Genomic DNA, 288,358 nt, shown 5'->3' on the forward strand with positions numbered 1-288,358 from the left:
GTATTTTCATACTCAGAAGAGATGGGGTTACAAATTTTGGGGGGCATTTTCTCCTATTACCCCTTGTAAAAATGTAAAATTTTGGGAAAAACCAGCATTTTTGTGTAAAAAAAATAATTTAATTTACACATCCAACTTTAACAAAAAGACGTCAAACACCTGTGGGGTGTTAAGGCTCCCTGTACCCCTTGTTACGTTCCTTGAGGGGTGTAGCTTCCAAAGTAGTATGCCATGTGGGTTTTTTTTTTTTTTTTTGCCGTTCTGGAACCATAGGTGCTTCCTAAATGTGACATGCCCCCAAACACCATTTCAGCAAAATTTACTCTCCAAAATCCCATTGTTGCTCCTTCCCTTCTGTGCCCACTACTGCACCCGCCCAACACTTCACATACACATAAGAGATATTTCCTTACTCGAGAGAAATTGGGTTATACATTTTGGGGGGCTTTTTCTCCTATCACCCATTGTAAAAAATTCTAAACTGGGTCTACAAGAACATGTTAAGTGTAAAAAATTTTGATTTTGAATTTTCTCCTTCACTTTGCTGCTATTCCTGTGAAACACCTAAAGGGTTAACACACTTACTGAATGTCATTTTGAATACTTGTGCGCTTTTTATAATGGGGTCATTTGTGGGGTATTTCTAATATGAAGGCCCTTCAAACCCACTTCAAAACTGAACTGGTCCCCGCCCCTCAATGCAAGTCTATGGGCCGTCACGCCCCCTCCCACAGCCTTGCATTGAGGGGCGGGGCGTGACATCACATGGGGGCAGAGTCGTGATGTGACGATCTTCGTCCCCGTGGTCGGGAGGAATTAGCCAGAGAACCTCCAGCTCTTCTGGAAGCAGTTACAGGGGGGTGCTGCTTGCTATATTGCGGGGGTCCCCAGCGGCGGGACCCTGCCGATCTGACATCTTATCCCCTATCCTTTGGATAGGGGATAAGATGTCTAGGGGCGGAGTACCCCTTTAATCCAGCTTTTCTCATTTGGCCCAATTATACCTTTTATCCTAATTTGAACCCACACCACAGGTGACCTGTAAATGGATGATTGCCATATCAATGTACTGTATATGACCGGGAAATGGTGTTGTAGCTGTATGGAGTGGTAATAGGCAGCGACAGCACTAGAGATCAGACAAAATCAAGTCATGCTTTCTGAGACAGCAGATGGTTATGTGTTATCTGAGCAGAGATGCCGGGGAGCTGCCGTAGAGATGCTCTCTCACACGTGCATTTAATTTTCGCTTAGTTTTGCCTACATAGGACCTCTTGCATGGGCATATCAAGCAATACATGTATTGCTTGATATGTCCATGCAAGAGGTACTATGTAGGCAAAACTAAGCGAAAATTAAATGCACGTGTGAGAGAGCATCTCTACTCCCTCCGATCAGGTAAGGGGCCCCCTCGCTTCATCGCTCATATGAATGAATGTCATGGCGGTGTTAGCGAGGGACTCAAATTTGAGTAGAGAACGTTCCCGTCGGTATAGATAAACATGCCTTCCTCCTACGTCGGGAGGCGTTTTGGATTATTAGGCTAAAAGCTATGGGACCGACGGGGATGAACGACAAGCAAGATCTGTCCTTGATTCAAGAAATCCTCATGACCTGAGGAAGAGGAGCGACCCCTCGAAACGCGTTGTCTGTTTTATATGAAGAAATAAAGACTGAATTATTTATCAAACCTGAAGTCTTCACCTGACTGGCCACCAATACGGATCCTGCGAGCGCCAGAGAAGTATCCATTTTTTGATCTGTGACCTCTGCCACGAACACAGAACTCGCAAGCAAGACCTGTCAGCTTTTCTGTGAATCGGCTACCTCCGCTAGGTGGTTTTATTTTAAGTATTGTTCATGTAATATCATGATTTTAAAATGGTATGTGGTTTTCTTTTTATACAATATAGTAATGTGTCACGATCACCACTCCCCCCCCCCCCACCTCCGTTTTAAGTTGTATAAATGCTTACCCACCTGAGCAGGTAGGCAGGCGTACACCTTATTGGCCGGAAGAAGCGTCAAGCCGTGACGCGAAACTAGTTGCCTCTGGTGGTGTGCCCCCGCATCCTGAGAGCGGCTGCTCTCGCTCCCCTCGTGAGTGACCGTGTTTTATTGTTCCACTCTTCCGGTGTGAATAAAGGACAAGACTTTGAATACTGTTCCTGGTTGGTGAGTGCGACTTCTTTGCACTTCGTTCAACTAGCTAATTTACAAATCTGTTTAACTTTCTGGCACCAGTTGATTTAAAAAAAATAAATAAATAAATAAATAAAAGTTTTCCACCGGAGTACCCCTTTAAGTCAAACACGTGAATCATTTCCAATCCAGCCTGCACTCTCGCTGTCCTTTCTGTACGTAAGCAAATGAGATGGAAATCATTCCAGCCATCGCTGCCTTCCCTCCTGTTCTCCTCCACTGAGCTCATGACAAGAGAATTCTGGGGTCCGATTGCGCGGCGGCTAATTCCTTTATTATTACCGGATTAATCCGAGCAGAAATAAAATCCTGTTCTGTTCTAACATCTTGATTATAGAAGCGGCGTCGCGGTAATGAAGAGCATTGTTACCCGTCCGCCGTTACTCCGGGCTGTGGCTCACTTATACTGACCGCTGACAGGCACGGAGCGGGAGATTTCTGCGTTCAATTATTCTCTGCTTAATTTCGGAGACTTTCTCAGATGATTTAGCCGAGCTGAACGGCGGCGTGTGGGCGTGCGGCATAATTGCCGGGAGCATTAACGCGATTGTTAAAGTTTCTTCTTTTTTCCTTTTTTTTTTTTTTTTCGAGAATCCGAAATTGAACTTTACATAATAAGAAAATGTATCCGAGGAATAACAGGCGGATAATTACATTTTTATATGTAATACGCTTTTACGGCTTTATCGAAATTTTTTACCAGTTTTCATACAAAAAGAATCAATCTGCTATGTGGGAATTTGGAAATTGATGAATAAAACATGTTACAGTATGTCCGGCTCCACGTCTGCCCCTTTTGATTTTTTGCCTTTTTTTAATTTTGTGTTGTCTTTTGAACAGCGCCACCCCTTGCCATGCACTTAGTCTGGTATTACAACTCAACACCATTTACTTGAAAGGGGAAGAGCTGCAATACCAGATGCAGCCGACGGACACAGATGATTCTGTGGAAAAAAAAGAAAAGAAGACCGACGGACGGCACCTCGTGTATTACCCAGGGGTAAAAGAGTGGTAAGTGGGGGGCAACCCCGCGGAACTTATAGATGGCTGCTCACCCGATGGTAGTAGTAACTGCGCATTTAACCCACAATAAAAAATTGGGGTGCTAGAAGTCCGAGCCGCTGCTGAGCCAAAGGGTTGCAGGAGAAGACTAGGTCGTCCTGGAGTAGGTAATGGAAGCAAGGCAGGAAAATACCCTTGAAGTCGGCGCTGCTGACTCTAGTACTAAGGATGAGGCAAAGCCAGAAATGCTGGAAAAGTCCTCAGCAGGACATTTTATTTAGCAGAAAAGGGACAGGATGACGCGTTTCGGGAGGATCCATCCCTTCCTCAGATCAGGATGACTTGATAACAGTACAGACAGGTTTATATGGCCCCAAAATGGGCGCCAAAAACAAGGGGGAAGGAGTATACAGTGAACAGGTTGGTAGGCAGGTGTTCTTTTAAAACAGCTGTAGAACTGCAGTGGGCAAGAAGTGACCCACCGCGGTTTTGTGAACGGAAGCTCCGTATGTGGAGTGCAGTCTCCTATGTTGGTAAGCTGTGGCCGGCTGGTTGCTACGGACGCATTGTTAGGCAGGAGAGCCATGTGATCGGCAGTCAGCCAATCAGATGACGAGGCAAACCTAGCGCTCGTCCGTCAGTGTGGGCCATATGACAGCTCACAGATTGCACTGACAGCGAGCGGGAGAAATATGAGCGAATCTAGCGCTCAGTGGGTGGTTACTAGGTATATGAGAAGAATGAATGTAAAGCATGGTGTAACAGGTAACATCATGTTTTACATTCATTCTTCTCATATACCTAGTAACCACCCACTTAGCGCTAGATTCGCTCATATTTCTCCCGCTCACTGTGCTCCAGCGCTCACCGTCAGTGCGATCTGTGAGCTGTCATACGGCCCACACTGACGGACGAGTGCTAGGTTTGCCTCGCCATCTGATTGGCTGACTGCCAATCACATGTTTTTATCTGTACACTGAATACTCCTCCCCCCTTGCTTTTGGCACCCATTTTGGGGCCATATAAACCTGTCTATACTGTTATCATGTCATCCTGATCTGAGGAAGGGAGGGATCCTCCCGAAACGAGTCATCCTGTCCATTTTCTGCTAAATAAAATGTCCTGCTGAGGACTTTTCCAACATTTCTGGCTTTGCCTCATCCTTCGTACTAGAGTCAGCAGCGCCGACTTCAAGGGTCTTTTCCTGCCTTGCTTTCATTATGGACACAGATGGTGCTGTTTCACAGCAATAAAGCAGGGAAGACCTTTATTCAGATACAAACCTAAACTCCTACAATCTGTCTGGATAGAGGGAGGTGCTGAGACAAAACCACCCTTATGAGAGGACTACACAACTTCCTGTCTAGATAGCGGGAGGAGCCAGGAGGTGCTGAGACAATACCACCCTTATGAGAGGACTACACAACTTCCTGTCTGGATAGAGGGAGGAGCCAGGAGGTGCTGAGACAATACCACCCTTATGAGAGGACTACACAACTTCTTGTCAGGAATGTTCCTGTTATTTAGTGGTTTGTACCTACCAAAAAGAAACTGGGTACATAGTCATGGAGGCCCAAGACTCATTGATGTGTGTCAGGAGTGAAGTCTAGTCCATCAGGTCTGTTCCCATAGAAGAGCTGCGAAAGAGCTAATTGTTGTGTAGGAAGAATATTGTCAAAATACCGTATATTACTTTTTTGGCCACTGAATGCCACAAAAACACAACATGTGAATTTCCAATGTTGTTCTATGACTAATCTAATGATCTTAGTCATGGGCATCTCTGAGTTATTGATCATTATGCAGGACATACACAGGCTAAATGTGTCCTCTAGGTCTACTGAGTGCTGCAATATACCAATTATCAATAACTCACCAATGACCCATCTGCATATCTAGTTATTGACAACCCCGCGGGCATCAGTAACCATTCACCAGCCTGATCTATAATTTACAGCCTTAATTTCATTAGAGAACATCAATCCCCAATTGACCTTCAGTCTCCGTAACAATGGACGTGAGTGATAATCAATACGGCCTGTGTCTTCTCTACTGAGCAATGAAGGTAAATCTTACTTAATGGAAACCGTATAAAGACTGTAGGTAATGTCTCCTGCATAATAGATACCGTACTTGACTGCTCCATGATGAGTAGAGGGCAACAATGATACCATGGGGTCATATAGGAGAACAGCACGATATTGGCAGACTTCAGCCGAAGTGTTGCATCTGTACTAGAACACATTATTTTTTTATGGCACCGCTGTATGTACTTACTTTTATTTCTAGAACTAATATAAATAAGCAAAAAAAAAAAACTAAGGAAAATATATATAAATAAAATAAGTAATAATATGCTATATCTACATACACACGCATAAATATAATTATTAGAAAGAGGAAAAAACTAAAAAAGCAAGAAAAAATAAACTAAGAAAATAAAAAATAAATGATATATATTTATACAACACATCATGGCAAAACATTAACTTTTCTAATATAATGCCTAAAAAATGTTCTCTCCTTTTTATAGAAATCATGACTTACAAAAAAGACCACTAGGGGTCCCCATACCATCCATAATATAATCCTGTCCGGCTGCAGCATTATCTTTGTACCGGCTGAAGCACAGACTGGGACAAAGTCCAGGAAGTCTGGGTAGGACTAGTACTCCTCTGTGCTCACTCCTGTCCTATCAGACTGCAGCATGAAAACAGAGAGGAGGGGGTTATAGAGCAGCCTGCAGTGATTGGATGAGTAGACCCAGCACAGCTCAGTGTTTTCCTTGGACACACCCCTTCCTGAGCAGAGGATGTCCAAATGAGTGAGCAGCAGAGTAGAGGGATTTGTGAGCCAAATACAGAAGCTAGACACATAAAACAGACATGTATAGAATCTGTATGACCTAGTTAGTAAGATATTATTTTCTGTGACATGAAAGGTACACTTTAAAGCGCAACTGTCAGATCCAACAAAATTTTTGTTTAATATATCACTCAGTACCTAATCCTGACCATGTACATCTAATTTTGATGTGTCTATCACCTTTACTTTTTATTACACTTTTAATTTAGCTCACTAGTCTGAATTCCTCTCAGCAAAACTACAACTCCCAGCTTGTCTTCACTGACAGTAGCGGGACACGAGCTGACAGAGGGAGGATTTTTCCTCCAGCTCTGAGCCCTGCGCTCACAGCTGTCAATCAAGGAAGTGTGTCCATGACATAGGTGATGATGAATGGACACAGCAGGACTAGTATGTGTCCAAGCAGGCGGTGGGGGGGGGGGGGGGGGTTCAGTTGTTTGACTGGATTTTTCAGTATGAAATACTGAAAATTTTCTAATGAAAACAATTGCAAAACCCATTGGTTCTACATGCTTTACAACATATCAAAAGTTTTTGTATCTGACAGTGACCATTTAAGTTTAATATCTCACTTTTGGCTGTTAATGGCTCAAAAAAAAGCAAAACTGATTTGTGGAATGGTTTGAAAGTTGCATAATAGAGTTTTCTGTAGCAAAGAAAAAAAAACAGCTCGAAAATCAGCATCTAAAATAAGTTTCAAAAACACAAAAAGCCGCTTAAAAAACAGAGCAAATGCCAGAAAAACTGCTAACATTTTCAGCATCAAAAACAGTCATAGCCTTAGGATTTCTTAAACCACTTTCACAAGAAGCCACAATGGAAACATCTAATCCTACATCAATGACAAAACACTGATTAAACTTGATTCTGGGAGGAGCAATACCAAATTTCACGATTCTCTGTTGGGAGACTTTTGCGCTATATGTGGCCGTGATGGGAATTGCACTCTGTTGTAGGAAGCTGCTGCCACTGCACTTCTGGCCACTAGGTCTAAAACTAAGCTAACAGATCCAAACCATTTTCCTCCAAAATGGGCAGAGTCAAAGAGGCGCTTGAAACCGAGGTGAGAGTAAAACTTCTACTTTATTCCCATAAGGCAACGCGTTTCGCGGGGGTTCCGCTTCATCATGTTGCCTGATGAAGCGGAACCCCCCCACGAAACGTGTTGCATTATGGGAATAGAAGTTTTACTCTCACCTCGGTTTCAAGCGCCTCTTTGACTCTGCCCATTTTGGAGGAAATTGGTTTGGATCTGTTATCTGTGAAAGGTGGAGCGGCTGCTGGAACTCTACACTGTATGCACTCTTATCCATGGTTGTACTTGGACACAGTACAACCCGACTTGGTAAGCGCACATTCACATTCTGCGTTACCTGTACATCTTACGGTATCACACTAGGGAGCGCTTCCTGCTCTGTTTTTTATTCTAAAACTAAGCTAAGACTTCTGTACAGATGACTTCCCAGCAGTCTCCTCCTTATCATCACATGTAGGATTACAGTGAAAGATAACACCAGTGTATAGATAAGGCTACGTTCACACTGCCGGCTGTCTCCGGTAGTGTGAAGCCCGTTATTTTAGGATCGAGAAAAGCTGGAGAAAAAATAGTGCAAGTCTGGCGGCTATTGAATACAATGGGGTCCATCGGGACCCGTTATTTGCCGGTGTGCTCCGGCAAAATTACGGCCGGCACACTGCAAAAAATAAATAAATAAAAATATATATATATATATATATATATATATATATATATATATATATTGGATTTCTATATTATATATATATATATATATATATAAAAAGGGCAGTTTGACAGACGAATTTGCCGGAGCATACCGGCAGTATGAAAGGGGCCTAGCATCTATGGTAAGATTGCTGTCCCCATAATAATGTACAAAAAAAGCTACAATCGGAAAATAAAAACAGATTAAGAAAATATATTACTGGACATTACTTACACTGCAAACAAAAAAGGAAATTTTACTACAGCAGTGCTCACAAACCTGTGGTACAACCTTGCTGCAAAACTACAACTCACATCATGCCTGTTTTGCAACAGTTGAAGAGCCTCATGTTGCAGAACACTGTATTAGAGCATTGTACTATAGACTGAAAAGTACACGGCCTGATGTTTTCTCCCCTTCCTCGTCTGTCTGTTGTGGGGGTTGTTCTGTAATACATAGCAGCACCATCAAAGGCTTGAAGTCTCATAGATCACTGTCACGATTAGCTACAGCAATTTGTGGCATGACTGGCTCTCATTTGCTGTAATTTGTTCATCTGGCGCTGCAATTCCTGCAGACTGTACAGTAAATTGCCACCCAGCTAAGCAACCATTACGAATTTCAATGAGATTAAATAGAAAAGTAATGTAATTAGGAGACATCTAAAAAAAAATAAAAAAATAAAAGATTTCATTATTCTCAGATGGAAAAGAAGACTCTGTAATGAGGTGGCACTATTTTTTTTTTCCTTCTTATAACTCAATTTGATAAAAACCATTTGCTAATGAAGAATTTTTTTCTTTCTTTTGGAGCATTTAATACCACGTTGTCTCATTACCGGAAATTGTGTTGTTTTATGGATACTGTAAAAATATGGAATTAAAGATTATGCTGAGAGGGTTAATGTAACTAAGTTGTGAATGTGGTTTAAAATGGGTTTATAAGTTGTGAATGTGATTTAAAGGGGTACTCCCTTAAGATAAGATGTCTGATCTCGGGGGGTCCCACTGCTGGGGACCCCCGCAGTATTGCATGCGGCACCCACCTGTTTTTTGTCTGGAAGAGCTGGAGGGTCTGAGTCGCGACTACCAGCAACTGAGTCACGCCCCCTCCCATAGACTTGCATTGAGGGGACGGGCGTGGCGTCACACGGGGCGGAGTCATAACGTCACAGACTTCCGTTCCCGTAGTCGCGGCTCAGACACTCCAGCGCTTCCGGACAAAAAACAGGTTGGTGCCGCATGCAATACTGCGGGGGTCCCCAGCGGCGGGACCTCCGAGATCCAAAGGATAGGGGATAAGATGTCTAGGGTGGGCGTACCCCTTTAAATGTGATTTTGCTGACTGCAAGTGGCGGGGTCCCACCCCCGTGACCGTGGAGGGCCCCAACTGTTGGACCCCCCATGATCAGCAATTTATCCCCTATCCTGTGGATAGGGGTTAAGTTGGCTTTCCCTGGAGTACTCCTTTTTAATGGGACCCTAACTCTAAAAAATAAAACTTTTGATATGTCATGGAGACAAATCGAATTGATCAAATTTATCAAATTGATCGACTACTAGACTTGGCGGCCACCATGCCCCCTCCCATAGACTAGCATTGAGGGGGCATGGAGTGACATCACGAGGGGGCATGGTCGACCCCCACAGTGCGCACACAGCGCTCGGAACAAGATGTTCTGAACACTGGCTGGAGGAGTACCCCTTTAAGATCAAGAACATAGACCCACCCTGAACGATGCTGTGAGAGCAGATGGAGGAGTGATATTGGTGGCATAGCATATTAAAAAGAAAATGCTGATGTAGCACTAAGATTTTTTTTTGGAGACTTTGAGTTTTTTATCATTATCCATATTTAGGAGTATAAAGTCTTCCAAACTATCTGAAAAGTTAGATGATGAGTTGACGTCTGACAATTTCCAATTTAAACTTCTTCCTTCATCTGCAACATTGATCTTCTCATTCTGTGTGCAGGAAGTCAAGTAAGATAAATAGACGCCATTAACTTCATTCTCATTTTCAAGACGAATAGGACGAGAATGAAGATTATTAACTTATTCCATTATCTTGATATCTTTACTGGATGTGAATATCTCGTCTCCATATTCAATATAGAATCCGATGTAAAAAGCTTAATGATCAAGAAGAATAATGAGGAGGAGATTTACGACGACGCTGAAATATTCCGTGATTTCAACGGTATCGATGGACTCTCTGTAATACACCAGACTTCTTAATTCAAATCTTTGAATTTTAGTGAATTTCACTCTGTTGTAGACTACGCCAAGGCCATTCTAAGCTTCCTCCATCAAAGCTCATGGTCCCAGGGAGTGATCTACAAAGAGGACATGGAGCTGATGATGACCCCTCAATGTCTTTTACATGACCTTAGGGTTAGTTCCTCGCCCCTTACTTGCTTACAGGGCAGATCCTCTGAGAAGTGGAGTACTGCAAAACAATCGGAAAAAAGAATTGTCCAGCATCCAGGTGAAGTCCAAACCGGTATATCTTTATTGGGAGACTTGCAAATACACGTTTAAAACACTGACGCGTTTCACGCTTCCGCGGAAGCATGAAACACATCAGTGTTTTAAACATGTATTTGCAAGTCTCCCAAAAAATAAATATACCCGTTTGGACTTCACCTGGATGCTGGACAATTCTTTTTTCCGATTGTACTGCATGTGAAGCCGGAAGCGGGACTGGCGGGTCCTTGCACAGGTGTCACCCTGATCTGGGTGAGCTGTCTTCATTTGGAATAGAGTATTGCAAAAGGTTCTCAGCAACCATTAATCAGTCCAAACATGTCTGAGTGCGCTCTCTCTATCTCTCCATTGGCCCTAAAGCAACCTTTAATATGTAGACCCTTGGCTCTGGATGAAACCATAAACATTTACTTGAACCCATATCCAAGTTGTTGTTAAAGGTCCAGATTGATATACGTAAAGGGGTACTCCACTGGACAGCATCCAGAACATTTAGTTCATAACGCTGTGTGTGCACTGCGGGGTCAACCACACCCCCTTATGACGTCATGCCACTGACCAATGCCAGCCAGTGGAATATCCCTTTAAGGGGTGGGAGCCAAACTGTTTGTCATCTGTAGACCAATACTCACATGGACAATAACAACAGACTCTATGCCACTGGACCTAATATTGGTGGGGACTTTAGAGAACACGATTAAAAAGGTTGCCTGGCCCTATCCAATTCCCACATGAGTTATCTTGATGTCTTGGTTATTTGAAGTGCATCTTTTTCCTGATTGATGCATTAGTCAAGTGTCTGACCGGTTGTGTTTCCTCTCTGTGGCTTCTTCCTCTCAGTTATCTCGATATATAGCTTCCTCCAAACTTGCGACGGGAATAAGAGTCGCTGGACACAACCACTGGAGAAGAACTCAGTTCAATCACCCATGATGCAACGCGTTTCACAGTTAAGACTGCTTCATCAGGATGCCTGATGAAGCAGTCGAACTGTGAAACGCGTTGCATCATGGGTGATTAAACTGAGTTCTTCTCCAGTGGTTGTGTCCAGCGACTCTTATTCCCGTCGCAAGTTTGGAGGAAGCTATATATCGTGGTTCATTACAGATGTGAAGCGGCTGCAGGCACCTACACCACACATCTTGTTCCATAGTTACACTTGGTGGATTGTAACTTTATGTGGTAAGTACCACCTTTCACACACCTGCCTCTATTTTAACGTTATCACACTACGGAGCGCTGTCTGTGTCTTGTTTTAGTCTCTCAGTTATCTGGCAGCTCAACTGTATGGGACATTATTACTGATGGCAGTACCGTCAAGCGCAACAGGAGTTCGTAGCAATGTGCAGAGCGTAAGCTACAAGTTTCCACCATGTATGCTCAAATAGAGTTATGGTCTGCACCCACATACCAAATTAACAATGCTTAGAGGGGGCAGAGCTACCATAGAAAAGGATGGAGCACAGTGAGAGGCTTATCAAGCTGACTGTGACGTTAGCGCCGGTGACACAGCAACCTGAACTTGGCCTATACCAGAAGAGGCAAATTAAAACAAATAAGCACTCACCATAGAAATGGTCCCAGAGGATGACTGGGGGCATGGAGAAAAACTAATGGGTATGAGAACAGGACAACAAAGGGAAACGAAAGGAGGGTCATTGTAATAAAAAAAAGGGTTGGACAATCTCATTAAAGGACAACTGCAGCGGCATTACACTTACCCCTTATCCACAAGATAGGGGATAAGTGTTTGATCGCGGGGGGTCCGACCACTGGGACCCCCCCCCCCCCCCGATCTCCCTAACGGGGCGCTGCCATTAGCGCTCATGGTGAGCGCTAAGGCACGTAGCGTTGACCTAGAGGTCGGCGGTGACGCCCCGTCTCCTCCCTGTCCCCAAACAGTTCTCTGGGGGATGCGGGGAGGCAGGAATGCTGCCTCCCCGCCTCTCCCATAGAGATGTATGGAGGAGGCGTGCCGGCCGCAACGTCATGCTTCGGCTGGCACGCCCCCTGCATGGGAGAGCCGCGACCCCATACAGGAGATTGCCGGGGGCCCCAGCGTTCGGACCCCCCGCGATCAAACACTCATCCCCTATCTTGAGGATAGGGGATAAGTGTTTGTAATGCTGCAGATGTCCTTTAAGGGTGAGTTCACACATACAGGATTCTGCACACTTAAATGTCAATCTGGAGGAACTCCACTAGAGTAAGCAAGAGAGTATATCCACCAAAACCAATGTTCTTGGGCCTCTATTACCTTAAATTTATAGGAACTACAAGAAGAATATTGACACGGTGTCCTCACCTGTATTTATGGCCAACGCTATGCACTCATTTTCAGGAGGCCTTTTTTTTACGAAAGTTTTATTTCAGCAATTCTATTAAAAGCCTTTCATGTAATATCGATTCCGTACAGAGGTGAAGGAGATGCCGGTCCGTATATCTCATGAACATCCATAATAATAACAGAGATAATAATACTTTATAAAAGCATTTGCCGCGCAACACGTCTCAAAAGCAGAGTCCAATGAACGCTATTCAACGATAATTGAAGTCTGTCCTTCAGGTCGATGATGTCAATGATACAATGTAATCATTAAATATTGTAGACTATAAGTTCCCGAATTTAATTAAGACCTTGATGTGAAATGATCGCCCAAATAAGTTTTGTAGTTTAAAAAAAATAATAATAATAATTGAAATTAGCCCAGGGTCAAGTTCAGGAAAACCACACCGTATGCCTCATGCACATGGCTTTGTTGTATGAATCACATATAAGGAGCCAAAAGACTTTCATGGTCCAATACTTTATCGCTGTAAGTGGCCTAAAAGAATATTGTAAGTACCAAGTGGTGGCACACGGCTTGTCATATATATATGTGATGAATGGCCATCCTATAAGAGCTCCCCATCTACTAGCATGTTGGACCTTCTTTAACTTTCAGGACCACCTCAATTGGACATGGCATAGATTCCACTAGAAGATGAAATGGTTCTACAGGAATATTAGGAATTTGTGGACAGGATGGCTTCTCTCAGTAGCTAAACATTAGACGTGGCCAAGACATGCTCAGAACTGCCCGTTCTTCTTCATTCCTCAGAGGTCTATAGCCATGGAGCAATGAACTTGGTTGGCCACAAATGCTTAGATCAACTCCACTATGCAAATGGCGATTTGCAGGTATCAGATGGGACAACTTGTGTTAATTTAACCAGCTTCTCCAGTTTTCCGAATACTGAGGTATCCTTAAATAGTTGTGGCTCAGTGCAACCATGTGTATGTGGATGATCAGTAGAGATGGAGCTGAATGTATCTCACCATACTTTAGTTTGGGGTAAGGGACTATCAAAGTGGCTCCTTTATGAAGATTATGAATACATCAAGGTTCTAAAACTAATCATACCAATGTGCCGCCAGCCCTAAATGCTGTCTGAGCACGCTGGGATTTTTGCAACAGCCGGAAGCAACATGTTGGCAAACACTACTACCAAGTCTACGATGTACAATGAAGTATCAACATATTTTATTGACACATAGGAAGAAAATAAACAGGGTGCAAGATGCATTTTGGGAGTTACATCTCCCTTCCTCAGGGGAGCTGTACACCTGAGTAAGGTAGATATACCTCTTGAAACACGTCTTGCCATTCTTGTACCCGGTTTGCTGTTTTATCCCTAGGATAAATATGTCAATACTTCATCATACACTCCAGAGGATCATTATTGCTAAGACTACCAGTTGTGGCAGTGTTGGCTTGCTGCCTCCGATGAAGACTAACCCTGCGATACACATGATTACAAGTATTACCTCAGATGAGAGCCCATTGTATTGTGAAATCTTATTTGTTGCTATACCATCCTAAGGTATTACAGAAGTCCTCTCTTTGTTTTAGTTCATATTTCCTATACCTTATAGGGGTATTCCTATCTCCTAAATTCGATTTCCCAGACCCTTCTGGCTTGTTTGCGACCGCCAGAAGTGATCGGAGAATGGCAAAAGCAGCGGAAAAGGGTAAATTACGCAATCAATGACTAAATCAATGATCTATGAGCAGTACAGTAGCTCAGCAGTCAGCAGTGTTGTCTTGCTGCACTGGAGTCCTGGGCTCAAATCCAACCAAGGACAAAATCTGCAATGAGTTTGTATGCTCTCCCCGTGTTTGTGTGGGTTTCCTTATGCACTCCAAAAACATATTGATCGGCAAATTTAGATTGTGAGCCCCAATAGAGACAGGGTGAACAGTGTACAGCACTGTGGAATCTGTGTGTGCTATATAAAGAATTATTATTATTTAGAGGTGAAGGCCAACTCAGATACATTCATATAGTGATAGCATACAAGAAGTCCAGCTCTCCTCCGCGTCACTGCGCGCCCGGACCGGTGTGGACTACAGCGTAAGGTATATAGAAAAGCAAAGATGGATGTCCAGCACAGCTCCCATAAAACGTAGCTTTTATTGAATATAAATCGACAGGTACATGGACAGTGTAGACAAGTGACACGTTTCGGTCCGACAAGGGACCTTAGTCATGACTAAGGTCCCTTGTCGGACCGAAACGCGTTAGTTGTCTACACTGTCCATGTACCTGTCGATTTATATTCAATAAAAGCTACGTTTTATGGGAGCTGCGCTGGACATCCATCTTTGCTTTTCTACATTCATATAGTGTAGTAAAACACACATGGTGCAGCTCACCCTTCTATCTCTGCTACATCTGAGACTGTGTAGGGTAACACCCAAGGCCAAGCATAGGTAACAGAAAGGAAGTCCAGCGCAGATGGTGCAAGTCCAAGGATTCGGTAAAAAACAAAAAAAATCCTTGGAATTGCACCATGTACGTTGGACTTCCCTTCTTGCTTCCATGTTCATATTGTGGAAGATTTATCAAAACCCGTCCAGAGGAAAAGTCGCCCAGTTGCCCATAGCAACCAATCAGATCGCTTCTTTCATTTTTCACAGGCATTTTCAAAAATGAAAGAAGCGATCTGATTGGTTGCTATGGGCAACTGGGCGACTTTTCCTCTGGACAGGTTTTGATAATTCTTCCCCCATAGTGTATAAGATATATTGCATACCACAGCGCCCTATACCACTTTGTTTAAGCCATTAAAGGGGAGCTCCGGAGGAAAACAACTGGTGGCAGAAAGTTAAACAGTTAATTCATGTAAGATACAAGAGTAGTCAGCTCACCCAGTCCACCGCATGGCAAAGGAACCTCCAATAGTAGCAACAAAATGCATAAGCCAGGGGTAAATAACTTCACCTTTATTTCGTCCAAGTTAAAAAATTGACATGGATCCATCTCAAAATCAGTGGTAATGGAACAAAACTCAGGAAACGTTCAGCATGACGCATTTCAGGTCATGTGACCTTTCATCAGATGCATCTGAAACGCGTCATGCTAAACATTTCCTGAGTTTTATTCCATTACCACTGATTTTTAGACGGATTCATGTCAATGTTTTAACTTGGACGACATAAAGGTGAAGCTACTTTTACCACTGGCTCCTGCATTTTGTTGCTAGATTTGTAAATAATTTCTATTAAATATTCTTAATCCTTCCAGTACTCATTAGCGGCTGTATACTACAGAGGAAATTCTTTTCTTTTGGGATTGTAAATAATTTCTATAAAAAATTCTTAATCCTTCTAGTACTCATTAGCGGCTGTATACTACAGAGGAAATTCTTTTCTTTTGGGATTTATTTTCTGTCATGACCACAGTGCTCTCTACTGACATTGCTGTCCATTTTAGGAACTGTCCAGAGCAGCATAAGTTTGCTATGGGGATTTTCTCCTGCTCTGGACAGTTCCTGACAAGGACAGAGGTGTCAGCAGAGAGCAGTATACAGCCACTAATAAGTACTGGAAGGATTAAGATCGTTTTTAATAGAAGTCATTTACAAATCTGTTTAACTTTCTGGCACAAGTTTTTTTTTACAAAAAAAAAAAGAAAAAAAAGAGTTTTCCACTGGAGTACCCCTTTAAAGGGGTACTCGGTTGCTAGACATCTTATCCCCTAACGATAGGGAATAAGATGTCTGATTGTGGGGGTTTGGCTGCTGCCCGGCGTTCTGAACATCATGTTGAGAACTCTGGGTTCGGGATGCTGTGGTTGTGACATAACGTCACGCCCTCTTGTGACGTCATGCCAAGTCCCCTCCACTCATGTCTATGGGAGGGGGAGTGACGTCACGCTCCCTCCCATAGACATGAATGGAGGGGGTGTGACGTGACGTCATTACCACAGCCGCCCGAACCCAACGTTCTGAACATAAATGTTCAGAATGCTGGGTGTCTGCACAGAGATTGCGTGGGTCCCAACGGCTGGACCCCCGCGATCAGACATCTTACCCCCTATACTTTGGATAGGGGATAAGATGTCTAGCAGCGGAGTACCCCGTTCATGTTTGTTTATAGCAGTCAGAGTCCTACCTACTGGACAGCTGTGGTATTTCCTCGCAATACGCCATTCATTTCTATCCTGAGAGTCCCCCTTTAAAGTAACCTATAGTATTGTTAAAGGGGTACTCCGGTGAAAAACTTTTTTTTTTTTTTATCAACTGGTGCCAGAAAGTTAAGCAGATTTGTAAATTACTTGTATTAAAAAAATCTTAATCCTTCCTATACTTATTAGCTGCTGAATGCTACAGCGGAAATTCTTGAATGCTACAGCGGAAATTCTTTCCTTTTTGAAACACAGAGCTCTCTGCTGACATCATGAGCACAGTGCTCTCTGCTGACATCTCTGTCCATTTTAGGAACTGTCCAGAACAGCTTATGTTTGCTATGGGGATTTCCTTTCACTCTGGACAGTTCCTAAAATGGACAGAGATGTCAGCAGAGAGCACTGTGCTCATGATGTCAGCAGACAGCTCTGTGTTTCAAACGGAAAAAGAATTTCCTTTGTAGTATTCAGCAGCTAATAAGTACAGGAAGGATTAAGATTTTTTAATAGAAGTAATTTACAAATCTGTACAAAACTTTCTGGAACCAGTTGATTTAAAAAAAAAAATAAATAAATAAAAAAAAAAGGTTTTTCACCTGAGTACCCCTTTAAAGGACCTAACGTTATCCAAGACATGGGCGGCAAACGGCGACTGCAGATACTTCACTCCAGTTCTGAGAAGTAGCTGTAAAAGAAGAAAACACACAGAAGTTAATTGAATTCGAGAACTCTACTCCAGGCAAAATACACAGTTTATTCTATGTAAACATTTCCCAGAATCGATTCCAAACTAAAAACAAAATGAATTTTATACAGTTATTGCTCAAAATAAAAAATAAATCTCATTTCCGATGCAGAAACTGATCATCTTTGGGGTAGTCGTAAAGTAGATGCTGATGGCGATGTCGAATTCAGGATAAATGGTCTTTACTTTATAAGAGTCTATAAGGTAGGGCTGAGGCTTTAAAGGGGTATTCCAGGCAAAACCTTTTTTTATATATATATATCAACTGGCTCCGGAAAGGTAAACAGATTTGTAAATTACTTCTATTAAAAAATCTTAATCCTTCCAATAGTTATTAGCTTCTGAAGTTTTCTGTCTAACTGCTCAATGATGATGTCACGTCCCGGGAGCTGTGCATGATGGGAGAATATCCCCATAGGAACTGCACAGCTCCCGGGACGTGAGTCATCAGAAAGCAGTTAGACAGAAAACAGCAACTCAACTTCAGAAGCTAATAAGGATTGGAAGGATTAAGATTTTTTAATCTGTTTAACTTTCCGGAGCCAGTTGATATATAAAAAAAAGTTTTTGCCTAAAATACCCCTTTAATGGTAGATTGATGGACACCATGGTGTATGTTCTATATCAGTGGTCTCAAACTGTGGCCCTCCAGATGTTGCAAAACTTCAACTCCCAGCCTGCCCGGAAAGCCAAACACCTGTCTGCCTCCTCCAGAGGATCCACACTGATCATGAAAGGTAAATCAAGGCTTCCCTTTTGCAAAACTTCAACTCCCAGCATGCCCGGACAGCCGTTGGCTGTCCGGGCATGCTGGGAGTTGAAGTTTTGCAACATCTGGAGGGCCTCAGTTTGAGACCAATGTTCTATGGGCAGTGCTAGATTTCTTGCAGGATGTGCCCCATTGTACCATCGGTAACAGGTTGCATGGCTTCCTGTACGTAGACAATGAACTCTGAAGTCTCTTCTCCTTGTGTATACACAGTCACAGTTTCGATGCCTTCAACATCGTCTGAGGAAACCACCAGGTGGTGCTGTTCTCCCAACCCCGAGGCCTGCTGTAGAGCTTCCTGTATCATTACCGCGTGATTGGCTGAGCGCTCTTCTTCAGTCACCTGGTAACAATTATATAAATGACAACATTAAAGAGTACCTGTCATGATCTTGTTAATTTTTATAATCCTCCCAGTTCACTGCCCCATCATGATAAACCACCCCCTGCCGTTATTTTTATAATTTTTTCAGTTTTCTACCTTGATATTGCTCTGTATTTTCTGATCAGTCTCTTCACAGACTGGGAAGGGGCGTTCCCCAGCAGGCATGACCTTATCTGAAGCCTTACAGGGGAGAACTTCCTCCCTCACTCTGCTACACACAGCCCAGAGCAGTTCAGTGTGTGATGAGCTATGATTGGCTAAGGTTGCGCACACCCATCTCAGCATTTCCTGATTTTGGACTTTTGCAAGGCAAGCAGGAGTCCGAAGTCTGTGCAAGAGATGGGGGGAAATGTGCTCTGGACAAGTAGGGAGACACCTAGTGGCAGCTTTTTTGAACAATAATACCCTAATTGAGACAGGTATATGGAGGGTGGAAATTAAACCACTTACTTATAGGTCACCCTTAGGTAACCCCCCAAAAAACCAATTTTTTCCATAAACCCAAATTTGTATATTTTATAAAAGTGCAATCTTTATTATTATTATTATTATTATTATTGAGTTCTGCACATTTTTAACTCCGACGCCATTGTCCTATAATTATAAGAATACAGATGTTCCTGCAGGCACCTTGTATTGTCAGACTGATGCACAATATTAGACCGGCTGGTCAAGTAAATTACCATTAATCAGGACAATATGGCAGATTTAAACAAGTTTAATGTGCAGAACTCAATAATAATAATAATAATAATAATAATAATAAAGATTGCACTTTTATAAAATTGGGTATATGGAAAAAATGTTTTTTTTTTTCTTTTCGGTTACCTAAGGGTAACCTATAAGTAAGTAGCTTTTTTGAACACAAATAAAACATAGGAAACTTTTTTTTTTTTTTTTTAACAAAGTACATTAGAAAGATTTTTTATTTACCATAAGGAGTGCAATAGCAAAAATTTGTTTTAATGAGAGTGACCATTTAAAGGAGATATCTCATGGATAAAAACTTCTCCTCTATCCGAAGGATTGCAGGGATTGGGGATACATTTTTATCCATGAGACTACTCATGACAGAAGGTCAAAATTACAATGATACTGTGAAGGACTGACTCCGCCAAAAGTGACTTCTCCTTCCGGATGACAAGCCCCAGCATATCACAGGCAATATCCCCAGGCAGAACTAGAGATTATTGCATCCTTGTACCCAAAGAACCAGGCAACACCAGTCTTCAGGTATAAAATCTGAACTCTTTATTGTGGAACAAGTGTCTTCTTTTATAGGAAGGACATCACAGGGGGAAGGGTCAGTAAAGACAACACAGGTGACAGTGAGTCCGGGAGACAATCCAACAAAGGTGATTAGCTCTCCCCATACAGTGCCCCGAGTGCAAAAGGTGGAGGTGTGGATTGTGTGCAAAAAGGAGAAGCATCTGTAGAATTAGTGTATTGTACAAAAAAACTGTAAATAAAAGTATTTTAACTGAGCTTTATGTCACTGGACAACATCAACTGAGGGGTACAAATAGTGATGTCCTAAAGTCCATCCAAGTAGGTAGGGTGACTCTAGGATCCATCACAGTGCTCCCCCTAATAAAACGGCAGACCCGGTGCGATCCCAACGGATCCACTTGGGGCTGTCCGGGCTTCAACCACCAGACGCAGTTATCCTGGTCCTCCTCTTGGTTGGGGTGTGCGGCAACAATGTAATCCAATACCAGCAAACCTTGTATGAAGCTTACTGAGGCTCCCCTCAAAAAAAAATTCTGCTTTTCCTCCCCCTCCCCGGCCAGCTTCCGAGCCCCTCCCAAGCAACATTTCCCAAAGGAAAACTCCATCTGTCACCAGTTGAAGGGACAGAGGGCCGACTGCTTCCTCACTCGGTTGCAATATCTGCCACTGAGCAGCCGCACCGACTGTGCCAGCCCCTGTACTGTTCCACAGCCGCTGGGGATCCGGGTCAACCGTCTGGGATCCTGACTGGACCGATGCAGGGACCACAGTCCCATCTGTAACTGCAGACCTGCCGGCAGTCTCCAGTGCTAGGCAGATTGTAGCAAAACTCTGCCCTGATGCCGGTACTTCAGCCGGAGAAGTGATCACTAGGTGGAGAGGAAGGTCGACTACCTTCTCACCTGTTTGCATTGTCTGGTGCTGAGGATGTAAACCGACCACTCCATCTCCCAATATGGAATTCTGCCGCGGGGGACCTGCACCAACTGTGCTTTCACCAGTACCGTTAAACAGCCGCTGTGGATCCAGGCAGACTGCCTGCGATCCCGGCTGTACCAGTGTAGGGATCACGGTTCCCTCTGTAGCTGCAGTATTCGTGGTTGAGCAGACTATAGTAGGACTCTGACCTGAAGCCGATGCTTCAGCCGGGGCTGTGCTCAGTAGGTGGAGATGGAGGTCAACTTCCTCCTCATCCGGTTGCAACCTCCTGCGCTGGGGGAGGGGGGGGGGGATGAGCCGACTACTCCATCTAGAAATCACGGTGGAGATCGGTGTTGCAAAAATTTGCAAAAAAATATTGCAAAAAAAAGCAAGCAAATGGAGCCAAACTGGTCACATGGGAATTTCTATTATACCGCGCACAAGAAAAATGTATAATCGACCCCTTGACATCAGGGGCAGCATCCTTCTCCGTGTTTCTTTGCTGACATTTCAGTTCCTTTTCTTAGATTCCATCCCAACATACTATGGTCACAAGGGACCGTCTCACATTTTATGTATTTATCCTTTTTTTTCTAAACTAGCGCTGCCATGAAAATATAAATCATTCCGTTTTTTTTTGCTCCATTTGCCGCGCTCCAAATGTCATCTCTGCAACAGCGCTCCATATTTCTTCTTTTCGAGTATGATAAATCACAATTCTGTAGGAGGATTTGCATTTCAAAGTCGGTATTTACATCATCTCACTTCTGAACATTCTCATTTACATTCTTATAGAACAGCCGCGGGCTGAGTCCCCCTCCGCTAAATAATAGAGAGAGCGATCCCAGCCGCTAAATGAGTGACGATGCCAGCTTCAATTCCCTTAGTTGGCATCTCTGCTCTGGTTTGATACCAGTCTTGCGTTTAAATGAAAATATGAAAGCTGCTGCTGAAGATCATACCCCCTGGGTTAAGGCGAGAACAAGGCTGGCATTTCACTAGACGTTAACTTGGTGGGGAAAAAAAAAACGCTAAGAAACCTTCAGAAGTATTTAGCGAGAACAAAGTTGTAAAAGAAGATAAAAAAAAAAAAGAAGTCCCAAATTTTTAAGGTGTGCTTGAATTTAACCCCTTAAGGACTCCATTAAGTCTGCAAGACATAGCTAACTTTTTTCTTAAAGGGGTACACCTCTGCTCAGCGTTTGGAACAAACTGTTCCGAACGCTGGAGCCGGGAGCTCGTGACCTTATAGCACCACCCCCTCATGATGTCAAGCCCCGCCCCCTCAATGCAAGTATATGGGAGGGGGCGTGACGGCCGTCACGCCCCCTCCTATAGACTTGCATTGAGGGGGCGGGGTGTGATGTCAAGAGGGGGCGGGTCTATGATGTCACGAGCTCCCAGCGCCGGCTACAACGTTCGGAACAGTTTGTTCCAAACGCTGAGCAGCAGAGTGCCCCTTTAAATGATTGCCTTTTTGAGACTCAGACCCTATTACAATAGATGGACATTGCGGAGTGCAGCTGACACGTGTGTATGAGGGCCATTATTGCTATGTCCTTGAGGGGCACTGTGGATTCTTTGTCATTTCTTAGAGTCCTGAAAGTTTTATGCATTTCCCGGTCTTCCTACCTAAAACTTGTGGAAGAGGAAAAGCAACAATAATGCTCCTAACCTTATATCTGGTCTTCATATCCTAGCCTCATATCTGGTCTTCATGCCCTGACCTCATATCTGATCTACATATCCTGACCTAGCATTCCATCCTCATTTCTTATCATGGCATCACGATCATGCATTCTTTCCTCATATTTAATTTTCGCATCCCGTCTTCATATCCCGACCATGCATCCTATCATCTTCACATTTCCGACCTAGCATCCTTCCTCATGTCATGACCTCGCAACCTGTCCTTATTGCTCTTCTTCATGTCCTGACCTCATATCTCATCATCATGTCAGCCTCATATCCCAACCGCTCATGCCATCCTCATATCTCATCTTTATATCCCAACTGCACATCCCATCCTCATATCTCATTCCGAAGTAACATCCCGTCCTCCTATCTCATCCCGAGGGTAACATCCCGTCCTCATATCTCAACTTCATATCCCTACCGTGCATCCCATCCTCATAACTTATCCCGACATAGCATCCTGTCCTCTTATTCTGATCTTGCATCCTGTCCTCATATCCCATCTTCATATTCTGACCGCGCATCCAGTCCTCTCTCATATCTCATTTCCGCATCCCATCCTCATTTCTCGTCTTCATATCCTGACCAAGCATAATTTCCTCATATCTCATCTTTGCATCCCGACCTAGCATTCATCCTCATATCCCAACATTATATATCGACCTCATATCACAAACTCACATCCTGTCCTCATTTGACATCTTCGCATCCTGACCTCATATTTCGACCTTGCTTCCCGTCATCCACACTAACAATTCTCTGCACCTGCCTACAGGAAGAAAAAAAAACACCCTCACTTTAGGGGGTAGATTAGGGTTGATTTGACTCTACTTTATTTTAAGTTGACATACAAGTAACAAGTTCCATTGAAATGCCTCCTTGGGAGTAATTCTGCAACATACATACATATACATGGTAAGTATATTATATATATAAAACACATCCTAGATCTAAATAAATGAACTGATCATATAAAAATATTTGCGTCTTTACATAGTTGAATGCGCTGACAACAAAATCACACAAAAGTTATCGATGGAAATCAAATGTATCAACCCATGGAGGTCTGGATATGGAGTCACACTCAAAATCACAGTGGAAAACCCCACTACAGGCCGATCTAACTTTATGTAATGTCCTTAAAACAAGTCACAATGAGGCTCAGTAGTGTGTGTGGCCTCCACGTGCCCGTATGACCTCCCTACAATGCCTGGGCATGCTCCTGATGAGGTGGGGGATGGTCTCCTGAGGGATGTCCTCCCAGACCTGGACTAAAGCATCCGCCAACTCCTGGACAGTCTGTGGTGGATGGAGCGAGACATCCCAGATGTGCTCAATTAGATTTAGGTCTGGGAAACGTGTGGGCCAGTCCATAGCATCAATGCCTTCCTCTTGCAGGAACTGCTGACACACTCCAGCCACATGAGGTCCAGCATTGTCTTGTATTAGGAGGAACCCAGGGCCAACGGCACCAGCTTATGGTCTCACAAGGGGTCTGAGGATCTCATCTCGGTACCTAATGGCAGTCAGGCTACCTCTGGCAAGCACATGGAGGGCTGTGCGGCCCACCAAAGAAATGTCACTCAACACCATTACTGACCCATCACCAAACCAGTCCTGCTGGAGGATGTTGCAGGCAGCAGAACGTTCTCCACGGCGTCTCCAAACTCTGTCATGTCTGTCACATGTGCTCAGTGTGAACCTGCTTTAATCTGTGAAGAGCACAAGGGGCCAGTGGTGAATTTGCCAATCTTGGTGTTCTCTGGCAAATGCCAAACGTCTTGCACGGTGTTGGGCTGTAAGCACATCCCCCACCTGTAGACATCGGGCCCTCATTCCACCCTCATGGAGTCTGTTTCTGACCGTTTGAGTGGACACATGCACATTTGTGTCCTTCTGGAGGTCCTTTTGCAGGGCTCTGGCAGTGCTCCTTCTGTTCCTCCTTGCACAAAGCCGGAGGTAGCGGTCCTGCTGCTGGGTTGTTGCCCTCCTACGGCCTCCTCCACGTCTCCTGATGTACTGGCCTATCTCCTGGTAGTGCCTCCATGCTCTGGACACTACACTGACAGACACAGCAAACCTTCTTGCCACAGCTCACATTGATGTGCCATCCTGGATGAGCTGCACTACCTGAGCCACTTGTGTAGGTTGTAGACTCCGGTTTCTGGTTTGCCTGATAATTGAAGTTATGTTGCAAGGCTGTGGGTTAGACCAGTGTTTCCCAAACAGGGTGTCTTGAGCTGTTGCAAAACAACAACTCTCAGCATGCCCGGACAGCCAATGGCTGTCCGGGCATGCTGGGAGTTGTAGTTTTGCTACAGCTGGAGGCACACAGGATGGGAAACACTGTAGTAGACACTAGGGATGTAAGAAAAAATCGATTCGCGCGATTATCGCGATTTTTTGTTCCGCGATACTGAATCTATTTTAAAATTCTGAGAATCGATTTTTTTTATCAATTATTATAATTAACATTTACTGTATTTCACTCACTGAGTCACAGTCCTATTTGTCTGTCTTATTTTTTTTTATAACACTTAAACTCCTGACCACTAGTTGGCAGTGTACCTGTTATCAGCTCTGTCCCACTCGCAGGCTGCTACCGCGAGACTACAGACTCAGAACAAACAGGAAGGAGAACGTACGAACTCACAGGACAACTCTCGCGGGATTTTGTTCTTTGTTCTTTCTCAACTAGAATAAGTTTTCCCAAGCTTTTAATAGGGAATATCGCGATATATCGCCAACATGACAATATCGCGATATATTGCGATATATCGAATCGCCACCCTGGTATCGCGATTCGAATCGAATCGCCAAATTATTGGCGATTCACACCCCTAGTAGACACGGACTTACAGCTGCCACTGGATTTGTTGACACAAAAGTGTCAATAATCAGATCTATCACGCTCTCCTTGCCAGGTGTGCAAATTTGCGCGCCGATCTAAAGTCGTGCACTCACATTCGCTGGCATTTATTACAAAGCACATTTCATCATAATACAGGCCGACCAGCTGCATCGTGCCCAGAAACGTGCGCCAACGTGCGCCATGACCCCTATAGTCCTTTTAGAGAAGCTAATTTGCATATATTTTCCCAGGAACCACTGCCCTAAACTCCTTACAACAGCTAGATATCCACAAGTAAAATCAATGACTTCCGGGGTCTGTACTGAAAACTGCGCCAGTTAAACAATCTTGGTATAGATCAACAGTACAAGTGAATAAAAGAAACTTTGTAATATATCTTATTAGACAAAAATGCTTCTTTCTCCTGTTATCAGGCTTCTTTCCTCCCCCTTCTTGCTGCAAAATTCTTCTATTCTGTCCATTGTGAAAACCAGCTCAGCATTGTCCTGCCAATACAAGTCTATGGAGGGGTTGGGGGAGGAGGGAGCTCTGCCCATAAGTTCTGGGAGAACTGCAAATTAGGGATGAAGCCTGCAAAGCAAAAATCTGATGAAAAAAATTCCATATACAAGTAGAGAACCTCTTCAATGGAGAACTATGGCAAAAATGAACTTATCCCCTATCCACAGGGGATAAGAAGCTAATTGCCGGGTGCCCAACCGCTGGGACCCCACGCAATCTCCAGGAAGGGACCTCGGCTCTCTCTGAGGAGCGCGTGTTGTCTGCCGGTAGATGGCACGTGCTCTAAGTTCTATGGGAGTGGCGAAAAGACCCGATTAAGGCACTCCGATATCAACGGCGATCCCATAGAAATGAATGGAGCGCACCTCAGTGAAAGAGCCAGGGTCCCATCCTGGAGATCGCGTGGGATCCAAGTGGTCGCACCCCCGGCGTTCAGCAACTTATTCCCTATCCTATCGATAGAGCATAAGTTAACTTTTGCTGGAGTATTCCTTTAAGGCCAATTGCATATGAGCATATGGTGCCAGTACGACCAAGGGTCTAATCACCCAAACTAACAGCATTATAGGGATCTACAATAACCCCAGGCGTAGGGAGCGATACAACAAATACCAGTGTTTTCCAAACAGGGAGCCTCAAAAACAGATGATGTCCGACATGAAGGATGCAGCAGGAATACTGTATTGTATCAAAACAAGCATATAGAACAAACACCGTCAGGTTTCGGATCCTTCTTAACCCTTAGTCATGACAAATTTGCAACTCCCAGCATGCATAGACAGCCATTGGTTGTAGTTTCGCAGCGGCAGGAGGTTGCCTGTTTGGTAAACACCACATATGCAATACTTATTAACCTAACGCTGTTTCATCATACATAATCATACATTATTATAAATTTAGTTTAACTCATGTAAAAAGAGCAGAAAGGTATCGGTAAAGGGAGGAATCTGATGAACGTGCCCCTAAGATCACAGGCCATTACCTGAGAATGAAAGCAAAGGTGAGAATATCAAAGTGAGCGGCTGCCATGATGACTTCTCCCGGAGCCCTGTTATTATATTATTGTAGTAATCTTCTCACTCCATTCCGTGTGACACCAGAGAAGAGTACAGGGTAATAACATAGATGGAAAATGATGGGGACATTACAAGGCAGCGCACAGAACGCTGGTAAAATGATTTAGGGAGAAATGAACATACAAGGTTTACTGTGGGTGTCAGAGATATATGACTGACCGAGCAGAAATACTGTGAAAATCTAGAAGCCAAGAGACATATTTAGTATCTAATAATATAACATTTACAGTCAACGCTGAAGGATATAATCTCCGTAAGTAGTCATGATGTACATATATAACATTACTTATCCTGTACTGATCCTGAGTTATATCCAGTATTATACTCCAGAGCTGTACTCACTATTCTGTTGGTGAGGTCACTGTGTACATACATTACATTACTTATCCTGTACTGATCCTGAGTTATATCCTGTATTATACTCCAGAGCTGTACTCACTATTCTGTTGGTGAGGTCACTGTGTACATACATTACATTACTTATCCTGTACTGATCCTGAGTTATATCCTGTATTATACTCCAGAGCTGTACTCACTATTCTGCTGGTAAGGTCACTGTGTACATACATTACATTACTTATCCTGTACTGATCCTGAGTTATATCCTGTGTTATACCCCAGAGCTGTACTCACTATTCTGCTGGTGAGATCACTGTGTACATACATTACATTACTTATCCTGTACTGATCCTGAGTTATATCCTGTATTATACTCCAGAGCTGTACTCACTATTCTGCTGGTGAGATCATTGTGTACATACATTACATTACTTATCCTGTACTGATCCTTCGTTATATCCTGTATTATATTCCGGAACTGTACTCACTATTCTGCTGGTGAGGTCACTGTGTACATACATTACATTACTTATCCTGTACTGATCCTGTGTTATATCCTGTATTATACTCCAGAGCTGTACTCACTATTCTGCTGGTGAGGTCACTGTGTACATATATAACATTACTTATCCTGTACTGATCCTGAGTTATATCCTGTATTATACTCCAGAGCTCTATTCCCTATTCTGCTGGTGAGGTCACTGTGTACATAAATTACATTACTTATCCTGTACTGATCCTGAGTTATATCCTGTATTATACTCCAGAGCTGTACTCATTATTCTGCTGGTGGAGTCACTGTGTACATACATTACATTACTTATCCTGTACTGATCCTGAGTTATATTCTGTATTATACCCCAGAGCTGTACTCACTATTCTGCTGGTGAGGTCACTGTGTACATATATTACATTACTTATCCTGTACTGATCCTGAGTTATATCCTGTATTATACTCCAGAGCTGTACTCACTATTCTGCTGGTGAGGTCACTGTGTACATACATTACATTACTTATCCTGTACTGATCCTGAGTTATATCCTGTATTATACTCCAGAGCTGTACTCGCTATTCTGCTGGTGGGGCCACTGTGTGCATAGTACATTACATTACTTATAAATAAGATACTGCTGACACTTCTGTGCATTTTAGGAACTGTCCAGAGCAGGAGAGGTTTGCTATGGGGACAGAGGTGTCAGCAGAGAGCACGGTGGTCTGACTGGAAAGAACCACACAACTTCCTCTGAAGCATAGAGCAGCTGATAAGTACTGGAAGGATTAAGATTTTTATATAGAAGTAATTTACAAATCTGCCTAACTTTTGGCACCAGGTGATTTAAAAAAAAAAAATTATAATAAAGTTTTCCACCGTAGTACCTCTTTAACCTATTATACTTTATTAAAAAAAATCTCCTTTTTATAAAAATTATAGCTTATAAAAATGCCACAAGGGGTCCCCATACCATCCAGAACATAATCCTGTCAGGTTACAGCATCATCTTTGTCCCTGCTGAAGAACAGGTTGGGACAAAGCCCAGTAAGTGAGGGCGAGGTTAGCACTCGTCTGTGCTCACTCCTGTTCTATCAGACTGCAGTATGAAAAGAGCGAGTAGGGAGTTACAAAATCAGCCTGCAGTGATTGGATGAAGAGACCCAGCACAGAATAGCAGACTCAGGGAAGAAGTGAATGCATAGTGAGTGAGGGCGGGCTCAGTGCTCGCCTCGGACACACCCCTTCCTGAGCAGTGGATGTCAGAATGAGTAAGCAGCGGAACAGAGGGAATTGTGAGCCAAATACAGAAACTACACACATAAAAAAGACATGTAAGGAATCTGCATGACCTTGTGAGTAACATATAGAAGCATTATTTTATTCTGTGATATGACAGGTGCACTTTAAAACAGATTTCATTACACAGACAACTTTTTAAGAGTGCAGTTTTTTTATTTTTCTCTTTTTCTACCACGGTTTTCAGTCTGGCCACAAAAGTGAGCTGTCCGGAGTCACTATCCAACTCCGGTCGGCGCATTTAAAGGGGTACTCCGCTGCCCCAGTGTCCGGAACATTCAGTTACGAATGCTGGGTACGGGCTGCGGGGGTCGTGACGTCACACCACGCCCCCTCAATGCAAGTCTATGGGAGGGGGCGTGACGGACGTCACGCCCCCTCCCATTGACGTGCATTGAGGGCGGGTGACGTCATGAGGGGCGTGGCTGTGACGTCACGACCCCCCGCACCCAGCGTTCTGAACTAAACATTCCGGAGGCTGGGGCAGTGGAGTACCCCTTTAAATGAATGAGAAGTGGGGCGGTTTTGAAATTTCCCTGCCGGATGGCTGAAACGTTGAGCGAACGCACCATAATTGTGCAAAGTAGTACCTTGTCCTGCGGTGTTAACAATGTCCTCACCTGCTCCACTACCGTTAAAGTCCCAGGAGCCATAGCGACCACCGAGGCGACAGCGTCGTGGGATTCCGACCCCAACTCTATGATCTGCTGGAGTATGTTCACAGCCGTGGGGTCCAGCTTGTCACCTGACCAGAAAAAAAATCAGTAAGTACAAGTAATCTGAGGGCACACGAGGGTAACAGCATTTAGTAACTATTGCTGCGCCTTCTTACAACTTAAAAAAAAAAAAAACATGAATGCCAAAAATGAGAACGCTGCAAAGCAGGAAATATTCAATATACATAATTAACGTGCAGGAAATGTAAATGAGTCAAACTTTTATTATGTGGAAGGATTGTGTTCGGAGGAGCTTCGTAATGTTTTTTTTTTTTTTGTGTACGCTTCCTCTAAGGCCGCCATCTGTGTGACCATCTGCGGCTCTCCTGATAAACAAAGTAAGGCTTCTGGAGCGTCATTTGTGGAGATGAAACTAAATAATGTTCAAAAATTAGGCTGCATTTCCATATGCATTGTAGCGGATGAGTCAAGATGGAGAGGCCCCATTACCTAAACTAACCTTAAAGGGGTTCTCCACCATAAGGGGATTTTAGTACGTACCTGGCAGGTAGTAATGGACATGCTTAGGAAGGATCTGCGCTTGTCTTGGGGCTAAATGACTATGTCATGAGATTACCATAATACTGTGGCTAGCTTTTTGTCAACTTGTATTTCCTGTTTGACTTTTCTTTTTTTGACTACAAATCCCACAATTCCATTTTCATCCCTCTCACACATCAGCCACCCCACCCATTGAAACAAAAGACCTGTGGTTTTCAATCAGGGTGCCTACAGCTATTGCACTAGTTGCAGGTTGATCTCTCTCCCACCAAGCGATCGCTCCAGCCATTGAAGCAGACAGGCTCCCTGTCATCAGCTGACTAGTGAGTCAGGTCTCGGCCGCATTGCAAGCTGGGAAAAATCCGAGACAACAGTCATTTTTTACGCTGTTAAAAATAAATAGTTGAGTGAAAATCACAGAAGAATTGTGAGAAAACCGTCACACACAGGTACAGACACTATATTATGGACTACACTAACTTTACAGCCCCTGTAGCATAGTCAAATAAAAAATAAAAAATCCTCGAATACCCCTTTAAGTGGAGCTCGATTTATCATGGGGCACTAAGACAGCTGGGTGCGCCATCCATATAGGACATCACCATTAGTGTTGAGCGCGAATATTCGAAATGCAAATTTTTACCGCAAATATCGGCACTTTGCGATTTCGCGAATATTTAGAATATAGTGATATACATTCGTAATGACAAATATTATAATTTTTTTTAATGCAAATTTTTATGCAAATGCATGTGAATATTGGCACTTCCAGACTGGACACTGATCCCTCCCTTCTTATAGGTGAAAGATATAATTGCGCATGCGCACTATGACAATTTCATTACGAATTTTCGCATAAAAAAATTAAAATAAATAAATAACATAGCGAATATGTGAATTTCGCGAACATGGGACGAATATTCATCCAAATATTCGCGAAATATCACGAATGGCCCCTTGCTGCTCATCAATAATCACCATCAACACTTGTCTAGCTACCATTCAGGTTTCTGCAATGTTTTTCTAAACTACAATTCCCAGCATGCCTAGACATGCTATGCCCAGGCTATGGCTGCCGCAACCTCCAGGAGCGAATGGAGTGGTAGTGCGCATGCTCAGACAATCACTCTATTCATTCTCTATGGGACTTACGAGCATTGCCAAGCTCATTGGAAGTACCATAGACTAGTGTTTCTTTCCTAACCAGTGTGCCTCCAGCTGCTGCAAAACTACAACTCCCAGCATGCCTAGACATGCTATGCCCAGGCTATGGCTGCCGGAACCTCCAGGAGCGAATGGAGTGGTAGTGCGCATGTGCAGACAATCACTCTATTCATTCTCTATGGGACTTACGAGCATTGCCAAGCACATTGGAAGTACCATAGACAAGGCTTTCTTTCCTAACCAGTGTGCCTCCAGCTGCTGCAAAACTACAACTCCCAGCATGCCCGGACAGCCTTTGGCTGTCCGGGCATGCTGGGAGTTGTAGTTTTGCAACAGCAGGTGGCACACTGGTTGGGAAACACTGCAATTGGGTAATCACTTAGTGTCCATCTCGTGAGACATCATCGATCAGCTTGGAAGTATGTGGGGAAACCTGGAAATAAGAATTCAAGTGTTCTCTGCGGCGCCACTGCATTCACATTAAAGAAGCATGTCAGGATTTTTTTTTATTTAATTTTTTTGCTTATATTGAGCTGCATAATGTAGAGGTTCTTATGTATGCCTTTTGCTTACCTTCTTACGATGATGTGACAGGCATTAGTTTGGATGCAATTCCATCACTTATATGCATGCCTAATAATTTCCCAAGAATTGTCTGGCTGATGGTGTGGAGTCTCATCACTGCACCTGGTCATCTAATTAGGCTGCTGGTGCTGGAGTTCAGCCAGGCGAACTGATTAGACTCATAAGTGAGTAGGGGGTCAGTTTAGAGAAGTGTTGCCATGAGGTCAAAGTGAATGGACCTATATATATGCGCAATTGAGGTGTTTTATGAAGATTTGAATTCTTCAGGCTGTGTTTACACATTGAAACTTTACTGCATGTTTTACGCTTTTTTTTTACGCGTTTTGTCTGTTTTGTGCTGTGATTTTCAGAAATCACTTTAAAATATGACACATTTTGATCATGAATTGTTGTAAAATGATGTCAATCAATTTGCAGCAATTTTGGTAAAATGATTTGCAAAAACAGACAAAAACGGAGCAGGTAACCCAATGTGTGACCACAGCATCGGGGGAGGTGAATAACTACTATATATCCTGATTCCATAGAGATAGCAGCAGTATATAGCTAGAGCTGAAAGATAGGTGTATAACTACTATTATATCCTGATCCCATAAAGACAGGAGAAGCAGTATACAGACAGAGCTAGAGGGGAGGTGTATAACTACTATATATCCTGATCCCATTGAGACAACAGCAGTAGTATAAAGGCAGAGCTGGGAGGGAGGTATATAACTAATATGTATCCTGATCCCATACAGATAGCAGCAGAAGTATATAGATAGAGCTGAAGGGGTAGTATATAACTACTATATATCCTAATCCTACAGAGATAGCAGCAGCAGTATACAGATAGAGCTGGAAGGGGAGGAGTATAACTACTATATATTCTGATCCCATAAAGATAGCAGCAGTATACAGATAGAGCTGGAAGGGGAGGTGTATAACTACTATATATCCTGAGCCCATAGAGAGAGCAGCAGCAGCTTACAGATAGAGCTGGGAGGGGAGGGATCTGATGATGTAACTCTGTAGTTCACAGGAAGTTAGCTGACCCACGACTGACCCCTTCCTCTGACACATTAAGTACTGTGATTTTCTGTGGGCCGTCACGCCCCCTCCTATAGATTTGCCCTGAAGGGGCGTGGCCGTGACATCACGAGCGGGGCACGGCCCGACACTCTAATCGAATGCCAGGTGCAGCAGAGAGGGACCTTCCTTTGGATCGGGGATAAGATGTCTAGGGGCAGCGTTTGGAACAAACTGTTCCGAAAGCTGGAGCCGGAAGCTCGTGATGTCGTAGCTCCGCCCCCTCACAACATCATGTCCCCCCCCCCTCAATGCAAGTCTATGGGAGGGGGCGTGACAGCCATCCTCCCATAGACTTGCATTGAGGGGGTGGGGCGTGACATCATGAGGGGGCAGGGCTATGACGTCACAAGCTCACGGAGCCAGCTCCAGCGTCTGGAACCCTTTTGTAGGTGCCTGTCAATAGGCGTCAATTGCAAAACATTTATAAAAAGACCAGAAACTATTTTTTGGGTGTATGGAGGTCATATATTAGTTTAGATAGGTTTACCTCAATAGTATAGCATTGTCTTGCAACATTTGGTCTTCACAGTAGGATTTGTGGGGTGACCGTGGCATTGATCTTACTAAACCCACAGTCAAGAGAAGCCTTGATCGCTACCGTATAACCAGCACATAAATTCTACCGCAGCTTCACTAAGCCCTTCCTCTGTATGCCAACCACACACAGTAGATGTCGGATAATATTAACAGATTGATCATAAAACCCAGAAACATTATTATTTACTTGCTGGCTCCTTAGTATTCATTCGTCTTCCCAGGAAGACACAACGTCTCGCTCCACTTACTGGTTTCCGAGGTATAACTGAGATCCTGGAGAGCGGCCACAGCTGTCTGCGTTCCCTGAACATCTGCTTCAGCTTCAGTGATATGAAGGAACTGGGTAGAGACCTCCTCGGTCACATCCGACTGCTAAACTCCGCATAAGTAAAAAAAGAAGAAGAGATGAGATATGTGACGATGCAAATGTTTGTACGAGGAACTGTTCTTTATACTGCGGATGGCGGCTCTTACTGTATTACTGCAATTAACTCAATACAACGTGTGAAGAAAAAACACAATCGAAGTAAATCCCTGCGAAAATTCACATTATGGCACAGAAAAACAAAACGCCAAACCCCTGTGGAAAACTTTAGAAAAAATAACATAAAATAAAAAAATAAAAAAGGTAATGCATCACCTAGATTTGAAAAAAAGAAAAAAAAAATTTTTTTTAACCAAATAGTTTGAGATGTGCAAGATACTGATACTTCTTTTCTGATCTGTTGCTACTTTTATTATTTTATTTTTTGCACATTATTATGGGGGAAGCCATCTTGCCTGAGCTGTTTTTTTCACAGCATTTAGAGACATACTATACATAAGGACCCACGGACATAGGCGACAGTATACTGGAGCTTTTCAATGGACGTGAATGGGAAACATTACTAGCCGTGCTCTGTGACCTTTTTTAGAGGTCAATTCACAGGGAAGCGTAGTAGAGATGAGCGACGTTACAGTGATTCAATTCGTCACGAACTTCTCGGCTCGGCGGTTGCTGACTTTAGCCTGCGTAAATTAGTTCAGCTTTCAGGTGCTCCGGTGGGCTGGAAAAGGTGGATACAGTCCTAGGAGACTCTCCTATGAAGCTGAACTAATTTATGCACGCTAAGGTCATCAACCGCCGAGCCGCGAGGTTCGTGACGAATCGAATCACTGTAACTTTGCTCACCTCTACTACCCTTCCCAGTGAATTGACCTCTAAAAAAGGTCACCGAGCACGGCAAGTAATGTTTCCCATTCACGTCCATTGAAAAGCTCCAGTATACTGTTGCCTATGTCCGTGGGTCCTTATGTATAGTAAGGGTAGGCTGAACTGTGTGCTTCATCTATTGTCCTCTCTGTCTACTGGCGTCGCCTCTCACTGTAATGTTGTACAGATCACTTGACAGCAGCCTCTGCCTTATCACAGACAGAACAGGGAGGCTCAGCTTAGTTATAATTTGCAAGAATTAAGGATTATTTTATAATTACCAAAAATTCTTAAAAATTATGTTTATAGGGGAACTCTGCTGTAAATTTTTCAGGCCTTAAGTCCTGCTTGGGGCAAGCAGGGCCGGACCAGAAAGCCTTTGATAAGCATGGCGGCGCTCAGGGTCTATGGGTGCTCTAGTTTTAGTCCCTTGGGCAAGTAATTTTTTTTATTTAAATTTCCACACTCCTGTAGTGTTATCAGACTTCTTCAGTATTGCAGCATTAGCTTTAGGCCTACAGAGAATTCCACAAACTTAGCAGTATGTACCCATCCAATAAATAGAAACAAGGAGAAGAGAGTTGCCAGCGTGGAGTATGCAGAAAGTCCCATATATTGATAAAATCAGAGAAACAGGTCAGGGAAAAACATGACGCGTTTCAGGCATAATGACTAAGGGCAGTTTACGCCTGAAACGCGTCATGTTTTTCCCTGACCTGTGTCTCTGATTTTATCAATAAATGGCACTTTCTGCATACTCCACGCTGGCATCTCTCTTCTCCTTTTGATTTGGTGTTGCCGTGCACCTGCCGTGTACGGGACGCACAGCCGGTGAGCTGATCCATTTAGCTCTTCAATAAAGAGAAACAGTCTAATGGCGGCAATACCACTCGGATGCAAATGACGCACTATAGTTGCACAACAACTGCTACTCACGGACCCTCCGCTGATACCCCGGTGCTCATCCAGAATAGCAGAGCCGAAATCACTAAGGAAGATACGGAGGCACTCGAGTCTTCAGCTGTGAATTTATTCAGGAATAGGTCATACAGCAATGCCTGGCCTTGGCCAGGCATTGCTGTATAACCTATTCCTGAATAAATTCACCACTGGAGACTTAATTGCCACCGTATCTTCCTTAGTGATTATCAATATTTACATCCTATGGTGACAGTGTACATGTTGGGCATTACGGTCATTGCTGTGCTGAATCAATCTATATAGCGGAGGAGGAGGAGACATACTGTTATTTAGCTCCCTCAGTAGTGCAGTCTTGGTGTTGGACCTACATAAAAATAACCAAATATTTTCAATATATTTATATTTCCTGGATTGAATAGTAACACTATGTTTTGGCCTAATGTTTTTTCTGAGCTGAATAAATGACTATATAAAAACTAGGAAATTCGGACATCAAACTTTCTCAGTAGTGCAGCCTTTGCTTTTGGCATACAGAAACTTCCCCAAATACATCAATATCTGCATTCAATAGTGACAGCGCACATGTTGGCAATCCATGTAATTGTTCAGCTAAACCAAGGTATATGCGACAAGAAATCCAACAGGAGATATTGTCAACTCCCGCTGGTGTTGGGCTTGTAACTTCCCGAGCTCATAAGTCACTATAAAAGATCGATATTTAAAGGCTTTTTTTTTTTTTTAACATTTGTACTGTGCACTAAAAGGCCTTTCCTAAAATTGTCATCCAAAAAGAGTACCTCGGCAGCATTATCCCAAAACATCATGGACTCTGTAACAGCTCCTGTGGCTACGTATCTTTAAAGATGAGACCTCTTCGGTGGTACAGCAATAATCAAACTCACAAAAAAAGAAATGGAGCAGTCACCCGGTCTTCTTGAAACCTAAATGTTCTTTGTTTCATAATCACGATACACATGCCAGGGAGCGGACAGGAGCAGTGGCATGGGGGTAACAGGCAACGGTCCATAACGCGTGCTTGGCACTTTGTCAGGCCCCTGAGGGGAGTGAACAGGAGCGGTGGCTTGAGGTAGTAGGTGGGCGATGGTCTGTATCGCGCACTTGGCACTTTGGGAGTGGAGAGGTGCGGTGGCGTGAGGGAGGTAGGTGGGTGACGGTCCGTATCGCGCTTGGTGCTTTATTAGGCACCTAAGGGAAACGGAGGCATGGGGGAGTAGGTGGGCGAGGGTCCGTATTGCGTGCTTGGTGCTTTGTCAGGTCCCTAAGGGGAGCGGACAGGTGCGGAGGCGTGGGGGAGTAGGTGGGCAATTGTCTGTATTGCACGCTTGGTGCTTTGTCAGGCCCTTAAGGGGAGTGGACAGGCGCGGTGGCGTGGGGGAGTAGGTAGGTAATAGTCAGCATAGCGTGCTTGGTGCTTTGTCAGGCCCCTAAGGGGGGTTGCCAGGAGCGGTGGCATGGGGGAGAAGGTGGGCAACGGTCTGTATCGCACGCTTAACGCTTCGTCAGGCCCCTAAGGAGAGCGGACAGGAGTGGTGGCATGTGGGAGTAGGTGGGCGAGGGTCCGTATTGCGCGCTTGGCACTTTGGGAGTGGACAGGTGCGGTGGCATGAGGGAGTAGGTGGGTGACGGTCCGTATCGCGCTTGGCGCTTTGTTAGGCCCCTAAGGGGAATGGAGGCATGGGGGAGTAGGTGGGCGACGGTCCGTATTGCGCGCTTTGTAAGGTCCCTAAGGGGAGCGGACAGGTGCGGTGGCGTGGGGGAGTAGGTGGGCAAAGGTCCATATTGCGTGCTTGGCACTTTGTCAGGCCCTTAAGGGGAGGGGACAGGCGTGGTGAAGTAAGTAGGCGATGGTCTGTATAGCGTGCTTGGTGCTTTGTCAGGCCCCTAAGGGGAGTGGACAGGAGCGATGACGTGGGGGAGAAGGTGGGCGACGGTAAGTATCGCATGCTTGACGTTTCGTCAGGCCCCTAAGGGGAGCGGACAGGAGCGTTGGCGTGGGGGAGTAGGTGGGCGATGATCCATATCGTGCTCTGGCGCTTCATTAGACCCTAAGGGGAGCAGACAGGAGAGTTGGCGTGGGGGAGTAGGTGGGCGATGGTCGGTATCACGTGCTTGGTGCTTCTTCAGGCTCCTAAAGAGAGTGGACAAGAGCAGTGGCATGGGGGAGTAGGTGGGTGACTGTCCGTATTGCGTGCTGGTACAGACCGTCCCACATGCCACCGCTCCTGTCCGCTCACATGCATGTGTATCGTGATTATGAAATAAAGAAGATTTATCAAAAAAAAGAGGCATATATGCACTCACCGCTAGGCAGGTGTTGGAGCGTTCCAGGCTACAAGATCTTCAGTACAGATGCATGGTGAGAGCGTTCAGAGGCAACGCCGGCTGGCGTTGCCTCTGAGTGCTCTTACCATGCGTCTGTACTGCTGACGTAGCCCGGAATGCTCAGACACCTGCCTAGTGGTGAGTGCATATACGCCTCTTTTTTGTTTGATACTTTACCTTAGTATATGTACCCCGCAGGTGTCATTTGTATTGGATTGCTGTTGGTTCCGCTTACATCCACACACAGAGGAGGACGTTATAGTCACGACCTTGCTGAATGTGACTCCCCGTTCTGTCTCTCTCTTTAGTAAAGGAGACTTATGTTTCAAAAAGACCGGGTGAGTGCTCCATTTCTTTCAAGTCTTTGTGAGTTGAACCTTTCCTAAAATTATTCTTTCAGGTTTCGCTTTTTTCCTCGCTTTTCCCCCGGCCCAGCTAAATCTGTACGTATAGGTACCGCGCACACAATTCTTCAGTCATCGCTTCTCTTATCCTGACTGATACAGGGAACTTCTTGGGGAAAACAGCCAAAGGTTTCATCAAATATCCTTCCTGTTATTGAGGAGGAAAGGCACATTAGATGAAAGACACAGAACACTCTCGATGCTCTATTTACTCCTGGCATTGTCTGCAAATAAATCACTGTTCTTCGATACCGCCGACCGGCGAGAGCTTATCTGACAAACCCTTGACAAGCCATACATTCATCACCTGCCCCTGTGCCGATCGGCCACAGCGCACCAACACCGGGAACACGCTTTCACCTTCCACCGGCTGTCTGGATGTTTTCTCATTATGCCGATAAAAAAAAAAAAAAACAATCCTGTAGACATTTAAGAATGAAGAAACGTATTGCATGTTCATCAGATAGCAACACGGAATCCATTCCCAAAGGCCAACGGCGGCTTAAAATCGACTTCAATAAATCAGCCAGACAGTTAAATAAGCAAGTCCGGGCCATCAAACCTAAAATGTCACATTTCCCCGGGATCGGTGATATCCTTAATCTGATCTGCATTTTTCATCTGTGACAATTACAATGTAACCGGCGGCTGCATTATGATAATGATTTTCAGATTCAGTATGTGAGAGGGAAGAGGAAAAAAAAAAGAAAATTAAAATCAATGTGCAAGTGTCTGATGTGTAGCTGCGACAAATGACCATGGATGGAAATGGTGCAAATATAATGAGAGGGGAAGAAGACTCATACATCTCACCGCACCAACCTAGTCCCTGTGGCAATAACACGGCTACTAGATTTAAAGGGGAACTCTACAATATAATATATATATATTCATTACAGTGTATCTATAGTATACGGTAGTTCCCCTTTAAAATATTTTATTAAATCTAGGAATGCTTCCATGGGATTTCCTATTGAAAATATATTTGTTAATATATTCAAATAAGCTCCTGTTTCAAAAGAGAAAAAAAAAACTCTCTCTCTAGCATCCCCTATAGGTAGCTACCATGTAAATCAGCATCTAACCTTATAAAAAATAAAATAAAAACACCTTCAAGGAGTATTGGTAGCAAAAAAATTGTCTTAACCATCATCCCAAGATTTAAGCACAGTATTTTAGCCAGTGAGGTGTTGTCTCAATAGTTTCCGGATCCTCCCTCTCTCCTGACAGGAAGTTGTGTAGGCCTCTTATTGTCGGTGTGGTGTTGTCTCCAGCTTCCTGGATCCTCCCTCTCTACAGAGATGATACATCCTCCTCTACTGTTTCAGGATGTGTGGTTAGATCTCATCTCTAAGCTATAGCTCCCCACCCCGAGTGAGGATGCCATCAACTCTAACCAGGCCCTACAGCTTATCTCACTCTCTCCCTGTCATATACATCTTTACTGGGACATTTAGGGAAGAAGGAGTTGTGGTTACAGCATGTTGCCCTATGCTGAACAATGCCACAGGAAGAGGAGTAAACAGAAATGATTATAGTAGATGCTGCAGACTGCTCTTCTCGGTAACAGAATGCTTGGGTGTATAGGGAGAGGTATTAGCAGTAGAGGTGCTCATGGGTGTATAGGGAGAGGTATTAGCAGTAGAGGTGCTCATGGATACATAGGGAGATATAGCAGTAGGGAGATATAGCAGTAGAGAGTACAGTGCTCATGGGTGTATAGGGAGAGGTATTAGCAGTAGAGAGGGAAGTGCTCATGGATGTATAGGGAGAGGTATTAGCAGTAGAGAGGGAAGTGCTCATGGGTGTATAGGGAGAGGTATTAGGAGTAGGAAGAGCTCAGGCCGCTGTACAGAACACTGGTGAGACATCACGTGGAGTATTGTGCGCAGTACAGGAGACTGTATCTTCAGAGAGATACATAGACATTTTAAAGAGAGTTCAGAGAAGATACTAAACTAGTACATGGTCTACAGGATAAAACTTACCAGGAAAGGTTACAGGACCTTAACATGTATAGAAGAAAGAAGAGACTGAGGGATATGATAGAGACTTTATATACATAAAGGGAATCAGCATGGTAAAGGAGGAGAGGAGATTTATATAGGAGGAAAACTACCACAAGAGGACATAGCGTTATATAAAGGACATAGTGCTATATATAGAGGACATAGTGTTATATATAGAGGACATAGTGTTATATATAGAGGACATAGTGTTATATATAGAGGACATAGTGTTATATATAGAGGACACAGTGCTATATAGAGGACACAATGTTATATATGTATATATATATATATATATATATATATATATATATATATATATATAGGACATGGTGTTATATATAGAGGACATAGTGTTATATATAGAAGACAGTGCTATATAGAGGACACAGTGCTATATAGAGGACATGGTGTTATATATAGAAGACAGTGACGTCACGAGCCTCCGCCAAGCCCCCCCATTGCCAGTCATCCGGCACGGAGTGAAATTCGCTCTATGCGCTGGACGTGTGGGTTGCTGCAGCCGAGCGGCAGGACCCCCGTGATCAGACATGTCTAGGGGCGGAGTAACCCTTTAAAAAGTTCACACAAGGGAGATTCAGCTGGTGGATGGAGTCTTGTGCTACAAAGGAGACGTATGGAAAATAGAGCTCCACCCTTTTGTGTCACAGAGGATTTGCCTTGGTAAATAATGGTTCTACTTGTGGAGATCAAGCTGGGATATGGAGTGTTACCGTCAGCACTCCCTGGACTATTTAAAGGAGTACTCCAGCGAAAAATAACTAATCCCCTATCCACAGGAAGGGTATAAGTAGCTGATCGCGGGAGTTCGACCGCTGGGGACCCACCCGCGATCACCAGGACCAGACCGAGGCCCTGGCAGTGAGGAGCGCGTGTCGTTTACAGGTAGGCGGCACGCGCTCCATTCATTTCTATGGGGTTCCGAACGCTGGAGTCGGGAGCTCGTGACGCCATAGCCCCACACCCTCACAATGTCACGCCCCAGCCCCTCAATGCAAGTCTATGGGAGGGGGCGTGACGGCCGTCACGCCCCCTCCCACAGACTTGCATTGAGGGGGCGGGGCTATGATGTCACAAGCTGCCGGCTCCAGCGTTCAGAACACTTTGTTCCCCACACTGAGCAGCGGAGTACCGCTTTAAAACTGCTTAGAGTCTGGGTCTCGTAGATGTAACTCTGATGTAAAAATGCAGCTGTATTACAGCCATCTGATACTTGACTTAAGTGGTTACTGTCAGAATCAAAAACTTTTTAGATGTTTTACATCTTGGCTAAAAAACAATCTTTCTGATATACTTCATCAAAAAATGTTATCTTCTTTTTTTTTTTTTTTTTTAGAAATCATGTCTTATAAAAAAAAAAAACACCACTAGGGGTCCCCAAACCATCCAGAACATAATCCTTTCTGGTTGAAGCATCATCTTTGTCCCAGCTAAAGCACAGACTGGGACAAAGTCCAGGAAGTGAGGGTGGGACTAGCACTCCTCTGTGCTCACTCCTGTCCTATCAGACTGCAGCATGAAAACAGACAGGAGGGGGTTACAGAGCAGTCTGCAGTGATTGGATGAAGAGACCCAGAATTGTAGATTCATGGAGGAAGTGAATGCATGGCGAGTGAGGGCGGGCTCAGTGCTGGCCTCAGACACGCTACTTCCTGAGCAGTGAACATCAGAATGAGTGAGCAGCAGAACAGAGGGATTTGTGAGCCAAATACAGAAGATAGACACAAAAAAGACATGTAAAGAATCTGCATGACCTAGTGAGTGATATATAGATGCACTATTGATTAATTTTTTTCTGTGATACGACCGGTACACTTTACGAGAACGAGCCACAAATAGTCGTCAGATGAAAGTTTGTTCAACGTCTCTCTCTTTTCTCTCTTCTGATCTTGTTCAGATCATATAAAATCTACACATTTATTGACTCGCATGCAGCTGCATTCCGGCTCTTACCTCCCATGCAGCGTCTTTGTCATTCTCCACCAGTTTGAGGCCATGCTTGCTCTTAAGATGTCTGTTGAATTCCCACTTGGTGCCGTAGACAAAGCTGCACACGGGACACTTTATCCCACCTGAATACAAAGAATAACCCGGTATAATAAAGCCTATATAAGCACTGTTGTTACAACAAATTGTACAGGAGAACAAAAGACATTTTGTAATGTATTAGACATAAATGCTTCTTTCTCATGGTATATAGCTTCTTCCCTACTCCCCTCTTAAAACGGTCATCCACTCTGAAAAATCAGCTTTTTCCTGAATTTGTCCTGCAGCTAACCCAGAGAACAAATTACAAGCAATACAAGTCTATGGAGGGGATGAGAGGAGAAATATCTGGGAAAACACACAAGCTGCAGAGAGACAGCAAAGAGACTGTACTCAAGAGATTTCACATTGTGCACCGTATTTAGAGGCATAGAAGGGAAGGATCTTCCCATGAGAGTGTGTGTTTATAGAGACATAGTGAGGGCGCCCTTACACCATGTACACAGGGAAGCAGTATTATAGTAGTTATATTCTTGTATATAGGAGCAGTATTATAGTAGTTATATTCTTGTATATAGGAGGCAGTATTATAGTAGTTATATTCTTGTATATAGGAGGCAGTATTATAGTAGTTATATTCTTGTATATAGAAGCAGTATTATAGTAGATATATTCTTGTATATAGGAGCAGTATTATAGTAGTTATATTCTTGTATATAGGAGCAGTATTATAGTAGTTATATTCTTGTATATAGAAGCAGTATTATAGTAGTTATATTCTTGTATATAGGAGCAGTATTATAGTAGTTATATTCTTGTATATAGAAGCAGTATTATAGTAGATATATTCTTGTATATAGGAGGCAGTATTATAGTAGTTATATTCCTGTATATAGGAGCAGTATTATAGTAGTTATATTCTTGTATATAGGAGCAGTATTATAGTAGTTATATTCTTGTATATAGGAGCAGTATTATAGTAGTTATATTCTTGTATATAGAAGCAGTATTATAGTAGTTATATTCTTGTATATAGGAGCAGTATTATAGTAGTTATATTCTTGTATATAGGAGCAGTATTATAGTAGTTATATTCTTGTATATAGGAGCAGTATTATAGTAGTTATATTCTTGTATATAGGAGCAGTATTATAGTAGTTATATTCTTGTATATAGGAGCAGTATTATAGTAGTTATATTCTTGTATATAGGAGCAGTATTATAGTAGTTATATTCTTGTATATAGGAGCAGTATTATAGTAGTTATATTCTTGTATATAGGAGCAGTATTATAGTAGTTATATTCTTGTATATAGGAGCAGTATTATAGTAGTTATATTACTGTACATAGGAGCAGTATTATAGTAGTTATATTCTTGTATATAGGAGCAGTATTATAGTAGTTATATTCTTGTATATAGGAGCAGTATTATAGTAGTTATATTCTTGTATATAGGAGCAGTATCATAGTAGTTATATTCTTGTATATAGGAGCAGTATTATAGTAGTTATATTACCGTACATAGGAGCAGTATTATAGTAGTTATATTCTTGTATATAGGAGCAGTATTATAGTAGTTATATTCTTGTATATAGGAGCAGTATTATAGTAGTTATATTCTTGTATATAGGAGCAGTATTATAGTAGTTATATTCTTGTATATAGGAGCAGTATTATAGTAGTTATATTCTTGTATATAGGAGCAGTATTATAGTAGTTCTATTCTTGTATATAGGAGCAGTATTATAGTATTTATATTCTTGTATATAGGAGCAGTATTACAGTAGTTCTATTCTTGTATATAGGAGCAGTATTATAGTATTTATATTCTTGTATATAGGAGCAGTATTATAGTAGTTATATTCTTGTATATAGGAGGCAGTATTATAGTAGTTATATTCTTGTATATAGGAGACAGTATTATAGTAGTTATATTCTTGTATATAGGAGCAGTATTATAGTGGTTATATTCTTGTATATAGGAGGCAGTAATATAGTAGTTATATTCTTGTATATAGGGGCAGTATTATAGTAGTTATATTCTTGTATATAGGAGCAGTATTATAGTAGTTATATTCTTGCACATAGATGTAGAATTATAGCAGCTATATTCTTGTACACAGAGCAGTATTATAGAAGCTATAAGTTAACCCATATACTTGATACAAGATGAGAGTTAAACTGAGCATTTCCAAGAGAAAGCAGAGAATCTTTGGTAATGAATGGATAAAATGCATAATATAACTAAAAATCAGTACAAAAAAAGTAAAGTGAAGTATTTACAAAGCTACTCAACTGTCTAAGTTGGAAATGTTTGTGATTTGAAGAAATGACACTTTAACACCATTTGCCTCTTATTCCTTTAGCGTCCTGATCATAGGCCTCAAGCAGAGAACGTGCTGAGTAGATCTGTGTGTCGGCTGAATTAACAACAATTATAATATTTAGCTACAGTTATAAACTCCATAGAAGTGCATTAACCATTTCACTCCTGTACAGAGAACCATTTTCCATTTGCCCATGTGATCACAGCCGCCTCCACAAGTTACTTCTGATAATAAACACGTTCTAATAGCAAAGCAAATACTCGCTATTTAGTGTTGTGAAGTGATTACGATTAATCAGACAAAGAACATTCAGACTGATTTCAAGCACTCGAGTGGTTGGATAAAAGTGGCGGCTTTATTCACAAAAATCCCATCCCAAAAAGTTCTCCCTGATTAATTACAGATTATTAACACTGAGATTCGTTCATGATCATTTCTGATTGCTAAAGTTTCCGCAGAGATCATAAAAAAAAGTTGCACATACAAAACGTGAGCTGTCGCCATTTTGTTATATGGATCAATGACAAGTGGAACTAATTCAGTTATTTAAATAGTAAAACAGTCTGCACCTATAATGTCCTGAATAGAGTCCAAGATTCCAAAAATCCACATGGTCCAAACATTCAAAGATCGTGAACGACCTGGAACTGTAATGTGTGAACAACACTACAAGGAACATGAATGGGGGGGGGGGGGGGGGGGGGGTGACTATAGTAGTATATAGCAGTGTATACGAATACTGGAAGCCTGTGCTAGCATTTCTCCTGCGGTGTATATAGTAGTATATAGCAGTGTATACGGATACTGGAAGCCTGTGCTAGCATTTCTCCTGTGGTGTATATAGTAGTATATAGCAGTGTATACGGATACTGGAAGCCTGTGCTAGCATTTCTCCTGCGGTGTATATAGTAGTATATAGCAGTGTATATGGATACTGGAAGCCTGTGCTAGCATTTCTCCTGCGGTGTATATAGTAGTATATAGTAGTATATAGAGAAGAGGGTTGCATTGACAATCCAACACAATGGGCAGCACATTGAACACATTTTATAAGTGGTCAGAAACTTGTAAATAACTCATGAAAGAATAAAGTTACGTTAAAACCGAACACATCATTGTTTTTCTTGTGAAATTCCCAATAAGTTTGACGTGTCACATGACCCTCTTCCTATTGAAAAAACTAAAGTTGGATTCAAAATGGCCGCCATGGTCACCACCCATCTTGAAAAGTTTCCCCCCTCACATATACTAATGTGCCACAAATAGGAAGTTAATATCACCAACCATTCCCATTTTATTAAGGTGTATCCACATAAATGGCCCACCCTGTAGTTATATTCTTGTATATAGGAGGCAGTATTATAGTACTTTTATTCTTGTATATAGGAGGCAGTATTATAGTGGTTATATTCTTGTATATAGGAGCAGTATTATAGTAGTTATATTCTTGTATATAGGAGCAGTATTATAGTAGTTATAGTCTTGTATATAGGGGCAGTATTATAGTAGTTATATTCTTGTATATAGGGGGCAGTATTATAGTAGTTATAATCTTGTATATAGGTTACAGTATTATAGTAGTTATATTCTTGTATATAGGAGCAGTATTATAGTAGTTATATTCTTGTATATAGGAGGCAGTATTATAGTAGTTATATTCTTGTATATAGGAGCAGTATTATAGTAGTTATATTCTTGTATATAGGTGGCAGTATTATAGTAGTAATATTCTTGTATATAGGGGCAGTATTATAGTAGTTATATTCTTGTATATAGGAGCAGTATTACAGTAGTTATATTCTTGTACATATGAGCAGTATTTCAGTAGTTATATTCTTGTACACAGGAGCAGTATTATAGTAGTTATATTCTTGTATATGGGAGCAGTATTATAGTAGTTATATTCTTGGATACAAGAGCAGTATTATAGTAGTTATATTCTTGTATATAGGATACAGTATTATAGTAGTTATATTCTTGTATATAGGAGCAGTATTATAGTAGTTATATTCTTGTATATAGGAGGCAGTATTCTAGTAGTTATATTCTTGTATATAGGAGCAGTATTCTAGTAGTTATATTCTTGTATATAGGAGCAGTATTATAGTAGTTATATTCTTGTATATAGGAGGCAGTATTATAGTAGTTATATTCTTGTATATAGGAGCAGTATTATAGTAGTTATATTCTTGTATATAGGAGCAGTATTATAGTACTTTTATTCTTGTATATAGGAGGCAGTATTATAGTGGTTATATTCTTGTATATAGGAGCAGTATTATAGTAGTTATATTCTTGTATATAGGAGCAGTATTATAGTAGTTATAGTCTTGTATATAGGAGCAGTATTATAGTAGTTATATTCTTGTATATAGGGGGCAGTATTATAGTAGTTATAATCTTGTATATAGGTTACAGTATTATAGTAGTTATATTCTTGTATATAGGAGCAGTATTATAGTAGTTATATTCTTGTATATAGGAGGCAGTATTATAGTAGTTATATTCTTGTATATAGGAGCAGTATTATAGTAGTTATATTCTTGTATATAGGAGCAATATTATAGTAGTTATATTCTTGTATATAGGTGGCAGTATTATAGTAGTAATATTCTTGTATATAGGGGCAGTATTATAGTAGTTATATTCTTGTATATAGGAGCAGTATTACAGTAGTTATATTCTTGTACATATGAGCAGTATTTCAGTAGTTATATTCTTGTACACAGGAGCAGTATTATAGTAGTTATATTCTTGTATATGGGAGCAGTATTATAGTAGTTATATTCTTGTATACAAGAGCAGTATTATAGTAGTTATATTCTTGTATATAGGATACAGTATTATAGTAGTTATATTCTTGTATATAGGAGCAGTATTATAGTAGTTATATTCTTGTATATAGGAGGCAGTATTCTAGTAGTTATATTCTTGTATATAGGAGCAGTATTCTAGTAGTTATATTCTTGTATATAGGAGCAGTATTATAGTAGTTATATTCTTGTATATAGGAGGCAGTATTATAGTAGTTATATTCTTGTATATAGGAGCAGTATTATAGTAGTTATATTCTTGTATATAGGAGCAGTATTATAGTAGTTATATTCTTGTATATAGGAGGCAGTATTATAGTAGTTATATTCTTGTATATAGGAGCAGTATTATAGTAGTTATATTCTTGTATATAGGAGCAGTATTATAGTAGTTATATTCTTGTATATAGGAGCAGTATTATAGTAGTTATATTCTTGTATATAGGAGAAGTATTATAGTAGTTATATTCTTGTATATAGGAGCATTATAGTAGTTATATTCTTGTATATAGGAGCAGTATTATAGTAGTTATATTCTTGTATATAGGAGCAATATTATAGTAGTTATATTCTTGTATATAGGTGGCAGTATTATAGTAGCTATATTCTTGTATATAGGGGCAGTATTATAGTAATTATATTCTTGTATATAGGAGCAGTATTACAGTAGTTATATTCTTGTACACAGGAGCAGTATTATAGTAGTTATATTCTTGTATATGGGAGCAGTATTATAGTAGTTATATTCTTGTATATGGGAGCAGTATTATAGTAGTTATATTCTTGTATACAAGAGCAGTATTATAGTAGTTATATTCTTGTATATAGGAGCAGTATTATAGTAGTTATATTCTTGTATATAGGAGGCAGTATTATAGTAGTTATATTCTTGCATATAGGAGCAGTATTATAGTAGTTATATCCTTGTATATAGGAGGCAGTATTATAGTAGTTATGTTCTTGTATATAGAAGCAGCATTATAGTAGTTATATTGTAGTATATCGGAGCAGTATTATAGTAGTTATATTCTTGTATATAGGAGGCAGTATTACAGTAGTTATATTCTTGTATATAGGAGCAGTATTATAGTAGTTATATTCTTGTATATAGGTGGCAGTATTATAGTAGTTATATTCTTGTATATAGGAGCAATATTATAGTAGTTATATTCTTATATATAGGTGGCAGTATTATAGTAGTTATATTCTTGTATATAAGAGCAGTATTATAGTAGTTATATTCTTGTATATAAGAGCAGTATTATAGTAGTTATATTCTTGTATATAGGAGCAGTATTACAGTAGTTATATTCTTGTACACAGGAGCAGTATTATAGTAGTTATATTCTTGTATATGGGAGCAGTATTATAGTAGTTATATTCTTGTATATGGGAGCAGTATTATAGTAGTTATATTCTTGTATATGGGAGCAGTATTATAGTAGTTATATTCTTGTATATGGGAGCAGTATTATAGTAGTTATATTCTTGTATACAAGAGCAGTATTATAGTAGTTATATTCTTGTATACAAGAGCAGTATTATAGTAGTTATATTCTTGTATACAGGAGCAGTATTATAGTAGTTATATTCTTGTATATAGGAGCAGTATTATAGTAGTTATATTCTTGTATATAGGAGGCAGTATTACAGTAGTTATATTCTTGTATATAGGAGCAGTATAATAGTAGTTATATTCTTGTATATAGGAGCAGTATTATAGTAGTTATATTATTGTATATAGAAGCAGTATTATAGTAGTTATATTCTTGTATATAGGGGCAGTATTATAGTAGTTATATTCTTGTATATAGGAGGCAGTATTATAGTAGTTATATTCTTGTATATAGGAGCAGTATTATAGTAGTTATATTCTTGTATATAGGAGCAGTATTATAGTAGTTATATTCTTGTATATAGGAGCAGTATTATAGTAGTTATATTTTTGTACATAGAAGTATTATAATAGTTATAGTCTCACACATGAGAACATTATTATAGTTATTATGCTTTTGTCCTAAGTAGTATTATATGAAGTTTATTGGGGAAAGTAAATTCTTCTTCATGAGGCATAATGGGGGTTCAGTATAGTATTCAAGAATTATGGAGGCCACTTTGCTATTGGGAACTTTCAGTGCAGCAGAAATGTTTTTCTCTGCTCTTGTCCATATCTGAAAATCCTGTCTCGAGAGCTGCACAGGCAGTTCTTCCTGCCTCATGACTTTGCGTTTTGCTTTGATATACGTTGTCAGCTGTGAGACCTTAAATAGACAAAGCTGTGTGTTTCCAAATCCTGTCCAATCAGCTAAGGCTGCATTCACATCTTGTTGTTGCAATACGGTACCTGTATCCAGTTTCAGTGTAAAAACTGTATGGAACCGTATTGAAAACCGCAGGCCAAACGTAGCATCCGGTTGTGTACGTTTTGCATCATTTACGGTTTTATAGTCTACTACGGTTTTATGTCCAGGTGAAAAACGGGATACAACCTGTTTTTTTTTTTAAATGGTGGTCAATGGGAACTGTACAGAACCGTATGTGCGTACGGTTTCATCCGTTTTTCACAAAACTGTTTTGCAGTTTGCACATGCGCAGTGCACGCCAAAAGTTCTTCTCACAAATAGAACAAGAAAAACTTTATTTAAAGGCAAACCTAAAACCATATCAGTTTTTTTCCCCCAAAAAATTGTATTAAACCATACGCAACCGGAAATCTGTTTTAAAATCGTATACGTTTTAAAACCATACTGAGGAATATACAGTTGTATACGGTCCGGTCCGGTTTTGAGACATACGTTTTGTTTTTTTTACAAAAAAAACTGATACGGGAACCGTATTGCAAAAAACGAGATGTGAATGCAGCCTAAATTTACCACAAGTGACTCCAATCAGGGTGGAGAAACTTCTCAGAGATATCAAGTGTCATAAAGGGTATGAATACTTATTTCCATACCAAATGTACTTTTCCCCTCTTTTATACAGTAGTAAAGATTTGTAACATTATGTTTCCACGTTGTCATTATGGGGTATTGGGTGCAGAATGATGGGGTAAACTTGATTTTTTTTATTTTAGCACAAGGAGCAACATAACAGAAAGTGAAAAGGTCTGAAAACTTTCTGAATTCACTGTACACACAGAAAATATAATATACAGTGACCCCTCGACCTACGATGGCCCCGACATATGATCATTTCAACATACGATGGTCTCTCAGAGGCAGCATCACCATACGATGCTTTTGTATGTCGGGGCCATCACATAAACGGCTATCCTGCAGCGCAGACTGCTTCAGCTGCCACCGGATAGCCGTTTACGGTGCCCCGTGTGGTCCGCTGACGATCACTTACCTGTCCTCGGGGCTCCGGCGCATCCTCTTCCGGATCCCCTACATCGTCGGAGCTCTCCATCGTCGTCATCACGTCGCTGCGTACGCCGTCCCGTCATCCAATAGGAGCGGTGTGCATAGTGTCGGAGAGCGCGGTTGCCGGGGAAGCAGAGGCCTTACCGGAGCATCAGGGACACCTCGGGGACGCGGCGACAGCGATTGGCGGCGACATCCCGGGCAGCGGTGACGGTCCGGAGCGGCGGGGACATGTGAGTACAACTTCCTCAACAGTGGTCTACAACCTGCGGACCTCCAGATGTTGCAAAACTACAACACCCAATAGATGCTGATGGCGATGTCGAATTCAGGACAAATGGTCTTTACTTTATAAGAGTCTATAAGGAAGGGCTGAGGCTTTAATGATAGATTGATGGACACCATGGCGTATGTTCTATTTCAGTAGTCTCAAACTGTGGCCCTCCAGATGTTGCAAAACTTCAACTCCCAGCCTGCCCGGACAGCCAAACACCTGTCTGCCTCCTCCAGAGGATTCACACTGATCATGAAAGGTAAATCAAGGCTTCCCTTTTGCAAAACTTCAACTCCCAGCATGCCCGGGACAGCCAAACACCTGTCTGCCTCCTCCAGAGGATTCACACTGATCATGAAAGGTAAATCAAGGCTTCCCTTTTGCAAAACTTCAACTCCCAGCATGCCCGGACAGCCGTTGGCTGTCCGGGCATGCTGGGTGTTGTAGTTTTGCAACATCTGGAGGTTGTAGACCACTGTCCTATACTTTACATTGCACGGATCCCTCAACATGCGATGGTTTCAACAAACGATGGTCCATTTGGAACGGATTCCCATCGTATGTTGAGGGACCACTGTATATATAAAGATCAAAGACACCTATTGATCCATCCCTCAGACAGGCCGCAATAAGCTTCCGTTCGTGAAGAGCAGATAACCTTTAGTGTATTAAAATGTCAAGAAAAGCATAATACATATTGATTCGGTGACATTTCGGAAAAAAAGCGATGAAGATAACACAAGTATAAATTTCTGCGCATCAAAAAAGACAGATCTGTCAAAGGGTTTTTTAATGCAGCGTTGATGCGATAGGAAGGTTGTCATTACGGCTGTGCTGCCTTAATGTATGGCGTAATTGACTTCCCTCAGAGCGGTTTACAAGAGTAATGTACAATTTTATGACTATCTGGTACATGGCAGGCGCTCGCACTATAAATAATGCACCATCGAAAAACTGGGGAAAGAAAAAGCTGGGTTAAAGTGGACAGGCTAGAACCTACTGTGCAAAATTCGGTCCCCTAAAAAAGGTTCTTTCAGTTCACAAAAATTGTATTCAGTCTATACGCTGTATGAAATTATATTATCTCTGTGTTCCAAAAAGAAAAGAATTTCCTCTGTACCATTCAGCAGCTAATAAGTACTGGAAGGATTAAGATTTTTTTAATAGAAGTAATTTACTTCTAGTTGATAAAAAATAAATATATAAAAAAATAAATAAATAAATAACGTTTTCCGCCGGATTACCCCTTTAACAGCAGACATCCAGTACTTATTGTCTGCTGTTAAAGGGGTACTCCGGTGGAAAACGTTTTTATTTTTTTTTTATTTTTAATCAACTAGAAGTAAATTACTTCTATTAAAAAATCTTAATCCTTCCAGTACTTATTAGCTGCTGAATACTAACAGAGGAAATTCTTTTCTTTTTGGAACACAGAGCTCTCTGCTGACATCACGAGCACAGTGCTCTCTGCTGACATCTCTGTCCATTTTAGGAACTGTCCAGAGCAGCATATGGTAGGTTTTCTATGGGGATTTTTCTCCTACTCTGGACAGTTCTTAAAATGGACAGAGATGTCAGCAGAGTGCAGTTTGACACGCCGACCACCAGAAAGAGGATCGCGGCGGAGACCGGAGCCGGTTACCGGAGGCACCGGGGGAGAGAAGGAAGATAGGTATCTATTTTTTTTTTTTTTTTTTACCATCGGCAGTATGGACGATAATTTTCCTATTCCGGAGTTTTCCTTTAAACAGATTTGTAAATTACTTCTATTAAAAAAATCTTAATCCTTCCAATAATTATCAGCTGCTGAAGTGGAGTTGTTCTTTTCTTTCTCACAACAGTGCTCTCTGCTGACATCTCTGTCTGTCTCGGGAATTGCTTCTACTCTGGACAGTTCCTGAGGAAGGTGTCACCAGAGAGCAAAGAAAAGAACAACTCAACTTCAGCAGCTCATAAGTACTGAAAGTACCAGCATCCATTTCTGCTTGTCGCTGCGGCCATGGCCCCGCCCCGACGGCATGAATGACAGCTCACCTCATCGCTCTGCTCCCTCAGCAGTCACCTTCCTAATGTCCACGTGTATGGTGGATTATATTTGCTTCCCAGTAACAAAGGTTGTTATATTGTGATAAAGTTGTTGACTCCTGAATTGTAGTCAACTACCATAAGCTTGTAATGCTGTATTAACATCTTGATATATTCATCTCTAATTGATCATCATTCTTATATATTTCATTGTGTTTATTTACTCATTAAATGTTTGTTTATTGCCTAGAACCAATAAGTCTGCATATTTTTATAATACCTGTGTGTTATTTTATATTGCAAAACTACCGCCTTATTGTTAAAGGCATGCTCCGGGGAACTTAAAGGGGACCTCTCATCAAATTAACTTTTGATATATTTTAGATTAATGAATGTTGAATAACTTTCCAATAGCATGTTAATGAAAAATATGCTTCTTTCTATTGTATTTTTCCCGATCAGTCCTGTCAGCAAGCATTTCTGACTCATGCTGGAGTCCTAAACACTCAGAGCTGCCAGCCTGCTTTGTTCACAGCCAAACAGGCTGTGAACAAAGCAGGCTGGCAGCTCTGAGTGTTCTCCTTTGTGAACAAAGCAGACTGGCAGCTCGTAGTGTTTAGGACTCCAGCATGAGTCTGAAATGCTTGCTGCCAGGACTGGTAGGGAGACCCCTAGTGGTCATTTCTTCAAAGTGGAAAATTAAATAGAAAGAGGCATATTTTTTAATAACATGCAATTGTAAAGTTATTCTGCATACATTAATCTATAATATATCAAAAGTTTTTTTGATGAGAGGTACCCTTTAAGAAAAAGAAAAATGCCCCAAAGCCACCACAATACCTGTTCTGTGTCCCCTGTAGTTATCTATGTGATTTTGCCAGCTCCTGTGGCCCCTGTTGTCTCCTAAATACAGTCATGGCCGTAAATGTTGGCACCCCTGAAATTTGGTACCCCTGAAGTATTTCTCACAGAAAAGGATTGCAGTAACACATGTTTTACTATACAAATTTTGATTCCCTTTCTGTGTATTGGAACTAAACCCAAAAAAAGGAGGAAAAAAAGCAAATTGGACATAATGTCACCAAACTCCAAAAATGGGCTGGGCAAAATTATTGGCACCCTTTCAAAATTGTGGATAAATAAGATTGTTTCAAGCATGTGATGCTCCTTTAAACTCACCTGGGGCAAGTAACAGGTGTGGGCAATATAAAAATCACAGCTGAAAGCAGATAAAAAGGAGAGAAGTTCACTTAGTCTTTGCATTGTGTGTCTGCGTGTGCCACACTAAGCATGGACAACAGAAAGAGGAGAAGAGAACTGTCTGAGGACTTGAGAAGCAAAATTGTGGAAAGCCGGTAATTACTCACGGTAATTCTATTTCCTCGTAGTCACGACAGCACCACCAGAGAGAGATGGACTCCTCCTCCAGGAACAGGAAACCCAGAGAATAAAAAGGATGCACTTCCCTCTCTTCCTCAGTGGATTACAGAGACTCAAGAAGCATCCTACTTAACGGTTAGAACACAAGACTATACACATAACAAATGTAAATACAATCATATACAGTAACCCCCCGACATGCGATGGCCCCGACATATGATAAAATCGACATACGATGCTTTTATATGTCGGGGCCATCGCATTAACTGCTATCCGACAGTGCAAAATGCTTAAGCTGCTGTCGGATAGCAGTTTAAGCATCCCAGATGGGTTCGCTTACCTATTCCCGCTGCTCCGGGTCCACTTCGCGATCCTCCGGCGTCTCCTGCATCTTCTCCGGGGTCCGGGCCTCGCTTTCCGGCATCTTTATTACGTCACTACGCACGCCGCGCCGGCGCAGCAGCATAATAACGTCACCAGAAAGCGAGGCCCGGACCCTGCAGAAGATGCGGAAGAAGCCGGAGGATCGCTAAGACGACACCGGAGCAGCGGGACAGCATCAGGAACCCCTGGGACAGCATCAGGAGCGGTGAGGACCTGGTCCAGAGCTACGGGGACAGGTAAGTACAGCTTCCTATACTTTACATTGCACGGATCCTTCAACATACGATGGATTCGACAAACGAAGGGTCGTTTGGAACGAATTACCATCGTATGTTGAGGGACCACTGTATATAACTTTTTATTTTTTTTTAACACCTCAGTGAACACACCACATGTGAAAAGATATAAGAAAAAAAGGGGTGGGAATAGTAGGTGGTGCTGTCGTGACTACGAGGAAATAGAATTACAGGTGAGTAATTACCGGCTTTCCACCTCGTCACGACAGCACCACCAGAGAGAATACCAGAGAAAAACTAGGGAGGGACCACCGCCTGAAGAACTTTGCGCCCAAAAGCCAAGGAGGATAGGTCATCATCTATAGTGCCTAAAACAAAGTATGTGGGGACGACCAAGTAGCCGCCCTACAGATTTGAGCAATAGACGCACCTCTTTTCTCTGCCCAAGAAGAGGCGACTGCTCTAGTAGAGTGAGCTCTCAGGTTGGTCTGAGGAGACATACCTGCAGAGGAATAGGCTGCAACAATGGCCTGCCTAACCCACCTGGCAATAGTATCTGCTCTAACACCATTTCCCCTGTTGGGACCTGAAAACTGGACAAATCAGCTTATCTGATTTTCTAAAGCATCTGGTTCTTTCCAAATACTCTATAACACATCTGCGGACATCAAGTGTGTAAAATAAACTTTCCCCTTCTGAAGATGGATTTGCACAGAAGGATGGAAGGACAACTTCCTGAGATAAATGAAACCCTGAAATCACTTTAGGTAAAAAGGCAGGGTCAGGTCTTAAAATAATCCTATCTAGTATCTGGATATAGGGTTCTCTAGTGGATAGGGCCGCTAACTCCCCTACTCTCCAAGCAGACGTGATAGCTATAAGAAAAGCAGTTTTTTTTTAACCAAAACCTTCAAGGGTATAGAAGATAAAGGTTCAAAGGGACTCCTACAAAAAGAATTAAGCACCAGAGTAAGATCCCAGGGGGAAACAGCGGGTGAACTGACAAGTTGCATCCTGGTAACAGACTTAAAGAATCTCACTACCCAGGGATGATTAGCAAACTTTTGACCAAATAAAGCTCCCAGAGCAGCTACTTGTACTTTAAGGGTGGCAGCCCTTAATCCTTTCTCAAGACCTTTTTGTAAAAAAAACAAGAATAGAGGCATAAATCGGCTTATCTAAATTAAATTCAGAAGAGCTTGAGAAAGACAAAAATTTCTTCCATATCCTAAAATAAATGTTTATAGTGACAGGTTTTCTACTGTATTGTAAAGTGGAAATAACAGCATCAGACAGATCCTTGGACTTTAGGATCATCCTCTCAAGAGCCAGGCCGTCAGATGGAGATTGCGGATATCTGGATGAAGGACCAGGCCTTGACTGAGAAGGTCCTGAATTTCCGGAAGAACCCAGGGATCTGTTAGAGACATAGTCCTTAGACAGGAGAACCATGCCCTCCATGGCCAGAATGGGGCTATTAATATGACTGTCGCCCTGTCTTCTTTGATCTTCCTTATGACTCTGGGGATTAAAGCCAGAGGAGGAAAAGCGTAGGCCAAGTCCCAACCCCAAGTCTGAGAAAGAGCGTCCACTGGTAGGGGTCTGTCTGCTGGACTTAGGGAAAGAAAGTCTCTGACCTGTTTGTTGCACCTGGTAGCGAAAAGATCCACTTAAGGGGTTCCCCAGAGAACTGTGATCTTGCGGAAAATGTTTGGATTTAACCGTCACTCCCCTTGCAAGATTAAATGACGGCTTAAAAAGTCTGCCCTGAAATTTAGATCCCCTTTGATATGAACTGCAGATATTGTCTTTAGATGGGATTCTGCAAAAGATAGGAGCTGAAAAGACAAATTCATGAAGGAAGTACTCCTCGTAGTTCCCTGTCTATTTATGACAGACACAGTGGTGGTATTATCTGAGAAGATTTTAACATTGGTGCCCTTAATAGTCTCTTTGGCTGACTCAAGCGCCCTATACACCACCAACAGTTCTTTGAAATTTGAGGATTTGGTCAAAACCTCCTCTTCCCAGATCCCTTGCAAGTTTAAGTCTTTTAAATGAGCCCCCCAACCCCAAGAACTGGCATCAGTAGTAATGACAACAGGGTCTTGATAAACCCAATCTACCCTTTTAGAAAGGTTATCTCTAACTAACCACCAATCCAAAGAGGCCAGCACTTGAGAGGGCAATACAATGCGTCTATCCAGATCCTGTTGAGAACCATCCCAAACCCCAAGGAGCTCTAACTGTAATGCTCGAGCATGGAAGTGGGCCCAGGGAACTGCTGGAATGGACGCTGTAAATAAACCTAAAACGGACATACCTTTCCTAATTTATATGCAGGGGGAACTAATAATCTCTCTAACTGAAGACATAATTTTTTCTATTTTGGCTGGAGGGAGAAAATATTTTTGTACCAAGGAGTCAAACAAAATACCCAAAAAAAAAACTTTCTGCTGAGAAGGAACAAGGGACGATTTTTCCCAATTAATTTTCCAACCCAGCTTATGAAGTATATCAATAGTACGGGACAAAAAAGCTTTTACTTTGACTTCTGATTCAGCTACCAACAGAATCATCCAGGTAGGGAATAAAAATTCCGTCTCCCTCCCGAATATGGGCTGCCATTTCGGAAATAACCTTTGCAAAAACCCTAGGGGCCACAGCTATACCAAAAGGCAGAGCACAAAACTGTAAATGAAGCAACTGAGAATTAACAGAAACCGGAATCCTTAAATACTTTTGATAATCAGTATGAATAGGGACATGGAGATAAGCATCTTTTAAATCTAAAGACGACATAAAACAATCCTTAAACAAAAGGTTAACTGTGGATTTTATGGTCTCCATTTTGAAACAATTATAAGTTAAATAACGATTCAGCGGTTTGAGATTAATAATCACCCTGAACGTACCATTTGGTTTTCCCACAAGGAAAAGGGTGGAATGAAACCCTGAACCCTGTTCCTGTGGGGGAACCGGGATCAAAACACCTTTATCAATAAGGGATAAAACCTCTCCCTGTAATGAAGATTGACCCGAGGGACCTGAAGGGGGTTTGGTGACCAGAAACTGAGTAGGTGGCAAACTAATAAAATCTAGACGGAGACCGTCACGAATAGTCTGGATTAACCAAGAGCTGTTGGAAATTTTTTCCCATTCTGGAAAGAACATTTTAAGTTTGCCACCTACTCGAAGATCCCGTCATTGGGATTCAGGTTTTTTGGAAGAGGTAGTAGGAGGATTAAACCTAAATCCACTCCCCTTCCGGGAAAACTTCCATTTATTGGAAGAGTCTCTATTTTTGTTCTGATTACCTCCTTTGCCTTTAAAGCGAAAAGGCCTATTCTGTCTAGGAGGCTGGGAAGATGGGAATCCCTTTTTCCTATCACCCGCTTTATCTAAGACATCAGAGAGAACTGAACCAAACAAAAATTCTCCCTCACAGGGAATGGCACATAACTTACTTTTTGAACCACTTTCCCCTGACCAATTTTTTATCCAGAGAGCTCTTCTGGCAGAGTTAGTGAGTACCGCCGACCTGGCGGACAACCTAACAGAATCTGATGATAAATCTGCCAGAAAAGCAGAGGCCTTCTTAATTGTAGCTAATAAAGAAAGAGTCTGCTCCTTGGGCACGTCATTCTGGACACATGAGGATAACTGGTCGACCCACATAACCAAAGATCTTGCAACAGTGGTACCAGCGACAGAAGGCTTTAGAGTGGCCCCTGCAGTCTCCCAAGGCCTTTTAAGAAAAATGTCTGCTTTTCTGTCCATCGGGTCTTTTAGGGAACCTAAATCTTCAAACGGTAAAGACCCCTTCCTGGAGACCTTAGATATAGCCACATCGATTTTAGGAGGGCGCTCCCAACACTTAGAGTCAGACTCCGAAAAGGGGTATTTCCTTTTAATTGCCCTGGGAATAAAGGTTTTCTTTTTATCTGGGGACTCCCACTCCTTTTTTATCAGCTGAGAAATGGTCCTATGAACCGGAAAGACTCTGCGCTTTCTTTCTTCTAGGCTCTCAAACATGATATCCTGAATGGACCTCTGCTCTTTAACTTCCTCAAGCCCCATGGTGGACCTCACCGCCTTAATTAATTGCTCGGAGTCTTTCGAAAGAAAGAGAGGCTTTCCCGATAAGTCATCCTCCGATGAACGGGATTCATCCCCTGGAGGGAATATATAACTATGACTACCCTCATAGTATAAAACCAAAATAAACCAATATCAGATAAAGTGAATACCTGAATCAGAATGCACCGAGATCAAACCTTCTTCCTCCTCAACATCAATAGGAACAGAAGGTATCATATCCGGCTGCGGAGGGGTAACAACCGGAAGAAACCCTTTAAGGGCAGAATCTATCTGGCCCTTAACCATGTCCTGCATCTGCATAATCAAGGACGGGGATTCTAAAAGATTAACACATATATCCGAATAACAGAAATACCCCTAAAAATATATATAAACATATATTATTTTAAAACAAAACACCTGCACCCACCTGTAGCAATGATTCTATCAATACAGGCTGAACAATTAGGCTTACGATAATCAGATGCTAGCGTAGTTTTACACATAAGACATGCCTTATGCTTAGCCTTCTTAACAACTTTTCTAGGAGTATCCTATAAAAATAGAAGGGCAATAAGAAGCTATACCTAAAAAGCCATAACACTCACCCCTCCGCCAGGGACCGTACCGTGGAAGCAGTTTTGGATTCCTCACGGTCCTGCTTGGAAGGAACATCCTTAGTGGAGCTCAACTTCCTGAAGCTTCTCCCTTCTGGAGGCACGCAGCTGCAGCTTTAGACCGGTGTCCCTTGTGCACTGGAGGCAGGGATGCAGAAAAGGGATTCCCCTTTTTTAAATCTGCCGCCCTGGAAGGCCTGGACCTCGGCGTTTGACGTCACGTCCGGCCGTCACGTGCGCCCCTCTCCTCCCCAGCCGTCATGGTCATGTGACTCTGAGCCCCACCTCCAGCAAGCCGCAGCCACGGAGCTCTCCAGCGAACGCCGCCGGAGCAGCGGAACCCCCTCGTCCACGCTACAGGTAAAGAATGCGCAGGCGAAATCTGTACTACAGATTCGCCGTGCGCACAGGGACGAGGAAGCGGAGGAAGAAGGGAGGTGGGCGGCGCCGCCGGTAACCGTTGCTGAGGGCACCAAGGAAAAAACTCCCCACCAGGGAGTTAAAGGGATACTCCGCCCCTAGACATCTTATCCCCTATCCAAAGGATAGGGGATAAGATGTCAGATCGCCGCGGTGCCGCTGCTGGGGACCCCAGGGATCGCTGCTGCAGCACCCCGCTATCATTACTGCACAGAGCAAGATCGCTCTTTCACGTAAAGATACAGGGGCCGGAGCATCGTTACGTCACGGTTCCGCCCCTCGTGACGTCACGGCCTGCCCCCGTCAATACAAGTCTATGGGAGGGGGTGTGACCCCCTGCCATAGACTTGCATTAAGGGGACGGGCTGTGATGTCATGAGGGGCGGAGCCATGACGTCACGCGGCTCCAGCCCCTGTATCGCCCGTCATTATGCACAGAGCGAACTCGCTCTGTGCAGTAATGATAGCGGGGTGCTGCAGCAGCGATCCCTGGGGTCCCCAGCAGCGGGACCGCGGCGATCTGACATCTTATCCCCTATCCTTTGGATAGGGGATAAGATGCCAGGGGAAGAGTACCCCTTTAAATGGAGGTCCAGAATACTCCCCAAACTAGGGGAGAAAGCCTCCTCTGGACCCCCCCACCGTCACAGCATCCACACCAGAGGCATGGATTATCTCCAGGCTTCCTACAGGAACAGGAAACCACTGAGGAAGAGAGGGAAGTGCATCCTTTTTATTCTCTGGGTTTCCATCTCTCTCTGGTGGTGCTGTCGTGACGAGGTGAAAAATACCAACAATCTCAAGGTTACTGTAAGTGCTGTAACGTCGATCATCTCTAGTTGCAATTTTAATAATTTTTTATTATATTTTATGACCATATTTCATAATTCATAATTGAATTATGACGCCCGTTAAAATTACCAACAGACATGTGTACTATACGGACATGTTTGGTTCCCAAAAGCGAGAAAAGCTCTTTAACGCCGCCTTTCACTCTCAGTAATAGACATCATCAAGGGACTTGCCCCACAAAATTCCCTACTGGGTTATTTGTAAATGGGTTTTCTACACTAGAACATCTTTTCAGGAAGGTAAGGAGACAATAAATAGCTGACAGGAAGGTTATAACCCCGCTCTTTAGTTACGTGGTGACAGGTGACGCACAAAAGGAACAAAGACAGATTTGCTGTACATCGATGAGGTCCAAAAAATTCTCAAGACGCGGATTAAAAAAGTCAATATACAGTGGTCCCTCAAGTTACAATATTAATTGGTTCCAGGACGGCCATTGTATGTTGAAACCATTGTATGTTGAGACCAGAACACTATGGAAACCTGGTAATTGGTTCTAAAGGCACCAAAATGTCATCCAAAAAATAGGAAAAAGTGAGGATTAAAGAAAAATAAGTAGATAACTAATATAGATAAAGCAAATCCTTACATATAAAAGTAAGAAAGATCTGCTGGGAGCTGTAATCACTGTCTATGTCAGTGTTTCCCAAGCAGGGAGCCTCCAGCTGTTGCAAAACTACAACTCCCAGCATGCCCGGACAGCCAAAGGCTGTACGGGCATGCTGGGAGTTGTAGATTTGCAACAGCTGGGGCCACCCTGCTTGGGAAACACTGGTCTATGTAGAGGACAGGATCTTCTTCGGGGTCCTGTACAGAACACACAATGTCCTAAAAAAGTAATGGAGTCGCCCTCACCTGGTGTCCAAAGGAGCAGCTAACCCTGGTACAGGTAAAGAGTACAGAACATGTAATACCTCCCTGTACTGTAGGGGGCATTACCAGACACCAGTCAGTGCATACACTTCAGTAATACAGGTAAAGAGTACAGAACATGTAATACCTCCCTGTACTGTAGGGGGCACTACCAGACATCAGTCAGTGCATACACTTCAGTAATACAGGTAAAGAGTACAGAACATGTAATACCTCCCTGTACTGTAGGGGGCACTACCAGACACCAGTCCGTGCATACACTTCAGTAATACAGGTAAAGAGTACAGAACATGTAATACCTCCCTGTACTGTAGGAGGCACTGCCAGACACCAGTCAGTGCATACACTTCAGTAATACAGGTAAAGAGTACAGAACATGTAATACCTCCCTGTACTGTAGGAGGCACTGCCAGACACCAGTCAGTACATACACTTCAGTAATACAGGTAAAGAGTACAGAACATGTAATACCTCCCTGTACTCTAGGGGGCGCTACCAGACAGACAGCCAGTGCATACGCGTCAGTAATACAGGTAAAGAGTAGTACAGAACATGTAATACCTCCCTGTACTGTAGGGAGCGCTACCAGACACCACTCAGTGCATACGCTTCAGTAATATAGGTAAAGGGTACAGAACATGTAATACCTCCCTGTACTGTAGGGGGCACTACCAGACAGCCAGTCAGTGCATATGCTTCAGTAATACAGGGGTTTTACCAGTGAATGGCCATTTTGATTGGTCGGTTCTTCCGGCCATTGACACGTTTCACAGATCTGGACTGTCCGTACATTGTATGTTGAGTCTGGTTTCAACTTACGGAGGTCCAGAAAAGACAATTGTATGTTGAAACTATTGTATGTTGAGGCCATTGTAAGTTGAGGGATCACTGTACTTTTAGATCTTTTCCTACAGAGTTAAAACGTGCAGCTCCTCCAATAATACATAAATACTGCACTTCCATACAGGTGAAGAAAAATCGGAAATCGCTGCTGATAATATATGTAATACCGTCCGCTATTAAAAAATGTATTCCCTCCGAGTCTAATTTCCAAATGAGGCCACTGTATAAAATCTCTGAAAGGAGCCGCCGATGGGCAAAATAAAATCTAATTTGTAAGAGGGTTTAGGCCATTTACAATCCCCAAAAGCCATAAACATAGGGCAGTGAATAGGATTCCAAGCTCCAGACACCATAAAACTTCTATTAGAAATGACTGCAGGTGAAGGATCACTTACATAAATGCAAAGCCATAAGAGAGAGGAGTAGATACACTTTAACTTCTTCTTGGGCAAACATTTCATTTGCTGCCCTGGCCTTGTATCTAAATACCCTGGCTAAGGCATGGTAGCCACCCCCCCCCCCCCCACGCACCAATTCCCTGGCTTTAAAACACAATACACCAAACCCCCTTTGCTAACTATCATCACTAGTCCTACAGCGTCATCTGTTTTATTCCAGCACAGCTGCATCTATGGGTTTCATTACAGAGACTGGGTCATGTGTTAAACAGCCTGATCCATAAAAACCACAGTGTTTAACGTGTCAAAGGAAGTTGTCAGTCCTTGGTCAGCTGACATGACCTATCAGATCTCTTCTGGCAGCTTCCAGATGCCTCCCCTCTAGCTCTATCTGTATACTGCTGCTGCTATCTCTATGAGATCAGGATATATATAGTAGATATACACCTTCCCATCCAGCTGTCTGTATACTGCTGCTTTTATCTCTTGAGATCAGGATATATATAGTAGATATACACCTTCCCATCCAGCTCTGTCTGTATACTGCTGCTTTTATCTCTATGAGATCAGGATATATAGTAGATATACACCTTCCCATCCAGCCGTTCACATGGCAGGATCAGAAACAAAATAATTTAATAGTAGGGACAATTACGCATGTGGCGATATCAAATATGTTTATTTTTATAATTTTTCATATGGAAAATAGGAAAAAGAGGGTGATTTAAACTTTTATGGAAAGGGTTAATGCATGTTTTTTTTTTTACTTTTTTAAGTGTAAAAAAAAAATAAAAATTAAAAAAGTCCATTAGAGGACTTTTAGGAGGAATCATTAGATTCCTCATACAGATCAATAGAGTTCCATAAAACTCCATTGATCTGTGTGCTCTGCGATCATTTGGTTGAGCCTGCTTTACCAGACAATCAAACGGACCCCAGGGATGCAGAGGTAAGCCCTCCGGCTACCTCCACAGTGGATTGCCCCCTCCCCCCCCCCCCGCAATTGTGCTGCGGGCAGGCGATCCACCCCAATGGATGCTGTCCATTGACAGTGGCGTTCTAAAGGGTTAACAGCCGTCCGCAGCGATCGCCCCATGTCGGCTATTAGCTGCGGCCCCCTGCTACAAGAATCAGCAGGGGGCTGTCGGGGAGCCCGCGCCATACACTGTGACAACCAGTAAAATTACGGACATCGAAGCAATCGCCAATGTCCATCATTACAGGCAGATGTCAGCTGCTGATCGCCCAGTTATGACGCAGACCCGACCCACGGCCTGTGTCATGTCCTCACCCGATCTATGACGTACATGTATGTCATTGGTCGGGAAAGGGTTGAGCCACGCCCACCAAAATTATCGGTGAAAAATTCACTTAGCCCAAAAAAATGCCGAAAGGGGGCTGAAATTTCGGTGCATCGCTAATAGTAGTTATACATCTCCCCTAAGGCTGTGTTTACACACTACAGTTTTGCTGTGTTTTATCTGTAATTAAACTAAAAAAATTACAGGATTTGGCCAATATTTTACTGCAACTGCACAAATTGTGGCAAAAATGCATAATTTTTTAAGCCATTTTGGAAAAATCACAGAACATGGTGAAGGGGTAAAAACACTACAAAAATTTTGAAAAAAAAGTCAACACAGCCTGAAGATTTCAAATCGTCATAAAACACCTCAGTTGTGATTATAGGTCAAATCACTTTTGCCACCGAAAATGCATCAAAACTGCACATACTGTGAATTGACCCCAACACACCTATGAGTCTTAGCTGCTGGAGTCTAGTCAGGTAATTAGATGACCAGGTGCAGTGATGAGACTCCACCACCTCTCTCTACAAAACTGAAGGATTTAAAAGGAGTACTCCGGTCCTAGACATCTTATTGCACCCACTTGTCATCAGCCACATGGAGCAAAGATCGCTCCGTGTCTGATGACTCACAATACATGGGCTGGAGTATCGTGACATCACAGCTATGCCCCCTGGTGACGTCACACTCCGCCCCACCCAATGCAAGTCTAGGGGAGGAGGCGTGGCAGCCAAGCCCCCCTCCCATAAACTTGCATTGAGGGGGCGTGAAGTGACATAACGAGGGCCGTGGCCGTGACATCACGACCCCTGCAGCCTGTACCAGAACAAAATGTTCCGAACGCTGGGGCAGTGGAGTAACCCTTTAAGGGACTAATGAACACGACAATACATCTACGGTCAGAGTATCAAGTTATTGATATTTACACAGCAGGTTATATATGACTTCTGAGAGGCAATACTCACTGCTTGGACCGTGAAGTCAGAATAAGGCTGCGTTCACACCACGTTTTTGCAGTACAGTTCCCATATACGTTTTAAATTTGAATATCGTATGGAACCGTATTGAAAACCGTATACATCGACTCTCCATTGAAAACCGTATGCCAAACAATTTATCCGGTTGCATCCGTTTTGTGTCTTGTACGGTTTTGTCCCTTTTTTCCTGTACCCAAAACAGTAACCTACCACGGTTTTTGGTCCAGGTGAAAAACCGTATTGAAACCATATAAGTTTTTTTGTTTTTTTTAAACATGGGAGTCAATGGGAACCGCAGAAAACCGTATGTGTGTACGGTTCCATGCAGTTTTCACAATACGGTTTTTGACTTTACACAGTTTTTTTTCTTGTAATTTCAATCAAACAAGTGAAACTTTATTCATAATGGAGTGAAAAATTAAAGATGTCAGGGATTGACCGATTATCGGTTTGGCCGATATTATAGGTCGATATTCAGGATTTTGGACATTATCGGTATCGGTAATTACCTTGCCGATATGCCGATAAAGCCCCGTCCCGTCTCCCCGGCCGCCGCCCCATTGCCTCCCCCATCCCCGGTTTTATAATTACCTGTTCACGGGGCCCGGGATCGGCGCTACTTCTGGCTCCTGTGGCATCCTGCTTGCTGGGCAGCGCAATGACGAGTGTTGTCCTCTCCTCAACGTGACGTCACCGTCAGTGCGCACAGTGACAGCTCAGGATGCCGCCGGAGCCAGAAGTAGCACGGACCCCAGGTACAGGTAATTATAAAACCAGGGATGGGGGAGGCAATGGGGCAACGGTGGTGGTTGGACTAGGGAGGACCCCAGGACAGGCAGGGGGAGAGAAGCGGGCGGCGGTCTCTGGACCCCCGCAAAAGCCGCTGCAGGTCATTGATTTAAAGCGCCCGTTTTGAATTTAGAATTTAGTCCGGTATTGAGGAATCAGTTTTTCATCAAAAACCTGTTACGGGAACTGTGTTGCAACAACGTGGTATGAATGCACCCTAGAGAGAAAGAAGGGGAGGGGACAAAGTTGGAGGGATGTCCACGAAACTCTGAACCTGGAGCCCCACAAGCAGATAAGCCGCGAAATCAGATGTTGAAAACAGATAAAGCTAAATAAATACAAATTAACAACAAAAAGTGCAATCTGATCCTCTCCCGGTAACCAAGATCCACAAACAGATAAATAAACGTTCGGCTGTTAGTGATTCAGCCAAAACCCCATCGAACAAAGCAAAAATAAATAAATATAAGACATCTGCATTGCTTCACCCAAAATGCCAAACTCATCTTGCAGAAATCACTTTGGCTATTGATGAGAATATTAATTAAGGCTTCAACCTCAGAAAAGTGTTAATAATAGAGCAACAAAACGGGAGAGACCATCGTGCGTAGAATGTGCAACCGGCCGCCGATTCATTGACATCAAGTCTGGAGAAAATTAATTCCTGGACAATTGATTTAGTATTTGGATTACAAACAGGAAAGAACAGGTTATTAACCCCTCAATGACCGGACCTACATGTTTTTTTGATGCACTTTATGGGGGCTTATTCTATAGAACTTACATTAAATGGGTACTCCCCCCCCCCCCCCCTAGACATCTCCAAAAGAATAGTGGATAAGATATCTGATCGCGGGGGTCCCGCCACTGGTGACCCCCATGATCTTGGCTGCAACACCCCAGTACCGAATGACTGGCGATGCGGGTTGGAGGCCCGTGACATCACGGCCACGCCCTGCTCATGACATCACAGCCATGCCCCCTCAATGAAAGTCTATGGGAGGGGGCGTGACTACAGTCACACCCCCTCCCATAGACTTGCATTGAGGGGACATGGCCGTGACATCATGAGTGGGGCATGGGAATGATGTCACATGCCTCCGGCGCTGAACCCAATGCTGTAAACGAACTCCTGGTGCAGTTGGGAGATTGCGGGGGGCCCCAGTGGCGGGACCCCCACGATCAGACATCTTATCCCCTATCCTTTGGAGGGGGGTAAGGATAAGATGTCTGATAACCCCAGGCATAGGGTGCATGGAGCGAACCTCACTGGGCGGTGGCTTGAGACATCATGACCACACCCCGCTTGTGATGTCACGGCCATGCCCCCTCAATGCAAGTCTATGGGAGGGGGCGTAGCGGCTAAACTTCAGGTGCAGCAGAGAGATCGCAGGGATCCCCAGCAGCGGGTCCCCCGCGATCAGACATCTGATCCAAAGGATAGGGGATAAGATGATGTCTAGGGGCGGAGTACCCCTTTAAGCCCTGCATAAATATCCCCTGCTGCCTAGGGAGCAAAAGTTGAACCAGTTAATGACAGCAGAACCCCAGCTCTAATGGCAGAGATCTGAGAAGCTTCTGCTCCCACAAACACCCTCCCACTCCTGAGATATGGGGGCTTTGTCTGATCATTTTGGGAACCAGATCGGCGTGAACCTAATTTTATGAACAGGAGTGAACATTCAGGTGATGGGTGGGATTATACAGTCTCCCTTTTAAATTGAGGGGCGTGTTTAATTCCCAACCCCTGACTGTATAATCCCGCCCATCACCTGATAGTCATTCCCATTATTAAAATGAAGTTCACGCCCATCTGACTGATTCCCTGTCAGAAACTATAAATCCTCATATCTCAGGAATGGAAGGGCGGATCAAGAAACTGTAACATGAAGATCAGCGCACCTTAAAGATATTATAATGCAATCTAATTTTTGGGGGGATGACCACAGGTCCTCTTTAAGCTGAGACTCCCTGTTCTGTGATGTAATGGAGGAGGCTGCTGGAAAGTGATCTGTACAGAAGTACAGTGAGAGGGGACACACGTAGATAGAGAACACAATGGGAGCTCAGCCTCCCCCTCCCCTGTAGAATTCAAAAGTCACGGAACATGCTCACAAGCCTGCCCCATATAAACATTGGGTCTAGAGAGGAATATTGTATGTATGTCCATGGGGCTTCCAGAAAACCATATGACAAAAAAAATAAAAATAAAAACTCAGGAAAGATGGCTGCCCACATAATAAGGTACTAAAAATGAAATTAGAAAAATTGCTATCAGAAAATAGAGAGAAACATGTTTCAGTACCTGCCACTAACCAACAAACATTACATTTAAATGTTGCCCTAACAACAGTCTAAGTCACTGTGACACATATATTGTAGGGGTTTAAAATATGCATGTGAAACAAAAATCCCTTAAAGGAGTACTCCCCCCCTTAAAGGGGTGCTCTATCCCTAGACATCTTATCCCCTATCCAAAGGATAGGGGATAAGATGTCTGATTACAGGGGCCCCGCAATCTCTGCTGCGGCACCCCAGATGCGATGCGGGGCAGAGGCTTGTGACATCATGGCCATACCCCCCCCCAATGCAAGTCTATGGGAGGGGGCGTCACGCCCCCTCCCACAGACTTGCATTGAGGGGGCGTGGCTGTGATGTCACGACCCTTCGGCGCTTCACCCGATGCGCTAAACAAACGCCGGGTGCAGCAGGGAGATTGCGGGGGTCTCCAGCAGCTGGACCCCCGTGATCAGACATCTTATCCACTATCCTTTGGCTAGGGGTAAGATGTCTAGGGGCGGAGTACCCCTTTAACGGGATTTAAAAAAAATCATAACTAATCTGTACCAGCATGCACTTTTTGAGTAAATACATAAAATACATTTTTCTCCCATCCCAGCCTCATGGGGAAGGAGGGTTTGGGCCTGGTTGTAGGAATTTTATGTGGCCTATATAAAACTGTGTTCTATTTAATGTCATTTTATATAGAGAGAAAGAAAAAATCTGCAGTAATTTAGAAGGTTTTTCAAAGTAAATTGGGAATGTGTGATTGGCATATAAAATAAAACAAGCCACTAACGATTATTATAATAATAAAATTATTATTTTACAATTATTTATAAGTACGCCGCATACAGAGGAAAAAAATTTTAAATTCTTCCCTCATAAAAGAAATCCTTACACAACAATACCAATGAAAAGATTTATAAACATTAAAATAAGTTATGGCTGCTGAAATGCAGAGAGAGGTTTATTTGGGCATTAAGTAAAAAAAGTTGTTCTTATCTCCCGGCAACACAACGGCCGGCAATAAAGGTGACAAGAAGCGAATTACAAAATCCCCAAGATGAAAGGGCTTGGGAGGTCTCACACTAAATTTAACATCAACCAGGTAGACGTAGCAACAAAAAGTGCCACGGGTCACCGAGCCTATTACAAAACATGTCAACGTCTCGGTCACCGAGGAACGGCGCGGGCTGTACGGCAGAATAATGAGTTCTGCTCTGGGTGGGTCTTTGGTGCTGTACACACAGCCGAACAGAAGCCAATACAAACTGCAGCTCCCACTGGACCGGTGCCGATACTTTACGGGGATCTTGACTGGTCGACCTAACTATCACACATTCATTCAAAATCTGTACACAAATGTGTTGAATTTAAAGGGGTTATCCAGAAAAAAAACTTTTTTTTAAATATATATATATATATATATATATATATATATATATATATATATATATCTCAACTGGCTCCAGAAAGTTAAACAGATTTGTAAATTATTTCTATAAAAAAAAAAAATATATCCTTTCAGTACTTATGAGCTGATGAAGTTGAGTTGTTCTTTTCTGTCTAAGTGCTCTCTGATGACACGTGTCTCGGGAACCGCCAAGTTTAGGAGAAAATCCTCCATAGCAAACCTCTTCTACTCTGTGCAGTTCCCGGGACAAGCAGAGGTGTCAGCAGAGAGCACTGTTGCCAGACAGAAAACAACAACTCAACTTCAGCAGCTGATAATTATGGAAAGGATTAAGATTTTTATTTTTTTTTTTATAGAAGTCATTTACAAATCTGTTTAACTTTCTGGAGCCAGTTGATATAAAAAAAAAAATAATAAAAAGTTTTTTCCTGGAATACCCCTTTAATATATCGGCTCTTTGATAAGTCTGTTTGACCCTTTAGGACCAGGTAACTCTGCTTTTCGTGATTTTTGTTTGCCTTCACTCTAACATTTTTGTAGGACAAATTTAATTTCGGGGTCCACATTAGTAGAACTCTGCTCTGTAATAGGCCTGCAACACGTCAAAATGTTTTATGAGAAAAGGAACATGTTTAAGCTAGCATTGCAACTTCCTTAAAGGAAAACTCCAGACAAAATTAACTTATGCCCTATCCACAAGATGGGGGATAAGTAGCTGATCGGGGGGGTCGGGACCCCCACCCCCCCGATCTCTGGAATGGGACCCGGTTACCGCACGCACTCCATTCATTTTATTTATTTATTTATTTTTTTTCCAAAGCAAAGTTTATTTACATTTTCCAAAGAAAAATACAAGGTAAAGGCACAAAATGGCAAACGAGACAAAAGCATAGGATTGTGCAAAAGAACCAACTGATAAAGCCTAGACCCAATGAGAATTGAAGGGCAAATAACATTGCACAAAGGGTCGCAAGGGCATGACCGAAATACACAACTGTCCTGAGCAACACTCGAAGAAAAACTGACCCTCTAACTGCAAGGAGAAACTCGGGCCGTGCAGTCGTGGAAGCCAATCGGGAAATGACAATAAGCAATTGGAGTCCCCGCGCGAGTGAGGAGGTGGGGGACCGATAACTAGCTAAGACCCATAGAACAAGGATAAGTGAACAACTCCATAGCTTGCAGAGTGTGGGGGAGGGTAAAGAACCTAGGTCTAGTACAAGTGTTGTGGTTACCTCACGCCGCCGGTCCATTCATTTCTATGGGAATGTCGGTGAAAAAAACTGTGACCTGAGCTCCGCGCCCTCAGCCCTTCTCAGTGCTGATCGCTGTTAGGGGTTAGAGTTAGGATTAGGGGTAAGAGTTAGGATTAGGATTGGTTGTAAAGGTTGGGATAAATTGTTAGGATTAGTGGTGAGGTTTTGTGGTCAGGATTTGGGTAAGGGACAGGATTAGGGTAAGGGACAGGATTAGGGTAAGGGACAGGATTAGGGTAAGGGACAGGATTAGGGTAAGGGTTAGGATTAAGGTAAGGGTTAGGATTAAGGTAAGGGTTAGGATTAAGGTAAGGGTTAGGATTAAGGTAAGGATTAGGGTAAGGGTTATGATTAGGGTAAGGGACCGGATTAGGGTAAGGAACAGGATTTGGGTAAGGGACAGGATTTGGGTAAGGGACAGGATTTGGGTAAGGGACAGGATTAAGGTAAGGGTTAGGATTAAGGTAAGGATTAGGATTAAGGTAAGGGTTAGGATTAAGGTAAGGGTTAGGATTAAGGTAAGGGTTAGGATTAGGGTAAGGATTAGGGTAAGGGTTATGGTAAGGAACAGGATTTGGGTAAGGGACAGGATTTGGGTAAGGGACAGGATTTGGGTAAGGGACAGGATTAGGGTAAGGGTTAGGATTAGGGTAAGGGTTAGGATTAGGGTAAGGGTTAGGATTAGGGTAAGGGTTAGGATTAGGGTAAGGGACTAGATTAGGGTATGGGTTAGGATTAGGGTATGGGTTAGGATTAGGGTATGGGTTAGGATTAGGGTATGGGTTAGGATTAGGGAGTGAGAGGGAGCTGGCTGAAAGAAAAAAAAAAAGTGTGTCCCTGTGCAGTGGGTCACATTCCGCTACAGAGACAGAGTTTTCTTCATTACACTGAAGATGCCCGAGTGCAGTGCTCAGGTCTCTTCAGGGCTCCCATAAGAATATAAGGAGCGCGTGCCGTCTACTGCATGTGCTCCTAACTCAAGACTTAAAGGGGTATTCCAGGAATAAACTTTTTATTTTTTTATATCAACTGGCTCCAGAAAGTTAAACAGACTTGTAAATTACTTCTATAAAAAAATCTTAATCCTTCCAATAACTATCAGCTGCTGAAGTTGAGTTGTTCTTTTCTGTCTGGCAACAGTGCTCTCTGCTGACATCTCTGCTTGTATTGGGAACTGCACAGAGTAGAAGAGGTTTGCTAGGGGGATTTGCTTCTACTCTGGACAGTTCCCAAGACACGCGTCATCAGAGAGCACTTAGACAGAAAAGAACAACTCAACTTCAGCAGCTCATAAGTACTGAAAGGATGAAGATTTTTTTAATAGAAGTAATTTACAAATCTGTTTAAGTTTCTGGAGCCGGTTGATTTATAAAAAAAAAAAGTTTTTTCCTGGATAACCCCTTTAATACTGCCCGCACCTGCAAATTCTATTTTGGGTCCCAATCCCACTGAAGTCCTCCAGATGGGACGTCAGGCAGTCCATCTGAGTTTTGGCGCTATTCTCCATAAACTGGATTGCCCTTTTATTTTCACTTTATCCTGATGCTGGTAGTAATCCTTTAGGGTACGGTGACACGTAGCGCATCTGCAGCATATTTCAGGCTGCTAAAATCTACTGGCATAGTCTGCGGATGCGTTACGTGTGACCCTCTCCTCAAGGGATTATCATGGGAATAAAAAAAAATAGCATGTGGCAAGGGGGGGGGGGGGCGCTATTCCTGCAGGGACAGCATATCACAAGCAACCAAAAAGTAGCCGAGAGGATCGGCCACCAGACGTGCCGCCGCACGGGATTGACGCAGGTGGTCTCGTCTACATCCTTTTATTTCAGAATAACCGTTTAATGACCGGTCATAACAGCTGGTGGAGCGGATCCTAAATTGGAACAAGTGTCTTTTGGCCCTGGTGTTTGCGGCTACCAGGTGGCTCCTACACCAATAACCAGAGCTGTCACCTACCTGGCATCCTCTGGAGCCCAGACAGAACCTACAGCCGTGGCTATTAGGTTTATCCTCTAAACAATTCGGATTTCTGCAGTTTATTTTGGCATACAAGGTGTTTTCTGTCCTTTTAATAAACCCCGGCACTGTACAGAATCATCCTGTCACGCACAGACATCCTTTGGTTCAGAGGGTCATTCCTGTCCGTGCTGCTGCGCATGACAAATCAATAAAAAGCGTTCAAAGCTTAGTCCTGGATAACAATGTCTGTACAGCAATAAATGTGTCAATATAACATCTAGCTGAAGACAATGGTCTCTAAACTGTGGCCCTCCAGTTGTTGCATAACTACAACTCCAAAAAAGCCCGGACAGCCATTGGCTGGGAGGTGTATAACTACACTGCTCAAAAAAAATAAAGGGAACACTTAAACAACACAATGTAACTCCAAGTCAATGACACTTCTGTGAAATCCCACTGTCCACTCAGGAAGAACACTGATTGACAATCAATTTCACATGGAACAGACAACAGGTGGAAATTATAGGCAATTAGCAAGACACCCCCAATAAAGGAGTGGTTCTGCACGTGGTGACCACAGACCACTTCTCAGTTCCTATGCTTCCTGGCTGATGTCTTTATCACTTTTGAATGCTGGCGGTGCTTTCACTCTAGTGGTAGCATGAGATGGAGTCTACAACCCACACAAGTGGCTGAGGTAGTGCCGCTCATCCAGGATGGTACATCGATGCGAGCTGTGGCAAGAAGGTTTGCTGTGTCTGTCAGCGTAGTGTCCAGAGCATGGAGGCGCTACCAGGAGACAGGCCAGTACATCAGGAGACGTGGAGGAGGCCGTAGGAGGGCAACAACCCAGCAGCAGGACCACTACCTCTGCCTTTGTGCAAGGAGGAGCAGGAGGAGCACTGCCAGAGCCCTGCAAAATGACCTCCAGCAGGCCACAAATGTGCATGTATTCACTCAAACAGTCAGAAACAGACTCCATGAGGGTGGTATGAGGGCCCGATGTCCACAGGTGGGGGTTGTACTTACAGCCCAACACCGTGCAGGACGTTTGGCATTTGCCAGAGAACACCAAGATTGGCAAATTCTCCACTGGCGCCCTGTGCTCTTCACAGATGAAAGCAGGTCCACACTGAGCACATGTGACAGACATGACAGAGTCTGGAGACGCCGTGGAGAACGTTCTGCTGCCTGCAACATCCTCCAGCAGGACTGGTTTGGCGGTGGGTCAGTAATGGTGTGGGGTGGCATTTCTTTGGGGGGCCGCACAGCCCTCCATGTGCTTGCCAAAGGTAGCCTGACTGCCATTGGGTACCGAGATCCTCAGACCCCTTGTGAGACCATATGCTGGTGCGGTTGGCCCTGGGTTTCTCCTAATGCAAGCCTTCGGCTGTCCAGGCATGCTGGAAGCTGTAGTTTTGCAACAGTTGGAGGCACCCTGGTTGGGAAACACTGCTGTAGTGGGTGGGAGGATTTACTGAAACATTACATTACACTGGAAGCATTTTGTCTTCCTCTGCAGCCCTGATGCGTGGGGTAGGTATTGCCTAAAGGAAGCACTAAACTCTCACCGCACAACCTGCCTGCACTGTGTTCACAATCCCATCGGCAACAAGGAGGGAGCTTCTGTATCCTCTGTAGTGTATTTATCCTGGGTGCCTGATCTGGAATTATTTTCTGTCATGGTCTAAGGCTGCGTCCACATGGCAGTCTAGACCCGTCCCGTTCTTCTCCCGTCAAAAATAAAAACGGACAAAAACGGATGCAAACGGATGTTATTCGTTTATATCAGTTATTGTTCAGTTAATAGACAAAATAAAAAATTTTTTTTAGTTCTGAGCATGCTCAGAAGTAAAAAAGGATAAATTAAAAAAACGGATGGAAAAAACGGATGTAAACGGTTCTCATCCGTTTTCCATACACGTCAATGTTAAATTTACTGTATCCGTTTTTTCTTCAGTTTTTTTTAAATTTTTGACGGGAGAAAAAATACTGCATGCACTGTCTTCTCTCCCTTTAAAAAACCGCAAATGAGCGCAGACGGGTGCAAACGGATGTGAAAGGATTGTAAAAAAAATCCCATTGACATCAATAGGATTGTTTTACAACCATTTGGGATCCGTCTACAAGCAGCAACAACGGAACCTAAACGGGAGGGTGGGGGGGAGGGGGGTGACGGGGACAGACGGCCATGTGAACGCACTCGAAGACGAAGATAGTCAGCGACTCTTGAGAACTGCTTTAAGTAGCATTATTGGGAGAAGGTCAAGATGTAGCAGAGCTGATATAGTCACATTGAGGCTACAACATGATAACTCACAGGAGCGGTAGAGCATTAGGTCAGTGTTTCCCAACCAGGGTGCCTCCAGCTGTTGCAAAACTACAACTCTCAGCATGCCCGGACAGCCAAAGGCTGGAGGCACAATTTAGAGTCAGGTCATCAGTGGAGTTAATTGTCATGTGAATCCAGCCTTAGGGTAGGGTCACACGGAAGGGATCCACAGCATATTTTACGCTGCCGATCCATTCCGTGTGACCCTACCTTAAGGCTGGGTTCACATGACAATTTGGGGATACGGCAGCCGCAGAGAATTTGAAAACTTTCTGCTGCCGTATCCCCGCCAGACCCGTGCCGCACCCTGTTCATACCAATGAGCCGGACATAGTCAGCTTGTGACTCATTTTTGGGTCCTATCAGTTTTTGTTGCCGGACTGAAAACCGTGGTCGACAACAAAAAGATAGATACGGTTTAAAAATGAGAAGATCAGAGTCAATAGTCGACTCCCTCCGGATCAGTGAAATGAGTGGGGAGTGGCACGTGTTTAGTGGGGATACAAAAGTAAAAATTTATGTTTAAGTATTTCCACTGGATCCCAAAATCACGACGTGAATGCAGCCTTAAATGGGCACTGTCAGATACAAAAGCTTTTGATATGTTGTGAAGCATGTATAACCAATAGGATTTGCAATTGTTTTCATTAGAAAATGTTCAGTATTTCATGCTGAAAAATCCAGTCAAACAACTGCCCCCCCTGTCTGCTTGGACACATACTAGTCCTGCTGTGTCCATGAGTCATCACCAATGTCATGGACACTTCCTTGATTGACAGCTGTGAGCGCAGGGATCACAGCTGGAGGAAAAATCCTCCCACTGTCAGCTTGTGTCCCGCTACTGTCAGTGAGGACAAGCTGGGAGTTGTAGTTTTGTTAATGCTAGGGGAGATGTGAGCAGACAGCATACTGAGGGAGGGGGCGGAGACCTGCACAGTGAGGCCACGCCCCTCCCTTTGAGAGGAATTCAGACTAGTGAGCTAAGTTAAAAGTGTAATAAAAAAAAATAATTAAGGTGCTAGACACATAAAAATAAGATGTACATGGTCAGGATTAGGTACTGAATGATATATTAAAAATATATTTTTTTTTGGGATCTGACTGCTACGTTTTAAAAAGAGAATTTATGGGACTTAAATACTGGTGACAAAACCATATGAAAGGCCATCTGTATTAGGTTAGTGGGTGTACCAATCAGCTGAAGGGGCCGTGGTACTCATCGTTTTTTACCCAGAGCAGTTCTATATATACCATAAAGGCCGTACATGGTCTTGCAGCTCTGTTACATTGAATTGAACAGAACTGAGCTGCAGTACTGGGTGCAGCCACTGCAAAATGCATGGCGCTGTGCCAGGTACACAATGTAGAGGACTGAGCTGTGTGATCAGTAGATTGACAGATTAGATACTGATGGTCTAATGTAAGGATAGGCCATCAACATCAAAGACTAGGAAAACTCCTCTAAACATATACATTAAAGGGGCGTGGCCTAGACGCTGAGCCGAACGGACGCATGCTGAACTAGCTCCGCTCTGAACCATGTTGTTTAGCATCCTGTCTTCATCCTGGACCTCAGAACTTTGCCTCAGAGACTTCGGAACCGCAGTGGATCGGTGGGGTCCATCATGCCAGCTAATAAGAGCGGTGTGGAGGCAGCCGCGAAGTTGCAGGGTTTCGCGCGCGGCCAAGACCAAGATGGCGCCGGGCCTTCTTCCTCCGCTCCTGCTGAGCCGGTCGCTGACTCCCGCCCGGAGACTCCCTCTACACTGGCCGCTGCCCCGGGGAGATGACCCTAAGTGAGGTGTCTGCGCAACTTCTGGCTGCCATTACCATGTGCAAAACTTCCCTGACGAGTATGCTGGAGGAGGTGAAGATTGATATTGGCCTAATCAGGCAGGACCTGCACAACCTCCGAGACAGGGTGAGACAGGCTGAAGCTCGTATCTCCTCAGTCGAGGACTCGGTGGCGCCCTTACCTGCAGTGATTTCAGACTATGAGCGCACTGCGTCACAATGGAAAGAGAAGGCAGACGATCTGGAGAACCGGCTGCGGAGGAACAACCTCCGGATTGTTGGCCTGCCGGAGCACTCTGAGGGACAGGACCCCGGCTCCTTCGTTGAAAAATGGCTGCGTGAGCTGTTGCCTGATGCCCCGTTCACTACCACCTTCGCGGTGGAGAGGGCACACCGGGTCCCGACTCGCCCCCTTCCGCCAGGGGCCCCGCCGAGGCCGCTTCTAGCCAGAATGCTGAACTGCAATGACCGGGACATCGCCTTACGACTGCTCCGTCGCCTGCCAGAGCTCACCTTCAATGGATCTCCGGTGTCGATATTCCCTGACTTCTCCCAGGACCTGCAGAAGAAGCGTGCCACCTTCCAAGCGGTGAAGCGGAAGCTGAGGGACATGGCGATACCTTATTCTATGGTGTACCCAGCCCGACTGAGGGTCGTGGACGGTGAGAGGGCCATCTTCTTCATTACCCCGAGGAGGCTGACGAGTGGGCCTCAAGGAGGCGCAATGTGAGGCGCTGAGGTCCTGAACGCCATCTGGGCCCGGCTGGGCCCTGCTGTTTATTGCACTGTCTGGAGCTCCCGGACTGCCGGTGAACTGTGAGTACTGCTGTCTACAGTGACTTCGCTTCTGGGTCCCCTGGTGTGCCCCTGTACCCATCTCCCGGTCCCCTCATGGCCTACTCCCCCATGTGCATATACACTCTGGGATGCACCCAACTGCCACCTTCACCCGTGGACTTTCACTCTCCGTACCTGCATACCCCACCTGGATACCCCACCCGACCTTGCTGTCCTACCCCCCCCCCCCCCCCATGGACTGCCCCTCAGTAACTGTATGCTCCCTCTCATGCCGGACCCATGCAGACCCCTTCCTCATGCTGCCCTGTGCCCAACGGACCCTGCATCCTCCCTGTACCGTTTATCCCTTTCCCCTATGCTGGACTTCCCCACAGGGGACCTGGTACTACACTGGTGAATGTTGCCATACACCCGTGACTGCAGCAGTTCTGATGACCCGCTACCGCTCTGCTGATGGGACTTGAAGCCCGGTTGATACCTCAGGACTGCATGTTACTCTGAACTGCTCATACTTGCTACACTGTGTGGCATATTGCCCGGATTATAGCCCACCCGTATTTCCCCATGTTTATGTACCCTAGTTAATTGATGGTGCTGCTGTTTGTCCCTGATGGCAGATTGTGAGGTCTCGTTTCCCTGCGACCTTGATTAACACGGTTCCCCCCGTATTATACATCTTCTCTGGGCCTTAGGCCATTGGCCTTATGCATGTTGCATCTGTTTATGACCCTCTTGTTTTGTCTTTGTCTAGTGTTTTGTGTCTGTTTCGTTTTGTGTACGTCCCGGTCGGGCTGCCTGCCCTTTTTCCCTCTTCCCTGCACTCCTTCTCTGTGGTTTCCCTGCTCTCCACTCCCTTCTGTCATCCCCCTACCTGCCCCCTCTTCTACTTTCACGTCGGGTACTCGTTTTACTCCTGTTCCTCTTCTCTCACCATTCCTTTCATTTCAGCTTCACTCTCTCCACATGGCGAATGTTAGGTATCTTTCGTGGAATGTGAGGGGTCTTGGCTGTCCTCGTAAGCGATCTCTGGTGTATGCCACTATACGTAAGTACCAACCAACTGTGGTTTGTTTGCAGGAGACGCACTTAATTGCCCCTAACACTCGGTGGTTGTCTAGGCCCTGGGTGCAATGGACGCTACACTCTTGCCACACCTCACATTCCAGGGGAGTCTCTTTTATGATACACAAATCCCTGAGGTAGGAGGCGAGGCACACTCGGGTTGACTCTGAAAGCAGGTATGTGTTCATTTTTTCACTTATTGACAATTCCCCCTATGTCCTCTTGGGTATTTATGTCCCTCCTCCTGGTGCCCTGGAGGTTCTCCACCAAGCTGCAGTTTTCACTGCCTCTTTTCCAGGGGCTAGAGTTCTCTGCATTGGTGACTTCAATAATGTGTTGGACCCAGCTTTGGATAGGAGAGGGGTTGGCATTGTTCCTTCCTCTTCCCCGACTCCGCTAAGCGCCCTGGTTCAGGAACTAGGTTGGAGGGACACCTTTCGGCATTTACATCCTCATGCCCGTGTATATTCTTGTCAGGCCGCTAGCGGCAACTCCCTTTCGCGCATAGATATGGTGTTGGGTAACCCACTTGTACTCCCTATGGTCCAGGCTGTGGCGTATGTTACTAGGGGGGTCTCCGATCACTCCCCTCTCCTACTGACCCTACAGACCCCTGGCCCTTCTAATATCCGAAGCTGGAAATTAAATCCTTATTGGTTGTCCTTATTTGGCCCTCATGATGGTATACCTGTACAACTATCCATGTTCTTTGTAGATCATAATGGGGTTGAAGACCACATCTTAGTATGGGAAACCACAAAAGCATTCCTACGGGGGTGTTTACAATCGGCCATATCTTATATTAAAAGGGAGGCGATGAGGGAGGAGTCTGAGCTGGGGGACCGTTGTGCTGACCTGGAGAGGACTTACATCACTGACCCGACCGATGACAATAAAACTGTATGGCTGCATGCGGGGCGACAGTACTTACATTGTTTGCAGGAGAAAGCGGCTCGTAAGCTTTTTTTTTACCCAACAGAAGGCCTTTGAGATGGGAAATCAGTCCAGTAGATTACTAGCCCACCTTATACACCAGAACGCCCAGTCTCCGACGGTACTACAGGTCCGTTCGGTGGATGGGACTGTGTTGACCACTACTTCCCAGATATCTGACAGATTTGTCTCCTTCTACTCTGATTTATACACCTCTCAGGCCACCTATTCCTCACGGGAACTGTCTGACTACCTGGATGACATCACATTCCCTCGACTGTCCGCTGTCAGTGCCTCCTCTCAGGAGTCGGAGCTGACTATAGAAGAATTGGAGGATGCCTTGGGTGCCCTGGCGAGAGGCAAGTCGCCGGGCCCCGATGGCATTCCAGTGGAGGTTTACCAGCAATACAAGGAGCAGCTGGCTCCGGTGTTGCTGGCCATGTATAACTATGCGTTTGCCTCTGACGTGTTGCCCGAGTCCTTTTATGATGCTACTATAGTGGTCATTTTGAAGCCGGATAAGGACCCCTTAGAATGTTCTTCGCACAGGCCCATTTCCCTCCTCAATTTAGATTATAAGTTGCTCTCTAAAATACTCTCCCTTCGGCTGAATCGAGTTATTTTGGAAATTATTCATGCAGATCAATCAGGCTTTATGCCTGGGAGGTCCACATCTGATAACATCAGGAGGGTCCAGACACTCACCCAAACAGGTGCTACTGGGGGGAGGAATTGGGCGCTGGCCTCTTTAGACACGGCTAAGGCTTTCGACTCCGTTGAGTGGTCCTTTCTGCTGGAAACTCTTCGGAGATTTGGCTTCGGACCTAACTTTATAAAATGGATTTCCCTTTTATATAGATCCCCGAGGGCACGTATGTCCATCAACGGTGCTCTTTCTCCTTATTTTTCCCTGGGCAGGGGCAGGGGCACGCGACAGGGGTGCCCTATCTCTCCCCTATTATTTGCTATTGCTATTGAACCTTTGGCCCTCCGGATCCGTCAGCATCCGGGATACGTTGGTATAAGCATTGGCTCGAGGGAGGATAGGGTAGGCCTGTATGCTGACGACATGATCTTATTCATGTCTGATCCTGCGTGCACTCTGGCTTTGGGGATTGGCCTCATTGACAACTTTGGGGTTTACTCGGGTCTTAGGATCAATTGGAGCAAGTCGGTGTATATGCCCATCAGAGATTCTCCGGTAGGGAATTGTTTACATGGCCTACGGGTTGTAGATCAGTTCAAATATTTAGGAATCATTATCAACAGGCGGTTTGGGGAGGATCACCAGACGAACATTCTACCTCTTCTATCCTATGTCCGTGCCAAATTCCGGACCTGGGCTGCCCTGCCCCTTTCTGTTGCGGGCCGCATTAATCTCATCAAAATGGTGGTCCTCCCCAAGTGGAGCATGCGTCAGCCATAGTACCAGTCTCCTTTTTTAGGCAGCTGCATTCTCTCTTTCCCCCGTTTATTTGGGGCTGTAATAGATCCAAGCTAAAACTGACCACATTGCAACGACCTAGAACTCAGGGAGGTATGTCACTACCCGATCTACAGTTATATTACATGGCTGGCCAGCTCAGGTATCTTAGACACTGGGTCTCCTTGCAGCCCCTCCCCAATAGTGAGCATCACCTTGCCCACAGTCTACACCTCTCTCACCTGTGGCCCGTCTTGGAGGGTAGGGTTGGCCTGGGGGGCCCTTGGCTTCCTTTGCATAGACTGGCCCTGAAACTCTGGACCTATGTTAAACGTTTATTTGTCTTTACGGACAACCTGTTGGATAGACAACTGTGGCATGATCCTACGTTGCCGCACTTCTCTGACCAACTGGATCCGCACTTTTGGAGGTCCTACGGTGTGATCTCCGTTGGTGATGTCTATGATGGTAGTGCCTTTAGGGACTTCCAGTACTTTATTGACGTTAAATCTGTCCCCAGACGATCATTTTACCGATAACTCCAGCTCAGACACGCCTTTCAAGTACAATTCCCTAGGTCTAGTGCTCCATTCTCTCACTTCCCGGTTATTGGGGTGTTCACCACTCAGGGGCCTCGGGGACTTATATCGGCTCTATATACTGCCCTTTTGAATGCTAAGATGGGGGGGAGCCGCTGTCGGTTGAGGCGCGCTGGAGGAGCTGTGTAGCTGACATGACTGATGAGGAGTGGGATGATGCCCTCTCCTCACATCTGTGCGTCTCACCTTCTATCAACAACAGACTGATTCAGCTGTACATGTTCCACCAGTCGTACCTCACCCCGATACGCTTGGCTAAAATGGGTAGGCGCCCAGACTCATCTTGCCACCGTTGTGGACATCCTGACTCTGACTTTATGCACATGATGTGGTCCTGCCATTATATAGCATCATTCTGGTCCGAGGTGATACAGTTTCTTACTTCCTTAACTCGACGACCAGTGCCGATGCTCCCGAGGCACTGCCTTTTGGGTCTTTTTGATGAGGAACTGTGGTCGCCAGCTGAGATCATCTTCCTCAGGGAGGTTCTCTTCCTTGCACGCAAGGCCATAGCATTGCGTTGGATGGACTCTAGGACTCCCACGGTTGCTGGTTGAAAGGCCCTCGTGAACACCTCAGTGAACTATGAGTATCTGGTTTACAAACATCGTAAGAACCCTGCCAAGTTCTATAAAATATGGGCGTCCTGGTGTGCCTCCCCCCATGCCCAATACACGGTATCCAGGTTCTTGGCAGCAAGAGACCTCATTCTATCACAGTCTTCTTCCCCGGCTACTTGATTTCTCTTTTCTCGTCTGACCTAGGCTGATATTTCCCCCCTTCTTTGTTTCCCTTTCTCCTTTTCCCCTTATTTTCTCTTCCCCCCCCCCTTTTTTTCCCCTTTTTTTTTTTCTCTCTCTCTTTCTCATCTACCTCTTCCTCTTCCCCCTTCCTCCCTGACCTGGACGGATTTGTGTGGTGTTTTTGCGTTTGTAGTGTCTCGTCTTTGTGTTTGTCTTTGTTTCCCTTTCCATAGTTCTTGCGTTCCCACCAAACGGTGGTTGGTTTTAATGTTTTCTGTGTTTCAGTTGATTCATTGCTGATGTATCTGCTCGTGTCATGCTGATGAATGATCATCCTTTTTCCGGCACGGTGTCGGATGATACCTGTATTTCTCACGGCCAGCTTTTGATACTCTCCGTCTGTATTTATTGTGTTGAGCACTTACATTGCAATAAAAACAGTTTAAAAAAACATATACATTAAAATCAAAGGTAAAAATCGAATGGAAATTTAAATGAACGGCTCATAGAAAACTCCTCTCTCTTACCTGGGTGGGAAGGAGGAGAAAAAACAATGGGCCGCTCCCTGTGTGGTATTTTATGGAAAAGTGAAAATGAAAATACCCGCCACCAACACCTATGGTGGCGTACTGACCTTGAGTCGATAGTACACAATGGTGGTGGGAAGGAATGGCGACAGTCTGCTGCTCTCACCCCTTATTATTCCGTCTTCCCGAGGGGGACGGACAAGAATGCAAAGTAGGAGGAGTAAAAATGGGGGGCATTTTGAGAGCGCTACTGTCAGATGGCGATGGTTGAAATCAATAAACGGTATGAGCCAGCACTTATGCAGGACAAACTTTTATTGAAAAAAGAAGTCAAGAAAGTAAAAACATGACAACGCGTTTCGGCGCACGCTGGCGCCTTCCTCAGGTCCACAATCATAAATTTGTGTAGTCCTAGCCGGAGTTCCTGTGGGCGGGCTCATACCGTTTCTTGACTTCAACCATCGCCATCTGACAGTAGCGCTCTCAAATTACCCCCCATTTGTACTCCTCCTACTTTGCTCTCTCTTACCTGGGACCATCATCTGTGTATTTAAAATCAAGGGGTTTAAAAAGTAATGATGATATGAAGGTATAATCCTCGGCCCAGGACTGATATATTATTAATCTGCCTGAGAAGCCACTTTGATCTTTATTTGTCCCTTATCACAAGCTGAATACGAGGAGATATCATCGGCTTCATCTCTACTGACCATCCACATACATATATGGCGCTCTGAGCCAAAGCTATTTTAGGAAACAATAGAAAACCTCAGTAATACGAAAACTTTAACGCTCACAAACAAAGCTGCTGCCCTAAATTTTTCTGCCCACCAGTGGAGTAGTGAGGAAAAAAGATACATCATGAAGTTTAATCACTGTGCTAATACAGTAGTCCCTCAAGTTACAATATTAATTGGTTCTGGGACGACCATTGTATGTTGAAACCATTGTATGTTGAGGCCATAACTCTATGGAAACCTGGTAATTGGTTCTGAAGCCACCAAAATGTCATCCAAAAATAGGAAAAAGTGAGGATTAAAGATAAATAAGTAGATAACTAATATAAATAAAGCAAATCCTTACATATAAAAGTAAGAAAGATCTGCTGGGAGCTGTAATCTCTGTATATTTCAGTGTTTCTCAACTAGAGTGCCTCCATTTGTTGCAAAACTACAACTCCCAGCATGCCCGGACAGCCGTAGGCTGTCCGGGCATGCTGGGAGTTGTAGTTTTGCAACAGCTGGAGGCACCCTCTTTGGGAAACACTGGTCTATGTAGAGGACAGAAGCTTCTTCAGGGTCCTGTATAGAACACTCAATGTCCTAAAAAAAGGAAAATGGAGCCGCCCTCACCTGATGTCCAAAGGAGCAGCTAATCCTGGCACAGGTAAATAGTACAGAAAATGTTATACCACCCTGTACTGTAGGGGGCGCTACCAGACACCAGTCAGTGCATACACTTCAGTAATACAGGTAAAGAGTACAGAACATGTAATACCTCCCTGTACTGTAGGGGGCGCTACCAGACATCAGTCAGTGCATACGCGTCAGTAATACAGGTAAAGAGTACAGAACATGTAATACCTCCCTGTACTGTAGGGGGCACTACCAGACACCAGTCAGTGCATACACTTCAGTAATACAGGTAAAGAGTACAGAACATGTAATACCTCCCTGTACTGTAGGGGGCGCTACCAGACATCAGTCAGTGCATACACTTCAGTAATACAGGTAAAGAGTACAGAACATGTAATACCTCCCTGTACTGTAGGGGGCGCTACCAGACACCAGTCAGTGCATACACTTCAGTAATACAGGTAAAGAGTACAGAACATGTAATACCTCCCTGTACTGTCAGTGGATGCACTTTAGGAACTCATGGGTTTTACCAGTGAAATATCCATTCTGATTGGTCGGTTCTTCCAGTCATTGACACGTTTCGCAGATTCCATAGCATTGCATGTTGAGTCTGGTTTCAAGTTACAATGGTCCAGAAAAGACCATTGTATGTTGAAACTATTGTATGTTGAGGCCATTGTAAGTTGAGGGATCACTGTATATGTGTATGTGGGAGAGTAAAAGCGACAATGACGCACCCGTCCTCCAAACTGACTATTCTCTGCACCTGAAGGACAGTCGGCAGGATGTTCAAAAGTCTCTGCAGCCCAAGAGTAACGTGATCAGGGGATGTACCGGGAGTCCCATAGACTTGCATGGAACTTCAGACAAAAACCCTCACGTAAGAATAGGGGGGGGGGGGGTGGATTTAACTCTACCATATTTTAGTCACATGGGTACAAAGTTCAATCGTAAAACTGTTTCCCATTTGGAAGTTCTGCTGGTAAATACATACATATATAGATACATTTGTTGAGCGCATAGTTCCCGGCACGTCTCAGGATGCCCATGCGCCCTCATTATAGTTTACAGCTCATACGTGCCATAGATTTTAGTTACAATCGATGACCTTTTTCTCAGGCATGCTGGAGGCATCCAGGATTGAAAACCCTGTCCAAGAATATAAAAGTATTCAGGAACCTTACCTTGTAGGACGAGGGCTTCGGAGGAGACTTCTCCCGTCCCGGAGTTGACGCACTCCTCATTCGGATGCTTTTTGTTGTAATGTCTCTTCAGAGAGCCAGGAATATTACAGGAATAATGGCATAAGGCACAACCGAAGGGCTGTAAGGAGAAGAGGAGACAATGGTTGTACTGACTGTATATACACATGAGGAGAGGAGACAATGGTTGTACTGACTGTATACAGACGAAGAGAGGAGACAATGGTTGTACTGACTGTATATACACGAGGAGAGGAGAGCATGGTTGTACTGAATGTATACAGACGAGGAGACAATGGTTGTACTGACTGTATACAGACGAAGAGAGGAGCCAATGGTTGTACTGACTGTATATACACGAGGAGAGGAGAGCATGGTTGTACTGAATGTATACAGACGAGGAGACAATGGTTGTACTGACTGTATACAGACGAGGAGAGGAGACAATGGTTGTACTGACTGTATACAGACGAGGAGAGGAGACAATGGTTGTACTGACTGTATATACAGACGAGGAGAGGAGACAATGGTTGTACTGACTGTATATACACACGAGGAGAGGAGACAATGGTTGTACTGACTGTATATACAGACGAGGAGAGGAGACAATGGTTGTACTGACTGTATACAGACGAGGAGAGGAGACAATGGTTGTACTGACTGTATATACAGATGAGGAGAGGAGACAATGGTTGTACTGACTGTATATACACACGAGGAGAAAAGAGCATAGTTGTACTGACTGTATATACACGAGGAGAGGAGACAATGGTTGTACTGACTGTATATACAGACGAGGAGAGGAGACAATGGTTGTACTGACTGTATACAGACGAGGAGAGGAGACAATGGTTGTACTGACTGTATATACACACGAGGAGAAAAGAGCATAGTTGTACTGACTGTATATACACGAGGAGAGGAGAGCATGGTTGTACTGAATGTATACAGACGAGGAGACAATGGTTGTACTGACTGTATATACACGAGGAGAGGAGACAATGGTTGTACTGACTGTATATACACATGAGGAGAGGAGACAATGGTTGTACTGATTGTATATACACGAGGAGAGGAGACAATGATTGTACTGATTGTATATACACGAGGAGAGGAGACAATGATTGTACTGACTGTATATACACGAGGAGAGGAGAGCATGGTTGTACTGACTGTATACAGACGAGGAGAAGAGACAATGATTATACTGACTGTATACAGACGAGGAGAGGAGTCAATGGTTGTACTGACTGTATATACAGACAAGGAGAGAAGACAATGGTTGTACTGACTGTATACACATGAGGAGAGGAGACAATGATTGTACTGACTGTATACAGACGAGGAGACAATGGTTGTACTGACTGTATACACACGAGGAGAGGAGACAATGATTGTACTGACTGTATACACACGAGGAGAGGAGAGCATGGTTGTACTGACTGTATACAGACGAGGAGAAGAGACAATGATTATACTGACTGTATATACACACTAGGAGAGGAGACAATGGTTGTACTGACTGTATACAGACGAGGAGAGGAGACAATGGTTGTACTGACTGTATATACACAAGGAGAGGAGAGCATGGTTGTACTGACTGTATACAGACGAGGAGAAGAGACAATGATTATACTGACTGTATACAGACGAGGAGAGGAGACAATGGTTGTACTGACTGTATACAGACGAGGAGAGGAGACAATGGTTGTACTGACTGTATATACACACGAGGAGAGGAGACAACGGTTGTACTGACTGTATACAGACGAGGAGAGGAGACAATGGTTGTACTGACTGTATACAGACGAGGAGAGGAGACAATGGTTGTACTGACTGTATACAGATGAGGAGAGGAGACAATGGTTGTACTGACTGTATACAGATGAGGAGAGAAGACAATGGTTGTAGTGACTGTATACAGACGAGGAGAGGAGACAATGGTTGTACTGACTGTATACAGACGAGGAGAGGAGACAATGGTTGTACTGACTGTATATACACACGAGGAGAGGAGACAATGGTTGTACTGACTGTATACACACGAGGAGAGGAGACAATGGTTGTACTGACTGTATATACACACGAGGAGAGGAGACAACGGTTGTACTGACTGTATACAGACGAGGAGAGGAGACAATGGTTGTACTGACTGTATACAGACGAGGAGAGAAGACAATGGTTGTACTGACTGTATACAGATGAGGAGAGGAGACAATGGTTGTACTGACTGTATACAGATGAGGAGAGAAGACAATGGTTGTACTGACTGTATATACACACTAGGAGAGGAGACAATGGTTGTACTGACTGTATACAGACGAGGAGAGGAGACAATGGTTGTACTGACTGTATATACACGAGGAGAGCATGGTTGTACTGAATGTATACAGACGAGGAGACAATGGTTGTACTGACTGTATATACACACGAGGAGAAAAGAGCATAGTTGTACTGACTGTATATACATGAGGAGAGGAGAGCATGGTTGTACTGAATGTATACAGACGAGGAGACAATGGTTGTACTGACTGTATACACACGAGGAGAGGAGACAATGGTTGTACTGACTGTATACAGACGAGGAGAGGAGACAATGGTTGTACTGACTGTATATACACGAGGAGAGGAGAGCATGGTTGTACTGACTGTATACAGACGAGGAGAGGAGACAATGGTTGTACTGACTGTATATACACGAGGAGAGGAGAGCATGGTTGTACTGACTGTATACAGACGAGGAGAGGAGACAATGGTTGTACTGACTGTATACAGACGAGGAGAAGAGACAATGGTTGCACTGACTATACAGACGAGGAGAGGAGACAATGGTTGTACTGACTGTATACAGACGAGGAGAGGAGACAATGGTTGTACTGATTGTATATACACAAGGAGAGGAGAGCATGGTTGTACTGACTGTATATACACACGAGGAGAGGAGACAATGGTTGTACTGACTGTATATACACAAGGAGAGGAGACAATGGTTGTACTGACTGTATACAGACGAGGAGAGGAGACAATGGTTGTACTGACTGTATACAGACGAGGAGAGGAGACAATGGTTGTACTGACTGTATACAGACGAGGAGAGGAGACAATGATTGTACTGACTGTATACAGACGAGGAGAGGAGACAATGGTTGTACTGACTGTATACAGACGAGGAGAGGAGACAATGATTGTACTGACTGTATATACAGACAAGGAGAGGAGACAATGGTTGTACTGACTGTATATACAGACAAGGAGAGGAGACAATGGTTGTACTGACTGTATACAGACGAGGAGAGGAGACAATGATTGTACTGACTGTATACAGACGAGGAGAGGAGACAATGGTTGTACTGACTGTATACAGACGAGGAGAGGAGACAATGGTTGTACTTACTGTATACAGACGAGGAGAGGAGACAATGGTTGTACTGACTGTATACACACGAGGAGAGGAGACAATGGTTGTACTGACTGTATACACACGAGGAGAGGAGACAATGATTGTACTGACTGTATACAGACGAGGAGAGGAGACAATGGTTGTACTGACTGTAAATACATGAGGAGAGGAGACAATGGTTGTACTGACTGTATACACATGAGGAGACAATGATTGTACTGACTGTATACACATGAGGAGAGGAGACAATGGTTGTACTGACTGTATACAGACAAGGAGAGGAGACAATGGTTGTACTGACTGTATACAGATGAGGAGAGGAGACAATGGTTGTACTGACTGTATACAGATGAGGAGAGAAGACAATGGTTGTACTGACTGTATACAGATGAGGAGAGGAGACAATGGTTGTACTGACTGTATACAGACGAGGAGAGGAGACAATGGTTGTACTGACTGTATACAGACGAGGAGAGGAGACAATGGTTGTACTGACTGTATACAGAAGAGGAGAGGAGACAATGGTTGTACTGACTGTATACAGACGAGGAGAGGAGACAATGATTGTACTGACTGTATATACACACTAGGAGAGGAGACAATGGTTGTACTGACTGTATACAGACGAGGAGAGGAGACAATGGTTGTACTGACTGTATACAGATGAGGAGAGAAGACAATGGTTGTACTGACTGTATACAGATGAGGAGAGAAGATAATGGTTGTACTGACTGTATACAGACGAGGAGAGGAGACAATGATTGTACTGACTGTATACAGACGAGGAGAGGAGACAATGATTGTACTGACTGTATACAGACGAGGAGAGGAGACAATGATTGTACTGACTGTATACAGACGAGAAAGGAGATAACAACAGTGAGGAATTTAATGAGTACCTATCAAGATCTTGTTAAATTTTATAATCCCCCCAGGTCACTGCCCCCATCATGATAAACCACCCCCTGCCTTTATTTTTTAGTTTTCTACCTTGATATTGCTCTGTATTTTCTGCTCAGTCTCAGTCAGATTCAAAGACTGGGAAGGGGCGTTCCCCACAGGCGTGACATCATCTGAAGCCATACAGGGGAGAACTTCCTCCCTCACTCTGCTACACACAGCGCAGAGCATTTCAGTGTGAGATGAGCTATGATTGGCTAAGGCTGCACACAAGCCACCCCCCGAGCATTTCCTGATTTTGGTCTTCTGCCAGTCCAGCAGGAGTCCAAAGTCTGTGCAAGAGATGACGGGAAATGCGCTCTGGACAAGTAGGGAGAAACCTAGTGGCAGATTTTTTTTTAAACACATATAAAACATAGAAAACAATTTTTTTAAACAAAGAACATTAGAAATTTTTTTTTTTATTTACCATAAGGAGTGCAATAGCAAAAATTTGTTTTAATGAGTGACCATTTAAAGCCCAATGCAAACCTTCTAAGGCTTCACCAGTGACTGATGTTGGGTGCCAACCACTAATGCAGCCATTACTCTGCACCATGTGGTTGTATCCCAGCTTCTTTCCCGTTCTGCAAAGTTAAGCTCTCAAGGATCTCAATTTGTAACAGAAAAGACAATGGGCATGATGGACACCAGTGGTTCCTGGCTTACCAAACTGTCTCATAATGGGTCCATTGGGCTCCGCCATTGTGTCTCCTGTTTTGTTAACTAGCACTACATCCATCAAAAACCATGTGATCTTTGATGCAGGGGAGCAGTCTTATCGATCCTCTGCTTCATGGCAACACAACTGGTGGATTTCCATCAGAATGCAGACTAGTGGTGGCCGGCCGCTGTCTGGGGCAGAGACACCTGCCATCATAGATGCATTGGAAAAAGGGCATGGTCTTCTCCAATGCTTTGAAGCCCAGCACACTAGGTTCGGATGAGATGTTACACGTGGTGCTGGTTGGTATCAGGACCATATATGTGGTGGCACCTGGTGAGGAAGTAAATGGACCAAGGTATTATGATTTTTTTTTTTTAAGCCTGATCTGGAGTCTGACTTAAAATTGATATTGTTGATCTGGGGTCTAAATTCTTAGGAGTCTGGTCTGAAGTCTATATTAATTTTAGAGATTATATCACAGAGCTCCAGTCCCAGCATTCAGGTGCTTCCGATTTATGGGATGTGTTGTCATAGGCTCAATCAGCCAATCACTGCCTGTGACGTCCCGTTCCCAAACCTGGAAGCTCACACCACTCAGCAGGGCCGGGGCTCTGTTATTCAGTCAGCAGCATGAGAGTGAGGCGTTTGTGTGTTTTTTTTACTAACCTGTCTCTAAGTGTGTATACATATATTATTATACTTCCTTAAAGGGGTACTCCGCCCTTAGACATCTTTTCCCCTATCCAAAGGATAGGGGATAAGATGTCAGATCGCCGGGGTCCCGCCGCTGGGGACCCCCGCAATATAGCAAGCAGCACCCACCTGTAACTGCTTCCGGAAGCGCTGGAGGCTCTCAGGCTAATTCCTCCCGACCACGGTAACGGAAGATCGTGACGTCACAACTCCGCCCCCGTGTCACCACACGCCCCTTCAATGCAAGTCCATGGGAGGGGGCGTGACGGATGTCACGCCCCCTCCCATAGACTTGCATTGAGGGGGCAGGGTATGACGTCACACGGGGGCGGAGTCGTGATGTCACGATCTTCCGTTACCGTGGTCGGGAGGAATTAGCCTGAGAGCCTCCAGCGCTTCCGGAAGCAGTTACAGGTGGGTGCTGCTTGCTATATTGCGGGGGGGACCCCGGCGATCTGACATCTTATCCCCTATCCAGATGTCTAGGGGCAGAGTACCCCTTTAAAAAAAAAAAATAATAATAATTTTTGAGGCCTGAATTACTTTTAGAGATCTGGTCCAGTGTTTGATATATTCTATGGTCTAGGCTGTGGTCGCAAATTAATTTTAGGGGTCTGGTCTGTGGTGTAAATTTACTTATGGGTCTGGTCTGGGGTACAAATAAATGGAAGAATGACTAAAGAATGAGACTACACAAAGTTTGTTTGATATCCATTACCATGGAGATGCAGTATCTACACAGAAGCATAAACTAAGTTTAGTACAAAAAGTACAATAAAAAAAATAGGGAATTAAGGAAAATTTGCTATGTAGACTGAGGAAATAATACGGAACAGTTGGTTGTGATAATCCCAAACTGTACACTGATCTTTTGGATAACAATAGTGACCAGACAATCTGCAAACCTGTGATAACATCCCGCAAAGCAGCAACATCTGACGCCCCTGGGGCGAGATCGGCCCCCGCACTCTAAGAGCTGGTAATTTAGCATTGCAGGCGGGCCCCTGAGAGGCAGCTCATTCTGTGCCCAGGCCCTAGATCCCACGCATCTGCTCAGTAGCTGTGATTTACGGATTTCGCCGTTATTTGTCATTTCTTTCAGACCAGCAGCTGACAGGTATTCAGTTCTGTACGTGCGTTCTATAGGCTGCTGGGAAGGAATTCAAAAGCTTCTTGGCTTCGCATACGGACGTTTCTATAGAGACTTGGTAAGCTCTGCCATCTGGAAGACTTATGTGGAAATTTCACTTATTTTAAAAAGGAGAAGTCAAGTCAAATTCATCTTAAAATAAATGAATAAAATACAAAAAAATATTACTTTTTTTTTTAAGGAACAGTGGTCAAGAGACATAGAGTATGAGCCCACACTGGTAGAGTTTTAGCAATAGTCTGGAATCCAAAATAAAATGATCTTTAACACAATAGTTTATATAACTTGTGCCAATGCACTTGTCTTTGTGGTTTAAAAGGATAATCCGCTCCTGGGCATATTACCTCTTATCCAAAGGATAGGGCATAAGTGGCTGATGATGGGGGGTCCAGCCGTTGGGGTCCAGTACCTGGCACCCTGGTAATCCACATGCACGGAGCAATCTCCACTCAGTGCCGGATTACTAGCGACTACAGCCCAAAGCTGTAGCAAACATGTCCCCTCTATACAGCTCTACGTATCCCCGTCTCTCCCATAGACTTGTATAGAGTGGGAGTGACGACCATGACCGCCCGAAGCCTAGAACAGAATTGCAAGTCCGGAGATCGCAGGGTAGGACCACCAGAAAGGACCTCTCCGCGATCTGACATCTTATGGATAGGGGATGAGATGTCTAGGACCGGAGTACCCCTTTAAGAGATGCAGCACAACCCTCTCATACACATTTTTGGAGCTATGGGACAGTGGTCCTCCTCCAGTGCTCACTTTTTGGTTCTGGTGGTAAACACTATAACAATATACGAAAAACAATCTCCTATTGATACTACTACTACTACAACGTAGTCTTAAAGATCCTTTTTAAAGAATATCAACTTCTACTAGTAAACAACGTGTTTCGGTACACTCCAAATCCTTTGTCAAGCATAACCGTCAGTGAGAGCCCAAAACGCGTTGTTTGCTAGTAGATAAAAGCTACGTTCCCTTAAATTCTCCCTCCACAGTTACTCTCCATCTTCAGATCTGCATATCATATGGTCATCGGTAAGGAAACAAATGTAGATTTACCATTGCTAGAAGTTTGTTGAAGTAGTCTTAGAACAATATAGTAAAGACAACACCCCACCGTGACCCGGGCACATTAGCTTGAATGGAGGTATTACAAGCGCATCCGCTCCAAGCGAGACTTTTCAAGCTGATGTGCGCGTGGCACGGTGACTTGTTGTCTTTACTATGATAACGATTTAATAGGACGTCAATAAACTTCAACTTTTCAGCAGAGCTGGATCTATATTTATTTCCTGACCGTTTGCCGCGGTCATTTGTATCATGGTCATATGTCACAGCAAGCATCCCTAACATGAAGTTGTGTGTCTTCATGCCCAATTTAAAAGGGTCACTTTGTGAAGGGATACAATTAATGGGGTATTCCAGGATTTATTTTTTTATTTGACTATTCTACAGGTGCTATAAAGTTAGTGTAGTTCATAATAGAGTGTCTGTACCTGTGTTTGATGGCTGGTCTCGCAATCCTTCTGGGATTTTTGCCCAGATGTTTATTTTTTACACCATACAAAATTACTTATCTCAGGTTTTCCCAGGTTGCAGTGCGGACCGAGACATTACATCAATAGTCAGGTTGATATAAGGGAGCCTGCCTGTGCTTCAATGGGTAAAGGGACTTCTGGGTGGAAGGGAGATCATTCTCCACATGGCTGCAGCTGTACTGCAATAGATGGGGTGGCTGATGTGTGGGAGGGAGAAAAAGTGACCTCACACCTACAAACAAGGAATCATGGGACTTGTAGTTTGAGGAAGGGAACTCCAACAGTGAACAGCCATTTCACAAAATCATAACAGCAATGTTACTCAGAAAACAACCATTTAGCTCCAAGACAAGCACAGATCCTTCCTAAGAATGGCCATTACTGTAATGGTAGGTACTAAAATCACCTTATGGTGGATGACCCCTTGAACAGTTTAATGACAAATTAAAATTAAAATAAGGAAGATCTAAGGTGGATTATTAAAACACCAATTTATTACTGGATCCACTGACTACGCAGGGGGTATGGAGCCTCGAATTAGAGAAACGGAACCCTTATCGCAGCTCTGAATGGCATGAATGGTTTTCTAACCGTTCAGATACATTCTTACAACTGGAGAAGAAATCACCGAGTCCCAAAATAAAGATGGCAGATGATCGAACTCAAGGTCGCCTCATCTCTGGGGACTTGTGCGTTACCCAGAACTCATCATGTAAGTGCACACACATTATACTAGAATAAATAATAAGCGATTGCACAATGTACGCTTCAGAATGCTGAGCTGACCGCCTGCACCATCTCCTTGTTAACCGTCAGATGGTGAGAAAATAACCCGATCTGTATGTTATTTCTGATATAAATGATACAATGAAGGCTCCATATAATTGTCTTCTGTACACTTCACCTCAAGGCCAACATATACCGCCCACTAAAAGACACCATATAGGAACATAAATACCTGCAATAACAGTATTATTAGTAAGAACTGCAAGTGAACAACATTATAGTAGTTATAAATGGAAGGTAGAAAATAAAGCTCCAGCACATTTACATTTACTGTATTTTCCGGCTTCATTCGCACCCTGGATGCACTGTACTCCCACCGCACCTGTGACTTTACTTATTGGGTTACAATAATATCTACGACTCATACTGTAGTGGTGCAGTCTCGCACTTTTCTCTTGCTTGCATTATAGTAGTTATATTCTTGTATATAGGAGCAGTGTTATAGTAGTTATATTCTTGTATATAGGAGGCAGTATTATAGTAGTTATATTCTTGTATATAGGAGCAGTATTATAGTAGTTATATTCTTGTATATAGGAGGCAGTATTATAGTAGTTATATTCTTGTATATAGGAGCAGTATTATAGTAGTTATATTCTTGTATATAGGAGCAGTATTATAGTAGTTATATTCTTGTATATAGGAGCAGTATTATAGTAGTTATATTCTTGTATATAGGAGCAGTATTATAGTAGTTATATTCTTGTATATAGGAGGCAGTATTATAGTAGTTGTATTCTTGTATATAGGAGGCAGTATTATAGTAGTTATATTCTTGTATATAGGAGCAGTATTATAGTAGTTATATTCTTGTATATAGGAGCAGTATTATAGTAGTTATATTCTTGTACATAGGAGCAGTATTATAGTAGTTGTATTCTTGTATATAGGAGGCAGTATTATAGTAGTTATATTCTTGTATATAGGAGCAGTATTATAGTAGTTATATTCTTGTATATAGGAGGCAGTATTATAGTAGTTATATTCTTGTACATAGGAGGCAGTATTATAGTAGTCATATTCTTGTATATAGGAGCAGTATTATAGTAGTTATATTCTTGTATATAGGAGGCAGTATTATAGTCGTACTATTCTTGTATATAGGAGCAGTATTATAGTAGTTATATTCTTGTATATAGGAGGCAGTATTATAGTAGTTATATTCTTGTATATAGAAGCAGTATTATAGTAGTTATATTCTTGTACATAGGAGCAGTATAATAGTAGCTATATTCTTGTATATAGGAGCAGTATTATAGTAGTTATATTCTTGTATATAGGAGCAGTATTATAGTAGTTATATTCTTGTATATAGGAGCAGTATTATAGTAGTTATATTCTTGTATATAGGAGCAGTATTATAGTAGTTATATTCTTGTATATAGGAGCAGTATTATAGTAGTTATATTCTTGTATATAGGAGCAGTATTATAGTAGTTATATTCTTGTATATAGGAGGCAGTATTATAGTAGTTATATTCTTGTACATAGGAGGCAGTATTATAGTAGTCATATTCTTGTATATAGGAGCAGTATTATAGTAGTTATATTCTTGTATATAGGGGAAGTATTATAGTAGTTATATTCTTGTATATAGGAGGCAGTATTATAGTCGTACTATTCTTGTATATAGGAGCAGTATTATAGTAGTTATATTCTTGTATATAGGAGGCAGTATTATAGTAGTTATATTCTTGTATATAGAAGCAGTATTATAGTAGTTATATTCTTGTACATAGGAGCAGTATAATAGTAGCTATATTCTTGTATATAGGAGGCATTATTATAGTAGTTATATTCTTGTATATAGAAGCAGTATTATAGTAGTTATATTCTTGTATATAGGAGCAGTATTATAGTTGTTATATTCTTGTATATAGGAGCAGTATTATAGTAGTTATATATTCTTGTATATAGGTGCAGTATTATAGTAGTTATATTCTTGTATATAGGAGGCAGTATTATAGTCATAATATTCTTGTATATAGAAGCAGTATTATAGTAGTTATATTCTTGTATATAGGAGCAGTATTATAGTAGTTATATTCTTGTACATAGGAGCAGTATTATAGTAGTTATATTCTTGTACATAGGAGCAGTATAATAGTAGCTATATTCTTGTATATAGGAGGCAGTAGTATAGTAGTTATATTATTGTATATAGAAGCAGTATTATAGTAGTTATATTCTTGTATATAGGAGCAGTATTATAGTTGTTATATTCTTGTATATAGGAGCAGTATTATAGTAGTTATATTCTTGTATATAGGAGCAGTATTATAGTAGCTATATTCTTGTATATAGGAGCAGTATTATAGTAGCTATATTCTTGTGTATAGGAGGCAGTATTATAGTAGTTATATTCTTGTATATAGGAGCAGTATTATAGTAGTTATATTCTTGTATATAGGAGCAGTATTATAGTAGTTATATTCTTGTATATAGGAGCAGTATTATAGTAGTTATATTCTTGTATATAGGAGGCAGTATTATAGTAGTTATATTCTTGTATATAGGAGCAGTATTATAGTAGCTATATTCTTGTATATAGGAGCAGTATTATAGTAGTTATATTCTTGTATATAGGAGGCAGTATTATAGCAGCTATATTCTTGTACATAGGAGGCAGTATTATAGCAATTATATTCTTGTACATAGGAGGCAGTATTATAGTAGTTATGTATTTTCAATGCTCTGAAAGAGAAAACAGCTTTGGCACTGGTTTGCTGCCAGTGTTATGTGCCAGTCCCTCAAAAAAGTGTTGGCTTGGTAGCACCCGCCTGGCTTCTCCCGTCCAGTTAACTATGATAGACAGGTCTCTCCTTCTACACACAATAGTGTTGGTGAACCATATATAACTTTTCCGCACAGTTGACAGGTAGACACAAACTTCTAATTCCATAAGAATATCTTAGTCACTGAAGTATTTTCCTTTAAATAAGACCGAAGCTGTGTTCGCCATTTTTCCGACACAGAGGACTGGGGCTGGGTTGTGAAGCATAAGCCTTTTTTGGTAAGTTTGAGCTCCTGGGAGTGATATGTCTCCTGTGCAGTATTGTGTAAGGAAGTCTGGAATTGGCTGCTGAAGCTTAAGAAGTCAGCTGTAGAATATCCCCGTAAAGCTCCTCTGCAGCGTCTGAATCCTCAGCTAAACCCTGGATCCCTTGCATGACTTATTTTGATAATATAAAAACTCGTAAGCTTCTTCATGTTGCTTTGAATCAGATGAATGACTGTATTTCAATAGGAGGGCAATCTACTCCTGGGTGCATGGTATAAGCCAGTTTTTTTTTTTTTTCAATCAGGGTGCCTCCAGCTGTTCCAAAATTACAACTCCCAGCATGCCCGGACAGCCAATGGCTGTCCGGGCATGCTGGGAATTGTAGTTTTGCAACAGCTGGAGGCACCCTGGTTGGCAGAAACAGAACCTATACTGGCAATCATTTATTGATCTTTAATTAACCTAAAAAACATGGAGAATGAGTAAAGAGGTCCATGTATAAAGGGTTTGAAATTCTAGTATTGCCTAACAATTTTGTGGCTTGAAACGCGTTAACTTCGTAGTTGAGAAGTAAAGATGAGGTCACAAGTCTTTAAAGGGAAAACGAGGGTGTCATCCCACCCCAGTAGGGCTTGCGAAGACATTGATGGAGTCCCCCCTGCCTAACAGTTCTATGGCTTGAAATGCGTCAAGTTTTGTGGTTAAGAAGAGGAGGATGCAAGTCCTTCCAGATTAAAAGAGCATGTCTCAAAGAAAATATATATATATAAAAAATAATAATACAGTAGGGCAAATGAAGTTCCCCGCGGCAAACAATTCCGTGGCTTGAAACGCGTCAACTGTGTAGTTGAGAAGTAAAGATGAGGTTTCAAGTCCTTTCATATTAAAGGGGTTGTCTCATAAAAACAAGGGCATATGGAGACAGAGGGGACGCCCCCCGGGCCACCCCCCAATGCCTAACAATTCTATGGCTTGAAATGAGTCAAATTTGTAATTGAGAAGTAAAGAGGAGGTCGGAAGTCCTTACGGATTAAAGAGGCCACAAATGGAGACATATGGAGTGGGGCATTATAGAGACGCAGAGTGGGGCATTATAGAGACGCAGAGTGGGGCATTATAGAGACGCAGAGTGGGGCATATGGAGACGCAGAGTGGGGCATATGGAGACGCAGAGTGGGGCATATGGAGACGCAGAGTGGGGCATTATGGAGACACAGAGTGGGGCATTATGGAGACACAGAGTGGGGCATATGGAGACACAGAGTGGGGCATATGGAGACATAGAGTGGGACATATGGAGACATAGAGTGGGACATATGGAGACATAGAGTGGGACGTATGGAGACATAGAGTGATACATATGGAGACACAGAGTGGGGCATATGGAGACACAGAGTGGGGCATATGGAGACACAGAGTGGGGCATATGGAGACACAGAGTGGGGCATATGGAGACACAGAGTGGGGCATATGGAGACACAGAGTGGGGCATATGGAGACACAGAGTGGGACATATGGAGACATAGAGTGGGGCAACCACCTCCCGAGAACACTTCTCAAAGAGCTAGTTCTGGCAGACTTGAGCAGCCCTTGTATTACAACTTTGTAACCCAACAGCCCTTGTAACCCAACATAATACATTTTATAGTTCATACCATTACGCCGCCATCCGCCGCTCCACAATGCAAAAGGCAAAGGTTATAGGGCTGTCAGAGGGGACTTCCTGTGCTCCATGTAACCCCTTTGATGCTGCTGTTGTTATGGACTGCGGCATCCAAGAGGATAAACTACTCGGACAGGAATTATATCTGATCCCAGCAGTTGCTGGCAGAACCCGGTTGTGTATATGGGCATGCCTTAGCCATCTCGTGGGGACAGCGTCAGTGCCCATAACATCTCTAACGTATAGAGAGTATAAAGAATCCTTCAGTGATGATGGATTTATGTCATACGGAGCGAAGGCGTTAAATGTATTATGTTCTTAAGAAAGGGAATAAATCCAAAATAAATCAGCAATGTGCATGCTAATCCTGTCCGTGTATAATATGTTTTAGGCAGATAGCCATCATTGAAGGCTTGGCATAGAACGCACAATAAAGTTTTCTGCCAACTTGGCAAAGGAAAATCAGCTTTTTTCTTTTATTTTCATTTTTTTAAACTTCTGTCTTGCAAAGGTTTTCATGTGGTTTAAGAGAAAAACAAAAGTTTAAGAGAAAAACAAGTAGATACTTACCAAGTGGTTAGAGCAAAGAAGAAAGCGCGCTGCCCCCACAAATGAGGAGTGGGCCAACCTGACTGCTATATGGCTATGGGGGCCGTCAACAAACGAGGATGAGGTAGACTGGGGTCCAATCTCTCATCCTATTGTTGGCAGAGGGGATCTACGACCAAGCAGATGAGGACTTTTTTTTTTAATAGGAAATCAGAGATGAGCAGTTGGCCAAGGAATACTTTTCAACAACAGATGTCTATAGCAGTATTTCCCAACCAGGGTGCCTCCAGCTGCTTCAAAACCACAACTCCCAGCATGCCCGGACAGCCTTTGGCTGTCTGGGCGTGCTGGGAGTTGTGGTTTTGCAACAGCTGGAGGCACGCTGGTTGAGAGACACTGGTCAAAATCAGCTCCATTCACTTCATTGGAACTGAGCTGCAATACCGCACACAACCTGAGGACGGGTGTGGCACTGTTATTGGAAGGAAGCAGCTATGCAATTTCTAATCCTGGATCACCACTGTTGTTTATTAAATATTTTTTCTTACATCTGTGCCGATTAATTTCTTTATACACTTGTAGTGGCTGAGGCTTAGTCTGATACAGAGCTCCAAATCCCCTGTATAGACTTAAATGTTAAGATTACGGATGCCTGCAGCCAACCCTAGAAGGAAGCTTACTGCATACTTTTATCCATTGTACCCAATAATGAAAGGGTATGTGTTAAGCTCCCCCTAGTGGTGGCTGCACAAATACAGAATTTTATTAATTTTATTAACTATGTCTTATCAAGAAATTATACTCACAAAATGTAAGAAACTTTGTAAATAAAAAAAAACATATATACAAAATTACTCTTCATACATGTATAAGGCTCCTGTCCTATCCCCTTGCCTCCTAAACTCATCATTCCCAAAAAGTTCATCCCCAGGCAGACCAGCTCACTTAAAGGGGTACTCCGGTGCAAAACAATTTTTTTCTTATCCACTGGTGGCAGAAAGTTAAACAGATTTGTAAATTACTTCTAATAAAAAATAGTAATCCTTCCAGTACTTATCAGATGCTGTATGCTCCAGGGGAAGCTGTGTAGTTATTTTCTGTCTGATCACAGTGCTCTCTGCTGACACCTCTGTCCATGTCAGGAACTGTCCAGAGCAGGATAGGTTTGCTATGGGGATTTTATTCTACTCTGGACAGTTCCTGACATGGACACAGGTGTCAGCAGAGAGCACTGTGGTCAGACTGGAAATAACTACACAACATCCTCTGGAGCATACAACAGCTGATAAGTACTGGAAGGATTAAACATTTTTAACAGAAGTAATTTACAAATCTGTTTAACTTTCTGGCACCTGTTGATTTAAAAAAAAAAAAGGGATTTTCCCCATGAATACCCTTTTAAAGGGATACTCAGCCCATAGACATCTTATCCCTAGGATAGATAGTACTATCTCCCTGTTTCTTTATTTCACCCAGTAAATGGATCAGGGAGATTATACTTCCACCCTGACTCCCCCTGCTTATGATGCACTTACAGACAATACTGTCTTCCTGTCTAACCCTGTTAAAAGGGTATTCCGGCTTTATACATCGAATCCCTTATAAAAAAGGATAGGGGATAAGATGTCTGATCGCGTGGGGCCCGCCGCTGGGACCCCTGTGATCTCCCAGCAGCACCGGCTGCATTTGAAGTTCACTCCGTGCACCTGATGACTGCGGTGCTACAGCAGAGATTGCGGGGTGGGGGGACCCCATGATCAGACATCTTATCTTTTGTATTAGGGATACGATGTATAAAGCCGGAATACCCTTTTAACAGGGTTAGACAGGAAGGCAGTACTGTCTGTAAGGGGAGAAGATGTCTAGGGGCGGAGTACATCTTACACTTTTCAGTACTGTTTTATAATGTCATCCATGCTGCTGCTGCTTCTGAGGGTGTGATATAGAGATTCTGAGGGTGTGCTATAGAGATAAAGGAGAACAACATTCACCCTTCTGTGTGGAAAATGCTATATCCAACTATATAATGGCAGGAAAAGTCCTGTTCCTCATGTACACACGTTATCCCCCTCAATATTACTTTATAATGTACTCCATGCTTCTCCTGCTTCTAAGGGTGTGCTATAGACCTATAGAGGAGCAGGATTCCCTCTTTTGTATGTAGTGTATTGGAGACATCATAGCAGATGTCTACACCCACTAGTTCAGGAACAACTGAAAAGCAAAAGATCGAGCCTGCAGAAGGGAAAACTGGTGGAAATGCCACCAAAATAGTGCTGCTCCTCATGTCCATAGACAACAGTCTATTCTGAAAAGTTCAACGAGATCCCATATTTTTTTTTGTTTTGTTTGTAGGGTATTTTGCACTGGACACCCCTTCTTCACTCCATGCTCGAACAGAAAATAATCTTGTTAATGTCCAATGAATAACCTTTATTTTCTGAATTAGAATACTCCTTTATATTTTCAAAATACATTTTCATCATATTTTATTATTTCCACACAAACCCTGGCACTCCGCTGCCTGCCGCACACCCACTAACAACGCGTCTGATAATCAGAGTTATTAGTGTGATCACAGCACCGTCTATTACATATGAATAGGTTTAATACTGAATAAACTGAATACAGAAAATACAGCGAGAAGCCAAAGACGCACCACAGATTAAATGGCTTATATTGTGGAGGACTGAAACGAGCGCCGCACGGGGCCCTTTAATTATTCATCACCTGTAATTATTGGCTGAATTCCTGCTCCGGAGCCTTTAGTTTACTGAACTAAAATGGAGAGGTATGTTTACTGTGAACTTGTGTCTTTTCTTACATCCATCCCCCCCTCAACATGTGCGCAAAATATATGTATATAAAAAAAAGTTTAACCCCCTTTAGGATGGCTTGTTGAAAATCTGGAAATAAATATGTGTGTATATATACATATATATATATATATATATATATATATATATATATATATATATATACATACATATATATATATACACATACACGCACACAGTGTGACCCCCCATCCTACGATGGCCCGACATACAATCATTTCAACATACGATGGCCTCTCAGAGGCAGCATCAACATACGATGCTTTTGTATGTTGGGGCCATCGCATAAATGGCTATCCGACAGCGCAGACTGCTTCAGCTGCCACCGGATAGCCGTTTACGGTGCCCCGTGTGGTCCGCTGACGATCACTTACCTGTCCTCGGGGCTCCGGCGCATCCTTTGTGGGATCCCCTGCATCATCGGCGCTATCCATCGTCGTCATCACGTCGCTGCGCACGCCGTCCCGTCATCCAATAGGAGCAGCGTGCGTAACAACGTGATGGCGGCGACGGAGAGCGAGGATGCCGGGGAAGCAGAGGCCTTGCCGGAGCGTCGGGGACACCCCGGAGACGCGGCGACATCCAGGGCAGCGGTGACGAGCGGTGACGGTCCGGAGTGGCGGGGACAGGTGAGTACATCTTCCTCTAACAGTGGTCTTCAACCTGCGGACCTCCAGTTGTTGCAAAACTACAACTCCCAGCATGCCCGGACAGCCGTTGGCTGTCCGGGCATGCTGGGTGTTGTAGTTTTGCAACATCTGGAGGTCCACAGGTTGTAGACCACTGTCCTATACTTTGCATTGCACGGATCCCTCAACATACGATGGTTTCAACAAACGATGGTCCGTTTGGAACGGATTACCATCGTATGTTGAGGGACCACTGTATATGTATGTGTATGTGTATATATATATATATATATATATATATATACATACATATACACACACATACACACTAGGTCATATCTGACTGTTGGGGTCTGATCACTGGGATCCCCACAGATCACAGTAATGGGGTCTATTCCTGTCAGTCCAATAGCAAAAGAATGCTATGGCAGAACTTGACCGTTACAGAGGAATTAGGGACCCCCATCCCCGTGATCAATGGGGATCTCAGTGGTTGCACTCACACCGATCAGATACACATCCCCTATCCACAGAGTCAAAATCTTGGTTTAACCCCTTAACCTCTTCAGGACACAGGGCGTATGGATACGCCCTGCATTCCGAGTCCTTAAAGGACACAGTGCGTATCCATACACCCGTGGGAAATTCGGTCCCCACCGCTAGCCGGTTGGGGACCTGAGCCGGATGTCTGCTAAAATAATTCAGCAGGCACCCTGGCACATCGCCCAGGGGGGTCCTGAGACCCCCCCATGTCGGCGATCGGAGAAAATCGCATGTCAATTCAGACATGCGATTTTCTCCAATTCAGGGCTGATCGGGTCTCTGGTGACCCGATCACCCGGAAAATAGCGATGATCGGAGTTGTCAGCAACAGCCCCGATCAGCCTAAGGGATAGGAGTGAGGTTGCAGAGCTGCGATCTCCTCCTATCCCCTGCCATTAGTCAGAACAGAGTTCTGACCAATGGCAGCGCAGGACAGGGGGTTGCCATGGCAACCCCCTGTTCTGCCCGCCCCTGGATGTCGAGGGGATCTGGGAAGAAGATGGAGGCCGTACCCGCAGGAGAAGATGCCTGGGGACCCGGGATCTTCGCTGGAGCCTGCTGGATACTTGCTCAGGTAGGGAATCAACGGTGGGGGGGGGGGGGGGGGGGTAATTGAAAGTGAAAGTAAAACAATCTTTACTGTGGCAACCACTAGGAATGCCAAACTGGGCATGCTGGGAGTTGTAGTTTTGCAACATCTGGTGGGTCACAGTTTGGAGACCACTGTTACAGTGGTGCCCAAGCGGTAGCCCTCTAGATGTTGCCAAACTACAACTCTCAGCATGCCTCGACGTCCCAGGCATGCTGGGAGTTGTAGTTCTGTAACATCTGTCCCTTCAGATTTAGCAATTTTCATGAAATCTTTGAAAATTTCTGCTCTACTCTGAAGCCCACAAATTTTTTCAAAAAGCAAAAATATGTCCATTTTATGATGCCAACATAAAGTGGACATATTGTATTTGTGAATAAAAATAAAATGTATTGTGAATATCCATTTTCCTTACAAGCAGAGAGCTTCAAAGTTAGAAAAATGCAACATTTTCAAAATTTTCATGAAATTTTGGGATTTTTCACCAAGAAAGGATGCAAGTAACGCCGAAAATTTACCACCAAAATAAAGTAGAATATGTCACGAAAAAACTATCTCAGAATAAGAATATTCGGTAAAAGCGTTTTTGCGTTATTAATTCGTAAAGTGACGGTGGTCAGAATTGCGACAAAGGGCTCAGTCCTTAAGGTGAAAAAGGGCTGCGTCCTTAAGGGGTTAAATGTGTATGACCACCTTTACTCCATGGAGTACTAGACTGTGTACAAACAAGAAAGAAGGGGCAAATACTTAAAGGGGTACTCCGCCCCTAGACATCTTATCCCCTATCCAAAGGATAGGGGATAAGATGATTGATCGCGGGGGTCCTGCTGCTGGAGACCCCCGTGATTTTGGCTGCGGCGCCCCAGACATCCTGTGCACGGAGTGAACTTCGCTCTGTGCCAGATGACTGGTGATGTGGGGCGGAGGCTCTTGACATCACAGTCACGCCCCGCTCGTGACATCACGGCCACGCCCCCTCAATGCAAGTCTATAGACTTGCATTGAGGGGGCGTGGCTGTGATGTCACAAGCCTCCAGCACTGAACCAGACGCTCTAAACAAACGCCGGGTGCAGCCGGGAGATCACAGTGGTCCCCAGCGGCGGGTCCTCCGTACTCAGACATCCTATCCTTTGAATAGATGTCTAGGGGCGGAGTACCCCTTTAATGCCATGAAAAATATATATCTGAAATTGTCTCTGAGAAATGAATAACTGTAGCGTGCCATCGGGGGGTGAGGATTTAATAACTATTCCGTAATTTGGATGGCTCCCTGGATAGCCACCTTTTATGTATTGCAGGTTACAGGGAGCGGCAGTCGCTGTCACCACGAGGTCAGAACAGTTAATATCGGGAAATAAGAGCGCAGGGCCGGGTCGCTTTTTATGGTCTTTAATATTGGATGGAGTCATTGAAATTTTACGCTCTCATCTCATTTAGACTTCTCTTCCCTCCAAGGTATTTGATAGAATTTAAGACTTTAATAAAAGGATAATGTAAAGAGTAATAGGAAATTACATCCGGGAAGAGGAATCTTGGAGGAAGGTTTTAGCCGATGAATTGTGGGAGAACTTTAGGCTGCTAAGAAAAAAAAAAAGTAACCCTGACGCGGATATATAAACCGCTGAGAGAGTCCTTTGTCTGTGGTGGAGGAAGCGGCTTCAACAGCGTTTTAAACCTCCTAAAGATGTTGTCCCAAAATTAACCCCTTCACAATCCATGATGTACATCATGGGGGCACTAGGAGAGCTTGATTCATACATGGCGAGTACTGGCTGCTATTAGCAGCTGGGGCTCACCGCTAATGCCTAACATCAGAGACCACGCTGATGTCCAGCATTAACCCTCGGATCAATGTCCACCATGACACCCAAAAGTTAAAAATACTGTTGCCGGCTAACTCAGGGGTCTGACCGAAATCTCTACTTTGCAAATGCAGGGTCCCGATCAGCTAATATGGCGGACGAGTTCTTGCTTTTATCTGCGTGCAGTTCAGATCCTCCCTGCTTATTCAGTCTGACTCAAGCAGAATGTAGTAGTAGAGGGAGAGGATAACACTGATCAATTCTATGCTATGGCATTGACCAGTGTTAGCAATTAAAAGATCGCTATTAAATAGTCTTCTTATAATAAGACCCCTAAAAATAAAGCCCTTCTAAAAATTTTATAAACCCCTTATCCCCTAAGGGATTTGGATAATCCCTTAGTGAATTCTATAGGGCCGGTCACATAAGAATGGTGTAAAGGGTTACTTCAGAACTTTAAATGTATCCGCTCTATACAGCATAGGGTTAAGTGTCCTATATCGGTGAGTCCGACCACTGGGCGCCGACAGCTCCATGCAAGACAGACCTGTTCTGGAGACCCTGGCAGTCATATGAAATATTTTACAGTACTAGGTTAAAGGGGTACTCCACCCCTAGACATCTTATCGCTAACCCAAAGGAAAGGGGATAAGATGTCTGATTGCGGGGTTCTCGGTTGCGGCACCCCAGACATCCGGTGCACGGAGCGAACTTCGCTCCATGCCAGATGACTGGCGATGCTGGGCGGAGGTTTGTGACGTCATGGCCCATGCCCCCTCAATGCAAGTCTATGGGAGGGGGCGTGACGCCCCCTCCCATAGACTTGCATTAAGGGGGCGTGGCCGTGATGTTACAAGTGGGGCCCGGCCGTGACGTAACAAGCCTCCGGCGCTGTACCCAACGCGAACGTCGAGTGCAGCAGGGAGAACGCGGGGCCCCCAGTGACAGGACCCCCGCGATCAGACATCTTATCCCCCCTAACCTTTGGATAGAGGATAAGATGTCCAGGGGCAGAATACCCCTATAAATATCATTCCTGTGCTTCATTTGTGATAAAAGAAATGCACAAGCACTATTATTAGGAAAAAAAAAAAATTACAATAAAAATAAACCGAAAAATTCGTACAGTCCTCCAGATTCAAGATAAAAAGGCAAGAATCATTTTAAAGCACTTAAAATAAGGTTAGAGAATGTAAGCGCGCACAGGCAAAAATAGAACAAAAAGGTATATAGAGAAAACATCAAACGTCTTATCTGACAGGAAAGTGTTCAGGGCCTGTGTGAAGAACGGGGACAGAGGTTATTTAGTGGGGCCAGGTGTTTGTTTTCTCTATACCCCCGGGTCGTCCCATATAGTTTTTGTGCTTTGTTTTCAAAGAAGTCCTATAGAAAATCATTGAATTCCAACTTTAAAGGGGTACTCCTGTGGAAAACTTTTTTTTTTTTTTTTTTTTTTTATCAACTGGTGCCATAAAGTTAAAAAGATTTGTAAATTGCTTCCATTAAAAAATCTTAATCCTTCCAGTACATTTTATGGGCTGTATACTACAGAGGAAATGCTTTTCTTTTTGGATTTCTCTGATGTCACGACCACAGTGCTCTCTGTTGACCTCTGCTGTCCATTTTAGGAACTGTCCAGAGCAGCATATGTTTGCTATGGGGATTTTCTCCTGCTCTGGACAGTTCAAAAAATGGACAGCAGAGGTCAGCAGAGAGCACTGTGGTCGCGTCATCGGAGAAGTCCAAAAAGGAAAGAATTTCTTCTGTAGTATATACAGCCCCTAAAAAGTACTGGAAGGATTAAGATTATTTAATAGAAGTAATTTACAAATCTGTTTAACTATCTGGCACCAGTTGATTTAAATAAAAAAAATAAAATAAAGAGGTACCCCTTTAAAGAGGTACTCCGGAGGGGGGGGGGGGGGGGAAATGGGGCCAGAAAGTTATACAGATTTGTAAATTACTAATTTCTAAAAATCCTTATCCTTCTAGCACTTATTGAAGTTGTGTAGTTCTTTCTAGTCTGACCACACTGCTCTCTGCTGCCACCTCTGTCCATGTCAGTAGTGTCAGGAGAGGTTTGCCATGGGGATTTGCTCCTACTTTTCTGACACCTCTGTCCGTGTCAGGAACTGTTCAGAGAGCAGCACTGTGGTCAGACTGGAAAAAAACTACACAACTTCCTCTGGAGCATACAGCAGCTGATAAGTACTGGAAGGATTAAGATTTTTATATAGAAGTAATTTATAGATCTGTTTAACTTTCTGGAGCCAGTTGATTTGAAAACCTATTTTCAATAATACACCTTTAACAGTAATATACTGATATGGACAGAAAGAGACATTGTTTAGATAAGTGTTTCCTTACCAGGGTGCCTCCAGCTGTTGCAAAACCACAACTCCCAGCATGCCCGGACAGCCAAAGGCTGTCCGGGCATGCTGAGAGTTGTAGTTTTGCAACAATTTGGAGGAATACTGGTTGGAAAACACTTCTTTATACTGACCAGACACGTCAATACTACTCGCATTGTCTTTTCTCTTTTCTTAGGCCGCGTTCACACAGTGGAAAATCCGTGCAGAATTCCACATGAATTTATTGCCCATTAACTTTAATGGAATTCCGCACTGTCATTCACACAGTAGAATTTCCGTATGCGGAATTCCGCTGCTGAAATTCTTACATTTTTCCAGACTTCGGCTGCGACATTCCATTGAAGTCAATGGGGCTGACTTTCTGCCCAATTTGTGCGGAATTTGCACGAAATACGCATAAACTAACTGTTTAGTTTAAAAAAAAATCTCTCTTGCTTTAATAAAGCTTTACTTTAAAAAAATAAATAAATAAAAATCCCTCTTTTTTTACACAGTTGCCCACAGACCCTCGCAGCCGGGGGTACTACTACTCTCATCATGTAACAGACTTGTTCCATGTTGGAGGTAGTAGTACAGGGACTGAGGGATTTATCGCATCAGGTCGCAATTCTTAGACTACTGTAGCGCTGGTACTACTGCTCCCATCATGGAACAGAGTCTGTTCCATGTTGGAGGTAGTAGTACAGGAACTGAGGGATTAATCGCATCGGGTCATAACTTCTAAATACCCCGCCGGGAGCCCTGAATGGCCGGCACCAAGTGGGCATTCACGGCTCCCAGCGGGGTTTTTAAAAATTAAACAGTACGGATCCTAGTTTTTCATTTAGCCAGTCAGCCAGGGATGGTGGCGCAATGCTGCTCACTTCCCCGGCAGGAGCCCTCTCTCCTACTACAGCTCCCATCATGTAACAGACACTGTCCATGATGGGAGCTGTAGTAGAAGAGAGACAGCTCCTGCCAGGGAAGCAGGCGGTATTGCGCCATGATCCCGAGCTGGCCGGCTAAATGAAAAACTAGGATCTGCACTGTATCATTTTAAAAACCCTGCTGAGAGCCCTGAATTCCCACTTGCTGCTGGCCATTCAGGGCTCCCGGCGGGGTATTTGAATTAGAAGTTATGAAACTGAAATATCCATCACAGGAGAGCGGTATGCCACCCGCTCCTGAGGTTAATAACTCGCAGGAGGTCTCAGAACGGAGACCCAAAACAATCAATCCCTCAGCCCCTGTACTACCCTCAACATGGAACAGACCTCTGTCCCATGACGGAAGTAGTAGTACCAGCGCTACAGTAGTGTCTCCAGCTGTCCGCAGACTTCCGTAGCTGGGGGAACTACAAATCCTATCATGAAAATTAGTCTGTCCCATGATGGGAGTAGTAGTACTGCAGGAGTCCCGGGTGGCTGTAGAGCAATGTAATGAGATGCGGAATCATGCAAAATCCGTGGAGACATTTCCGCACTGATTCCGCACAAATTTTGCACGTGTTTAAAATCTGCAGAATTCTGTACCGAAACAATGCGGATGCAGAATTTATGCAAATAGGCAGAATTTCCATCTTGTAAATGCTAATTTCCATCCTATAAATTATTAGTTTTTAACAGCTGTATGGACGAATAATACATGAAACCTAGAATCTCTCAACCAAAACCTAGATGCCAAAGATCTATGAAGACTACAACCCCCAGCGGAGTCCTTACCTTGAACGAGGTATGTTGTTCCATGTGTCGGAGAAGATGCGGCTTCTGGACTGCAGTAAACTCACATATTGTGCATTTGAATTGTTTCCCTGCAGAAAACAATGTACAAAGGTTGTGGTTGAGAAATTGTCTGAATGCGCTCGTCCCGGCCGGGATACAGATATAGATTAGAAAATGCTACCCAGGAAATGATTATATCAGGCGCCCACACGCTGCAATGGACTTGCCAACTCTACTCTCTTCGAGGGAGCGGTGCATTGTGGGAAATCCAGCCACTGCAAAGTAGGTTAAAAGGGGTCCCTATTGGACGAACACTCTTCTAAATTAAATGGACCACACAATCTCCTGAGGGTAAAATTGTCTCAACATACAATCTTAAAGGGGTACTCCGCCCCTAGACATCTTATCCCCTATCCAAAGGATAGGGGATAAGATGTCTGATCGTGGGGGTCCCCCCCGCTGGGGACCCCCACAATATAGCATGCGGCACCCACCTGTTTCTTGTCCGGAAGCGCTGAAGTGTCTGTGTCCCGTCCACGGGGACGGAAGTTTGTGGGCGTCACGCCCCGTCCCCTCAATGCAAGTCTATGGGAGGGGGCGTGATGGTCGTCACGCCCCCTCCCATAGACTTGCATTGAGGGGGTGTGGCCGTGACGTCACGAGCCTCCAGCGCTGAACCCCACGCACTAAACGAATGTCGGGTGCAGCGATCAGACATCTTATCCCCCCATCCTTTGGACAGGGGATAAGATGTCTAGGGGCAGAGTACTCCTTTAAAAGGAGTATTCCCGTGGAGAACTTTTTTTTTTCAAATCAACTGGTGCCAGAAAGTTAACCTCCCTGGCGGTATGATTCTGTCTGGAAATGTGTACCAAAAGCGGTACATTTTTTTTAACTGAATTTCACATCTCCCTCCGCCCATTTCACATCTCCCCGTCACATTCCCCTCTCCCTTGTCACATCCCCCGTCACATTCTCCCCCCTCCTTGTCACATTCTCCCCCCTCCTTGTCACATTCTTCCCCCCTTGTCACATTCTCCCCCTTCATGTTACATTCCCCTCCCCCTGTCACATCCCCCCCCCTTGTCACATCCCCCCTTCATGTCACATTCCCCTCCCCCCCTGTCACATCCCCCCCCTGTCACATTCCCCCCCTGTCACATTCCCCCCCTGTCACATCCCCCCCCCTTGTCACATCCCCCCTTCATGTCACATTCCCCTCCCCCCTGTCACATCCCCCCCCAGTCACATTCCCCCCCTGTCACATCCCCCCCCCAGTCACATTCCCCCCGTCACATTCCCCCCCTGTCACATTCCCCCCCTTGTCACATTCCCCCCCCCCCTGTCACATTCCCCCCTTTGTCACATTTCCCCCCTTGTCACATTCCCCCCCCCCCCCCCCCCCCCCCCGTGTCACATTCCCCCCTTGTCACCTTGTCCTGCAGCAGAATACACTGGATTTGCCGGCAGATTTCAAACCTAGTGTATTTGCTGCAGAACAAGTCCTTTCCCCTTCAGCCAATCACAGGCTTTACACCACTGCGGCCTGTGATTGGCTGAAAAGTGAAAGGTCCTAGAAGATGAATAGTGAAGAGAGGACACCCCGGACCGCACGGAGGGGAACGGCATCTGCAGGGACCGGGACTAGGTGAGCAAAAGGTTTTTTTATTTTACTACTTCTTCCTTTTACACTTAGCTCAGTGTTTTTCTACCAGGAGGCCTCCAGCTGTTGTGAAACTACTACTCCCAGCATGCCCGGACAGCCTTTGGCTGTTCGGGCATGCTGAGAGTTGTAGTTTTGCAACAGCTGGAGGCCCCCTGGTAGGGAAACACTGACTTTTAGTATTTTTCTTTACCTGCTCTGGCCGTCCCCCGCAACGGGAGCCGACCAGAGCAGATAATCGCATGTTTTCCCGGGGGCCACATCGCTATATCGCATTGCTTTTGCGATATATCGTGCAGCCCGGCCGGGAACTCTGCAATTCTACCCCGAGCGTGACTCGGGGTTACCGATCCTGGCAGGGAAAATTAACCCCAAGTCACGCTCGGGAATACCGCTCAGGAGGTTAAACAGATTTGTAAATCACTTCTATTAAAAAATCTTCCAGTACTTTTTAGGGGCTGTATACTAAAGAGAAATCCAAAAAGAAATGCATTTCCTCTGATGTCCTGACCACAGTGCTCTCTGCTGACCTCTGCTGTCCATTTTTAGGAACTGTCCAAAGCAGGAGAAAATCCCCATAGCAAACATATGCTGCTCGGGACACTTCCTAAAAATGGACAGCAGAGGTCAGCAGAGAGCACTGTGGTCAGGACATCAGAGGAAATGCATTTCTTTTTGGATTTCTCTTTAGTATACAGCCCCTAAAAAGTACTGGAAGGATTAAGATTTTTTTAATAGAAGTAATTTACAAACCTGTTTAACTTTCTGGCACCAGTTGATTAAAAAAAAAGGAGTACCCCTTTAAGTGTCCAAAAATAGGTCGATGTGATAGGTTTTACAAGATGTTCAATAAGGTTTGAGAAGATTTTCTCTATTCAAAGTCATAGGGCATAGCAGGAAAAAAAAAAAAAAATTATATATATATATATATATATATATATATATATATATATATCAGAGCCAAAGGATGCACAGGGTATGCCATTTATGTCCATAGCTCTAAGTTGGCACCTTCTCTCCCGTTCTTCAATGACTTACATATGCAATTATAGAGAATATGGCCCCTTTATTGCAGATGAAGCTCCATTTCCCACAGTGCACTGAAGTGTTATACTTTCTATGAGAATTCGGAGCAGCTGGCAGAGTAGTGAATGCAGCTCTTGGTGGGACAGGAGTCATATGTGAGACATCTGTTCTCACCGTCTGCCGTGTGGAGGAGTTTGTGACTCTTCAGGGTCCCTTTGGTCTTGAACTTTTTGCCGCACATGTCGCAGAGATGTGTCTTCTCCGTGCTGTGCCGGTTCATGTGCGCCTTCAGGTTACTCTTGCTGCGGGTGGCGTAGTCACACACTGTGCACTTAAAAGGCTTCAGACCTGGACAAGGGGAGAGGTCAGCGTCATACAGAAGTCAGGGAACTCATAAACTACAGATGTAGCGAACTGCGAGTCAGACACCAATATTATAGCGGAAGGCTAAAAAATTAATAAAAAAATTTAAGCCTGCCATTTACATAATATTATTTATTTTTATATATATATATATATATATCTATATATATATATATATATATATATATATATATATATATATATATATATATACACACACCTATCCCGATCTTACATAAAAGATACCCTTATGGCTATCCCTATCTTATATGAAGGATATCCTTATACCTATCCCTATCTTATATGAAGGATAGCCTTATACCTATCCCTATCTTATATGAAGGACGGCCTTATGCCTATCCCTATCTTATATGAAGGATAGCCTTATGCCTATCCCTATCTTATATGAAGGATAGCCTTATGCCTCTCCCTATCTTATATGAAGGATAGCCTTATGCCTCTCCCTATCTTATATGAAGGATAGCCTTATGCCTATCCCTATCTTATATGAAGGATAGTCTTATACCTATCCCTATCTTATATGAAGGATAGCCTTATGCTTATCCCTATCTTATATGAAGGATAGCCTTATGCTTATCCCTATCTTATATGAAGGATAACCTTATATCTATCCCTATCTTATATGAAGGATAGCCTTATGCCTATCTTATATGAAGGATTACCTTATGTCTATCCCTATCTTAAATGAAGGATAGCCTTATACCTATCCCTATCTTATATGAAGGATATCCTTATACCTATCCCTATCTTATATGAAGGATAGTCTTATACCTATCCCTATCTTATATGAAGGATAGCCGTATGCCTCTCCCTATCTTATATGAAGGATAGCCTTATGCCTATCCCTATCTTATATGAAGGATATCCTTATACCTATCCCTATCTTATATGAAGGATAATCTTATACCTATCCCTATCTTATATGAAGGATGCCTTATACCTATCCCTATCTTATATGAAGGATATTCTTATGCCTATCCCTATCTTATATGAAGGATAGCCTTATGCCTATCCCTATCTTATATGAAGGATAGCCTTATACCTATCCCTATCTTATATGAAGGATATTCTTATGCCTATCCCTATCTTATATGAAGGATAGCCTTATGCCTATCCCTATCTTATATGAAGGATAGCCTTATGCCTATTCCATGTATGCTTAAACTCATTCCCTCTTAGGCTATTCCATGCATCCACTACTCTCTCAGTAAAGAAATACTTCATCATATTACTTTTAAACCTTTGCCCTCTAATTTAAAACGATGTCCTCTTGTAGTTTTAAATATATTTATTTTTATTTCTATTATTGTTAATAATAATAATATTATTATTATTACAAATACTAATAATAAATATATATGCATATGTTTAATTGTATTAATAACAACAACAACAAAAACCAACAACAACAAAAATAATAATATTTAAAAAAAAACATTTGAATATACTCTATCAAAATTCTTAAATTTTTGGACAACAGATGGCTGGGGGATGTGGCAGGTGTTTATCTCTGCTTCATCTGTAGCAAAGGTCATATAAAACCAATGTGCAATAAAAACATTAAAGAAAAACAATCCTGCAAACGAACCTTCATGGGCCCATATATGACGCTGCAGATCAGACCCATTCTTCATGAAGTAGGAGTCACAATATGGGCACTTAGCTGCTCTCTTTCCTATTAGGCCTTTTAGCTGAACTTTGCGACCAAGGACTTCAGAAATTAGGTTTGCTGAAACCTCTGCAAAATAAAAAATAATAATAATAAATAAAAAAGAAAGTTATCACAAATCCAATGTAATGCAAAACTGTCATGTCTATTAAAAGGCGCTTAAAACACATCAGTCATATGACAGAAAAAATACTGCTTCTATATGCATTACTAGGTCATACATATTCTTTAATATTTTTTTTTTATATCTAGATTCTGTATTTGGCTCATAAATCCCTCTGTTCTGCTACTCACTCATTCTGACATCCACTGCTCAGGAAGGGGCATGTCCGAGGCAAGCACTGAGCCCGCCTTCACTCACCATGCATTCACTTCCTCCTTGAGTCTGCTGTGCTGTGTCTCTTCATGAATTGACAGCCATCTGCTCTGTAACCCCCTACTCTCTGTTTTCACACAGAAGTCTGATAGGACAGGAGTGAGCACAGAGGAGTGCCAGTCCTGCCCTCACTTCCTGGACTTTGTGCTAGCCTGTGCTTCAGACATAGATAAACAATCCCAGCAAAAACACAGTAAAATTTAGGAAATTGCAGCAAAAACACAGTAAAAAAAAAAAATATATATACATATATATAAGGTATGTATACGTATGATTTTATGTCCATAGTAGGAGTGGAAGGGTCGGATTGTCATGGTATTCTGTCATTTTTACGACCTCAGACTACAAGGTCCAGTCAACCTCTACCTTAGTGTTTCCCAAGCAAGGTGCCTCCAGCTGTTGCAAAACAAAAACTCCAAGCATGCCCGGACAGCCCAAGAGAGGAACTAAAATACAAACCGGTAATACAGTGTTTCCCAACCAGGGTGCTTCAGGCTGTTGCAAAACTACAACTCCCAGCAAGCCGGTTGGCTGTCCGGGCATGCTGGGAGTTGTAGTTTTGAAACAGCTGGAGGCACACAGGTTGGGAAACACTGCTCTATATAATGAACAGAACTTCACAAACTACAGCAGAGATCAGTCACAATGCAGGGATCCCAGAGCCCCATCTGCATGTCCTGCAGTGAGATTACAGCCTATTGTGAGGGATATTCTAATATCCTGTCTCCTTTGGCGTCTTCTATCTGAGGAACGCGAGGCTGCTCCCGGCCAATGTCAGCTCTCATTCCCATCAATTCTCACCCGCAGTTTTCAATCAATATTTACATTTTCTTTTTCCGTTACGTTCTTTTTGTACAATGTTCAGAAACATTGTAAAACTACAAGCATTAAGAATAGGCATCCATAAAGATGGAGGTATAGCAGTATAGTATATTGTGGAAACATCCCATATCCATCCATCCATCCCATATCCCTCCATCCCATATCCATGCATCCCATATCTTTCCATCCATCCATCCCATATTTATCCATCCATCCATCCCATATTTATCCATCCATCCATCCCATATCTATCCATCCCATATCTATCCATCCCATATTTATCCATCCCATATTTATCCATCCATCCCATATCTCTCTATCTATCTTGCCCCCTATCACTCTATCTAGCATAAAAAGGAATAATTGGTCAGCATAGTGTGTACCATCCCACCACGATAAGGTGACCTCATTGGGGACGGACACTCCACCCATTGCACCAGGTGAGGGATGTGATAGACCTTACATGCCCAGATATTGAGGCTCAGTGCAGCCTGGGAGAGGCACAATCATAGTGTAGGGTCCGTCCCAAATGAGGTCTTATCGTGGTGGGATGGTACACACTATTTGGCCAAATGGTAAGCTAAGAACCTCTATTTTTTCACCACAGCAGTATTGCTAAGTTAAACAGGTCATATTTCAAATATAGCTTTGTGCTGCGGTAATTATTTTGCTTGTATTGATCTCTCTCTCATATATATCTATCTATCTATGAATGCCTTTCTATTAAGGTCTATCGATTTCTATCTAGCTATTGATATCTATATTTCTATCTCTATCCATCGAACTATGTATACAAGTGACCCCTCGACCTATGATGGCCCCGACATACGATAATTTCAACATGCGATGGCCTCTCAGAGGCCATCGCATGTTGAAGGCAACATCAACATACAATGTTTTTGTATGTCGGGGCCATCGCATAAACGGCCAACCGGACAGCGCAGACTGCTTCAGCTGCCGCCGGATAGCCGTTTACGGTGCCCTATGCCCTTTGCTGACGATCACTTACCTGTCCTCGGGGATCCAGCGCGTCCTCTTCGGGATCCCCTGCATCGTCCGCGCTCTCCATTATCGTCATCATGTTGCTTCGTGCGCCGTCCCGTCATCCAATAGGAGCGGCGTGCGTAGCGATGTGATGGCGGCGACGGAGAGCGAGGATGCCGGGGAACAAGAGGCCTTATCGGAGCGTCAGGGACACCTCGGGGACGGGGCGACAGCGATGGAGGGCGACATCCAGGGCAGCGGTGACGAGCGGTGCTGTCCGGAGCGGCGGGGACAGGTGAGTACAACTTCCTCTAACAGTGGTCTACAACCTGCAGACCTCCAGATGTTGCAAAACTACAACACCCAGCATGCCCGGACAGCCAACGGCTGTCCGGGCATGCTGGGTGTTGTAGTTTTGCAACATCTGGAGGTCCGCAGGTTATAGACCACTGTCCTATACTTTCCATTGCACGGATCCCTCAACATACGATGGTTTCAACAAACGCTGGTCCATTTGGAACGGATTACCATCGTATGTTGAGGGACCACTGTATTTGAAAATAATCATGATATCTTGCAGTTTCCATTCTGCCCACTAGGCCTAAAACTACTACTCCTTCTCACAGACAGGAGTACAGTGAAAGGTGACACCAGTGTATAGTTACCAGAGGTACACTAGATAGCTGTTGCTCACAGCTCAGACTCCTCATGTCTCTAGAATGACCTCTGCAAAGGCCACTTTTCCATTTATGTCAATGGGACAGCTCCTGTCTATGGTCGCCTATTAAGATGGGACTAGCTGTAAAGCGCATTTCTAAATGCTGTTAAAAACATCTCAGAGAATTACACATGATGAAGGACGTACATGTATGTCCTGAGTCCTCTCCCTTCATGCCCAGTGGGTCCTGGTTGCTAGCGGCAGCCAGGACCCATGGCTAATGGTGGACATCACCTATCAGGCCGATGACCCACATTAACCGTAAAAAAAATTCTAACGTTGAGTGCGGAATCTAAAATAGGAACAATCCATTGCCGGTTAGCTCAGGGAGCTGACAGAGACCATCATGGCAGAAGAACTAAACAGGGCCGCCGCACGCAATGTGAAATGGTCATCATCACTATTCAGCTGGCTGCTGTCTCCCTTTCTCCTGCTGGTTCGTGTCCTTATCCCATGAAAACACTGGATAGGCGATAAATGCATGATCACTGGGACCCCCAATCATTAGGACGGAGGTCCTGAGTAATGTTACTCACGAATATTCGCAATTCGAATATTCGTCGCGAATATCGCATATTTGCGAATATTACGAATTTCGTGATTAAAATTCGCTATTACGAATATTCGTCTTTTTTTCAAACTGTTTTAAAAACTGAGCACATTGTAGGGATCTCCATCGACTGATAAATGCAATGCTTGTATCAGTAAAGACCCAGGGATGAGACTGTGAGGCGAAAGGTTTATGCATGCGAATATTTGTGGAAATTCTGCCCTACTGATGCCTGTGAGCCAATGAGAGCTCTGCAAGCACAGTTGTCAGAGCTTAGCAACATCCCTAGCAATGTCCCTCGCATGATGTTATAGCGCGCATGCGCAGAAGAGGGAAATTTCGCTATTAATTTCGCATTCGCAATAGCGAAATTTTGCAATTCAAAAAAACGTCACGAATATAAAGAATATTCGAATTTCACGAATATGGGACGAATATTCGTCCTCATGTTCGCGAAATATCGCGAATTCGAATATGGCCTATGCCGCTCATCACTAGTCCTGAGCATCTATTCCATGTGTACTGCTTCTCCCTTTAAAGACTACGAGACCGACATAGATAGCCAACTAAAACACTGCACCAAATCCTCAGCTCTACAGACACTGTATGGAGCCAAAATACATAGAGCTGGGGGGGGGGGTTGGGTCTCTATCCTTACAGGAATATAGCCGGGTTGTGAGGTTAACCTGGGATACATTGGAAAATTCTAAGAAAGTTACAGCTGGAAAGATTTGAACACAACCCTTTCCTAAATCCAGGACATATAGTGGATTATGATAACTCTAATGATCCTATTATAAATTTAGTGATAAGTCACCACAGGGGTGGAATGGGTTACTTGAAAAAATTTGGAAATTTGAAGGTAAACTGACAAAGAAAAAAAAAAAAAAATCGAAAAACAGGTTTAAGAAATTTCAGATGCTTTAAAAGGAAAATGGTTAGATGAAAAATTGATATCTCAAAAATTATTATTATTAATATGTTTACATTTTCCTTCATATTAGGTATGGGTAGGTAGGGATTTGGGGGTGGGGGGGATTTTAATGGGGTTAAAGGAGAAAAAAGAAAAGTCAAATAGCATATTGTAATTTTGTGTATTATGGAATTAAATTGTAGGTTTAATAAAGGCAATAAAAAATATTAATAAAAATACATTTCCTGGTAGACCTATTATTGAATTATCCCATGTGGTATAGTGTCTTGTCTGCTCCTGATAGGTTGCAGATCTTACCTTAATACTTGACTTGTTTATTAGGACTCAATGTATATACCATATTTTTCGCCGTATAAGACGCACTTTTTCTTCACCAAAACTGGGGGGAAAAAGTCGGTGCGTCTTATACGGCGAATACACCCCTATCGCGGCGGTACCTGCGGCCATCAACGGCCGGGACCAGCGGCTAATACAGGACATCACCGATCGTAGTGATGCCCTGTATTAACTCTTCAGACGCGGCGATCAAAGCTGACCGCCGCGTCTGAAGGGAAAGTGACACTAACCCGGCTGTTCAGTCGGGCTGTTCGGGACCGCCACGATTTCACCGCGGCGGTCCCGAACAGCCCGACTGAATAGCCGGGTTAGTGCTTACAGGACACCGGGAGGGACCTTACCTGCCTCCTTGGTGTCTGCTCCGTGCCGGGATCCCCTGTATGGCCGGCGCTCTCCTTCCTCGTCATCACGTCGTCGCGTACGTGCGTCGGCGTGCGTAACAACGTGATGGCGGCGACGGAGAGCGAGGATACCCGGCCGGCAGCAGAGACGTTCCGGAGCGACGGGGACACGGCGACAGCGATGGAGCGACATCCAGGGCAGCGGTGACGGGTCCGGAGTGGCGGGGACACGTGAGTATTACCTCCTATGCAGTGGTCTTCAATCTGCGGACCTCCAGATGTTGCAAAACTACAACTCCCAGCATGCCCGGACAGCCAACGACTGTCCGGGCATCCTGGGAGTTGTAGTTTTGCAACATCTGGAGGTCCGCAGGTTGAAGACCACTATTGGGTTCAAAATCTTTATTTTTTTAGATTATGCACCGATAAATTGGGTGCGTTTTATAGGGCGAAAAATACGGTATATCTCTATCACATACACACAGCGATATATATATATATATATATATATATATATATATATATATATATATAGACATATTTGTGAGTACATCTTTTTATTTCTTTTTTATATTCAAAATTCCAATGCAATGTACTAATATAGTGCATACATCCATTTATACTATTCCTGTCTGATATCACGTATCTTAAAAGGGTTATCCAAGAATAGAAAAACATAGCTAATTTCTTTCAAAAACAGCGCCATGTCTGGCCCGGATTGGGTGTGGTATTACAATGGAACTGAGCTCCAGAACCACACTCAACCTAGAGACAGACAGGGAGCGTTTTTTTTTTAAAATAAATTAGCTCAGTTTATTCTGATTCATTTATTCTTGGATAACCCCTTTAAAACAAGATACAGAACAATGGAGAGGAGGGGGATATAGCTGCAGTATATTTCTGGCATCATGTGTGTCTATGGGACTGCATGGGAGGTGTCGAAGATATCTGATTGGCTCAGATTACACAGAATAATGCCAGGAAGAGCCCGCCCCTGCTTTGCAGTAACAGAAATAAAAAAAAATTTGAAATAATAAAATTTAAAAAAGTTAAGTTTTTGGCTACATTACATCTAATATGCCCAGATAACTGTTTTAGGCAGTGTTTTCCAACCAGTGCACCTCCAGCTGTTGTAAAACTACAACTCCCAGCATGCACTGACAGCCAACGGCTGTCCGGGCATGCTTGGAGTTATAGTTTTGCAACAGCTGGAGGCCCACAGTTAAGGAAACACTGGTCTTAAAGGGGTACTCCGCTGGAAAACATTTTTTTTTTTTTTTTTTTTAAATCAACTGGTGCCAGAAATCTTAATCCTTCCAGTACTTATTAGCAGCTTTATATTACAGAGAAAGTTCTTTTGTTTTGGGATTTCTTTTATTATCTGTTCACAGTGCTCTCTGCTGACACCTCTGTCTGTATCAGGAACTGTCCAGAGCAGGATAGGTTTGCTATGGGGATTTGCTCCTGTTCTGTACAGTTTCTGATAAAGACAGAGGTGTCAGAAGAGCACTGTGGGCAGAAAGAAATCCAAAAAGAAAAGAACTTTCTCTGTAGTATATAGCAGCTAATAAGTACTGGATGGATAAATATTTTTTTTAATAGACGTAATTTACAAATCTGTTTAACTTTCTGGCACCAGTTGATTAAAAAAAAACAACATTTTTTCACCGGAGTACCCCTTTAAGCATTGCAATTTATTTTATATTTTTTTATAGGAACTTGCTACTTACCGGGATGATTTGCCTTTATGTGAGATTTAATAAGACGATCGTCGGAAAAGGACTTTTCGCAGGCAGGGCAGGAATACGTCTTTTTGTCCTGCGAGGTAAAATTAAAACAGCCCCATCAATAAACGTACACAATAATTGTGACTTATGGGCCTGTAACGGCAGGGTATCGATCACCCAATAACGTGATTGATGATGTGTGCTATTTTAGTGCTAGGACTACGTTTTCTGCTGACAAAAAAATAGAAAGAAAACTAACAAAAAGAAAGAAAAAAAAACAAACGAACACAGTCTTTGTTTCTTAATGACATAAAAGATCAATTTAAAAGAAATTGCCGGCACTTGGCGATTATGAAGCGTCGTATAAATATATGGTGCAGAGAAGTATACACGAAAAGAAGAAGTTATATACACTGCTCAAAAACTAAAGTGAACACTAAGACAACGCATCCTAGATCTGAATGAATAAACTAATCGTATTAAATACTTTCCTCTTTACATAGTTGAATGCGCTGACAACAAAATCACACAAAAATTATCAATGGAAATCAAATATATCAACCCATGGAGATCTGGATATGAAGTCACACTCAAAATCACAGTGGCAAACCACACTACAGGCTGATCCAACTTTATGTAATGTCCTTAATACAAGTCCCAATGAGGCTCAGTAGTGTGTGTGGCCTCCACGTGCCCGTATGACCTCCATACAATGCCTGGGCATGATCCTGATGAGGTGGAGGATGGTCTCCTGAGGGATGTCCTCCCAGACCTGGACTAAAGCATCCGCCAACTCCTGGACAGTCTGTGCAGGATGGAGCGAGACGTCCCAGATGTGCTCAATCGGATTCAGGTCTGGGGGACGGGCGGCCAGTCCATAACATCAGTGCCTTCCTCTTGCAGGAACTGCTGACACACTCCAGCCACATGAGGTCTAGCATTGTCTTATATTAGGAGGAACCCAGGGCCAACCGCACCAGCATATGGTCTCACAAGGGGTCTGAGGATCTCATCTCGGTACCTAATGGCAGTCAGGCTACCTCTGGCAAGCACATGGAGGGCTGTGCGGCCCCCCCAAAGAAATGCCACCCCACACCATTACTGACCCACCACCAAACCGGTCATGCTGGAGGATGTTGCAGGCAGCAGAACGTTCTCCACGGCGTCTCCAGACTCTGTCACATGTGCTCAGTGTGAACCTGCTTTCATCTATGAAGAGCACAGGGCCCCAGTGGTGAATTTGCCAATCTTGGTGTTCTCTGGCAAATGCTCCTGCTCCTCCTTGCACAAAGGCGGAGGTAGCGGTCCTGCTGCTGGGTTGTTGCCCTCCTACGTCTCCTAATGTACTGGCCTGTCTCCTGGTAGCGCCTCCATGCTCTGGACACTACGCTGACAGACACAGCAATCCTTCTTGCCACAGCTCGCATTGATGTGCCATTCTGGATGAGCTACACTAGCTGAGCCACTTGTGTGGGTTGTAGACTCCATCTCATGCTACCACTAGAGTGAAAGCACCGCCAGCATTCAAAAGTGACCAAAACATCAGCCAGGAAGCATAGGAACTGAGAAGTGGTCTGTGGTCAACACCTGCAGAACCACTCTTTTATTGGGGGTGTCTTGCTAATTGCCTATAATTTCCACCTGTTGTCTGTTCCATGTGAAATTGATTGTCAATCAGTGTTCTTCCTGAGTGGACAGTGGGATCTCACAGAAGTGTCAGTGACTTGGAGTTACATTGTGTTGGTTACGTGTTCCCTTTATTTTTTTGAGCAGTGTGTATATTCCGCATTCACTTGCTACACAATGTCTCCCAACTTTCCACTTCATATACATAACAAAAGGAGGACTCCGACCCTATGTAAATAATAAAAATGCTGCAGAAGCATATAGCATTGCTTACCTGTCTGTCACAGTCCTGAAACCACCAAAAATCCATTTGTATTGTGTGTCTGAGGGTCTTTTGCTATGCCAGGGTCTGAGTGGGCTTCTTGGTTGAGCAATTGCACAGTACAATTCCCAGAATGCATTGCTTTCCCTCAGCGCTCATCACAGTTCTCCTACCCTGCCTACTCCCCTCTCTCATTACTCCTGCAAGTTTTCCGCCTAGCGCTGCTGCAGAACTTCTTTCCATACAGCAAGTCTGCAAAAGCTGCTGCATTCATTCCCTGTCTGCTCCTCTGCCTGTGTATTATTCAGCACAAGGCAGCATGCTGTAACCACACCTCGTTGTTCCCTATATGTCCCAATAAAGATGAATGTGTATATGGCAGTGAGATGGTGATATAGCTGTAGGGGATTGGTCAGAGGCGATGACATCACTCAGGAGACGGGGTTAGAGTTCAGAGACAAGATGCAGCCGTGCCTTTTGAGACAGCAAATGATGGCGTGTTGTTTCGGTAGAGAGTGAGGAGCTGGAAGCTGCTGAGACAACAGCACACTAACAATGAGAGGACTACACAACTTCCTGTCAGGAGATAGAGAGATTTTGAGGCAACACCACTCTGACAATAAGAATACTACACAGCTTCCTGTCAGGAGAGAGGTTTAGTGTCAGGGAGCTGCTGAGGCAACACCACACTAAGAGGACTACACAACTTCCTGTTGAAAGAGAAAAGGGAGGAACCGCGGAGCTCAGCTATCTCTGGTGGCTCCCATAGACAGTGAATAGAGCAGCAGTATGCATGTGTGACAAGACTCAGCACCTCATTCTTAAGATTGTGGATAGAGTATAAGTTATAATGGTGGATAAAACCTCTCCAAGATGTTCGTATACATTAGAAAAAAGCCGATCAAGTTGGGCAACCATAACGATCGCTCTTGATGGTAAATTTAGTCAATTTAGAGGATTTGCGGATAACATTTAAAAAAAAAATAAAACACCTGCACAGAAGTAAAATCTACAATTTACATCCTGTACGCAAATAAAAAGTAATAAAAACGGTGTCTCACACTGCGCCAAAATAAAGAAGGGACCGGATAAAACGGACTGAAAAAAGACAAAGGGATTTATTTACGTGTCCAGTATAAAGGCGTTTTTGGGGACATCCATCTCCTTTCATTATCTCAAAAATGCGTTTACACCGGACATGTCCATTTATTTACACATGTTACTTATCAGACCGTTCATTGGGTACCTTTTTTTTTTTGTTTTTGGCGCAATGTGGGACAGTTTTTTCGATTTGTGTTTGGATCAACATCTATTGGCACAGAAGTTTGTATGTAACTCACTGCTTTAACTGTTCGGACCCTGTTCTCCCCATATTAGGACTGATTTGCTATTATAGAAGTCCCGGCTTTTCCATAACACCATCAGGTGAGGATCCTCCTGCTCGGAGCATTTGATCTTTTAACACTATTACCCTATGTGTCTCTCCACTTCTCTTTGTTCTATACCTTGGATTTACACACCATGAAATCCATCTCTTTTCTCTCCCTTGTGAATGTAGTAAATCTGTTTTCTGATGCTTCATTTACATTTCTTAAATAAAAAGTAAGGGGGTGCGACTTCAATCTTCTGCCAAGTGCCAGAACAGCCATAATAAAAAAAATATATATATATAATAATAAATATATATTTTTTCTAATAATAATTATAATAATAAAAAATAAATACATATATATTTTTTTTTTTATATATATTTTTTTATTTTAATTATTATTATTAAAAAATATATTACCGTATTTTTCGCCGTATAAGACGCACTTTTTCTTCCCCAAAACTGGGGGGGAAAAAGTCGGTGCGTCTTATACGGCGAATACACCCCTATCGCGGCGGTCCCTGCGGCCATCAACGGCCGGGACCCGCGGCTGATACAGGACATCACCGATCGCGGTGATGCCCTGTATTAACCCTTCAGACGCTGCGATCAAAGCTGACCGCCGCGTCTGAAGGGAAAGTGACACTAACCCGGCTGTTCAGTCGAGCTGTTCGGGACCGCCGCGATTTCACCGCGGCGGTGCCGAAAAGCCCAACTGAATAGCCGGGTTAGTGCTTACAGGACACCGGGAGGGACCTTACCTGCCTCCTCGGTGTCTTCTCCGTTCAGGGATCCCCTGTATGGCCGGCGCTCTCCTTCCTCGTCATTACGTCGTCGCGTACGTGCGTCGGCGTGCGTAACGACGTGATGGCGGCGACGGAGAGCGAAGATACCCGGCCGGCAGCAGAGACGTTCCGGAGCGACGGGGACATGGCGAAAGCGATGGAGCGACATCCAGGGCAGCGGTGACGGGTCCGGAGCGGCGGGGACACGTGAGTATTACCTCCTATGCAGTGGTCTTCAATCTGCGGACCTCCAGATGTTGCAAAACTACAACTCCCAGCATGCCCGGACAGCCAACGGCTGTCCGGGCATGCTGGGAGTTGTAGTTTTGCAACATCTGGAGGTCCGCAGGTTAAAGACCACTATTGGGTTCAAAATCTTTATTTTTTTTAGATTTTACCCCTATAAATTATACGCCGGTGCGTCCTATAGGACGAAAAATACGGTATATATAATGCAGAAAAGCAGCACATCCACAGAAAAGCAGCAGTAACATTAGGTTCAAGCAGCCATAGGAGACTCGGTTAAGGACTCCAACTTCAAGATAAAAGATATAACCGCAGCACATGAAGATGGAATAAAACCACTTGTTTTGCACTGAGACACCTCGTGTGCCGCGGTTATATCTTATCTCTCTCTCTATATATATATAAAATATCTTTTTTAATAATAATAATAATATTAATGCCATAGAGTTGTATTTAAGGGGGCCTGTCAGTTGCCGCTTCGTGCCGTAGTCAATACGCCCCCTTCCCATGGGCTGCCGGGGGCCCCGTACAGGAGATCGCGGGGGTCCTCAGCAGTCAGACCCCCGCGATCTGAAACTTATATACTATCCTTAGGATAGGATATAAGTTTTTCAGGACTGGACTACTCCTATAAACGTGTGTGGAAATGTGGATCTGTCCCATCACATGGGAACTAAATTGGTGAATCCTCTACCTCCCATATTGAGAAAGCTTGTGACCTGCATGATCCGCTTCAAAGAACATCAATCAATAGAGAGCGGTTCCTTCCAGGTGAAGCACTTTACATCAAAGCCTTCCAGACAGAAGCACGTTCCTCCACTGCCCCCTTCATAATCTTTATAGGGGGGCAGTGGATGGCAGCATGTGGTGGAGCTTTCCATGTGCCTGCCGGCCCGAACAAATCCGCGAGCCGCGCACCCGGTATGGATTCAGCTGGGACCGGCACAGCAGGGTGCACAAGTCCTCAGTTTGTACATTTCCTTCTCGCCGACCATATTAAACGCTTCTTACTGGGTATAATTCACCACAAAATCCAATCAGCCCGAAACAAAGTGTTCAGGTTTTTCTTCTTTTTTTTATTTACACAGCAAAATCGATTTTAATTCCTAACCCGCTGCGGACTGCATACCGGAGAACGTGTAAAGGAGATGAAGAACACCGACTTTTCCCCGGAGTGTTAGTGTAGAACAGTGTTTCCCAACCAGTGTGCCTCCAGCTGTTGCAAAACTACAACTCACAGCATGCCCAGAGAGCCTTTAGCACAGTGTTTCCCAACCAGTGTGCCTCCAGCTGTTGCAAAACTACAACTCTCAGCATGCCCAGAGATCCTTTAGTGCAGTGTTTCCCAACCAGGATGCCTCCAGCTGTTGCAAAACTACAACTCCCAACATGCCCAGAGATCCTTTAATGCAATGTTTCCCCACCAGGGTGCCTCCAGCTGTTGCAAAACTACAACTCCCAACATGCCCAGAGATCCTTTAATGCAATGTTTCCCCACCAGGGTGCCTCCAGCTGTTGCAAAACTACAACTCCCATCATTCCCAGAGATCCTTTAGTACAGTGTTTCCCAACCAGGGTGCCTCCAGCTGTTGCAAAACTACAACTCTCAGCATGCCCAGGGATCCTTTAGTACAGTGTTTCCCCACCAGGGTGCCTCCAGCGGTTGCAAAACTACAACTCCCAGCATGACCAGAGATCCTTTTGTACAGTGTTTCCATACCAGGGTGCCTCCAGCTGTTGCAAAACTACAACTCCCAGCATGCCCAGTGATCCTTTAGTGCAGTGTTTCCCAACTAGGGTGCATCCAGCTGTTGCAAAACTACAACTTCCAGCATGCCCAGAGATCCTTTAGTGCAGTGTTTCCCAACCAGGGTGCCTCCAGCTTTTGCCAAACTATAACTCCCAGCATGACCAGAGATCCTTTAGTACAGTGTCTCCCAACCAGGGTGCCTCCAGCTGTTGCAAAACTACAACTCCCATCATGCCCAGAGATCCTTTAGTACAGTGTTTTCCAACCAGGGTGCCTCCAGCTGTTGCAAAACTACAACTCCCAGCATTTCCAGAGATCCTTTAGTGCAGTGTTTCCCAACCAGGGTGCCTCCAGCTGTTGCAAAACTACAACTCCCATCATGCCCAGAGATCCTTTAGTACAGTGTCTCCCAACCAGGGTGCCTCCAGCTGTTGCAAAACTACAACTCCCATCATGCCCAGAGATCCTTTAGTACAGTGTTTTCCAACCAGGGTGCCTCCAGCTGTTGCAAAACTACAACTCCCAGCATTTCCAGAGATCCTTTAGTGCAGTGTTTCCCAACCAGGGTGCCTCCAGCTGTTGCAAAACTACAACTCCCATCATGCCCAGAGATCCTTTAGTACAGTGTCTCCCAACCAGGGTGCCTCCAGCTGTTGCAAAACTATAACTCCCAGCATGCCCAGAGATCCTTTAGTACAGTGTTTCCCAATCAGGGTGCCTCCAGCTCTTGCAAAACAACAACTCCCAGCATGCCCGGACAGCCAAAGGCTGTCCGGGCATTCTGGGAGTTGTAGTTTTGCAACAGCTGGAGGCACCCTGATTGTGAAACACTAGTGTAGAATAAAGCCACAACTCTTGTAAAAGCATCATTCGTATACACACAGGGCAGAGAAGGATTGCCGCTGACACCGTATGCAGCTACATACGTTATGCCGATACCTTTCTCCCCATAATGTACAGGCAACACTGCGCATTCAAAAGACAAAGCTACTCGTGCGTTTAAGGGCAATAACAATATAATACAAGATGATTGGTCACATTTCACATTAACTCCGACGGTGCAGCGACCATTCTGACAAGACGTTGTAGGAAAAGTGTTCTGCACCCACCCGCCATGCTTCTATACAGATGTCATTCTATTTATGCTGTAAACAGATTTCTTTGGTGGTCTCCATCAAATGCTGCAGAATAATGCACAAGAGGAGAGGGAAGAGGAATAAGACAACTGATGGCATTAATCATTCCGCAAAGTGGTTGTCACTATTCTGCATACTGAACTGTTAGTATAAATTAGCAGAATAACTTTTCCAGCACTAACTTAATACTGCCCTCTGTGTAAAATATAACTACTATAATACTGCTCCCCATATATATTAGAATATAACTACTATAATACTGCTCCTATATACAAGAATATAACTACTATAATACTGCTCCTATATACAAGAATATAACTACTATAATACTGCCTCCTTTGTACAAGAATATACCTACTATAATACTGCACCTATATACAAGAATATGACTACTATAATACTGCTCATATATACAAGAATATAACTACTATAATACTGCTCCTATATACAAGAATATGACTACTATAATACTGCTCATATATACAAGAATATAACTACTATAATACTGCTCCCCATATATATTAGCATATAACTACTATAATACTGCTCCTATATACAAGAATATAACTACTATAATACTGCCTCCTATATACAAGAATATAACTACTATAATACTGTCTCCTATGTACAAGAATATAACTACTATAATACTGCTCATATATACAAGAATATATCAACTATAATACTGCCTCCTATATACAAGAATATAACTACTATAATACTGCTCCTATATACAAGAATATAATTACTATAATACTGCTCCTATATACAAGAATATAACTACTATAATACTGCCCCCTATATACAAGAATATAACTACTATAATACTGCCCCCTATATACAAGAATATAACTACTATAATACTACCCCTATATACAAGAATATAACTACTATAATACTGCTCCTATATACAAGAATATAACTACTATAATACTGCTCCTATATACAAGAATATAACTACTATAACACTGCTTCTATATACACAAGACTATTACTACTATAATACTGCCTATGTACAGAAAGAGGATAGTTGCGGGAGTCCTTGGCAGGGGTTGTCCCAATAGTCAGACTTGAGTAGACGCAGGCAGCTGATTGGTAAATAAAAACTTTTTTTCACAAAAGTGCGGATTGTACAGAGGCAACAAAAAGGCTTTCACAATTGGCTTGGCAGGCTGGACAACACGTTTCAAGAAGGGATTCTCTCTTCGTCAGGTCCGGACCTGATGAAGAGAGGAATCCCCTCTCGAAACGTGTTGCCCAGCCTGCCAAGCCAATTGTGAAAGCCTTTTGTGTTTCCTCTGTACAATCCGCGCTTTGGTAAATAAAAACCTTTTTTCACAAAGCAACTGCCTGCTTCTACTTCTTAAACCTCCCGTTGCAGCGCCGCTCCCGCAAGTGGGACTTTTGGGACAACCCCCACAACTATCCTCTCGCTCCTGACCGCTGCCAGCGGTACCGACGACCAGCGGCTCCAGGACCATGCCGCAACCTATAAAGCGCTGAACAGAGTTGTGCCTGCTGCTAGCACAACACCACAAGGTAAGCGGCATTTCTTACCTTTATCCATCACATCTCTTTGTGTGTTTTTTCTCATGCCCCTGCTAAATTGCCTATATACAAGAATATAACTAGTATAATACTGCCCCCTACAAACAAGAATATAACTACTATAATACTGCTCCTATATACAAGAATATAACTACTATAATACTGCTCCTATATACAGGAATATAACTACTATAATACTGCCTCCTATATACAAGAATATAACTACTATAATACTGCTCCTATGTACAAGAATATAACTACTATAATACTGCCCCTATAAGAATATAACTACTATAATACTGCCCCTATAAGAATATACCTACTATAATACTGCTCCTATATACAAGAATATAACTACTATAATACTGCTCCTATATACAAGAATATAACTACTATAATACTGCTCCTATATACAAGAATATAACTACTATAATACTGCTCCTATATACAAGAATATAACTAGTATAATACTGCCCCCTACAAACAAGAATATAACTACTATAATACTGCTCCTATATACAAGAATATAACTAGTATAATACTGCCCCCTACAAACAAGAATATAACTATTATAATACTGTTCCTATATACAAGAATATAACTAGTATAATACTGCCCCCTACAAACAAGAATATAACTACTATAATACTGCTCCTATATACAAGAATATAACTACTATAATACTGCTCCTATATACAAGAATATAACTAGTATAATACTGCCCCCTACAAACAAGAAAACAACTACTATAATACTGCTCCTATATACAAGAATATAACTAGTATAATACTGCTCCTATATACAAGAATATAACTACTATAATACTGCTCCTATATACAAGAATATAACTACTATAATACTGCTCCTATATACAAGAATATAACTACTATAATACTGCTCCTATATACAAGAATATAACTAGTATAATACTGCCCCCTACAAACAAGAATATAACTAGTATAATACTGCTCCTATATACAAGAATATAACTACTATAATACTGCCTCCTATATACAAGAATATAACTACTATAATACTGCTCCTATATACAAGAATATAACTACTATAATACTGCTCCTATATACAAGAATATAACTACTATAATACTGCTCCTACATACAAGAATATAACTAGTATAATACTGCCTCCTATATACAAGAATATAACTACTATAATACTGCTCCTATATACAAGAATATAACTACTATAATACTGCTCCTATATACAAGAATATAACTACTATAATACTGCTCCTATATACAAGAATATAACTACTATAATACTGCTCCTATATACAAGAATATAACTACTATAATACTGCTCCTACATACAAGAATATAACTAGTATAATACTGCCTCCTATATACAAGAATATAACTACTATAATACTGCTCCTATATACAAGAATATAACTACTATAATACTGCTCCTATATACAAGAATATAACTACTATAATACTGCCTCCTATATACAAGAATATAACTACTATAATATTGCTCCTATATACAAGAATATAACTACTATAATACTGCTCCTATATACAAGAATATAACTACTATAATACTGCTCCTATATACAAGAATATAACTACTATAATACTGCTCCTATATACAAGAATATAACTACTATAATACTGCTCCTATATACAAGAATATAACTACTATAATACTGCTCCTACACACAAGAATATAACTAGTATAATACTGCCCCTACAAACAAGAATATAACTACTGCGAGACAAAACATGCTGCAAAGACTCCCATCAGATGAACTCTACACACCTGATAACTCCAAAATCCCTAAGGAATCTATACATGCCAGGAAACTGCATTTTTAGAAATGACAACATCCTCTTTAAAGGGGTACTCCACTGGAAAACTTTTTTTTCTTTTTATCAGCTGGTGCCAGAAAGTTAAACAGATTTGTAAATTATATACAAAATGTATAACCAATCCTCAAGGATTCTACCCCCAAAAGGTACATAATGTTGTTTAAATAAAATATAGTATCATAGAGTAGTGCGATAATATAAAATTGTCCTAGACGCGTTTCAGGGTTCTATTGCAGGTAACACACGACCCTTTCTTCAGTAGGGATTAAAAGCAAATATATTTGCTTTTAATCCCTACTGAAGAAAGGGTCGTGCGTTACCTGCAATAGAACCCTGAAACGCGTCTAGGACACTTTTATATTATCGCACTCATCTATAAAGTGTGAATCTGGCACCAGTACCACCAGTACCTGGAAAACACCGAGACCGGAAAAACCTCAGTTTTGAATCCGTTCCGGACTTTCTCTATGCTTGTCACGATCTGAGCCGAGAACCTGCTGTGAAAGATCCATCAGCTCACCCGCCCAGGACTCCATTCATCACACCACGAGGGACGCCAAACCATCCAGCGGTACCCGCTCTGTAACATCAGCGCGGAGGTCAGGGGAGACGCTCTGCCAAGCGCACCCACAAAGGTATCCGCTCTGCCAGCAGAGACACCTTCCACCAACGCCTCCGCGCGTGGTGCACAGAGGACATCGTACGCAGAGTCCTACAGGAGTTACACCAGCAATGATACAACTAGAGATGAGCGAACTTACAGTAAATTCGATTCGTCACGAACTTCTCGGCCCGGCAGTTGATGACTTTTCCTGCATAAATTAGTTCAGCTTTCCGGTGCTCCGGTGAGCTGGAAAAGGGGGATACAGTCCTAGGAAAGAGTCTCCTAGGACTGTATCCACCTTTTCCAGCCCACCGGAGCATCTGAAAGCTGAACTAATTTATGCAGGATAAGTCATCAACTGCCGAGCCGAGAAGTTCGTGACGAATCGAATTTACTGTAAGTTCGCTCATCTCTAGTTTCCTTCATCCTTTTTATATTTTGTGCCAGAGTATATATAGTGCAGCATACTATTTGTATCTATATTATTTTATATACTGAATAAAAACTATTAACTAAAGTGTCCTATGATACTATATTTTATTTAAACAACATTGGCTCTCATTTACTATTCTAAACCAGACTTGTTTTGTCGGGTTTTTTTGGCGCATCTTTGTCTGCGACATGTCGCAACATTTTTTTCCCGACGGACCTGATGTGGATTCTCCCAAACCCGAAAAAGGGGTGTAACCCGACATTTCTGAGCTTTCCCACGTATTTATAAAGGTTTCCAACACGAATTTGTTGAATTGTTGTGGATTTTTTCCCGACAACTCAGAGGAGTTGGAAACCAAAACCAACAAAACCCACGTGCGACAAACAGGATGCGACATAATAATAAATACCAGAGAAAAAAGCAGTCGGGTAAGAAAGAAACATAAACTTACAACCCGATTTTCTAAGTAAATGAGGGCCAATGTGTACCTTTTGGGGTAGAATCCTTGAGGATTGGTTATACATTTTGTATATTATTTTTCTCTATTCCGGCTGTTGGGTTTCGGCATATAACCAAATATATCCTCGGATTGTGGTTTGTGAGCTGCACACATTTCTGTATATTTGTAAATGACTTCTATTTAAAAATCTTAATACTTCCAGTACTAATCAGCTGCTGTATGCTCCACAGGAAGTTCCTTTCTTTTTCAATTTCCTTTCTGTCTGACCACAGTGCTCTCTGCTGACACTTCTGTTCCTTTTAGGAACTGTCCAGAGTACAAGGAAATCCCCAGAGGTGTCAGCAGAGAGCACTGTGGTCAGACAGAAAGGAAATTCAAAAAGAAAAGAAGTTCCTGTGGAACATACAGCAGCTGATAAGTACTAGAAGGATTAAGATTTTTCGATAGAAGTAATTTACAAATCTGTTTAACTTTCTGGCACCAGTTGATTTAAAAATAAATAAATAAATAAATGTTTTCCAGAGGAGTGCCCTTTTAAGACCACCTTTAAACAGAGTAGAATCAGTTCACTGAATATCAGTAAGGGAGGAAGTATCGAGTTTCAAATGTCTTGCTGATGGTCTTTAAAGGGGTACTCCACTGGCCAGTGTTCGGAAAATTTAGTTCCGAGCGCTGTGCACGCATGTGCTGTGGGGGTCGGTCCCGCCCCCTCAATGCAAGTCTATGAGAGGGGGCGTGGCTGCCATAGACTTGCATTGAGGGGGTGGGGTGTGACATCATGAGGGTGTGTGGCCGACCCCCACAGCGTTCGGAACTAAATGTTCCGAACGCTGGCCAATGGAGTACCCCTTTAAGGAAGTCTTGATTCGGTCAAGGATCTACGTGTTGGGTGTGACTGAAGACTTTTTGTTTTGAGGACAGCCTGGATGCCAAGATAACCATAAGTACATGGGAGCCAATGTTTATACCTCTAGCGCCCGGACAAGCTCTTGTCTTTCGATGCATCAGAACCCATCGGAGAGCAGAAAAGCTTATATTCATGCAAATATTGTAACGCTAGCTTCTTCTACATGACCGGTTCACGCGGTGGCGTGTCATCTAGTGATACATCCTCGGTGTTTTATTTACCAGACCCCCGTGGAGTCTACAATGAAAAGTCATTTCAGAACCTTTCCGTAGGAATAATGTAGGGGAAGCTCTGCCTCAGACGCGGAGCAGCACGTTGCCAATTTTATACACCTATTCCGACACCGTACGGCTCAGCTACAATCTAACAGTGGGGAAGCTGAATAATTGCATGCACTAAAAGTTTTATCTACGTCTATAAATATATATCAGCGTACATGGCACTTCCCATAGAAAAGAAAACACACCTGGGACCCTCACCGACGCCATTAATGATGGCAACGCTCCTTTCCTACAGCACATCCAAGCCTCGACCGAAGCGTTAATAGGACGGAAGGGCGAGTGACTTGTCACAAATGCGTGTGAAGAAGGACTTCATTAGAAAGAACTGCTCTACCCAAGTCCAATGGCGTCCGCCCTCACAATCCCCCCGCTGTCTCCTCTCTGTCGCTCGGTTCCCATCGTGTTCATGGGGCTTAATTAAAAGCCTGGCTTCGACTTTCGCAGTCACACCTATTGATTACCACGACCACAGACCTGCAAACCCATCAGAGATACGACGTGGAGTTTACCCCGAGATGTGACCGCTGTGAAAGAGCTGATGGTGCGGAAATAAAACCAAACCAGTAGCCCAAAGTGGACGAGCTTTCTAAAGTTTTTTCTATGTTTTCAAGACGCCTCCAATTTTTTTTTCCCGAAATGGTCATTCTATTACAAACAGGGAATAACAAATACTGTGTATATTTTAAAGGGGTATTCCAGGGAAAAACTTTTTTTTTTATATATATATATCAACTGGCTCCAGAAAGTTAAACAGATTTGTAAATTACTTCTATGAAAAAATCTTAATCCTTTCAGTACTTATGAGCTTCTGAAGTTAAGGTTGTTCTTTTCTGTCTAAGTGCTCTCTGATGACACCTGTCTCGAGAAACGCCCAGTTTAGAAGAGGTTTGCTATGGGGATTTGCTTCTAAACTGGGCGTTTCCCGACACAGGTGTCCTCAGAGAGCACTTAGACAGAAAAGAACAACCTTAACTTCAGAAGCTCATAAGTACTGAAAGGCTTGAGATTTGTTTAAGTAATTTACAAATCTGTTGAACTTTCCGGAGCCAGTTGATATAGAAAAAAAATACGTTTTTTCCTGGAATACCCCTTTAAAACCCACAAAGAAACCTACACTGCATTCTTAGTAAATCCGGGCCAATGAAGACCAATTTGTTCATCTGTTGTATATATTTTTTTGATATCCGGACTTTGTCGGTGGGTTGATGTGATCTGTGTCATATGCTCCATCAGACGCATCTAGAACTATTGTGGCGCTTACCCACCGCATTGTAATAGTTATCTATATTATTTTGGATCACATAGGGGGAGATTTATCAAAACCTGTGCAAAGGAGAAATTGCCCAGTTGCCCATAGCAACCAATCAGATCGCTTCTTTCATTTTGCAGAGACCTTGTTAAAAATGAAAGAAGCGATCTGATTGGCTGCTATGGGCAACTAGGCAACTTTTCCTCTGGACAGGTTTTGATAAATCTCCCCCATTGTGTATTAAGTGGTACCCCTTGTTTTATGGGCTTGTATTAAAAGTTATGTCTATTTTTCTCTGAATATACCAATGAAGACCAAGTCACAGGGCAAAAGTGAAAACCAAGTGGCTCGGAGAACAAAATATTGAAATTTTGGGCCAGGAAACGCCCCAGATCTCGATCCCACCGAGAACCTGTGGTCAATGCTCGAAAAAGCAGAAAAAAATTTAAAAACACTGAAATTGTGATAAATCGTAAGCCAGTGTTTCCCAACCAGGGTGCCTCCAGATGATGCAAAACTACAACTCCCAGCATGCCTGGACAGCCGTTGGCTGTCCAGGCATGCTGGGAGTTGTAGTTTTGCAACATCTGGAGGCACCCTGGTTGGGAAACACTGCTCTAAGCTGTGAATAGAAAAGAATGGGAGGTCACCAGTCAGGAATTGGACATCCAGCATGGTAGGTTGAACTGCAAAAGTCTTGAGAAAGAAGAAGAGTCACCACTATAACTAGTGATGAGCGAATTTACATTAAATTCGATTCATCGCGAACTTCTCGGCTCGGCAGTTGATGTCTTTTCCTGCATAAATTAGTTCAGCTTTCAGGTGCTCCCGTGGGCTGGAAAAGGTGGATACAGTCCTAGGAGACTCTTTCCTAGGACTGTATCCACCTTTTCCAGCCCACCGGAGCACCGGAAAGCTGAACTAATTTATGCAGGATAAGTCATCAACTGCCGAGCCGAGAAGTTCGCGACGAATCAAATTTACTGTAAATTCGCTCATCTCTAACTATAACTATTGAGTCTCGGCATAAGGTTTGTCAATAAAAGCGTAAAAAAATTAAATATGGCTGAAAAAAAAAAAAAAAAGTGTAAAAACGTTGAACCCTCGCCTGTCCCCCATTCCCTCCCCCTCACTGTTCTGTTATATTGATTGTAAAATGCTCAATAAAAACTATTTTGAAAAAAAAAAAAAAAGTGTAAAAATGTTGTTTAAGAAAGGTTTATAATTACCGTATAATTCAGTAACCATAGCAACTAAAGAAATATTCTTAAAATATGTAAGCAGCAAACTTTATGAAAAACAAAATTTGCATCAGCCTCAAAACTTCTTTTGGTCAGGACAGTAGGCACAGATAGTATCGCCTCCCGTCCTCTGTTAAAGGGGTATTCCAGAGAAAAAAAATTTTTTAGAGATCAACTGGCTCCAGAAAGTTAAACAGATTTGTTAATTATTTCTATAAAAAAAAATCTTAACCTTTCAGTACTTATGAGCTGCTGAAGTTGAGTTGTTCTTTTCTGTCTAAGTGCTCTCTGATGACACCTGTCTCGGGAACTGTCCAGAGTAGAAGCAAATCCCCATAGCAAACCTATTCTACTCTGTGCAGTTCCTGAGACAAGCACAGATGTCAGCAGAGAGCACTGTTGCCAAACAGAAAAGAACAACTCAGCTTCAGCAGCTGATAATTAATGGAAGGATTAAGATTTTTTAATAGAAGCAATTTACAAATCTGTTTAACTTTCTGGAGCCAGTTGATCTGGCCAGTTGATCTGGCTAGGCCACTCCAGGACCTTGAAATGCTTCTTACGAAGTCACTCCTTCGTTGCCAGGATGGTGTGTTTGGGATCATTGTCATGCTGAAAGACCCAGCCACGTTTCATCTTCAATGCCCTTGCTGATGGAAGGAGGTTTTCACTCAAAATCTCACAATACATGGCCACATTCATTCTTTCCTTTACATGGATCAGTCGTCCTGGTCCCTTTGCTGAAAAACAGCCCCAAAGCATGATGTTTCCACCCCCATGTTTCACAGTAGGTATGGTGTTCTTTGGATGCAACTCAGCATTCTTTCTCCTCCAAACATGACGAGTTGAGTTTTTACCAGAAAGTTCTACTTTGGTTTCATCTGACCATAAGACATTCTCCCAATACTCTTCTGGATCATCTAAATGCTACCTAGCAAACTTCAGAAGGGCCCGGACATGTACTGGCTTAAGCAGGGGGACAAGGCTGGCACTGCATGATTTGAGTCCCTGGCGGAGTAGTGTGTTACTGATGGTAGCCTTTGTTACTTTGGTCCCAGCTCTCTGCAGGTCATTCACTAGGTCCCCCGTGTGGTTCTGGGATTTTTTTTTTCACCGTTCTTGTGATCATTTTGACACCACGGGGTGGAATCTTGTGCGAAGCCCCAGATCGAGATTTCTTCCATTTTCTAATAATTGCTCCCACAGTTGATTTCTTCACACCAAGCTGCTTGCCTATTGCAGATTCAGTCTTCCCAGCCTGGTGCAGGTCTACAATTTTGTTTCTGGTGTCCTTCGACAGCTCTTTGGTCTTGGCCATAGTGGAGTTTGGAGTGTGACTGTTTTAGGTTGTGGACAGGTGTCTTTTATACTGATAACAAGTTCAAACAGGAGCCATTAATACAGGTAACAAGTGGAGGACAGAGGAGACTCTTAAAGTCACAGGTCTGCGAGAACCAGAAATCTTGCTTGTTTGTAGGTGAACAAATACTTATTTTCCACCATAATTTGCAAATAAATTCTTTAAAAATCAGTCAATGTGATTTTATGTATTTTTTTTCTCATTCTGTCTCTCATAGTTGAGGTTATAACCTATGATGAAAATTACAGCCTCTCTTCTTTTTAAATGGGAGAACTTGCACAATTGGTGGCTGACTATATACTTTTTTGCCCCACTGTATGCTGCAAGCTAGAGAAAAAAAACTTCCCTAAGCACTTCTTTAATAAGAATATTTTTAATAAAACCTATAATTTCATCTATCACTAATGGAAAGCGTGGGTGGAAAAAAGCTGGTAATCAAATGTACATTATATACCAATTTGAGGGTGCTGCCGACTCCTGCAGAGTGATACTTCTATAGTCTGGATTATAAAAGGACTGCAGACTGTATAATGCGGACACTATCACCGCTGAGCAGAGTCCCTTTTATATGAGGCACAGCACAGTCCTCCAGGCACAGCAAAAACTTTTCTTTCTAAAGCTTAAGTAGCTTTGTCCATCTTGGTCACTAATGTATGAGCATTTCCAGCATTATTTAGGAACCAGATCCCGCGTCTATTATCAGCTACGGGCATGTTTTCTTCCTGCTGTAGTTATGGAAACTGCATATTGTCATTCATACGGGCGCAGAGTGTCTTTCTCTAAAAAAAACCTACCCAGAAAAAACTGCTAAAAGGAAATTCTTCTGCTGAGACTTTATTTTTTTATTTTTTAAGAGACGCACTTCTAAGGCCAAGGCAACACTGGCAGCTTATTATACTTACATGAAAACAAAAATTTAGGATGCAGGGACAAAAAAAGGGTGGGGGGGAATACTACTCACTACTAACCATGAATGCTGATACACATATGTTAAAGGGGTACTCCGCCCCTAGACATCTTATCCCGGAGGTCCCACCGCTAGGGCCCCCTCCCCGCGATCCCCCTGCTGCACCCGGCATTTGTTTAGAGCGTATGGTGCAGCGCCAGAGGCTCGTGATGCCGTGGTCACGCCCCGCTCGTGCTGTCACGACCACGCCCCCTCAATGCAAGTCAATGGGAGGGGGCGTGACGGCCGTCACTCCCCCTCCCATAGACTTGCATTGAGGGGGTGTGGCCGTGATGTCACAAGCCTCAGCTCTGCATCGCCAGTCATCCGTGCACGGATATCTGGGGTGCCGCAGCTGAGATAGCGGTGATCCCCAGCGGCAGGACCCCGGCGATCAGACATCTTATCCCCCATCCTTTGGATAGGGGATAAGATGTCTAGGGGCGGATTACCCCTTTAAGGGGGTCTAATTAGGAGCCCTCTATAACCCAGAGCAGAGGGGCCTGAAGGGTCAATTCACTCGTACAGTATCCTGCACATATTTGATGGCCAGAATTTGGAGCTGCAGATTTGATGCTGTGTTCAGTCATTTGGTTTACATTGAACTCTGCAGCATAAAATCTGCAGCTTCAAATCCTGTGCCTCAAATATGTGCAGGATGCTGTACGCCATAAAGGTCTATTTACACGTAGCGCATCCACAGCGTATTTCATGCTGCGGATGTACCGACTGCAGTCACAAGAGCAAGCTCCCTTCTGCAGCCAGGTAGCTGTGTTTCAACTTGTGGTTGCGGAAATCTGCCGATACTAGTGGACACACAGGGTTACCCGGCTGAAGCAGGGTACTTACTCTTGTGAATCCAAATGTGAAATTGTGAAAGACTACATGTGATCTCCCCCTTAAGGGGTGTTCCAGGATCAGAAAATGTATTTTAATAAACATATCAAACTACGGATACGTTCACATGTGTGTTTTTTGCTGCTGGTTTTCAGCTGCTGATTTTTCTACCCATTGAAGTCAATGGGTAGGAAAATGAGCAGCAGAAAATCTGCAGCAAAATGCACACGTGAGAACATACCCTATGATGTAAATTCACTAACATAGTGTCATTACAAATTGTACTGGCTTCAGCAAGCTTTTACATGATTGAACCCTGACAGGAAGTTTTGTAGTCCTCTTATTGTCAGCGTGTTGTTGTCTCAACAGCTTCAAGCTACTCCCTCTCTAACAGCAATCTGTATAGTCAGTGTGGGTTGTCTCAGTCACTCCCAGGCTTCTCCCTCTCTCCTGAGCGGACACAAGTGTCTCAGGAGGTGTGGCTGAATCTTGTCTCTGAGCTCTATCCATGTCCCCTGGGTGATGTCATGACCAGCCTCTTCAGCCTACACTACCATCTCCCTTTCACACACACATATATATATATACATATATATATATATATATATATATATATATATATATATATATATATATATGTGTGTGTGTGTGTGTGTGTGTGTGTGTGTGTGTGTATATATATATATATATATATATATATATATATATATATATATATATATATGTGTATATCTTTATTGGGACATTTAGGGAAAAAAGAGGTGTGGTTACAGCATGCTACCTTGTACTGAACGATACCACAGGCAAAGGAGCAGACAGAGAATGCATACAGCATTATTTTTTCTCAGATTACACCTGTAACAAGCAGCAGCTCCTACTCTGGTAGAATCTGTATGAGAAAAAATGATCTTTTTGAGGTAAAAAGCAAAAAAGATACTTTACTGGGTGAGCGCCGCCTTAGCAATAATAACCGAATGCTGGATAGGAAAATAATAAAGAAAAACGGATTCAATGGCAAAATACTTGGACAATGCATTTCGAGGGGGCAGCAACCCTTGTGATCAGATCCTATGATGTTGTCTGAGCATATTGGCAATAAGGCATTTTTTGTTATTTTATTGGGCGACAACGACTTAGTATCTTTTTTTGCTCCTGCCTCAAGAGCATCATTCATCTCTACAGTGTTACTACCGTCACAATACACAGGGTACCGGTTGATGCTGGCGGCATCCGAGTGAGGAATACTCCCTATATCCAAGGTATCGTCTGGTGAGCAGGTCATTGTTGGTTAAATCCCCAATAACCTAGGACAATGACACATGATCAGCATTTGTGTTTTTTACATATCAGTAGGAAGGGAAATTCTCTCTCTGAAACAAGTCACAGATGCCAATTTCCTTTAAAAAAAAAAATGGCTGCTGTTGTCTCACATACAAAGTGTTTGTGGAGTATGAAGCAAGTGTTGGCGGCGCCAAATGTCAGCTTTTTTTCCTTGCTACTTCTGTTCCCGATATGGACTGAGCCTCAATTCGCAGGACAAAGCAGAAGCAACTAAACAATTTCTGATTCAGCTACTTCACATGGAATGTATGTACTTGTCATCTATTATAATGTGAAGGTCCAGCGGGTCCACTTACCACTGGGGGTGGAATCCTAAAGACTGAAGACTCTCTCTCTCTCTGGGCGCTTACCCTCCTGCCTTTTTGTTTTTTCATGTTCACATTAGCTGATTCATATCTAGATCTACTTTCATCTGGGTACAAATCAGTTTGCTCTGGAGAGAAGAGATCGGGCTGGAGACTAAGCCAGTCAGAAACAGCCCAATGGGTTTTTGTAATCCTGACACTACAAAAGGCTGTAGAAGAGAAACTAAACTAAATTTGTAATAAAGACCTATGAAGAAAATGTTTTTGAAACATAATGAGTAGTAAAATACAAAACAAACAAACAAACATTTTGTTCCAAACGATGGGTGCAGGCTGCGGGGTCGTGACGTCAAGACCACCCCCCCTCAATGCAACTCTATAGGAGGGGGCGTGGTAGCCGCCACGCCCTCTCTCATAGACTTGCATTGAGGGGTCATGGAGTGATGTCACAAGGGGCATGGGGGTGGCGTCAGAACCCCGCAGCCAGCACCCAGCCTGGGTCCAAACACTGGGGCAGTGGAGTACCCCATTAAAGGGGTACTCTGCTGGAAAACTTTTTTTTTTAAATCAACTAGTGCCAGAAATTTTAACAGATTTGTAAAGGACTTCTTTTTAAAAATCTTAATCCTTCCAGTACTGATCAGCTGGTATAAGCCCCAGAGGAAGTTATTTTCTTTTTGAATTTCCTTTCTGTCTGACCACAGTGCTCTCTGATGACACCTCCGTCCATTTTATGAGCCGTCCAGAGTAGGAGCAAATCCCCATAGCAAACCTCTCCTTCTCTGGACAGTTCCTAAAATGGACAGAGGTGTCAGCAGAGAGCACTGTGGTCAGACAGAAAGCAAATACAAAAAGAAAAGAACTTCCTGTGGAGCATACAGCAGCTGATAAGTACTGGAAGGATTAAGATTTTTTAATAGACGTCATTTACATATCTGTTAAACTTTCTGGCACCAGTTGATTTCAAAGAAAATGTTTTCCAGTGGAGTACCCCTTTAAAGCCTTTATGTGCCGTACTTACAAGCTCAGCATGGACTTTCAGATGGGCTTGAAGCTTGTATTTGTCAGGACTGGAGTAGCTGCAGCCTGGGGCCGGACACTTCATGGACATGTTGCTGTGCTTCTGGATGACGTGGCGTTTCAGGCAGTTCTTGGTGATGGAGGAGTAGCTGCACTGAGAGCAGTAGTAGAGGTGCTCCCGCGTGTGTGTCCGGACATGCATGTCATAGTGGACCTGATACCAGAAGAGCTTACCTGTAAGAGAAATAACAGCATATGACTATGACAATTATCTAAGATGGCATCACCACCATTTTTCTCCAGTTACTCAGTTATAGCACACACAGATTCCATAGCGCAGTTCAGACTCACAAAATCACACATTAGGGCTAATTTTATAGAAAGCCAAATCAAACTATAAACCAGTGTTTCCCAAACAGGGTGCCTCCAGCTGTTGCAAAACTACAACTCCCAGCATGCCCGGACAGCCAAGGGCTGTCCGGGCATGCTGGCAGTTGTAGTTTTGCAACAGCTGGAGGCACACTGGTTGGGAAAGACTGCTCTAGAGCTACAAAGAGGCTGGGAGATGTAATTTTGCAACAGCTGGAGGCACTCTGGTTGGGAAACACTGCTATAAACTATGGCTATGGATTGTTTCCCAAACAGGGTGCCTCCAGCTGTTGCAAAACTACAACACCCAACATGCCCGGACAGCCTTCAGCTGTCCGGGCATGCTGGCAGTTGTAGTTTTGCAACAGGCACATTGGTTGGGAAAGACTGCTCTAGAGCTACAGTGAGGCTGGGAGTTGTAGTTTTGCAACAGCTGGAGGCACCCAGGTTGGGAAACACTGCTATAAACTACGACTATGGACTGTTTCCCAAACAGGGTGCCTCCAGCTGTTGCACAACTACAACTCCCAGCATGCTCGGAGTTGTTGTTTTGCAACAGCTGGAGGCACCCTGGTTGGGAAAGACTGCTATAAACTACGACTATGGACTGTTTCCCAAACAGGATGCCTTCAGCTGTTGCAAAACTACCACTCCCAGCATGCTCGGACAGCCATAGGCTGTCCGGGCATGCTCGGAGTTGTCGTTTTGCAACAGCTGGAGGCACACTGGTAGGGAAAGACTGCTCTAGAGCTCCAATGAGGCTGGGAGATGTAGTTTTGCAACAGCTGGAGGCACCCTGGTTGGGAAACACTGACTTTGGACTGTGGAGGGAAATAAGAGAAACTGGAGGAAACCCATGAAAACACGTGGAGGACATAATAAAAGTCATATAGATGTTGATGCCCCTGGGTATAGTCAACCCCACTGCAGAGAGTCAACAGCGTTGACCAATAAGCCACCATCACGGGGACCGCGGTTTTATTCAAAACATTGCAAAGAAAATTTTGAAGCTATAGGGTGTAAGCAGAGAAGTAAAGTTTCTGGAAATTATGTCAATAAAAAAAAAAGTTAGTTCTTTCCCCCCCAAATTTTTTTTTATATTTTCGGAAAAATAAAAAAATATAAATAAACACAGAATGGAGTAGTTTAACAAATTAAAAATAATTTCAGCGCTGGATGTTGGTCTCACCATTTTACTGAGAGGAGGAAAAGAAAAAAACAACAAACTAGGAATTAGATAGATAAATGTCAATTAAAGAGTACCTGTCATGATCGTGTTAAATTTTATAATCCTCCCAGGTCACTGTCCCCATCATGACAAACCACCCCCTGCCTTTATTTTTATTATTTTTTAGTTTTCTACCTTGATATTGCTCTGTATTTTCTGCTCAGTCTCAGTCAGATTCACAGACTGGGAAGGGGCGTTCCCCAGCAGGCGTGACATCATCTGAAGCCATACAGGAGAGAACTTCCTCCCTCACTCTGCTACACACAGCCCAGAGCAGTTCACTGTGAGATGAGCTATGATTGGCTAAGACTGTTCTCTGGACAAGTAGGGAGACACCTAGTGGCAGCTTTTTTAAACACAAATAAAACACCCCCATTATTATTTTTTTAAACACAGTACCATATTTACCATAAGGAATACAATAGCAAAAATTAGTTTTATTGAGAGTGCCTATTTAAGGCCGATCTGACGGGACAGAAACATCAACTACTGTATTAGAAAAAGATGCTAAATATATTATGGTGGGTGGTGCAGCAAGGAGAGGTTTTCTATAGGGATTTGCTCCTATTCTGGACAGTTCCTAAAATGGACAGAGGTGTCAGCAGAAAGCACTGTGGTCAGGCAGAAAGGAAATTAAAAAAAAGAAAAACTTCCTCTGGATCATGCAGCAGCTGATAAGTACTGGAAGGATAAGAATGTTTTAATAGAAGTAATTTACAAATCTGTTTAACTTTCTGGCACCAGCTGATTTAATTTTTTTTCCCAGTGGAGTACCCCTTTAAAGACAACAGTGGGAAAAGCTTTGTATACAGCATCTCAGAGTGGAGCGTCAGGAGAGCATACATGGAGGGCCGCTCACAAAGGCTGTATATAAGGAGGAAAGAAGATACAAGGCACTTTGAAGGGGGGAAGGGGGGAATCACATGAGATGTGCAAGTGTAGAGAGAAAGATGAGCACCTACAGCTAACTAGAGACCTCACATCCAGCATGTATAACTGGGAGGACGCACCCACATGACAAAGATCTGAACCTAGGGGCAGGCAGCAAAATGAATATTAGGAGAGGGTCTAAAAATTAAGGAATTAAGATTACAGACTCAGACTTAAAAAGGGGTACTCCGCTGTTTAGCGTTTGGACCAAACTGTTCCAAACGCTGGAGTCGGCAGCTCGTGACCTCATAGCTCCGCCCTCTCATGACGTCACGTCCCACCCCCTCAATGCAAGTCTATGGGAGGGGGCGTGACGGACGTCACGCCCCCTCCCATAGACTTGCATTGAGGGGGCGGGGTGTGACATCATGAGAGGGCGGGGCTATGACGTCACGAGCTCCCGGCGCCAGCGTTCGGAACAGCTTGTTCCAAACGCTGAGCAGCAGGGTACCCCTTTAATTAAAAGTTCTCCATCCTTACCACAGTATTCACACTCCAGTTCCCCATAAATCTTTCTGATCTTCTGAAACAACGCCACAGTCAGCTGCCTCTTGTGCAGTCCGTTTAAGATGGTCATGAACGCAGCCATCTCTCCAGAGTTCGCCGGCACTGGGTTCGCAGAAGGAGGAGGAAGAAGAAGCCCAGTGTCTGCTGCCTCTATGGTGGTTTCCTCCGGGCCTCGTTTGCCTTCATACGCAATCTGTTCAGCCAAAGTTTCTAGTGTTACGGGTCTGACACTTGTCACATGACCAACGGCTCCAGATACGTGACGTTCGCTTTGTACGTTTCCAAGATTAGCGTATAGATTATTATTTTCCTTCTCAGTCAAACCTTGCAGAAGATCTTCACCTGAAACTTCCGAGGACATGTCCGGAGAGTCCGCCAGCTTTGAGACTGGACAATCCGATAAACCCCTTGGTTGCTCGTGTTCCAGCAACTGGGATGGTTGTCCCGATACTAAACCTTCACTGTGAGCCTTCAGGTTCTGAGATGATTCCATAGTGTTCTCCTGTATGCCCGTTTTGGGAACAGAAGAGGGTGCATTATAGTCTATCTGAGCTTCACCGTCTACATCACCCAACGCCTCTTGCTGGATGTCACTCCCGGGCTCCAGGAGACAAAAACTCTGATTTATGGAATTACTAAAGATCAAGTCCTCCTGAACATCGGGGTGAAACTCCTTAATGTGGGATTTTAACCTGACGGTGCTGACAAACTTTTTGAAACATTTGCAGCAGACGTAGACAAAGGGGTGTTTTCGTATGTGAAGCTCGAGGGACTGATACTTAGTGGCTCCGTGGTCGCAAAGCTCGCAAGCGAACGGTCTCTCGTCCCCATGTACCAGCATGTGCCTGTCTCTTTCCAGCTCATTTTTGAACTTGCGCTCGCAGATGTGACAGTCGTACAAGAGCTGTCTCTTCCCTTCTCGGGTCAGTAACCTTAGCTCGTCAAAGTTGTCCTTCACCTTCTGGTCCAGCAGGTCGTGCATTTCTTTCATGTGTTTGATGAGATTCTTCACGTCGGAGTACTTTTTCTTGCAGAATCGGCAGTGCTGCTTGATCTTCTTGTGGACGCGCTCCACGTGAACCTTGAGGTGACCTTTACTGAGACAGCTGAAGGAGCAATGGTCGCAGCTGAACTTCTCTCCCGTGTGCTTTCGCATGTGGACGCTAAGGTTGGCTTTAATGGCGCTGGCGTAGTTACACAGGGGGCACTTGTAGGGTTTCTCATTGGTGTGAATTCGCAGGTGGGCCTGTAGGGAGTGCTTGAATTTGAAGACCTTATTGCAATATTCGCAAGTGAATATTTTTAGCTGGTTTGGACCTATCCTGAAAAAAAATAAAAAAAACACACGACACCATTAAAAAACCATTTCAGGATTTGTATCCCAAGGTGTACTCTTAGGGTGCATTCACATCACGATTTTACCATCCTACTTCTTCTCACAATGTTTAACTTTGAAATTGTACAAATCTGCATGCCAAGTGGTATCCATTGACTTACATACGTTAATGATAAACAACAAATGCATCAGTTTTGATCCGCATCCGATTATGCACGATTAAAAGGGGTACTCCGGCGCCAAGACATCTTATCCCCTATCCAAAAGGATAGGGGATAAGATGCCTGATCGCGGGAGTCCCGCCGCTGGGGACCCCCATGATCTTGCACGCAGCACCCAGTTATAATCAGTTCCTGGAGCATAGTGACGTCACGGCCCCGCCCCGGTGTGACGACACAATGCTCCGGCCCCCGTGATCGCCAGTAATCAGACCCGGAGCGAACGTGCTCCAGGGACTGATTATAACGGGGTGCTGCTTGCAAGATCATGGGGGTCCCCAGCTGTGGGACTCCCGTGATCAGGCATCTTATCCCCTATCCTTTTGGATAGGGGATAAGATGTCTTGGCGCCAGAGTACCCCTTTAAGATCGGAGGTAAAATCGTGGTTGACCACGATTTTACGTTCAGCTTCAAAATCGGATCGAAATCGTGTCGGATTTTTTTTTATTATTGATGTCTATGTAAATCACATGGAATCGTGTGATTTTTTTTGTACGCATGCGCAGTAGACTTCAAAACACATACACTTCAAATATATAAAACTTTACTGCCATTGGCATACATATTCATTTTAAAAACAGGATCAGATTTTTATTTTAAAAAATCGGATGGAATTTTTATCTGTACGATTTTTGGATACAATTTTAAATCGGATAGCAGAGAAATTTTTACATATGCTTGTATACGATTTTTTGCAATGCAATTTCATCCAATTTTACGGTCCGATAATCGATTAACCCCTTAAGGACGCAGGACGTAAATGTACGTCCTGGTGAGGTGGTACTTAACGCACCAGGACGTACATTTACGTCCTATGCATAACCGCGGGCATCGGAGCGATGCCCGTGTCATGCGCGGCTGATCCCGGCTGCTGATCGCAGCCAGGGACCCGCCGGCAATGGCCGACGCCCGCGATCTCGCGGGCGTCCGCCATTAACCCCTCAGGTGCCGGGATCAATACAGATCCCGGCATCTGCGGCAGTTCGCGATTTAAATGAACGATCGGATCGCCCGCAGCGCTGCTGCGGGGATCCGATCATTCATAACGCTGCACGGAGGTCCCCTCTCCTTCCTCCGTGCGGCTCCCGGCGTCTCCTGCTCTGGTCTGTGATCGAGCAGACCAGAGCAGGAGATGACCGATAATACTGATCTGTTCTATGTCCTATACATAGAACAGATCAGTATTAGCAATCATGGTATTGCTATGAATAGTCCCCTATGGGGACTATTCAAGTGTAAAAAAAAAAATGTAAAAAAATGTAAAAGTTAAAGTAAAAAAAAAGTGAAAAATCCCCTCCCCCAATAAAAAAGTAAAACGTCCGTTTTTTCCTATTTTACCCCCAAAAAGCGTAAAAAACATTTTTTATAGACATATTTGGTATCGCCGCATGCGTAAATGTCCGAACTATTAAAATAAAATGTTAATGATCCCGTACGGTGAACGGCGTGAACAAAAAAAAATAAAAAAAGTCCAAAATTCCTACTTTTTTAATACATTTTATTTTAAAAAAAATTATAAAAAATGTATTAAAAGTTTTTTATATGCAAATGTGGTATCAAAAAAAAGTACAGATCATGGCGCAAAAAATGAGCCCCCATACCGCCACTTATACGGAAAAATAAAAAAGTTAGAGGTCATCAAAATAAAGGGATTATAAATGTACTAATTTGGTTAAAAAGTTTGTGATTTTTTTTAAGCACAACAATAATATAAAAGTATGTAATAATGGGTATCATTTTAATCGCATTGACCCTCAGAATAAAGAACACACGTCATTTTTACCATAAATTGTATGGCGTGAAAACAAAACCTTCCAAAATTAGCAAAATTGCGTTTTTCGTTTTAATTTCCCCACAAAAATAGTGTTTTTTGGTTGCACCATACATTTTATGATATAATGAGTTATGTCATTACAAAGGACAACTGGTCGCGCAAAAAACAAGCCCTCATACTAGTCTGTGGATGAAAATATAAAAGAGTTATGATTTTTAGAAGGCGAGGAGGAAAAAATGAAAACGTAAAAATTTTATTGAGTCCTTAAGGCCAAAATGGGCTGAGTCCTTAAGGGGTTAAATGATGTGACCCTAGCGTTAAACTAAAAATCCCACGTTTTACATCTCATTTCAGGATGTCAAGAGACGACCATACATTTATAACAGCTGCTGGCAAAAAAGCTGATCTGAGCAGCAGCTAATCCTCCAGGCTGACATTTACTCTGGGTTCAGATGAGCAATCATGCCTTCTCAATGAAGAAGAGAGTTAAAGGGGTATTCTGGGCTTATACATCCAAAGGATAGGGGATAAAATGTATAATCGCAGGGGTCCCTCCGCTGGGGACCCCCGCAATCTGGGTGCAGCCCCCGGCATTCTGTGCTGGGCGCTGCTTATGAGACTGGGATGTGACGACCCCTAGTGCCGTCACACCACGCCCCCTCCATTCATGTCTATGGGAGGGGGCGTGACGGCCGTAGACCCCATAGACATGAATGGAGGGGCATGGCGTGACCATGATGTCACATCTCGGAGTGAGCTCGTGCCCGGCACAGAATGCCGGGGCTGCACCAAGATTGCGGGTGTCCCTGCGATCATACATCTTATCCCCTATCCTTTGGAGGGGCGTGGTGTGACCGTGATGTCACATCTCGGAGTGAGTTAGCGCCCAGCACAGAATGCTGGGGCTGCACCAAGATCACGGGTGTCCCAGCGGTGGGTGTGCCGGGCGCTGCCTCCAAGACATGACATCATAGACACGCCCCCTCGTGATGTCACACCACGCTCTCTCCATTCATGTCTATGGGAGGGGGCGTGACGCCCCCTCCCATAGACATGAATGGAGGGGCATGGCGTGACCTTGACGTCACATCTCTGAGTTCGCGCCCGGCACAGAATGCCGGGGCTGCACCAAGATCACGGGTATCCCTGCGATCATACATCTTATCCCCCTATCCTTTGGATAGGGGATAAGATGCATAAACCCGGAATACCCCTTTAGCCAGTGCGCAAAAAAAACCCTGGCGGCAATGTAGTCCATTTCAAAACAAAAGGATTGGGTGATAAAATTAAACATGTTCAAACTCTACCCCCACCCTCCTCAGGCATCATCATCTGTATGGGGAGGAGAGGTACATCCACAAGAGTTGGCTGGTCCTGCCGAAATTGGCAAGATTGGTCACATTTGTTCTTATGTGTATCGGGTTGCCAGTCATATTGTTTCCTGCTACAACCAAGTATGAGGATAGGTTAGCGATGGGGGAGATCTATCAAGACCTGTGCAGAGGAAAAGTCTCCCAAATGCCCATAGCAACCAATCAGATTGTTTCTTCCATTTTTGAAAAGGCCTCAGAAAAATGAAAGTGAAAGCAAAATGATTGGTTGCTATGGGCAACAGGGCGACTTTTCTTCTGCACAGATTTTGATAAATCTCCCCCAATGTGTCATCAGAAGTTACCTAATTGTTTAAAGCGGTGGTCCCAGATCACTCCTTCAGGCTTTCTTCGTCTCCTCCAGCCTGTTTGCAGTGGCCGCAGGTGCTCAGGAAAGCTGAAAGCTGCCGAAACTGGGAAGTTACACAATTTGCGTAACTGACATTGACTTTAATGTGAGTTACGCAAACGGTGTAGCCTCACGAGCCACACAGAGTTATGCAAACAGAGTATCTTGCGGGGTCTACAAAATTAATGCAACTCCCAATAAAGGGGTACTCCCGTGGAAAACTTTTTTTTATTTTTTAAATCAACTGGTGCCAGAAAGTTAAACAGATTTGTAAATCACTTCTATTAAAAAACCTTAATCTTTCCAGTACTTTTTAGGGGCTGTATACTACAGAGGAATCCAAAAAAGAAATGCATTTCCTCTGATGTCCTGACCACAGTGCTCTCTGCTGACCTCTGCTGTCCATTTTAGGAACTGTCCAGAACAGCATATGTTTGAAATGGGGATTTTCTCCTGCTCTGGTCAGTTCCTAAAATGGACAGCAGAGGTCAGCAGAGAGCACTGTGGTCAGGACATCAGAGGAAATGCATTTCTTTTTTTGGATTTCTCTGTAGTATACAGCCCCTAAAAAGTACTGGAAGGATTAAGATTTTTTAATAGAAGTGATTTACAAATCTGTTTAACTTTCTGGCACCAGTTGATTTAAAAAATAAAAATAAAAATTCCATGGGAGATGACGTTGTATGCACCCATTATTATGTGAGCCTACGTGTATTGTTCTATTGGGTCTCTGGACTCATGCCATGCTGTTACAATTCATTTGATTGCCTTTGTTGAATTGTTTTCTGATATCCTGAAAACTGAATAAAATTCTACTTTAAAAAAAAAAAAAAAAATCACTGCTTTGATCTTCTAAACTGTGTTGGCGCCCAGATTCCACCTGACAATTTTTTTTAGCAACACAAAAAAATCAAAAATTAAATAAATAAATAAATTCCATCGGAGTACCCAGTTAAAGTCAATGGGAGTTCCACAAATTGTGTAACTTCCCCATTTCAGCTTACACACACACACACATATATGTTTATTAAGTTTTAATGTAACATTAAAAAAAAAAAAAAAAAGTGATAAAGAGGCCAAAGTGATGAGTTGCACATGACCGATTCATTTGGCGTTTAATTGACAGTGTCTGCGCGCTGATTGGTTTCTAAATAAACAAAAATAAAATAAAAATTTCAGCAGCTTTCGGCTTTCCCGGTCCCCTCAGCCTGCTGTAAACAGACCGGAGGAGTCCTTATCTAGACAATCCTTTCTAGGTTTTCTAGTTTCGAGTCTTGAAAGAGAGAGAAAGTGGGAGGATAAACTATTACGGTGACTGCCAAGTAAACCCCAAGATGGAGAGCTCCCTCTGGGTAATAGAAATAAGACTTTAAATACACGGGTAGTCCCCATAGGACATTCAACTCCTCAGTCCCCAGTCTGTGTTGTCAATAAGAGAGGGCCCGTGCCGCAAGGAAGATGTGGATAAGCATGTGCACAGCCATTCCACTGTCTAAGATAGTGTTTTCCAACCAGGGTACCTCCAGCTGTTGCAAACTACAACTCCCAGCACGCCTGGACAGCCTTTGGCTGTCCAGGCATGCTGGGAGTTGTAGTTTTGCAACAGCTGGAGGCACCTTGGTTGGGAGACCCTGGTCTATGAGTAGCAGTGCACATGTGCAACCATGGGAAGTCCAGGATTTTTATTCTTGAGATCATCAAATCCTACTTATCCCCCTATCTTGTGGGGAGATAAGTGTTAATGGTGGGGAAACCCCTTTAAATGGGTTAGCCCAAGATTTAAAGGGGTATTCCCCTGGAAAACATTATTTTTTTATTTTTAAATCAACTGATGCCAGAAAGTTAAAACAGATTTGTAAATTACTTCTATTAAAAAAAATCTTAATCCTTCCAGTACTTATCAGCTGCTGTATGCTCCACAGGAAGTTATTTTCTTTTGGAATTTCTTTTCTGTCTGACCACAGTGCTCTCTGCTGACACCTCTGTCCATTTTTAGGAACCGTCCAGGGTAGGAGCAAATCCCCATAGCAAACCTATTCTGCTCTGGACAGTTCCTAAAATGGACATAAGGGGTCAGCAGAGAGCACTGTGGTCAGACAGAAAAGAAATTAAAAAGGAAAAGAACTTCCTGAAGAGCATACAGCAGCTCATAAGTACAGGAAGAAATTAAGATTTTTTAATAGAAATACAAATCTTTTTAACTTTCTGGCACCAGTTGATAAAAAAAATATATATATGTGTTTTCCAGGGGAGTACCCCTTTAAAGGGGTACTCTGTTGCTAGACATCTTATCCCCATCCACAGGATAGGGGATAAGATGTCTGATCGCGGGCGTCCGGCCACTAGGACCATCTCGGTGCAGACACACAGCGTTTTGAACATTGTGTTCCGAATGCGTGGTTCAGGGAGGCTGTGACGTCACACCACGCCCCCTCCATTAATTTCTTTAGGAGGGGGCTTAAAGGGGTATTCCAGGATTTTTTTTAAGGGACTATGCTACAGGGGCTGTAAAGTTAGTGTAGTCCATAATATATAGTGTCTGTACCTGTGTGTGACGGTTTTCTCACAATTCTTCTGTGATTTTCACCCTAATATTTATTTTTAACAGCATACAAAATGACTGTTGTCTCAGATTTTTCCCAGCTTGCAATGCGGCCGAGACCTAACTCACTATTCAGCTGATGACAGGAGCCTGTCTGCTTCAATGGGTGGAGAGATCGCTTGGTGGGAGAGAGATCAATCTGCAACTAATGCAACAGCTGTGGGCACCCTGATTGAAAACCACAGGTCTTTTGTTTCAATGGGTGGGGTGGCTGATGTGTGGGAGGGAGGAAAAATGAATTGTGGGATTTGTAGTAAAAAAAAAAAAAAAAAAAAAAAAACATAAGTCAAATAGGAAATACAAGTTCACAAAAAGCTATTCACAGTGTTATGGTAATCTCACAGCATAGCCATTTAGCCACAAGACAAGCGCAGATCCTTCCTAAGCATGTCCATTACTGTCTGCCAGGTACGTACTAAAACAACCTTATGGTGGAGAACCCCTTTAACAATGTTCAGAATGGCGGGTGTCTGCACAGAGGTCGCGGAGGGTCCCAGCAGCCGAACCCCTGTGATCAGACATGTTATCCCCCATCGTTTGGCTAAGGGATAACGTGTCTAGCAACGGAGTACCCCTTTAAAGTTGTCTCCAATGTACGGGATAGGCGGAGTCAATGGGGCTGCACCATGCATGCTTGACCGTTACTCCATTTATTATCTAGGGGGCTTAAAAATATAATCCAGCACTGAACTTTTTAATAACAACTCTTACTATGGAAGCCTATGGGTGACATATGGAACAGTATGACATATATATCTAAGGCTGCATTCAGTCCACGTTTTTGCAATACAGTTCCCGTATACGTTTTCTATGTAAAAATCATATGGAACCGTATTGAAAACCGTATACATTGACTCTCCATTGAGAACCGTATGCCAAAAGATCAGGTTGTGTCCGTTTCGCATCCTGTACGGTTTTGTCAGTTTTTTCCCCGTACCCAAAACTGTAGTCTACCACGATTTTTGGTCCGGGTGAAAAACTGTATTAAACTGGATAAGTTTTTTGTTTTTTTTTTACATGGGAGTCAATGGGAACCGTACAGAACTGTATGTGCGAACGGTTCCATCCGTTTTTCACCATATGCGGTTTTGGACTTTGCACAGTTTTTTTTCTTGGAATTTCAATCAAACAAGTGAAACTTTATTCATAATGGAGTGAAAAGTTAAAAACATATAAAAAAAATTTTCTTAAAAAACGGATGGAACCGGACATCATTTTTTAAACTGTATATGGTTTTTAACTGTATACGGGTTAAAATTTGTACACACGTTTTGATACAGTTTAGTCCGGGTTTTGAGGAATCAGTTTTTCATCAAAAACTTGATACGGGAACTGTACTGCAAAAACGTGGTGTGAATGCTGCCGCCTAAGGAATATCCTGAACGCAGTGCGTATAAAGCCTCACATTTCCTGGGGATGTCTTGACACTAGAGGGTGATGCTCTATAAATTGTAGGAAGATGATATCTGCACCGGGCTATTAAATTAAGTGAAAGTCTGTACCGGGAGATGACGGAAAACAAATTCCTTCCAGGGAGATATTTGTGAGGAGCTCTACGGTAATTTGTGGAATAACGTTTATCCAGACCGGCGCCGTCCCCCATTAATCTTCTTCACCGGCACTTGCTGAACTTCCTAATTGTAAATCTAAAAAAGTTGTCGGCACCGAGGGATCGTCTGATTGCAGAACCATGTTCAGGGCTCTAATCTACATCTAAGTGGAATTAAAGCAGCTGAATATAAACCCCTCTGGAGAACACCGCCTCAAATCTACTGCGAAAATCCACCGCCAGCAATAATTCCTGCACCTGACAGGTCTACTACAGACAGCAATGTTACCTTCTATTCCACTGCCTGACCCAATAACACAGGATGAAATACTCAGTGTTATTAAATATTTACACAGTTGAAATAAAATACAGGAAAAGTTGAGCCACTTTGTAAAAAACATGAAACTCCTTGATTGACTTTTGTCTTTTTTCCAACTTTATGAACGATGTTATGCTTTACTGATCCTGCGGTATATCCTGTATTATACCCCAGAGCTGTACTCACTATTCTGCTGGTGAGGTCACGGTGTACATACATTACATTACTTATCCTGTACTGATCCTGAGTTATATCCTGTATTATACTCCAGAGCTGTACTCACTATTCTGCTGGTGAGGTCACTGTGTACATACATTACATTACTTATCCTGTACTGATCCTGAGTTATATCCTGTATTATACTCCAGATCTGTACTCACTATTCTGCTGGTGAGGTCACTGTGTACATACATTACATTACTTATCCTGTACTGATCCTGAGTTATATCCTGTATTATACTCCAGATCTGTACTCACTATTCTGCTGGTGAGGTCACTGTGTACATACATTACATTACTTATCCTGTACTGATCCTGAGTTATATCCTGTATTATACTCCAGAGCTGTACTCACTATTCTGCTGGTGAGGTCACTGTGTACATACATTACATTACTTATCCTGTACTGATCCTGAGTTATATATCAGACAGGAGGCTCATATCTTATGCATTAATCTTCCTTTATTAATGCCCATAGCAGAAATTCAAACTTTACTTTAGTGAATTCTACTAGAAAAAAACCTTTTAACTTTAAACTACAACTCCCAGCAGTCCACTGGATGTATCGGCCAATCCCCGGTCAGGATGCTTGGTATATAAGGGACTGCCTCCATAATCTCCTCCTCTTTCTTTCTGCTCATAGCAGAACTTCACATAAGTATTCTCTCACTGCTGTTATATAGTGCTTCTTTCAGTGTCTGTATTGCTGGTCTTGGCATTTCAGGTTTAGGTCTGTAAGTCCTTCCTGTTTTGCCCACTGTTTATATATACATATATACCTTTATTTCTAATATTATTATATATTATTTGTTTCTGACCCAGCAGATTCTGCTCTGTGTTCACCCTGTCAGCGGTGCACGCCGCCACACGCGCGGCGCCTGTCACTGCCTTTCTCACTCACTTCTCTCTTATCTACGACGCCATCTTATCGGCGGCATCTTGTGAACTTTCCTCTTTCTTCTTCTCGCTCCTTTCGCGCTCTCCTCTTCCCGCGCCGTAGTTCTCTTCGTGCAGAGTGGGCGAGAGGAGGGTGTGGCTTGTGGGCGTTCTTTAGCTCGCCCTATCACAGTGCAGGAAGCGGTAATCTTGCGAGATTACGTCGCTCTGCACTGTGGGTCAGCTCCTCCCTACACCGCATTGCCAGTTCAGTGCGAACTGCTTGAGGGACGAAACCTGGACTGCTTGCTGAAGGTTTTTCTGTATATCTATTGTTAGTCGCCTGGGAATTTATTCCCCTTTTGCCCCAGATACTGTGTACCTTGACTTACTTGTAGACAGCTTGCCTGTCACCTATATAGTAGGTGGTATAGGTATCCTCTGTAGGTGACATCCTATAAGCCTACATCTTATAAGCCCATATCTCCTATAGGCCTTTACCTGTCCTGTAGGTCGCATAAGACCCTTTAGGCAGCTCTTGTGTCTCTTATATATATATTATTGTACACATTAACATTATTGCCGATGAGAGAGCCACTATCTCTCCCAGGACATCTGCAGGGGAAGATCCAGTGCTGGACGCACCTCAATTTATGACTGCTGCCCAGATCCAAAATCTGATAAACAGATCCGTACAGGCAGCGATGTCCTCTGTCATACCACCCACGGGTGCGCAACATGCTGCACCTCTCATACAGGAACCCTCATGCAGTGGTGAACCGTCCATTAAGAAGGGCAAAGCGTCTCAGAAACGCAAGCATACCATCACGGTATCCGAATCCCCAGCAGGGGAAGTAAATTCCATGCACCAGGCAGTACCCGACCCGGACTGCCGACCCACTTTTCCTCCAGACTATAACCGATCCCTGGGTCTCGGGGAGTTGCATATGCAGAGGCAACGGTCCGCTAGACGGGCCAAGCCGGATTCCTTCGTGGACTCTTCAGATGAAGAGTCCTCCGCTGAATCTGGGGCGGCAGATGCCAATGAGTCTGACAGGGAGGACGAGGATAGTGGGCATATGGTGCTCCCTGAGTACGCCAACCCTGTATCCCAGGGTGAAACCATCTTAGACTCTCGTGGAGAGCCTTTCTTTGACCCAGAGGCTATATCCCATCCGGGCTCTGGAGACTGGACACCCCTTCCAGAGGTGTCTCAATACATTGAAGATTGGGCTTGCAGGTCTGTAGATAAGGCTAACCGCAATAAATTGAAGGCGGAGTTCCCCCGACCATGCATCCCCAAGAAGGTGGTGCTCACACCCGAGGTTGACCCCATACTTTTACGATACCTCACTAAACATGGAAAATATTCTAAAAAGGGTATTGAGATATCCTTTCCGCCCATCCAAGATCGAATCCTGGACCTCTTCGGCCCTATCACTAAAATTCTTAACCTCTCGGAGCAGGCGGCGGCAACGGAACAGCCGATCGACCTGCTTCAACTCAGGGGTTGGGCCCAGAGGGCCGTATGCCTGCTTGGGTGTGCGAACACCACTTGTTCGCTCAATTTTGATGAGGCTTGATCCTCAACTCTCTCACTTAGCTGAGACAGAACCCGGCCCTGCTGCTGAGGGTCTGCTTTTTGGGGATACCCTCATAAAGGATATCAACAAGATGGTCGGACTGTATACCAGTCTCTACAAAGCCCAAACATCCTTAAAGAAATCGGTCTCGGCTAAGGTTTTTCCCAAGGCTGGCAGAAACAGGGGCCGATCTGCCGGCCGCAATTACGCTAATAGGCCATACAACAGAGCTCCTGCTCCTCAGTACAGCCAGGCTCCACAGTCCTATCCTGTGCCAATCGCACAACCAGCACCCTTTTTCCCGCCTCGCGGACGCCCCTGGAGGGGACGTGGAGGGAGAGGTTATCCCTGCTCCCAACCAACTACCGGTGAGTACAACACACCTGAGTTCTTTTCACATACCCGTAGGGGGAAGACAAATATTTTATTCACGTCTGTTCTGCGATTACGGCAGACGCATGGATACTCAATACAGTGGCAGGGTACCAGATAGAATTTTGTTCCCCGCCAGACGTGACTTCAACTCCACCTCCCATCCGGTTCTCCAACCTGAACGTTGCTCTTATAGACAACGAATTACAGGACCTCCAGTCCAAACAGGCAGTGGTAGAGGTGGACCCCCTCTCCTCGGGGTTCCTCAGCAATCTCTTCCTAGTCAAAAAGAAGGGGGGCGGATACCCCCCCGTCATAAATTTACGAAATCTGAACCAACATGTCGTTTATCGACATTTCAAAATGGAAGGGATCCACTTCCTGCGGGATCTCTTAAAACCGGGGGATTGGCTGGTAAAGGTGGACCTAAAGAACGCCTACCTCACGGTTCCCATCAATCCAACCTCCCAACACTTCCTACGCTTCCTTTGGAGAGACCGAATGTGGCAATTTACTTGCAGGGGAGTGAGATTGATCATTTATCTGGATGACCTGCTTATCATGGCTCGTTCCAGACTTCAGGCGGGCGAACACGCCAGCTGGACGGTCCGATTATTGCAAGACCTAGGGTTCATCATCAATCACGAGAAGTATGTTCTCATTCCAGCTCAAGAGATGAAATTTTTGGGATTCTTGGTGGACACCGAGCGAGCTGTCCTCAGATTACCCAAGGCCAAGCTGACTATCATCCGCAAAGAACAAACAACCGTGTTGAACAAACAACGACTGTCGTTGCGTGTGCTAGCACGGCTGGTCGGACTTTTATCAGCCTCTATCCAGGCCATATTCCCCGCCACCCTCCATTATCGAGCCCTTAAGAGGCTCAAAACCTTACATTTGCGACAAGGGCTTCGATACGCAGACAAAGTATCGTTATGCCCGGAAGCCGTAGAGGAACTTCGGTGGTGGTTACGTCATGCCGTCGAATGGAACGGCTAGACCATCTTCAGTTCCAACCCGGACATCATTTTGGAGTCGGATGCGAGTCGCCACGGCTTGGGTGCTCGGTGCGGTCTCTCTTCAACAGGAGGGACGTGGTCCGCAGGAGTCTCTGCTGCACATCAACGAGCTGGAACTCCTGGCGGCATTCTTTGCCATCAGGAGCCTTCTACCACACGCATCCAATTGCTGTGTGTTATTGCGCATGGACAATGTGACCGCGGTCCAATATGTCAATCGCTTGGGGGGCTACAGATCCAGAGTTCTTGCGGATCTCGCGAAGGAATTTTGGCATTTTTGCCTTGCCCGCAACATTGTCCCGATAGCGGAATACATCCCGGGGGCTTCCAACATGATAGCGGACTGGAATTCTCGCTATCTGACCGACTCCAGCGATTGGCTGCTGGACCGGTCAGTTTTCCTGGCCCTTTGCCATCTGTGGGGTCCATTCTCTATAGATCTGTTCGCTTCCCGCCTCAATCATCAGCTACCCCGCTTTTACAGCTGGAGGCCAGAGCCGGAAGCCTATGCGGCAGACGCACTTCACCACAACTGGCCCCGGGGGACGCATTATGTGTTTCCCCCGTTCTCGATGATCCTCAGGGTTCTCCTGCATATAGTGAACCTGAGATAATTTGCATTATTGTTTCCATTATGTATTCTGTATCATACTTATGTCTAGCTTTGAACTTGCAAAAAGATAGGAGCCTCCTGTCTGATATATAAATCGAGATTTTCCTGGCTTGTGACGGAAAATATTAGTTATATGAAGACAGGAGGCGAGTATCTTCGCGCCCGACCCAACCCTGTCATGGTATCCTTTTTCTTTTCCAGGCTACTGAAGAGTGCATTCTGCGAGATGGAGGCTGAGGCGTTCCGGAGTTTTCCTCTTCGTTGTTGTGTCCCCATTGGGACATACTGTTCGGTCCGGTGATTCGGAGTTCTATGGAGCCGGTTTGGGTTATGTCGTGATTCAAGGTTCCAGTTGCGGCTGCAGATTTGCATCAAGAAAGAGGAGGAGATTATGGAGGCAGTCCCTTATATACCAAGCATCCTTACCAGGGATTGGCCGATACATCCAGTGGACTGCTGGGAGTTGTAGTTTAAAGTTTAAAAGTTTTTTCTAGTAGAATTCACTAAAGTAAAGTTTGAATTTCTGCTATGGGCATTAATAAAGGAAGATTAATGCATAAGATACGAGCCTCCTGTCTTCATATAACTAATATTTTCCGTCACAAGCTAGGAAAATCTTGATTTATATCCTGTATTATACTCCAGAGCTGCACTAACAATTCTGCTGGTGAGGTCACTGTGTACATACATTATATTACTTATCCTGTACTGATCCTGAGTTATAGCCTGTATTATACTCTACAGCTGTACTCACTATTCTGCTGGTGAGGTCACTGTGTACATACATTACATTACTTATCCTGTACTGATCCTGAGTTATATCCTGTATTCTACTCCAGAGCTGTACTCACTATTCTGCTGGTGAGGTCACTGTGTACATACATTGCATTACTTATCCTGAGTTATATCCTGTATTATACTCCAGAGCTGTACTCACTATTCTGCTGGTGAGGTCACTGTGTACATACATTACATTATTTATCCTGTACTGATCCTGTGTTATATCCTGTATTATACTCCAGAGCTGTACTCACTATTCTGCTGGTGAGGTCACTGTGTACATACATTACATTATTTATCCTGTACTGATCCAGAGTTATATCCTGTATTATACTCCAGAGCTGTACTCCCTATTCTGCTGGTGAGGTCACTGTGTACATACATTACATTACTTATCCTGTACTGATCCTGAGTTATATCCTGTATTATACTCCAGAGCTGCACTCACAATTCTGCTGGTGAGGTCATTGTGTACATACGTTGCATTACTTATCCTGAGTTATATCCTGTATTATTACATTATTTATCCTGTACTGATCCTGTGTTATATCCTGTATTATACTCCAGAGCTGTACTCCCTATTCTGCTGGTGAGGTCACTGTGTACATACATTACATTACTTATCCTGTACTGACCCTGAGTTATATCGTGTAGTATACTCCAGAGCTGTACTCACTATTCTGCTGGTGAGGTCACTGTGTATATACATTACATTACTTATCCTGTACTGATCCTGAGTTACAGCTCTGTTTCTCTGGTACCAGCTGTCACTTCAATGCTAACATTTGTAAGAACATGAATAAAGGATGAAAGCAGAAGGTTCTGTATCCCCCTGTGCTACCTGCTGGAGTGAGCGGCCTGTTCCTGAGGGACTTGCGGAATTGCATATTCCTGGTATCCTTTCCTCTGCTCTGGATCAGTCGCCTGCAAGTTAACTTCGGGTTCCACTGCTGGAGCTGCTGCTTCTATGGGGACTATTTTGGTTGCTCCTTCCAGATTAGGAAAGAAAAAATTAGAAATTAAAAAGTAAAGCTTTATAATGCACAGTCCCTGAAAATAACCTAGAGATAGATCAGGAGCACAGATCTTTATTTTATGGGAATAAAACAAACACGAGAAGAGGCGACATTCAGAAGTCAGTATATTGGTTATTAAATCATAAGAAGTGAAGTAAAAACTGGGTAAACTTAGTGTAAAAGTATTTTTTCCTACAGTACAGGAGACACATCAGAAAGGAAAATGGCCGCACTTTTTCCAACTCAATATTGTCTTTCTGTTGCCCTCGATTTTTAGACTGTCCAAGCTGCCTGATGGCTCGAGCATTGTGCAGGGAGGTCCACATGGGCGATTGCTGGATGGTTCATGCAGGCCTTTGTGGCAATTAACCATCAGCCACATACCCATATTACACAAGGGCCCCATAACCCCTCTGACACAAGGGCCCCATAGCCCCTCTGACACAAGGGCCCCATAGCCCCTATGACACAACCTGATCAGCAGACAAATGAGTGTTTATTCACTCATAGGCTGATCTTTAACCCTATTACACAGGGCAATGACTGCCTGTTCGGTCGATAATCTCTCTGTGTAAGGGTGCGTTCACACGGAGTAAATGAAGAGTAATTCACGCTGAAAAATTTACGGGCGGAATTGCGCGCGGACATGGGGGAGAAAGAAGTGAAGGATTTTTCAGCCATTTCCGTGCAAATTGCCCGCGAATTCCGCGCAAAAACAATGTCGGGCGGAATTTTTTTTAACCATTGACTTCAATTGATTTCTGCTCGCGGATTCCGCTTGAAGAATGAGCATGCTCTTTCTTCAAGCGGAACGGAATTCAGCGTCGGATTTCTGCTAGCAGAATTTCCACAGTGTGAACAGGACAGCAGAAATAACATTAAAGTCAATGGGCAGAGGGGATGTGAATTCATTTGGAGCGGAGAATTCAAGAGGAATTACTCGAGTAAATTCTGCGTGAATTACTCAGTGTGAACGCACCCTAATAGTGACCTGAGACAACATAAATTCACCATTAGGGCATATAGACCTCAAAGGGGCGCCCCCCTCTATGAGGCAGATCGTAGAGCCACTCTATAGTTCCCATACTGGCAGACTTGTACCACATGGATAGTGATTAACCCTAATGGTCACCATGGAGCTACATTTCCCCGGCAGTACGCAGCCTAACAGATTAGAAGCAGCCGGTACCTGGAATTGCCTCATGAGCCGTGAGCAGGACGCTGACAATGGGATTCACCCCTTGGGTCTTCTCAGCATCTTTCGTCTGCGGCGCTTTCTCCATTTTTTGCAGGCGCGATCTCTTTGGCTGTTTTTCCTTCTCCTTTTCATTATCTGGCAGAATAAACTTCCCTTCGAAGTCATTGCCTATACAAAAATTAAAAATAAATAAATATGAAACAAAAATTAAATTCCCACATACATTTCGACATACTAAAGAGGACTTCCAGCTGCACCTTATTTTTTTCCAATTTTTCTGCTATGAATGTCGATGCAGCTTATGTAAACTATCTTCTCCTCTGCACCAGCGCAGATGCTGCGCTAAGTTCATCTCCCCAAACACGGAGCTTAGGAGAAATTTTGCGCCATTCTGCTAAAGGGTTCAAATAAGTCTGCATAACTTGCAAATTTTGCTGCAGAAACACTGGAGATCCACAGCAAAATCACTATGAAGTGTCACTATCTTACCAGAGCAAAATGCCTCATTCTCCGTTTATCATGTTCCTTTCCTGCCACCTCCTCTCCCACTCTAAACTTAAAGGAGTACCTGCCACAAAATAAACTTTTCTAAACTAACTCAGGCTATGTTCCCTAACTACTCCTAACACTCCTCCACCCCTTATAAAAAAGATTTCAGAGCTTTAAAAAGCTGTGTATCATATCGTTATTCTTGCTTACATAGTGAAATCTTCCAGCAGAAGAAAGTGGGCATTTCCCAGCAGGCATGACATCACTGAAGCCTGCTGGGGGACCACTTCTGCCCTCACATTGTAGCGTTCTGATGAAAAGAAGCTCTGTGCAGCTTTCAGTGGGGCTCTATACATCTTTCAGTGAGGCTCTATGCATCTTTCAGTGAGACTCTATGCATCCTTCAGTGAGGCTCTATGCATCCTTCAGTGAGGCTCTATGCATCCTTCAGTGAGGCTCTATGCATCCTTCAGTGAGGCTCTATGTATCCTTCAGTGAGGCTATATGCAACCTTCAGTGAGGCTATATGCAACCTTCAGTGAGGCTATATGCAACCTTCAGTGAGGCTCTATGCATTCTTCAGTGAGGCTCTGTGCATGTTTTAATGAGGCTCTGTGAAGCTTTCAGTCTGTGCAGCTTTCAGTAAGGCTCTGTGCCGCTGTCAATAAAGCTCAGTGCAGAGAAACACTTCCTGAGTTTGGTCTCCTGCCAGGCTAGGAGGAGACAGAACTCACTGTATTAATTGTGGCAGGGAACAAAACAGAGTCAACTAATGGCCGTTTTTTCTATTACATTTTAAACATATTTTAGTTGATAATTTTAAAAGCAAGTGAATAGGAAAGTGGCTTCTAATTACACAAGGAACACTATATTAAAAGTTATATTTGGTGACAGGCATTTTTTAAGTCCATTTTGAGGCACAAGATGACTATCAAATAACTGAGGGAACAGGTTACACACTGCACATACGAGTCTATGGAGAGGAGAGGAGGAAGGAGTGGCTGGAGAGAACAAGAAGCAGACAGAGAGACTTTAGACAGACTACAGAGGCTCACAATCAGTAATAGCTATAAACTCAGGACATTATTCACAAAATACACTGCTCAGTACTGCTCTATAATGTACTCCATTCTGCTGCTGCTGAGGGTGTGCTATAAAGCTATAGGGGAGCAGGATCCCCTCTTTTCTGTGTAGTGTATGGGAATCATCATAGCGGCTTCTCTACATCCACTAGTCTGCAGAATAGTTCCCTATACAAATGTTCTATAATGAACAAAGAGCTACTCTACATGTCTATGTAGCGAAACGCTTAAAATTTCATTCACTGCAGTGGATGTAACAGCAACTGTACAATAAGCATATACAAGAGAGTAAAAAAAAAAACAACTTCTCCACAATGCATATCTACAGAAGTTATTCAGGGTAAAAGTGGAAGGCAGAACATTTTTGAAGCTCTGGATAAGAGTAGAAGATACAATGTAAGCGTATTTATCCCTTACCCTGAGTGACATCTTCGTCGTCATTAAACACAATGATGCAGATGTGTTTCTTCAGCTGTCGGATGTTGGAGAATGTTCGGCTGCATTTTCGGCAGTCCAAACTGTCAGGGACGGGCTCTGGGGACAGGCGTCCCTCCTCGGCGTCCTCTTTAGGAAGGCTTCCATTACTCTCTGTGGGCTCCTCCTCAGCAATGGATTTCTTTGTGGAACCTTTCGGGCGTCCTCTTTTTCTCTTCACAACACACAATTCTGCAATATAAATAAATAAATGAATGAATGAAGGAATAAATAAATAAATAAATAATCTAACTAACTAAAGTGGAAGGCTTTTCACAGTCTGTCTTTGTGTGTGTGTGGAGGGGGCAATAGGACAGAAAATGGCAATCACACGGGGTCTCTGTGGTGCGCTGCTTTGTCAGTAGTTGCAGATAACACTTCAGTATGCAAACCGGTACACAGGACTGTATTTTATATTATTCAAGGATGTTTACAATGTGTCCTGTTGTATACATCCTTCAATAATAAAATACAGTCCTGTGTACCGGTTGGCATACTGAAGTGTTATCTGCAACTACTGACAAAGCAGCGCTCGACAGGGACCCCGTGTGATTGCCATTTTCTATCCTATTGTTCCATATTCTGCACCCTTTTGGGACACGGATAGGGGGTAACGAGCAGCAGGCTATACATACAGTGGGGATCAAAAGTTGTATTAATGTGCATGAAGAAGCCAAGGAAAGATGGAAAATTCCCCAAAAGGCATCAAATTACAGATTAGACATTCTTATAATATGTCAACAAAAGTTAGATTTTATTTCCATCATTTACACTTTCAAAAATAACAGAAAACAAAAAAATGGCGTCTGCAAAAGTTTGGGCACCCTGCAGAATTTATAGCATGCACTGCCCCCTTTGCAAAGCCGAGACCTGCCAGTGTCATGGATTGTTCTCAATCATCATCTGGGAAGACCAGGTGATGTTAATCTCAAAGGTTTTAAATGCCCAGACTCATCAGACCTTGCCCCAACAATCAGCACCATGGGTTCTTCTAAGCAGTTGTCTAGAAATCTGAAACTGAAAATAGTTGACGCTCACAAAGCTGGAGAAGGCTATAAGAAGGCTATAAGCAAAACCTTTTCAGATGTCAATATCCTCTGTTCGGAATGTAATTAAGAAATGGCAGTAATCAGGAACAGTGGAAGTTAAAGCAAGATCTGGAAGACCAAGAAAAATTTCAGACAGAACCGCTCGCAGGATTGTGAGAAAAACAATTCAAAACCCACGTTTGACTGCACAATCCCTCCAGAAAGATGTGGCAGACACTGGAGTTGTGATACACTATTCCACCATAAAGAGATACTTGTACAAATATGGTCTTCATGGAAGAGTCATCAGAAGAAAACCTCTTCTATGTCCTCACCACAAAAATCAGCGTTTGAACTTTGCAAATGAACATACAGACAAGCCTGATGCATTTTGGAAACAAGTTCTGTGGACGAATGAGGTTAAAATTGAACTTTTTGGCCGGAATGAGCAAAGGTACGTTTGGAGAAGAAGGGGAACTGAATTTAATGAAAAGAACCTCTGTCCAACTGTTAAGCATGGGGGTGTATCAATCATGCTTTGGGTTTGTATTGCAGCCAGTGGCACAGGGAACATCTCACGAGTAGAAGGAAAATGGATTCCATAAAACTTCAGCAAATTTTGGATGCTAACTTGATGCCATCTGTGAAAAAGCTGAAGATAAAGAGAGGATGGCTTCTACAAATGGATAATGATCCTAATCACACCTCGAAATCCACAGGGGATTACATCAAGAGGCATAACTGAAGGTTTTGCCATGGCCTTCACAATCTCCTGACCTCAACATAATTGAATGGATAGACCTTAAAAGAGCAGTGCGTGACAGACAGCCCAGAAATCTCAAAGAACTGGAAGACTTTTGTGAGGAAGAATGAGCAAAGATACCTCAAACAAGAATTGAAAGACTCTTGGCTAGCTACAAAAAGTGTTTACAAGCTGTGATACTTGCCAAATGGGGCAGTACAAGATATTAACTCTGCAGGGTACCCAAACTTTTGCAGACGCCATTTTTTGTTTTCTGTTATTTTGAAAGTGTAAATGATGGAACTAAAATTTAACTTTTGTTGACTTATTATAAGAATGTCTAATCTGTAATTTGATGCCTTTTGGGGATTTTTCAATCTTTCCTTGGCTTCTTTATGCACATTAATACAAATGTTTACCTGGGGGTGCCCAAACTTTTGATCCCCACTGTACCTACCAATACCCTAAAGCCCACTATAGAATTGTGCCTATCCCATTGCACAACTGCTAAAGGTTAGTACAGTACTATAGGTGCGGTGGTGGGTTATTCCGTTACATTTTTTCACAACCAGAAGGTGCTACACAAGGGAGCGCCCCGTATTTTTCTGTCTCTCTTTCCCATTTTTGGGGGGACATCATTCCTATATAACCCGACGTGTGGTGGGGCGCGGTACGTTCGGGTATTGCAGACATGCGGACCCCATTTACTAAATATGTGACTAGATATGTGTGATCTGTTGCACCAGATCTTTCACATTAATGGTCTATTCACACGTACACAGATTTGATGCGCAGGATTTTCTGCTGCAGATTTCAATGTAAACTGAACACCGCTTTAAATCCTGCGCATCAAATGTGCGCAGAATACTGTACGTGTGAATTGACCATAAAAGGGCGAAAACATATGCACTGTATGTGCAAGTAATTTGGAAATCCATGTTTTCAAAACATCCAATATTTCCCCTCCACTTCCAAATAGAGATGAGCGAACTTACAGTAAATTCGATTCATCACGAACTTCTCGGCTCGGCAGTTGATAACTTTTCCTGCATAAATTAGTTCAGCTTTCCGGTGCTCCGGTGGGCTGGAAAAGGTGGATACAGTCCTAGGAAAGAGTCTCCTAAGACTGTATCCACCTTTTCCAGCCCACCGGAGCACCTGAAAGCTGAACTAATTTATGCAGCAAAAGTCATCAACTGCCGAGCCGAGAAGTTCGTGACGAATCAAATTTACTGTAAGTTTGCTCATCTCTACTTCCAAATGATGGACTATATTGTATTGGCCCATTACATAAAATCGTGAGGATATAAAATTTTAATCTTCGGTTAAACCATTATAAAATGTAGAAAGGTCTCCAAGGGTGTGAACACTTATGCAAGACACTGTATATACCTATTACAGTGGTCTTCAACCTGCGGACCTCCAGATGTTGCAAAACTACAACTCCCAGCATGCCCGGACAGCCGTTGGCTGTCCGGGCATGCTGGGAGTTGTAGTTTTGCAACATCTGGAGGTCCGCAGGTTGAAGACCACTGACCTATTATATACTGCCCCCTGTGGACATCCTTCAGCCCTGAAGAGGTTAGGGAAGGTTTATCCCTGATTTAATGTAGAGGGTGCTCCGGCACGTTGTGCTGACGGTGACTGATGCTGGCGGATCTATCACATTAGACAGACAGTGATCATGATTAATACCGCGACACTTTACAGTGAATTATTCACGTCCTCGTCCAGCAGCCGCGCTGGGGAGACATCAGACGGCATGTATAATGAAGCTGCACCTTCTCCAGGTTCACGTCTCTCTCTATGCTGGAAGCTGCTCGCTGTTTATGGTAAAGATTAGGGCTGCACTATATATCGCAAAAGCAATTAAATCATGATTTTCGCTATCTCCCAGCATGCCCGGACCGGCAAAGTAGTAGGGAGTAGTAGTTTCACAACAGCTGGAGGCACCCTGGTAGAAAAACACTGAGCTAAGTAAAAGGGCCCAGGGAGAAAAAATAAGTAAATTCTGCTCACCTCCTCCCGGTCCCACCCTCCCTGGTGTCTCCTCTCTTAGTAGTAGGACCTGATCTGACAGAGAAAGGTCTTTTTCGGCTGCAAACACACTGGGTTTCCCGGATCCTGTGGGAGATTTGAAAACCGCCCGGGAAACCCAGTGTACTGCTGCAGTTCAAAAAGCTACCTACAGGGGGGAGAGAATGTAACGGGGGGGAGAGAATGTGACGGGGAGGAGAAAATGTGACGGGGCAGAGAATGTGACGGGGAGGGGAAAATGTGACGGGGAGGGGAAAATGTGACGGGGGAGAGAATGTGACGGGGAGGGGAAAATGTGACGGGGAGGGGAAAATGTGACGGGGAGGAGAAAATGTGACGGGGCAGAGAATGTGACGGGGAGGGGAAAATGTGACGGGGCAGAGAATGTGACGGGGAGGGGAAAATGTGACGGGGAGGGGAAAATGTGACGGGGGAGAGAATGTGACGGGGAGGGGAAAATGTGACGGGGAGGAGAAAATGTGACGGGGAGGGGAAAATGTGAGGGGGAGGGGAAAATGTGACGGGGAGGAGAAAATGTGACGGGGAGGAGAAAATGTGACGGGGAGGGGAGAATGTGACGGGGAGGGGAGAATGTGACGGGGAGGGGAGAATGTGACGGGGAGGGGAGAATGTGACGGGGAGGGGAGAATGTGACGGGGAGGGGAGAATGTGACGGGGAGGGGAGAATGTGACGGGGAGGGGAGAATGTGACGGGGAGGGGAGAATGTGACGGGGAGGGGAGAATGTGACGGGGAGGGGAGAATGTGACGGGGAGGGGAGAATGTGACGGGGAGGGGAGAATGTGACGGGGAGGGGAGAATGTGACGGGGAGGGGAGAATGTGACGGGGAGGGGAGAATGTGACGGGGAGGGGAGAATGTGACGGGGAGGGGAGAATGTGACGGGGAGGGGAGAATGTGACGGGGAGGGGAGAATGTGACGGGGAGGGGAGGATGTGACGGGGAGGGGAGGATGTGACGGGGAGGGGAGGATGTGACGGGGAGGGGAGGATGTGACGGGGAGGGGAGGATGTGACGGGGAGGGGAGGATGTGACGGGGAGGGGAGGATGTGACGGGGAGGGGAGGATGTGACGGGGAGGGGAGAATGTGACGGGGAGGGGAGAATGTGACGGGGAGGGGAGAATGTGACGGGGAGGGGAGAATGTGACGGGGAGGGGAGAATGTGACGGGGAGGGGAGAATGTGACGGGGAGGGGAGAATGTGACGGGGAGGGGAGAATGTGACGGGGAGGGGAGAATGTGACGGGAGAGAGAATGTGTCGGGAGAGAGAATGTGACGGGAGAGAGAATGTGACGGGAGAGAGAATGTGACGGGAGAGAGAATGTGACGGGAGAGAGAATGTGACGGGAGAGAGAATGTGACGGGAGAGAGAATGTGACGGGAGAGAGAATGTGACGGGGAGGGGGGGAGAATGTGACGGGGAGGGGGGAGAATATGACGGGGAGGGGGGAGAATATGACGGGGAGGGGGGGAGAATATGACGGGGAGGGGGGAGAATGTGACAGGGGGAGGGGGGGAGAATGTGACGGGGAGGGGGGGAGAATGTGACGGGGAGGGGGGGAGAATGTGACGGGGAGGGGGGGAGAATGTGACGGGGAGGAGAAAATGTGACGGGGAGGAGAAAATGTGACGGGGGGGAGAAAATGTGACGGGGAGGGGAGAATGTGACGGGGAGGGGAGAATGTGACGGGGAGGGGAGAATGTGACGGGGAGGGGAGAATGTGACAGGGAGGGGAGAATGTGACAGGGAGGGGAGGATGTGACGGGGAGGGGAGGATGTGACGGGGAGGGGAGGATGTGACGGGGAGGGGAGGATGTGACGGGGAGGGGAGGATGTGTCGGGGAGGGGAGGATGTGTCGGGGAGGGGAGGATGTGACGGGGAGGGGAGGATGTGACGGGGAGGGGAGGATGTGACGGGGAGGGGAGGATGTGACGGGGAGGGGAGGATGTGACGGGGAGGGGAGAATGTGACGGGGAGGGGAGAATGTGACGGGGAGGGGAGAATGTGACGGGGAGGGGAGAATGTGACGGGGAGGGGAGAATGTGACGGGGAGGAGAAAATGTGACGGGGAGGAGAAAATGTGACGGGGAGGAGAAAATGTAACGGGGAGGAGAAAATGTGACGGGGAGGAGAAAATGTGACGGGGAGGAGAAAATGTGACGGGGAGGAGAAAATGTGACGGGGGGGAGAGAATGTGACGGGGAGGGGAGAATGTGACGGGGAGGGGAGAATGTGACGGGGAGGGGAGAATGTGACGGGGAGGGGAGAATGTGACGGGGAGGGGAGAATGTGACGGGGAGGGGAGAATGTGACGGGGAGGGGAGAATGTGACGGGGAGGGGAGAATGTGACGGGGAGGGGAGAATGTGACGGGGAGGGGAGAATGTGACGGGGAGGGGAGAATGTGACGGGGAGGGGAGAATGTGACGGGGAGGGGAGAATGTGACGGGGAGGGGAGAATGTGACGGGGAGGGGAGAATGTGACGGGGAGGGGAGAATGTGACGGGGAGGGGAGAATGTGACGGGGAGGGGAGAATGTGACGGGGAGGGGAGAATGTGACGGGGAGGGGAGAATGTGACGGGGAGGGGAGAATGTGACGGGGAGGGGAGAATGTGACGGGGAGGGGAGGATGTGACGGGGAGGGGAGGATGTGACGGGGAGGGGAGGATGTGACGGGGAGGGGAGGATGTGACGGGGAGGGGAGGATGTGACGGGGAGGGGAGGATGTGACGGGGAGGGGAGGATGTGACGGGGAGGGGAGGATGTGACGGGGAGGGGAGAATGTGACGGGGAGGGGAGGATGTGACGGGGAGGGGAGAATGTGACGGGGAGGGGAGAATGTGACGGGGAGGGGAGAATGTGACGGGGAGGGGAGAATGTGACGGGGAGGGGAGAATGTGACGGGGAGGGGAGAATGTGACGGGGAGGGGAGAATGTGACGGGGAGGGGAGAATGTGACGGGGAGGGGAGAATGTGACGGGGAGGGGAGAATGTGACGGGGAGGGGAGAATGTGACGGGAGAGAGAATGTGTCGGGAGAGAGAATGTGACGGGAGAGAGAATGTGACGGGAGAGAGAATGTGACGGGAGAGAGAATGTGACGGGAGAGAGAATGTGACGGGGAGGGGGGGGAGAATGTGACGGGGAGGGGGGGAGAATATGACGGGGAGGGGGGGAGAATATGACGGGGAGGGGGGAGAATATGACGGGGAGGGGGGGAGAATGTGACAGGGGGAGGGGGGGAGAATGTGACGGGGAGGGGGGGAGAATGTGACGGGGAGGGGGGGGGAGAATGTCACGGGGAGGGGAGAATGTGACGGGGGGAGGATGTGGCAGGGGGGGGGAATGTGACGGGGGAGGGAGAAATTAAATTGGGGAGATGTGAAATGGGTGATGGGCATAAAATGAGTGGATAGTTATAAAATGGAGGGGATTGGACATGAAATGACGGGATTTCACCATTTATTTATTATATCGCATCGCATATCGAAATCGCAATGTTTAGACTATATTCGCAATCGGAGCGGATTTGTGGATCGGGAGGAGAAAATGTGACGGGGAGGAGAAAATGTGACGGGGGAGAGAATGTGACGGGGGAGAGGAAAATGTGACGGGGAGGGGAAAATGTGACGGGGAGGGAGAAAATGTGACGGGGAGGGAGAAAATGTGACGGGGGGGGAGAAAATGTGTCGGGGAGGAGAAAATGTGACGGGGAGGAGAAAATGTGACGGGGAGGAGAAAATGTGACGTGGGAGAGAATGTGACGGGGGAGAGAATGTGACGGGGAGGGGAGAATGTGACGGGGAGGGGAGAATGTGACGGGGAGGGGAGAATGTGACGGGGAGGGGAGAATGTGACGGGGAGGGGAGAATGTGACGGGGAGGGGAGAATGTGACGGGGAGGGGAGAATGTGACGGGGAGGGGAGAATGTGACGGGGAGGGGAGAATGTGACGGGGAGGGGAGGATGTGACGGGGAGGGGAGGATGTGACGGGGAGGGGAGGATGTGACGGGGAGGGGAGGATGTGACGGGGAGGGGAGGATGTGACGGGGGAGGGGAGGATGTGACGGGGAGGGGAGGATGTGACGGGGAGGGGAGGATGTGACGGGGAGGGGAGGATGTGACGGGGAGGGTAGAATGTGACGGGGAGGGTAGAATGTGACGGGGAGGGTAGAATGTGACGGGGAGGGTAGAATGTGACGGGGAGGGTAGAATGTGACGGGGAGGGTAGAATGTGACGGGGAGGGTAGAATGTGACGGGGAGGGTAGAATGTGACGGGGAGGGGAGAATGTGACGGGGAGGGGAGAATGTGACGGGGAGGGTAGAATGTGACGGGGAGGGTAGAATGTGACGGGGAGGGTAGAATGTGACGGGGAGGGTAGAATGTGACGGGGAGGGTAGAATGTGACGGGGAGGGTAGAATGTGACGGGGAGGGGTAGAATGTGACGGGGAGGGTAGAATGTGACGGGGAGGGTAGAATGTGACGGGGAGGGTAGAATGTGACGGGGAGGGTAGAATGTGACGGGGAGGGTAGAATGTGACGGGGAGGGTAGAATGTGACGGGGAGGGTAGAATGTGACGGGGAGGGTAGAATGTGACGGGGAGGGGAGAATGTGACGGGGAGGGGAGAATGTGACGGGGAGGGGAGAATGTGACGGGGAGGGGAGAATGTGACGGGGAGGGGAGAATGTGACGGGGGAGAGAATGTGACGGGAGAGAGAATGTGACGGGAGAGAGAATGTGACGGGAGAGAGAATGTGACGGGGAGGGGGGGGGAGAATGTGACGGGGAGGGGGGGAGAATATGACGGGGAGGGGGGAGAATATGACGGGGAGGGGGGAGAATATGACGGGGAGGGGGGGAGAATGTGACGGGGGGGGGGGGAGAATGTGACGGGGGGGGGGAGAATGTGACGGGGAGGGTAGAATGTGACGGGGAGGGTAGAATGTGACGGGGAGGGGAGAATGTGACGGGGAGGGGAGAATGTGACGGGGAGGGGAGAATGTGACGGGGAGGGGAGAATGTGACGGGGGAGAGAATGTGACGGGAGAGAGAATGTGACGGGAGAGAGAATGTGACGGGAGAGAGAATGTGACGGGGAGGGGGGGGGAGAATGTGACGGGGAGGGGGGGAGAATATGACGGGGAGGGGGGAGAATATGACGGGGAGGGGGGAGAATATGACGGGGAGGGGGGGGGAGAATGTGACGGGGGGGGGGGAGAATGTGACGGGGGGGGGGGGAGAATGTGACGGGGAGGGGGGGGAGAATGTGACGGGGGGGGGGGGAGAATGTGACGGGGAGGGGGGGAGAATGTGACGGGGAGGGGGGGGGGAGAATGTGACGGGGAGGGGAGAATGTGACGGGGGGAGGATGTGGCAGGGGGGGAATGTGACGGGGGAGGGAGAAATTAAATTGGGGAGATGTGAAATGGGTGGTGGGCATAAAATGAGTGGATAGTTATAAAATGGAGGAGATTGGACATGAAATGACGGGATTTCACCATTTATTTATTATATCGCATCGCATATCGAAATCGCAATGTTTAGACTATATTCGCAATCGGAGCGGATTTGTGGATCGACTCAGGAGGAACAGAGCTGTACATCCCGGCTGCTGCAGAACACACAGACATATATCTTTCCCTGCCTTCTAGATTCTACAACAACAAATGGCAATGCACTTTATAATACCTTACCTGCTGTAAAACCTCTTTAGAAAGCTTGGAGCCTCAGTGATAAAGAGGTTCTGCATCAGCTGAGGTGTGTATTATGAGGTTCTGCAGCAGCTAGGTTGTGTACTATGAGATTCTCCAGCAGCTGGGGCATGTACTATAAGGTTCTGCAGCAGCTGAGGTATGTATTTTGATGGTCTGCAGCAGCTGAAGCATGTATAATAGGATGTGGCAGTAGCTGAGGAGTGTATAATAGGGTTCTGCAGCAGCCACAGTGTGTATATAAATGTTCTGCAGCAGCCACAGTGTGTATGTAAATGTTCTGCAGAAGCTTAAAGGGGTACTCCACTGGTCAGCGTTTGGAACAAACTGTTCTGAGCTTGTGATGTCATAGCCTCGCCCCTCATGATGTCACGCCCCCTCAATGCAAGTCTATGGGAGGGGGCGTGACGGATGTCACGCCCCCTCCCATAGACTTGCATTGGGGGGGTGGGGCTATGACGTCACGAGCTCCCGACACCGGCTCCAGCGTTTGGAACAGTTTGTTCCAAACGCTGAGCAGCGGAGTACCCCTTTAAGCTTCTGCACACCTTGAGTGTCCAATGCGACGTCCTGCAGCAGCTGAGGTATGTATTATAAAGTTGTGTAGTAGCTGTGGCGTGTTATTGTAAACTGCAGCAGCTGAGGTATGTATTATAAAGTTGTGTAGTAGCTGTGGCGTGTGTTATTGTAAACTGCAGCAGCTGAGGTATGTATTATAAAGTTGTGTAGTAGCTGTGGCGTGTGTTATTGTAAACTGCAGCAGCTGAGGTATGTATTATAAAGTTGTGTAGTAGCTGTGGCGTGTGTTATTGTAAACTGCAGCAGCTGAGGTATGTATTATAAAGTTGTGTAGTAGCTGTGGCGTGTGTTATTGTAAACTGCAGCAGCTGAGGTATGTATTATAAAGTTGTGTAGTAGCTGTGGCGTGTGTTATTGTAAACTGCAGCAGCTGAGGTATGTATTATAAAGTTGTGTAGTAGCTGTGGCGTGTGTTATTGTAAACTGCAGCAGCTGAGGTATGTATTATAAAGTTGTGTAGTAGCTGTGGCGTGTGTTATTGTAAACTGCAGCAGCTGAGGTATGTATTATAAAGTTGTGTAGTAGCTGTGGCGTGTGTTATTGTAAACTGCAGCAGTTGAGGTTTATATTGCGACATTCTGTAGAGGTTGAGCAGTCGATTATATTTTATAATCACCATAACTATCCTCTGCTGAAATAAAGATTCCACTGAAGGAAAGGGGCCGAAGTTAAGCATTGGAGAAGAATGTAGTAGAGAGAGGACAGGGTTAAAAGGGGTACTCCACCGGCCAGCGTTCGGAACTAAATGTTCTGAACACTGTTTCTTTTGCGCTGCGAGGGTTGGCCACGCCCCCTTAATGCAAGTCTATGGGAGGGGTGTGACGCTAGTCACGCCCCCTCCCATAGGCTTGCATTGAGAGGGCATGGGCATGATGGCACAAGGGGCGTGGCCGACCCCAGCAGCGCAAAAACAGTGTTCAGAACATTTAGTTCCAAGCGCTGCCTGGTGGAGTACCCCTTTAAGCATGGGATGAGAATAAAGTGGGGAGGGGGCAGAGGTTAAGTATGGGAGAAGGATGTAGTCCAGAGACCATTATAATAAATATGTATATAGATAGGGAGGAGCCCCTGGGAATAAAAGGTTTTGGGCCCCTAAAAACCACTGGAGACAATATAAGGTAAACCTGAGTGATCATGAAGATTATGATACATCATACACCTATAACGGGCCCAATCCCCCAAGTTGTCTCCCCTTTGCCATGTCTTCTCCTCCCTTTGAAGAGTTGTGGCAAAAAGTTATTTTTTTTTTGTTTGTTTGTTTAATTTATTTTTGTTTTATTTTAATTTTAATTTTTTTATTTCTTTATTTTTTATTTTATTTACTGACCAAGAGAGTCTGTGGGTCTCCAGTAGCTTTGGGCACTGCACTACTGATCAGTCCACCCCCATCCTATAGCTATATACATGACATACAGCATTATATTTTGTCCTTCCACTTCTCACTACCATCATCTATACTAGTGTTTTCCAACCAGTGTGCCTCCAGCTGTTGCAAAACTACAGGGTGGGCCATTTATATGGTTACACCTTAATAAAATGGGAATGGTTGGTGATATTAACTTCCTGTTTGTGGCACATTAGTATATGTGAGGGGGGAAACTTTCCAAGATGGGTGGTGACCATGGTGGCCATTTTGAAGTCGGACATTTTGAATCCAACTTTGTTTTTTCAATAGGAAGAGGGTCATGTGACACATCAAACTTATTGGGAATTTCACAAGAAAAACAATGATGTGTTTGGTTTTAACGTAACTTTATTCTTTCATGAGTTATTTACAAGTTTCTGTGTTCAATGTGCTGCCCATTGTGTTGGATTGTCAATGCAACCCTCTTCTCTATATACTGCTATATACTACTATATACACCGCAGGAGAAATGCTAGCACAGGCTTCCAGTATCCGTATACACTGCTATATACACTACTATATACACCGCAGGAGAAATGCTAGCACAGGCTTCCAGTATCCGTATACACCGCTATATACTACTATATACACCGCAGGAGAAATGCTAGCGCAGGCTTCCAGTATCCGTATACACTGCTATATACTACTATATACACCGCAGGAGAAATGCTAGCACAGGCTTCCAGTATCCGTATACACTGCTCTATACTACTATATACACCACAGGAGAAATGCTAGCACAGGCTTCCAGTATCCGTATACACTGCTATATACTACTATATACACCGCAGGAGAAATGCTAGCACAGGCTTCCAGTATCCGTATACACTGCTATATACTACTATATACACCGCAGGAGAAATGCTAGCACAGGCTTCCAGTATCCGTATACACTGCTATATACTACTATATACACCGCAGGAGAAATGCTAGCACAGGCTTCTAGTATCCGTATACACTGCTATATACTACTATATACACCGCAGGAGAAATGCTAGCACAGGCTTCCAGTATCCATATACACTGCTATATACTACTATATACACCGCAGGAGAAATGCTAGCACAGGCTTCCAGTATCCGTATACACTGCTATATACTACTATATACACCGAAGGAGAAATGCTAGCACAGGCTTCCAGTATCCGTATACACTGCTATATACTACTATATACACCGCAGGAGAAATGCTAGCACAGGCTTCCAGTATCCATATACACTGCTATATACTACTATATACACCACAGGAGAAATGCTAGCACAGGCTTCCAGTATCCGTATACACTGCTATATACTACTATATACACCGCAGGAGAAATGCTAGCACAGGCTTCCAGTATCCATATACACTGCTATATACTACTATATACACCACAGGAGAAATGCTAGCACAGGCTTCCAGTATCCGTATACACTGCTATATACTACTATATACACCGAAGGAGAAATGCTAGCACAGGCTTCCATTATCCGTATACACTGCTATATACACTGCAGGAGAAATGCTAGCACAGGCTTCCAGTATCCGTATACACTGCTATATACTACTATATACACCGCAGGAGAAATGCTAGCACAGGCTTCCAGTATCCATATACACTGCTATATACTACTATATACACTGCAGGAGAAATGCTAGCACAGGCTTCCAGTATCCATATACACTGCTATATACTACTATATACACCGCAGGAGAAATGCTAGCACAGGCTTCCAGTATCCATATACACTGCTATATACACTACTATATACACCGCAGGAGAAATGCTAGCACAGGCTTCCAGTATCTGTATACACTGCTATATACTACTATATACACCGCAGGAGAAATGCTAGCACAGGCTTCCAGTATCCGTATACACTGCTATATACTACTATATACACTGCAGGAGAAATGCTAGCACAGGCTTCCAGTATCCGTATACACTTCTATATACTACTTTATAGACCGCAGGAGAAATGCTAGCACAGGCTCCCAGTATCCGCAGTTTCAGGTGCTGCACATCTTGTATCTTCACAGCATAGACAATTGCCTTCAGATGACCCCAAAGATAAAAGTCTAAGGGGGTCAGATCAGGAGACCTTGGGGGCCATTCAACTGGCCCAGGACGACCAATCCACTTTCCAGGAAACTGTTCATCTAGGAATGCTCGGACCTGACACCCATAATGTGGTGGTCACCATCTTGCTGGAAAAACTCCGGGAACGTGCAGCTTCAGTGCATAAAGAGGGAAACACATCATCATGTAGGCTACTGGATATGCGAAATTGCTACATGATGATGTGTTTCCCTCTTTATGCACTGAAGCTGCACGTTCCCTGAGTTTTTCCAGCAAGATGGTGACCACCACATTATGGGTGTCAGGTCCGAGCATTCCTAGATGAACAGTTTCCTGGAAAGTGGATTGGTCGTCGTGGACCAGTTGAATGGCCCCCAAAAACAAAAGTTGGATTCAAAATGGCCGACTTCAAAATGGCCGCCATGGTCACCACCCATCTTGAAAAGTTTCCCCCCTCACATTTACTAATGTGCCACAAACAGGAAGTTAATATCACCAACCATTCCCATTTTATTAAGGTGTATCCATAGAAATGGCCCACCCTGTACAACTCCCAGCATGCCCGGACAGCCTTTGGCTGTCCGGGCATGCTGGGAGTTGTAGCTTTGCAACAGCTGGAGGCACCGCGGTTGGGAAACAGCGATTTCTACCATTACCCGGCAGCAAGATCTATTATGAAATAAATAAATAAAATAAATAAATCACAGTCATTGTACCGTGCCAGAGATCAACGCTTTACAATCATCACCATGATCAGCTGACCCTCCTCTTTTCACCTCTGACCTCAATCTGGGATTAAGTATTTGTCGTCTGTAACATTCACCTGTGCCCAGAGATAATGGTGTTCCCTGCCCGGCACAGTGTACATCATTTGTTACTGTCTGCAGTCCTGCGGGATATATCAGAATATAAAGGATTCAGTGTGTGGAAAATCCCAATATTCCTAGACTGTGACATTTTTGCTTCCAATCCCATTTACACAGCAATGCAATCCTGCCAAAAATATTCAGCAAAAAATTCCAGTAAACAGGAGAAAAATATCAACGCAACCTGGTGATTTCATTGGGAACGGAACGGCCCACCATCTCACAGGTGTATGAGCGTGCTAGGACTCCCTCCAATGGAAAATTACACTGGGAAAAGAGATCGGGAATGCTAGAAGTCAATTTGTCTGATCCTTTATTCCTATAGGTGTTAAAGGGGTACTCCGCCTCTAGACATCTTATCCCCTATCCAAAAGGGGATAAGATGTCTGATCGTGGGGGCCGTGACGCTAGGGACCCCCCTGATATCCCTGCTGCACCCGAGCTCACAACTCATTCATTTCCAGCGCGACGGCTCGCAGGAGGAAAAGGAGATCGGCGGCTGCGGGTAACAGGATTAGTCCCCCGATGTGGGGACAGTGCTGCGGCTGATGGTTCAGTCATTCGGTGGGGGTGGGGGTCAGGGGATGGAGAAAAAGCAGGACAGCGCCCTCGGGTCATATGATTAGTTCCCCAGCGCACTGCAGCTGATAATTCATTCATTCGAGGGGGGAGGGGCCCGGCCGGTATTGTGGTATAGGGAAAAGCACCGTACAGAAAAAACACACCGGTATTCGGTATGAAACGGTATATCGCCCAGCACTAATAGGGGATAAGATGTATGGTCTCGCTGCTGGGGACCCCCTGCGATCTCGGTGCAGCCCCCAGCATTCTGTGATGGGTGATGGCTGAAAGACGGGGGTGTGGCCATGAAGTCACATTCCCGTCTCTGAGGCAGCGCCTGGCAAAGAATGCCGGGGGGCTGGACAGAGATCGCGGGGGTCCCCAGCGGCGGGTGTGCCAGTAGCTGCCTCCAAGAGGTGACCTCACAGCCATGCCTCCTCGTGATGTCACACCCCGCCCCCTCCATCTCGCCGTCACGCCCCCTCCCATAGACATGAATGGAGGGGCATGGCGTGACCGTGATGTCCCGTCCCGGAGTTAGCGCCCGGCAGAGAATGCAGGGGGCTGCACCAAGATCGCGGGTGTCCCTGCGATCATACATCTTATCTCATATACTTTGGATAGGGGGATGAGATGAATAAAGCTGGAATACCCCTTTAACTCAGATTTTTGTTCTTGTTGCTAGTCTATGCTTTTTAGTTTTCTCCTCAGCCTAGCCTTTGTCTATGGGTCCTAGAGACTGATTATTTTTTTCACAATAAAATTTGCAAGCACAGTGAGGCTTAGTGGTGTCGGCTGATAGGTTGGAGTTCAGGGAAAGTTGTAGGGGAAGATTAGGGGCAGTTTGTTAGGGCTAGCCTTCATTTATATTTGTCCATCATTCATTAATTTCTTTATTCCAGTCTGCCATTGTTATTATCCATTTAATAAACACCCTTTTTGGTTGTCTAATGGCAGATTGTTATTCTTGTTTTACTAGTATTGATATGTGCTTACAGGTTTTTTTTTTTTTTTATTACAAATGCTTTTTGGTCATACTATACTATGAGCACTGGGAGCCAGTTAGAGTTATCCAGCCAAAAGTGTTATAAAAAAAAAACTTAAACAAAAGTTATTTTTATTAGCTCATCATGACTCCACAAGGCACCCCAGCTTAGTCGTTTCAAAATCAGACCCCCATAGTAGCCCTCCTGAAAATCCTGTGGAGTCAGCAAAAAACTTGGCACACTGGGCTTGTTTCCTGTGTGAGCTCCTGTGAGAATGAGCAATGAGGGGGGGGGGGGGGGGGGGTTCCCTCCAGCCAATCAGGGACACTCAAACATGGCACACTAAAGCTGTCAGTTTTCTAATCTGGGGAGAATGGAGTGTGACGTGTCTTCTATGGTAGACGCTAGTCAATGTGATAAGATCTCCTGGACTTCCTGTCTGGAGAGAAACAGGGTATGTACTCAGCAAAGATTACACTTCACATTGGAAAGCTATATAACTTTATCATGTGCAGCTACATTGTATGAAGGTTTATTTGGCTAGAGTTCTTCTTTAAGACCCATGAAAGTCAACGCTCTAAGTTACATCCAGTTTTGCCATCTTGTGTCCAGGCAGCATTGTTACAAAAGCATATATAGGAAAAACTTCTGGTGTGTATAGAAGGAGTTATCCTGCTATATCATCTTCTTTTGTTCCAAACATGGACACAGTTGCTAGGCATCACTCTTCATTTTGATATCCGAGTAGTGGATCTGGTGTTTTGATTGTTCAGGTCTGATGTCTACGTGGAGTTCCTTTTCAGCCTTTCGTGATCAGCAATCAGTGAGGACTGCATAGCCCTTTGCATAGGTCTGCCCCAGAATGCCTCCTGTCTTTAGTTTCTTCATTACTCTTCATTGTATTCGGATTTTGGAACCCGGAAGTCATAAAGCCTTGTATAAGAGAGTTTGTTTGGCAATTTTCTTTGTTTGTTTCATTTTTTTTTTTTTTTATGGATCCTCGTGCCCTCTCCTTGATTTCTTTATGTTTGTTTTATCCTTGTTGTATTGTTTTTAATGTTTTGTTCCATCCCCGGCTATGGTTTTTTATTTATTTGAATCATCCTGCAAACCACAATCTTCCATTCTAGTCATCTAATGGCGAGCTGGTATTCTGTACCTATTGTTTCAAGTACTAAAAGAGAATTGAATGATTTGTCCTTTGGACTGCTGGCTAGCCATCTTAAAGGGGTACTCCGGCCCTGAGACATCTTATCCCCTATCCAAAGGATAGGGAATAAGATGTCTCACCGAGGGGGTCCCGCCACTGGGGACCCCCACAATCTTGTATTTGCCACCCACCTGTTTGAGCTGCACGCCACGGTGCCAGCTCACAAACAGCCAGGTGGCGACCACGGGGCCGGAGTATCGTGACGGCACGACTCCACCCCGTGTGACGTCACCACCCCCCATCCCCCGCTATGCAAGTCTATGGGAGGGGGCGTGACGGCCTTTGGATAGGGGATAAGATGTCTCAAGGCCGGAGTACCCCTTTAATCTGCATTACTATAAGTCCTGGGAGTATCAGAGTTCCAAGAGCCCTTGTTAGGACCCAAGGGAAGGGGACTGCATTAGGTGAAATCTAGTTCTGCTTTCACGTGGACGCGCCAGCACTATTATAACTTTTAGGGTTCAGGCCTAATAACGTTACCCAGCCACTATAGCCGTTCACAGAGCACAGTATATTATCTTCTATTGTCTCTTCTTCATTGGGACGTAGAAGACGAAGCAGAATTTAGAAAACATGATTGAATATGAGCAGTAAAGCTGTGGGGGGTGGGGAAGAATACAGTGATTCCTCAACTTACAATGGCCTCAACATACAATAGTTTCAACATACAATGGTCTTTTCTGGACCATTGTAACTTGAAACCAGACTCAACATACAATGCTATGGAATCTGTGAAACGTGTCAATGGCTGGAAGAACCGACCAATTAGAATGGACAATTCATTGGTAAAACCCCTGTATTCCTAAAGTGCATGCACTGACTGGTGTCTGGCAGCGCCCCCTACAGTACAGGGAGGTATTACATGTTCTGTACTCTTTACCTGTATTACTGAAGTGTATGCACTGACTGATGTCTGGTAGCGCCCCCTACAGTACAGGGAGGTATTACATGTTCTGTACTCTTTACCTGTATTACTGAAGTGTATGCACTGACTGATGTCTGGTATCGCCCCCTACAGTACAGGGAGGTATTACATGTTCTGTACTCTTTACCTGTACCAGGGTTATCTGCTTCTTTGGACACCAGGTGAGGGCGGCTCCATGTTACTTTTTTTTTTTTTTTAGGACACTGTGTACTGTACAGGACCCTGAAGAAGCTCCTGTCCTCTACATAGACCAGTGTTTCCCAAAGAGGGTGCCTCCAGCTGTTTCAAAACTACAACTCCCAGCATGCCCGGACAGCCTTCGGCTGTCTGGGCATGCTGGGAGTTGTAGTTTTGCAACAGCTGGAGGCACCCTGCTTGAGAAACACTGAAATAGACAGTGATTTACAGCTCCCAGCAGATCTTTCTTACTTTTATATGTAAGGATTTGCTTTATCTATATTAGTTATCTACTTAGTTTTCTTTAATCCTCACTTTTTTCCTATTTTTGAATGACATTTTGGGGGTTTCAGAACCAATTAGAAGGTTTCCATAGAGTTAAGGTCTCAACATACAACGGTTTCAACATACAATGGTCGTCCTGGAACCAGTTAATATTGTAACTTAAATAAATATATATATATATATATATATATATTTATGTATTTATTTATTTATTTTTTTTTCCTTTTTCCGTGGCACTAGAATAAGGATTGTGTGGAAGGGGTGGGTGGGTGGGGTATGAAGTGGGTATGTACATAGGTAACTATAAGACAGGTATCCTTGGGGTTCTATGCTGTTAATAAATAATACAGAGAGATATAGGATAATAAATAGAACCCTGTATTTTATATTTCTGTCTTGTTTTGTATAACTGTATGGTTTGTAATTTTGTCTGTTCTGTTTTGTGATGTATAATAAAAAAAAAAAAAAAAAAAAGATAAAAAAAAAAAATAAAATATTGTAACTTGAGGGACCACCGTACATGTAAACAATACCATGGTTCCTGGTGTTTGATGAACAAGAGAAGGAGATAGAGTGTCGCTTGCGGTCGGCTTGTTAGAGGAAACTTGTTATAGAGAGGGATGTGCGGCGGTCTATAAGCCGCAGGCCTAGCGGAGAGACGATGATTGACAGCCCGGTTATCTGCTGTGGGTATTCGCCGGCCCCAGGTTCATTGTGAAGTTCTCGGCCCCTGAAGCTCCCTGTTAGGACATTAGCTGTGATCTCTACTCATCCGTCAATGATAAAGCCCAGCACAGCGTTCAGTAGGAATCATCTCATCTCTTACTATGAGCGTGCAGAATATTAACACGAGAGCCGCGTACAATCCAGGAATGGTGCTAAGGGATACGCACTGACCGCACTTTCTATTAACCCCTTTGTCTTTTTTGATCCACTGACACAGAGCTATATGGGGCTTGTGTTTATATTTAAAAAACATTTTTTTATGAATTCCAAAACCAAAATAAAAATATATGTGCAGTAAAATGGAAAAAACAAAAAAATAAAATAAAAGCTATTTATGAATTTTAAGCGTTTGGAACAAACTGTTCCGAACGCTGGAGCTGGGAGCTTGTGACGTCATAGCCCCGCCCCCTCATGACGTCACACCCCACCCCCTCAATGCAAGTCTATGGGATGCGGTGTGACAGCGAGATCACCAAGATCGTGGGTGTCCCTGCGATCATACATCTTATCCCCTATAATTTGGATAGGGGATGAGATGAATAAAGCTGGAATACCCCTTTAACTCTTAATTTTTTTTCTTGTTGCTAGTCTATGCTTTTTAGTTCTCTCCTCAGCCTAGCCTTTGTCTATGGGTCCTAGAGACTGCTTATTTTTGTCACAATAAAATTTGTAAGCATACTGAGGCTTAGTGGTGTCGGCTGATAGGTTGGAGTTCAGGGAAAGTTGTAGGTGAAGATTAGGGGCAGTTTGTTAGGGCTAGCCTTCATTTATATTTGTCCATCATTCATTCATTACTTTATTCCAATCTGCCAATGTTATTATCCATTTAATAAACACCCTTTTTGGTTGTCTAATGGCAGATTGTTATTCTTGTTTTGCTAGTATTGATATGTGCTTACAGTTTGTTTTTTCTTACAAATGCTTTTTGGTCATACTATTACTATGAGCACTGGGAACCACAGTTACAGATATCCAGCCAAAAGTGTTAAAAAAAAAAAAAAAAAAAAAAAAAAAATTAAATAAAAGTTATTTATATTAGCTCATCATGACTCCACAAGGCATCCCAGCTTAGTCGTTTCAAAATCAGACCCCCATAGTAGCCCTCCTGAAAATCCTGTTGAGTCAGCAAAAAACCTTGACACACTGGGCTTGTTTCCTGTGTGAGCTCCTGTGAGAATGAGCAATGAGGGGGGGGGGACCTTCTGTTTAAAGCCCCAAAGCTCTCCTTCACAGCGTCACGTCACGACCCCCATTCCCTCCAAATAGCTCTATGGGAGAGCCGTTCCGCAATCTTCGGCTCTCCCATAGAACTATAAAGAGGGAGCGTGGCGGCCCCCGTTTTGGGCGGGGGTCATGACGCATCACTGTGAAGAAGAGCCGAGGCTCCAAACAGGAGATCACAGCACTCGGACCTCCCGCAATCTAAAACTTATCCCCTATTCTTCGGAAAGGGGATACGCTTTTTTTTTTTTTTTTTTTTTTTTCATGATACCTTCCCTTTAAAATTTATTTGCATTGCCCTTTTTGGGACCCGTACAAATCAATACAGTAATGCCAATAATTATGGCATTCAGTATGTTTCTTCTCCTTTATGGAATTCAAAGCGCAAAAAAAAAAAATAAAAAAAATAAAATAAAATAAATAAATAAGACAATTTTTGGTAACTTTTTTTTACTTAAAAATTTTTGGTGGCCTTTAAAATAAATAAATAAATAGAGTGTTTTGGTATAGGCCTATTGGGTGTTTTATCCTCTGTTCTTCTCATTACATGTCTTGTGATTCTGTCATCATGTGACTCAAGCATTTCTATTGAAGAATTGGGGTAAATAAATACATGCATACAAAATAAAAAACAAAACATACCAACTTATATGCACACATACTTTTTTCTGTCATATGTGCCATACCAGAGCATGTACCATTTTTAAAAATGGTCCCTATTGACTCCCAGCTAACATTTGTCCTTTTTTTGTCAGCTGGCACAAAGACATATATGAAATATGAAATGCTATATTGCTATAGTGAAAAATTGAGGAACTTGGCTTACCATTTGGCCAAATAACAGCGCACACCTGTATGCCGGGTCCATGCAGTAATTGTGTATCAGTATGTGCTGCCAACTTATACTTTTTTTGTACTGTATATATGGGGGGAGTGGCTACCTCCATGTTGGCTGTCCCAGACCTTACAAGCCTGGTAACTGACTGCACAGAGGCACATTCATAGTGTAGGGTCCGCCCCAATGAGGTCACCTTAACGTGGTGGGATGGTTCACACTATTTGGCCAAATGTTAAGCCAAGTACCCCCATTATTTACTATAGCAATATAGCATTTCATATTTATCTTTGTGCTAGCAGTGTGCTGCTGTATTCTCCTGCTTGTGTATATTTAGCCTCAGTTGCGTGCACCTGTATGTCGGGTCCATGCAATAGTTGTGTATCAGGATGTGCTGACCAACTTATCCTTTTTTACACACACACACACACACACACACACACACACACACACACACACACACATATATATATATATATATATATATACATACATACACACACTAAATAAGACAGCTCGACTGATGAATAAGGTTCATGCAAAGTTTACTGCAAGTTCATCCAATCTTTTCTATTTTATTCTATCAGAAATTCATAGGGCTCATTCACACTACATATTTTCCATGCAAAATACCGCTATGGTACGCTACAGTGCAGCAGCCTCCCATCCGGGTGTTGTAGTTTTGCAACATCTGGGAGGTCCACAGTTTAGAGACCACTGATCTATAGGGTATTGAGGTCTCCTGACTGCAGATGTTGTGGAAAAAGGAAGGGGTGGGCATTATGGATTTCAACATGTCTGGTCCTTCATTCTCAAGGGAGATAACCCACCGCCAAAGAAGTGACAGCAGCTTATTCCTTTCTATCTTGACAGCGCATACATGCTTATTCGAGATGAGCGTGCATGCTAATGGGGAGCACATGAGCTGTCGGTCAAATAGTATGGCCACTTTTATCCTCCGAACTTAAAAGGGGTACTCCACTGCTCAGCGTTTGGAACAAACTGTTCTGAATGCTGGAAGCGGGAGCTAGTGATATCATAGCCCCACCCCCTCATGACATCACGCCCGCCCCCTCATTGCAAGTCTATGGGAGGGGGGGGGGGGTCACGCCCCGTCCATAGACTTGCATTGAGGGGGCGGACAGGATGTTATGAGGGGGCAGGGCTATGACATCACGAGCTCCAGTCGCTGGCTCCAGTGTTCGGAACAGTTTGTTCCAAACGCTGAGCAGCGAAGTACCCCTTTAAGTAAAGTTAGAGAAGATAAGCTGAAGTTAGAATATAGAGAAGCTGCTTTCTATATGTTATTGCTCATGTTACAGTCCACGATAGTCTGACCCCCATTATCTCCCTGTCACATACAGAAGGACAGCGCAGGAGATAAGAGATGAGAGTCATTACTGGACACCAGGGATATCATGACCCCTAGAATACCAGGGAGATTCACAGAAACAGCCTTAACCCAAGCAAGACCATCAGAACTATTCATTTTCCACCCATATCCATGAAAATAGGAAATCTATATGCAGCAGATCAGTTGTCAAAATTTCCACTGCAGAATCAACACTATTCAGATACATCAAAAATTCTGCAACAAATCTGCTCAGTGTAAATCCCCCCCTAAACCATCAGGTATATAAACCGCAATGTATAAGAAAACGAAACGTCCTACCTAGGGATCATACAAACTTCCTGAAGCCCAGACTTTTAATTTTATTATTTTGCCCATCCCTGTGAGCCATAAACCACTTAAAGGTGTACTCTGCCAAAGGATAGGGGATAACATGTCTGATAACAGGGGGGTCCAGCCGCTAGAACCCCCTCACAATCTCCCGGCACAGCGCAGTGGTGTTCATGAACACAGAAGCCTGGGGCGTGATCGTGACTTCATGCCAAGCCCCTTACATTCATGTCTATGGGAAGGGGCGTGACGGCTGTGAACTAGAGGCTGGCCCTGGGATAGCGGGGTGGGTTCCAGCGGCCGGAACCCCCGCGTTCAGATATGTCTAAGGGTGGAATACCCCTTTAAGAACCAGGGCAATTTCCTGTTGCAGAAGCAAATAGTGTTGCTTACCTTTCTGACGCAGTTCTGAAACCGTAAGGAAAACATTTGGGAAGCTTTTGATCACTAATTTTTTTCTTTTAATTTTAATAATTTTTTTTAAATAATTTTTTTAATATTTTCAATATTTGTAATACATATTTAAGGTATATATTTTATATGTACATTTATGTTCTTCAGTTATACATTCTGTCTCAGAGTTATATTTTGTTGATATTTTTTTTAAATACCAATTTTCATTTATATGGATTCTTTTCATTTCTATAATTTATTTTTACTTAATTTAAATTTTCATTCTTATTTTTATCTTTATTATCATTATTATTAATGTGGTTCTATATATTTTTACATCATTCACCTTATAGATATGGCTTTGTCAAATGTTATCAGTAGTATACCTTATATTCCAATTTTCGAGTTGGTTTAGTGCATGTTACTGCATAACACTTATTCCATTCCAGGTTTTTATTTACCCCCCATTCCATGTGTGTTCCATTCCATTTATTTTCTGTGCCATTGTGCTCCAGGTGGAAACCCTAATGATTTCAGTCTCCAGGTATAAATAGAACCCCATGGAATGTATCAGGCTATACTGCTTGCCGATTTTACTGAGTAAGGTCCCAAAGGAGGGACCGAAACGCGTCTAAGTATCAGCATACCTAGATTATGCTATATACCATTTAAATCCCTTGTCCTGTCCTTCTCTGTCATGAGGACAAAAATTATTATTTTTTTTTTCACTGCTACCACAAACCAGCGTGATCTCCAACGACGTAACTGGATCTCCATTATCACTAAGTTACCGAAGTGATCCACTAATTCCCTATATTTCCCCCCTCATAGGACAGGTTTTTTAATATACAGTGTAGACTCCTCCATTAACCGTGTGTACACTGCAGGTACACACAGGTAGATAATAGGTGATGCCTGGCTGGCACAGATAACTAATAATACAGGAGGAGAGATACACTGCAAATTTTAACTCCTTTTTTGTTGGTGTTTTGAAATTAATAAAGATTATACCTTTCAACAAATATATGGGAAATATAGGGAATTAGTGGATCACTTCGGTGATCTTTTGGTGAATTGGTTTAAATAACCCTCCATATATTGGTCCGCAGTTGGACCATTATCACTAAGGGCATCTCTGCATAGATTCAGGTCTGCACACTGCAAGTGAGTGCAAAAACCAGGAGGTGCGCACGATCACAGGAGAGGAGCGACACTGCCAGCATATTATCATCATTATCGCTCTGTGCGCAGCCCCACGCTCTTGACACTAGGTCTGCACCGGTGACTGTAACATCGCTTGTTCGGCTGCAAGAACCAGGAGATCCACGCTGAAACAACTAGGTCTGCACCGATAATCTGTACATTGCATACCCGGCTGCAAGAACCAGGAGAACGACAATTGGGTGAGCGGTACGTTGCACCACCTACGTTCTTCATAGACTTATTATACAGACTTGCTATTGTTATACTACTACCTCAATCAGGGAACGTTGCAGGCAATATTGGGATGGACATTTACAGTCATGGCCGTAAATGTTGGCACCCCTGAAATTTTTCAGGAAAATGCAGTATTTTTCACAGAAAAGGATTGCAGTAACACATGTTTTGCTATACACATGTTTATTCCCTTTGTGTGTATTGGAACTAAACCAAAAAAGGGAAGAAAAAAAAGCAAATTGGACATAATGTCACCAAACTCCAAAAATGGGCTGGACAAAATTATTGGCACCCTTTCAAAATTGTGGAAAAATAAGATTGTTTCAAGCATGTGATGCTCCTTTAAACTCACCTGGGGTAAGTAACAGGTGTAAGTAATATAAAAAAATCACACCTGATTGCAGATAAAAAGGAGAGAAGTTCACTTAGTCTTTGCATTGTGTGCCACACTAAGCATGGACAACAAAGAGGAGAAGAGAACTGTCTGAGGACTTGAGAACCAAAATTGTGGAAAAATATCAACAATCTCAAGGTTACAAGTCCATCTCCAGAGATCTAGATTTGCCTTTGTCCACAGTGCGCAACATTATCAAGAAGTTTGCAACCCATGGCACTGTAGCTAATCTCCCTGGGTGTGGGCGGAAGAGAAAAATTCATGAAAGGCATCAACGCAGGATAGTCCAGATGGTGGATAAGCAGCCCCAAACAAGTTCCAAAAGATATTCAAGCTGTCCTGCAGGCTCAGGGAGCATCAGTGTCAGCGTGAACTATCCATCGACATTTAAATGAAATGCTATGGAGGAGACCCAGGAGGACCCCACTATGGAGGAGACCCAGGAGGACCCCACTATGGAGGAGACCCAGGAGGACCCCACTATGGAGGAGACCCAGGAGGACCCCACTATGGAGGAGACCCAGGAGGACCCCACTGCTGACACAGACATAAAAAAGCAAGACTACATTTTGCCAAAATGAACTTGAGTAACCAAAATCCTTCTGGGAAAATGTCTTGTGGACAGATGAGACCAAGATAGAGCTTTTTGGTAAAGCACCTCATTCTATTGTTTACCGAAAACGGAATGAGGCCTACAAAGAAAAGAACACAGTACCTCCAGGGAAATATGGTGGAGGTCAATGATGTTTTGGGGTTGTTTTGCTGCCTCTGGCACTGGGGGCCTTGAATGTGTACAAGACATCATGAAATCTGAGGATTACCAATGGATTTTGGGTCACACTGTACAGCCCAGTGTCAGAAAGCTGGGTTTGTGTCCGAGATCTTGGGTCTTCCTGCGGAACAATAACCCCAAACATACGTCAAAAAGCCCCTACAAATGGATGACAACAAAGCGCTGGAGAGTTCTGAAGTGGCAGCAATGAGTCCAGATCTAAATCCCATTAGACACCTGTGGAGACATCTTAAAATTGCTGTTGGGAAAAGGCGCCTTCCAATAAGAGACCTGGAGCAGTTTGTAAAGGAAGAGTGGTCCAACATTCCGGCTGAGAGGTGTAAGAAGCTTATTGATGCTTATAGGAAGAGACTGATTTCAGTTATTTTTTCCAAAGGGTGTGCAACCAAATATTAAGTTAAGGGGGCCAATAATTTTGTCCAGACCATTTTTGGAGTTTGGTGACATTATGTCCAATTTGCTTTTTTTCCTCCCTTTTTTGGTTTAGTTCCAATACATACAAAAGGAATAAACATGTGTATAGCAAAACATGTGTTACTGCAATCCTTTTCTGTGAGAAATACTTCATTTTCTAGAAAAATGTCAGGGGTGCAAACATTTTCCGCCATGACTGTAAACCGTAAATTTTTATTATTCAGCATTTTATACCTATCTTATCTGTTTGTATATATTGATTGCCTCCTACCAGCAAGAGCCCTGATAGGGGAAGCATTGTGTAATGTTGACAAATATATCCTTTTAATTATCTTAATAAAATATTTGCCATGTATTCAGGTCTTGAGCACTAGTTACATTTGTTATTCCTAGTTCTGAAACGGACAGAAATCCATTTGTCTTGTGTGTCTGTTCGTTTCTTCCTATGTATAATCCCTTGTACTTCCTGGTTGAGCAGTTGTTCAGTAGTACAATTCCCAGAATGCATCACTCTTCATCATAGAGCTCCCACAGCACTAATTCCAGTTCCCCGCTCAGAGCTGCTGCAGAACATTGCTCTACACAGTAGACTCTCTGCTGTATTCATTACTCATCTGGTCCTCTGCCTGTGTCTGCATAGCACAAGGCAGCATGCTATAAAAAGACTCCATTCTTCCCTAAATGTCCCTGTAAAAGTTATATATAAATATCTAAATGTATATATGACAGGGAGATGGGGATACATTACAATACAGAGCGGGGAGAAGAGGGAGAGGCGGAGGGAGGAATATTGATGAGCTGGCCGGTGCTGCGGACGAGCGGTGATGACAGATTGCCAGTTAAGCCGCCTGTGCCAATTAGCACCTAATTAGCATATACAGAAAATTGAAGATTTCGGCCTACCGGCGGGGCAGATCCGAGCACGGTAGGCATCAAACTGATCAGCCAGTACCGCTGGTTAGTGTGGGGGGAGCAAGCTGACAGTTTTCATTTAAGATTTTTTAATAGAAGTCATTTAAAAATCTGTTTAACTTTCTGGCACCAGATGATATATATATTTTAATAATAATAATAATAATAATAATAATAATAATAATAATAATAAATGTTATCCACTGGAGTACCCCTGTCAGCTTTCTACTATGCTCAGAGCTCAAGTGTCAAGGAGGTGATGCCAATTCCCAGCATGCACCCCTCATTAGCAAGGAGCTGTAGATCAAGATGGGGAGGGAGGAGGCATACAAGATGTGACTCACCCCCGCTTCCTTGACACTTGAGCGCTAAACATGATCTAGAGATGATAGACTCCCTATATAATGTATAGCTATAGATCTATAGCATAGATAATACTATGTTATACAGGTCACGCCATGTCAACTCCTGCAGTGGCTAATAGGGGGTCGGATGCAAATTTTCTGGACAAGCCGGAGTCACACTATTTGGAAAACACTGGGTTAAACAAACTCTTACAAAAATACGGATAACACTTTCCCACCTTGTTATTAACACTTGCAAATATATGCGCATACCTGACGGCAGCGATGCCTCTGTTGGGCAAATTATCATGGTAAATGGAATAATTTCTAGCTTTCAAATTGCAATAATTTTAACAATATCTTCCCCAGATGCAGGGATATGGCAGGATTATTAAATGGCGCAGGCCTCGGAATCTACATATTATTTCCATAATGTCACATCTTATATAAGCTAACGCCTGTCTCATTAAAGAGGTATTCTTCTCTTCTGGGATATTCTTGGCATATCCACAGGATACAGCACGAATGTCTGATAGGTTAGGGTCCCAGAGGTTAAACCAGCACCTATATTGAGATGTGGGGCCCTCTGGTCTGCTTGGGGCTGCCAGTGGTGGCCTGGAAGCCAAAAACAGCTGAACAGACTGAGTAATTCCCATAGAGGTTAATGGGCCCAGTCAGATTTTAAAAAAATGATATGTTATTTCACAAAAGAGGAATGGAAGATGGCACTCACTCCTTCAGTTCTCAGCGTACAAATGGTTTATTTAAACAGTCAGAAAACCAATACAGAGATGGCCAACGGGCCATTTCACGCTACCCTTACGGCTTCCTCATGAGCTCTCGTTGATCTCGGATGGACTGTGATTTTATAGGTTGTGCATTTTCGCATAACATTAAAGGGGTTATCCAGGAAAAAACTTTTTTTATATATCAACTGGCTCCAGAAAGTTAAACAGATTTGTAAATTACTTCTATAAAAAAAAATCTTAATCCTTCCAGTACTTATGAGCTGCTGAAGTTGAGTTGTTCTTTTCTGTCTAAGTGCTCTCTGATGACACGTGTCTCGGGAACCGTCCAGAGTAGAAGCAAATCCCCATAGCAAACCTCTTCTACTCTGTGCAGTTCCCGAGACAAGCAGAGATGTGAGCAGAGAGCACTGTGGCCAGACAGAAAAGAACAACTCAACTTCAGCAGCTGAGAATTATTGAAAGGATTAAGATTTTTTAATAGAAGTAATTTACAAATCTTACAATGAAAGAGAGTAGTGTGCACTCACCGCGGGTAAACAGCTGCAGGCCCGAGGTCCGGGATCACCGCGGCATAGACGGAGACGGTAAGGGGCGCTCAGAGGCTACATCGGCTGTTTCGGACGTAGGAACGTCCTTCTTCGGTCTTGGAGGCCGGAAGAAGGACGTTCCTACGTCCGAAATAGCCGGCGTAGCCTCTGAGCGCCCCTTACCGTCTCCGTCTATGCCGCGGTGATCCCGGACCTCGGACCTGCAGCTGTTTACCCGCGGTGAGTGCACGCTACTCTCTTTCATTGTATTGTTTGATACTTTATCTAGTGTGTGCACCCCGCAGGTGCTGCGCTGTTACTTATCGGGTCCGGAGGCTGCCTGTGTATCCCAGTGGTATCGTATATCTGCATGTTTAAAGCTGTACGGTGTGCTCTCTCCCTCTCTAGTGGCTTAATTTACAAATCTGTTTAACTTTCTGGATCCAGTTGATATCTTAAAAAAAAATAAAGGTTTTTTTCTGGAATACCCCTTTAACCTAATATACTTAATAAAAAATGTTATCTCCTTTTTATATAAATTATGGCTTATAACAAAAAGGAAAAAAAACGAAACAAAACAAAAAAAAAAAAAACACACCACACACACTCCATAGCATCCAGAACATAATCCTGTCTGGCAGCAGAATCTTCTTAGTCCAAGCTGAAGCACAGGCTTGGACAAAGTCCTGGAAGTGAGGGCGGTACTAGCACTCCTCTGTGTTCACTGCTGTCCCATCAAACTGCAGCAGAGGAGGAGGAGGAGGAGGAGGAGGAGGAGGGGGGGGGGGGGGGTTACAAAGCAGCCGGCAATGATTGGATGAAGACACTCAGCGAGATAGCAGAGCCATGCAGAGTGAGGACATGCTCCCCTCCAAAGTACAAAATGACAAACCAAGTGAGCAACAAATAGAAGGTATTTGTAAGAGAAATAGCGGTGCTAGACACATAAAAATTATATGTGCACATTTTATTTTTATTTTTTATTTTTTGGGGGGGGGGGGGGTGTATGCTTTAAGTAAAGTGCTATGCTGCACTTCCATCAACCTCTTTGGGAGTTACATGGACTCTGGAATTTTATAATTAAAGACAAAAAAAAAACAAAAAAAAAACTTTTAAAAATTAAATAAATATATGGCAAGAGGAGAGGAAAACCACACAGAAAGGAGTGGGGGATGGGCACTACACCTAAATGTGTATACCAGAGTTCTTAGCAAGCACTCAAAAATCTCATCCCGGTGAAATGAAAAATATGGGGAGTCTATGAATAAATTCACCCGGGGTGCAGGGAGGGAGAGCGGCTACCAGCCGGAGCGTATCAGCAGAACGAATGCGCGATTTCGCGTCAGAGACGCATCATCCGGGGTGCAAGGAGGGAGAGCGGCTACCAGCCAGCAGCCAGAGCGTTTCAGCAGAACGAACGCGCGGTTTCGCGTCAGAGACGCATCATCCGGTTCCTCCGGAACCGGATGATGCGTCCCTGACGCGAAACCGCGCGTTCGTTCTGCAGATACGCTCCGGCTGCCGGCTGGTAGCCGCTCTCCCTCCCTGCACCCCGGGTGAATTTATTCATCGACTCTGTTCGTATTTATGCTGCTACAATAAAAGCATGAACTGTCTTTGAACATCATGGTGAGTGCAGACATATTTCTTTGGTATATTTGGTATGCCACGACTAAGGACCAAGTGTAGGTCCGAAACGCGTCGGCTATGTTGTCTTGTCGGAGTTGACCCAATAAAGAAGAAGCTGTTTTTAGCTGCAAACCAGTGCTGGACCGTTTTTTTTCTTCGTGCACACACACGGTCAGGGACGCTGCTGACCAGGCCCGTGCACAGGTGCAGAGAGGAGGAGGAGAGCTGTCGTTCTGATTCAGACATATTTCTTTCTCTCTATGCCATTTTTTATTGCGAAATGGCAAATGGAGCTGAAAGCTGTTCATAGAGCAGAGCCCAGCTGGGCTGTTCACACTGTACTGCTGGACACATAAGGGACCAGAAGACTCTTATGCTGTACTTCTTTTCACGAAGCTTTAGGCGCAATAATTATAATGGAGGGATCGGTCGAAAGCCACAAAAAACAAACCTGAGTCTCACCTTCTGCGCTCCTGCTAGATGGTGCCAGGGGTCTCAGGGGGATGATGATGTGGTCGGGGCTCAGACCTTCTTTGGTGTGATTTTCGGTAACATGTAACAGCAGCTCCGAGTGACTGGGAGAGAAGAGGTTGCACAGCTTACACATGTAGATGGAGCTGGATCCTAAGAATAAATAAATGAATAAGAAACAGCGACTTCAGGTACACAACAACATCCGTATTCTATGTAAGGGCCTATGTTACCTGAGTACTCGTAAAGGAACAAAGGCCAACAGTTATGAGAGAACGGACGCACATGTGGTCGCTGGATCGTTCGCGCAACTGTTCCCTTATTTGTGACGCATCTTTTTACATATTTCGCTGTTATTCATGTAATATTCTTACTTACAGCAAAGACTGAAAAAGCTCGGCAAAAATGCAATGTGTTAACACAGCCTCAGGAGAAATGTATAACTACTATTTATTCTGATCCCATAGGGACAGTAGCAGCAGTATACAGATGGAGCTGGAGGGGAGTTGTATAACTTCTATATATCCTGATGCCATAGAGAGAGCAGAAGTGGTATACACAGATAGAGCTGTGAGAGGAGGTGAATAACTACTATATATCCTGATCCTATAGAGATAGTAGCAGCAGTATACAGATAGAGCTGTGAGAGGAGGTGAATAACTACTATATATCCTGATCCTATAGAGATGATAGCAGCAGTATACAGATAGAGCTGTGAGAGGAGGTGAATAACTACTATATATCCTGATCCTATAGAGATAGTAGCAGCAGTATACAGATAGAGCTGTGAGAGGAGGTGAATAACTACTATATATCCTGATCCTATAGAGATGGCAGCAGCAGTATACAGACAGAACTGTGAGGTGTTTAACTACTATATATCCTGAATTCTGATCCCATAGAGATAGTAGCAACAGTATAAAGATGGCAATGGGAGGGGAGGTCTATAACTACTTTATATCCTGAGCCCATAGAGATAGCAGCCGCAGTATACAGATAGAGCAGGGAGGACAGGTGTATAATTATTATTTATCCCAATCCCATAGAGATAGCAGCAGTATACAGATAGAGCTATAAGGGAGGTGTATAACTACTATATATATCCTGATCCCATAGAGACTGCAACAGCGCAGTATACAGATTTGGGGAGGGGGAGGCTTGGAGCTGATAGGAGGGCTCTGTTAGGTGAGGAGATGATGCTATAGTTCACAGGAAGTCAGCTGAACCAGGACTGACCACTTCCTCTGATACATTAAACACTGTGATTCTCTGTGGGTCAGACAAGTGATCACAAGACTCAGATACTGTAATGAAACACATGGACGATGTTGGAGCAATACAAATGGTGCTGTAGGACTAGTGATGGTGGGTGTGCATGTTATGGGGGGAAAAAAGGGGGGGGGGGGGGTAAAAGGGGTATTTTACAATTAATTTTTTTTTATTTTATTTTTTTCTATATATCAACTTACGCCAGAAAGTTACAGATTTGTAAATTAATTCTATCATATTAACAAAATCTTAATTCTTCCAATAATTATCAGCTGCTGAAGTTGAGTTGTTTTTTTCTGTCTGGCAACAGTGCTCTCTGCTGACATCTCTGCCTGTCTCGGGAACTGCACAGAGTAGAAGAGGTTTGCTATGGGGATTTGCTTCTACTCTGGACAGTTCCCGAGACACGTGTCCTCAGAGAGCACTTAGACAGAAAAGAACAACTCAACTTCAGCAGCTCATAAGTACTGTAAGGATTAAGATTTTTTTTTTAATAGAAGTAATTTACATATCTGTCTAACTTTCTGGAGCCAGTTGATCTATAAAAAAAATAAAAAAATAAAAATAACCCCTTTAAGGTGAACTAGGTAGTATTCCAGTACCTTGTATCTCTAGCACTTTATTTATATTTATTTATTTATTATTTTTTTATTTTTAAAAGGCTAAATAACCCATTAAAAATTCCCATGGCCGGTGACAAATATTCACGTCACAGCAAGCCAAGGGTTTACCGTAGACCCATTTTATGTGCCCCAGCTCCTACTGTTTATAGGAATATGAAACATGATGCCTACAACGTCTCTGTACACACTAGCGTCATGGCTTCGTTTATAATAGCCGCCATGACGGATCACATTGAGTTATCCCGGGTCCGTCGGGGGACTTTGTAATTTTCATGTCAAGACCAGAGCCGCATGCTGAACTATTCTTGCTGTCAAAAAGCGACACCGCGCCCCCCCCCCCAGGAGGAAACCACGCGCGCAGAGCCGTATGCTTCTCATTCTAGTCATTACAGCCACAGCTAATATCTCTCGTTTCCCTCCACTCCTCTAGGCGACGTACCTTCACTCAACCTGGAGACGTCATGGTTGCAGTTGTTCTCTACAGAATGCATTTGGCCGGCGGCTGAACCTCTCCATAGACGGCAGCGGGTCTGTTAACACTTGCAGCCTGGAAAATAAAAAGGAGGAGATCAGATTTTACAAAAATGATGATAATTTAGCCTCAGTGCCAGGTTTCCCAACCAGTGTGCCTCCAGCTGTTGCAAAACTACTACTCCCAGCATGCCCGGACAGCCTTTGGCTGTCCGGGCATGCTGGGAGTTGTAGTTTTGCAACAGCTGGAGGCACACTGCTTGGAAAACACTGCCTTAGCGTATCACACAGATGGCCGCACTGCTGACCTATAGACGTTCTATGAGGCATGTGTATTGGAGGTGAATCCGTCATTGGGATTGGAATGTATCATTTATAGATCTTACTTAAAAGGGGTTCTCCGGTGGAATATTTTTTTTTTTTTTTTTTTTTTTTTTTTTTTTAAACTGGTGCCAGAAAGTTAAACAGATTTGTAAATTACTTCTATTAAAAAAAATAAAAAAAATAAAAAAAAAACATCTTTACCCTTCCAGTACTATTTAGCAGCTGTATGCTACAGAGGAAATTATTTTCTTTTTTAATTTCTTTTTTTTTTTTTCTCTTGTCCACAGTGCTCTCTTGCTGACACCTCTGTCCATGTCAGGAACAGCAGCATAGGTTTGCAATGGGGGATTTTCTCCTGCTCTGGACAGTTCCTGATACGAGCATCAGGTGTCAGCAGAGAGCACTGTGGACAAGACAAAAAAGAAATTCAAAAAGAAAAAGAATTTCCTTTGTAGCGTACAGCTGCTAAAAAGTACTGGAAGGGTAAAGATTTTTTAATAGAAGTAATTTACAAATCTGTTTAACTTTCTGGAGCCAGTTGATTTAATTTTTTTTATTTTTTATTAATAATAATAAAAAAAATTATATTATATATATATATATATATATATATATATATATATATTATATACACACACACACACACACACACACTTTCCACTGTAGTACCCCTTTAACAAAAAAAAAAACTAAAAAAAAAAAAAATCATATACAAATAAATATTCATTTTTCCTCTTGTCTGTTTAGAATTTCTGATTTTTATTATATTTTCTGTACATTATTATGGGGACGGTTGTCTTCTCCGAGATGTTTTCCCCATGAACGATTCCTATCCACAGAAGCTGTAACCTGGCCATCTTGATCATGCTCCTTCCCATAGCCAGACTCCGGGTAGCAGTAAGTGGCTCTATTGGAGCTCATTTATTACTATCATCCTATCATGGCCTGATATTTATGTTTATCTTTATTATTTGTGACATATCTAAGTTGGTTTAGTTTTTTTTTTATTCCAGTTATAGTCCCCTGATGAACCCTGCACCATCAGGGGGAAACCTGTTGGGACAAAAGCATTGTACTTGTTTCATATTATCCTGAAGCTTATACACAGGAGCCCTGAAACTCTGGGTTGCTTAGATTATTATTGCGATATTTGTATTTACCCATTGGTCCTCTCTCATTTTGGAGCCTCTGTTGCATTTGGTGTTTTTTTTTTTTTTGTTTTTTTGTTTCTGATCCAATTGGACATTGTTGTCCAATTTTGAACTAGGTAGCAGAATCCCGTTGAAATCAATGGGAGTCTGCTGCAGGCGGAATTTATGCAGAATTTCTATGAGCAAATTTCGTAGTCTGAATAAGCCCTTATGGTCTCCATTGACTTGTGGTCTCTATTGTCATTTAGGGTGTATTCACACACACACAGAATCCGCTGCGGAATTGAAGTAGTAAAATCTGCAGTTGCGGATTCTACAATGCAATTCTTATGTACTTTTGACTGCTTTGTAAAATCGGCAAAATGCTGATTTTACAACTTCGGATCTGCAATTGCAAATACACAACTGCGGATCCGGGGTGTGTGAATACACTCTTTAAAGGGGTACTACCATGGGAAACTTTTTTTTTTTTTTTTAAATCAACTGGTGCCAGAAAGTTAAACAGATTTGTAAATTACTTCTATTAACATTTTTTTAATCCTTCCAATACTTTTAAGGGGCTGTATACTACAGAGGAAATGTTTATATTTTTGGATTTCTCTGATATCATGACCACAGTGCTCTCTGCTGACCTCTGCTGTTCATTTTAGGAACTGTCCAGAGCAGGAGAAAATCCCCATAGCAAACATAATGCTGCTCTGGACAGTTCCTAAACTGGACAGCAGAGGTCAGCAGAGAGCACTGTGATCGTGACATAAGAGAAATCCAAAAAGATAAAACATTTCTTCTGTAGTATACGGCTGCTAAAAAGTACTGGAAGGAAGGATTAAGATTTTTTAATAGAAGTCATTTACAAATCTATTTTAACTTTATAGCACCAGTTGATTTAAAAAAATAAAAAATAAAAAAAAATAAAAAATTTCCACGGTAGTACCCCTTTAAAGCAGAGATTCTTTAGAATTTCTCAAAGCCTTTAAAGGAAATGTGTTATCAGAAAAATCACCTTTTTATAATGAATTTTTGATGACTTATTTTTTCAAATTTTTCATTTTATTATTATTTATATTTTAAAATAATCTTGATAGCTTGCAGTTTTTAGTCTACCCATTAGGCCCCTTAATAAGCTGAGACAGACTACAATTGTGAAACAAAAATAGAGAAAAAGACACAGCCACAATTTGTATAATGATCTAATTGCTTCTCAGCATAAATTCAAACACTAACTGGTTGTGATTATAAATTTTGATCAAAAAGTACAAAGCCCACTCGCCACGTCAAGGCCACCTATTTAGAGTGGGCCCCTAACCCAATTTTGGCGTAGCACTGTGTCTATGGGGAGGCGCAGCCCAGGGACTGGTTTGAGTGGCATTGGGGCTGCTCTGCCAGTGGGTCATTCCCCCTGTGGACAATGATGTTATGGCGGTGGTGGTCGCCACCCAGTGCTACGCCATTTAATGCTAGGGACGTTAGGGAACCACTACTTACAGGTGGCTGGTGGGCTTGCACTTCATGACCATAAAGTATACTAACGACCTGCTAGTTTAAAGGGGTATTCCAGGAAAAAACATACATATACATATATATTATATATATACACACACACAAATATATATATATATATATACACATACATATACACACACACACACACACTATATATATATATATATATATATACACACACACACACACACATATACACACACACACACACACACAAATATATATATATATATACATACATACACATAGAGATATATATATATATATATATATATATATATATATCTCTATCTCTATCTCAACTGGCTCCAGAAAGTTAAACAGATTTGTAAATTACTTCTATTAAAAAATCTTCATCCTTTCAGTACTTATGAGCTTCTGAAGTTAAGGTTGTTCTTTTCTGTCTAAGTGCTCTCTGATGACACCTGTCTCGGGAAACGCCCAGTTTAGACGCAAATCCCCATAGCAAACCTCTTCTAAACTGGGCGTTTCCCGAGACACGTGTCATCAGAGAGCACTTAGACAGAAAAGAACAACCTTAACTTCAGAAGCTCATAAGTAGAGATGAGCGAACTTACAGTAAATTCGATTCGTCACGAACTTCTCGGCTCGGCAGTTGATGACTTTTCCTGCATAAATTAGTTCAGCTTTCCGGTGCTCCGATGGGCTGGAAAAGGTGGATACAGTCCTAGGAGACTCTTTCCGCCCACCGGAGCACCTGAAGGCTGAACTAATTTACGCAGGATAAGTCATCAACTGCCGAGCCGAGAAGTTTGTGACGAATCGAATTTACTGTAAGTTCGCTCATCTCTATTCATAAGTACTGAAAGGATTAAGATTTACAAATCTATTGGAGCCAGTTGATATATATAAAAAAAAAAGTTTTTCCCTGGAATACCCCTTTAATAAATGTTGCTGAGAAGCCATAGATCAGTGGTCTTCAACCTGCGGACCTCCAGATGTTGCAAAACTACAACTCCCAGCATGCCCGGACAGCCGTTGGCTGTCCGGGCATGCTGGGAGTTGTAATTTTTAGATAAGAGGGGGGGAGAGAAAACTGTATAGGTGCTAATAAAACATAGCTTTTAATAGGTCGTCTAAAACACACTGATTTAAACAAAGTGATGTACGAATAGGTGACAAGGCAGGTGTCAGCCCTGTGACCTAAGGATAGACACTAACAAGGCTGTTAAAATTGCATGTAAAGGGATTGTCCCACAAATGCAGTAGCCCAATGTAAATTGTATGCTGCTGATAGATAATATAGATATAGTTGCTAGCTATGCCCAACGCGTTTCAGCACATGGTTACATGTGACCTCATCAGGGGCTAACTGGCGTAGAACAATACAGTTATTGTATATGAGAATTAATATCGGGGTAGCTCGATACAATAGCGACCCCAACAAAGAGCGTGCTGGATGTGATGCACAATACTCATTTACAGCATATAAATGACAGGACCCGGACGCAACCTGCAAGGAAGCACATAAGAACAATGGTCCTCAGTAAGCATATCATTACCAAAAAATAGTAAGGTACCTGTAAAGCAGAAGAGATAGTTACTCACGGTTATGGCGTCTATCTGGGATAAAACCTGACGATGTGTGTATAACCCGCAGTGGCGGGGAGCCTAGCTTCCGTGCCGGCTACTCACACACATGTCAGAGAAGAGCGGCGTCTGACGACTTATCCGCTTCCGGTCTAAGGTGGGCGTGGCCCGGCTAACGACGCCCGTCTCCATGCCAGCGCCAAAACAATGGAGAGCGCGTCATCCGTCCCGCTGATCTCGCGGGGCGGTAGCACGGGCATAGTTAACCCTAGCCGACCCGAAGGTAAGTCAGTTACACTGTCCCAGGATAGGACAGGTAGGAAAATTAGCTTTAAATGGCAGCCCAAAAATACACTTTGGATATGTGAATTAGGGTAGGCGAGAGCCTAGCCAGACATTTATACTGAGTCCGATATTAGACATTGAGTAATGTATAACAGGGGAACAGTACATGGATTGGCACATCTAGGTAGTACAGATAGAGTAAAATTAAGAAATTTGAATATTCATAATAATCATTAATTGAGAGTAAACAAGCTAGAGATCAGAGACCCAGAATTAAACAGAGAAGGATATCGGATAAAAATATTAACCAAAAGCAGCTCTGGTGGATAAGGGGAGGTAATGAGGGACGACCTAGATGTGCCAATCCATGTACTGTTCCCCTGTTATACATTACTCAATGTCTAATATCGGACTCAGTATAAATGTCTGGCTAGGCTCTCGCCTACCCTAATTCACATATCCAAAGTGTATTTTTGGGCTGCCATTTAAAGCTAATTTTCCTACCTGTCCTATCCTGGGACAGTGTAACTGACTTACCTTCGGGTCGGCTAGGGTTAACTATGCCCGTGCTACCGCCCCGCGAGATCAGCGGGACGGATGACGCGCTCTCCATTGTTTTGGCGCTGGCATGGAGACGGCGTCGTTAGCCGGGCCACGCCCACCTTAGACCGGAAGCGGATAAGTCGTCAGACGCCGCTCTTCTCTGACATGTGTGTGAGTAGCCGGCACGGAAGCTAGGCTCCCCGCCACTGCGGGTTATACACACATCGTCAGGTTTTATCCCAGATAGACGCCATAACCGTGAGTAACTATCTCTTCTGCTTTACAGGTACCTTACTATTTTTTGGTAATGATATGCTTACTGAGGACCATTGTTCTTATGTGCTTCCTTGCAGGTTGCGTCCGGGTCCTGTCATTTATATGCTGTAAATGAGTATTGTGCATCACATCCAGCACGCTCTTTGTTGGGGTCGCTATTGTATCGAGCTACCCCGATATTAATTCTCATATACAATAACTGTATTGTTCTACGCCAGTTAGCCCCTGATGAGGTCACATGTAACCATGTGCTGAAACGCGTTGGGCATAGCTAGCAACTATATCTATATTATCTATCAGCAGCATACAATTTACATTGGGCTACTGCATTTGTGGGACAATCCCTTTACATGCAATTTTAACAGCCTTGTTAGTGTCTATCCTTAGGTCACAGGGCTGACACCTGCCTTGTCACCTATTCGTACATCACTTTGTTTAAATCAGTGTGTTTTAGACGACCTATTAAAAGCTATGTTTTATTAGCACCTATACAGTTTTCTCTCCCCCCCTCTTATCTACTTGTTTATTTTTGGGAGTTGTCTATACTAGGCAGTGGACACCACTATCTGTCCACAATACTATTTTCTTGATTTATTCACTCTATTGGCTATGGCTAGCCTGGTAACAGGTACACCCAATTTGGACGATTGGATTAGTGAGGCACGTGACGTCTTTTCAGACAAAACACTAGTACAATCTAGGTATACACCGTCCCTCAAAGCAGCTTTCCGAGAATTGACACAGTGTCATAAATCATACATCACGAGTTTTTGGGAGGTTCAAAGTTTTGAGTCTTACATAAAGAACAAAATAGTGCCTCGCGGACTGCGGATAGCTATCTTACCATCGTTAAGACTCCGCACACCGGAGGTACTAAAAAAGTGGGAGGAGGAGGCCACCATTTGCTCAGTAAAATTCCTTGAAATCCTGCTCGAGGAAGAAAAAAGAAACCTGGAGGTCTCTGGTATAAAACTTAGAGAACAACAAGACATTACCGCTAAATTTAAAGGTGACCCTGAATTTCCAACAAAAGAAACCCAACTAAAAAATACCATTGAAAGATTTTGCTACCATCTGAAAGAACGCAAACACATACAGTTTACCAGAGACCTCCAGGATTTTCGGGATAACCGTGCATATACGGTACTGGATAAAAGTTATCAACAAAGGGAAACTGAGACAGAGGCTTCCTCCTCAGAGACAGACGCCTCTGACCGAGAAAAAAACAAAAGTGACAAAGGAAGGGGAAGGGGTAGATCATATCGATATAGAGGAAAAAATAGATCTAGGGCCCCAGCAAGAAATCAACAATATAATCAACAATGTGGAACTGTGCAAGCTGGACCCTCTATACCCTCTTCTCCCTCAGTATCACATTCTTTTTTAGGGGAGAATCCCTACCTCCTCAGATCGACAGCAGGACGAGGCAAACAATAGATAATGTACCCCAAAATAAAAAGACTCCACAGATATTGAATTTATCTGACCAGATCCTCCCTGATACCCAGTTGGCTGTTCTGACTAGAGGTTTGTCATTTGTGCCCACTGTAAATTTTGACGCCTTTACATGGACGAAAGATATTAGCCTCTTTACACGTAAGCTCAGTTGGCACAAGTTTCATCTAGATATGGAACGTAATAACTGTCAGGCTCTGGGTATCTCAGTAGAGGATTTGGCTACAGTGAGGGATCTCACTGAGCTCCTGGAAACGGGCGAAAGGGACCGAGGAACTGGACCTTTCACAGACCTTAGATTAAAAAGTAAAAAACAACCACCCACTAGTGAAATTTCCTGTATTGAAGTGTTTAAGGAGCTGGTTGCCCGAGACCTTAAAAACCTCATCAAGTTGGATAGCCCAGTTAGAAACAACTTATCATTTGATGAAAGAAGAGCTATGAGGGAATTGATAGAGAACAATAACATAGTGATAAAGCCCTCGGACAAGGGGGGGAATACGGTCATTCTGGGTAGGGACCAGTATAAAGATATGTGTTATAAAATCTTGAGGGATAGAGAGTCCTATGAGATCCTCTCTGGTGACCCCACACAGACATACAAACAGGAACTCACACTTATTCTAGAGAATGCTAGATCTGAAAAGTTATTCAGTGATAAAGAATTTGAATTTTTGACTCCAGTTGCCCCAATCACCCCCACGCTCTATGCGTTACCTAAAATTCACAAAGGGGTCACACCCCTTAAGGGTCGTCCTATCGTCTCAGGAATAGGCAGCATATCACAGAACGTGGGAGTGTATGTGGATAGAGTCCTTAGACACTTTGTCATGTCTTTGCCATCGTTTACACGTGACACAACGGACCTTTTATCTAAACTTGATGGTTTAGTGGTAGAGGAGAATACCCTTTTAGGTGGAATCGATGTGGAAGCATTATATTCCTCAATTCCGCACGATCAAGGCCTCAAAGCTCTATCCTATTATCTGTCTTCTAGGGGCACATACATGCAGAGTCACAATGCCTTCGTTTTGAAATTGATGGAATATATCCTTGTCCACAATTACTTTCTCTTCGACGGACGCCATTATCATCAACTAAAAGGGACTGCCATGGGCAGTCCCTGTGCGCCAACCTACGCTAACATCTTTTTAGGTTGGTGGGAGGCCACAATGGCGTTCGTCGGAGACAGAGAAAAATATCTGGACCTTGTCCCATTCTGGACAAGGTATATAGATGATGTTCTTGTATTGTGGACGGGCACAGCTTGTGAATTTAAACAATTCATAGAATCCATTAATCAAAACGATTTGGGCCTTACTTTTACTTTCACTCTGGACCCATCCTCCCTTGATTTCTTGGATGTGACCATTGTGAAGGATGCACTAGGTGGGCTTATTACTAGGGTCTTTCGGAAAGCCACTGCTACTAATAGCCTCCTGAGGTGGGAGAGTTGTCACCCGGGACCCCTTAAGAGGGGTATCCCGAAGGGACAATATCTCCGCCTCAGGAGGAACTGTACACAAGAGAGGGAGTTTTTGAGACAGGCTGGGGATCTGAGATCCAGATTCAGAGACAGGGGTTACCCGGACCGGGTTCTTATTCCAGCTTTTAAACACGCAAAAGCTACCCCTAGACAACAATTATTGGTACCCAAGAAGCACCCGGAGACGGCACCTTTATGTAGGGTGATTGGTACCTTTGACAACATGTCAGGCCCCATACGTGAGATATTACAACGACATTGGGGCATATTACAGATGGATAAAGATCTCAGGACTTTTGTCGGAGATTACCCACAAATCACATACAGAAAAGGGAAAAGTATAGGGGACATGGTCACGCATAGTCATCTTGCCCCTCTTCCCCCCCCTAGCACCTGGCTAGACAGAAGTAACATCACAGGATCTCACAAATGTGGTCATTGCCGGGCATGTCCCTTTATGAAAAAAACAGAAAGTGTTACCATCACAATTTCTAACAAACTATTTAAGATCAAAGATTTCATCAATTGTAGTACCAGGGCAGTGGTCTATGTCGCTGTATGCTCGTGCGCCCTGATGTACGTAGGTAAGACCATCAGAGAATTACGTCGTAGGGTGCTTGAGCACATAGGTGACATCAGAAACAAGAGAGACACTGCCCTGGCTAGGCATGTGAATGAGATACATGGTGGGGACACTAAGGGCATGACTTTCTTTGGAATTGAAAAGATGAATCCATCTTCTCGAGGTGGGGATCTAGACAAGCTTCTTTTACAGCGTGAAGCACGTTGGATCTTTAATCTAGAAACTGTCACGCCCAAAGGACTGAATGAGCTGCTCTGCTATGGGAGTTTTCTCTAGAAGTGTCCGTGGGGGTATGCTAATTAGGGGTGTTTTTCTTAGGTAGTTAGGGGTGGCTGTAGTCAGCCAATTAGCTAGTACACCCCCTAGTTAGGGAATACTAGGGCACACTAGGCTTAGGTTCCAGAGCGGGACCGCCCTTTTTAGGGCGGCCACCCCGCCTAGGCATAGGGCTTAGTTTAGGGATGCCTAGGCATTATATAGGCTCACTAGGCCCCCGCTAATCCCTCTCCACCATCCATCTAGGGCTTCCCCTACAATACCCCTCGGACACTTTTTGGTACCCCAATCTTTGGGATATCGTCCCTCATTACCTCCCCTTATCCACCAGAGCTGCTTTTGGTTAATATTTTTATCCGATATCCTTCTCTGTTTAATTCTGGGTCTCTGATCTCTAGCTTGTTTACTCTCAATTAATGATTATTATGAATATTCAAATTTCTTAATTTTACTCTATCTGTACTACCTAGATGTGCCAATCCATGTACTGTTCCCCTGTTATACATTACTCAATGTCTAATATCGGACTCAGTATAAATGTCTGGCTAGGCTCTCGCCTACCCTAATTCACATATCCAAAGTGTATTTTTGGGCTGCCATTTAAAGCTAATTTTCCTACCTGTCCTATCCTGGGACAGTGTAACTGACTTACCTTCGGGTCGGCTAGGGTTAACTATGCCCGTGCTACCGCCCCGCGAGATCAGCGGGACGGATGACGCGCTCTCCATTGTTTTGGCGCTGGCATGGAGACGGCGTCGTTAGCCGGGCCACGCCCACCTTAGACCGGAAGCGGATAAGTCGTCAGACGCCGCTCTTCTCTGACATGTGTGTGAGTAGCCGGCACGGAAGCTAGGCTCCCCGCCACTGCGGGTTATACACACATCGTCAGGTTTTATCCCAGATAGACGCCATAACCGTGAGTAACTATCTCTTCTGCTTTACAGGTACCTTACTATTTTTTGGTAATGATATGCTTACTGAGGACCATTGTTCTTATGTGCTTCCTTGCAGGTTGCGTCCGGGTCCTGTCATTTATATGCTGTAAATGAGTATTGTGCATCACATCCAGCACGCTCTTTGTTGGGGTCGCTATTGTATCGAGCTACCCCGATATTAATTCTCATATACAATAACTGTATTGTTCTACGCCAGTTAGCCCCTGATGAGGTCACATGTAACCATGTGCTGAAACGCGTTGGGCATAGCTAGCAACTATATCTATATTATCTATCAGCAGCATACAATTTACATTGGGCTACTGCATTTGTGGGACAATCCCTTTACATGCAATTTTAACAGCCTTGTTAGTGTCTATCCTTAGGTCACAGGGCTGACACCTGCCTTGTCACCTATTCGTACATCACTTTGTTTAAATCAGTGTGTTTTAGACGACCTATTAAAAGCTATGTTTTATTAGCACCTATACAGTTTTCTCTCCCCCCCTCTTATCTACTTGTTTATTTTTGGGAGTTGTCTATACTAGGCAGTGGACACCACTATCTGTCCACAATACTATTTTCTTGAGTTGTAATTTTTGCAACATCTGGAGGTCCACAGGTTGAAGACCACTGCCATAGATCATTGTGCATGTTGTGGATGTGCGACCATGTCTGTTTTCTCTATTTGCATTATCATGATAAGGACGATGCTGATGCTAAAGTGATCTGTACAGCATTGCAGGGATATGTAACACCAGTAAATAGAGAAGACAATAAGAGATCAGCCCCCCCTCCCCTGTAGAATGACATCTGCACAAGGGGCCTGCAGTAAAGCATATTAATACATTCTGCTAAAAACAGCTAAGGAAAGATGGTTACCTCCAGAATAATGTACAAGAAAAAAAAAATAAGAAATAAAATTAAAAACTAAATAAAAAAAAACAACAAAAAAAAAACCAATGAGTAAATAGAAAGATTAGAAAAAAGAAAGCAAGAGAGAAAATGTTTCAGTATCTTGTGCTAATAAAAAAAAAAAAAAAAAAAAAAAAAAAAAGGTGATAGTCAATTTAAAGCACAAGAAGCACCATAAGAAAAAAAATTACCGTATTTTTCGCCGTATAAGACGCACTTTTTTCTTCCCCAAAACTGGGGGGAAAAAGTCGGTGCGTCTTATACGGCGAATACACCCCTATCGCGGCGGTCCCTGCGGCCATCAACTGCCGGGACCCGCGGCTAATACAGGACATCACCGATCGCGGTGATGCCCTGTATTAACCCTTCAGACGCGGCGATCAAAGCTGACCGCCGCGTCTGAAGGGAAAGTGACACTAACCCGGCTGTTCAGCGATTTCACCGCGGCGTCCCGAACAGCCCGACTGAACAGCCGGGTTAGTGCTTACAGGACACCAGGAGGGACCTTACCTGCCTCCTCGGTGTCTTCTCCGTTCAGGGATCCCCTGTATGGCCGGCGCTCTCCTTCCTCGTCATTGCGTACGTGCGTCGGCGTGTGTAACGACATGATGGCGGCGACGGAGAGCGAGGATACCCGGCCGGCAGCAGAGACGTTCCGGAGCGACGGGGACGCGGCGACATCGATGGAGCGACATCCAGGGCAGCGGTGACGGGTCCGGAGCGGCGGGGACACGTGAGTATTACCTCCTATGCAGTGGTCTTCAATCTGCGGACCTCCAGATGTTGCAAAACTACAACTTCCAGCATGCCCGGACAGCCAACGGCTGCCCGGGCATGCTGGGAGTTGTAGTTTCGCAACATCTGGGAGGTCCGCAGGTTGAAGACCACTATTGGGTTCAAAATCTTTATTTTTTTAGATTTTGCACCTATAAATTGGGTGCGTCTTATACACCGGTGCGTCCTATAGGGCGAAAAACATGGTATATATGAATGAATGAATAAATAAATAAAATTAAAAATAGAAAGAATTCATAAAAAATGAAACGTGGGATTAAGTCACATAAAATAAACTCCTAGCATTACGCCCGCGAACATGAAATACGGTGGCTCTTTGTTATTTACATTACTGTCGCATTTCTGCCCATTGTTATTCAACGAGCGCAATTGTCCGGGGATGTCGGGAGGAATTCATCTCTTCTCGTACAGAATCATCGCACCTCATTTCACCTTCAGCCTAAATACAAGGCCCCCCCCCCCCTCTATGTACACGGCGGCTCATACAGTGGTCCCTCAAGTTACAATATTAATCGGTTCCAGGACGACCATTGTATGTTGAGACCAGAACTCTATGGAAACCTGGTAATTGGTTCTGAAGCCACCAAAATATCATCCAAAAATAGAAAAAAGTGAGGATTAAAGAAAAATAAGTAGATAACTAATAGAGATAAAGCAAATCCTTATATATAAAAGTAATAAAGATTTGCTGGGAGCTGTAATCACTGTCTATGTCAGTGTTTCCCAACCAGCCTTTGGCTGTCCGGGCATGCTGAGAGTTGTAGTTTTGCAACAGCTGGAGGCACCCTGGTTGGGAAACAATGGTTTATGTAGAGGACAGGAGCTTCTTCAGGGTCCTGTACAGTACACACAGTGTCCCAAATTGAGCCACTAACCCTGGCACAGGTAAGGAGTAGGATGGAACTTGTAGTTCCTCCCTGTACTGTAGGGGGCGCTACCAGACACCAGTCAGTGCATGCACTTCAGTAATAGAGGTGATTTACCAGTAAAATGGCCATTCTTATTGGTCAGTTCCTCCAGTTGTGACACGTTTCACAGATCTGGACTGTCCGGAGCATTGTATGTTGAGTCTGGTTTCAAGTTACAATGGTCCAGAAAAGACCATTGTATGTTGAAACTATTGTATGTTGAGGCCATTGTAAGTTGAGGGATCACTGTATACACACACAGCAGTGGATGAGTCCCCCCTGACGCCTCTGATGTTTCCCATCGTTCATTGACCTCACAGAATAAAGAAAAAAATAATAATAATTCACATTCCTACATTGGTAGGAAATAACTTTAAAAAGGGAAACCGGCTTTAAAAAGGGAAAAAAATGGGACTATTAGGGTTCCAGAAAGGATGACACAATGTAGACTTGAACAAAAAAAACTAACCCCTGTAATGGGTTAGGGTCAATACTAATCACGAATCCTTTGACCCCGGGAGGCCCAGGGTCACTAATACCCTTGTTTTTTATTATTATTATTATTATTATTATTATTATTATTATTATTATTATTTTTTTTTTTTTTTTTTTTTTTTTTTAAATCAACTGGTGCCAGAAAGTTAAACAGATTTGTAAATTACTTCTATTAAAAAATCTTAATCCTTCCAATACTTATCAGCTGCTGTATACTACAGAGGAAATTCTTTTTTTCTTTTTGGATTTCTTTTCTGTCTGACCATAGCGCTCTCTGCCGACACCTCTGTCCATGTCAGGAACTGTCCAGAGCAGGAGAAAAACCCCATAGTAAACATATGCTGCTCTAGACAGTTCCTAAAATGGACAGAGGTGTCAGCAGAGAGCACTGTGGACATACAGAAAATAATTTCTTCTGTAGTAAAACAGCAGCTTATAAGCACTGGAAGGATTAAGATTTTTTAATAGAAGTAATTTACAAATCTAAATTAAAAGAAAAAAATATTAGGGCTCAAGGACATTGATAATAACAATTTTTATTAGTAATTATATTATGCACAATAGATGTAAATTGGATGGAATAGCGGAGTCCGTGTCGCGCAGGGCCCTTGTGATAACACGGCATCAACTATATGTGGTAATAACATTTCAATTATATTTCTAAAATATATGAATAAAATATATTTAAAAACTGTGACCACCATAAAATATGTAAAATAAATTAATAACTTCCCAATAAAATATATTCAATTACAAGTTCATAAGAAATTTAAAATTCATAAAAGTCACTTATTGTCCATATAGATCAAGCGCCAAAAGTGCTGCAAGTAATAAAATGTCACTGTGGCAAATCACTTGTCAATTGCAGGAAAAAGTCTAAAGTGTTTATAACCAAGAGCAACTGCCAATCAAAGTGGTGTAACCAATGGCAACCGTCGGTTTACTCCTATAGATACCAGTAATACAGCAATGTTCGGGCAGCAGCAGATCCTGTACTGTATGTGCAATTATCGGCAATAGACAGTGATCCCTCAACTTACAATGGCCTCAACATACAATAGTTTCAATATACAATGATCTTTCCTGGACCATTGTAACTTGAAACCAGACTCAACATACAATGCTACAGACAGTCTAGATCTGTGAAACGTGTCAATGAACCGACCAATCAGAATGGGCATTCACTGGTAAAACCCCTGTATTACTGAAGTGTATGCACTGACTGGTGTCTGGTAGCGTCCCCTACAGTACAGGGAGGTATTACATGTTCTGTACTCTTTACCTGTATTACTGAAGTGTATGCACTGACTGGTGTCTGGTAGCACCCCCTACAGTACAGGGAGGTATTACATGTTCTGTATACTCTTTACCTGTATTACTGAAGTGTATGCACTGACTGGTGTCTGGTAGCGTCCCCTACAGTACAGGGAGGTATTACATGTTCTGTACTCTTTACCTGTATTACTGAAGTGTATGCACTGACTGGTGTCTGGTAGCGCCCCCTACAGTACAGGGAGGTATTACATGTTCTGTACTCTTTACCTGTATTACTGAAGTGTATGCACTGACTGGTGTCTGGTAGCACCCCCTACAGTACAGGGAGGTATTACATGTTCTGTACTCTTTACCTGTATTACTGAAGTGTATGCTCTGACTGATGTCTGGTAGCGCCCCCTACAGTACAGGGTGGTATTACATGTTCTGTACACTTTACCTGTACCAGGATTAGCTGCTCCTTTGGACACCAGGTGAGGGCGGCTCCATGTTACTTTTTAAAGGACATTGCATGTACTGTACAGGACCCCGAAGAAGATCCTGTCCTCTACATAGACCAGTGTTTCCCAAGCAGGGTGCCCCCAGCTGTTGCAAAACTACAACTCCCAGCATGCCCGGACCACCTTTGGCTGTCCGGGCATGCTGGGAGTTGTAGTTTTGCAACAGCTGGAGTCTCCCTGCTTGGGGAAACACAGACCTAGACAGTGATTACAGCTCCCAACAGCGCTTGCAAGGAGGGTCCTCTGCAGGTGGTGGCAGCGAGGGCGCGCTTAAGGGCTGAATGCCGGGCTGATTGTCCTTTCAAACAGGTGACTGCCCTATAAAATATAGCGCAGCGATATAGCTGGAACTTATGAAGATCAATGGTGGTCACAGTATATATATATATATATATATATATATATATATATATATATATATATATAAATAAAAACACACACACACACACATATATACACACACACATAATACTGTGGCCCGGCTGCCACGAGGACGCCGCCGCCACCACCTGCAGAGGACCCTCCTTGCAAGCGCTGCAGGCACCACTATCCGGAACCCACCTGTCCCCGCATCACCAATATAGGAGACGGCCGAGAGGACAGCGCAGCGCAGAGCAAGGATATGAACTTGCGGTCCCGGGGTGGTGAGCATAAAAGTATCATATACAGTGTTCCCTCAAGTTACAATATTAATTGGTTCTGGGACGACCATTGTATGGTGAAACCATTATATGTTGAGACCATAACTCTATGGAAACCTGGTAAATGCTTATAAAGGCACCAAAATGTCATCCAAAAATAGGAAAAGGTGATGATTAAAGAAAAATAAGTAGATAACTAATATAGATAAAGCAAATCCGTACATATAAAAGTAAGAAAGATCTGCTGGGAGCTGTAAATCACTGTCTATGTCAGTGTTTCCCCAAGCAGGGAGCCGCCATCTGTTGCAAAACTACAACTCCCAGCATGCCCGGACAGCCAAAGGCTGTCCGGGCATGCTGGGAGTTGTAGTTTTGCAACAGCTGGGGGCACCCTGCTTGGGAAGCACTGGTCTATGTAGAGGACAGGAGCTTCTTCAGGGTCCTGTACAGTACACAGTGTACTAAAAAAGTATCTGTACTGTAGGGGGCGCTACCAGACACCAGTCAGTGCATATACTTCAGTAATACAGGTAAAGAGTACAGAACATGTAATACCTCCCTGTACTGTAGGGGGCGCTACCAGACATCAGTCAGTGCATACACTTCAGTAATACAGGTAAAGTGTACAGAACATGTAATACCTCCCTGTACTGTAGGGGGCGCTACCAGACACCAGTCAGTGCATATACTTCAGTAATACAGGTAAAGAGTACAGAACATGTAATACCTCCCTGTACTGAAGGGGCGCTACCAGACATCAGTCAGTGCATACACTTCAGTAATACAGGTAAAGTGTACAGAACATGTAATACCTCCCTGTACTGTAGGGGGCGCTACCAGACATCAGTCAGTGCATACGCGTCAGTAATATAGGTAAAGAGTAAAGAACATGTAATACCTCCCTGTACTGTAGGGGGCGCTACCAGACACCAGTCAGTGCATATACTTCAGTAATACAGGTAAAGAGTACAGAACATGTAATACCTCCCTGTACTGTAGGGGGCGCTACCAGACATCAGTCAGTGCATACACTTCAGTAATACAGGTAAAGAGTACAGAACATGTAATACCTCCCTGTACTGTAGAGGGTGCTACCAGACACCAGTCAGTGCATACGCTTCAGTAATACAGGGGTTTTACCAGTGAATGCCCATTCTGATTGGTCGGTTCATTGACACGTTTCACAGATCTAGACTGTCTGTAGCATTGTATGTTGAGTCTGGTTTCAAGTTACAATGGTCCAGGAAAGATCATTGTATATTGAAACTATTGTATGTTGAGGCCATTGTAAGTTGAGGGATCACTGTCTATTGCCGATAATTGCACATACAGTACAGGATCTGCTGCTGCCCGAACATTGCTGTATTATTACTGGTATCTATAGGAGTAAACCGACGGTTGCCATTGGTTACACCACTTTGATTGGCAGTTGCTCTTGGTTATAAACACTTTAGACTTTTTCCTGCAATTGACAAGTGATTTGCCACAGAGACATTTTATTACTTGCAGCACTTTTGGCGCTTGATCTATATGGACAATAAGTGACTTTTAGGAATTTTGAATTTCTTATGAACTTGTAATTGAATATATTTTATTGGGAAGTTATTAATTTATTTTACATATTTTATGGTGGTCACAGTTTTTAAATATATTTTATTCATATATTTTAGAAATATAATTGAAATGTTATTACCACATATAGTTGATGCCGTGTTATCACAAGGGCCCTGCGCGACACGGACTCCGCTATTCCATCCAATTTACATCTATTGTGCATAATATAATTACTAATAAAAATTGTTATTATTATCAATGTCCTTGACCCCTAATATTTTTCTTTAATTTAGCTGTATATTTTCGACACTGTGGGTATAGGTGTCTATATTGGGTGGCCCAGGTCGACTTGGTAGTCAGACTGACAAGAGACTCTCCATATTTCTGCTAATTTACAAATCTGTTTAATATATTTTTTTTTTTTTTTAATCAACTGATGCCAAAAAGTTAAAGGGGTACTCCGCTGGAAAACATTAACTTTTATTATATCAAAAGTGAAAAAATGAAAGGCGAGTAACACTTAGCACGGGCCCCAGTGTGTTTGATATCATATACTTGATCATATAGTCACATACAGTATACACACTGATCAGTGGTCTGCAGCATCACTGTATTTTACACACACGTGGCTCCGCAGTTAAAACTGTAGAAATGCCCCCTCTACGTGTTTCGTCACTTCTGTGACGTCATCAGGGGGGGGGGGGGTGGGGGGGGGGAGAATGGACATCAACCAGAGCACCAAACCAGGTATATATCATCTGGATGAGATGAATGAGACGATGTATATACCTGGTTTGGTGCTCTGGTTGATGTCCATTCTCCCTCCTGATGATGTCACGGAAGTGACGAAACACGTAGAGGGGGCATTTATACCGTTTTAACTGTGGAGCCCAGTGTGTGTGTAAAATACAGTGGTGCTGCAGACCACTGATCACAGTGTAAGAATCCAACAGTGTGTATACTGTATGTGAATATATGATATCAAACACACTGAGGGCCGTGCTTTTAATAAGTGTTCCTCACCTTTCATTTTTTCCCTTTTGATATAATAAAAGTTAAGTTTTAGGGGTGGGTATAAAAACAAGGGTATTAGTGACCCTGGGCCTCCCGGGGTCAAAGGATTCACAGTGTAGACTTGAAAAACATATAATCCTCCCCACTAATAAAAATTCAGATAATCTCATAATTTTCCAAATTTAAAGGGGTATTTCAGGCAAAACCTTTTTTATATATATATATATATATATATATATATATATATATATATATATATATATATATATATCTATCTATCTATCTATCTATCTATCTATATCTATCTCAACTGGCTCCAGAAAGTTAAACAGATTTGTAAATTACTTCTATTAAAAAATATTAATCCTTCCAATAGTTATTAGCTTCTGAAGTTTTCTGTCTAACTGCTCAATGATGATGTCACGTCCCGGGAGCTGTGCATGATGGGAGAATATCCCCATAGGAACTGCACAGCTCACGGGACGTGAGTCATCAGAAAGCAGTTAGACAGAAAACAACAACTCAACTTCAGAAGCTAATAACTATTGGAAGGATTAAGATTTTTTTAATAGAAGTAATTTACAAATCTGTTTAACTTTCCGGAGCCAGTTGATATATATGTAAAAAAGTTTTGGCCTGGAATACCCCTTTAAAAAATAAATAAATGAATGAATGAATAGAAAATAAGCCTCGGTGCAGGCTGTGAGACGGCAATTGCTACAGGCTGATCAATACAGCACCAATCCCATAGATCAGTACATTGTTCTGAATAATTGCTTATAATAGACCCCCTATGGGCAAAAATCAAAAAAATAAAATAAAATAAAAATAAATAGTATTTTAAGAAAGGTTTAAAAAAAAAAAATATATATTGATAGATATATATATATATATATATATATATATATATATATATATATATATATATATATATATATATATATATATATATATATATTTTCCCCCCTAATAAAAATATTTTTTTTTAATATAAAATGTGCATATATTATATATATATATATATATATATATATACACACACACATACATATACACACATATACACACACACACAAAAAACAAACAAACATATTTGGCATCGGCATGTGTATAATTGTTTTAACTATTAGATCACATTACTGATCCTATCCATCAACGGCATAAAATATATAAAAAAAACTAAAAAATTATAATTTATTTATATAGCGCCTACAGATTCCGCAGCGCTTACAATTATGGGGTACAAACAAAGACAAGTATCAGACATAAGATTACACAATGGCCCTCATTTACTATTCTAAACCCGACTTCTTTTATCGGGTTTTTTTGGCGCATCTTTGTCTTCGCCATGTCGCAGACATCGTGCACCAGTCTGCGACACGATGCAACATTTTTTCCCGACGGACCCGATGTGGATTCTCCCAAACCCGAAAAAGGGGCGTAACCCGACATTTCTGAGCTCTCCCACGTATTTATTAAGGTTTCCAACCCGAATTTGTTGAATTGTTGTGGATTTTTTTCCCGACAACTCAGAGGAGTTGGAAACCAAAACCAACAAAACCCACGTGCGACAAACAGGATGAAACATAATAATAAATACCAGGGGAAAAAGCAGTCGGGTAAGAAAGAAACATAGACAAGTAAATGAGGGCCAATAACTATTCAAACAAGAGGTGTGGGGATATGTTGGGGATATTTAAATAATAATAATTAATAATAATAAATTTTTTATTATAAATAAATAGTAAATATATATATATATATATATATATATATATATATATATACATACATACATACATACACGTGTATGTGTATTCAGATTTTATTTCTTCTTTACACCAGAAGTGCTCATTTTTGGCTACATTGCAATAAAAAAAAAAAAAAAAATGTTAACAAAAATTAAATAAAATGGCCCCAGTGACTTCATTCATGTCATATACAGTCTGGTAAATCACAAGACCCTAAGGCAGTGTTTCCCAACCAGGGTGCCTCCAGCTGTTGCTAAACTACAACTTCCAGCATGCCGGAACAGCCAACGGCTGTTCAGGCATGCTGGAAGTTGTAGTTTAGCAACAGCTGGAGGCACCCTGGTTAGGAAACACTGCCCTAAAGCATTCTAAGAGGACACCACAGACTGCAGGGCAATGACTGTTTTCAATTGCCCCAAGCAGGATTGATTGGTTGTCTTCTCCGTATGTTACTGCTCTACCCTGGTAAGTGTCAGTCTTCACCGGTTTTCTGGCATTCCATTTGTTTTACAGGAAGCAAAAAAAAAAAAAAAAAAGAGAGCGCAAAAGATTATCCCCCATTCAACTAGAGCATCTGGATCTACTGTCTCTATGAACTATCCCTTTAATTTTTTATTTATTTTTTTTTACTTGTCGATGCAATACGGGGCCCTTCGCGAACAAGAAGCGGCCGCATGCTGAATTCATCGCAAAAACTTTATTAATCGTCCTGCAGCGCAACATGGAAACAGCCGCAATATTCCCGTGCTCTGATCGGTCGAGCGTGCGGGTAGTTTACAGAACGTATTTCTGATCCGGGCCAACGTAATGGAGAATAAATTACCGGCGGTGGCGGCGGCAGAGATTCTTCATCTGAATGATACTGACTGCAAATTGAACTGGAATTTCATCTTCTATTCGAGCGCTAACCGGATTTCGGAAGGACGAGACATCAATACATTGCGACACGAAGGCTGAGCCGCAAATTGATGTCAATTACCAGACGGCGCGAAGGCTTCAGACAAACAACATCTGCAGAATGGGGGATCCTCCACTGCGCCTGGAAACGATGGTGGGGACGACTGATAAAGGGTCACATGACTAATGTCTACCCCCCCCCCCCTTTCCAAAAAAAAGGGTCATATAGATAATTATATACAGAACATGTCCTGTAATCCTACAAGGACAGAATTATTCTACATGAATAAACCGTAGAAGAATAGTGAGTACAGCTCTGGGGTATAATACAGGATATAACTCAGGATCAGTACAGGATAAGTAATATAATGTATGTACACAGTGACCTCACCAGCAGAATAGTGAGTACAGCTCTGGGGTATAATACAGGATATAACTCAGGATCAGTACAGGATAAGTAATGTAATGTATGTACACAGTGACCTCACCAGCAGAATAGTGAGTGCAGCTCTGGAGTATAATACAGGATATAACTCAGGATAAGGACAGAATAAGTAATGTAATGTATGTACACAGTGACCTCACCAGCAGAATAGTGAGTGCAGCTCTGGAGTATAATACAGGATATAACTCAGGATCAGTACAGGATAAGTAATGTAATGTATGTACACAGTGACCTCACCAGCAGAATAGTGAGTACAGCTCTGGAGTATAATACAGGATATAACTCAGGATCAGTACAGGATAAGTAATGTAATGTATGTACACAGTGACCTCACCAGCAGAATAGTGAGTACAGCTCTGGGGTATAATACAGGATATAACTCAGGATCAGTACAGGATAAGTAATGTAATGTATGTACACAGTGACCTCACCAGCAGAATAGTGAGTACAGCTCTGGAGTATAATACAGGATATAACTCAGGATCAGTACAGGATAAGTAATGTAATGTATGTACACAGTGACCTCACCAGCAGAATAGTGAGTACAGCTCTGGAGTATAATACAGGATATAACTCAGGATCAGTACAGGATAAGTAATGTAATGTATGCACACAGTGACTCCACCAGCAGAATAGTGAGTACAGCTCTGGAGTATAATACAGGATATAACTCAGGATCAGTACAGGATAAGTAATGTAATGTATGTACACAGTGACCTCACCAGCAGAATAGTGAGTACAGCTCTGGAGTAGAATACAGGATATAACTCAGGATCAGTACAGGATAAGTAATGTAATGTATGTACACAGTGACCTCACCAGCAGAATAGTGAGTACAGCTCTGGAGTATAATATAGGATATAACTCAGGATCAGTACAGGATAAGTAATGTAATGTATGTACACAGTGACCTCACCAGCAGAATAGTGAGTGCAGCTCTGGAGTATAATACAGGATATAACTCAGGATCAGTACAGGATAAGTAATGTAATGTATGTACACAGTGACCTCACCAGCAGAATAGTGAGTACAGCTCTGGAGTATAATACAGGATATAACTCAGGATCAGTACAGGATAAGTAATGTAATGTATGTACACAGTGACCTCACCAGCAGAAGAGTATAATACAGGATATAACTCAGGATCAGTACAGGATAAGTAATGTAATGTATGTACACAGTGACCTCACCAGCAGAATAGTGAGTACAGCTCTGGAGTATAATACAGGATAAGTAATGTAATGTATGTACACAGTGACCTCACCAGCAGAATAGTGAGTACAGCTCTGCGGTATAATACAGTAATGTATGTACACAGTGACCCCACTAGCATTATGGGACTTGTAGTTTTGCTGTAGCAGAGAACCACAGACTGGTGAACACTATAGAGAATATTACAACACTGCGACAGTCGTGCGGAGATCTGTATTACAGAATCCTTTCTGACTCTACTGGATGTGAAATCATCTGGCGCCATCTAGTGTCTAGATAGACGCAGTGCACTGGTGCAGAAATGATAACATCTCCCTGTGTGTTACCACAGAACTGCGCAGCCTGGAGGCGGAGTAATATTAACACTGACAAAAAAAAGGACCTAATGGTCCAAGTATCTAGATCAAAGTAATAAGAAATTACTGTGGACCATCAAATCTGTGTGGTGCCTTCACATCCCGATTTTGCTATATACATTTCCTGTATACTGTTTTGTATAGGAAAACCTTTATCCAAACCGTACAAAAAACTACATACATAGACTTCCCATGCAAAAACGTATGCGTTTTGTTACCGTACACAAAACTGCAGTCTACTACAGTTGTGTGTCCTGATTAAAAACTGTATACATTTATTTTAATTTTATTTACATTGTCAGTGGAAAAAGGATGGGTCTACATACAGTGGCAAACGTTTTTTTTTTATTTTTTTTTATTTTTTTTATATATTTTTTGCACATGGCAAACCCTACTTTCCTAGGGATTTCAATAAAACAATTTGAACTTTATTGCAAGAAAGTGTTCATAAAAAAAAAAAAAAAAAAAAAATAAAAAGGTGTATATTTTTTTTTTTGCAAAAACTGATGCAGCCGGACATTTAAAACTCAAACCGCATACAGTTTAAAATTATGAGCACGGGTTTGCATACTGTTTTGTCAGTTTTTGAGGCATAAGGAACTGATTCAAGACAATATGGCAAAATTGTGACGTGAACGCACCCTTATTGGATGCAGAGGTTAAGAATTTATCCTTGCGACTTTTTTGAAAACACGCCGCAGATCCCCCCGTTGTGGCAACGTCAAGGCAGGGACCATACTTAGAAAAATGACTGGGTACAGGCAAATAGTTTAAAGGGGTACTCCGCCGCTCAGCGTTTGGAACAAACTGTTCCGATCGCTGGAGCTGGCAGCTCGTGACGTCATAGTACCGCCCCCTCATAACGTCATGCCCCGCCCCCTCAATGCAAGTCTATGGGAGGGGGCGTGACATCCGTCACGCCCCCTCCCATAGACTTGCATTGAGTTGGCGGGGCGTGACGTCATGAGGGGGCGGGGCTATGATGTCACAAGCTCCCAGCGCCGGCTTCAGCGTTTGCAACAGTTTGTTCCAAACGCTGAGCAGCGGAGTACCCCTTTAACCCCTAGAGGACACACTGACCTAACATGTGTCTTATCTATAATGGTACAAAACAACAACTCCCAGCATGCCCTGACAGTAAGGACATGCCGGGAGTGGTAGTTTTGCAACAGCTAGTCATGGGTTGGGGCTTGGAACAGCCGTCCCGCCCCCTCCCATAGAAATTAATGGAGGGGGTGTGGTGTGACATCATGTCTGCACAGAGACAGTTTGGGGTCCCCAGCGGTTGGACCCCCCCTGATCAGACATCTTATCCCCTATCCTTTAGATAGGGGGATACGATGTCTAGCAACAGAGTACCCCTTTAATGTGACTATTTATACTCTTCTGAAAGGTTTTACGGGAGGCTTTTTGTGAATCTCTAATAAAAAGGTAATTTTTAGCTTGTTTGTTAGTGATATATGGAGGCCGAGTTACCTTCATTACCCAGAATCCCTCACAGGGGAACCAGCTGCTTTTCCCCCATCCGCTCGCTCAGGCGCTTCCTCTAGTTGTTCACCATCTTATTTACAACCTGTAATTCCTCCATGAATATTAAATATTTTTCCAGCAGATCCCACAGATGATCGGATGAGATCTGGAGAATCTGAGGCCGAGTCACCACCTTGATGTCTTTGTTCTATTCTTTATTGTTCAACAATGTCTACTGAAAGAGGTGCCTGTTATTAGGAGGTCCCGCTGCCATTAAAGGGGTACTCCGCCCCTAGATATCTTATCTAAAGGATAGGGGATAAGATGTCTGATCATGGGGGGGGGGGGGTCCAGTCGCTGGGGACCCCCGCAATCTCTGCTGCAGTACCCCAGACATCCGGTGAACGGATGACTGGTGATGCGGGGCGGAGGCTCATTACGTCACAGCCACGCTTATCGTGATGTCACAGCCACACCCCTCAATGCAAGTTTATGGGAGGGGGCGAGCCTCCGGCGCTGCACCCGACATGCTAAACGAACACCGTGTGCAGCAGGGAGATTGCGGTGGGCCCCAGCGGTGGGACCCCCTCGATCAGACATCTTATCCCCTATACTTTGGATAGAGGATAAGATGTCTAGGGACGGAGTTCCCCTTTAAGAAGGGGACTTGGTCTATACACTGGTTAGGAAGGTTGTCAGTAACATCCACATGATGCCAAGACACAAGATCTCCAGCAGAACACTGCCCATCACGCTGCCCCCGCCGGGTTGTCTTCTTCCCATAGTGCATCCTGGCGCCATCTCCTCCCCAGGTAAGTGATGCGCACACACCCAGCCATCCACATGATGGAAACGTCATCTTCAAGATCATAATGTTATGTAGTTTGGCTGCCATGTTATCAACTGATTATAAAAACATCATATTCCTCACTCTTTTTATTACATTTTTCCCAGAAAAAAAATTAAAAATTAAAAATAATTTTTTTTTATCCCCAGGTTTCTAGTATTTTTCCTGGCCTTCCCATCCCTTAGTGGCGCAGACATACTGGTTAGTAATGTGTCACATTGGGTTCAGGTTCGTGTGACCACAGACAATTCCAGCACACGCAGCCTTCTCCTGCATATGCTCCTCACTGACAGCCGGGTCAGGTTTGAGAGAGCGCGGGGGAGGGACTTAGCATGATTAACAGTGTACTGGGAAAATAAAAGCCTTTTTTTTGTTTTTTTTTTGTTTTTTTTTATGTATCAACCCCCACATGGAAGCATTGTGAAATAATACTCATCCTGCATAAATAAATAATACAAATATATATATACAGTAACCCCCCGACATGCGATGGCCCCAACATATGATAAAATAGACATACGATGCTTTTATATGTCGGGGCCATCGCATTAACTGTTATCTGACAGTGCAAAATGCTTAAGCTGCTGTCGGATAGCAGTTTAAGCATCCCGGGCAGGTTCACTTACCTATTCCCGCTGCTCCGTGTCCACTTCGCGATCCTGCGGCGTCTTCCGCATCTTCTCTGGGGTCCGGGCCTTGCTTTCCGGCGTTGTTATTACGTCACTGCGCACTCCGCGCCGGCGCAGCAGCGTAATAACGTCACCAGAAAGCGAGGACCGGACCCTGCAGAAGATGCGGAAGAAGCCGGAGGATCGCGAAGAAGACACCGGAGCAGTGGGACAGCATCGGGAGCCCCTGGGACAGCATCGGGAGCCCCTGGGACAGCATCGGGAGCGGTGAGGACGCGGTCCGGAGCGACAGGGACAGGTGAGTACAGCTTCCTATACTTTACATTGCACGGATCCCTCAACATATGATGGGTTCGACAAACGATGGGTCGTTTGGAACGAATTACCATCGTATGTTGAGGGACCACTGTATATATATATATATATTGCTTTGTCTGAGAAGGGCTTAAAAAAAGGGACCTTTACTACAGGATATATTAACCAATTAAAGGACGAAGGGCGTACAGGTACGCTTTTGCATCCTGTTACTTAAGGAGCAGGGGCGTACCTGTACGCCCTCCGATCTTCTGGTCACCGCCACGCACCAGGCGGTGATTGGAACGGGATGCCTGCTGAAATCATTCAATGCCTGAGGGGGGGGTCCTCAGATCCTCCCATGTCAGCAATCGCCCGTGATTCAGTGGTCAATTATGACGGGCTAAACGCGGCGATTTCATGTCATACACGTCTCCGGTGACCCGCTGACCCAGAAGAGGCGTGTAATACACAGCATCTCTGTACCTCTGTGTGAGTTGGCGGTGAGGACACCTCCAGGAGCGTTGTTACTGGTCGGACGGAGGGTTAATGTCCCACCAACAGAAGTTGTGACAGAAATCCCCCTTGTGCCATCCAAGAGTTATTGCCATCTGGCACTTGTAAGATCAGGGATAGTGTTCCAATAGGTGTGGAAAGGTAGGTGTTAATAATTTGGGCAGCTGACCCCACGGTAGGTGCTCGAGGGTCTGCAGCACCTTTAGCTGCATGACCGAGGCCCTATTAGGGTGCTGCGGTCTGTCCAACATTTTTTGGAGGCACAGACCTTTTTTTTTTTTTGGTCTGCTAATGGTGTGATAGCGGATCGCATACCATTATCTAGTGCACACATACAAACACACACTCCCCCCCCCCCCCCCCCACATAGAAAAAAAGAAAATTACTACAAGACTACAACTCTTTGGCTGTGCGGGCATGCTGGGAGTTGTGGTTTTGCAACAGCTGGGGGCACTCTGGGAGGGAAACACTGGTATAGACCCAGAGATCCCCTCACATGAAATCACAATGGAGATTATTGCATAAATAAATCTCCAGCCCCCTCTAGTGGCCACATAGGCTCACTGCAGTCTGACAGGTGAGATGTTTGCATCACACACATCCACAGGGCCAGCACGGCCACTTTTACTCCTTCGGGGTCCACTCACACATACAGGACTGGTTGCATTATTTGATGCTGCAGATTTCAGTGTAAAATAAATGAACAGACAAAATCTTCAGCATCAAATAGGTGCAGGATACTGTATGTGTGAATACGCCCAACTCTGAATTGGTTGTTGATTTCCGCACAGAAAGAATAAAGTTCAGCGTGCAAACCAAAAACGGGCTCCGCGCCCAGACACGACAATAAATTCCGGTCGGAAAATCCATTGTATGAACCCCTAAGGGCCCATTCACACATTGTATCTTCCGAGTAGAATTCTGCTCAGAAGTTCCGGTGCAGCCTCCTTCCATTGTTTCGAATGCGATCCTGCTGCACCATTCACTCTATGGAAGTTCCGCATGCCACACTGCGCCGCAAGATCATGCATTGGTAGCTTTCCAAGCGGTCCTTGTGGCGTCATTCTGCCGGCGCTCGCTATATATGAAATCGGTGGAGATTCCGTAGTGCGCACAGTGCAGCAGAATACTAATAAAAACAATAGGAGGCTGCTGCATGGTGATTTATGAGCGGAACTCCGCTGGGCATATACAAAGTGTGAATGGGCCTTTACTGTCATCTACCTGGAGAGTCACATGAGAGGAGCCTGAGGCCCAGATGCCAATCCAGTCTTATATAAAGTGTGAGCCCTGTATTTGAAAATGTATTCAGTTTTCTAGGGTTTTCCCCCATACACACTAATATTATATATATATCGCCAGGGATGTGGAAATCCTATCCCCCGACGCCCGGGACAAGTAGTTTTGGGTGCCGGCCAGGTGAATTGTTTATAGATTTAGCCCTGTATCGGGCAGGGACAGACAGACGTCCCCCTTATTTTTCTTTAATGTCGGTGTGAGGCGCAGGAGCCGATGGAAGTCTCCACCTCACACCGGCACTCAGAGTATATGGAGGGGGCGGCGGCCTCCAGCTGACTGCAGAGCCCCCCTTATCTCCCCTCCCGGAGGATGGACGCAGCTCAGAAGACACAGCAGGGGGAGAGAAAGGACGGAGACATCTCCGTGCACAGCTCCATCCCCCGCACTCAGCTCTATCCCTCCCCTGCTCTGTCTCCATAGGACCTAATCCACCACGGGGCGGTTGCTAGTTTGCACGGGGACAACACAGAGCAGGGGGGGTGAGGACGGAAATCTCACCTCACACCGGCCGGGACTACAGCTCTGATGTCCACTCATAGCGGCTCAGGTGAGGAGACCAAGAATGCAGGCGGCGGCAGGAAGGGTGGTTGTATATGTATGGTGTGAGTGTATGTAATGTATGATGGGGGCAGCGGCAGGTGTATGTATGATGTGTGCATATGTATGGTGTATATCAGTGTTTCCCAACCAGGGTGCCTCCAGCTGTTGCAAAAGCATGCCCAGACAGCCGAAGGCTGTCTGGGAATGCTGGGAGTTGTAGTTTTGCAACAGCTGGAGGCACCCTGGTTGGGAAACACTGGTGTATATGTATGGTGTGAGTGTATATGATGTGTGTCTGTCTGCCTGTGCTGTGTGTATGATGTCTGTGTGTGTGATGTGTATATGATGTCTGTCTGTGTGTGATGTGTATGTAATGTGTGATGTGTGTATGATGTCTGTGTGATGTGTATGTAATGTATAATGTGTGTATAATGTCTGTGTGTGATGTGTATGTAATCTATAATGTGTGTATAATGTCTGTGTGTGATGTGTATGTAATGTATAATGTGTGTATAATGTCTGTGTGTGATGTGTATGTAATGTATAATGTGTGTATGATGTCTGTGTGATGTGTATGTAATGTGTGATGTGTGTATGATGTCTGTGTGATGTGTATGTAATGTATAATGTGTGTATGATGTCTGTGTGATGTGTATGTAATGTATGTGTGTATGATGTCTGTGTGATGTGTATGTAATGTGTGATGTGTGTATGATGTCTGTGTGTGATGTGTATGTAATGTATAATGTGTGTATGATGTCTGTGTGTGATGTGTATGTAATGTGTGATGTGTGTATGATGTCTGTGTGTGATGTGTATGTAATGTGTGATGTGTGTATGATGTCTGTGTGATGTGTATGTAATGTGTGATGTGTGTATGATGTCTGTGTGATGTGTATGTAATGTGTGATGTGTGTATGATGTATGTGTGATGTGTATGTAATGTGTGATGTGTGTATGATGTCTGTGTGATGTGTATGTAATGTATGTGTGTATGATGTCTGTGTGATGTGTATGTAATGTGTGATGTGTGTATGATGTCTGTGTGATGTGTATGTAATGTGTGATGTGTGTATGATGTCTGTGTGTGATGTGTATGTAATGTGTGATGTGTGTATGATGTCTGTGTGATGTGTATGTAATGTGTGATGTGTATGTAATGTGTGATGTGTATGTAATGTATAATGTGTGTATGATGTCTGTGTGATGTGTATGTAATGTATAATGTGTGTATGATGTCTGTGATGTGTATGTAATGTGTGATGTGTGTATGATGTCTGTGTGATGTGTATGTAATGTATAATGTGTGTATGATGTCTGTGTGATGTGTATGTAATGTATGTGTGTATGAGGTCTGTGTGATGTGTATGTAATGTGTGATGTGTGTATGATGTCTGTGTGTGATGCGTATGTAATGTATAATGTGTGTATGATGTCTGTGTGATGTGTATGTAATGTGTGATGTGTGTATGATGTCTGTGTGATGTGTATGTAATGTGTGATGTGTGTATGATGTCTGTGTGTGATGTGTATGTAATGTGTGATGTGTGTATGATGTCTGTGTGATGTGTATGTAATGTATGTGTGTATGATGTCTGTGTGATGTGTATGTAATGTGTGATGTGTGTATGATGTCTGTGTGTGATGCGTATGTAATGTATAATGTGTGTATGATGTCTGTGTGATGTGTATGTAATGTATAATGTGTGTATGATGTCTGTGTGATGTGTATGTAATGTGTGGTGTGTATGATGTCTGTGTGATGTGTATGTAATGTATAATGTGTGTATGATGTCTGTGTGATGTGTATATGATGTCTGTGTGTGATGTGTATGTAATGTATAATGTGTGTATGATGTCTGTGTGATGTGTATATGATGTCTGTGTGTGATGTGTATGTAATGTATAATGTGTGTATGATGTCTGTGTGATGTGTATGTAATGTGTGTATGATGTCTGTGTGATGTGTATGTAATGTATAATGTGTGTATGATGTCTAAGTGTGATGTGTATGTAATGTATAATGTGTGTATGATGTCTAAGTGTGATGTGTATGTAATGTATAATGTGTGTATGATGTCTGTGTGATGTGTATGTAATGTATAATGTGTGTATGATGTCTATGTGTGATGTGTATGTAATGTATAATGTGTGTATGATGTCTATGTGTGATGTGTATGTAATGTGTGATGTGTGTATAATGCCTGTGTGATGTGTATGTAATGTGTGATGTGTGTATAATGTCTGTGTGTGATGTGTATGTAATGTATAATGTGTGTATAATGTCTGTGTGTGATGTGTATGTAATGTATAATGTGTGTATAATGTCTGTGTGTGATGTGTATGTAATGTATAATGTGTGTATAATGTCTGTGTGTGATGTGTATGTAATGTATAATGTGTGTATGATGTCTGTGTGTGATGAGTATGAAATGTATAATGTGTGTATGATGTCTGTGTGTGATGAGTATGTAATGTATAATGTGTGTATAATGTCTGTGTGTGATGAGTATGTAATGTATAATGTGTGTATAATGTCTGTGTGTGATGTGTATGTAATGTATAATGTGTGTATGATGTCTGTGTGATGTGTATGTAATGTGTGATGTGTGTATGATGTCTGTCTATGTGTGATGTGTATGTAATGTATAATGTGTGTATGATGTCTAAGTGTGATGTGTATGTAATGTATAATGTGTGTATGATGTCTAAGTGTGATGTGTATGTAATGTATAATGTGTGTATGATGTCTAAGTGTGATGTGTATGTAATGTATAATGTGTGTATGATGTCTGTGTGATGTGTATGTAATGTATAATGTGTGTATGATGTCTATGTGTGATGTGTATGTAATGTATAATGTGTGCATGATGTCTATGTGTGATGTGTATGTAATGTGTGATGTGTGTATAATGCCTGTGTGATGTGTATGTAATGTGTGATGTGTGTATGATGTCTGTGTGTGATGTGTATGTAATGTATAATGTGTGTATAATGTCTGTGTGTGATGTGTATGTAATGTATAATGTGTGTATGATGTCTGTGTGTGATGTGTATGTAATTAGTATGTGTGTATGATGTCTGTGTGTGATGTGTATGTAATGTATAATGTGTGTATGATGTCTGTGTGTGATGAGTATGTAATGTATAATGTGTGTATAATGTCTGTGTGTGATGAGTATGTAATGTATGATGTGTGTATGATGTGTATGTAATGTGTGATGTGTGTATGATGTCTGTCTGTGTGTGATGAGTATGTAATGCATGATGTCTGTCTGTGTGTGATGTGTATGTAATGTATAATGTGTGTATAATGTCTGTGTGTGATGAGTATGTAATGTATAATGTGTGTATAATGTCTGTGTGTGATGAGTATGTAATGTATAATGTGTGTATGATGTCTGTGTGTGATGAGTATGTAATGTATGATGTGTGTATGATGTGTATGTAATGTGTGATGTGTGTATGATGTCTGTCTGTGTGTGATGAGTATGTAATGCATGATGTCTGTCTGTGTGTGATGTGTATGTAATGTATGATGTGTGTATGATGTCTGTCTATGTGTGATGCGTATGTAATGTATGATGTGTGTATGATGTGTATGTAATGTGTGATGTGTGTATGATGTCTGTGTGATGTGTATGTAATGTATAATGTGTGTATGATGTCTGTGTGATGTGTATGTAATGTATGTGTGTATGATGTCTGTGTGATGTGTATGTAATGTGTGATGTGTGTATGATGTCTGTGTGTGATGTGTATGTAATGTATAATGTGTGTATGATGTCTGTCTGTGTGTGATGTGCGTATGTAATGTATGATGTGTGTATGATGTCTAAGTGTGATGTGTATGTAATGTGTGATGTGTGTATGATGTCTAAGTGTGATGTGTATGTAATGTGTGATATGTGTATGATGTCTGTCTGTGTGTGATGTGTATGTAATGTATGATGTCTGTCTATGTATGATGTGTGTATGAGGTCTGTCTGTGTGTGATGTGTGTATGTAATGTATGATGTCTGTCTGTGTGTGATGTGTATGTAATGTATAATGTGTGATGTGTATGTAATGTATAATGTGTGTATGATGTCTGTCTCTGTGTGATGTGTATGTAATGTATAATGTGTGATGTCTATGTGTGATGTGTATGTAATGTATGATGTGTCTGTGTGATGTGTATGTAATGTATAATGTGTGTATGATGTCTGTCTCTGTGTGATGTGTATGTAATGTATAATGTATGATGTGTCTGTGTGATGTGTATGTAATGTATAATGTGTGATGTGTGGGGGGGCAGTGGCGGGTGTATGTATGATGTGTGCATATGTATGGTGTATATGTATGCTGTGAGTGTATGATGTATGTGTATGTAATGTATGATGTGGGGGGGCAGTGGCGGGGGTGTGTGTATGTAATGTATGATGTGGGGGGGCAGTGGCGGGGGGGTGTGTATGTATGATATTGGGGCAGTGGCTGGTGCATGTATGATATGTGTATGTATGAATGTCTTGTATAGGAGCGGACTGTCACGTCGTGCATTAGGGCAGTGCCCAAGGGCCCGTGTCTCGGGGGGTGGGGGGGAAAGGGGGGCGCTGCCGCCGCATGCCAGTTGTGCCATCTAATTTTATTTATTTTTTAGTTGCACCCGCACTAAATTACACCCCCAGAATCCCACCCCCTTTATACTCGCCTGCCAACCAAGAGCCCCACGGATGCACGCAAACACGCCCGAACCAAAACTACAACTCCCAGCATGTTGCACCATAACCTAAACTGTAGAACTATAAAGTGTAGCATGCTGGGAGTTGTAGTTTTGGTTTGTGTCAGCTGCAGAGCGATAGGCTGCATCAGGGCATGCTGGGTGTTGTAGTTACTAACTACAATTCCCAGTATTCCCCTGACACATCCTATGGCTCTGCAGCTGACACAAACCAAAACTACAACTCCCAGAATGTTACACAATAACCTTAACTGTCCTACTATACAGTGCAACATGCTGCAACACCCACACAACCATAGGCTGTATCAGGGCATGCTGGGAGTTGTAGTTATCTAGTAACTAAATGCAACTTCCAGCATTTTCGGACACAAAATGCACCATATAAACTGGAGAAGCAGAACCCCCCCCCCCCCCCCCCCCCCAGTAACACATAAGTCCCTATTGAGACTGAAAAATAGTGATTAAAATATTGTAAAAAGTGCGAATATATGTGAATAAGCCCCTTTCCTAATAAGTTTCCAATGTTATTTAAATATAAATAATGTACAAAAATAAACATAAGTGGTATCGCTGCATGTGGAAATGTCCAGGCTATTAAAATATGATGTTAATTAAACCGTACGGTGAACGGTGGAAATGTAAATAATAGTCCAGAATTGCTCATTTTTGGTCACTTCATATGAGAAATTTTTTATAAGGTGATATAAAAGTTACATGTAGACTTATCTGGACTTACCTCAGGCGTAAGAGGATCTACAGCTCTCCCCCGCTAATATCCTGACATACTGCGATCGCCGTGGACGCTATTAAACCATTAGATCACCGCTGTCAGCAGTGTCTAAAGGATCTTATATCCATCCCTGGTGGTCTAGTGGGGGGGGGGGGGGGGATCAGACTATTTTGGTTGAAATTATTTTATCTACCAGGACAAGTGGATTTTCTTTAGGGACAAGTAGATTGTGTTCCGCTTTAGTCCCTTGGACAAGTAGTTTTTTTTTTTTTTATTTCCACACCCCTGTAGACCCAATTTTAGAATTTTTGCAAGTGGTAAAAGGAGAACATTTTTACTTGTATTTGAAACCCAATTTCTCTCGAGTAAGGAAATACCTCATATGTCTATGTAAAGTGTTCAGTGGGCGCAGTAGAGGGCTCAGAAGGGAAGGAGCGACAAATGGTTTTTGGGGGGCATGTCACCTTTAGGAAGTCCCTATGGTGCCAGGACAGCAAAAAAAAAAAAAAAAACACCCACATGGCATACCATTTTGGAAACTAGACCCCTCGGGGAACGTAACAAGGGGTAAAGTGAACCTTAATACCCTACAGGTGTTTCACGACTTTTGCATATGTAAAAAAAATATATATTTTTACCTAAAATGCTTGGTTTCCCAAAATGTTTACATTTTTAAAAAGGGTAATAGCAGAAAATACACCCCCACCCCCCCCACCCCCCCAAAATTTTAGGGGTATGTGTATATGTAGTGTTTTTTACTTTTTATTTTAGTGTAGTGTAGTGTTTTTAGGGTACAGTCATACAGGCAGGGGTTCACAGTAGTTTCTCGCTGGCAGTTTGAGCTGCGGCAGAAAATTTGCCGCAGCTCAAACTTGCAGCCGGATACTTACTGTAAACCTCCACCCATGTGATTATACCCTGTAAGTTCACATTGGGGAGGGGGGAACATCCAGCTGTTGCAAAACTACAACTCCCAGCATGTACGGTCTATCAGTGCATGCTGGGAGTTGTAGTTTTGCAACAGCTGGAGGCACACTGGTTGTGAAACACAGAGTTTGATAGCAAACTCAGTGTTTTGCAACCAGTGTGCCTTCAGCTGTTGCAAAAGCTACAACTCCCAGCATGTACGGACAGCGGAAGGGCATGCTGGGTCTTGTAGTTATGCAACAGCTGGAGGCATACTACTTTGGCTGGGGATGCTGGGGATTTTAGTTAGCAACAGCTGGAGACACACTGGTGTGCCTTCAGTGTGCCTTCAGCTGTTGCAAAACTACAACTCTCAGCAGTCACCGACAGCCAACGGGCATGCTGGTAGTTGTAGTTATGCAACCAGCAGATGCACCACTACAACTCCCAGCATGTACTTTAGCTGTTTGTGCAAGCTGGGAGTTGTAGTTATACAACAGCTGAAGGTACACTTTTCCATAGAAAAATGTGCCTCCAGCTGTTGCAAAACTATAAGTCCCAGCATGCCCATAAGGGAATGCTGGGAGTTGTGGTGGCCTGCCTCATGCTGTTGCATAACTACAGCTCCCAGCATGCCCTTTTTGCATGCTGGGAGCTGTTGCTAAGCAACAGCAGGAGGCTGTCACTCACCTCCTACTGCTGCTCCGGGCACAGGTCAGTCCCGCCGCTGCTGCTGCTCCTGGGGCCCCGATCCCAACATTGACGCCGGGGATCGGGGTCCCCAGCTCCCGGGGTCTTCTTCCCGCACCCGCTCACGTCCTCCGGAAGAGGGGGTAAACCGGTAAACCGGCCGACGAATCAGGGCGATCGTGAGGTGGCACCAGTGCCACCTCACCCCTGCAGGCTGTGGCTGTTCAGCCAGTAATTTCGGGTCACTGGAGACCCGATTGATCCGGAATCGCCGCAGATCGCTGGACTGAATTGTCCAGCGATCTACGGCCGTCGCCGACATGGGGGGGACATAATGACCCCCCTGGGCGATATGCCGCGATGCCTGCTGAACGATTTCCGCAGGCATCCGGCCCCGGCTCCCCCTCCGGCTAGCGGCGGGGGGCCGGGAATGGACAGGACATACTCCTACGTCCTCGGTCCTTAAGGACTCTGAAACGGGGGCGTAGGAGTACGTCCATTGTCCTTAGGGGTTAAGTTTGGTGTTATCGCTCTCACACTCTCTAATACTGGTGACTGGAAGGCAATGAACTCTCTAAGGAATCAGTGTTTCCCAAACAGGGGGCCTCCAGGTGTTGCAAAACTACAAATCTCAGCATGACTGTCCACCCATATTGGATCAAAGGCGAATGACCAGGGAGTCAAGAGTTTGTCTGGCGCAGTCTGGTTCCTCTCTGCGCCAGACAAACTCCTGACTCCCTGGTCATTCGCCTTTGATTCTACACCCATCCAGGAGGGCTGCAGTGGACCTGCCTTCATATCTCTTCTGCTCTTAACCTTGTTGTGTGTGGGCGCACAACCAACTTCGGTAAGCGGCTTGGGAATCACCTTCCCCTACCCCCACCTACAAGATCTACTGATCCCGCACATGAGGCGCCTTCCTTCCTTTCTCTAGATTTCACCCATATTGGAGACACTTATTGGGCCCCGCCAGGTACTTAGCTGGAATATAAATAATCTGACAAATGGGCGTCACCATTTCCTGGATGATGGGGCAACGTCCCCTCCACACTGAGCAAAGGAGACGCACAGGGGCTGCATACACAAAACGGCAAATCTTATTTCTGTCCGGTATAGCATGCAATGCCCGCTACTGAGTCCTACATTATCCCCCATAGGACAGGGACATCTAGTGTGTCGTTCCTATGTTATTCCTCCTGGAAATAAATACATTGATTACTAGGGGGGACATGACTGGCCTGGTTCTGTTATTCCTCCTGGAAATATATAAATACATTGATTACTGGGGGATATGACTGGCCTGGCTCTGTTATTCCTCCTGGAAATATATAAATACATTGATTATTGGGGATATGACTGGCCTGGCTCTGTTATTCCTCCTGGAAAAATATAAATACATTGATTACTAGGGGGGGGGGGGGGATATGACTGGCCTAGCTCTGTTATTCTTCCTGGAAATAAATAAATACATTGATTACTGGGGGATATGATTGGTATGGCTCTGTTATTCCTCCTGGAAATAAATAAATGCATTGATTACTGGGGGGGGGGGGGGGGTAGGACTGGCCTGGCTTTGTTATTCCTCCTGGAAATAAATAAATTGATTATTGGGGATATGACTGGCCTGGCTTTGTTATTCCTCCTGGAAATATATAAATACATTTATTACTGGATGATATGACTGGCCTGTCTCTGTTATTCCTCCTGGAAATATATAAATACATTGATTATTGGTTTATATGACTGGCCTGGCTCTGTTATTCCTCCTGGAAATATATAAATACATTGATTACTGGGGGATATAACTGGCCTGGCTCTGTTATTCCTCCTGGAAATATATAAATACATTGATTACATGGGGGGGGATATGACTGGCCTGGCTCTGTTATTCCTCCTGGAAATAAATAAATACATTGCTTATTGGGGATATGACTGGCCTGGCTCTGTTATTCCTCCTGGAAATATATAAATACATTGATTACTGGGGGATATGACTGGCCTGGCTCTGTTATTCCTCCTGGAAAAATATAAATACATTGATTACTAGGGGGGGGGGGGGATATGACTGGCCTAGCTCTGTTATTCTTCCTGGAAATAAATAAATACATTGATTACTGGGGGATATGATTGGTATGGCTCTGTTATTCCTCCTGGAAATAAATAAATGCATTGATTACTGGGGGGGGGGGGGGTAGGACTGGCCTGGCTTTGTTATTCCTCCTGGAAATAAATAAATTGATTATTGGGGATATGACTGGCCTGGCTTTGTTATTCCTCCTGGAAATATATAAATACATTTATTACTGGATGATATGACTGGCCTGTCTCTGTTATTCCTCCTGGAAATATATAAATACATTGATTATTGGTTTATATGACTGGCCTGGCTCTGTTATTCCTCCTGGAAATATATAAATACATTGATTACTGGGGGATATAACTGGCCTGGCTCTGTTATTCCTCCTGGAAATATATAAATACATTGATTACATGGGGGGGGATATGACTGGCCTGGCTCTGTTATTCCTCCTGGAAATAAATAAATACATTGCTTATTGGGGATATGACTGGCCTGGCTCTGTTATTCCTCCTGGAAATATATAAATACATTGATTACTGGGGGATATGACTGGCCTGGCTCTGTTATTCCTCCTGGAAATATATAAATACATTGATTACTGGGGGATTTGACTGGCCTGGCTCTGTTATTCCTCCTGGAAATATATAAATACATTTATTACTGGATGATATGACTGGCCTGTCTCTGTTATTCCTCCTGGAAATATATAAATACATTGATTACTGGGGGATATGACTGGCCTGGCTCTGTTATTCCTCCTGGAAATATATAAATACATTGATTACTGGGGGATTTGACTGGCCTGGCTCTGTTATTCCTCCTGGAAATATATAAATACATTGATTATTGGGGATATGACTGGCCTGGCTCTGTTATTCCTCCTGGAAATATATAAATACATTGATTACTGGGGGATATGACTGGCCTGGCTCTGTTATTCCTCCTGGAAATATATAAATACATTGATTACTGGTTTATATGACTGGCCTGGCTCTGTTATTCCTCCTGGAAATATATAAATACATTGATTACTGGTTTATATGACTGGCCTGGCTCTGTTATTCCTCCTGGAAATATATAAATACATTGATTACTGGTTTATATGACTGGCCTGGCTCAAAGGATTTGACTGTTACCATGGAGACGCACAGCACTGTATAGGAGCTGTATACACATAACAAAACTTTTTATAAAGTTACTAAAGTTCTGGACGCCTTGGAGTCCTGTTTAACCAAACAAGCGTCTCTGCGGCAGTAGCACAACCACAACTCCCAGCATGCCCTGACAGCCTTCGGCTGTCAGGGCATGCTGGGAGTTGTGGTTGTGCAACAGGTTGAAAGATAGTACCCACTTGGATGTAAATGCATAGAACTCCATTCACTGACATGTAGCATGCAAAGCTAAGTGTGAATGACGACAACGTTCACACAGATAACGCAGCATCTATCACATACAATCCCCGTTATGTCACTGTTCACACCCAAAGCCCGGGACTTGCCTGTCAGTACAGCTCCGGGGGCGGCCACACTCCCCGCCATCCCCTTCACCATCACCCCCAGTACGGCGGGATATAACGGGGAAGAAAGAGAGAACAACTACGGTCCCGGAAACTGCGAGGACGACATCGACACTAACTTGACAGCCGGCCAGCCAATCATCGCTCTGTGTACAAGATCCCAGCCAATCACAGCGCTTCTCTTACCGGGGAGCGAACGCGCTGCCGGGCTAACGCGCTCACTGATTGGACGGAGGTGATCGATGGGCGGGCTTACTGGCGAGCGCTAGAGGGAGAGTCTTGTATTATTTTGTAACAGATAAAGCGTCTGCAGTAAAGGGCGGCGCCATTTTGTCTGAGATCTATCAGCTCTGGTTATTAGAAGTAGCTGTAAAGAAAAAAGGTCCCCTCACACATACATTATTTACGTATGTGGCTCTGTAGTAATATTGTCCATCCAGCGTAACCACCATTCTCACCTCTGCTCTCCAGTCCCCCCCCCCCCCCCCTCCTCATCCTTATCTGTATCTATCCTCCTATAGCTATACAACTTATGGCCCAACTTAATGTCCATTCCTCACATTTGTTGTTTTAACCCCTGCATATTTTGTGAGATAGAACGTGTGTTTTCCCCTTGTGAGCTCAGAAATGCTTATGACTTGATAAAGGGAGGAATCCCGAAATCTTGTCTCTACATAATCTTGTTAGTCCAATAAAAAAGGTTATTACAAGATACTGCAACTACCCATGATTTCGCTTTTTATATATATAAATAGACAGAGATAGATATTTCTCTCTAAATATTAGGGATCGACCGATATCGATCTTTTAGGGCCGATACCGATAATCTTTGGAGGTTAGGGCCGATAATTGATACCGATATTGCGGTATACCGATCTGTGCGGTATTTATCTCTTGTAGTTTAGAAACAGCTGGAGGCACCCTGGTTGGGAAATGTTACATTCCCTTACGTGTTAACCAGTAGCACAGTTGGGATATTCCACCCTCGTGAAATAGTGAGGACAGATCGAAGTTGTATTGATTAAAAAGTAATTAATTAAACACACCTACATGGCCCTGTATAAGTAGGAGGTTCACCCTCTGTCCCCTTGTGTTTTTTTTCTGTCCTTTCCATGCTGGGGGGGGGGGGGGGGGGTCTTACTTGTTATTCCTTTTTTCAGCAAAGTCTGGCCAAACTTGCTTCTGTTTTTCCCTCCCACTTTGGGATTATCATGTTTATTGTTTTCTTTTGTTTAGGGTCCTTTTTTACTTTAGGAATCTGTTTGATTCCTTTCTCTGACTCAAGCCTGTGCTCTCACCTCGGGGGATGGTCTCTATGTCGGGCGCGCGTCTCTCTCCACAGTCCCGCGCCGGAAGTGCGTCAGCAGCGTCCGACGTCACTTCATCTTTCTTCTTTTGCCCTCTGCTCGTTTTTTTAAGCCTTTCTGAAAGGTACAGTGACCCCCGACCTACGATGGCCCCGACATACGATAATTTCAACATACGATGGCCTCTCAGAGGCAGCATCAACATACGATGCTTTTGTATGTTGGGGCCATCGCATAAACGGCTATCCGGCAGCGCAGACTGCTTCAGCTGCAACCGGATAGCCGTTTACGGTGCCTCTTGTGCTCCCGTGATGGTCTCTTACCTGTCCTCGGGGCTCAGGAGCGTGCTCTTCGGGATCCCCTACATCGCCGGTCCCTCGTCGTCGCCGCACACACCATCCCGTCATCCAATAGGAGTGGCGTGCGTAGTGACGTGATGGCGGCGACGGAGAGCGAGGATCCTCGGTAAGCAGAGACGTCCGCAGCATCGGGGACACCCCGGGGACGTGTCGACAGCGATAGAGGGCGACATCCAGGGCAGCGGTGACGAGCGGTGACGGGTCCGGAGCGGTGGGGACAGGTGAGTGTTACGTCCTATACTTTACATTGCACGGATCCCTCAACATACGATGGTTTCAACAAACGATGGTTCATTTGGAACGGATTACCATTGTATGTTGAGGGACCACTGTATAAGTGAGCAAAATCGAGCAAGGACACTTTTCTTGGCACCCCTAAACCCTCTGTAAAGTTTAAATTTACTTTTAAACACTTTTTAATTAACTTCATTTTCTAAGTTTTGGCTTTGCCCATGGGGGCGGGGCCTTTTGTGGCACCAATTGAGGATGGTATTTAAACCTCCTCAGTGCTGCCCTCGGACTCTGAGCGCAGTGCTGTTTGGTTTTCTGGCAGTATTGTCTTATTGAGACTTGAAGCTAAGCTTCGGTGCTATTCTTGCGGAGAGTACTCTGTGTTCCTTGATAGCGTTTTCTTGTTCACACTTTTAAGTATCTACCAGCTCTTTTTTAGTTTTTTCGCTTCCTCTTTTAAGCTTGCTTTATATAACAATTTTATATCTCCTTAGATTATGTCTATGGAAGGCTCTGCTGGCCATGAGGGTCCTGGGAAGAGAACTTCTAAGGGAAAACATCTTGCATATTATGAATGCAATATTCTGCTGGAAGACAACTATGAAGTTTCTAGGGGGGGAGATTTATCATAAGTTGTGCAAAGGAAAAGTTGCCCAGTTGCCCATAGCATCCAATCAGATTGCTTCTTTCATTTTGCAGAGGCCTTGTTAAAAATGAAAGAAGGGAGCTGATTGGTTGCTATGGGCAACTGGGCAACTTTTCCTTTGCACAGGTTTTGATAAATCTCCCCCACGGTGCCCACCTTGCAAAGTAAAATCTCTGCTTCCTAACTACGTGGAGCCCACTGTACAGGATATATATCTTGGTGTCCTCATGTCCGCCATGCAGGCTTCTATTAAAGAACTAAAGCAAGTGGTGGCTCATAAGCGATTTAGACCTGTGTCGACCCCAAGAATGGAAGTATCCGTGGAGCCTGAAAAGGAGGATTCCAGATCAACATCTTCTGAAGAAGAGGTCACCGTATCTTATTTTTTTCCTGCTGGTCGGGGGACCAGGATGCTGATCCCAGGAAACCTCTACCTCCACCTCTAAGAGACCCAAGATCTTTAAAGCAGATGAGACCCTTTTATCCGTACTAAGAAAGGAGTGGAGGAAGCCAGAGAAGGGTCCAGTCTTTAAGCAGTTAAAGACCATGTTTCCTATTCAGGAAGATCAGCTTTCCTCTTGGGGCCCTGTCCCTAAGGTCGAAATAGCTGTCGCCAAATTGCCCAAAAGGACTGTTGTTCCTACCGAGGATGGGTCTCCCTTGCAGGATCCGATGGATAGGAAAGCTGACTGCGCCTTTAGGTGTTCCTATTCCACTGCTATGGCTTCAGCTTCAGTGGCGATAGCTTGCTCTGAAGTAGCAAATTTTTTGTAGACGCGTTTTTCTAATATACAGACAGATCTGGACCATGGGGTCCCTAGGGACAAGAACCTGGCATCTTTTAAAACGGCCAATTTGGCCATTAACGTCTTTGTGCAATGCTGCCACTAAGCATCTGAAGCTCGTATCCAAGTCCATGGCCTTGTCTTCCGCTGGACATCATCCTCTTTGGTTAAAACCTTAGAAGGTAGACACCTCCTCCAAGAAAACCATTTGTGCTATGCCTTATGAACCCAGCATTTTATTCGGTGCAGAATTGGACCGCATAATGGAAGGGCTGTCAGATAAGAAGGGCAAGTCCCTTCCTTACTCATCCTTTTCCCACCTCAAAAAGATTGGGACAATCAACGCCAGGGCAGTAAACGCTCCAGTGGCTCAAAAGATAAGAAACTCTGACTACATTGAAGCTCTGGTTTCCCTGCCAGTTTGACCTTTCCAGTTTCCCATCCCACCCCCATATTCCTGTAGGGGGTCGCCTTCATCATTTTCTAAGCACTTGGTCTCTCTACATTCAGGACCCTTGGGTCCTGAGAATAATCTCGGATGAATATTCGATAGACCTCAAATCAATTCGCCCATCCCAGTATGTGGAGACATGAATTCTTCCACCGATTAAACAAGGTGCGCTAGAAACCTACATTCTGGAGTATATCCAGAAGGGTGCTCTACAGAAAGTTCCTCGTTCAGAGCGAGGATCGGGAATTTATTCCCCAGTATTCCTTGTTCCCAAGGTGATGGGCGACTGACGGATGATTATAGATCTGAGATATTTCAATCAGTCCATAAAGCACAAATGCTTTCATATGGAAACTATTCAATCTGTGGTCAACCTTATTGCGCCAGGGGACTACCCTGGATTTAAAGAATGTCTACCCTGGATTTAAAGGATGCCCATTCATCCTGTGTCCAGAAAATATCTAAGGATCGCGGTTCAGGTAGGGGGAGTTCTAAAACACCTTCAGCTTGATAATTGGCTCCTCAGAGCTCCTTCTTAAGCGATCCTGTCTCAACATCTTTAGTTAGCAGTATCCTTCCTTCGCCAGTTGGGGCGGATAGTCAATTGGGCCAAATCCAATTTCATTTCAACAACATCAGTGAGGTTCCTCTGATTCATAGCGACACAGTATCCATGACTCTTTACCTCACTCCCAAAAGGAAATCTTGGGTTCAAGAATAGTCTCTTTTTCTTTCAGTACCCCGGAGAATGTCCATTCGCACTCTCATGCAGATGTTGGGACTTATGTCCGCTACCGCGGATGCAGTTCCTTGGGCTCTTTGGCATCTACACTCTCTTCAATCAGAGGAGCTTGCCACTTGGAATCGCAGGCCATCACGCCTAAACAAGTGCCACTCCTTGTCTTATTCAGTCTCGTCTTCCCTCAGAATGTGGTCACACCTAGAAGATGGCAAGTCCATGATCCAACCCTCTTGGATCATACTTACTACCGACGTATCCCTTGTAGGTTGGGGAGCGCATCTTCTGCAGGGGTCTCTGTCTCCACAGGAGAGATTGTTAATCTCCAATCTCCTCGAGATTCGAGCAATCAGGTTGGCACTCCTCCACTTTGCTTCTCTTCTTCAAGGGAAAGCAGTAAAGATCCAATCAGACAGCTGTAATGTATATCAACAAGCAGGGAGGCACTCGATCACAAAGCCTCCTCATAGAGGTGGGTCTGATCTTGGATACGGCAGAGAGGAACCTAACCCACTTGTCGGCAGTTCACATTTGGTGGTCTCTCAATGCGATAGCCAACCACCTGAGCAGAGGACTTTCAACCGGAGAGTGGTCTTTTCATCCAGAAATATTCAAGGTGATAAAGCTCAGGTGGGGTGTGTCAGAAATAGATCTCATGGCAACAAGGTTCAACACCAAATTGGTGAGATTTTGCTCCCTGTACAGGGAGGACAACCCAGAAGCAAAATTGATGCTCTCTCAAACCCACGGAGGTTCAGGCTGGCCTACATATTTCCTACAATTTCCTTGATCCCGAGGGTATTGATGAAAATCAGGCAAGACCAAGCCTCTGCCATAACCATAATCCCATTTTGGCCCAAGAGAGCTTGGTTCACCCAACTCTTTCAGATGAGTCAGGGACAATATTGGAGGCTTCCCCCAGAGCAAGCACTAGTGTCGGGGGACACTCACAGCTGCTCATATCTTCAAATGTTCAACCTGACAGCCTGGAGGTTGATCAGTCCCTTCCACAATTAGAAGGGCTTTCTAGTGCGGTCTTGAATATTATTTTGCATTCTAGAGTGGAATCCACAAATAAAGCTTACAGAAGAATTTGGACAATTTTCCAATCTTGAACAAGTTTACGGACTAAATCCAGCTGTTTCTACCATCCTCAGCTTTCTTCAAGACAGACTAGATAAGAATCTGTCTCCTTCCACTCAGAAGGTTCAAGTATCAGCCATTTCTGCTTTTCTTAATAAGCCTTTATCTCAAGACCCACTAGTCAAAACATTCTTGAGGGGCGCCTCAAGATTAAAACCTACAATTGTGCAACCGGTCCCTGCATGGGGCTTATTGGTTGTACTCAAAGGGTTGTCATCTCTCTCCCCTCCCCCAATTTATCCCAAATTTTGTAAATTTCATATAGATACATATATAGGGAAAAAAAATCATATAATATAAATTAAAAACGGTTTAATAGGAAAGGTGACGTACAGCACGGGCACCTGTAGGTGGCAGTACAGGGAAAGTTTCCTTCCTCTTGACTTTTCAGCCTGGAGACCATTGCCGTGAAGGGGAGGGAGAAATAGATAAATGGGCCTTGCCTGTACTGATGCATTGTAACAAATCCTTCAGCTACGTGATGATTAACCCCTTAATGACACAGCCTAATTTTTATTTTTGCATCTTTGTTTTTTCCTCCTCATCTTCAAAGAGCCATAGCTCTTAATTTTTCATCCATAGACGCATATGAGGACTTGTTTTTTGCATGACCAATAGTACCTCTCTTTCTTTTAACCATAAAATGTACAGAAGAAACAGATATATTTGAAGGCTGGAGGCTGAAAAGAAAACAATTTTTTTTTTTGGGGGGGAGGAGTGGTTTTTATGCTATGCACTTTACAGTAAAACAGACATGTTCTTTTTATCCTGTGGGTCAGTACGATTAAAAGGATGCCCATGTTTCCATGCTTTACTATTGCTGTACTGCTTTATGAAAAACCAACTCTTCTGCCCTCTATCACTTTCTTTTTTTTCCTTATACACGGCTATATGAGGGCTAATTTTTTGTGCCGTGATCTATTTTTATCGCTACCACTTTTGCATATATGCGACTTTCTGATCACTTGTTATTTACATTAATTTTTCTGTGATGTGACAGTATTATATATATATATATATATTTTTTATTTTTTATTTTTTCCCCTCAGGCCCCCAAAAAATTAAAAATAAATAATAATAATAATAATAATAATAATAATAATCAAACAAAATATGTATAGATCTAAGTGAGATTCAGAGTAGGGTCACACAATGGATCCGCAGCTTATTTTGCGCTGTGAACCGACCCATAGTGTACCTCGCCCTACACTGCAGTGCACTTGACTCGCATGCCCTTGTTTGGCTGCTCAGAGCGGCAGATTATCGCTGCGTACAGGCCAGGGGGCAGCGGGGCAACAGCTGGAGGAACACTAGGGATCAGATCACCGGCGGATCTGCTCTGTATTTTACATGAGACCCTACCCTCAAAGTGTGTTAGGGGCTGGAAGGTGATTTCACAAAAAAAATATGGCGACAATTAAAAAAATAAAAAAAAGTCTCAGTTGATAAATCACTGACAGTTGCAGAAAGATAGGTAAGCATGCCGCAGTACATTCAAGTTGTCTTCTTGAAAGAGTCTAAATGAAAACTTGCAAAAATCCTGAGCAAATGTGGGACTTTTTCCACACCAAAAAAAGGGGTAAAACCAATGATAAATTCCTCCTTAGAGCCAAAGGCTGTCCAAGCATGCTGGGACTTGTAGTTTTGCAACAGCTGGAGGCACGGTGGCCTGTATTTCCACACTTCTCCCATGACCATTCATTTTCTGAATCAGTGGTGCACATAAAAGACAATGGGCCCCATAGAAAAATATAGCAAATAAACCACATTTGCATATTTACCTTTGAAATTTGATTGGGGGGGGGGGGGGATCAAACAAACCAAGAGCAGAATTTAACCCCTTAAGGACCCAGCCCAGACCCGAGCATTTAAACTCTCTGCTTATAAGGAAAATGGACATACCAAATAAATTGTATATTGATTCACATATACAAAGGGGGAGATTTATCAAAACCTGTCCAGAAGAAAAGTTGCCCATAGCAACCAATCAGATCGCTTCTTTCATTTTGCAGAGGCCTTGTTAAAATAAAAGAAGCGATCTGATTGGTTGCTATGGGCAACTCAGCAACTTTTCCTCTGGACAGGTTCTTATAAATCTCTCCCAATATGTATACTTTATGTTGACGTGTTTTTACTTTTGGAAGTCATCAGAGGGCTTCAAAGTTCAGCAGCAATTTTTCACAAAATTTTTTTAAATTGACATTTTTCAGGGACCAGTTCAGGTTTGAAGTGGATTTGAAGGGCCTTCCTATTAGAAATACCCCACAAATGACCCCATTATAAAACCTGCACCCCTCAAAGTATTCAAAATGACATTTAGTAAATGTGTTAACCCTTTAGGTGTTTCACAGGAATAGCAGCAAAGTGAAGGGAAAAAATTCAAAATTTAGTTTTTTTACACTCGCATGTTCTTGTAGACCCAGTTTTAGAATTTTTACAAGGGGTAAAAGGAGAAAAATCTTCCTAACATTTGTAACCCAATTTCTCTTGAGTAAGAAAATACCTCATATGTGGATGTAAAGTGTTCGGCGGGTGCACTAGAGGGCTCAGAAGGGAAGGAGCGACAATGGGATTTTGGAGAGTGAGTTTTTCAGAATTTTTTTTTTTGGGGGGGGGGGGGTATGTCACATTTAGGAAGCCCCTATGCTGCAAAAACAGCAAAAAAAAAAAATAATAAACACTCAACAACAACATGGCATACTATTTTGGAAACTACACCCCTCAAGGAATGTAACAAGGGTACAGTGAGCCTTAACACCCCACAGGTGTTTGACAATTTTCGTTACAGTCAGATGTGTAAATACATTTTTTTTTCACTAAAATGCTGGTGTTACCCCAAATTTTTCATTTTCACAAGGGGTAATAGGAGAAAAAAGCCTCTCAATACCCCATATGTGGATGTCAAGTGCTCTGCGGGTGAACTACAATGTTCAGAAGAGAAGGGCTTTTGGAGAGAGAATTTGGTTGGAATGGAAGTCGGGGACCATGTGCGTTTACAAAGCCCCCCCCCCCCCCCCCCGTGGTGCCAGGACAGTGGACCCCCACATGTGACACCATTTTGGAAAATACACCCCTCACAGAATGTAATAAGGGGTGCAGTGAGCATTTACACCCCACTGGGGTTTGACAGATCTTTGGAACAGTGGGCTGTGCAAATGAAAAATTACATTACATTTTCACGGACCACGGTTCAAAAAAATCTGTCAGACACCTGTGGGGTGTAAATGCTCACTGTATCCCTTATTACATTACATGAGGGGTGTAGTTTCCAAAATGGGGTCACAAGGGTATTTTTTTTTTTTTTTTTTTGCGTTTAGGTCAGAACCGCTGCAACAATCAGCCACCCCTGTGCAAATCACCTCAAATGTACATGGCGTTCTCACTCCTGAGCCTTGTTGTGCGCCCGCAGAGCATTTTACATCCACACATGGGGTATTTTCGTACTCAGAAGAAATGATGTTACAAATTTTGGGGGTGTTTTTTTCTTTTTACCTCTTGTAAATATGAAAAGTATAGGGCAACACCAGCATGTTAGTGTAAAAAAAATAATTTTTTTACAATAACATGCTGGAGTACACCCCAACTTTACCTTTTCATAAGGGGTAAAAGAAGAAAAAGCCATGTAAAGTTTGTTAAGCAATTTCTCCTGAGTACGGAAATACCCCATATGTGGCCCTAAACTGTTGCCTTGAAATACAACAGGGCTCCGAAGTGAGAGAGCACCATGCGCATTTGAGGCCTAAATTAGGCATTTGCATGGGACGGACCCGGATGCAAGAAATACACTTGCCTCCGATACCAAAATTACCCTAGGGTAGTGTTTCCCATACAGGGTGCCTCCAGCTGTTGCAAAACTCCCAGCACGCCTGGACAGTCAATGACTGTCCGGCAATACTAGGAGGAGTTGTTGTTTTGCAACAGCTGAAGGCTCCGTTTTGGAAACACTGCCGTACCAGGCGTTTTTCATTTTTATTATTGGGGGTGGGGAAGAGTAACTGTGTAGGGTTATGTGTATATGTAGAGCTTTACCCTTTCTTTTGTGTTGTGTTTTTAAGGTACAAATCACACAGGCGGGGGTTTGCATCAAGTTTTCCGCTGGGAGTTTGAGCAGCAGCGGAAAATTTGCTATTTGCTGCATCTCAAACTTGCAGCGAGAAACTCACTGTAAACTGTATAGTGGTCTACAAACTGTGTCCTTCCAGATGTTACAAAACTATAACTCCCAGCATGCCGAGACTGTCCAGGCATGCTGGGAGTTGTAGTTCTGTAACATCTGAAGGGCACAGATTGGAGACCACTGCACAGTGGTGTCCAAACTGTGGCCCTCCAGATGTTTCAAAACTACAGCTCCCAGCACGCCCAGGCATGCTGGGAGTTGCAGTTTTGAAACTCCTAGAAGCAGCAGTGAAGTTCACTTAATAGTGATCTTCACTGCTGCCTCCGATGTCGCTGCATCCAGTTGCCTGTGCCTCTTTCCTGCCGCCATTCCCCCCCCCCCTCATATCAAAGGCCTCCGCAGCTGTCGCTGCTATCTTCCCCTGCTCTTCCCGGACTTCTAGGGACGGGCAGAGCGGGGGAAAATGAACTTTCACCCCCCACACCTGCCCTGCAATTTGCCGGTCAATCCTGACCGGTCAAGCACAGGGGATAGGAGGAGGTGGCACCCTGCCATCTTGCTCCTATCCTTTAGGATGATCGGGGCTGTCTCTGACAGCTCCGATCATCCCTATTTTTCGGGCGAACGGGTCACCAGAGACCAGATCAGCCCGGAATCGCCAATCTGAATTGATCAGCGATTTGCGTTGACATGGGGAGGGTTGGAGGGGTATTGCACGGGGTGTCTGCTGAACGATTTCAGCAGGCATCCTGGTCCAGAATTCCCACGGGCGTACAGGTACACCCTGGGTCCTTAAGGGAGGTTAAAAATAAATGTTTTAAAGTTCTAAAATTTAGCATGAATCTATATTGCAGAAATAGCGAATCAACTGTAGCATCCGCACAACTTTTTTTTACTCGCACCCATTTTCTTCTTTCCTGGACTTGGCAAGAACATGAGCAGGAAGACAAATAATAATAATCTTCGTCTATGTAGATCTATAAGGGGAGATAAGGCAGTACAATGCATTATCCCTCGCTGTGCGCCTTTCTGCTGTTATTTCCGACCGTTTCAGGCGCAGCATTAGTATAGAGGGATTTTTTTCAATTTTTTTTTTATCTGCCGGCTATCTTTAGGAAATGTCAGCTGCTTTGGATGCCTTGTTCTTAAAGAGGAAGGGTGGAACTTCAAATAGGAGGCTTCAAGAGGGTTTGGGAGGAAAATCCTGAATCTAGACAGACAGGAGCCAAGGAGGAGACCTCAGAAGGGAACTGGAGAGCTCTAATGCCTGCTTCAGCAGCGTAGGACAATGCATACATTGTGCGTCATGTGACCGGCTTGTAATAAGAGCTTCATACAGAACGGAGGATAATAATTCCATCTGGAATCAGCGCAAAAAAAAAAAAATTTTTTTATATATTTCGCAATTGGGGGGAAAAATATAAGAAATGTATTTATAAATTATATACACACACAAAATAATTTAACATTTTTTTTTTATATATTTATTTATTTTTAAAGGCAGTTCTATTCCATGCTGAGGTTAACCCGTAAAGCAAAATATTTCAAGAAAACAAGACAAGAAAACTTTTTTTTTAATTCTGAATATCTCTCCCGATCATGCGTCAGGGCGGAGCGCCGATTACCTATGTTCTCTACAGAGGGAGGAGCTTTTTTTTTTTCTGTTCTCATTGTTGCCCCCTGCTGACTAAATGTATAAACAACCCAGAGATAAATGGGGAAGGATGGACGGTAGAATGGTTGTTACTCTGCAAACACCAAGAGAGGATGGGTTGTGTCCAGTAAGAAGTGTTTCTTAACCAGTGTGCTTCCAGCTGTTGCAAAACTACAACTCCCAGCATACCCGGACAGCCGTTGGCTGTCCGGGCATGCTGGGAGTTGTAGTTTTGCAACAGCTGGGAGACATACTGGATGGGTTGTAGATCAATTCCAAAAAAAGGTGAATGACGCTAATTTGCAATATCACACACAAGCTGTAAACAGAAGTGGTGCGGTTTTGGGGAAAAAAAAAAAAAGAAAAAAAAACTGCCATTATTAAAATTTTGGACAACCCCCCCCTCATAAGGGGATATCCAGCATTTTGCAAAAATTTGGCTAGGTCTGGGAAAAAAATAAAAACAAAACCCTATACTTACCTAGCCCCGGTTCCCTGATCATCTGTCTTCTTCCTGCTTACAAGACGAGCGCTTAGGGCAAGACCTACTGACTCAGCCAATCACTAGCCGAGATGGGACACAGATGTGGTCATTGATTGGCTGAGGCGGCAGGTGCTCATCTCAGAAGCAGGAAGGATGACAGATGATCAGGGGACTGGACAGAGAAAAATGGGAGCGGCAGGGACCAGGGCTAGGTACTGTAAGTATAGTTTTTTTTTTTTTCCTTTTACTTACTAATATAATGTTATTAGCCATAGTGCGCAGATATTCCATTTCAGCTGTCACGTCACATCATAGGCTCTGAAAGCAGTCTCCTTCGTCCCTACTACCCCCTCCCCATCAGCATGAGTCATAAATCTCCAATGATGTGAAAGGGGAGCTGGTATTACGGCTTATTGGATGACTCATTAGATAAGGCAGAAGGAAGCCTTTTTTCAGAAAAGGCTCCCTGCTGCCTTATCTAAGAAGTCATAAATCTTAATGAGCAGTAATACCAGCTTCCCCCCTTTACATCACTGGCCTCGTCTAATGCTAACAGGAGAAATGAAGCAGGCTGCTTTGAAAGCCTGTGACGTGACATAACATCAGAACTTGCAAGGGAGATAGGAGCGCTGATATGGAAGATCTGTGCACTATGGCTACTAACGTTATATTAGCAAGTTGTTTATTCTACTTTGACACTATAGCCTGGTTTTTCTTTGGCTGGACAACCCCCTTCAAGTTATCCTCTTCGGCCAAGTTGCCATCATGTATGCAGATCTTTATATAAGCCATTTAGAAAAATTAAATGACAACCACAATGGCTGCAAATACCACAACAGGGGATACATTTTTGTATCCCAGAGTACTCCTCTAAGAATAGAAAATCAGAGCTAATTTGTTCCAAAAACAGCACCAATTCTGTCCTCAGGTGGTCTGTTACATTACAATAAAACTCTATTCATTTCAATGAAACAGAGCTGCAATACCACACACAACCTGAGGACAGGTGCAGCACTTTTTTTTTTTTCTAATCCTGGATAACACCTGACTGCTGACTCTACGGCCTGTTTTGCATAATCTGGTAGGAGACAAACTAGAAGAAGCCCCAACCGTGATGAAGTATTAGAAGTCCCCACAGGCCTGGGTGAAGATAGGCAGGTACCCTCCTCCAGTGTCTCTTTCCAAGGAGAGAGGTAGTTTTTTTTTTTATTTTTTCCCGGATTAGATTCAGTGAACAAGCAGGTCCACGCACAACAGCTAAGTAAATAAATATAGTTTACTTAAGAGATTAAGTCTAATGCAAAAGCAACAAGACAAAGAAAGTCAAATAGAAAGTAAACAAGATGTACTGAGCTATAAGTCAAGAACATAATGTCCCCTATGCTTAGTGCACTCCATTTAGAAGACCCTAAACCAGTGCTTCCCAACCAGGGTGCCTCCACCTGTTGCAAAACTACAACTTCCAGTGGAAGTTGTAGTTTTGCAACAGCTGGAGGCACCCTGGTTGGGAAGCACTTCTCTAAAACAGAGAAGCTACAATTCCCAGCCGAAGGCTGTCCGGACATGCTGGAGGTTGTAGCTTTGCATCAACTGGAGGCACCTTGGTAGGGAAAGATTCATTTAGCATTTGAATTTCGGCAGTGGCTCAGACTGCGTTTGTGATATGTCGTCAGGCCACCGAAAGGTAATCGCAAGAAGAGATGGAACAGCACTTTACAGGTTAGGTGAACAGGTGCAAGCAGTCATGGCCCTGGTCAAAAGTAGTGATGAGCAGCAGGGGCCATATTCGAAGTTGCTACATTTCACGAATATTCGTCCTATGTTCGTGAAATTTGCATATTCGCTAGGTTAGTTCTTTCATGCGAAAATTCGTAATATATTTGCGCATGTGCACTATACGAATTTCATCTCACCTAAAAAAGGAGTTATCAGTGTCCAGTCTGAAAGTGCCAATATTTGCATAAAAATGAGCAAATATGAAAAAAATAAATTATGAATGTCATTACGAATATATAACTATATTGTAAATATTCATGAAATCGCGAAGTGCTGATATTCGCGTAAAATTTGCATTTCGAATATTCGCGCTTAACACTAGTCAAAAGCCTCTTGATACATCCAGAAAAAGAAAAAAAAATGTCGAATCGCTGCAGCACACTTCTGGTGAAAAAAAGTAGCTTTTATTCCAAACCAAACATGTATAAGAAATGCAAATGAGGAAGGGGCAATAGACCCCGAAACGAGTCATGATTCTGCTAACTTGTATGCTGTAATACAAATAAAAGTATCTGGTTTTACAATACCTCCCTGCATCCTTGAATCTTTGGATAAAGCAGCACCTGGATTAGTGTGGTCTTTTTCTACGAAAATTGTTTCAAAAGTAAAATCATGTCAACTTTATGATCATAAAAGTATCGACAAAAATTTACCACTATGTTAAAAGTAGAATGTGTCACGGGGAAAAAAAAAATAAATAAATCTCGGAATCAAATTAATAAGTCAAAGCATCTCAGAGTTATTAATGCTTAAGTGGTCAGATGTGCAAAAAACGCTCTGGTCCTTAAGGTGAAAATGGGCTGTCCTTAAAGGGGTTAATTTTTTTAAAACACATTTGGTTTGGAATAAAACCTACTTTTCACCATAAGAGTGTTGCAGCAATTCAACTTTTTTTTATATAATATTTTAATATAGATATATATTTTTAGTCATTGAGACAGTCTGAAATTTGAACCTAATAACCAATAATTAAAAGTATAATAGACCCCACAATGGGAAAACAGCAAATGCGCCGTCAAAAGCAATTTGTGACATTTGCCCCGGAATTTTTACCTAATTAAGGCTAATCGTCCGGCGTACAGAACGTTCCTAGAGAGAACTCTGAAATGAATAGGATAAAATGGGGAATGTGTAACGTAATTACAGGCGCTCCAACAATTCATCACTTAGAGGAAATAATGGCGGCTGACTCCCAGCCAGATCCACATCGCTCCACCCCGAATCCTACCCCCCTCCAGTCTCTTTACATCAACCAGACTAATGGCTTCCAATGAGGAGGAAATAAAACATTTTGTACATGAAGACAGTAAAAATGATGAAGCGGCGCTCACCCCCCGACCATCTGTTCACTGATCGGCTTTTATTAAAAAGGATGAAGAAAAGTTTAACAGCATCAAAACAGGTGGGAGACGATAAACCCGAGAAGAACGTCAGCTCCCGCTTCACGTACAGGCGCTGGAAACTTTTGTAACAAAAACACTTTAAGTGAAGATCTGTGATAAGAATTATATATAAAGTTTCTTATGGAAGCACTCCAGGTTTGTTAGAACCCCCCCACCATGCACAGTCCGCATCCCTGGTCCAACATTCCAGTACAGCTGCATCCATGCACTTATTACTGTAATTTGGCCAAGTGATCACCAGTCTGACCTACAGAAAATAGGTATTTAAAAAAAAAAAAAAAAAAAAAAAAAAAAAAAAAAGGGGGGTACTCCACTGCCACAGCATTTTGTTCCGAACGCTTGGAGCGGATGTGGGGGTCGTGATGTCATGACCATGCCCCTCGTGACATCACACCTCACCCCCTCTATGGAAGGGGGCGTGGCATAGACTTGCATTGAGGGGGTGAGGTGTGATGTCACGACCCCAGACCCAGCGTTCTAAACAAATGCTCTGTGCCAAACAGAGGGGGTCCCAGCTGCAGGACCCCCGCTATCAGACATCTTATCCCCTGTCCTTTGGATAGAGCAGGGATCTCAAACTGGTGAGTTATTCTATTATTTTGGTAGGGTGAGCGGCTGTACTTGTTTTATTGCAAAAACTTAAAAAGGCCTTTTAAAAAAAAAAAGTGAGGGGAAGTGGTCAGTCCTCTTACTACCTTTCAACTACAGGATGAACGCATCATCTTCAGATTACACGTGGAAGCTTCCTCCAGCTGTCTGTATACGTATACTGCTGTTATCCCTATGAGATCAGTAGAGTAGCTATACACCTCCCCTCCAGCTCTCTGTATACTGCTGCTATCTCTGGAGATCAGATTATATATTTTAATAGTTCTACACCTCCGCTCCAGCCTTGTCTGTACTTTGCTGCTACTGGGGAAGCCTTGTTGCCACACTACACCCTTTAAAATAGGTTGGAACATTGGTTGTCAATGACAATGGATTGTTGGACTTTGCCTTGGAGGATGAGATCTAAAACAATTGTGGATCAATTATATGCAAATCTATAAAATACAGGAGGTACAAACTAGAAGTGTCTCTAACATGGAGAACTGTATTTGAGTCAGCAAAACACCCAACTCTGTCCCAATGAAGTGAATGGAGCTCCACTGTAATAACACCTTGAGGACAGATGAAATGCTCCAAAAAAAATAAAAAATAAAAATAAAAAAGGGCCTACAGCAAAACCGCTGGGACCCTCAATCTCCTGAACAAGCAGGACTCAGGAGGACCTGCTGGGGTCACCACATGGTCCATTCATTCTCTATGGTAGCACCAAAGAAACCCGAGTGCTGTACTCTGGCATCTCCAGCACTCCAAAAGAAATTAAAGTACTTCCAATGATCTTGTTAAATTTTATAATCCCCCCAGGTCACTGCCCCCATCATGATAAACTACCCCCTGCCTTTATTTTTTATTATCGTTTAGTTTTCTACCTTGATATTGCTCTGTATTTTCTGCTCAGTCAGATACAGACTGGGAAGGGGTGTTCCCCAGCAGACGTGACATCATCTGAAGCCACACAGGGGAGAACTTCCTCCCTCCCTCTGCTACACACAGCCCAGAGCAGTTCAGTGTGAGATGAGCTATAGTTTGCTAAGGCTGCACACCCCCCCCCCCCCCCCCCCCTCCTCAGCATTTCCTGATTTCGGACTTCTGCCAGGCCAGCAGGAGTCAGTGACAGCGCCCATTTAATAGAGTGTGTGCCAACCCCAGCACATGTTCAAGAGATCAGAGAGAGGGGGTGGGGGTCCCAGCAGTTGCACCCCCAGCTATCTGACATTTGTAAGTTACGTTTTGCTGTAGTACCCCTTTAGGTGACATGAGGCATCTGTCTGTCAAAACCTAGTAGTCCTAAAAAGCCAATCCTTCCCTGTGACATGGAAACAGAGCTGCCTCTTCAGAAACAAACCATTCATGCCTGCTGAACAATTGACAGGTATAATTGTGCTTATGACCTGATTTACCTGTAGATGGCGCTGATTACCTCCTTTAAACAAAAAATAAATAAAAAAAACCTGAGTGACTCCAAGGTCAAACCGGAGACTTACAATACATTCTGGAGTAAACCATGAGTGGAACCAAGAATGTTACAAGTGCCCACTCCGGGCTCCGCACTACTTGAATGTATTACAAGACCTAAAACTTGTCACGTTGAACGTTAACCAGGACAATGGCCTCCTGTCTGCATTATTAGGCTCAGGAAGTGCTTCAATATTGTACTCTGGAGCAACAACTTAAAAGGAAGCAGCACAGCAGGATCTTCTACCACTTGTTTCAACTCCCTATTCCTGGGCTAAACGGATACACTGAGGAACAGGACTAAAGATTTGCTGTCTAGTGTACTAGTGCCCAAGTCCCTCAATCTATTACTTTATTATCGGCATAGGGGCAGCAAAAGTTCTATTCTCATACATAAGTGTTTTTTCCAAACAATGTACCTGCCGCTGTGGCAAGAATACAACCTCTAGCATGCCTGGACAGCCAGAGGCTATCCGGGCATGCTGGGAGTTGTAGTTTTGCAGAAGCAGAGAGCACACCATTTGGGGAAAACACTTGCAAGTCTTCATTATAGTAGTTCTGGTTATAACTACTATAATACTGCCCCTATATACACTACTACTACTATAATACTGCCCCTATATACACTACTACTACTATAATACTGCTCCTATATACACTACTACCGCCTCCTATATACAAGAATATAACTACTATAATACTGCCTCCTATATACAAGAATATATCTACTATAATACTGCTCCTATATACAAGAATATAACTACTATAATACTGCTCCTATATACAAGAATATAACTACTATAATACTGCTCCTATATACAAGAATATAACTACTATAATAATGCTTCTATATACAAGAATATAACTATTGTAATTTGTGATTGAGAGAAAAGCACCAGGCACTGTCTATTCGACTGTGGGTTAAGTTTTCCTGTCCGGACTATCGGAGGTATGTGACCTGCTGAGCTGGGTGCTATGGGGAGCGTCTACGTCTGTTAAAGAGCAAAGTCTTTCATGCAACAACAGTGAGAAATGAAGATAGACGGACGACGGATAGACGTATCGCTTCGGACTGAAGCTTCTTCCGGCCTCCAACACTGTTGGAGGCCGGAAGAAGCTTCAGTCCGAAGCGATACGGTCGTTGCACTTCACAGCCCTGCGTTCCTGCTGACAGATCCCCCTTGTACCTGCTGTTATCTTATGCTGCAAGCATTGAATAAAGAAGAGTTTTTTTGCTACCTGGGTGAGCCGTCCGTCTATCTTCATTTCTCACTGTTGTTGCATAACTACTATAATACCGCTTCCTATATACAAGAATACAACTACTATAATACTGCTCCTATATACAAGAATATAACTACTATAATACTGCTCCTATATACAAGAATACAACTACTATAATACTGCTTCCTATATACAAGAATACAACTACTATAATACTGCTTCCTATATACAAGAATACAACTACTATAATACTGCTTCCTATATACAAGAATACAACTACTATAATACTGCTTCCTATATACAAGAATATAACTACTAGAACACTGCTCCCATATACAAGAATATAACTACTATAACACTGCTCCCTATATACAAGAATATAACTACTATAACACTGCTCCTATATACAAGAATATAACTACTATAATACTGTCCCTATATACAAGAATATAACTACTATAATACTGTTCCTATATACAAGAATATAACTACTATAATGCTGCTCCTATATACAAGAATATAACTACTATAATACTGCTCCTATATACAAGAATATAACTACTATAATACTGCTCCTATATACAAGAATATAACTAATATAATACTGCCTCCTATGTACAAGAATATAACTACTATAATCCACTACTATAACACTGCTCCTATATACAATAATATAACTAATATAATACTGCCTCCTATATACAAGAATATAACTACTATAATACTGCCTCCTATGTACAAGAATATAACTACTATAATCCACTACTATAACACTGCTCCTATATACAAGAATATAACTAATAATACTGCCTCCTATATACAAGAATATAACTACTATAATCCACTACTATAACACTGCTCCTATATACAAGAATATTCTTGTATATAGGGGCAGCATTATAGTAGATATATTCAGAACTGCATTGCTTTAGATATTTTACCTTATTACAATGTATTCTACCCAGAATTGCTACACAACCTATAGAATCCTTCTTACAAGCCTCAGGGATTTAATCAAATAAAAAAATGCAAACGTGTTTACTATGCAGCAGAAGGAAACTTTATTGACAAGTACATACAAGTCACAAACGGCAGCAGATGATAAAGCGATGAGCAATCACCAGGGAAACAGTTGAGGAATTTTTTGCTTCGTTTCACCGTCTTCCGCCCAGATATCCCGCGCTGGATGTCACAGATCAGTTAAGGTAAGCATCCTACGCCCAGCCGTATGGCACAGCAGAGCTGAGTGTAGGATGTTTACATGAACCGAGTAGTATGGAGATCATGGAGACAAGACGCAGTGTGCAGGAGGATGGGTCTCGGCACGCTTTACACAGACTCTTGGCATGACAGACCTGGGTGGGTGGAGGAGACCAGAAAACCCCAAAAACATGTGGAGGCAGCTCAAGGATCTGGAGACAATGGAGTCGGCTGGGAAATAGAAACATTATCCTAGATTTCTACATTAAATTGTACTCTGCTCAGAGAACCTGAGGAAGGGATATTAGGGGAGATCAAAATCTGTCCAGAGGAAAAGTTGCTGAGATGCCCATAGCAACCAATCAGATCGCTTCTTTCATTTTTAAAGAGGCCTGTGAAAAATGAAAGAATCGATCTGATTGGTTGCTATGGGCAACTAAATTTTTTCCTCTGGACAAGTTTTCATAACTCTCCCCCCACTAAAAACATTTATATCAGTGGTCTTCAAACTGCAGCCCTCCAGATGCTGCTGAACTACAACTCCCAGCATACAACTCAGCAACTTTGTTTGGACAGGATTTGGTAATCTCCCGCATAACCTTTCAACCACATAGAGCAATTACTGCAGTGATCAGGGTTATTGGTGCTCAATTACTAAACAGTTTCTTCACAGGAATATCTATGTTAAAGGGGTACTCTGGTGCTTAAACATCTTATCCCCTATACAAAGGATAGGGGATAAGATGCCTGATCGCGGGAGTCCTGCAGCTGGGGACCCCCGGGATCATGCACGCGGCACCCCGTTTGTAATCAGTTCCCGGAGCGTGTTCGCTCCAGGTCAGATTATGGTCGACCGCAGGGCGGGCAGCGTGTGACGTCACGCTCCGCCCCTCAATGCAAGCCTATGGGAGGGGGCGTGATAGCTATCACGCCCCCAACGTCTTGCATTGAGGGGCGGAGCGTGACGTCACACGCTGCCGGCCCTGCGGTTGCCGGTAATCAGTCCTGGAGGGAACACGCTTCGGGCACCGATTATAAACGGGGTGCCGCGTGCATGATCCTGGGGGTCCCCAGCTGTGGGACTCCCGCGATCAGGCATCTTATCCCCTATCCTTTGGATAGGGGATAAGATGTTTAAGCACTGGAGTACCCCTTTAAACGTCACCATTGAAGTCAGCAGAATTGTGAATGCAGCTCATGATCTTTACCTGACAATGGACAAGTGGAAATGATGTTGCGACCTTGTGTTTCTCAAGTTTTTACGTTACACAGTGAACTAAAATGTTATAAATATAATACACCCATATACCGTATATACTCGAGTATAAGCAGAGTTTTTCAGCACGATATTGCGTGCTGAAAACGCCCCCCTCGGCTTATACTCTAGTGGGAAAAAAAAATAAAAAAATAAAAATTCTGGCTTAGCTGTGAGGGGGATGGTCCAAGCGATCCATCTTCGGCCATCTATGCTGCAGGGACCGTCCGGTGGGGAGGGTTAGTCGTTCCGGGCTGTCCATCTTCACCACTCCGGGCCGGCCCTGAACTAGTGACTCTGCATTGACGCCACCACGCATCACGGATGTCTGCTGCGTACGGACGTCTCTGCGTGTAGTCGTCAACGCAACATCACTAATCCGTGGCCGGCCCGGAGCAGAGGGCCTTCCGGTGAAGATTGACAGCCTGGAAAGACTAGCCCTCCCCACCAGACAGTCCCTGCAGCATAGATGGCCGAAGATGGACGGCCTGGACCAGCTCACCCTTCCTTCCCACATAGAAAACAACAACAACAACAGGGGGGGGGTGATGCATTTCCCTAGGCTTATAGTTGAGTCAACTATTCCTAGGTTTTTGGGGTGAAATTATGGGCCTCTGCTTATATTCTGAACGACTAATACTCAAGTATATATGGTATACATTTTTAGATTTAAAAAAAAAAAATCCTGCAGTTCCATTTTCTGTGCTCAGACTGGAAAGAACTACACAACTTCCTCTTGAACATACAGCAGCTGATAAGTACTGGAAGGATTAAGATGTTTTTTAATAAAAGTAATTTACAAATCTGTAACTTTCTGGAATCAATTGATTTGAAAAATTTTCCACTGAAGTGCCCCTTTAAAGGCTATAAAAACAGATCCTGCAAGATGGCTGCCCTCATAATGTACAAAACAAAAGCTTTACAAAAATCAGAGAAACTGAAAGATTGCAGAAATAGACGTCCATTCGCATTAAAAGGGGTACTCCGCCCCTAGACATCTTATCTCCTATCCAAAGGATAGGGGATAAGATGTCAGATCGCCGCGGTCCCGCTGCTGGGGACCCCGGGGATCGCCGCTGCGGCACCCCGCCATCATTACTGCGCAGAGCGAGATCACTCTGCACGTAATGACGGGCAATACAGGGGCCGGAGCATCGTTACGTCACGGTCGTCACCCCCCCTGCCATAGACTTGCATTAAGGGGACAGGCCGTGATGTCATGAGGGGCGGAGCCATGCTGTCACGCTGCTCCGGCCCCTGTATTGCCCGTCATTACGCACAGAGCGAACTCGCTCTGTGCAGTAATGATGGCGCGGTGCCGCAGCGGCGATCCCCAGGGTCCCCCCCCCAGCAGCGGGACCCCGGCGATCTGACATCTTATCCCCTATCCTTTGGATAGGGAATAAGATGCCAGGGGCGGAGTACCCCTTTAAGCCAGTTTTTGGACAAAAGGTGCCTCCAGCTGTTGCAAAACTACAATTCCCAGCATGCCCGGACAGCCAAAGGCTGTCTGGGCATGCTGGGAGTTGTAGTTTTGCAACAGCACCCTGGTTGGAAAACTGCTTAAAAAATAAATAAATAAATAAATAAATAACTGGGAGTCTTAGCACTTCTAAGACTCTTTAGCACTTCTGTAAAGATGTTGGAATTTTCGTGAATAGTCAGGAACGCCAAGTGTTTCCTGCTCAGGTATGTCAGCACTCTGAAGAATACTTACAGGAGTAATCCAAAGCTCACTGAGACTCTTGTAGCCGATGGCGGCAAACATCGGACTGAAAGCTCCATTCAGCCTCAAAGCTTCCAGTCGGGGATGTTTACAGCAACAGACTACAATTCGGGATCCTATCGGCTGCAGGAATGTACACAACTTCATCAAGCTGAAAGAGGAAAAGATAGATTAATTAAGTCACCATACAGCTCATGAGACAGGTTGCAAAAAAAATATATATTATATAATATTTTTTATATCTACCGTATATCTCCATCACACAGACTTTGTTAAAATTACTGGTATGTATTATAATATTTTTTAGTTTAGACACACCCATATAAAAAAAAAAGTGATATATACAGCTTGACTCCACCTCCTTGACAAAGAAATATGGCAGCTCAAGTTTGGCAGCCATCATCAGCTCTAGAAGATATAGAGAGATAGAGAGATAGAGAGATAGAGAGATAGAGAGATAGAGAGATAGAGAGATAGAGAGATAGAGAGATAGAGAGATAGAGAGATAGAGAGATAGAGAGATAGAGAGATAGAGAGATAGAGAGATAGAGAGATAGAGAGATAGAGAGATAGAGAGATAGAGAGATAGAGAGATAGAGAGATAGAGAGATAGAGAGATAGAGAGATAGAGAGATAGAGAGATAGAGAGATAGAGAGATAGAGAGATAGAGAGATAGAGAGATAGAGAGATAGAGAGATAGAGAGATAGAGAGATAGAGAGATAGAGAGATAGAGAGATAGAGAGATAGAGAGATAGAGAGATAGAGAGATAGAGAGATAGAGAGATAGAGAGATAGAGAGATAGAGAGATAGAGAGATAGAGAGATAGAGAGATAGAGAGATAGAGAGATAGAGAGATAGAGAGATAGAGAGATAGAGAGATAGAGAGATAGAGAGATAGAGAGATAGAGAGATAGAGAGATAGAGAGATAGAGAGATAGAGAGATAGAGAGATAGAGAGATAGAGAGATAGAGAGATATATAGATATATAGATATCTCAACTGGCTCCAGAAAGTTAAATAGATTTGTAAATTTGGGTAGAAAACAGACATGGTCGCACATCTACAATCTTGTATAATGATCCGATTGCTTCTCAGCATAATATCAAAAACTAACAGGTTGTTATTATACATTTTTGATCAAAAGGTACAAGCCCACTCGCCACGTCAAGGCCACCTATTCAGAGTGGGTCCCTAACGTCCCTAGCATAAAATGGCGTAGCACTGGGCGGGAACGACCCATTGGCAGAACGGCCCCAATGCCACTCAAACCAGTTTATGGGCCACACCCCCCGCAGACACGGCGCCACGGACGCCGCACAGCACCACACCAGTGTGAACAAGGTGTAATAGCTCACTTACCATACTCTCCCAGTCAGACTGGGAGGCTGCTAGGAAAGAAATGACCCATGTGTGGCTAATTACCACCTATATAGGTGCGGCCCATAGACTGGTTTGAGTGGCATTGGGGCCGCTCTGCCAGTGAGTCGTTCCCCCCCCCCCCCCCCGTGGGCACTGGTGTCGTGGCGGTGGTGGTCGCCGCCCAGTGCTACGCCATTTTATGCTAGGTACGTTAGAGACCCACTCTAAATAGGTGGCCTTGACGTGGCGAGGGGGCTTGTACTTTTTGATCAAAAATGTATACTAACAACCTGTTAGTTTTTGATATTATGCTGAGAAGCAATCAGATCATTATACAAGATTGTAGATGTGCACCATGTCTGTTTTCTACCTGAATTCACAGATTTGTAAGTTATTTTTATTAAAAAAATATTAATCCTTTCAGTACTTATGAGCTTCTGAAGTGGAGTTCTTTTCTGTCTAAGTGCTCTCTGATGACACGTGTCTCGGGAACTGCACAGAGTAGAAGAGGTTTGCTATTGGGAGGGGGGGGGGGGGGATTTGCTTCTTAACTGGGCGATTCCCGACACGTGTCAGAGTGCACTTAGAAAAGAACAACTCCACTTCAGCAGCTCATAAGGACTGAAAGAATTAAGATTTTTTTTTTTTTATAGAAGTAATTTACAAATCTGTTTAACTTTCTGGAGTCAGAGGTATTCCAGAAAAAAAAAAAATTATAATTTTTTTTTTTTTTTTTTTTTTAAATATCAACTTTCAGTTTGTATTCATACCCTAAAAGCTATCCAGTCCTATCACCAGAACACACAGTAGGTTCCCTTTAATATGTCTATAATGGATTGCCTGAAGCTGGCCAAAACACCAGCGAGTGGAATCAGTGTTTAAAGGGGTGATCCAACGTTCTGAACATTGTTCACATTGCTCGGAGATTGAGGCGTGATCGTAACATCACAGCCACGCCCCTTGTGATGTCACACCCCCTCCACTCATGTCTGTTGGATGGAGCATGTCGGCCAACACACCCCCTTCCATAGACATGAATGAGGGGGTGTGGCATCACTGCCACAGGAACCGAAAGGATAGGGAATAAGGTGTCTAGCAGTGGAGTACCCCTTTAAGAAGGTTTTCCTGGAAGGGGACCATTTTCTTAAAAAAAAAAAAAAAACACCCTCACCTGTCCCTGGGTTGTGTGTGGTATTGCAGCTCAGAAGAGATGAAGCCAAATTGTAATACCACACACACACACACACACACAACCTCAGGACAGGTGGAGTTTTTTTTTTCTGGAAGAAATCGGCTCTATTCCTGGATGAGCTTGTTAAGTTTCAGATTTTTACCCAATGCATATATTACTGCACAAAAAACTTTTTGCAGACAGCTACTGCGATTACAAAAAGATTATCTGCAACTTTTATGGGGGTTTTGTGCAGCCTGAGAGTCAAATATACATCAACCAGACGCTGCTTAGATTTGTTTTTTGGTTTGAAATGTAGAATATTCGCAAATAATGGCGCAACGAGTAAACCATAGAAAGTGGTGGACTAAAGAAACGTGTACCTGCGCATGTTTGGTGCTTGTACACATTAGCATCACACAATAAATAAGTGGTAGACAAAAATTGTTCACTTCCACCAACCAAATATAAAATAAGTGTCAGCCGCACCGCTTGGCAGTAGTTTCCTACCATCTAACGCAAAGGTCTCCAGCTGTTGGCTGTCTCGGCATGTTGGAGTTTTGAAACACTTGAAGGGCCACAGTATGGAGACCACTGACAACATTAACCAAACCAGCTCTTGGCCAACCACCATCATTCACATGCCAGCTAACTCTACACAACGCCCCCTACTGGCCAAAAGGAACACAAAGTCCTCTAACGATTCACTTCCCCATAGGCGCGATTAAAGGGGTAAAAAACACACACACACACACACACACACACACACTCCAGAAAGTTAAACAGATTTGTAAATTACTTCTATTAAAAAAAAAATCTTAATCCTTTCAGTACTTATGAGCTTCTGAAGTTAAGGTTGTTCTTTTCTGTCTAAGTGCTCTCTGATGACACCTGTGTCGGGAAACGCCCAGTTTAGAAGAGGTTTGCTATGGGGATTTGCTGGGAGTTTCCCCAAGACAGGTGTCAGAGAGCACTTATACAGAAGAGAACAACCTTAACTTCAGAAGCTCATAAGTGCTCTCTGACACCTGTCTTAGGGAAACTCCCAGCAAATCCCCATAGCAAACCTCTTCTAAACTGGGAGTTTCCCGACACAGGTGTCATCAGAGAGCACTTAGACAGAAAAGAACAACCTTAACTTCAGAAGCTCATAAGTACTGAAAGGATAAGGATTTTTTTTTTATAGAAGCAATTTACAAATCTGTTTAACTTTCTGGAGCCAGTTAAGAGATATAAAAAGTTTTCCTGGAATACCCCTTTAACTCAGCTGATAAGTTTATGTCGCTGACTCCAACACAATAGAAAAGTTAACTGGGGACAAAAAAAAGTTTAACCCCTGTATCCACCCCCAATTTGCTTCAAGACGTGTAAGTGAGATCTCAGATTAAGCGTTGCTGGAACGAGGCATCTTGAGGGGGGGAGGGGGGGGGCGGTGGTGTAAAGAGTTTATTAAAAGTCACGGAGATGGCTGCCAACTACTCACGTGTAAAGATTTTACGGTTGACAGGCGTGTTACCATGGAGACAGCTGACCTGCCAGGAGCGACTAGATGATTCTATAGCTGGTTAATTAACAGACGGTGCAGGTAGCTTCCAGGAATTAGTCAGTGTGTACTGGAGATAGCCGGCGGCACCAAGCTGGAGCGGGGAGGACAAACAGAGGACGCAAGACGCCACCGCGGGCAGAGAAACATGTATGAGCACAGCTGCCCTATAATGTGCCCTTATAGAGGCCACGGGAAAAATAAATAAAAATTAATAATAAATAAATAAAAATAAATAAAAATAAATAAAAATAAATAAAAATAAATAAAAATAAATAAAAATAAATAAAAATAAATAAAAATAAATAAAAATAAATAAAAATAAATAAAAATAAATAAACTCTGCACCATACACACAAAGCTTTAAAACATAACTTTTGTAAGTGTACACCAGCAAAGGGTGGTTTTGTGGTGCGTTTTCTGCCATCCTAGTATAGATTAAAAAAATTTAATAAATGCCCACCTGGCATATACTTCTGCATCACAAGGGTTGACCAAATGAATGCGAAGTCATAGGGTACCCCAATAAATTTTGGAGGGATTGGCAGACTGTCTAATGGAGTGTTTCCCAGAGAGTCTTCAGCTATTGCAAAACTACAACCCCCAGCATGCACGGACAGCCTGCGGCTGTCCGAGCATGCTGGGAGTTGTAGTTTTGCAACAGCTGAAGACACCGGTTGGGAAGCGCCGGTCCAAGGTGAATGGGGGCTTCCCGACAATGCTGTGAGAAGGATAGAGCAGGTTGGATTTAAACTTTGACACTTAGGCTCGGTTCAGACTACAGAGTTTCCGCCTGCAATTCCGCTTTGAAATTGCAGGCGGAAATTTCACTTGCTAAAAATGTATAATGTAGTGAATGGTTTTCCGTTCACAAATTCACACTTCAGCATCTGTTAAGTAGAATTTGTGAATGGAAAATCCGCTTGGAAATTTCCGCCTGAAGAATGGTGTTGCTCTTTCTTCAGACGGAAATCTGCGCAGAACACATTGCAGTCTATTGGAGACTGCAGTGTCCGTGCGGTCCTAGCGCCGACCGATTCAGTCAGGGTTGGCCGCACTCGGAATCTCCGGGCGGAAATTTCCTGCTTGGATATTCCGCAGTCTGAACCTAGCCTAAGACACTGCCAGATAAGTCTGACACCAGCTTTCCTCTCCGCTTTCAGAACACTTGATTGAACCAGGATCTCTGGTGAAACCAAACAAATCCCCAATCCGCAGGAAAAGGGATAAGCAGTCCCCCCGCAATCACTAGGATGGGACCCTGGTGCTCAGTGAGGAGTGCGTGCCGCATGCGCTCCATTCATTCCTATGAAGACCGGAGTGCAGCTCTCGGGTATCATCGGCACTCTCATAGGAATGGATGGAGCGCATGCCATCTACTAGTAGACAACGCAAGGTCCTGACAGAGAGCCGGGGGTCATGTCCCATGATCGCACCCTCCCTCCCCCAGATCAGCTACTTAACCCCTATAGATTGCCCTAGTACTCAGTTAATGTGTATGGGAACCTTTTTTTGGGCAATATGAACTATAATGTGTACAGCTGTGTCTATGAGAGCGCAGTTCAGGTTGTTCAACCATTAACCCCCTTCTGGTTTAACGCTCGACCAAACATACGCTCGGTTGACAGTCACCTCTCATGGTTGAACGTTCATGTGTTCTCTATGGGGAGAGACAAACCGCAACTAGACAGCTAAAGCTCACCTCTCCAAAAAAAAAAAGAAGGGTCAGCAGAGAAAAGATGCCAGACCCTTCTCCGCCCTTTTCTCCAAATATAAAAAAAAAAAAAAAAAAAAAAAAAAAACCTTTAGATCAGGGGTCTCAAACTGGTGACCCTCCAGAGCAAAACTTCAACTCCCAGCATTCCCAACAGCAGTTAGCTGCAGCAAATGGCTGTCTGGGCATCTCTAGGCATGCTGGGAGGTGAAGTTTTGCAACATCTGGAGGGCCACCAGTTTGAGACCCCCGCCTTAGGCTGGGTTCACACTACGTTTTCTCCCATACGGCAGGGGGGAGCTAAAACCTCGCGCTCCCGTATGTCACCGTATGCGCTCCCGTATGTCATTCATTTCAATGAGCCGACCGGAGTGAAACGTTCGGTCGGCTCATTTTTTGCGCCGTATGCGCTTTTACAACCGGACCTAAAACTGTGGTCAACCACGGTTTTAGGTCCGGTTGTAGAAGCGCATACGGCGCAAAAATGAGCCGACCGGACCGAACGTTTCACTCCGGTCGGCTCACTGAAATGAATGACATACGGGAGCGAATACGGTGACATACGGGAGCGCGAGGTTTTAGCTCCCCCCTGCCGTATGCGCTCCCGTATGGGAGAAAACGTAGTGTGAACCCACCCTTAGATTGTCTTTGGTCTAAAGAGGTATATGGGTACCTTTATAGCCATCTCACTTTTAACCAATGGGGGCATCTCAGATCAAGGATAAGAAACAATTCTTGGGGGGGGGGGTGTTAATGTTTCATCGGGACTATAGTCCAAGCAGAGTGCGATACTGTTACAATTCAGCGTTTCGGTGCAATTTAACATGTAAAACAATCCACCCTCATCTACAACTCAAGTCATTGGCCATTCAATGTGGACCGGTTCCTTGTCAACCAGGTGACACCGCATCATCCCGATATCCCCAAACATTATAACCTAATCAAAATAATCCCCACCAACCCAATTCGAGATAAGCGAAGTTACAGTGATTCGATACGTCACAAACTTCTCGGCTCGGCGGTTGCCAACTATCCTGCATAAATAAGTTCAGCTTTCAGGTGCTCCCGTGGGCTGGAGATTCTCCTAGGACTGTACCCAGCCCACCGGATTGAATCACTAACTTCGCTCATCTCCAAACCCAATGAAGGTCATTAACCGATGAACCTGACTGCATAAGTCCTTGACCCCCACCCAATACATTCTGTATGAACTGCAAAATAGACAGAGGGGAGTGGTAAACCTTAAAGGGGTTCTCAACTGGCCAGTGTTCGTAATATAGAGTTCTGAACGCTGTGCACATGCTACGTGACGCCATACACCCTGACCCCTCAATGCAACTCTATGGGAGATGGTGGCAAGTGCACAGTGTTCAGAACTAAGTGTTCTGAACGCTGGCCAGTGGAGTCCCCTTTAAAGTAATACTCTAATAGTGTTTCTTTTTCTTCTCTTTAAACACTCCAACAGTAAAGTGGATATATCTGTCTACATCGCCTTACAGGATCTGCTGAGGACCTCAGGACATCTTCAGAGGCCCATCATGGAGTCCAGGAGTAGACGGGTCAGAGGTATAGAATGACCTTATAATAGTCAGGTGGTTTTATTGTTATGGCTTCTGTATGAACAGGTAAGAGTATCCAGGCCTCGCTTCATTCAGGTAACATTATGGAGCAGTCGTATTCTGTCATTGAGAAAACTGGCTCAGAGTTTCCGTCATTAACATCAAGTTAGAGGTTAAACAAGGTTACGGCATCCGGCCGAGCCAAAACACGCTCCACCGGTAAATACCTTTCCTTGCTCACAGAAAGGAGTATTATTTATTAACAGAGGGAAGGGCATATAAATAGTTAATTTAAAGAGCTACAAACCCAGCTACCATCAGTCACACATACATGTAAAAGCTTCATTACTGGCAATATAGGACAGTAGTAGGGGTCATGGCAGAGATTCCATTAAAGGGGTACTCCGGTAGAATTTTTTTTAGATCAACTGGTGCCAAAAAGTGAAAGTTTTGTAAATTATTTATATTAAGAAAAAAAAAAAAATCTTAATCCTTCCAGTACGTATCAGCTGCTGAATACTACAGAGGAAATTTTTTGAATTTCTTTTCAGTCTGACCACAGTGCTCTCTGCTGACACCTCTGTCCATTTTAGGAACTGGTGCCAGAAAGTTAGATTTGTAAATTACGTCTATTTATAAAAAATAAAAAATCCTTCCATTACTTATTAGCAGCTGTATGCTACAGAGGAAATTCTTTGCTTTTTATATTTTTTTGTCTTGTCCACAGTGCTTTCTGCTGACACCTCTGTCCGTGTCAGGAACTGTCCAGAGCAGCATAGGTTTGCTATGGGGGATTTTCTCCTGCTCTTGACAGTTCCTGACACAGGTATCAGGTGTCAGCAGAGAGCACTGTGGACACAAAACAAACAAAACAAAACCTGAAATTTCCTCTGTAGCATACAGCTGCTAAAAAGTACTGGAAGGGTAAAGATTTTTTAATAGAAATAATTTACAAAATCTGTTTAACTTTCTGGCAGTTTATTAAAAAAGTGTGAAAGCAAATACAATTTATTGCAACTGGAATATCCCTATAATGTGTATAAATTTTGCTTTTCCCCCCAACCAGGGTGCCTCCAGTTGTTTCAGAACTAGAGCTCAAAGCTGTTGTCTGTCCAGGTATGCTGGGAGTTGTAGTTATCCAACAGCTGGAGGCACTGGGCAGGAGTGGTATAAATCCACATATAATGATCAGGGCCTGTATACAGCGACTAGTAGTAGCGCGTCCTAAGCCGTACCTGTGTAGCGCGCTCACATGACTCGCTCCGTTTGCTTTGAGGCCTGGCAGGCAGCCACAGACTGGAGAGAACGTCCTTCAAGAAGAGCAGCACACGGTGAATGCAGCTCCGCAGCTGGGACAACGACTCAATCCTGAAGGATACGGCTACAGAACGACCGCGACCCTCAGTGTTCGCCTTCCCATGATGGGTGTTGTAGTTTGGTCACAGGTTAGCTGTCAGGGCACCACTATGGGAGCTGTAGTTTTGCAACAGTTTGAGAGCTACAGAGAGGGCAACAGAGCGCAGTAAGGTCATGGAACCGTGTAACCCCAGCCTTACTATAAATTAGGGTAAAGCATTTCTGTACAGAGGAAGACACCATACAAGTATCCAGGTCCTTCATCTTTAGAGGGGTACTCTGGATAGGGGATAAGATTTCTTAGGGCCAAAGGATAGGGCATAAGATGTCTGACCGCGGGGGTCCCGCCGCTGGGGGACACCCGCAATCTCGCATTCGGCACCCACCTCTCTGAGCTGCACGCCACGCTGCCAGCTCAAACTGCCGGGTGCCGACCACAGGGCCGGAGTATAGTGACGTTACAACTCCGCCCCTGTGTGACGTCAACCCCGCCCCCCCCCCCCCCCCCCCGAGCTATGCAAGTCTATAGGAAAGGGTGTGCTGGTGCCAAATGCAAGATCACGGAGGTCCCCCGCGGGTAGACATCTTATCCCCTTTCCTTTGGATAGGGGTTAAGATGTCTTAGGGCCGAGTACCCCTTTAAAGGGTAGCAGATCCTGACCCCAACAGATTTGTAAATTACTTCTATTAAAATCTTAATCCTTGCAGTACTTAGCTGCTGTATGCTCCAGAGGAAGTTTTGTATTTCTTTTCTGTCTGACCACAGTGCTCTCTGCTGACACCTCTGTCCATGTCAGGAACTGTACAGAGCAGCGTATGTTTGCTATGGGGATTTGCGCCAGCTCTGGACAGAGGTGTCAGCAGAGAGCACTGTGGTTGTGACAAAATAAATCCAAAAAGAATAACTTCCTCTGTAGTATACAGCAGCTGGAAGGATTAAGATTTTTTAATTTACAAATCTGTAACTTTCCGGCACCAGTTGATTTAAAAAAAAAAAAAAGTTTTCCAGTGGAGTACCCCTTTACGTTTGCACAACTTTCTAAGGCTGCATTCTTACATAGTGCAGCTTTGAAGTCAAAATAAAGTGTGGACCACCATGGAGGACAAGGTCTACGTCTATTTTGGTGTCAGTAATTGTCACCTGTACTAAGTCCGCTGTTGTGTAACTAAACCTAGATAGATACACAACTGCACTGTGCAGGAGCTCCTTCAGGTTACCCTACCATTCACTTCAATGGGTCTGCCGAACCTGTACAGACCAAATACAGGGGTTTGTCATTCCCCAGGAGCGGCAGTGCTCTGTGAGCTAAACCGCTCCTGTACTTGCTACAAAGTATCAAACTGGAAATACAATGTATCAAACCCTCAGCTGGGAGAAATAAGGACAGGCGCGAAGTTAGTGATTCGATACGAACCTCGCAGCTCGGCGGTTGCGGACTTTAGCCTGCATAAAGGAGTTCAGCTTTCATGTGCTCTGGTGGGCTGGAAAAGGTGGATATAGTCTCAGAAGACTCTCCTAGAGACTATCCACCTTTTCCAGCCCACCGGAGCACATGAAAGCTGAATTTACACAGGCTAAAGTCCGCAACCGCCGAACCGTGAAGTTCGTGACAAATCGAATCACTAATTTCGCCCATCTCTAGTTTCAATCCTCAGTGCCAGCAAGCAGAGATCCTGAAAATGGTGACACTGAAATAAGGAGTACAATATAAAAGTATAAGCCGTATAAGATGCACTTTCTTTCCAAAACTTGGGGGGGTTGAGTTGGTGCGTCTTATAATACACACACCTATTGCCGTGGTCCCTGCGGCCATGACCCGCGGCTAATACAGGGCATCACCGATTGCGGCAATGCCCTGTATTAACCCTTCAGACGCAGCGTTCAGAGCTGACCGCCGCATCTGAAGCGAAAAACAACACTAACCCGGCTGTGCGGTGAAATTGCGGCGTCCCGAACAGCTTACAGGAAACCGAGAGGAACCTTACCTGCCTCCTGGATGTCTTCTCCGTGCCGGGATCCCCTGCATGGCCGGCGCTCTCCTTCGACATCATCACGCACGCCGTCCCGTCATCCAAGGGCATGCGTAGCAACGTGATGACGGCGACGGAGAGCGTGGATCCCGGGGAAGAAGACGTCCGGAGCGACAGGGGGACACCCAGGGGACGTGGTGACAGCGATGGAGCGACATCCAGGGCAGCGGTGACGGGTCCAGAGCGGTGGGGGACACGCGAGTATTACCTCCTATCCAGTGGTCTTCAACCTGCGGACCTCCAGATGTTGCAAAACTACAACTCCCAGCATGCCTGGACAGCCAACGGCTGTCCGGGCATGCTGGGAGTTGTAGTTTTGCAACATCTGGAGGTCCACAGGTTGGGTTCAGAATCTTTTTTTTACTAGGTTTTGCACCTCTAAAATTGGGTGCGTCTTATATGCCGGTGCGTCTTATAGGGCGAAAAATACGGTAAATGGTGCAGTACTATATTACCTATCCTACATTATGGGCGTTCGGCTAAGCTGACAAGCGCACTGTGTACAATAACCAGGATAGTGAGTGCAACAATGTATGTACACATTAAACAAGGCGGGAAAGGTCGGCACTCAAGTCCGTGGTGGTGCTCGCGCAAAGCTGGATACTGGAAACGTGAAGAAAGCCCGGCACTCACTAAATTTTGCCAATTGTAGCGCGTTTTATTCACACAGATGCAAATCACAAATAGTCAAACACGCGTTTTGGCCAAAGCCTCTCAGACTGACATCAGGTCAGTCTGAGAAAGGCTTTAGCCGAAACGCATCTTTGCGACTAGATGTGAATTGCATCTGTGTGAATAAAACATGCTACAATTGGCAAAAGAATTTAGTGAGTGCCGTGATGTATGTACACAGTGACCTCACAAAGAGCCGGCGTTAGGGCAGGGCAACCTGGGCAGCTGCCCAGGGCCCCCTGAACATATTTATATCCATACTCACAATACTGTATTTTACTGCGATTGTGCGCAAATCGTGGCAAAATATAGTCAGGGCCGGGTTTGTCTTTTTTTTCCAGGCACTGGCAGGGCCGATTACAACCCTGACTGGCAGCAGCTATGGGACCCATGGCTGCACTTACATCCCCATGCTCTATGACCACAGGCTGGTTTAGACCTGCAGTAGCGCGTTGATGACATCACCGGTCCGACACAGGCAGCAGGATGTAATCTCTTCATTGCACCCTCTGTAGGATCTCAGAGGTCACCAGCGTGTACCCCCTTTCTCATTGACTGCAGGTCTAAACCAGCCTGTGCGGAGAAGAGCGGAGAGCAAAAGAAATGACAACTCTTCTCAAGTTACCCAGTGCCATCATCCTGTCTAGAGATGAGCGAACTTACAGTAAATTTGATTCGTCACGAACTTCTCGGCTCGGCGGTTGACGACTTTTCCTTCATAAATTAGTTCAGCCTTCAGGTGCTCCCGTGGGGTGGAAAAGGTGGATACAGTCCTAGGAGACTCTTTCCTAGGACTGTATCCACCTTTCCCAGCCCACCGGAAAGCTGAACTAAATTTATACAGGAAAAGTCAGAAACCGCTGAGCTGAGAAGTTCGTGACAAATCGAATTTACTGTAAGTTCGCTCATCTCTAATCCTGTCTATTAGACCAACATGAGTTACAGTACAGCAGAGACTTCTGTTAATGTTTATTGCCAGACTGTAAATGTACAATATAAAACTACAACTCCCAGTGTGGCCTATGTAATTACTCACCACATCCCTTTAAGGCTGGGGAAGGAGGCACAGACCGGGAGACCACACTGGGAGTTGTAGTCCTATGTTGTATAATAAGTTGTACCTCTAGAGTTCTTTTTAACATATGAAGCAGCCCTGTGTATGATATTCATTTGTTTATTATTTATTTTAAAATCAGCAATAAAAAAAAAAAAATAAAATAAAAAAAGCCAAACTAAGCTTTAATCCTAGATGTCCTTTTGTGATTTTTAGCGGATTCCGTTTCTACACAGTGCAGTTTTCTGTAAAAATTGCACAATATATTTATTCTGTAGGTCCATATGGCCGCAAGAATACCCAAATTTATATAGGTTTGATTTTATTATCAAATTATAAAACTACATGCACCAAAATGTATATGTTGAAAAATGTCCTCTTCAGCCCCCTATAACTTTAATTTTTCCGTATAAGGGGGTGTATGAGCTCTAATTTTTTTGCACCATGATCTGAAGTTTTTATATTGGACTTTTTGATCACTTTATTCATTTATGTAAAAAATAAAAAAAATAAAAAAATGTATAATCCAAATTTTTTTTATTTTTTATTTTAGTCCCATAGGGGACTATAACATTGCGCGCGCACCCCCCCCCCCCCTTACAGTGATCACTGCCATCTAATAGCCGGGCATTGATCATGTTATCGCCGCTCGACTGCTCCTGCCTGGATCTACGGTACGGAGCAGTCATTCGGCAATCGGACAGTAAGGAGGCAGGAAGGGATCCTCCTCACTTCCTGCAAGAAAAAAGGGTTAATGCCAGATATCAGCCACATCGGTGATGTCCAGCATTAGCTGTGTGTCCTGGTTGCCTATAGCAACCGGGACCCACCGGATATGATGCATGATGCACGCTCACCTGCTGAGAATAAACGTTAATAAACGTCCATTTGCGGCAAGAGGTTAAAATGATACCCATGGTTACAGAGGAAAACCGGAAGATCTTTGGTCATGCAATTCAGGGGCCCCATATTTAATTTTGCCCAGGGCCACACTTAGTCTAATACCAGCCCTGACCTCACCAGCAGAATAGTGAGTACAATACAGGATATAACTCAGGATCAGTACAGGATCAGTAATGTAATGTATGTACACAGTGACCTCACCAGCAGAATAGTGAGTACAGCTCTGGAGTATAATACAGGATATAACTCAGGATCAGTACAGGATCAGTAATGTAATGTATGTACACAGTGACCTCACCAGCAGAATAGTGAGTACAGCTCTGGAGTATAATACAGGATATAACTCAGGATCAGTACAGGATAAGTAATGTAATGTATGTACACAGTGACCTCACCAGCAGAATAGTGAGTACAGCTCTGGTGTATAATACAGGATATAACTCAGGATCAGTACAGGATAAGTAATGTAATGTATGTACACAGTGACCTCACCAGCAGAATAGTGAGTACTGCTCTGGAGTATAATACAGGATATAACTCAGGATCAGTACAGGATAAGTAATGTAATGTATGTACACAGTGACCTCACCAGCAGAATAGTGAGTACTGCTCTGGAGTATAATACAGGATATAACTCAGGATCAGTACAGGATAAGTAATGTAATGTATGTACACAGTGACCTCACCAGCAGAATAGTGAGTACTGCTCTGGAGTATAATACAGGATATAACTCAGGATCAGTACAGGATAAGTAATGTAATGTATGTACACAGTGACCTCACCAGCAGAATAGTGAGTACAGCTCTGGAGTATAATACAGGATAAGTAATGTAATGTATGTACACAGTGACCTCACAGCAGAATAGTGAGTGCAGCTCTGGGGTATAATACAAGGCAAGTAATGGGCATACAGAAAATGAGGCTGAGTTTCCCCAACCAGGGTGCCTCCAGCTGTTTCAAGACTACAACTTTTGTCATGCTGGGAGTTGTAGTTTGGCAACAGCTGGAGGCACCCTAGTTGGGAAACTGCAATAAGTCAAACTATTTCTGAAGACATCTACAACTTCATGTTGTCTCTTTACACGGTTACTTCTTATAGACAATGAAACACAAGGACAAATAGAGATCACAGTCAGTGCTGTAGTGTCCAAAGCAGAAGTCTCCAACCTGTGGCTGCAAAACTACAACTCCCAGCATCTATAGACTGCATGGCTTGGAATTGTAGTTTGGCAACAGCTGCAGAGTCGCAGGTTGGAAGCCGCCACAGCCGAGCGCCATGACCTTCAGAGCCGGTCTACGCATCATCCGGCTCGGCAGAGTCACCCCCCCCCCCCCAATAATATATATCCCAGCAACACTTAATCACCTAAATGTATAAGTATTAACCCTTGCATGTAGAAAATACAAACAGTGACGCCAACCTAATACACACAAGTAACAGAACTCACGCCAGAGGTTAATTCCTAAGTAAACCAGTTAAGCTTAAAGTACACAAGATATTTAACCCCTCTGTAGCCACACGTCTAGAAGACACAATTTTTTCCAACACACGTATAAGCAAATAACCAGTGACCATGACTGCTACCCCCCCCCCCCACCATATATAAATGTTATAGGTACTAAACTTGTAGCAAGTCAGAATGCAAAAGTATTAACACCCCCCCATAGCCAGCCAATGCAACATGTACTAATGCACCAACATGCAAATTCATTTGAACCCTCCAATGCAAGTGCAAAAGTATAAGCCCCCCATTAGGAAATACTGCACTAGTATGAATAGCTAACAAGGAGGCCTCCAGCTATTGCAAGACTACAGTTCCCAGCATGCTCGAATAGCCATAGGCTGGGAGTTGTAGTTTTGCAAAAGCTGGAGGCCTCAACTTCCATTTAAGTATTAGGCTACACAGACTAGTGCTGCAACAAGTCCCAGTGTATAAGTATTAAAGGGGTACTCCTGCCACAAGACCTTATCCCCTATCCAAAGTATCGTGACGTCACAACTCTGCCCCGGTGTGACGCCCCGCCCCCTCAATGCAAGTCTATGGGAGGGGGCGTGACGGCCGTCACGCCCCCTCCCATAGACATGCATTGAGGGGGCGTGACGTCACACGGGGGCAGAGTCGTGACGTCACGATATTCAGTCCTTGTGGTCGGGAGGCATAACAGAGCCTCCAGGTGGGTGCTGCATGCTAGATTGCAGGGGTCCCCAGCGACGGGACCCCCGCGATCAGACATCTTATCCCCTATCCTTTGGATAGGGGATAAGATGCCTTAAGACCGGAGTACCCCTTTAAACGTAGTTGCAGCCTCCAAGTAGGACACACTCCCAACAGGAGACAACCAGGCTTAGGCTGCATGCGCGCCACGTTTATGCTACACAGTTCCCGTATACGGTTTCAAGTTAAAAACCATATAGAAAACCGTATGCATTGACTTAACATTGTAAACCGTATGTCAAACGCATCATCCAGTTTAGTCCGTTTTGTGTCATACGGTTTTGTCTTTTTTTTTTTGTACCCAAAACCGTAGACCGTTTTTTGGTGCGAGTGAAAAACCTTTTTTTTAAACATGGGAGTCAATAGGAACCATACAGAACTGTATGTGCGCACGGTTCCATCCAGTTTGCACCCTATGGGTTTTGCACAGTTTTCTTGGAATTTCAATCAAACAAGTGAAACTTTATGCAAAGTGGAGTGAAAAGTTAAACGTATACTTTTTTGCTTAAAAAACGGATGCAACCGGACATCATTTTTTAAACCGTATACGGATTAAAATTTGTACACACGTTTTGATACAGTTTAGTCCAGTTTTTCATCAAAAACCTGAACGGAACTGTATTCGGGCTGCATTCACACCACGTTTTTGCAGTACAGTTCCCGTACACATTTTCAATTTGAAAACCGTACGGAACCGTATTGAAAACCGTATGCATTGACTCTCCATTGAGAACCGTATGCCAAAAGATGCATCAGGTTGTGTCCGATTTGCATCCTGTAAGGTTTTATCAGTTTTTTCCCCGTACCCAAAACCGTAGCCTACCAGTTTTAGGTCTGGATGAAAACTGTATTAAACCGTATACTTTTTTTTTTAAACATGGGAGTCAATGGGAACCGTACAGAACTGTATGTGCGTACGGTTCCATCCAGTTTGCACCACACGGTTTTTGACTTTGCACAGTTTTTTTCTTGGAATTTCACTCAAACAAGTGAAACTTTATTCAAAATGGAATGAAAAGTTAACATTTTTTTTTCTTTTAAAAAACGGATGCAACCGGACATATTTTTTAAACCGTATATGGTTTTTAACTGTTTACGGGTCGAAATTTGTACACCCGTTTTGATACAGTTTAGTCTGGTTTTGAGGAATCAGTTTTTCATCAAAAACCTGATACGGGAAACTGTACTGCAAAAACGTGGTGTGAATGCTGCCTTATGTGCTGGCACTACCTTGTACACAGGGCCGCCACCAGGGGGTACAGCAGTAATGAGCCCAGGCCCCTGCAGAGGCCTGAAGTTTAAATGGGCACTGTCCGATACAAAAGCTTTTGATATGTTGTGAAGCATGTATAACCAATAGGTTCTGCAATTGCTTTCATTAGAAAATGTTCAGTACAGTGGTCACTCAACATACGATGGTAATTCGTTCCAAACGAGCCATCGTATGTTGAGGGATTTGTGCAATGTAAAGTATAGGAAGCTGTACTCACCTGTCCCCGCCGCTCTGGACCTCGTTCTGCCGCTCCCGATGGTGACCCCCGGCCTCTGCTGGGCTCTCCTGGTCTTCTCCGGTCCTCTTCTGTCTTCCGCAAGGCCTTACTGGGCCTGCGTAACGACATCATTACGCCGCTGCGTACGCCATTCTTATTGGATGGTGTGCGCAGCAGCGTATTGACGTCATCGGAGAGGGCCGAGAACACACCGGAAGACCAGCGCTGGACCCGGAGGGCATCCCGGAGCATCATGGAGTGGTAAGTAATACTTACCGCACCACACGGGGAACATTAAGCTGCTATCCGGCAGCAGCTTGAGCATAAAAAAAAAGCATCGTATGTCGAGGCCATCGTAGGTCGGGGGGGGGGGGTCACTGTTATTCATACCGAAAAATCCAGTCAAACAACTGCCCCCCCCTGCCTGCTTGGACACATACTAGTCCTGCTGTGTCCATGAGTCATCACCCATGTCATGGACTCACTTCCTTGATTGACAGCTGTGAGCGCAGGGCTCAAACCTGGAGGAAAAATCCTCCCACTGTCATCTTGTGTCCCGCTACTGTCAGTGAGGACAAGCTGGGAGTTGTAGTTTTGCTAATGCTAGAGGAAATGTGAGCGGACAGCATACTGAGGGAGGGGGCGGAGACCTGCACAGTGAGGCCACGCCCCCTCCTGAGATGAATTCAGACTAGTGAGCTAAATTAAAAAAAAGTGTAATAAAAAAAATAAATAAAGGTGCTTAACACAAGAATAAAACGTACATGGTCAGGATTAGGTACTGAGTGATATATTAAAATAAAAAAAAAGGGGGGGGTGATTAATTTACACAGAGGGTAATAAAAGGGGAATGAAGTGGCACGGGGGGGGGGATAATTTGGCACAACGCACAGGGTTATAAAAATAAAAATGATACAGTAGGGGGGGATTAAACGGCACTGAGATTCTCCTGTAATATTCCTTTTTATCAGGCTTTATAGGTATTTACACTCTGGGGTGAGTACAGGACGGTATTCTGTCATTTAGGAAGATTTGAGCCCCCCCAATAAATTCCCCCCCCCCCCCCCCCCACCAGTGACTGCTATTAGGAGATTGTACTGTACACACACACACACACACACACACACGTGTATTCCGGCCCCATACATCCTCCCCATGTGATCATCATATGGCAGACAGGAGTATTCGCCCCATTCATACTAGTGCTGCAGTATTAACCCCTATATATCCCACCCATGTGCACAAATCTACCAAATGCAGAAGTATTAGTACCCCTCCAGTGCATGCTATACTGATTTAAAATGTTAAGTGTTAACTCCCCATGTGCACCTAAAAAAAAAACATATGAAAAAGTATTCACACCCCTCAGATACATCCTAGTGCATACGTGTTCATCTTCCATACAGCCCACCCATGTGCAGGCAGCTACAACATGCAAAAGTTTTCACCCCTCATATACGTGGGAATAAGTATTCACTCCCCATGTAAATGCATAACTATTAGCCCCCCCAATTAGATTCTAATCCATAAGCTATAAGTATTAACCCCCCCATGTGCATGCATTAACCACTTGCAAAGGTTTTGACACCTTCACATGCATGCTGTACATACTAATGCAGTGGCTCCCAACCAGGATGCCCCCTCCACTGTTGCAAAACTACAACTCCCAGCATGCCTGGACAGCCTTCGGCTGTCCAGGCATGCTGGGTGTTGTAGTTTTTCAACAGCAGGAGGAAATCTAGCTGGGAAACACTGCCAAAGACAAAAATAGCCCCCCCCCCCCCCCTATATATATATATATATATAACACATTAGTGCGCAAGTATTAAAGGGGTACTCCACTTTTTTTTTTTTTGGGGGGGGGGGGGGGGGGGGGGCAGAAAGTTAAACAGATTTGTAATTTACTTCTATTTAAAATCTTAATCCTTCCAGTAGTTATTGGCAGCTGTATGTTAGAGAGGAAATTATTTTCTTTTTAAAATGTATTTTTTTTGTCTTGTCCACTGCTCTCTGCTGCCACCACTGTCTGTTTCAGGATCTGTCCAGAGCAGCATAGGTTAGCTATATGGATTTTTCTCCCCCTGCTCTGGACAGGTGTCAGCAGAGAGAAAAAAAAGAGAAATTTAAAAAGAAAATAATTTCCTTTATAGCATACAGCTGCTAATAAGTACTGGAAGGGTAAAGATTTTTTTTACTAGAAGTTATTTACAAAATGTGTTTAACTTTCTGGCACCAGTTGATAAAATAAATAACGTTTTTCACCGGAGTACCCCTTTAACCCATATCTAGGCAACATCTACCAAGTGCAAAAGTATTAGAGCCCCTTGTTAACCCTTTACAAGGACAGATAAAGAGGACACACACGTGATCTCAGGGGAGTTTGTGACCTTCAAAGTTGCAGGAACTTTCCAGGACTCCCAGGCCCATCACCCGCAGCTGTACGGGGCTCTGCCGGCTGCGGAAGGTCACGTGGGCCCGGCGCGAGGTGCAGTAGATGAGGGCAGACACCAGGGGGCGCCTCCATGTTCTCCCCTGCAGTGAGGTCGCCTCCTCTCTCGCTTCCTGCGGTGCAGCTCTCCCACCCGGTCACAAAGTGACTTCCCCCCGTTAGACACTGACCTGTAACCGGCTACGGGGCCCCTCTACTCCGTCCACCCAGCACCCGCCACTAACAGCCGAACACCGTGTGTACCGGAAGCTGTGAGGCTACGGAGTAACCCTGCACAAAAAATACTTCCCTGCGGCTTCTAACCACGCCCACTTTCACTCTATCTGCCAATCGCCACGCTGGAGGTTGCACCAATAGCAGCGCGCGTCTTTCCGTCCCGTCATAAGGACGGGGATTTTGATTGGTTGGTTTTGGTTACCAGAGTGAACGCATATAGTTATAGGTATGTCTTTAAAACAGGCGCCATTTTGTCGAAGATCAGTAAGTATCCTGTGAATGACAGCAAGGAGGGGATTGGGAAGGGTTCATGGGCTTCACCGTCCTGTATCTTTTACCAGACCACAGTCATCACGTGTTCTTATTAACCCCTTAAAAGGGGTTATCCACCATAAGGTGATTTTAGTGCGTACCTGGCAGACAGTAATGGACATGCTTAGGAAGGATCTGCGCTTGTCTTGGGGCTAATTGGCTATGTTTTGAGATTACCATAACACTGTGGCTAGCTTTTTGTGAACTGGTATTTCCTGTTTGAGTTTTCTTCTTTGCCTACAAATCCCATAATTCCATTTTCCTCCCTCCCACACATCAGCCACCCCACCCATTGAAACATAAATGATCTTCATCCATTCAAAAGACCTGTGGTTTTCAATCAGGGTGCCTACAGCTGTTGCATTAGTTGTAGATTGATCTCTCTCCCACCAAGCGATCGCTCCACCCATTGAAGCAGACATGTCAGGTCACGGCCGCATTGCAAGCTGGGAAAAATCTGAGACAACAGTCATTTTGTATGCTGTTAAAAATAAATATTGGGGTGAAAATCACAGAAGAATTGTGAGAAAACCGTCGCACACAGGTACAGACACTATATTATGGACTACACTAACTTTACAGCCCCTGTAGCATAGTCAAATAAAATAAGATCCTGGAATACCCCTTCAAGGAACACAGGGATTTTTCATTTTTGCACTTTCTTTTTTCCCCTCCTCGCCTTCTAACAGCTGTAACGCTTTAAATTTTCCACTAAGGGTATTACGTTTTGGCCCCCGTTAATTGTATCCGTCAGCAAACAGCTGAAAACAGTATGCTGACGTATACTGTTAGCGGGCACAGTGTACCATTGTGAAACCCGCTGACTCCTTTCAGGACGTGTGCGCTATTCCAGAGGCGCAAAAGCCCCTGTCATGAGTTGCTTAAAATGGTGCATATGTCCCGAACGGAGTCACTAGAGGTGACTCAGTTCTGCAGCAGAAGTAAATGGGCTGCGCTGCTCCTGTAACAGTATACGCCGAAATCCCATTTTCGTCGGGAAGCCGACAGATACGATTAACAGGCGCCAGAACGTAGTTCTTACCCTTACAGACTCATATGAGGGTTTGTTTTTTGCGCCACCAATTGTACTTTTTAAGGACATCAATCATTTTATCACCAAATCTACAGTGAAACAAAAAAAAATTATTTGTGGGGCGAAATAAAAAATAAAAAAAACGCCATTCTTGGGGCTTCACTTTCTACACAGTGCGATTTTCGTTGAAATGATGCATCAGCTTTATTCTGTAGGTCCATATAATTACAACAATACCCAGTTTATATAGGTTTCGTTTAATTTTGCTACTTAAAAAAATATATAGCTTTTTGTAAAAAAAAATTATTATGCTTAAAACTGTCCTCTTCTGACCCCTATAACTTTTTTATTTTTCTGTATACGGGGCTGTATGAGGGAAATTTTTGCGTCGTCATCTGTAGTTTTTATCGGTAACATTTTTCACTACTAATCTTTGGCGTTTTTGTGTATTTTTTGGCTCAGCGGCAGTTTTTTTTTTAAACTGCTGCATGTTGAGACTATGGGAGAGAAAAAAATACCACTAAAAACGCAACATGGTTTTTGCATTTACATTTCTTTTGGCGTTTTTTGTTTTTTTTCCTATTATTGTTACTAAAGAGTTAAAAAAAAAAAAAAGAGGTGGAAACAGGAACAGAAAAAACTGCCAAGAGAGAAAAAAAAAGCAATTTCTGAAGGATAGGGATAAGATGTTTGATCGCGGGGGTCACGCTGCTGGGAACCCCCGCAATATCTCCTGCAGCACCCCAGTCTTCTTGTGCACGGAGAGAGCTTTGCTCCCTGCGTAATGACTGGCGATGCAGGGGCCGTAGGATTGTGACGTCACAGCCCCGCCCCCTCGTGACATCACGCTCCGCCCCCTGATTGCAAGTATATGGGGAGAGGTGTGGCAGCCGTCATTCAAATAATATGGGTATGGTGTATGCACAGCTTTACTTCATTCAATGGAAAGAAGATTCACTTACTACTCCGTAGCTTCAAAGCATGTTTCTTTATTTTTTGCAAGTTTTTTCCTCTCACTTCGCACGGCTTCCATGTTACAAGCTGACCGGATGGCAGAGATCTTACACACCACTGATCGGATCCAGAGGTCTGACGCTACGTTTCGGGGTACGCCCCCTTAGTCATGTGTACTGAGCCTCTGTACCTGTTCGTATTAATGAGGTAGACACACCTGAATTAATTAACCTGCTTCCTGTGTGTAGTTCACACCAGGAACAATCAACAGGTATAGTATATACCGCAACAATACGAAACCGGTATTACAGATATTACAAATATGCACTAAAACTTAACACTTCATTCATACCGTCCGGGAAGATTTTATCAAGCTCACTAATCCAAAAGGATTCTTGTTGTAACAACGTAATGACTGGCGATGCAGGGGCCGTAGGATTGTGATGTCATGGCCCCGCCCCCTCGTGACATCACGCTCCGCCCCCTGATTGCAAGTATATGGGGAGAGGCGTGGCAGCCGTCACTTCCCCTCCCATAGACTTGGGCGTGATGTCACAGTCCTCTGGCCCCTGCATCGCCAGTCATTATGCACGGAGCAAAGTTCGCTCCTTGCACCGGATGTCTGGGGTGCTGCAGGAGAGATCAGACCCCAGCGATCAGACATCTTATCCCCTATCATTTGGATCGGGGATAAGATGTCTAGGGGTGGAGTACCCCTTTGAGCCCCCTCCTTCAGAAACAAGAATAAGTGATGGCCTTCTCAGCCAATTACCAGCCGAGGCGGGACCCTGTGATTGGCTAAGCAGGCAGTCACTTCTGCCCAGTGGCGTACCAAGGGGGGGCGGCCCGCCCCGGGTGCCACTCTCAAGGGGGGTGCCAGGGGCGGAATGACCAGCTGCCGCAACTACTGAGGATCTGGGACACTCGTCCCAGATCCCCAGCAGACAGCGCTACATTCTCCTGTATGCACGATACACGTACATACAGGAGAAGGTGTCCCTTCTGTGTGAGCCGCATCTGCAGCTACACAGAGGAGACGTGACCTCCGCCCCCACGCAGCACGCAGTACAGGCGCCGGTGACGTCACTTATCCGGCGCCTGTACTGTGGAGGGGAGAAGACGCGGGCCCTGCAGCTGAGGAGATCGCTGCATGGGATATCAGGTAAGCATCCTTTTTTTATTTTATTAACCCGGGGTGCTCTGTATATACCTATGGAGAAGGGAGGGAGTGGGGGGGGTGCTCTGTATATACCTATGGGAAAGGGAGGGAGAGGGGGAGTGCTCTGTATATACCTATGGGAAAGGGAGGGAGAGGGGGGTGCTCTGTATACACCTATGGGAAAGGGAGGGAGATGGGGGGTGCTCTGCATATACCTATGGGAAAGGGAGGGAGAGGGGGGTGCTCTGTATATACCTATGGGAAAGGGAGGGAGAGGGGGGGTGCTCTGTATATACCTATGGGAAAGGGAGGGAGAGGGGGGTTCTCTGTATATACCTATGGGAAAGGGAGGGAGAGGGGGGTTCTCTGTATATACCTATGGGAAAGGGAAGGAGGGGGTGCTCTGTATATACCTATGGGAAAGGGAGGTAGAGGGGGGGGGGGTGCTCTGTATATACCTATGGGAAAGGGAGGGAGAGGGGGGGTGCTCTGTATATACCTATGGGAAAGGGAGGGAGAGGGGGGTGCTCTGTATATACCTATGGGAAAGGGAGGGAGAGGGGGGGTGCTCTTTATATACCTATGGGAAATGGAGGGAGAGGAGGGTGCTCTGTATATACCTATGGGAAAGGGAGGGAGAGGGGGAGTGCTCTGTATATACCTATAGGAAAGGGAGGGAGTGGGGAGGGGTGATCTGTATATACCTATGGGAAAGGGAGGGAGAGGGGGGGTTCTCTGTGTATACCTATGGGAGAGGAGGGTGCTCTGTATATACCTATGGGAAAGGGAGGGAGAGGGCGGGAACTCTGTATATACCAATGGGAAAGGGAGGGAGAGGGGGGTGCTCTGCATATACCTATGGGAAAGGGAGGGAGAGGCGGGTGTAGCTCTGCATATACCTATGTGGAAGAGGGGGGTGTAGCTCTGCATATACCTATGGGGAAGGGGGGGTGTAGCTCTGCATATACCTATGGGGAAGAGGGGGGGTGTAGCTCTGCATATACCTATGGGGAAGAGGGGGGGTGTAGCTCTGCATATACCTATGGGAAAGAGGGGGGGTGTAGCATAGCTCTACATATACCTATGGGAAAGAGAGGGGGGTGTAACTCTGCATAAACCTATGGGAAAGAGGGGGGGGGTGTAACTCAGCATATACCTATGAGAAAGAGGGGGTTACCTGGCTACCTACCTATCTGCCCTTTTACTGTGCAGGACACCAAGATGGGCATTATTACAGTTTGTGGGCCTATAGATGGAAAGATTGTGTAGAGGAGGGCACTGAATATATGCAGAGTCTGACATGTTTTTCCTGCAGATGTTAAGAGATTCACATGGCGGTCTTATCCGGACGGAGAAGAAAAGGAAAGAGGACGCCGCTGATCAGAAAAGACGTAATTGTGAGTCTCAAAATGTAACTGTAATCACTTATATGGTATACACATCCTGTGTACAGCTGATATCTACCACCATATGGTCCTGTATATAATCACTTAGATTGTGTACAGATTCTTTATAGTATACTGGTCTGTATATAGTAATTTTATTCAGTACAGTATGGCGGTATTATCCAGTTATTTAGTGGTGGTATATATTTACTCCTTGTATACCAGTATTATTGGTCATTGAAATGTACCTACTTTAAAGTGTTTCTTACATACCGTATTTATCGGCATATAACACGCACTTTTAAAACTTAAATTTAAGGCAAAAAGTCTGCCTGCGTGTTATACGCCGATAAGTCTTCTGGTCACTGATTTAAAGCGGCCGCAGCAGCATCTGCTTGTTAAGTATTAACAGCACGGCCGCGGCCACTTTAAATCAGTGACCAGCGGCATCTCCTCCCCGCTCTGTCACTTGTTTTCTCCCGCACTATCCACAGGTACTGGTGTGGTGGATAGTGTGGGAGACGCTGATTAAAATGAGCCCTACCTTGTCTGGATCTTCCCTACCTTTTAATCAGCGTCTCCCGCACTATCCACCACACCAGTACCTGTGTATAGTGCGGGAGAACCTCCCCCCTCCCTCATCATTCCCCCTTTTCCTGCTTTTTATAGTTTCATTTATTTCCTGTCTTGCGGGGTCAGTGAAGCAGATGAGTTACGTCCTCTGCCGGCTTCTCTGTGTGGCATCACTGACGTCACTTTTCATTTCCTTTAGTCGCCGCCGAAAAGTGACATGCGTCTGTGTGTGTGTGTGTGGGGTGGGGGTGGGGTGACAAACAAAGGGTCTGCCCCGGGTGCCAAATGCTCTAGGTATGCCCCTGCTTCTGCCCGTATCTGAAGGAGGAGGACAAAGGGGTTCTGGAATATGGTAAGTTGAGTGGTGAGAGCTGGGCACCGTACAGGAGATCACTGAGGGTCCACTTATTCCCTATCCTGTGGACAGGAAAAGTAGAAAAAAGCCATACTTACTCAGCCCTCGTCCCTTGCTGGTCCTGTTCGGCTCCGTCCGACCTTCTCTTTTCTTTCTGCATTCAAGATGAGTTCTTGGAGCAGGACTTGTCTGCTCAGCCAATCAATGGGCGAGATGGGACACCGCTGTGACCAGTTGTAGTATGCGGTGGGATGCAAAGGGCAGATGAATTCCCCTAGGGGCAGATGGCATTAACCCCTTGTATTACAGGGCGTAGTTTATCCTCGATACCACGCAAAGGTATATCGCTGGACCCTGGGCTAGACACTGGGGCAATAATGACTCCGACGCCAAGTTATGGATAACGGTAGCTTTACTGAGGTTAGACAGGTGGAAAAGTCTGTACAGTTCAGCCAGGGCCCAAGGAGGTGACCAAGTGACTCAGAGACCTTAAGGGCTTGCTGGGACTTGTAGTAGATGAGGTCAATTTAATGCAGGGCATGTGGACCTGACAAATGATGACTGTGACTGACTTGACTTGTGACTGACAAGACTGTGACTGTGGTGACTTGCAGGTTTGGAGCTTGTGGCCGCAGACTGGACTTGAGGCTCCTATGACTCAGGACAGACACTGAGGCTCGACTTGACCTCAGCAGGAAGCAAGAGAGAGAGCAGAGGCTCCACCCAGGGCTTATATGGGGGAGGATCTGGGAGGTCCCTTTGGTCACCCCTAGGTCACCTGGTCACTGATACCTCCTGGGTAACAATCACATGACAACTCACATAGTAAACAGTCTTAACCCCTTGGGGACGGAGCCCATTATAATCCTAAGGACGGGAGCATTTTTTTGCAAATCTGACCACTGTCACTTTAAGCATTAATAACTCTGGGGTGCTTTTACTTATAAATTTGATTCCGAGATTGTTTTTTCGTGACATATTCTAATTTATGGTAGTGGTAAAATTTTGTCAATACTTGCATCATTTCTTGGTGAAAAATTCCAAAATTTGATGAAGAATTTGAAAATTTTGCATTTTTCTAACTTTGAAG

General features: G+C 43.8%; 2 protein-coding genes and 1 long non-coding RNA gene across 6 annotated transcripts; 1 reads left to right on the forward strand and 2 right to left on the reverse strand.

Moving 5' to 3' along the window:
• Window positions 1-17,462: 17,462 nt before the first annotated feature.
• Window positions 17,463-239,341, reverse strand: ZFAT (zinc finger and AT-hook domain containing). Of its 2 annotated transcripts, none has more exons than XM_056522803.1 (17): window positions 239,319-239,341; window positions 199,805-199,912; window positions 197,465-197,626; window positions 166,294-166,542; window positions 164,297-164,473; window positions 162,933-163,080; window positions 147,085-148,433; window positions 144,079-144,311; window positions 122,543-122,630; window positions 115,671-115,820; window positions 113,873-114,046; window positions 111,010-111,098; window positions 86,127-86,265; window positions 42,469-42,587; window positions 33,874-33,997; window positions 29,672-29,796; window positions 17,463-18,585 (listed from the first exon to the last, which is right to left on the reverse strand). In XM_056522803.1, the coding sequence occupies exons 2-17, from the start codon at window positions 199,854-199,856 to the stop codon at window positions 18,349-18,351; spliced, it is 3,615 nt and encodes a 1,204-aa protein (XP_056378778.1). In that variant the 5' UTR covers window positions 199,857-199,912; window positions 239,319-239,341; the 3' UTR covers window positions 17,463-18,348. The 2 variants fall into 2 exon arrangements, with proteins under 2 accessions (XP_056378778.1, XP_056378776.1); XM_056522801.1 differs by lacking the exon at window positions 239,319-239,341 and adding an exon at window positions 239,182-239,318.
• On the forward strand, window positions 207,687-210,589 carry LOC130274454 (uncharacterized). The gene is made up of 2 exons (XM_056522804.1): window positions 207,687-210,185; window positions 210,281-210,589. The coding sequence occupies exon 1, from the start codon at window positions 207,755-207,757 to the stop codon at window positions 209,267-209,269; it is 1,515 nt and encodes a 504-aa protein (XP_056378779.1). The 5' UTR covers window positions 207,687-207,754; the 3' UTR covers window positions 209,270-210,185; window positions 210,281-210,589.
• A 19,293-nt stretch (window positions 239,342-258,634) lies between the features above and the next one.
• On the reverse strand, window positions 258,635-281,714 carry LOC130272777 (uncharacterized). 3 transcript variants are annotated; one of them, XR_008843741.1, is made up of 3 exons: window positions 281,220-281,714; window positions 261,752-261,911; window positions 258,635-259,010 (listed from the first exon to the last, which is right to left on the reverse strand). It is a non-coding gene; the product is annotated as an uncharacterized LOC130272777 (long non-coding RNA). The 3 variants fall into 3 exon arrangements; XR_008843740.1 differs by having other exon boundaries at window positions 281,197-281,714; XR_008843739.1 differs by having other exon boundaries at window positions 281,452-281,713.
• Between the last annotated feature and the right edge of the window lie 6,644 nt (window positions 281,715-288,358).

The sequence above is a fragment of the Hyla sarda genome, chromosome 5, assembly GCF_029499605.1.
Source record: "Hyla sarda isolate aHylSar1 chromosome 5, aHylSar1.hap1, whole genome shotgun sequence".
Classification (NCBI taxonomy): domain Eukaryota; kingdom Metazoa; phylum Chordata; class Amphibia; order Anura; family Hylidae; genus Hyla; species Hyla sarda.

Bases quoted from the DNA above. Each gene is read 5' to 3' on its own strand.
- ZFAT (XM_056522803.1), bottom strand. From the start codon at position 199,856: ATGCATTCTGTAGAGAACAACTGCAACCATGACGTCTCCAGGTTGAGT. The intron at 197,627-199,804 runs GTACGTCGCCTA...ATTTATTCTTAG, and splicing joins CGTCTCCAGGTTGAGTGAAG to GATCCAGCTCCATCTACATG. The intron at 114,047-115,670 runs GTTCGTTTGCAG...CCCCTTGTCCAG, and splicing joins TCATATATGGGCCCATGAAG to GTCTGAAGCCTTTTAAGTGC.
- LOC130274454 (XM_056522804.1), top strand. From the start codon at position 207,755: ATGTCTTTGCCATCGTTTACACGTGACACAACGGACCTTTTATCTAAA.